This window comes from Ambystoma mexicanum, chromosome 5p, assembly GCF_040938575.1.
Source record: "Ambystoma mexicanum isolate Mex_15411 chromosome 5p, UKY_AmexF1_1, whole genome shotgun sequence".
Classification (NCBI taxonomy): Eukaryota; Metazoa; Chordata; class Amphibia; order Caudata; family Ambystomatidae; genus Ambystoma; species Ambystoma mexicanum.
This window is the reverse complement of record NC_090930.1, coordinates 352,721,917-353,010,274: the sequence shown is the minus strand read 5'-3', so window position 1 is coordinate 353,010,274 and position 288,358 is coordinate 352,721,917. Positions and strand designations below refer to the sequence as shown.

General features: G+C 44.7%; 1 pseudogene; it reads right to left on the bottom strand.

Annotated features, from left to right (window-relative positions):
* Positions 1-184,594: 184,594 nt before the first annotated feature.
* On the bottom strand, positions 184,595-191,926 carry LOC138480531 (G1/S-specific cyclin-D1 pseudogene; annotated as a pseudogene).
* Between the last annotated feature and the right edge of the window lie 96,432 nt (positions 191,927-288,358).

Sequence of the window (288,358 nt, the reverse complement as noted above, 5' to 3'; positions counted from 1 at the left end):
CTCCCATGCGCAGCGGCTGTGCATGTGGTTGGGGATGTGGGGCCACCACCATGTCCACGGCCAGGCCCCGGCGTGTTGGAACGTTGTGCAGGACACATGCTGCCACTATGATCCTGCACACTACTGGGGGAGCGTATAACAGCTGGCCGCCAGAACGGTCAAGGGAGCGAAAGCGTGACTTTAGCACTCCGAATGTGCGCTCCACTATGCCCCGGGTCGTAATGTGGGCTGTATTATATCTTACCTCGGGTGGCGTGGTGGGGTTCCGAATTGGCGTCATCATGTGGGGGCTGAGTGGGTAGGCACTGTCCCCTGTGGAGGTGGTGATTGGTATCATTGGTGGGGTTGTGACCTTGCTCAGTATCCAACATGCATGCATGTGCAGTGGCATACATACTCACCAAGCAGCGATGTATCGCCATGCCGCCCAGCTTCTAGGTCCCGGCTTAGGGTGGACATTCGGTAAATGAAGCTGTCGTGGGTGGACCCGGGATAGTTGGCATATACTGAGGTGATGATTCCCTTGGCATTACATGCTACCTGCACGTTGATGGAATGCCAGTGCTTGCGGTTCCTATAGATGTGCTCAGATGCCCTGGGGGGACGTAGAGCCACATGGGTGCAGTCGATGGCACCTAGCACTTTGGGGAATCGTGCCACACCGTAAAAATCCAGGGCGGCAGCATGCCTTTCTGCAGGTGTTCTGGGCAGGTATATGTACCTGCGGACTGATGGGCGTGCAGTGATGATGTTCAAGACCTGGTGTAGGCAGCGTGACTGGGTGGCCTGTGACACCCCACCCACTATGGCACTTGTCCGCTGAAATGATCCAGTGGCTAAGAAGTGCAGTACATTGAGGACCTTCTCCAGGGAGCTGAGTGCTTGGGAGCACAGGGTGGGTGATGTGAGGTCATCCTCCCACTCACTCACCAGGTCCAGTATTATGTGTGGTGGAAACCCGTACCTCCCATACACCTGGTCATCAGGCATCCCGAAAAGGCTGGTTCTGGGTGTGAATATTCTGGCCCTGACTATCCTCCTCCTCCTCCTTTGGTAGCCCACTGCCACTGCTGCTAGGAACGGTATGTTCATCCTGGCGTCTGAGCTTGTTATTGTTAAAGTGCGCAAATTTATGCATTGCGCGTGTTCTAGGCGAGCGTGTGACCCGCGCACCCCTGGAATCCAGTTCCCAGTCCAATAGCGTGTGGAAATTCCCACGCACCACGGGATACAGGTGCGCTGACCTACTTGCGTGTGTAAGTGCCCGCGCACCCATGAAATACACGTACATAGGCCAATCGCGTGTACGCGCACTTTTGTCCAATTACAAGCTGACGTGCAGTATTTCCACGTGTGCTCCGTCATCACGTGCTGAGTGGGTAACACCCGTGCGGGTCACGTCACGGACGCGCTTACGCGCTGAGGGACTCTGGTCCAATAGAATCGCTTATGCGTGCTGACGCGCTTACGCGCTAAGGGCCTTTCCTCGGATTTCACGCTGACGTGCAGGATTTTCACGTGCCAAATCACTCCGTATCAAGCTGGCCACGCGAAAACACATGGAAGGCCACGCTCCTGCCCAGAAGGCCGAGTTACTGCCCCCCAGTGCCCCGAGCAGCCTCCCACGTGCCATCTGCTGCTGCCTGCCTGCCTGCCTGCCTGCTGCCACCGTGCCCTGCCATTTGGTGCCTGCACATCAGCCATCTGCAGGGGTCCAGTTGCTGTGTCCACCCCTGCTGGAACTGAAGACTCCCGACTGGGATTACATCGCTCCACAGCATAGCCCCAGGACCCAGTTGCCCACCCACACCTGCCTCTGGGGTTGCCATGTCGGGCACTTCCACATCTGGCACCAGTGGCAACCCCAGGCCAGAGGGGCAGAGGGGCACCAGCTTCACTGCCACCGAAGTTGGTGTCCTGGTGGAGCATGTCCTGGGGCAGTATGATGCCCTCTTTGGATCGTCCCGCGCCAGCAAGGAAGGACGGGAGAGGATCTGGGCTGACTGTGTTGTTGCCATCAACGCGGAGGGAGTGGCAACCCGCAACGTCCTGAAGATCAAGAAGCGCTGGGAGGACTTGAGGTCCAGGACCCTTGTGAAGGCCCGGCGCCTCGTGGAGGGGGGCCGGGGCCGCATGAGTTCCATCCAGATGAGGGTCCTGGAACGCGTACGCCCAGCGCTCCACGACCAGATCCTTGAGAGGGAGGCCCGTCTGGAGTTGAGCGGTAAGTGTCCAAGCATTACTGTGTGAGACAGGGCATGTTGCGGTGTGCTGGTTCTATGATACTTGCCTGTATGTGTGCCATAGGCCATGTATGCATGTATGTGTGCAGGGACATCATAGTAATGCATGTGCGACCAGTGATGTGTGACCCACATGGTTGTTGCATGTGTTCAAATGCCGCATGGGGAGCCCTATGCAGATTTTGAACATGAGAGCATGCCAGTCTCTGTACCTGGACATGGGTGGGGGTGAGGGATGGGTGCTGATGCCAGGTACATATATGGTAGCCATGTCTGTGTGCCTGACCTGCGTGTCTGTGACTTGTGCATGCCATGGATGCATGACACATGTGTGTGACAATGCACAGATTCAGTGAAGTAGCCAAATTACCCTTGTATCTGCTGTGTTTGGTGTGTTTGGGGCCAGATGGATGTGACTGAGGTGAAGTGTGTGCATGTGATAGGCATGAGCCATGATGCATGTGAGTTACATATCATTGAATGTTTCAAGAGTCCATTGGACATGCATGGAAATGTCCATGGCATGCACCATGCCTGTTACTGTGTGTGTTTTGCCTGGACTGACCCATGTGTTGTGGAGGGACATGATGGAAGTGTACTTTGACAGTGGTGCTCATCTGCTATTGCTTCCTGTCTAGGGGACCATTGTACAGTACCCTGATGCTAGTGTTCTTTGTCTCCCTCTACGCAGCGGCTAGTGAAGAAGAGGGCGGAGACGGCGCTGTGGAGCAAGGCGGCGGGGATGCCCCCACGGCTGCAGCGGAAGGGGTGGGTGAGCCCCCACAGGGGCCTGCTACGGTGGGAGACGGTGAGGAGCCATCCAGGTTGGTGGTTTTCACAGAGGAGGAGGAGGCCGCCACTGGGGCACACATGGGGCCTGGTGGGGGCATCCCTGCTGGTGCAAGTGGTGCAGTCCAGGGCCAGGGGCAGGAGGCAGCACAGGTCACCGTGGAGGGGCCTGTGCATGTCGCTGTCCCTGACCCTGTGAGTGCACCACCATGCACCAGCAGGGATGCCCCGTCGCAGGCCCGTCCGCAGGCAGAGGGGATGTCCATGTCACCTGACTCCCCTCCACCTGCGGACATGGGAACCCCTGGCCGTGTGGAGAAGGTCCTGATTGGGGTCGCGATGCGCACGGCTGTGATTCGTGATGCCGTGCATTCTTCCCGGGAGGAGCACGCACGTCATCACGAAGTGCACCGTGCCGACGTGGCCCAATTGGGATCGGCCATGTTCGGGGGTTTGCTGCATGTGTTGGCCAATCTGGCGGCCCTCTCCTCCTCTGTGCAGGCTATACACCAGTCGTTCTCCTTGCCGTCTTCCGGCCCAGATGACACCAGGGCCCCCTGTGGACCTGCCCCGACCAATGCAGCCAGCTCGGTGGGGATCCCATCCCTGCCACAGTTGGGAGTCGGAGGTCCAGCAGGGGTGGACAACACAGCAACTGGACCCCAGCAGATGGAAGATGTGACAGCATCATCGGGCAGGGCACGTGCACGACGGCGTCGGTGGTTTCCATCAGCCTGGATGCCGTCGTGCTGGCAGAGGCAGTAGCGTCGGAGGCAGCAGCAGGCTCGACGTGGGAGGCATCATGGCTCGGGGCCATCAAGATCAGAGGGGCAGGCATCGGCCGGAGGGCAGGGCAACCCTGGGATGGTGGTGTCTTCCGTGTGGGAGCAGTTGGTCCAGCGGATAGGTGGGGAGCGGCAGCGGGCGGAAGAGGAGCGGCTCACCATGGTCAGGGCGGAGTTCTCCATGCGTCGGGCGTTGAGGCGGGCTGAGTGCCTCGAGGAAGCTCGCAGGGAGTTTGAGCTGAACATGGGGTTATCCCTGCGAGACCTCGGGGCCAGGACAGAGTCCCGCCTTCAGGACATCGACATGGAGTTCGATGATGCCCTGGCCAGCAACATCACCGAGTGAGCCGCAGGACTTGCCCGCTGCCTTTGTATATAGTTATTTAGTTAGTTAGTGTTAGGTTTCCTTTATTCATTTTTATTTTTTTGGACCGCTCGGACAATGGCCACTTTTTTGTAGATATTTTTTTCATTAGGTAGTAGTAGTTTTCATTTATGGTGTTGGGCTCATGGACCCTGGAATATTCGTGTATATAGTTTGCTTTTTGAAGAATTTTTTTTTTATTGATTATTGTGTTCACCATGAGGAAATGGTTTTTCATTATTTTCCTTCCACATGACATTGCTTTGGACAACATTTGTTTTTGGATTACTTTTTTTTTTTATTTTTACATTTGTTCTCAGACATGGACCATTTATTTTGTTATCCCCATTGTTGTATGTTTGATTTGTTTACTTATTTTTCATCTTTAATACATGTTTTTTTAACTTTCACTTGTGGTATTTTCTCATTGGTTTCATACATGTCATGATATGGGTTTTGACATTCACTTGCACCCGTTGTGTATGTGTGTGTGACGGACATGTGTTCATTTACATACTTGCCATTGGGGTTGTATCACGTAATTGCATTCACTATGTGGGTGGATGCAATCCTTGCCTGGGTGTTTGTGCTGGGTATGCTGCCCATTACTGCCATGATTGAGTATCATCAGGACCTGGGGGCAGGGGGACATGTGTGGGTGCCTGGTGGAGGATGCCCCTGCACTGCTGGGGGGTGGGGGTGGTGGGAGACATGGGTGGGGGCCTGGTGGAGGGTGCCCCTGGATGGTGGGGGGTGGGGGTGGTGGGAGACATGAGTGGGGGCCTGGTGGAGGGTGCCCCTGGTGACTGGGGGGGTGGGGGTGGTGGGAGACATGAGTGGGGGCCTGGTGGAGGGTGCCCCTGGTGACTGGGGGGGTGGGGGTGGTGGGAGACATGGATGGGGGCCTGGTGGAGGGTGCCCCTGGTGGCGGGGGTGTGGGGGTGATAGGGGAAATGGGTGGGGGCCTGGTGGAGGCTGCCCCTGCACTGCTGGGGGGTGGGGGTGGTGGGAGACATGGATGGGGGCCTTGTGAAGGGTGCCCCTGGTGGTGGGGGGTGGGGGTGATAGGGGACATGAGTGGGGGCCTGGTGGAGGCTGCCCCTGCACTGCTGGGGGGTGGGGGTGGTGGGAGACATGAGTGGGGGCCTGGTGGAGGGTGCCCCTGGTGGCGGGCGGGTGGGGGTGATAGGGGACATGAGTGGGGGCCTTGTGAAGGGTGCCCCTGGTGGCGGGGGGGTGGGGGTGATAGGGGACATGAGTGGGGGCCTGGTGGAGGCTGCCCCTGCACTGCTGGGGGGTGGGGGTGGTGGGAGACATGAGTGGGGGCTTGGTGGAGGGTGCCCCTGGTGGCGGGGGGTGGGGGTGATAGGGGACATGAGTGGGGGCCTGGTGGAGGCTGCCCCTGCACTGCTGGGGGGTGGGGGTGGTGGGAGACATGAGTGGGGGCCTGGTGGAGGCTGCCCCTGCACTGCTGGGGGGTGGGGGTGGTGGGAGACATGAGTGGGGGCCTGGTGGAGGGTGCCCATGGTGGCAGGGGGGTGGGGGTGGTGGGAGACATGAGTGGGGGCCTGGTGGAGGCTGCCCCTGCACTGCTGGGGGTTGGGGGTGGTGGGAGTCATGAGTGGGGGCCTGGTGGAGGGTGCCCATGGTGACTGGGGGGGTGGGGGTGGTGGGAGACATGAGTGGGGGCCTGGTGGAGGGTGCCCCTGGTGGCGGGGGGTGGGGGTGATAGGGGACATGAGTGGGGGCCTGGTGGAGGCTGCCCCTGCACTGCTGGGGGGTGGGGGTGGTGGGAGACATGAGTGGGGGCCTGGTGGAGGGTGCCCATGGTGGCAGGGGGTGGGGGTGGTGGGAGACATGAGTGGGGGCCTGGTGGAGGCTGCCCCTGCACTGCTGGGGGGTGGGGGTGGTGGGAGACATGAGTGGGGGCCTGGTGGAGGGTGCCCCTGGTGACTGGGGGTGGTGGGAGACATGAGTGGGGGCCTGGTGGAGGGTGCCCCTGGATGGTGGGGGGTGGGGGTGGTGGGAGACATGGATGGGGGCCTGGTGGAGGGTGCCCCTGGTGACTGGGGGGGTGGGGGTGGTGGGAGACATGAGTGGGGGCCTGGTGGAGGGTGCCACTGGTGGCGGGGAGGTGGGGGTGATAGGGGACATGGGTGGGGGCCTGGTGGAGGCTGCCCCTGCACTGCTGGGGGGTGGGGGTGGTGGGAGACATGGATGGGGGCCTTGTGAAGGGTGCCCCTGGTGGCGGGGGGGTGGGGGTGATAGGGGACATGAGTGGGGGCCTGGTGGAGGCTGCCCCTGCACTGCTGGGGGGTGGGGGTGGTGGGAGACATGAGTGGGGGCCTGGTGGAGGGTGCCCCTGGTGGCGGGGGGGTGGGGGTGATAGGGGACATGAGTGGGGGCCTGGTGGAGGCTGCCCCTGCACTGCTGGGGGGTGGGGGTGGTGGGAGACATGGATGGGGGCCTTGTGAAGGGTGCCCCTGGTGGCAGGGGGTGGGGGTGATAGGGCACATGAGTGGGGGCCTGGTGGAGGCTGCCCCTGCACTGCTGGGGGGTTGGGGTGGTGGGAGACATGAGTGGGGGCCTGGTGGAGGGTGCCCCTGGTGGCGGGGGGGTGGGGGTGATAGGGGACATGAGTGGGGGCCTTGTGAAGGGTGCCCCTGGTGGCGGGGGGGTGGGGGTGATAGGGGACATGAGTGGGGGCCTGGTGGAGGCTGCCCCTGCACTGATGGGGGTTGGGGTTGGTGGGAGACATGAGTGGGGGCCTGGTGGAGGGTGCCCCTGGTGGCGGGGGGGTGGGGGTGATAGGGGACATGAGTGGGGTGGGGGCCTGGTGGAGGCTGCCCCTGCACTGCTGGGGGGTGGGGGTGGTGGGAGACATGAGTGGGGGCCTGGTGGAGGCTGCCCCTGCACTGCTGGGGGGTGGGGGTGGTGGGAGACATGAGTGGGGGCCTGGTGGAGGGTGCCCATGGTGGCAGGGGGGTGGGGGTGGTGGGAGACATGAGTGGGGGCCTGGTGGAGGCTGCCCCTGCACTGCTGGGGGGTGGGGGTGGTGGGAGTCATGAGTGGGGGCCTGGTGGAGGGTGCCCCTGGTGACTGGGGGCGTGGGGGTGGTGGGAGACATGAGTGGGGGCCTGGTGGAGGGTGCCCCTGGTGGCGGGGGGTGGGGGTGATAGGGGACATGAGTGGGGGCCTGGTGGAGGCTGCCCCTGCACTGCTGGGGGGTGGGGGTGGTGGGAGACATGAGTGGGGGCCTGGTGGAGGGTGCCCATGGTGGCAGGGGGTGGGGGTGGTGGGAGACATGAGTGGGGGCCTGGTGGAGGCTGCCCCTGCACTGCTGGGGGGTGGGGGTAGTGGGGGACATGAGTGGGGGCCTGGTGGAGGCTGCCCCTGCACTGCTGGGGGGTGGGGGTGGTGGGAGACATGAGTGGGGGCCTGGTGGAGGGTGCCCCTGGTGACTGGGGGGGTGGGGGTGGTGGGAGACATGAGTGGGGGCCTGGTGGAGGGTGCCCCTGGATGGTGGGGGGTGGGGGTGGTGGGAGACATGAGTGGGGGCCTGGTGGAGGGTGCCCCTGGTGACTGGGGGGGTGGGGGTGGTGGGAGACATGAGTGGGGGCCTGGTGGAGGGTGCCCCTGGTGGCGGGGGGTGGGGGTGATAGGGGACATGAGTGGGGGCCTGGTGGAGGCTGCCCATGCACTGCTGGGGGGTGGGGGTGGTGGGAGACATGAGTGGGGGCCTGGTGGAGGGTGCCCATGGTGGCAGGGGGTGGGGGTGGTGGGAGACATGAGTGGGGGCCTGGTGGAGGCTGCCCCTGCACTGCTGGGGGGTGGGGGTGGTGGGAGACATGAGTGGGGGCCTGGTGGAGGCTGCCCCTGCACTGCTGGGGGGTGGGGGTGGTGGGAGACATGAGTGGGGGCCTGGTGGAGGGTGCCCATGGTGGCAGGGGGGTGGGGGTGGTGGGAGACATGAGTGGGGGCCTGGTGGAGGCTGCCCCTGCACTGCTGGGGGGTGGGGGTCGTGGGAGTCATGAGTGGGGGCCTGGTGGAGGGTGCCCCTGGTGACTGGGGGGGTGGGGGTGGTGGGAGACATGAGTGGGGGCCTGGTGGAGGGTGCCCCCTGGTGGCGGGGGGCTGGGGGTGATAGGGGACATGAGTGGGGGCCTGGTGGAGGCTGCCCCTGCACTGCTGGGGGGTGGGGGTGGTGGGAGACATGGGTGGGGGCCTGGTGGAGGGTGCCCCTGGTGACTGGGGGGGTGGGGGTGGTGGGAGACATGAGTGGGGGCCTGGTGGAGGGTGCCCCTGGTGACTGGGGGGGTGGGGGTGGTGGGAGACATGAGTGGGGGCCTGGTGGAGGCTGCCCCTGGATGGTGGGGGGTGGGGGTGGTGGGCGACATGAGTGGGGGCCTGGTGGAGGGTGCCCATGGTGGCAGTGGGTGGGGGTGGTGGGAGACATGAGTGGGGGCCTGGTGGAGGCTGCCCCTGCACTGCTGGGGGGTGGGGGTGGTGGGAGACATGAGTGGGGGCCTGGTGGAGGCTGCCCCTGCACTGCTGGGGGGTGGGGGTGGTGGGAGACATGAGTGGGGGCCTGGTGGAGGGTGCCCATGGTGGCAGGGGGGTGGGGGTGGTGGGAGACATGAGTGGGGGCCTGGTGGAGGCTGCCCCTGCACTGCTGAGGGGTGGGGATGGTGGGAGACATGAGTGGGGGCCTGGTGGAGGCTGCCCCTGCACTGCTGGGGGGTGGGGGTGGTGTTTGACATGGGTGGGGGCCTGGTGGAGGGTGCCCCTGGATGGTGGGGGTGGCGGGAGACATGAGCAGGTGTGCAGGGTAGTCCCCTGTTTTGTGGGCTCCCTGCAGGGGCCGTCGAGGGTGTACAGGGAACACCTGTGAGGACCCACCCAGCCTAATCGCGTGTGTAACTTCCCACGCACCCCTGTAATACACGTACCAAGCCAAATCGCGTGTGATAATTCCCGCGCACCCCTGAAATACACGCGACCAGGCTATTGTCGTGTGGGACTTCCCGCGCACCCCTGAAATACACGTACCCTGATGGAATCGCGTGTGGAACTTCCCGCGCACCCCTGAAATACATGTACCCTGATGGAATCGCGTGTGGAAATTCCCGTGCACCCCTGAAATACACGTACCCTGCTGTAATCGCGTGTGGGACTTCCTGCGCACCCCTGAAATACACGTACCCTGATGGAACCGCGTGTGGAACTTCCCGCACACCCCTGAAATACACCTACCCTGATGGAATCGCGTGTGGAACTTCCCGCGCACCCCTGAAATCCACGTACCCTGCCAAATCGCGTGTGAGACTTCCCGCGCACCCCGGTATACACGTACATGTATTTTTTGTCAGCGTGTCCGTGTTTGTGGGTACCCCTTTGCACGTCATTTGTCCTGGAGGGCCACAATATAGGACATTCATCATGGCAGTATATGGGTGCTATTTGTTGGCACACCTTTTGGCGCACATTTCTTACAGCCGCAGAGACGCTACCGCCTGCTTTCTTTTGGCGGTCGTGTTTGTGCCTGTGCGCTGGTTTGAGCGTGCGCTTTTTTGCCCTATTCTATTCCATGAATACGTGTTGTAGGCGAGCGTGTGGGCGTTCCGCGCACTTGAGCCCTGTACTTCCCCCGTGACGCCCACGTTTTTGCAAGTTGTTCCCCATTCCGAGTGTTACGCCCGTGTTCCGCCTACTTTTGTTGTGTGCGCCGCGCTATGTGCGAATTTCGCTGTGGCCTGTGCGATTTTCGCTGTGACCTGGCGCACGCTGTTAGATGGCCTGTGCGCCAACGTGCGCGGCGCACTTTTTATCGCACATCCGCTGGTTTTCTCGTCGCACGGACTTCCATGAATCGACGTGCGCTGCTTTTCGTGCGATTTTCGCACTTGCACTGCGATTTTCGCTATTCCACTGCGATTCGCACGTTTTTGCCCACTTGCGCCGCGCTAATTAGCTAATTATTCCATGAATCGGCCTCTAAATCTTTGTGGTACGGACTGATACCAAAGGGGATTTATTGCTCTCACCTGTAGTCCTATTCTTGTGTAGTGCTCCCTAAGGGAACTGCACAGGATTCTACCTAACAGACCCAGCCATTAACATAGTGTAATCCCCATTCAACAATCCAAGTAAAAAACTGTAGTCCGTTAACAGATGACCGGGACTCCAACATTGTGTGTTCTTTTATACCCAATCACATTTCCTCATTCTCATCAAACAGCTGCGGAGGCCAGTCATTATCAATTTTTGAATTAAAATCACCACCCACTATCAATAAACTATCCAAAGTAAACCTCCACAATACTGTGTCTCTCATGAATGGGGTCAAATTGGTCATACAGGGGTCTTATAAAATCCTCTGTACAGTCGAAAGTCTTTGACCAACAGATGAAGATTGTGATTGTGAAGATAAGGGAAATTAATCCTGCATCGTAAGAGTTGAATGAGAAAGGCACGATTGACAAGATTGGCATGAGTGAACCCGAAAGAAGAATGCTGATAAAAAGGGGAGAAAGTCTAAAGTCCTGAAATACAGTGTGTTGACAAGAGTGAAGCCGGCCGAGGGATGTCCACAGTGAACTGTTTAAAAATACATTAAGTTTTGTGAATGACACAAAGAAGATTGTGTTGAAAGCCATAGTGAACCCGATGGAGGGAGGCTAACAATAGAGAAGGGTCCGAGCCCGGAAGAGGGCGATCCTGGGGTGGAAAGGGAATCTCCCAATGTATTTGTGAAAAAGGAACTATTTTTAAAAATTATTTTGAAACAGCAGATCTACGGAGGCAAGAGACTTTTTTGTAGAAAAGAGACTTAACCACCAAAGGCCCCGATTGCTGAAAGCAGAACTGTTTGCTTGTGCTGGGAAAGCTCGAGCATGTGCTGTGTTCCAAAGACCTACCTTGTCCCGTGCTGAAAATGTGGGGAAGGGAGACCCCGACTACCACATCCTCACTTATTATTTGTGAACACTTCCTTCTTTCTTAGGAACATTATTCCACACTTCTTTTTGTATTTAGCGTAAGGATTAGCAATATTTTCATTTTAGTATAGGCCCTTTAATTTGACAAAGACACCACTAGGACTGCCTTGTGATTCTTTGATGGTTGAAGGTTGCTCCCCTCTTAAATGTATGTTTAGATTAGGCATCTTTCCAACCCCCCTTTATCGTTTAATAAACACCCTTGAATTGTGATCACTTGTGTCTGTCCTTACTGTTGCCACTATGAGTTCCTTATAAGTATCACAATGTCTGCTACACGGGATGTCATATCATAAGGGCTCACTAATGTGATGCCGCTGGTGGTGTGGGCAGGAATTGTATTTCTTTTATTTATTCATCTTTATTCATTTTGGTTTACCCATCTCCCACAGAACAATAAATGAAATTGAAGAACTTTCTTCAAAAATCTGGCAAAATCTCCTGTGGCATCCATGACGGATCATCCCCTTTTGTCAGCCATCAACATCATTTAATATATGCATAATCCAATTAATGGGGCTGCTAAATGACCAATGCTCCCATTCTATTCCTATGCTAAAGACACTCAAATAGGTTTAAGAGTCACAAGCCCTTAGGAAAACATTTCCACTATATTGAACGGAAAGGGCCACCGAGAAATTACTGGGGATAGTTATCTGAACACCAAGATAGAAATTCTTTGTACTTTGCTGCAATACTTTCTGAAATCCCTTACTTTATCCATTTACCACTCTATTTTTGTGATCCTTTTGAATACACAAACTCAGTTAAACGTCTAGCCCTGAGCGTGTTATCAACTTAGATATGAACATGCAAGCCGCTCATGTCACTAAAGAAGGATTGATACAATTGAAAGTGCTCACAAGAATGTTTTTGCTACATGAAAATCAGATGGCGGGGGTGAAGCTTGTCTTTGCAGATGCTCTCTAGTCTGGCCTTCACAAAAAGTCACTAGCCAAACTCCAAAAGGTGCAAAACATGTCAGACTGAATACCTGTGACCTCAGAACCAGTAAATTCATCACTCCCATGAAATGGGTCCTCTGAATCCGCATATTGACCCCATTGATGCATACATCAATCAAACACATGAAACTGCACTGTTATTGCATGTTGCTACACATCTCTAACCTACCTCATAAATGGTATATATACCTCTGATTTTGTACGTGATCTATTTTAACACATCCTGGAACCTACGTTCAGCATTTCTGATCAAAGCACTCATGATTCTTTTTTGAAAATCTGAACAAGAAGGACCATTACTGCAGTATGCCCCATGACCTGCCTGAAGAACAAATCGACATGCGCTGACCCTACGTATGTAAAGCTGGTGTGCCAATGTGCCATACTACTGGTGGTGCCTGGCGATCTCAGCTCTGGGTGAGAGTGGCTAAGTTGGGGGTCTGCAACCTTTTGCTCTCCAGATGTTTTGGAGTACGACTCCTATCATCCCTAGCCACCACAATCAATAGCAATGTATCATGGATATTGTAGTCCAAATCATCTAGAGAGCCAAAAATTGCAGACCCCCGTGCTAGCTGAACAGCACCATAGATCCCCCATTATATGCACATCCTCTGTAGTCTCTACATATAATATAAAATACATGCCAAAAGATACAAATGAAGTAAAGTTTAAGAAAACATGTACACAACGTTTATAATACACCGCTACAATATTGTACTAAATTGGAGTCGCACACTCAAACAAATGCTGGAGGGAATGTAGATACCTAGGCACGATGGGCCACTTACTATGGCACTGCTCCAAACTCTCTCAATACTGGAGGGGAGTCCACAGACAGATTGAGGGCATGAACAGGGCCACAGTCGCATTCCCACCTGAAGTGATGCTGCTGGGGACAGAGGCAGACAAAGTGCACGAAGACCTTTTAAGCTGCAGAATCATAGGGATACTGCTATTCACAGCTAGGACATTGCTGACCACCCATTGGAAGGCTAAGACCCCTCCCTGACACTCTGAACGCACAGAGCTACTAGCGAAAACATACAGACTCGAACTAGCGGCTATGGCTATACGACAAACATACAACGCCACTAGGGTGGCAAGATTCCAGGCACTCATAGACCAGTACACCTAATATAGGAGGGGTATGATTGAACGAAAGGGGACAAACAAACAAACAAACAAACAAACCCTCGCAAAAATCAGGGTACACAACCTGCAAAGGGGCTCGGACAACGAGATCGAGATCGAAAGCCAATGTCATTGGAATATTAGCCTCAAGGGCAATGAGAGCTCTATACCACGGAGCAACTCACAGTTTGGGGGGGTCCAGCAGGATGTTATATTGGGGTTTTAAAGCTCATCTAAATTCACCAAATTAGGGGCTGTGGACATTGAAGGAGGGGAGGAGGATGGGGCGACAACGGTCCGATGTTGCATGGAGAATAAGAATACTCAACCCGTGCGGGAGTATGGGAATGAAACAACATGCTACTGTGAACCCAACCCCCCCAATGCGTTGTTTTGTACTGTACCATGATTTGTGAAATGCTAATAAAAAAGAGTTTAAAAAAAAAGAAAACATGAACACTTTCCTTAAATTTGAGAAACATTGTTTTACCATAAATGATTTGGACCCCCGACATGGTACAACTGTCGTGGAATAGCTGTTCGCTGTCTGAACGCTTTACCAATAGGGTGAAGGAGGCGTAGTCTATTTCTCACTCTCCATCTTTGAATTCTTAGTCCCCTGCTCCTTAGAGTTCCACATATACAGCATTTGCCAGAATTAGGTGTTGAACTTAAAATGTTTATAATGTTCTGATCAAGGTTTGCATCATTGATATCTGTAAATCTAGACTCAGAAGATGTAGACAAGCCCAGTTCCACTCTTCTCCTGTAAAGCGTAGATGGATTTATATTTAAACAAGCTGCTATTGATGTCCAGGATAATCCAATCTCCCATAGGTATTCAATATTTACTTTTGAAACAAAAAACCTGCAGAATGAGAATTTAAAAGAGTTGCTCAGTATTCTGTCGCACAACTATAGGAAGGAAAAACATATAAAACGTAACTCACCTTGGTCTTCCTACACCGTGAATTGTGGTGGCCGTACAAAACGTGCTTGCAGGAATGTTTGATAAAATAGTAATCTTGCTTTCAATATTTGTAATAGAAACATATGTGCATTTACAGAGTTCTTCCAAAATAAAGGTTCCTATGGAGCCCATTGTTTCAGAAAGATTGCAGGCTGTTAAAATAGCAATTCATATTTCCAAATGACTTTCAAGTTTTCTCTGCAGATGTTCCAAAAGGTTAATATCAACAGACAACAAAGCTGGTTCTAAAGCATTGAAGCATGATTTTAAAGAAATTAGATAATCCAAAAGATCATCAGATGATGCTTCAACACAAAAACACAGATTGAAAAATAGCATAATATAACCTCTGTTAACACTTCTTAAAGCCATGCTTAACCAGGGCTCTAAATGCAATGAATGAGCAGGCTTTAGAGTTTATTTTTCCTGTTTTCTTTGAACTGCAATTTCATTGGTTTAAAAGTATCACATGCTTTTCAATGCAACAATTTTACTAAGCTATAATATTAAAATTACTTCAATGCGTGTCATATTCATTTCAATGGGTGTCATATTCATTCCAATCCATTACCTACTCATTGCAATGCATGTCTTATACATTTAGTTGCATGTTGTATTCATTTCAATCCATGTGTTATTAATTTGGATGCATGTTACATTCATTTCAATGCATGGTCTATTCACTTCAACGTGTGTCACATTAATGTCAATGGGTGCATATTATTTTCAATGCATGCCTTATTCATTTCAATACATATCTTATTCATGCCAATGCATGTTATATTCACTTCAAGGTTTGTGATATTCATTTCAATGGGTGTCATATTTATTCCACTGCATGCCCTATTCACTTCAACGTGTGTCATATTCATTTCAATGGGTGCCATATTCATTTCAACCCAAGTCTTATTCATTCCAATGCATGTTATATTCATTTAATGCATATTACACTCACTTCAACGTGTGTCATATTTTTTTCAATGGGTGTCATATTTATTTCAATGCATGTCCTATTCATTTCACTGAATGTCGTATTCATTCCAATGCATGTTATATTCACTTCAATATGTGTCATATTCATTCCAATGCATGTCCTATTCACTTGAACGTGTTTCATATTCACTTTGACATGTGTCATATTAATTTCACTGCATGTCCTATTAATTTCACTGCATGTCTTATTCATTCCAATGCATGTTATGTTCACTTCAATGGTTGACATATTCATTTCAGTGGGTGTCATATTCAATCCAATGCATGTTATATTCACTTCAACATTTGTCATATTTATTTCAATACATGCCTTTTTCATTCCAAGGCATAGTATATTATTTTCAATGCATGTTACATGCATTTCAATGTGAGTCATATTAATTTCAATGGGTGTCATATTCATTCCATGTCCTATTAACTTTAACGTGTGCCATATTCACTTCACCGTGTGTCATATTCATTTCAATGGGTTTCATATTAATTCCATTGCATGTCCTATTAACTTTAACGTGTGCCATATTCACTTCAACGTCCGTCATATTCATTTCAATGCATGTTTTATTCATTCCAATGCATGTTATATTCACTTCAACATTTGTCATATTTATTTCAATGCATGCCTTTTTCATTCCAATGCATAGTATATTATTTTCAATGCATGTTACATGCATTTCAAAGTGAGTCATATTCATTTCAATGGTTGTCATATTCATTGCAATGGGTGTCATATTTGTTTGAACGTGTGTCATATTAATTTCAATGGGTGTCATATTCATTCCATTGTATGTTGTAGTCACTTCAACGTTTGTCATATTCACTTCAATGGGTGTCATATTAATTTCAATGTGTGCCCTATTGATTTCAATGCATGTCTTATTAATTGAATTTCAGTGTATGTCATACTCATTTCAATACATGTTATACTCATTTTGATACGTATTATAGTCATCTAAGTGTATGCCTTACTCATTTCACTGCATGTTTGTTTGTTTGTTTTATTATTTATTATTTATTATGTTGGATTTCAATATGTCACATTCACAAAGGTGTAATTTTGACTTGAACGGCTTCCCATATATACGTTCTCTCTACTGAGCCCAAACACAGTCCTAGTATACCAAGTTCGGGTACTCTGAAATAGGATGGTATGCCCAGATGCCCCAGAATGCCCCGAAAGAATGCGTGTGGCATAGAGTTGAAAATGTTCATTACTGTTCCCGTATCGTGATAACCAAATATTTGCATTTTAAAGCTTGTGAACCTCAGGTAAAGTCTTTGGCATTAACGTCAATTTCAGACTGTCATTACCTAATTGTAGCTGCATAATACCAACAAAAAAATAATAGTTATATTCATAGAAAAATATGAAAGTCAAAACTCTGGACGTTGCATAAAAAAAAAATTGAAAGCAGGCTTATGCATATTCCTCAATACCTGCTGCTAGATCCTTGTAAATTGCTCTCTGAAACAGGTCTCCGGCTCCATTGGTCTTCTTAAGGACAGCACAGTCACTGCAGACGGGAAGCTTTTTTTTCTTTTTGATATATTTGCAATAACTGAGAGTTTCTCCCAGGCCAGAAAGATTGGGGTAACTGATGTCCGAGGACATTTCTTTTATAGATTCTCCTTACCAACCTGAAGTAATGCCTCTGGCACAGGGGTTACTTTATGCAGCTGCATAAGCGCCTAAAGGGAAATGACAGGATGTCTGCTTTATGTTCTTGAATTACTAATGCAAGCACCTCAGAGAGTATCTGGTGGCTCACCCATCAAATGAAGGGCTGGTTAATCAATACAGTGTGGCAAGAGATTAGGTGCTGACAGAGCTGCAAGCCGGGTGCAACCTCTTAACCTTATACGTGTTACAGAAAACCCATGACCACAAGAGACACACAATAAGAACGCTCTATGACAGCTAACCAGCATGACTCTCCCTATGTATGGGACCCACAGGAAATACCTATTTTCTTATCTTAATGTTTCACATGTTTCTCTTAAGAGGGAGAGTGCAGCGTTGACATTTTTTTTAGTAGAGCTCTGACCATGCCCATTCTTCTAGAGCACGGGAGTTGTACGGTGTTTGTATGGGGCAGATAGATTGCCGGGGTCTACTAGAGCCAAATACTTGGGGCCACAAACAAAGAACCCGTGGCATCTGAGGAACTGAATGAAAGAACTCTCACCTTCTGAGTTGTTTCCCCCTCTACTACAATTATTTTCCTGGCCGTCGCTGGAAAATAAACAGACACACCCTGGCACAAGGAGGCATTAAATAACAGCTTTGACGAGATATCGAGTTTGAATCTGTTGAGTGGAAGAACGCTATGCTGCATGTTTGGTTAACTCTCTCTTCGATTGCCCTGTATGAAATATTACCGCAGGGTATTTGCTATTCATTTATGGCAATTTCATTATGTCTCAGGGTTTTTAAAATGTGTAATTCTGCAATTGTGTGAGTGTTTCTAATGCTGTGGTACTGATAGAGTTTTGAATAGTACTTGAGTGAAATGAAACAGAAGTGAACGGTCGTATAAGAATTACTGTGCAATTTTCTGAGGAGTTACAAGGACAATTGTACTTTAGTTTTAATGAAGTGCAGCGACACAGAGTGGAAATGAATGAATGAATCAGTGCTAATGAGTGGCAGTAAAGTGTGCTGGTATGCAATTATGACGTTGACATTATTCAGGATGATGTGCACGGATAATAGAAAACGAAATGTTTTCAACATATTGATTGTTATATGACGTGGTGAGTGTAGTGTGCTTTGACAGCAGTGTTTGTTGCACTATGTAGTCATGACGTTTTCTAAGCCATTTACATGTACTATATGGTTTTGCAGTATTTATTGTGTGCCATGTAGATGAAAAAGTTTCTAACATTTTGTGAGTACTTTTTCAAATTGTTTCTGTGTCATATGTAATGTAAATGTATGAACATATACGATCACACTCCACCAACAACTGTATATTTCATGCATATATGGATGTATTTTTATTCATTCCAAGGTCAGCCTGACACGTGTTTCGAGAATAGGCTCTTCTTCTGAGGTCATTAATATCATGTAATATATATGTTCATTGTTAACAGTGGTAAACCAATATAGGATTAGAAAAGGCACAAACACAATGTTCAACAAGGGGTGTCATTAGTCAAAATAAAAAAAAAAATTCCCATATAGCGAGGCAAGTTTGCACAACACATCCATAATCATGGTAGCAAGTCAAATTCATTTACACAATGATACAAAACATACATATAAGAGAGAGAAGGAAAAGAAAAAAAATAATATAAAGGCACAATAAATCCTTGTTAATATCATTCGATTAACAAAATACAAAAGTATTGCAGAGTCATTTGGGCGGTGGGTCACATCACCTATGCCTCTTAAGCAAGAACAGTCATTATTACTTGGGGTGTTCTGTGGTTCTCTTAATCCACTAAATAAAATGAATCCGGAAATAGTAGCAGTAGTGAGGTAAGTGAAAAGTTCTCATTAGGTTAAACACATATGGTCAATTAAAAAAATCTGCAGGGAGATATTTGTTAGGGATAATTTTTAAGAATGGCTAATTTCCCTTACCTACTGAGTCCCTCAGGAGCTTTGCTGGATTTCTAGGATTTATTTTTTTCACCTGGTAAGAGTGTGAGCCTTTTTTCCCAGTCGTACATGTGTTTTGCTGTGTGTGTTTAACATTTTCTTGTGTTCATAGACTGTGGAGCCTCACCTACTCCATATGCATCATGTATTTACTGTGTGTTACACAGCACCTTCAGTGCAGTGACACAGATTTGTCTTTTTTACTTCCCAACTGCGATTCCATTTTCTGGGACTGACTACTGTCTCCCAGAACATGTAAAGTTACTTTATAGTGACTTTATAGTCTCTTTTAAAACTCACAGACCCAGTGTAAACTATCTTAAATAGAGTTCTGGAAAGGGTTAATACTTATCCCTGTTTGTCTGTTTCTCTTGGAGCATGGTATCGCTCCCTTTTCATTAAGACTTGGTTAGTGGCAGCAATAACTACCCTATTTTTCCTACCGTGGTTATCTTAAATAGCCTTGGTATTGTTTTAGGCTATCTTGGTAGCCTCGAACTTAAACCTGCTAGACCATATACATTTGTATACGGTTCCAGATGGGTTTAGTCGCCATTTCTTTTTGTAAAAGTCTTTCTCGTGTTTTACTCTGCGTGCCAAACCAGGGTTGGTTCCTTTGTTCACCGTCCTTTCGCGGGCTTCTGCACAGAAGCGCTCCTTAGGCGCCTGTATGTCTGGGGGGGGGGGCAGGATGTGAGGTAGGGGTTTAGAAGGGTCTCCTTGAAGACCCATGTCACACTCTGATCTGGTAGGCTGTGGTGACTGGCCCGGCGGGACAGCTACCCTGCTGTGTGATTGACAGCCAGGCTGTGTGAATGGGGGAAAACTGCATAAAAAGCAGGTCTCTAGGGTAGGAAAGGCAGAGTTGCCACTGGAACAAGAGAACCGAAGAGGACCTGACTGAAGAGGACCCCTATCACGACTGAACCTCCCAGTGAAGCCCTGATGCAGGTCCGAATCTTCATACGCCACTGACAGGGAAGATCTGCAAGGAATCTTCTCCCCTTGAGCTGGTGGGAACAACCAGTTTACCAAAGTGCTCGCCAGGCCTCCCTTCTCTGCTTGAATTTGCTGTACAGAGCTACAGTGAACCAGATAGCCAGGAGGAATGGACCCTGTTTGCATTTTAAGGAACACACTTTTTATTTGTTGCTTTGATCTGCTGCTGGTTTCTTCCCTGGGCAGTGCAGGACCCTCCAGTCTTCCTACTTCGTGTCAGTCTGACAGTCACTTCAGGAACCATGAGCCTGCAGGACCTGCCAGGAACATCCGCCTCAGCTGCAGCCTTCTTCTCCATTTAAGGTACTGTTCAAATCCGGTTGTTCGTTTCGTCCAGCCGCAGTGCATGTGTGTGAAACCTTTTGCCAATCTGAGGGCTTGTCCTTCTCCATTCTTTAAACTAACTTTTCTGCCGACCAACTTCATCCTGAACTCTTGACAAAGACTTAACTGCGAACTACCCTGAACTGTGTGTTCTTCAGCAAAGACTTTGGTCCATTGAATTTGGGCTGTGGGATGTTTTTACCCATGCATCCAAGCCCTACCACAAAACGGTGCATTACTGGCATTGAAAACATCATGGTGGCCAGAACTCCCCAGAAAGTGCACAGGGAAAACATGAAAAATAGGTTGCCATCCATTTTTGCCTCTGTTAATGTTAATACAAGAGACCATGTCCAGGCCCTTTCCTTGGCTACACACAGAGCAAAAACCAGTGCAAAGAAATATGGTGTTGTTCAAAATCTGAAATGTATTAATTCAAGACAGCTCCCAAAAATGGGTGCAGTACCATTGCAAGCCACTGGCCGGCGCTGGCGCTGCATAAATCCTGACAGGAGAGCTGTCTTGCAGAACTGTGCAGTGCAAAGAAGGTGGTCTTATTTCAATTAAAACCTCAAAGGTGTTGCTTTTCCTGAGAACCCTTAACACCTCAAAGACCCACACAACAGCCCAGGATATCACATGGCCCTTTTGATTGAGAGGGAGGAGTTTTCCCCTGCATCCTGGAGGAGAGAGACAATAGACCCTTTCAATTGAATGGGGTATGCTGATTTTGGGTGTGAACTGTAAACAGTGCTCTGCCAGCAAAGAGAGGCATGTGATCTCTGACTCACCAAGTTTCTGGGGGCGGGCCAGACTGGATTGTGGATTCATATTGCAGCAAATATATGTTTAAGTTAAATGCTTCTGAAGTATTGTATTAAGCTTACAAAAATTTACAATTTGGAGATCCTTAATCTGAGAAATGTACCCACAATTTGAGACTAGACTCAACTCTGTACAATGTTCTGAGGCAAAACCCCATGAATTATGGAGATTGCAGACATGGGGTTTATGCTAGGAAAATGAAAATTTACTGGAATATGTGTAGAGAGGCGGTGTACATCTGTGTAATTTTTGGTAAAAATCCAAAATTCGTAAACCAACCAAAAAAACGAAAAATGTTGGCATTTTTGAACCCTAGCTCTTAGGAAGATCAGGGTTAGGCAAGAATATACCTTAAGCAAACCGTCATGCAATTTAGGTAATATTAACAAGTGTGGTATATTGCAAATATGGGTTTTATGAAAAAGAAGATATGTTGCACGGACACATAGGGGCGTTTCTTCAATAGATTGTAAAATGATGACTCACTCTGACTCACTCTGACACACTATCCCTTCTCAAATCAGGTCACAGAGAATCCTTGACCTATCAAATCATGAGAGGGTTGGGCATGCAGAATGAGCCGACCCACCCACTTTCAAAAGACATAAAAAGAGCAACTGAAAGCCAGACAGGGAGATTCACTTCCCACTTCAAGCTGATTTCTTGCGGAGCACTTTGCCAGAAGACACCAGATCCAGCACTTAGACTTCAAATCCATCCAGAGACCGGAACTTAGAACTCAGACTCCAGAACTTAAAGCAAAGGCCTAACCCAAAAGCTGGGTTCTCTTCAGCAGGCCTCAAACTCCTTTGCAAACTATTCAACCGCCGGGCTGCGCGATTTGCTGCTTGCTAAGAATCCTGTGTATCCAGAACCATCAGATCCAATTCAAGAGACCCAGACCAGACCGCTGTGCAGTGCCGAGACCAGAACCAGAGATCCAGATCCGCAGACCAGACCCAGACCAGATCGCTGTGAGCAGAAGTCCAGTCCAACCTGTTGACCAGATCCGTGACGAGGCCCATTCCTTCCAAAATTATGAGTGAGTATCCTGAGGCCTGTGCAGAACCCATCTCTTAGTTTAAAATGATCTGATTCAACACATTTGAACAAGTCCAGAACTGCATCATAGGGATCGTGTGTTCATTCTGTCATTTCAAAGCTGTAAAAGTGTCATTTTGTCATTCTGATCCTTCACTTTAATTTTGAGAATCTACCTTCACTAAATCGTCCGTATCTTTTGAATCGTAGGTTCTAGAAACGAGATTTAACTTTCATTATTTTAAAGCTAAGACTCTAAGCTTTCTAACAAGCCTGAAACTGACTTTCTATTCCTTATAGTTTTTCCGTAATCGCGCTCGACGCACTCAAATTTCTTCACCTGTCAAAATAGCTGCTTTTGCTTGAACTGCTAAAATTTGTTTTCAACCTACTAATCCCTCATTGAGTATTGCCAGTGTGACTTGAACTAATCTTAAATAGCTATCACCTACCCTGAACCTCCTACAGGGAATTAAAATAATTTTTAGCATATTTTTCCCTTCTTTGCATACCACATTTAAAAGTACTTTTGCCTGTGTTTAAAATCATCCCTGTTTCTCTAAGCTTGCGGGGGGGTGGGGGGGAACGGGAACTGAACTACATTTGATTGTATTCCTGAGAACTGTGTGCTCTCATTTCCATCTTTTTATATTGCACGGGGGGGGGGGAGTGAATTTCCACAAGGGGCAAAGTGATTATACTATCTCTGGTTGAAACCATATCAGTTTATTTCTGTACTGCATTCTTTTCCATCATTGTTTTTCCTTGAAACCATAAAAGCACTCTCAGCTCCTTTATCCCTTCTATACCAACTCCTAAATAATTAAATAAGCGTACAATTGTAATATTATCCATTGTTGATCACTGTCATATTCTTAAGTGTGATATCAAACATTAATTTATTATAAAAGTGATTTTCCAATAAACCTTTTAAATTGCAAAACAAACCTACTTCTTGGCTCAGTGAGGTCAGGGGGATTCAAAGAGAGGGGTGTTATATAAGGGTTTATCATCCAGAGTATAACTTGTCATAAAAATATATAAATAAGGGCTTCCCTTGGGCGTCCCAGACAAGGCACTGACTTAGTGGGATTGCTGAATTGAAGTCATTAACAGGGCCAGGACCCTTTAATTTGATGTCCTCGCTCTAGTTCCTTTTTCTAGATTGCCCTGCTTACTTAATTGTTGGTGCTGCTCAATTCTTGTCTAACTTTTTCTTTCCCTCCCTTTTAAATTGCTGGAGTGCCATTTTGCTCACACTTCATTTTGAGGCTAACTTGTCCAGAATCTATTGAGTGTGGTATAGTGTATTAAGAGTGTGATTTTTCAACTGCTTTACTTTAGTGAAATGTTTTACAACTGTAAATAAATGTATATTCTTTTACTCAGAAACCTTGCGTCAGTGTTTGTTTGAATCATAGTAATTGCTGTCCTTTGTGTAACTATTGATACTGCTCACTTGCTCTTGAGATAAGTCTGGCTGCTCAGCCATCGCTACCACTCTACTGTGTAGTACAGGCTTGTACCAAAGGTGAATTTGTACTGTCACTTGTAATCCTAATTGTGTGTGGTGTTCCCAAAGGGTACTGCATAGAATTCTGCCTAACAATGCTGGATACAATAGCCCATCACCATACAGTGCATACTGTTTATTAATAGTGTATTATAAAATCACCATTAATGAAGCACCTGGTAATTACCTGTCTGTCACTTCGGTGTTGCGTCTGCCCAATTATAATGACTGTATTCAGATTGCACAATCCCATCATTTGACATGGTGATCCAATCACACATTCATTTGCAATATTCATATTTATCACAGTCAGGGTCAGGGAGCCAATAATAACAGCCAAAAAAGAAACCAAGCAAAATGACTTAATAAATACTGCTACGAGAGCACTCCAATCTGCTTCAATTAGCTCGATAGTTGGCCTTAAGGGACCGTAACAAAATTTGCTTCGCTACTGCTTACCAAGCCTTTCGGCATCAATCTGTTTTCCGGAAGGGAGCGTTTCCGCGTGCAACCTACATTAATGCATTCAGGGTAGCCTGGCTGACGGAATGCTGCTCACTAGTCGGGTGGCCGTTTTACAGCGTCCACCATCTTGGATGAGTGTAATGCTGCGCATGCGAAGCATTCCGAATCCACATAGATTGTAATTCTATTAACCTGACTACCAGATGCGAGTACACCTTCATCTACTAATAATACTTGCTGTAAAAGGCTACCCCTCATTCTTATGCCACGATAAAGGTGCGCACATATAATTGCAACCTTTTCAATTTGCGCTCCACTCTAATTCATCAGCACAATTTCTACCGTCATTAGTAATATGAGCATGAACATGCAGCCTTATTAGCTTCCATATACTGACAAGCAATGCTGGCTACAACAGCCATATCTAAGTCCACTAGATCAGCCACATTTTACTAGGTGGCATGCTTATATTAGGCATATTATAAGGCTGGTGCATCGTAACGCTCCTAAACAGTGATTCTCAATTTACTTAGTTATTAACCGCCTGAGTGCATACTGATGTGACATCGTTGGCCCAGATGGCTATTATACAAATCATTGTACAATACAAGAAGTTCACCTATATCCCCTGTCTGGACAAAATGCAACAAAATAAAAAGATCTGAAAGGAAGAAAAACAGGTATTGCATTTATCCCAAATGGATCGTTTTGAACATGTGGTCACCTTATACTATATGTTTATATATTTGTATACAAAGTTAAGTAGAAATGTACAATTTTAAATACTGTATATAAATACATTAGTCAACGTTGCATACATTTAGAGAAATACAGAGAATTCATTGTCAGTATTGAGGCCCTTGGAAACCGTCCAGTATTGGCAAATTAGTCTGGCCTCAAGTTGTCTCAATTTGAGTTCAAGGTTGCCGCCTCTCTGTGGTAGGCTAACCTTTGCCATGCCTGTAAACTTGATATCTTTTTGTTGTCCAATTGGTAGTCTTTTTGCTAATGTGTAGCTAAGGGATATTTTGTTTCTTGATTTGATGTAGTGGATAAGTAGCCATCTGGGCCGATGGTGTCACATCAGTATGCACTCAGGTGGTTAATAAATAAGTAAATTGAGAATGACTGTTTATAGGAGCGTTACGATGGACCAGCCTTATAATATGCCTAATATAAGCATGCCACCCAGTGAAATGTGGCTGATCTAGTGGACTTAGATATGGTTTATTTCTGAAAATCTACCTCCACAAACACGTCTATATCTTTTGAACCATATGTCCTAGAAGCGAAATTTTACTGTCATTTTAAAGCTAAGATCCTACGCTTTCCAACTGCTTATAGTTTTTCCATAATCGCCACGAATTGCAATTGAGCTCCATTTCATTTTCTGTCAAAATAGCTGTCTTTTGCTTGCAACTGCTGACTTTCGTTTTCAATCTGATAATAATTCATGAATCATTGCTAGTGTTGACCTGTACCAATCCAAAGTAACTATCACCTACCCTGAATCTCCTTTAGTGAATTAAAATCATTTTTAGCATATTATTCACTTCATGGCAATCACATCTAAAAGGACTTTGCCTGATTTAAATCATACCTGTTCTCTCTAAGCGTGCTGGGGGGAACTGGAATTGAACTGCATTATTAATTGTATTCTTGAAACCTGTGTGTCCTCATTTCCATCTCTTCCTATTGCATAAGGGGGGAGTGAGTTGTCACAAGGGAAAAAGTGACCATATTATCTCTTGTTGAAACCATATCAAGTTTATTTCTGTGTTGCATTCTTTACCACCTTGCATTTCCTTGAAGCCATACAAAGTATTCTCTGCTACCTTATCCTTTCTATACCAACTCCTCATTGATTAAAGAGAGTGTGCTATTGTAATATTACCCATTGTTGACCACTATTATATTCATAAGTCAGCTATCAGATATTATTTTGTCCATAAAAGTGATATATATATATATATATATATATATATATATATATATATATATATATATATATATATATATATATATATATATATATTGTTTAATTCTTCAAATAAACCTTTTAATTTGCAAAACAAACCTACTTCTTGGCTCAGTGAGGTCAGGGGGATTCAAAGAGAGGGGTGTTATATAAGGGTTCATCATCCAGATTCAAAGAATTTGACATAAAAATATATAAATAAGGGCTTCCATTGGGCATCCCAGACTAGGCATTGACTTAGTTGGAGTGCTGGATTGAAGTCACTTACAGTATTCCTATGTGATGCATGTGACCAGAGGATGTTTGGGTGGCCTTATGACCCTGGTCTTCACTGATTAATGGATTTCCAGATGGCATGAGGTCATACATATTCACATGCAATGGTACATTTTTGTAATCACTGGCATTTAAATGTCACGTGTAAGGTTCCAGAAGGAGAAGACTGGCACTTGGGTGGTTTGGCTGTTGGCATAAACGTTATTAGTAATTAAAACAAAGAGAACACCTAACTTTCCCTAACTCTAAGAGGGGTTTCCCTACCTCAACTAAAAATGGTAAGGAAATTGTAAAGATGTCTGAGTAAATTTAATAGTCCACCATCCAGTGTCAAAAGCCTACTTCTGTCCCTCACACGTATAACTAAACTACAGAGGTAGTAGATTGTCTTGGTCCAGACGAATGACTCCCTTTTTCTGAACAGCAGATCACAGTTTGAGTTGTTAGGTGGGATCTTTATCAAAAGGAATGACTCCCTTCCCCAGGTCTAAATCCCATTCCAAGGCAGAAACAGAGTTCCAGAAATGCCAAAAAAATAGTAAAGTTCTCAATTCAAACTCAAAAGGTAAAGTTCTGGTTCAAACATCGTTCCAGGTTTAAATGCCATAAAAGCAGAGAAGTTCTTAATTCAAACAACGTTCCTTATTGCCCATTGTTGCTTCTTCACTCTCGGGTTCCTGGAGAATGCCTCCCGTCTTCAGGTGTCGGGCTCTCAGTGTATTTCCTCACACAAATCCAGTAGGAATGACACTCTTCCCCTGACCTTTTTTGGTTTTGTTCTCACACTTCTTGGGTTTAGTTTCATGGTTCACCATGCAAGGGGGAATGTATCCCTTGCCCTGGCCTTTCTTAGACTTCTTAAAACAGTTCACACTGCCAGTGGAAATGTATCCCTTCCTCTGACCTTTCTCAGCCTTTTAAATTTAGTTCACAATATCAGGGAGAATGTCTCCCTTCCCCAGGTATTTCTCAATCATTTTAACAGTTCACAGTGCCAGGCGGACTGTCTCCCTTCCCCTAGTTTTTTTCATATACTCTGGGTGATGTGGGTCCCAGACCCATATCACAGTTCCTTTAGAGATTTGTTTTGGCAGACCTGGTACACTACCCTGCCAGGTACTGCCATGAAGAACATGACTATGGTTGCTCTCTTTCTTACGGTGTGGGTCCCAGACCCTGTTCTCGTCTTTCTATTTCACTCCTGATAGACCTGCATCACTCTCCTGACAGCTATTCATATTTAAAGTATTCTTATGTCTTACATATGGGTCCCAGACAATTGGTTTAAGGTTTCTCTTGCCCCTTTCTCTAAACCTGACAGCCCATGTACATTCTGGGTCTCTGATGTGCCTCATTCAGCTGTTGCGGGCATTTCTGATGTCTTTGTTTGCTTCTTTCACTCTCCAATGGCAACCACAGTACTTGTCTAGGCTCAGCAGCATTTCGTTATGGGCAGACTGCGTGTCTCTGCATACATTTCCCGAGCTCTCCATTTGGCCTGAGAGTGTCAGACTGGCTAGGGATGCCTTGGTCCCTCTCCTTGCGTCCCGGACAGAAAACTCTTCTTCTCTCCATGCTGGATGTCCTCCCCGACTCAGGGTTCCTCCTGGGAGGGCCTGACAGCATTATAAATCCGTTCTTGGCCTTTATTCATTCAGGTTCCAATGGGGATATGTTACAGCTCTGCACCTCCTCCTCGTCTAAATACTTCTTACTGAAGTCATGGTCAAGTCATCCTTACTCTTTCTCATCTGAGTGACTACTAACTTATCAACCTAACAAACATATGTATAAGTTGTCCTCCAAAATATATGTAATTACAGGAACAGCAGAGTAATCCAAGAGGGAGCGTACACCAAGCAGGAAGTAACAGGTTAGCACAAACTTGACAGCCAATTTCAAGCCGGCAGGCTCAAGCCAGCTCACACACAAAGGCACACGCTTTAAGGCACCTTCCCTTTCGAGAGCCTGGAGGTACACTTGCTGCTTGCCTCAGGAGGAACTGGAGTCCCCCCCCCGATGCAGGAGCAATGCCATGCCTGGAGGCACACCCTGACTCAAGGTAGGCAATCTGCCCTACCTGACTCAAGGTAGGCAATCTGCCCCATCCTGCTGCATTATGAAGCCTGCAGCGTAATATCGAATTACCACACTTCACCCGCCGGAGCCCCTCCATAATTCATCATTGAAGCCTGGATGTAGAATGCTGAGTTTGTTTTTGCTTAATAGGCCTTTATAACAGCAGAGTGTAATACCCACCATTGCTCGCCACAAGACTTTATGCCGTTCCAAACTGGCCGCTCGCCATCTCTCTGCCTACACATATGTGCTGAACCACAACATGCCCAGCAACTAATCCTGATTGGTTGCCAGCACAGTCTTGACAGCCAAGTGCAAGCCGGCAGGCTCAAGCCGGCCCACACACAAAGGCACACGCTCTAAGGCACCTTCCCTGTTGTGAGCCTGTCAGGAGCCGTACGAGCCGAGTGCCACAATCCCTGCTCCATCACCAACGCTGTGCATACATGCCTGCAGTTGCTGTCCTGCACTCTTGGGTAAGCTGACTCTCTACCATCTTATGTGACTCTGCTCCTGTCACTCCACAGGCTCAAAGTGGCCGTGCAGTGTCACCTCCCAATGCCATCCCAGCTGTAATTTTTGCCGCCTCCACATTGTGCACGTTGTGAAACACTCCAATGTGTAATTCAACTAACCGCTAACATTTGCTATACTAGTCTCCTGTAACTACCATAAGATTCTATTCACTGTCTTAATGAATACATAGCCATATTCAACATCTTGGTGCAACACCGTAGAACGTGTGCCTTAGATGTTGCTTAACCTAAATTTGCTGCCTCTACGTATGTTGTCAACACAACTCTAGCCACCTCCCACACACTAAAAATGTTAAACGGGTCATAGCAGCCCACTATGTGCCTCTACCAAATTGCTACAACTGCCTTTTATGCTTTTTTGTGTGCCATGACTCTATGATCCTAGCTTACTATGTGTTGTATTACGTGTTTTGCTAACCAACTGTAGTTACCTTCCATGTTTTGTGCCAAAATATATTGCTGCCTTATGTGCCATGCATTATGATCCTAGCTGATTTGCAAACCTTGCACTAAAATAAGAAAGCTTTCAATTGCCTACCACATGCTTAGAGATTGTCTAACTACTCTATTGATTGCCCAGCCTGTTTAACCGGGTATCTAGATCTGTACTTTGCTGTACCCTATGTACCCTGATTTGAACAGTGCCCGATTGTACCTACATATGCCCTAGCACCTGGAAACTGCTCCCAAGGCACCTCCTGGAAGGTCCTATTGATTAGATCCACATGCTCCCAGCAGGGTCGCAAACAGCCTCCTGCCATTGCCCACCGCTGCCCACGGGACTATCTCACACTGCATGTAATCTCTCTACTTAGTACACCTGCACACTGTGCCCATTGGACTAGCTTTAATCTTATGTTACAACCCATACAACTCTTACTCTAAACATGGCCTTTCACCACACTAGCAAGCCCCCCTGCTCATTTTGTATTCCTGCTGGCACTCAGGATTAATGAGTGTTATAACTCCCACTCCACAGCCACACCATCTACTTCTCTAATCAACGCCACACTTAAGCCCACATCCATTGCCCAAACCACATCACGCACACCACACATTCACCTAAGAAACATTAGATTAGGAGCCCGCACATCCATAGCGCCCACTTAGAATCACAAACACATGGATATATCACACTTCCCACCAACACATTCAAACACTCTTGGACAAAGACTCAGGAACGTATCACCATACACTCCACCAACACTGCCAAACTTAAACCCAGCACAAATAAGACCACCCAACTCCAACTTGCCCTCATCAATGCTAGATCATTGCAAGCCCATGCCACAGAAATCCACGACTTAATCTCCAACTTGCAGCTAGATGCACTAGCCATCACCGAAACATGGTTACATGAAGCATCTGGACCAGCCATATGACAGTCCCTACCCGCCAGGTACATCATCCTCCGCCAGGATAGACTTACACGCAAAGGTGGAGGGGTTGCCCTTATAGTCAAAGAAACACTTAAGGCTAGACAAATAAAACCCACAACGTCAGAGAACTTTGACACCCTATCGGTAAAGATCTTCTCTCCTAACGACACCATGACAATGCATCTCATCTACTGTCCTCCAGGCCCGCTTCTGGACTTCCAAGCCAACCTTCTACACCTAATAGGTAACAAGCTCAAACCGAATATTAGAGCCTTACTCCTAGGAGATTTTAATCTCGGATTTAAGGATACAAAAGACAAACACAGTAAAGCCTTTGCTAAAGCTCTCCAAGACCTACAATACAACCAGAAAATCGACTCTGCCACCCACACTAAAGGTCACATACTAGACTGGTTATTCGACCACAATTGCGGGGTAGACATCAGCTCTAAACCCCACAACCTTGGACCGACCACATCTCATCCATTTCTACATCTCAACAACTGCAGCATCCTTACAAAACTCTCCCACACCAGCTGCCCTAGCCAGATCAAAAAAATCTACTCACAAAAGAGAGAATCCTCCCGCTCCTAGAAGTCTCAGCACTAGCATCACCCCTCTCGAGTAACCCGACAGAATTGGTTGATCTCTACAATACTACTATTAAAAAGGTGATCGACGCAATCGCTCCACTAGAGAGAAGAAAAGCAAAAAGACTTTCATGTTAACTCATGGTGCAACCAAGATGTATGTGGCCTTAAAATACTCAAAAGACAAGCCCTTAACAAAAGGCAATTCTGCTCTTCTGCTCCCACTCATGACTCCTAGCTAGCTATCGCTAAACAATATAAAAATGCCATAGCCAAAGCTAAAGCCGCTGCCTGTAACACTAGAATCGACAACGCTCAATCCCACTCAAAATAACTATTCTCCATTTTCAATGAGCTGGTCGTACCCCCCACGTCCAAACATCAAACAGTTAAGGATGAGAAATGGTGCAATGACATATAGAAGGCTATGCTGGACAAAATTTAACTACTTTAAAAATAAATCACAGCCAATTTTGACAATCTACCTAAAACCGCTCTCACAACACTGATGGCGCCTAATCCTAAACCCTATATCCATCATGTCAGCAATCCACCACTGCCATTTACCTTTAGAAAGGTAACTATTCCCGTAGTCCTACTCATCATGAAGCAAATAAAACCCTCACTATGCAAAGGGGAAATCAGTCCAATGAAAATAAACAAAGATTGTGCTGAGTCACTGGCACCCTTCATCAAAACCTTCATTAATGCTTCAATTGTCTCTGGTTCAGGACCCTCCTCTCTTAAGGAGGCATGGGTTGAGCCACTGCTAAAAAAACACCCTAGACCAGGACTCTCCAAACAACTATAGCCAATTACAACCAGGCCATTCATGGTGAAAATTCTGGATAAGGCTGCATATCTACAGATACAAGCTTACCTAGAACTGCACAACATTCTAGCAAAGAGGCAATCTGGCTTTCGTCCACGGCGTGGCACTGAATCTGCTTTGCTTGACTTAAAAAACCAACTCCTAAGAAATATGGACAAGGGCCAATGTGCAATCCTCCTACTTCTCGACCTGTCGGCTGCGTTCAACTTAGTTGACCACAAAGTTCTAAAGACACACCTCACAGTCACAGCTCACTTCTCCACTGAGGCCACTACATGGATTACATCCTTCCTGGAGGGCAGAGCTATGAGGGTCTTCTCAGACCAAACATCAGCCACCCCTTCCCCTATTAGTTGTGGAGTACCAAAAGGTTCCTGCACCTGCCCTACGCTATACAACCTATTTACCCTACCACTTTTAACGACTTAGAAGAATTCGGCATTACTTTCACCAATTATGCTGATGATACACACATTCTTCTCCCATTATTTGGTGATTACGAGCAAGACCTAAAAACCTTACAAAACACATATGCTATCATCCAGGCTTGAATGGCAGCCAATGGCCTCTGTCTCAATGGGGACAAGACAGAGATCTTACTAGTGGACCCTAAAGAAACTCTCAGTAAACTAGACAGCAAATAGTGTAACTTCAAAATTGAGAGCACTGTAATTACAGTCTCCTCTTCGGTAAAAAGTCTGGGAGTGTACCTAGATTCAACCTTGTCCATTGATAGACATGTAAGCTATATCTCCTCAGCAGAAGCACTGACAACTAAAATAATCAATGCTGTAAAACCCCACTTGTTCACTGAAAATTGCCTCAACATCGCCAGGTCCACCATAGGTGCAAAACTGGACTACTGCAATGTCCTCCTACTGGGCGCTTCCGCCAAAAACATTAACACATTACAAATCACACAGAACAATGCACTGAGCAGCCCTCAGTATTCCCAGGAGGGAGCACATCTCCCTAGCAAGACAAAAAGCCCTCTGGCTCCCAGTCAAAGAGCACATCTTGTTCAAGACAGGATACCCATAGATGCACATCCCAATCTGCTCCCAGCTATCTAACTGAACAAATACAACCAGTCCAGACACTTAGAACTAAAAGAAGGTAGGGACACCAACTCTCAGTCCCTACCTTCAACAGAACCAAAGCCGGTGGCTTGAGTTTTGTATTTCTAGCACCAAAATCCTGGAACTCACTGCCACCTAAATTGAGATCTGAAACATCCCTCTTGTCCTTCAGAAAGGCACTGAAAACCACTCTATTCAAGTAAATATGCTCCTAACCCACTACCAAGAACATGAATAATGTCTGTAACCAATCATTTACTATGTCCACATATTGTACCTATGTCACTGTTCCCATGTAATCCTGGAACACAAGCAATGTTTGTAACCATTCACCTATTGTTATCCTCATCCTCATACTATACCCATGTCAAGTAAGCTTCATGTAACAGCGCCACGATGCCCGAGGGCAGTTGCACGCTTTAAAAATATAAATATATAAATAACACAGTTTATTACTGGTCCAGATGCAGCTGGGAGATCACGATTCAAACAGCACAGCGGAACAGAATTGAATGAAGGTAGCTTTCGGTGCTGACTAATGCGGCTAAACTTTTTATAGGTTTTCACAATATTAGCATAAGCCACATTTGCAATAAATGTTAAAACATCCACAAAGCTTGTTGGTGGGACTGAATCAGTCCCCCTATGGCTACCTATGCATTAGTCACTCATGATTGGAGGAGGCCCTATTGACCCCCTTTGTCCAAAACCACCCATGTTTGTTTGATGTCACAAACATTCACACACCACCCACAATGATAGTCATTACATGGTGTGTTTCTGCTAACAACCAGAACATTATTCCCTTCCATCCTGTCCATGTAAGATGCACAGTCATGAATATATTCTCACGGTGCAACTGGCTGCGCTATCAATTCTTCCGTTTTCACCACACGACATCTTACAACTTCAATTCCTGGCTTTGTAAGTATGACCTCATATCCTGAGGGTTATTTAGTGGTTAACGAAGAGTTGGACATCTCAAGTATAGCAAACAGCAAGTGCTCCTCATTTAAAACTACAGGGCACCCAGTTGTTATCATTGCTGCATTTTCTATTGTGAATGCAGCTGGCGCAAGTGCTTGTTCCCATGGAAAGTGAACCAGTGTCACTTGGTCTAACAGACTGCTGTAGTATGTCAGCTGTGTGCCCCTTGGGCTTTTTCTATGTGAGTACAGCCATCATCACTGTTCCATCAGAATGTCAGAACAAGTAAAACCTCTCTTTATAGTTGGGGGTTGCCATCAATGGGTGTGTGCCAATGACTCCTTCATTTAGAAAAATGTTAAATAATCTTGGATGTCCATATTATTTAGCCCTTAACATTTTGTGCTTCTCTAAGTGCCTGGATGAGGGGCTTTGTGAAGGTTGAGTAGTCGTAGACCGATGCCCTGCAGTAATGACACAGTCTTGGGAAATGCTGCATCTCCTTTACCGTGCGTAGATGTTGGGCTCATGTGTATTGCTTATACTCGTTCTGGTGTTATCCTGCGCCCCTCTTTTGATATTATCTGTCCCAGGTACACCACCTCTTTCTGGCAATATTGTAGCTTTTCTTTGTCTACCTTAAACCCCTGTTGGAAAGATCTCAGCTCTGTCCCCGCTGCAGGTGCTTTAAAGGGAGGTGAGATGCATTTGAGGCACTATGAGACGCCGGGGGTGGTAGGGAACAGTGAAAGGGATGCCTTTCTGTTTAACAGGATCCCATTTTAATATGATCAAACATAGGGCCTCATTACACGGTAGGCGGTAAGGGTTTACCGGTACAAGTATTTTACCGGTACCGGTAAATCCTTTCCGCCTTACTACGAGGTCCCTTTGCGGTTTGGAGAATTTAACGCCTCCTTTTTGCAGGCGTTAAAAACCAACCCGCAAAGCGACTAGGGAGCTAATTACGGTACTGCAATTTGCGGTGCCGTAATTAGCACCTTCCCCATTCCCATTATGCCCTATGGGGCAAAAATTGGAATGGGGAAGGGCAATGGGGGAAGGGGGAATTACCGCCCACCAACCTTGGAATAGGGCGGTAATTCCCCTTTCCACCAAGGCGGTGCCAGTATTTTACCGGCATGGACCAAGGTGCTAATAGCACCTTGGACCACCGCCGTCCATGTAATGAGGCCCATAGTCTAACTACATGGTATGGTTCTAGGTGTGAGCAGCATCACTTTTTTGCGTAGATATTAGTAATCATAGGTAGAAGGGAAGGCCTGCATGGTAAATGCAGCATTGCATGCACTAGGCCCAAATTCATGAGACCACAGAAATCCCCAGACCTGCCTGAGCTCCCATAAGGACAGGTCGCACCCCCAACTGCCACAACGTCTATTGATTGTTCCAAAAGTGTTGCAAACATTTATTTTTCACACAAAAGGAATGTGCCCTACAAGGCCACGATCAGAGACCAGCGCCTGGTGTGCATGTTATCTCACACTGGTCAAAGCATGACCCGGCTCATTCCCGGGTGACTACGAATTATAGGTCAAATAACTGATTAAACCCTAAGACCCCTGAATTCCATGGCACCAGGTGCCCTTTAACCACCAACCCCAAAGCAACAAGTCCTGAAATGTTCAAAGAGGACAGACCGAGCATATTCGCAAAGTGACAATTGTGTGATGTGTATTATGAGGTGCTGAAAGGGATAAATTATAGTTCGAAATGAGGGTGGAGACCCTGGAGCCGGATGGTGCGGAGGGATTTAGTGAAATGTGTGTGTGAAGGTTAAATTCCCCCATTACCTCCTTTGTATCTGTCGTAAGGCCTGCCAAGTGCACAGTATCAGTGATAAAACAAGCTGTATAGTAGGAGTATAATTAATTTGTTTTCTGAACTTCAACATGTGAAGAAGATGAGACCCACAGCACCCCCTAATGGAAGACAGATGGACTGGGCTGGGACCAATAAACTGCCATCCCTTATGGATAAAAGTGGTACATGTATATGGTCCATTCCATCAGCCGTGTGGGTTTTTTCTATATGTTGTCACGTCATCTCTGCTCTTTGAAGCAGGGTGCGGCTCCGAGGAGTGTACAGGCCGGTGTTGGAACCCCATGACAGAGGAGTTCGGGTGAGCACGCACATGTGAGCAGACTCTTCTAAGAGCTAACAAGTAGGGGACAGATGCATGGGGAAGTGTGAAAGCTGTGAGTACGTGGAGAGCAAGGTCATCGTGTAACATGGATGAGGGTTTCTTGTTAAAATTTGTATTATGAAAGGAGTGTTTCGGTAAAATATTATAAAGTAAGGCAAAGGTAAGGCAGGAAGCCCCACCTTGGAAGGGGAGGGAAAGTGGTACCACAAGGCAGTATATATTTAAAGGAGGTTTATGGAAATAAAAATTAGTAGTCCCGCACAAGTAGTAGGCCTAGAACAAGTAGTGGTTGTTAGTTTAGCGTGCTGGTTTAATTTATGGTGGTTGTTTTTTTTGGGTGAAAAACAGGCCCTAAAAGGGCAGTAGTTGTGTGCGTTGCGGTGTGGTGTGCTGCTGGATGAATTTTTGTGGAGAGGTTTGTGTGCCTATAAAAGGCTGAAAGAGTCTGGTGAGGTTTGATTTTCTTGTTTACCTGGTTACAAGCAAACAGCAGTGTGCACAGCACGTTAGAGTGACTTTGCAGGGCCCTGCCACTGTATCATGACACGGTGGACAAATATCATAAGCAGTGGATTGCAGAGACTGGAGATGGGGGGGTGCCCTGCCCATGGCCAGGGCAGGGCTCACACAACAACAGTATTTTGGAACACATGTCCACATTTCTAGTAGAAAACTATAAGTGGAAGCAGCAACAGAAGAGAAAATAAACTCTCTATCTTTGGCGCATTTTTGAAATGAAGTGGAGGTGCAGAGACAGAAAGATGGGAAGTGTAAAGGGAGAAGTGTACAAAGGGAGAAGAAGGAGGTTCAGTGTCAGTGGAGGGTAGGGGAGTAAATCCTCTGACAACATATCCTGCAGAAGGGTATACTAATACAAGCTATGTACCCGCTGTGACAGCGACCCCTTCCGCTGTGGTAGGGTCTCCCACAACACCAGTAACACCACAGGCTACTGCTCCCCCACCTCTGTATACCGACCCACCTCAAGAACCGGCATCTGCATGTTACAGGTCTAGGAAGTTTGCGGATAGGTTGATAGTATTACTAACAGAACTGAGAAGGATCCATACATCCCCAGGAACAGCAAGGGATATAAGTGCATCAAGAGAAGGGTGGGGCGAATGGAAGTCAGAGGAAGTGCTGTTTAAGATGGATACTGAAGATATAAGACATGTAGGTGTTGAGAAAGAAAGAAGCATGGGTGGGAGGATCATCAAGGCAGAGGAGAATACACTCTTGGGAGAGAATGTGGAGGAAGGGGATGCTGATACGTTCACTGAGGATCAGAGAAAAGGAGAAGGAGAAGGGAGGAGTGAAGATGGGGCTGAAAATACCCCCAAAGGAGATCGATGAGTTGTGGGGCAGTTGTGGGGAAGTGTTGAGGAACAAGGCCGGCAGGAATGCATTAGTAAAGAGAAGAGGAGTTGTGAAGAAGGGTGTGGGAAGTAGGACAAAAATGCAGATGCCCCTCAAATATGTGGGTTATGGCTGGATAACACTTGTGGACGATGCACATGATGGAGCACCATTTAATGGAGTTAGGGCAATGGTATAAGACGCATTACGAAGGGCCATCTGAGATGCCCTGATTTACACTCATTGATGCAGTATACTATTGGGGATGATGAAGACCCAGCTAGATTTATTATTAAGATGCAAATTAAATGGAGAGCTGAGACTGGAGGGCCATGGGATCAATCAATAACATTCTTCTATTTTATTGTGACGAGGGGCTTGCCGAAGGAAATATAGAAGTCGTTGGATAAGACTGTTTGTATTGAAGCAAAGGGGTGGCCGGAAAGACAGAGTATAATAGTTATCACAGTCAAAGGACAAAAGAGCGGGAGAGGGAAACTATCCAAACGCGTCAGAGGGATGAAGTGAAATTGGTGGAGAAAATGTTTGCAAAGGTAGCAGTCCAGGTGCCTGTATCTACGCCAGTACAGGTGAAAGGAACATAGAGTACACAGCAAGTGGTGAGTGCCACTATTGCAGTGCTCTGGGCTGAAGGAGGACAAGGACAGTGGAGTGTGGGCAACAATGCCCCGGCCTACCGTGGCAGCAAGAGGGGCCATATCGAGGGAGAGGGGGATTTCGAGAAGCAAGAGGAGGAGGGATTGGACCCAGAGGATATGGATTCAGACAGTCTCAATGTTGTAATTGTTTAAGGTGGGGGAATTTCGCAAGGGAATGCAGGAGCAGGTCTGCTGTGGGATATAATTATGGGATGCAGAAACAGGGCCTAGGGCCCCAAACATCCCAAGGGCTCGGGCACACTCAACAGGGTCAAAGGTTTCAGAATCAAGAGTATCCACGGGGCAATATCAAACCTACAATCAGCAGGCCCAAGCACCGAACATACAAGCGCATCACCTGCCACAACAACAGCAGGGCTGAGCTGCCCTGGTGAACAGAGTACCAAGTAAGGGCTGCCGCTCCCTTTGAGGGAGCAGCAGTGGTGTGAGATAGATGCTTCTGACTCCCTGGAACAAATACATATCCTGATTTGGACAGCCCACAGAGAGCACTCACGTGTCTGCTCTTGTCAACAAATACCCACCCTGAATAGGAACCTTTGGTGGGGGCGGAGTTAGGAAATAAGCATTTCATATTCATGGTGCAACAAAATCATGTTTCATTCAAGACAACTTTCAGGAAAATATCTTGACGCGCATGAATTCTCTCGGACTATTTCCAGGGTTTCATACACTGAGGAGTTGGACTTAAAGGTGGGTAGGAAGGTAGTATGGTGCCCTTACTATATTCCCAGAGTTCCCCTATCAATATACTGTGTAGGGACCTGCTCAGCAAGTTGAACATGACTATATCCTTTACAGATCATGGTGTAGTCTGGTCCAAGCCTGGGATGTGTGCTGTAAGGGTGAGTTTGATAATACACACATTGACAAGGGAGGTGGTAGTCTGTGGGATACCCGTAAACCAGGACATGCTAATTTATGGTATTACTGTGCTTGTGAAGGTGGTGCCCAGATTTCCAAACTATGTTGGTGAGTGGCCACTAATTTCATCTTTTGACCAGCAGGGTCACCTGAGGTGTTGGCAGGAGCAGTATTATCCCTGGATTTACAGGGGTTGTTGGTGTTGGATAAGAGGTTTGTCCTACTGGGAATGGAGAGAGACGAGTCTGAGTGACGCACAGTGCTCTGTGTAGATCCAGTAGTGCAGTTTAAGGAGATGACAGATAAATTGTTTGAAAATAACAACAAAGAGGGGGAAATAATGCTAGAGATTTGCATCCAAGGTGACATAATGATACAGCACTGAAGAGCGCAGTGTCCCTTAATGTAAGCATTAACACCATCACTATTTGTTGATGAAGATGTGCAGCAAATGCCTTCACAGTTGTGTACTTCAAATCCACATGATGTAGGATTAATGAGATCATATGATAGGTTACTTATAACGCGCTTAACATCCAGAGGTTTCTAAGTCCGGACCCGGGGATCGAACCTGTGTTGCTCTGTGTCAACTTGTTTCCAAGGCGAGCATGTTGCCTCCGAGATATCCTCCTGAGATAATGAAGGATTTAACACCTGTGAGTATAACATTGAAGTCAGGTGCGCTGCTGTCCAGGGTAAGAAAATATGCACTATTGAGAGAGGTGGAGGAAGGAATTAGAAAAACAATGCAGGCCCTACTGTGAATCATAAATGTGTGCTGTGCTATGTAAACAAAACAGAGAGAATCCCAAAGACACAGAAATCGGTTGTTAAAGCGAAATGCATCTTTATTGTATGCAATGCAAAAATGTCACAAATCTCTATACAAGCAAGCAATTAGCTCTCTCTAACTATGCAGCAACCCCAATCCTCCCAGCATTAGCAAATAGCAAAACCCCTACTATCTCTCAGCATTGGTTCTACACCCCCTCACAGTCAGCTCTCTAGCCCTAAGACTGTGATGAGACTGCTCCATTCTCTCAACCCACTGTGAGACATCCTCCTAAACCTGAACCTACTGCATCTCTCCCTCATCTACTGAACAGAGCAGCACGGTTATACAGATCAATGACGCATTCATTGTACAATTGTGTGTGTAGAAAGCATTTTATATTTTGTGGATACTCTGGAAACATGCATGCATATTTCAACATACTATACTGGTACATATTGACATGACGTTCTTTATTCTAAGGACAAAAACAAGCTATCGCTGACATTCTCTCTCGCCTTGAGACAGTCTAACTTGCAAAAACCAAAACAAGCATTCGCTCAGCGAAAACAATCTCTGCAGTCAGCCAAGCAAGGTTGTCTCTAATAGTCTGCCAAGAATCACTTTTGTTATGCTAACATTTACACACTTTGTGTTCGGCATTTCTTTCCGCACTCAGAATGAGCCATATTCATAATGGACAGAAAGCAGACCATATCTAGCGCCTAGAAACACACTACAATGTGCTGTACATGAAAAATGTACATAATTACATGGCTCTCCGCAAATATTGAACCATGATAGCTTAGAACAAAACTATAGCGCTTAAACATAGCCTAATGGTAAATAGATGCATGTATGAATGCATGTATAAATGGATGAATAAATGGATTATCTCACGCTAAACTTAGATATATGCAGTTTCACAAACAAGCCTTTTTATCATGTGATAATCCCTTTCAGAATACTAAGACATTAATGTGGCATGTCAAAACATTGATAAGAAACAAGCAAATAGGGTAGCTAAATACTTCAGTCATACTAAAGCACACTAACATATTGCAATAACAGAGTGTAATATTCTCTTAGTACAAGAATCTGGAAAATCTTTGGCAATTTACCATGATACATATCTGGCAAGTGTGTCAGATCTCTGGAAACATGTACATAGCATATACACTGAGCAAGCTTTAGTATTGTATACATTGTCAGAATCCTAATGATCACTGCAAGCACTGCAATAGTGAACATAATGTGGTGCATTCATTCTGTTAACCTGAAAACATTTCTCTAAATGATGCATAGTGATTAATGAAAATAGCAAATAGCAGACAACAGGATATCCATATTTCATCCTGGTGTTCATAATGTGTACTCAAAAAGAAATCAAAGTGTAGCAATTCAAAGCATAGCATAGCATAGCAAGTGTAGCATGTGTAGCATGTGATACATGGACATGGGCAAACAGTTTTCTCTGATGTTGTTCATTCTCTTGCACACAAGAGACAGTTCTTAGTACATACCCAGTCATTAGCAAGTGACCAAGTGTAACATATGCCTCTAGATGACTAATGGTCTCCCATGGACCTGATCATTCCTTGTGGCAAAACTGTTGCATAGTCTCACATATGCACAACCCAAACATGGGCGAAGCATAGTTCCAGTGTGCAACATGGCATGTGGACATTCATCAGTGTCTATCAAGAAGCCTCACTGACATAAGCTCACTGACAAAAGATCATTCACTGGGATCCAATCATTGCTCACTTGCCCCTCTCTGTATTCAAGCAAGCATCTTTGAGCAAAACGGAGCAAACAAATTGTTGGTTTCATGTGGGTGCTGAAAAAATTCCATCTCTTTCTGTAGCAGCTCTTTCCTGACTCTCTCTCATTTCCAGAAATCCCTCCATATCTATCCTTTGATACAGATTGTATTGTGGCACTCTCGTATAAAGTGATTTCTGAACAATTCAGAAAAATGCAGATTTAAACAGACCCTCATGTTGCTCCAAACAAGGGTCAATATATCTCTCTCTCTAAATCAAAGCAAAGCTCCGAGGTATTTATGTTCAATACATCACTCCATCCCCTAACCCCCTCCTCTACCCATAACAGGGAAAAGGCAAAGATAAATATTCCAAATATGTAGCATGGATCAAATTATCTCTGTCTATGCAAACAGCTTGCAATGTGCTTGTGATCAAGTTAGCAGCGGAAAACATCTCAATGTGCAGGGATTTCTGCGAGGCACTGCCCCACAGTGAGAGGCAAATCTCGGTCAGCCTGGAAATCAACCAGCAAGTACAACTCTGTGTACTTCTCAAAGCAGAACTGATATCTAGTTCAAATGTCAAAGACTCAACGGCATTGCACAGATTTTGCTGCTGTACGGCAACATCAATTGGCACAGATGTTCAGTTGTCGGCCAGTCTGTATCCCGATCAGTCTGAACCAGTCTGGGTCAACAGGCCAGTCACCAGTTGTAACTCAAGACATCAAGAAAAAAGTGCAGTATCATAAGTTGCATATCAATAACGCTGTTTTCAAACAAGGGAAAGCTATTAATTTCTCATTACACTGCTCTTCACAATTCATACAAGATGTAGCCTGTCCTAGTCTCTCAGAACAGCAATGCTAGAATTTCAGTGTCTGGCCATTCCCATTCAATGTATACAAGTTCAGGAACTGACAAAAGTCTGTCATAATTCAAGCTGATGTCAAATCTGTGAAGCATTTTGCCTCCACGTTCTCTACATGAAGCAACTGCTGTAGCTACTGCTCTAAGACATTCAGGTAGTACATAGCCAACAAGACCCAATGCAACATAATCCCATCCATCTTTTACATATATAAACACAACATACCTCTTCACATAATTCGAAATCATGGCAGCATCACACAAAGCTGTATTCAGTGTGACAAAAGCATCATCTAGCAATGCTGATGCAACATGTATTTTCTCTAAATCAATTCTCATACCCTCCTTCAACAACAGGAACCCTCCACAGGTGTCCTCTAGTTGACAAGACCGGTACTCATTCAAAGAAACTTTCTCTCCTGCATGTGCAAGATCCTTCAGTAAGCTAACGGTGCCATTCTGGCATAATTCACAACAACAGTCTGCTGCTGCTAGTAACAATGTGCAATATTCTGGCAACTCTAATTTATCAACCTGTACTCTAAGCACTCTACTATAAAAGCTAGTACTGTCAGTGTATCCTTGTGGCATTCTAGCAAAGCTCAATGCATTATTCACAGCAAAACATATTCCCTGTGCAGAAATCATGGTCAATTAGTCTTCTAAATAAATTTAGGAACTGTCGGGCAAAGCATTGTCACCCTATTGATAAACTGGCAAAATTGTGCTATTAAAATTGATGTCATATATTTTCACTTTTTCACCTCTCCCCACCAGATCAGAATGCAATGCTAAGTGCTGTTTAGAAGCATGTTTCTTCTGGAACATTGTCAAGTATACATCATCAGAACTGCACTGATTCACTGTATACATTTCTCTCAACACATTGTCTCCCAATAAGTTTTCTCCATAGTTGGATAGCAAGTCACATTTCTTTGTAAAGGGACCAACAATAATGGGTACTAATTCTAACATAGAACATATTTCTGACAAAAAATTCTGTTGCCCTAACATGGAAATATCTTGAACCACTTAACTGTCAATGTCAATGCAATATTCTCATGACATAGCATCTATCACACTTGAGTCTTCCTTAGGTAACTTATTTTCCTCATGGGTAACCCCTATCTAATGCACTGACTGGTGCTCTGATTCTGGGACTACATCCCAGTTCTCTTACATACTTCTTATTCTGTCCCTTATTGCTCTAAGTCCACTAAGGTACGGAGTCATTATTTCATTTTCTAACCCTCTGGGTTTTTTTTTCAACAAACAAAGCCTCACAACATGTATGAGTTCCCAAACAAATTTCAGGCATCTGTAATCAAGTTGTTTCTCTAGCCTGGCAAATATATGCACACATTTCAAAACAACCAAACAAAGATGGATTTCAAACAAATCCGGATTCCAAACAAAGTCGGACAGCCAAGTCTGTCGGAGCATGCTCACCTAATTCCAAAGGTCCAAAGAGAGTCAACACAATCTCACATCAAATTCCAATTCTGATTTCTGTGTCTGGCAATCTCTCCTTCCAAACAAAGATGAAAACAGCAAACAGTATCACAGCTGCAACTAAACATAGTTCAAACCCTTGCCGTAGACAATCTCAGTCCAAGTGAATCAGAACCAACACCACTGCTGGCAAGTCCTACTTGGCAGTCAGAGATCCTCTATCCCAACCACGTCCTTCGACTGTCTTTCCGGAAGGTCCCACATTGGGCTCCATTCTGTGAATCATAAATATGCGCTGTGCTATGTAAATGAAACTGAGAGAATCACACAGATGCTGAAATCGGTTGTTTCAAAGCAAAATGCATCTTTATTGTATGCAATGCAAAAATGTCACTAATCTCGATACAAGCAAATAATCAGCACTCTCTAACTATCAGTGCAGCTATCCCAATACTCCCAGCATTAGCACATAGCAAAACGCCTATTAGATCTCAGCATTGGCTCTATGCCCCCTCACAGCCAGCTCTCTAGCCCTAAGACTGTGATGAGACTGCTCCTTTCTCTCTCAACCCACTGTGAGACAGCCTCCTAAACCTGAACCTACTGCATCTCTCCCTCATCTGATGAACAGAGCAGCACGGTTATACAGGGCAATGAAGCATTCTATTTCAAACTGCGTGCATTCTATATTTTGTGCTTACTATGGCTACATGCACGCATATTTCAACAAACTATACTGGAACATATTGACATGATCTGTTCTTTATTCTAAGGACAAGAAAAAGCTATCACTAACATTCTCTCTCACCTCGAGACAGTCTAACTTGCAAAAATCAAAAAAAGTCATTTGCTCAGCGAAAAAATTCTCTGCATTCAGCCAACCAAAGTCGTCCCTAATAGTCTGCCAATAATCACTTTTTTTATGGTAACATTTACACACTGGGCCTCATTACAACCTGCCAGTCCGGGACCGTGCAAAATCCGTGACGGCGGTAAAAACGTTTCCGTGTCCGCAAGGTTGTGGAAAAACCGTCCGATTACACGCTGTCGGTCGCGCGCACCACACGGACTCGGAAACGTTGGTACCGCCGTCACGGAAATGGAAATAACGCAGCCACAAGTGGCGCAAAACCCGTGTCCGCCTCCGCCGCCATGGACACGGAACCGGAAATACCATGATCGCCAAAACAGGAAACAGAGAGGCGGCCATCATATAAAAGCACAATCCATTGCCATCCAAAGCCAGCACAAGCACAATCCTAACTCTGAGAAGCCAAAAGGGACCACCAGCATGTCTGCCAGGATTCCTGCTCAGAGGCAGGGCAAACAGCGCTTCAGCGAGGTGGAGCTAACCGTCTTGGTGGAGCACATTGTGGACAATGCGGAGATGCTGTTCAGCGCCGACTAACGGCGTGCCACACAGCAGCGGAGGAAGGAGGTGTGGGCCGAAGCTGCACGCAAGTGCACCGCTGTGGGCGTGACAGCGAGGAGCGTGAAGGACTGCCACAAGCGGTGGGACGACCTGAGGCTGAGGGTACGCAACCTCATTTCCACGCACCGCCAATGCAGCAGTGGGACAGGCAGAGGAGCCCCTTCCCCACTGAGACTGCAAGCATGGGAGGAGCGTTGCAGCAGAATCCTCCACCTAGAGGGAATCCATGGGATCTGGGAGGCTGAGGCAGGAGTGAGCCCACCTGCAGATGCCGGTAAGTGCCCAAACATGAATGCCACATGAAAATATGCAGTTGTGAGTACTGGGCCAAAGGACCCATTAACAACCCCCCCCCAGGCAGTGCATGTGTGGGCCAAAGGACCCATTAACAACCCCCCCCAGGCAGTGCATGTGTGGGCCAAAGGACCCATTAACAACCCCCCCCAGACAGTGCATGTGTGGGCCAAAGGGCCCATTAACAACCCCCCCCCCCCGAGGCAGTGCATGTGTGGGCCAAAGGACCCATTAACATCCCCCCCCCCAGGCAGTGCATGTGTGGGCCAAAGGACCCATCATGATCCGTATGGCAACCAAAATCACAGAATGCATACACCAGCAATCAGATGCATGTGACTAACACTATTCAATGTACAATCTTAATGACGCATGTGATGCACCCATCTGCCACCACAACAACACTAATTGCATGCCCTTTGTGTCCCCACAGCTATTTCAAGTGACAGTGATACTGCACAACAGGCCAGCTAATCTGCACCGGCAAGTACACAAGCCACCGCCACCACACAGGAGGATGCTGCCGGCAGTTCTGCACCTCTGGCCACATTACCAGCCACTACAGATGTGTGGCCCACCACCACTACCGACATCCCCACCGTCTCCACACTGCCTGAGTCTAGACAGGTGCCACGGGAACCTATCATGGCCACCCAACACAACACCGAAGGCAGCAGCACTGCAGAGGGGGCGGCCTGCAGTGATAACAGTGCCCCGCAAGAGCACTCGGAAACGGGGCCACAGGGGGAGATGCCCACATTGGAAGACCTGGGCTCCTTCCATGAGCTGGAGTTCAGCCCCACATCACTGGGGAGTCCCATGAGGTCGCCCACCCCATCCATGGCCAAACTGAATGCCCGTATGCAGCGGATGGAGGACCAGCAGGCTACCCTCACCCAGCTGGTGGAGAGGCAGCTAGAGGAATCCAGGCTGCAGAGGGAGAGCTACAGCGCCTCAGTGCGTCGCCTGTCGAGGTCCATCGGACGCTTTGCAAGCACTATAGTGACCCTTGCACGCCATGTGCGGGAGGGCAACGACCATACCTCCAGGCTTGTAGAGGCCATGTTGGTTGGCCAACAGGCAAATCTGGCACGGATGCCCTCAATCCCAGATTCTGCCCAATCAAACACAACCACCCTATCCAGCTCCACTACTGCCAGTCCAAGGAGGCGCTCGAGTAGGCTAACGGGTCCCTCGGGCAAGGTTGCACAGGCACAGAAGCGCACACGGAAGTGATGGTATGTGTGTGGGGCAGTGCAGGACACATGTGGACTACAAGGGTGTGAGAGGGGTGGGCACGTTTGGGTGGTGGGGTAGGTAGTTTTGGGGGTTTGAACAATGGGGTCTGGGTGGGGGTGGGCACGTTTGGGTGGTGGGGTAGGTAGTTTTGGGGGTTTGAACAATGGGGTCTGGGTGGGGGTGGGCACGTTTTGGTGGTGGGTGGCCCCGGGTGTACAGCTTCCCTAACCAATGCACCTCCTTCCCTGTTGTTATTACATCAATACATCACCATTTCGAATCAAGACATACATGTGTGGACATTGATCATTTATTTTGCAGTGCAACTGTTAATTCATTGTCGTCACCATGTTCGTGCATTTCTGTGAATGTGCTGTGACTCAAAAGTAAATGCGAATCAGGACATCCCGTGCTCTCTGGCCATCATGTGGACCCCCAGGGGGAGGCGGTGTCATCCCATCCCCATCTCCATCCCCATCCCCATCTCCATCCCAATCCCCATCCCCATCCCCATCCCCATCTTCCTCATCTGTGTCTGGTGGCATTGGGATGTTCCTGCGCAGGCATATATTGTGCAGCATGGCACATACGAGCGTGATTTTACCCGTCTTCACTGGGCTGTACAGCAGTGATCCACCAGATCTGCTCAGACAGCGGAAACGGGCCTTCAGCAGTCCAAATGTCCTCTCAATCATTCCACGTGTGCGGATATGTGCCCTATTGTATGCCTCTTCATGCCTGTTCCTTGGTCTCCGTACAGGTGTCATCATCCATGGCGTGAGTGCATATCCCGCATCACCTACATGGGATGTAGATGGGGGAACATGTCAGTGTTTGTGGCATCATGTCCTCATCTGCTGCTGTGCATTCTTGTATCATCATTCATTCATGCATATGTACCATGCAGTGTATGGAGGTATGTTTTGGGCATCACGATGTATGTCGCTAACTGGATATGGGCCTACACATTAACTTGCATGTTTACTGTGCCATGCGGGTGACATTTGATTGTGTGCATGTCACGGTGCAGTGCTGTCCACACATGGCAGAGTGACTCCACTGTACGGAAGTAGTAAATACACGTCGTCTCATTTACACGCCTCTCGTGCCTTTTGAGGCAGTGTTTCAATTGAGGGTGGGTGTCTGCAGTGGCACAAGGTTCATGGGACAGTGACGGGATTGGCTGTGCCAGCGTGTGCACGGGCACATTGTGGTGCCCTGTCATGTCTTCCTTCATGATGTTTGGCATCCGCTGTGTATTTGGTAGATGGAAGGGGGGTGATGCATGTGCGGTCACAGCGGCACACTCACAATGCTCATTGGCCTGGACACACACACACCACTTCGACAGGGTTGTAGCATCGTCAGCTGTACTCACCCAATAGCCATGTGCTTTGTCCGGCATAGCGTTCCATGTACCGTGGCAACGTGGAATTCCGCAGTACCATTGAGTCATGTGATGAGCCTGGGAAACGTGCGCAGCAGTGTGTAATCAGTTGCATGGCATCACAAACCATCTGGACATTCAAAGAGTGATACTGTTTCCTATTGCGGAACACCGCCTCAATTGCACGTGGTACTGTCAGCTCAACGTGGGTGCAGTCAACTGCGCCTATGCAATTTGGCATGCCTGCTATGGCATGGAAGGCCAACTTGGTGGCAATGACCTCGGGGAGGGTGCGGGGTAGGGCTATGTGTTCCGACACATGGCGCAACAGGGCATCCAGTACCTGTACCAGGATTTTGGAGAAACAGGGTTGTGATATGCCGTGCAGCTCACCAACCGTGTGTTGATAGGTGCCAGTGCCAAGGAAATGCAGTACTGAGACAACCTTCAAGAGGGGGGGATGGCGGTGGGGGTGTCAATTAGGCTGCTGATGTTGTCCTCAATCATGGCGGTGATGTGCAGGATTGTTGCACGGTCCAGCCGGTATAGTGTGTAGATCTGTCCTGGGGTGAGGTTCCAGGGTGAGGCCCTGATGCGTGGTATTGCTGGCTGGCAGCGGGGTCGGGCTGGCTGGGCAATGGGGTTTGCCATAGCTGCAGGGTTGGCTGGTTGCCGCCTGCGCCTCCTCCGCCTACGCCTCCTCCTCTGCGCCATTACTGCCACCATGTGCAGTGCTGCCTGTTGGTTGAGTAGGCCCAGTCCCAGTGCTACTAGACCTGCTGCCTGCATGCTTCTGTGTTGTGTTGGGCTGGTTGTGGCCCTTTTGTAGGTTCCCAGTGGCCTGCTAGGTCCAGCTGGGCTGATTTGGTGCACCTGTGCCCTGATTCAGTTCAGCAGGCAGTGTATAACGCCATGTTCGCGGTGGCGGCGGTTCCGCCACCGTGATCACGGTATTTATGCCATTTTTTTGCCGGTATTTCCGTATCCGCTCTAGTTGTGATGCTCACGGTGTTTCGTGTTGACGGTAACGGAGGGGTTTCCGTGCAGACGGACTTAACGGGACCCCTATTTCCGCGGTGGCGGTTTAGGGTGGTGCTATTACCGGGGCCGCGGGTCATGATTGGGCGGACATGGAAACGGTGCCGGTATGGTTTTACCGGCAGTGTTAATTCCGGACCGGAGTACTTGTAATAGGGCCACTGTGTCTTCGGCATTTCTCTCCACGCTCAGAATGATCCAGATTCATAATGGACAGAAAGCAGACCATATCTAGCGCCTAGAAACACACTACAATATGCTCTACATGACAAGTGTACATAATTACATGGCTCTCAGCAAATCCTGAACCATGATAGCTTAGAACAAAGCTATAGTGCTTACACATAGCTTAATGCTAAATAGATGCAAATATGAATGCATGTATAAATGTATTAATAAATGGATTATCTCATGCTAAACTTATCATAGATATATGCAGTTTCACACTACTGGACTAGGGCATTATCGTGCCATCTATGCCCACATGTAACACAGCAATGTACCCTGTTAAGAAATCAACGCAGGGCATTTGGAGAATAATTCAGGACTTGCGTGATTCTAAATGATGTGGTGCAGAAAGAATTTCCTGTCGTTCCAAATCCTGCAACTAAATTTTATGCGAAGAAGCCACGTATTTCATTGTAGTGGATTCCAAAAATGCATTTTTCTCGATTCCACTTCATGCGCAGTCGAGGTACCTCACAGCATTTACACAGGGCCAAATGTGATTCAAACACAAAAGATTACCTAAGGGGTACTGACAGAGCCCGATCATATTTAACAGAATACTTCATGTCGAAGACAAAAGATTACCTAAGGGGTACTGACAGCCATGTATTTCATTGTAGTGGATTTAAAAAATGCATTTTTCTCAATTCCACTTAATCGCAGCGAGGTACCTCACAGCATTTACACAGGGCCAAATGTGATTTGAACAAAAAAGATTACCTAAGGGTACTGACAGAGCCCAATCATATTTAACAGAATATTTCATGTCGATCTTGGGAATATTCAGTTGCATAGCATGATTATTCAGTATGTGGATGATCTGCTAGTGTGTTGTGACGGTGAACAGCACTGCCGAAGGGACTCCATTGTACTCCTACCAGTACTGCCCTATGAGGAGTACAAGGTCGGCATGGCCAAAATGTCAATATTGCCAACAGAAAGTAATCTATTTGGGGCAGTTCAAACTGGCGATTGGTAAGAGAAGACTAGCTGTCAGGGCAGCGTTCATACGTGCCACCCTCAGACCAACTTCAGTTAAAGATATGCACAAGTTTCTGGGCCAGTGTAATTACTTGGATCCTCGATTAAGGGGTGTACACAAGACCACTTATACAGCCCCCCAGGGAAGCACAAAAGGCAAAGGAACATAAATTACAGTGGACTGCTGAGATGAGCAGACAGTTTGATGACTTAAAATAATTGATTAGTTTGGCATCTGTATAGGCCACCCCAGATTATACAGAGGAATTGTATTTGTTTTCACATTCTGATGGTCAAGTTATGACAGCAGTGTTAACGCAGAAAAGCACAATGGGCAAAAAGCCATTGGCCTATTATAGCAGTACTTTGGATGCACTGATGCAAGGGCAGTTTGCATGCAAATAAGCTCTATCTGCTGCTGCCTTTGTCCTAGTGAAATGTTCTATGATTGCAATGGGGTTTTCAGTAACATTGTATGTGGAACATTCTTTGTTTGCCATTCTAGAAGGTTTGAAATCTACCCTGCCTACAGAAAGGTCGTCGACATATGAGATACTCATTTCTAAACCCCATATTCATGTGGTTAGGTGTAAAACAGTGAATCCTACCACCTTTTTAACAGACATGACCAACACAGATGTCCTGCCAGTGTATGACTGTGCCACCTACGAGGTGGAGGAGGACGACACTCCCAAAGCAAGGGACTGTGCATTGATGGAGGGTGAAGTACTCTTAGTTTGATGGGCCATTCAGATTTGATCAGGATGGTTGGAAGAGATGGACAGAGGCAGCAGTGGTATGACTTGAGGAAGGGGAGTAAAAGAAGGTGGTCAATAAAAGGTTGCCTACGCATTATTCTGCACAAGCAGCAGAATGTGTGGTGCTTATCGGAGCACTGAGACTGTCACAATGGTGTCATGTCACAATATATTCTGACTCGGTGTACCTACAACAATGGTACATGCTGGTCTATCCCGCTGGAAAAGGTGGGGGTTTCGGAGGACAGAGGGATCCCCACTACAGCATGCATCAGTGTTAGAAATGAGGATAGAAGCTTTATCACAGCCATTTTCTGTGGTGGTTGTTAAATGTGCTGCCCACACTAATGGGACAGACAAAATATTGAGGGGGAACCCATCCCCTGATGCAGCTGCCAAAATGGCAGCGTATTTGAGAAATGAAATACTTACTGAGTATGTTTTGACTCGTACCGTATAAGTGAACATCAAGCACTGTACACAGCGTTGCCTATTTCCCAGATTATTGAGATACAAGAAAGTTCACCTGAAAGGGAGAAATAGTTATGGTTACAGAGAGGTTGCAAGCAATCCCAGGCAGATCTGTTAGGTGGGAGGAGACCTCTGGCAAGACAGTAATGCTTCAAGAGCTGCAAGCAGTGGCCTTCCAACAGTTACATTATTCATCCCACAATTCAAAGCAGCACATAGCCGCAGACATACAGGAGGATTGGTTTATACTAAGCATCCAGGAAAGTATTATGGAAATGGTCATACATTGCACTACATGTCAAAGTTTCAGGACAGGGATGACACTACAGATGTTAGGGCCACCTTGCCGCGCACTCCTCAGCCGTTCCAGGAATTACACATAGATTATGCTGATATGGGTGAGAAGTGTAATGGATCTAGGTACCTAATTGTGGTGGTCTGTCCATTCTTTATGTGGGTGGAAGTAGGGCAGTGTGCACACCCGGATGCCAAGTCTGCTGCAAAGGTTTTTACTGCAGGAAGTATTACCATGATGGCCTGTGTGCGGGATTTGAAGGTCAGATATCAGCACACATTTTTTCAATGCATTATTTCAACACGTTACAGCACTGCCTGCCATCAAGTACTGGATGTGTTTGATTTATCACCCACAGGCCAATGACGTTGTGGAGAGATTAAATGGGCTCCTTAAAAGTAAATTATTCAAACTATGTACAACGTTGAAGGAAGAAAAACTGCATGCACTGTTTGCCCCTGGCCCTTTTCAGATTACGCATGCAGCCAGGCAAATACCTTCATGTATCTCCTCACAAAGTGCTCACTGGCAGCGCATACAAACTCCCATATCCCCTGTAAGAAGCGCTTCTGATGCATATAGGGCAGCAGCGGTGCTAGTAGAGGAGTTAGAATACTTGACTACATTAACTCGGGCCATTAAATGTGTCTCCCAACATATTGCACCTCCCAGGATTGTGACGACAGAGACGCCAGATGGTGAGTCTACTACGGTGACAGATCTTGAGCAGATGACCACACAAACTCTGTTGCCTGGGAACCTTATTTATGTTTGCAATTTTGTACACAAGTGGAACAACCCTTGGTTCCAAGGACCTTACCTGGTGGTGTTTTGTACTCCCATCGGAGTTAAAGTAAAAGAATGACGCTACTAGGTACACCTCTCTGACGTTCCTAGGGCACCACCAGAGAACACACTGGTTCATCAGTTATCCTAAACTGAGGGGTAACAGTACGTTTACCCTGACTGTCTCACTGGCTCAGCTGCTAGCTCCATATTTTTCTTTTTTTCTGGGAGCACTTTCATCTCTCTCTTTCTCTCTCTCTCTCTCTCTCTCTCTCTCTCTTTTCTTTCTGTCTTTATTCTTCTTTTGGGTACAGAGTACATTGTGCACGTTTCTCCCATTTCATTGTCTTGTGTGTCTGTTCTTCTATTTCAGGAAAGAAGAAGAAGATGGACGCCACTAATGTAAATCATTTGTTAAATAGGGACCCAAGTCGCAGACGCACGAATCAGGACTGTGGACGTGTATCTATTATTGTGGGTCAGTTATTGCTGGAGGACTATGTGTGATATTGCTGGTACTACTGGGAGTGTATTGGGTAAGGTATTATAGGGGGAAGTCCTATAAAGTTGGGATGGGAGAAATAGTAATGTATATTACCAAATGGAATGATACATATGGATATTAATGATACAAGTGGATTTACATATATCAACACTAATGTGAACACTGACAATAATAATGGAAATTAATTTAAAGTTTCTGATATGCATAATACCTCAGTGGGGGAAGTAGAGAATAGGTTGTTCACAATTATTAGGGGATTGTCTACCACTATCAAACAATATGTTATTAAACATAGTACTGCTAAAGCAGCCATTGCCGAGAATGTGTATAGAAGAATGAAAAGAAAAGTACAACACATATATGAGTCGTACCAAGGGATGGGTTATGATGTGATTGAGGATATTCATCACCCCGAGATCACTAATTCCTGGTACTCTGATATGAGCGGTGTGGGGAGAAACACTGTCAATGGGAGCTGTTATGTATGTTTACTCATTCCACATGTGTCAGGGGCTCCCAAGGTGTTAGTACTACCAGCAGTCCCAATTATAGAGACACATTGCCTAGTTCATCTTGTGCTATGCAGAATAAAAGAAACGTTACAGGCACATAGTGTGCAACTGCAAATGGTGGGGCCAGACTTTGTAAAGTGCAATGAAGATCTAAAAAACTCAAGTGTGTGGAGCTACCCTAGCCACCCTAGCTGATGGTGAAAAGGCAGAAACATGTCAATAACGAATTGGATAGTAGTGTCAACTAATTGATATGTGGTTGGAGCCCCCCCTTTCTTTTCCAATAACAACTGGAGGGACATCACCTTACCTTACTTGTCAGAGGGACTAGTTACATAAAGCAAGGAAAGGATAGCATGAGTGGTCACCTTCTGTGTGCAAATCCGGACAGAGCATATCAGAAAGTTGATGTGGATTGCAACAATGGAAAGCTGGTGTGAGTGCACAAGGAAAAAGAATATAGGGCCTCATTACAAGTTGGGTGGTGGTAACTGAGTTACCACCAATTTTACCGCCATGCCATATTATGAGCTTTGCCTATGAGTGGAGGATTTACCTCGAGCAAAACCACGGAGGTAAATCTTCCCACTCAACGCCAAAAATTTGACAGAATTGGCAGAATTACAGCAGTTGTAATTCCACCACGGTAATTCCACAAAAAAGCCAGATTGGCTCTAATGGACCCAAGATAAATGGGTAATTACACTGCTACCACCACTTGTAATCAGGCAGAAATTCGGCTTGACCAAGTGGCTGTAATGGTAATTCATTTTCTGTGGATTTACCGCAGAATTACAGCCTAACTCATAATGAAGCTCATAGACTCAGTTTCCTCAGCAAGTGTACAGTGTTTGTCGATAATTGCAATAAAACTCTGTTGATCACAGACACGAAGGAATGGCAGCACTGATGGATTACTACTTGGTCTGTGACCGACAAGTTTATTTGCACCTCTCACCATCATGGAGGTGCTGTTGTTCACTGGCCACACTGCATTCAGTGCTATTAGTAATCTCAGGAAAATACCTGAAGGGGGGAGTACCACCAGTAGAAGGACCAACAAGTTTCCCCACAGCCAAAAATGGAGAAAAGAGTGTGGTAAGGAAGATGAAACTCAAAAAATGTCTTTGATCAGGTAGAAGAGCAAAAATACCACACAGATGACTCTACCTATAAGGAATTTAAAGCTAAAAGTACATTTGTACCATCTTGTAATACTCCTGCAGTGGAGATTTCTGAAAAATAAGTACTTAAGGATTTAGGAAAAATCAAGTTTTCCAACACTAAATTTAAAAATCTAAAACCACACAAATTAACACTTCTCAAAAGCCTGTATGGTGATGAGTCAATAACTATCAGACCGGCCAATAAAGGAGGAGCACTGGTCATACAGAATTTTACTGACTATGACAAAGAATGCCAAAGACAACTTGCAGAATCCAACACATATAAAAGATTAGTCAATGATCCTACGATAAGAATCATACATGATATGGAAAAGATACTAGAAGGGAACGCCTGGATTAATCATCACACACACACAGATACTTACAGAATACAAATCCATGTATTCCATACCTTAACTGAGATTCACAAGAACCCTCTAGAACCTCCAGGGAGACCAATAGTGGCAGGGATCAATAGTGTACTTCAACAGATTGGGAAGTACATTGATTTTTTCAATCAACCACTTATACAAAAAACTCCTACTTAAATAAAGGATACCACCCACTTCTTACAACAACTAAGGGCAATACCATATGTATCCACAAATATAGTATTCACCTTGGATGTTAAGAACTTTTACACATCGATTCCCCATGATTTACGCATACAGGCAGTGGAATGACTATAGGTAAATACTTGTGAAATGGAACCAAATAAGGAGTTCCTGATTATTCTACTAGAATTTATTTCTAAGAACTCATATTTCAAATATCAAAAACAGTTTTATCTACAGGTTGCCGGAACATCTATGGTTGCCACAATAGCACCCACATATGCAAACACCTTTATGTATAAATTTGAGATGGACCATATCTTAAACCACCCCTTATCGAAATCACATTTACATATTTGGATCTTTTACATTGATGACATTTTTGGTATATGGACACATAGCGAAGCAAGCCTGTTGATTTTTTCCAGAGATTTTAATACCATAGGTGAAAGGATACAATTTAATCATGAGTACTCAAGAGATAATTTACACTTTTTGGACATGGAAATCAAATCAACAGGAGTTAGGTACAAAACTGTAATTTACAGCAAACCCACTGATCGGAATAATCTGTTTCACAGATTAAGCTTTCACCAACCATGCCTCATAAGAAATCTTCCGTAAAGCCAAATGGTATGGGTAAAATGGATTATCAGTGACCCTTCTGATTGCACAGTCGAATTACAAAAAATGGGAGGGAAATTCACCAGGAGAGGATATAAAGAGGAGGAAATCTTGGAAGCAAACACAAGAATAGAAGCAATGAATCAAGATGACCTACTTACTAAACCAAGGAAAGACAAATCGGATCCACCCCTTGTATTTGTGTCCAGGTACTCTACGCAAAGCAACAGGATTAAGTCAATCATCAAGCAGCACTGGCAAATACTTTCATGCAACCAGATAACTGAGCATTTATTCAATGATTTACCAACATTTGCATACCAGAAGAGCAAAAACTTTAGAGACTGTTTAGCACAAACTCACACAACACAAAAGAAGACAGAGATTAAACGTAAAGGAACTTTTCCATGCCTACAATGTAGCAATTGCAGCTACATACTGAAAGGTCAGAGCATCAATAACCCACACACTGGTGTTCAACTGCAATTAAAGGATTATGCAACATGTGAAACAGCAAATATAATTTACACCATCAAATGCCCATGTGGTTTGTACTACATAGGCCACTCCAAAAAAAGAGCCAAACTATGCTGGAATGAGCACCGCTCATGCATGTGAAACAAAAACACTAACTCATCAGTGGTGAAACATTGGATCGAAAAGGGGCACAATTTAGCACAAATTCACTTTTTGATACGAGAGGTTATCCACAAATATGAACCCCATGAGAATTTACAACAAAGACTTAACATAAGGGAATGCTTCTGGATAGACCGATTAGGAACACTTGCCCTAAGAGGTCTAAATGAAGAGATAAACTGGGCCTGTTACTTTTAGGACTGCCACCACTAATAACATACTCTCTCCAATCACAGTGGATTGTAATCTGTGAACCATTTATGTGTAACGATGCACACTCTTGAAGCACAGTGGATTGTAACCTGTGAATGATATTATGTGTTTTCATAATGACATTTGTATGCAACCTGTGTATGTTCTGTGCTAACTATGATGAAACTGCATGAATGGGACTGTAAATAATTTTTTTCACAGATAACCCTTCAAATGGTTCAGTACTTTGCATATCACTGCACTACTGTTTAAAAAAGTAATTTTCTGAAGTTCATTATCTATCCCACTCTTGATTACAATGAGGCGTTTAAGTGCACATTATCATGTCATTGAGCTGTACCCACCATTTTCAGTGAGTTTAAATATACCCTTTACTTTAATTTTAGTTAATGATTCTGGACTAGTCGAATTAAAGTGTGTGCCGCATCGCATTGAGCTTACCGCTCATCGGTGCTGCTGGTATTCAGTTTACTGTGCAAGGAACACTCTCTGTGTTGATCCCCATTCCTGTTCCCCATTGCTATGGGGACACGGGACGCGAGGCATCGCAGCGACAGCAAGTTTTCCGGCGTTACGCGATGCCACTCGAGGATCACAATGGAAACCAACAAAACAAGGAAGAAGCCGCCATTAGAATCGAGCGAACCGTAGGGATCTGCAAGATTGCACACGCCTGTGCGTTATGGTAAGAGGCTCACTAAATACTTTATAGATCTGGCGTAATAAGATACATACAAAGGACCTACATTGGTCCTCATTTCTTTGTATTTTTTTACTACTTTTATGCAGATTACACAAGGAGATTTTAACTCCAACAAGTACATCTGCGCATAAGGTAACGGCTACCTGCTTTATCATTTCATTTAACCACGAGTTTTAGCGTGGAAGTGTATATAAATTGATCTCTGGTACTTATTTTTTGTATTACAGACATTAGATTGTTGACTGTCAGGTATGGTACATCAGACCTATTTTAATTTGAAAATATAATGTTTTATAACATTTTAAAGATATAATTCTGAGAAAGGCAGTTCACTTTACATGTCTTTTCTGACTGTTCTGTTTCCTCTCATTGCAATATACCTACACACGCCTCATGGTACGTATTGTTCTGATGATTGCTGTCATTCAACATGTTTAAATGTATTGCTGAATTGTTTATTAATTACAATTATGGTTTGTTACCTATATTCACTGAGCAGAATGTGGTTAAGGCCCTAAGGAAGGAGCTAGACTCTGAAATGCATGGCAAAGATAATCACTATACAATTCAGTCGACTATGATGGCTCTTTAAACTAAGATGTGTTCATTTACAACACAGATGAATATATGAAGGGATAATTCTGAATATGAATTACTAAAATAAAAGAAATTGTGAATTAACAATTTACTAAAAGGATTCTGATGCAGCATTATTACCAATACAGGAGTAATTACCAACTCAGAAAAAACTCAGATCTCTGAGCAAAAGTGAGAGCATTGGTCTTTGCTGGATCGTACATCCAGCTTCTTTTTTCGTGACTAGGCAATTTTGGGTCCGGGTGCCACTGGGACCTATTCAGAACGATTGCTCCACAAAGAATAAAAACAATTTGAATTAAAGGAACAAAACATTATTTTTAAATGTAGTAGTGCCCACCTTTTTTTGATTTTTGATGAGTGCGGTACCCACACAAGAGCCCCAGATCTGACTAGGAAAAGGACAGTTCCAACAATTGCAGATGATGAAAATATTGAGTTACATATCCAAAGCCTCTTCCACATTGTGTGCTGAAATACCAAAAGAATATAGGCTTTTCAGTTCAGCAGAATTCTTGTCCACCTCTTTGCTCTTGCTGGGAGTGCAGGCTGCAGCCAATGCCAAATGATTAAAAATAGTGAGGTGGGAACTGATCCAGCTTGTGAGTGACCCAGAGAATGGATTCAATATGATCAAGGTCAAGAAGCATGTGCCTTTTGAAAATGCAAAATCACTACATGCTGGACATGTTAACAGCGATGGAGGGTAGGGTTTGAAAAACATTTGGCGATCCCTGCTGTACATTTGTGTTTCTAGAGGACGTAGATAATGCATCATTATCCCACATCATTGCAGCTGTCCACGGCTTGGGTGTTTGCATGAAAGAGGAGAGAGGAATACAGGACAGTGATTCACTGCTTTAACTGGGCCCATCGTAGCTAGGAGTGATCGTGAAGATGTTAAGGCCCATTATTGTGTTCATCCTGGTTATTTTCTGCACTTGTCAGCTGGTCCTTCGATGCAGTGCCACTGTGGCACCTGATAACACAAGAATGATGGCATCAATTGGAGTTCCAAAAGCACCTCACATAACAAATAAATATTTAGGTACACACTGATGTCCCACAGGGTGGCCCAAAGTATGACATTTTATAATTTCCCCACCCCCTGACACTGAAAATTACACAGAGGTTTGGGTGGACCTGGCAGGGGTGGGGGGATGCATTTATATGACTTGTTCACCTGATGAGTGTGCGTGCATAGGGGGGAGAGTTTGTGATCAGTGTGCAGGGATTGGTTGCGAGTAAAGAGGACTCAGCCATATGTGGATGCAGAAACAGGGGAGTGGGAGCGCAGAAGCATTCCAAACTTCATTACTGTAGAAGTAAAGAAAGGGGGGAATGTTTGTAAAGGGGCAGCTGCCCCCTCCAGGCACTTTAAAGGGAGGCCAGATGCCTTTGAGTGACTATGATGGGCCAGAGGGGAGGGGGAAGAGTAAAAGGGATGTCTTCTGATTTAACAGGGCCCCATTTTAATTTCATCAAACATAGTGTGGCTCAATGTGCAAGCAGCATCACTAGTTTGCGTAGATATTAATAATCATAGATAGAAGGGAAGGCATGCATAGTAAATGCGGCATTGCATGCACTAGGCCCAAATTTGCAAGACCACAGATATCCCCAGTCATGCCAGAGTTCTCTTAAGGACATCTCACACCATCAACTGCCACAACGTCTATTCATTGTTCCAAAAGTGTGACAAAGATGTGTTTTTCACTCAAGAGGAATGTGTCCTACAAGGCTGCGATCAGAGACCAGCACCTGGTGTGCATGTTATCTCACACTGGCTAAAGCATGACCCAGCTCATTCCTGGTTGATCACGAATTATAGTCCATATAACTGACTAAACCCTAAAACCCATAAATTACTCGGCACCAGGTGCCCTTTGACCACCAATCCCAAAGGAACATGTCCTGAAATGTTCAAAGAGGACAGACAGGGCATATCGGCAAAGTGACAATCGTGATATTTGTATTGCGAGGTGCTAGGAGGGATACATTATATTTCAAAATGAGAGTGGAGACCTTAAAGCCGGATTGCGTGGAGGGAGTGAGTGAAATGTGTGTGTGTGAAGGCTAAAGTGCCCCAGAACCTCCTTTGTGTCTGTTTTAAGGCCTGCCAAGTGCACAGTATGAGTGATAAAACAAGCTGTATAGTAAGAGTATTATTCATTTGTTTTCTGACCTTCAACATGAGAAGAAGATGAGCTCTGCAGCACCCACGTGATGGAAGACCGACGGACTGGGCTGGGACCAATAAACTGCCATCCCTTATGGATAAAATTGGTACATGTAGGGTCCAGTCAATCAGCCGCACATGTTTTTTCTTTATGTTGTCATGTCATCATGATGCTGTGTACCTTTAAATGTTTCTGCGTGTACCTCTCTTTGGCAGAATGTTCTTAGCAGTGGAGTTCTCTGCTGTTGCTCTCATCTGTGTGTGAGATTAAAACTTGTTATCCTTACAAGATCGAATAAGGCCTTTCTTCCCTAGCGGGTTGTATTCTCTCTGGTGTGAGCATTTAGGGGTGTACCTTCACCCCTTGTCTGCTGCAGGGTCAAAAGAAGGATGGGATCTGTCCTGCACTGTTCCTCTGTCGCACTGCCCACTAGGAGGTTCTCCACATACAACATCACTGTATTGAGTACCTGTAAATAGCTGATATCCATCTGGATCACCCTGTTGAACACAATGGGGACTTACGGTACCCCTGGGGTAACCTTGTGTGTTCAAATCGGACCCCATTATATGTGAATGTGGTAACCTACCTGAAGTCAGAATGAATTTGGATGGAAAATAATGTGTTCTTTGAGATCAATTACCGTGAAAAATGTTGTGTTTGCTTGAATGTTGCACATTGTTGTAGCAGGGTTTGGCACAAGTGGAAAATCGGCCTCCACCACTTTGTTCAGAGGGGTGGAGATCCTTCATACATCTCCATGGCATGCCCTTTGCCTTCTTAATTGGGTATATGGCTGTGTTACATGGGGATGTGGACATTTGTATTATACCCCGCTGCCATAAAGCGAGGAGTGTGTCATAAAATGCCCTCATCTGCTTTATGGGAAAGGGGGCACTGTTTTACCCAGGGCAGCTTTGTCCCTTTTTTTAAACTTTATGCTGAGTTTCTGTTCCTTTGAGCACTCCCACGTCATGGGCCCCAATTTGGCCATAGTTTTTCTTAAATTCCTCTCAAGTTTATCTTGCTTGCTTTCATAACATGCGTGTCAATTGCACCACTAGCCATTCTATCACTCGTATGGAGCACCGGATGCGTAGTTGAAACACCACTTCTCCCTCCTCTTCCTCTTCGCCATTTGATAAAAGGTCTACATCCTTCATGTCAGTTAATGTGGGGTCAATACAAGCACTGTAGATCATTCTATGTCATCCTCATCAGTCCTGCATAGTATCACCATGGGCCTCATTATGACCCAGGCAGAATGGGTTTAACGGTGCCGGTAATGGCGCTGGTGCCGTTAAACCCATTCCGCCCTATTACGAGGTTCCCTCGAGGGACCTGTTCTGGATGTCTGGTCAGGCCAGATGTCCTTTGCGGGTCCCGCAAGGGGACCAGGGAGCTAACAAGGGGCCCATTATTAACGGGCCCGTTGTTAGCTCCCTCCCCATTCCCATTGAGCCCTATGGGGGCTCAAATGGGAATGAGGATGGGTAAATTGAATGAGGAATTATCGGGTCCTCCAAGGTTGGAATGGCCCGGTAATTCCTCATTCAAGGAACCCGGACCAGACCCGAGTTTGGAGGCAGCCATGCTGCAAATAGTGGCATGGCTACCTCCAAACTCGTAATGAGGCCCCATGTCTTTTTGTGTAATCACTTACTCTAAGTACAAAAGTATTTATATACCTGGGGCAATGTTTTTGTGCCACGAGGGCCTGAACAGGAATTCTGTAGATGAGGGAAAAGTCTTCCCTTTTATCCCTGGCCCCCATCCTAACAGTATTTGGAACCCATATAGGAATATCTCTGGGTGCAGGGGTTGCCCTTGTAAGTGTTTTTAGGATGGCTGCCACCCTTGTCTGATACATAACAGGAGTTAAGCACACCATACCCTTCTCTGTGCACAAAATCGTTGCATTTAGCTTGCTTAACAAGTCCTTGCCCAATATATTTTTGGGAGTGTCTTTGAGTACAATAGGGGAGCTAAAGGTGTTGTTTGCCTATCTTTTTTTTTATTTTATTTTTTAATTTTGATACAGCTGAAATCAATCAACTTTTCAAAATTACATAAATATAAACATAACCTTAAAAGATCCATTTCAATTACAATTTTTGACACAAGTTCGCTTACAATTTCACATAAAAATCTTAACGAGACATAAAGGAGCAAAAGAAAAGAAAGAATGTAAACTAAAAGAAGATGAAGTCATTAAAATACAGGAGCTCAGCTAAACTCATATTGTCATTTAATAACAACAAATTTTGTAAATTGGCTCAGTTCTATTTAACTATAACATAATTTTAGTTGGTAAAATCCTTTCAAGAAATTGAACCAGGGCTTTAATTACTGCAAACCTCAGACTATTAAATAAAATGCTCCAAGTCTCAATTTCATTCCTTTCCATATGAAGGTCTAACAAGTTTGAAAAGTATTTGTTTCTGATATCTTTCAATTTAGGGCACGATACTATCACATGTTGTAATGTTTCCCTTACAGAGAGTATTTCACAAAATCAACAAAAATTTAAGTCAGCAGAAACAATTTGGCGCCTCACTAGTTGCTCTCTCGTAGGCCATAAGTTCAACCTTATACGTAAATATTGATTTCTGATTTTTGCTGAGGGGCATTTCATGAGATAACTTGCTGCTTGACCCATTCGCTTATTACCAACAATTCTGGAATCAAAGTCTCTGTAATTAATGCAGAGCTCATAGTTCTTAATCCAAGCCCATTGATAAAAGAGTTTCTTAGCACTGGTTGGGCTATCAATTAAGAACTGTAAGGAGATATTTGCCTCCACAAGTGTTTTAGAACAAAAGTTCGCCATTTTGCAGGGAAGTATAGAACAGAGGTGGTCAAATAGCGAGCAACTTTGCTCAAAATGTTATTGTTTGTCACACCCAACAAGAATTTTCGTAAAAAGGCACACATTCTCCATTTTACTCTACTCGCTAGAGAGTTGATACCCAATTCAAAACGTAGTATAGGCAAAGGCACACAATTGGGTAAGTGTAGCACCGTTTTCCAGAAAGCAGCTTTGAGTTTATTCCATAATTGATCATTTACGTAAAGTTTTGACTCAGTGCCATATAGGAGACTAGCAATCACTTTATGTTTGTAGAACATAAATAAATGCTTTAGAGTGAATTTGCCGTATCTATAGACAAGTATTTTGGCTTGTGACACCATAGATAGAAGTTTAGATTGCAGCATTATCAAATATTTGGGATCTCCAATAGTATTTTGGATAAACAAGCCCAAATATTTGTATTCAGAAACTATTTGCAAAGGTTCAAGTTGGAGATTCCAAACTACATTTTGATTCTTACATCTACCCTTAGGTCTGCATATCATGATTTGTGATTTTTCCAAATGTATTATTAATTGGTTCCTCAGGGCATAATCAGACAGCGCAGATAACATATTCTGGAGGCCCGTAGGCGTCTGCAAAACCAAAACCAGGTCATCAGCGTAAAGAAGCCAAGGTATTCTCTGGCCACCCAATTCAGGCGCATCCGATGAAATACAATGAAAAGCAAAGCCTAAGTCAAGAATGAACAAATTAAATAAAAATGAAGCCAGAATACACCCCTGTTTGAGTCCTAAAAATGTGGCAAAAGATGCAGATAATAGACCTTCTGTGGAAAGTCTGACACGCATAGAGGTTTCTGAATGTAATTGAATGATTAAGGATAACAGAGAGGATGGACAACCAAGTGAATATAACTTATGAAATAACAAATTCCGATTGATAGAATCAAAAGCAGAACGAAAATCAATAAAAGCAAGATATAAGGATTGATTTTCTGCTGCATATTGAGACTTGAGCATGCTCAGTGAGATCATGTTAGGTAAGGTACCAAGACCAGCGACAAAGCCTGATTGTAAAGGATCCATTTTTGAACATTCCTTCGACCACTTTCGTAATTCTCTAAGAATTATACGTGAGTATATCTTGCCAGGTACATCAAGAAGGGAGATGGGCCGATAGCTGGCAGGGTCGGCTCGATCTCCCTTCTTGTAAATAGGGATGACGATTGATTGTTTCCACGACATTGGAATCGTTTGTGATACATTGATAGATTCAAACAGGAGGCACAAAATATCTGCCCAAATGTCCGGAAATTGTTTGAGATGTATATTGGCCAAACCATCCGGACCAGGGGTTCTAGAATTGCTTGCCTGTTTTATAAAATACAATATATCATCTCTATCAAAGGCCAAATGCAGTGGTGGTAAAGCCACTGGAACTGCTAAACCTACATTTGACGGGGGATCTGCAAATAAGGTCGAATAATGCTGAATCCACATAGATTCCGTCACATCATTAGCTTGGACAGCCACCTGATGTCCCGCTGTAACCTGATTAATAATATTCCAAGATTGAGCAGAATTCTTCGCTGCTAAGGCCTTTAACATAGTATTTCCATCAGTTTGATAAAGTTTAGCCCTCATACTCCTCACCCAGTTTCTGTACTTTGTTCTAATTTGGGTCAAGAGGGGTGAGCGCATATCTGCTGGCAATTTGAGGGCGGCTCTCCTATCTGCCCTCATGCTGGCTTTTTTGGCTCTAATTTCCTGGTCAGGTTGATGTAAATGAGGTGTCTGTTTCTGTTTGTGCAGAGAAGAGCTTGCTTGGAACAATTGCATCAAGTCATGATAAATGACATCACCAGGTGAAAAACCCCCTTTTTGACTAATCAATTTTGCATGATAGCAGTCCCTAAAAACCGTAAGTGATGTTTCCGACCATAACAGTCTGTTCCTCGCAGGATTAACTTTGATGGGACCCATAGTATAAATTAGTATAAATAGGGTCCAAATTAGATGTGTGAAAGTTTAAGGACCACGTCATATTTAGGATATTGTGATCACTAGCTTATGTATCTATTATTTCAAATGCTGAAATGTTGTTTAGCAAACTTGCATTTACATACATAAAATCAATGATACCTCGACTCCGACCACGGTGCCATGTAGCTCTGGGTGGTATATCCTGCGGAAACGCTCCATTTAGCATAAACAGATTGCGGGACTGAACAAGACTCACCCACTTCTGCATGCAAACTTTTTCAGCATTTCCTGGAGAACTCAAACAATGCAAGTTTAAATCGCCAGCTAATAGGATGAAATCAGTAAGGCCCTCGAACATAACTATGTCCAAAGCCTTAGTAACAGATTTAAGAAAACAGTTATCATGAATTCCGGAGGGAATCCAATAAACATTTATCGCCGCACAAGAAAAATTCTTACCCATGATTTTTGACATTTGTAAAAAGGGACTAGGGGAAAACCATGGTTCAATTTTTAACAAAGAAGATTGTTTCACTGCAGTCAACAGACCCGATGTAGGACGCCCCCGGGAACCTTTCTCAGCTGGATTCAAAAGCACATCATAGTTGTCCCAAGATGGAACACTCGTGAACCACGATTCTTGCAACATTATAACATCACGACCCAATAGCTGTGCATTGTTATTATTAAGCAAATGCCCGTGACCTCGTGAATTCCAGCTAATGAAAGACCAAGAACAAATTACAAGTTTGTCAAGCTAGTGTTGGCTACTTTTGAGATCACACAAGCAAGTGCATGTAGTTACCACTTGTGTTTTGTTTGAAGATTGAGTGAGAGGAAAAGCCGGTGGACATTTAGATGACGAATCCGAAAACTCTGACATTGTTTGAAGCGTGAAACCCAAATTAGAAAGTTGATGTTTAACTGCCCAAATAGAGTTTACCACAATTATTGAGTTTATCCAGAGATGTACAGTTGAACAATTTGGTTTGTTAAAAAATTCCACAAGCTCGATATCAATAGATCCGATATCATCTAATTCGGGAATTTCACTAAAAATTGCAAGAATGGAAGCACGATTAAGTTTATATTGTTTGGCTGGAGGAGGCAAGCAAGTAAGAGTTAAAGCATGTATCGCTGGTCGTTTATTGCCTCCAGTCGTACGTTTATGTTTTAATGACAGAGGGAGAGCTTTAGCCATTTGCAGAGGTGCACTAGCTACATTAGGTTTTACATGGGTAGAATTTTCAAGAAACTTGTTCACAGACAAATCAATCAGTCTTTCTATATCTCTGGTAGAGATAGTCTCAGCGACAGATCCACTTGCCGTGGACTGTACAGCCACATGAGAACTAATTTGAGTTGGAAAAGCCTTAAATCCATCTGGAAACGCTGTTTGTGTGGGCTGGGTGGAAACAGTCTGTGGAACAGCTTGAGTGGACACATCGTTTGCCAATTTTTGTGAGGATTTTTGTACATATTGCGACGGCAAAACAGAAGATTCTTTTGTGGTCAGAGAATTAGATAGAGGAAAGATAATTTTTTTTGTGGCAGATTTAGATGACATATAATCATCAATTGTTTTCCTTAATTCTTTAAGTCGTGTATCTTTATCTGCAGGGCCATTCAACAAATCTGCTTTGTAAGGAGAATCATCAGTTATGTGATTACTATTTGTACTTTTGGACATATTAGTCGCCACTCGTATTAGGTCATTTAGAGGGCTGTGGTCCACTGACACTGTCGGAGCCCTCTCTTTCCGATTGAGTGACTGCAAAGAATATTTTTTTGCAACTACTTTGGCCGCAGCAATAGTAGTGGCGGCAGGTACAGAGATGTTTTTAACAAAAGCTTTGATTTGACTGCCGCGTTTAACGACAGATTTAATATTTTTGGATTTTTTACTAGAAACAGACTGTTTCGGATCTATTTTAGCACAATCCACAGAAATTGATTTTCCATCAAATAATGGGTACGTTGGTTTCGATGATTTTATTTGCTGATCTAAAGGAAGGTTTTGTACAACACTCATAGGATCTGTAATGGGATTAGGAAAGCACGGGATAGACTGATATTCTTTTGTGGAGGTTACGAGCAAAGAGGAAGTCTGAGAAGCTATGGATCTCCTAATTTTTAAGGGACTAAGAGGGGGTCTCAGACTTTCTAACTTATTGGAAAGCGTAAGATGCTCTGCCAGAACTAGGTTTAATTGATTGGAATGTAAATCAGCCTTCGTAGCTAGGACCTCAAAAAGTTTGGCTAAGGCCGAAATAGCAGTGTTCATTGAAGTGAGAGCTATTGCAGTTTGAACACTATGCGATTCCACCAGTCCCAGATCTGCATTACCGTGAGCATTTGATTTGCGCGGAGTAGGAGCAGCAAATGACAAATTAACTACGGAATCTGCAGCACTAATGTTAGTAAATAAAATGGGAGATTTAGATACATTTTCAGGCAATGTATGAGTAGAGATGAGCGTGTCATTTATGTCAATATCTATTACCGGCATGTCACCAAAGATTTAAATTTTAGAATTTGAGGAATTACTAATGGAGATTGCATGCTGGTCTGTCGTTACGATGGAGGGAATAACAGCGCCAGTTAATACATTTTTTAGCAAAATACTGTCAGACAAAGAAACATTTTCATTTGCAAAAGAGACAGTTGTTGGGCCACCAGGGCCAGATTTTACCATATCTTCATTTTTATCTTCCACCATGATGTTCTTGGCTGCAAGTCCATTTTGTGAGGCCTTTTGTGGAACAGGGGCACTTTGGTCATCCTGACCACATGATGTTAATTTGTTATATCCAGTTCTGTTTTCCACGGCAAATACCATACTTTGGTCACTGCAAAAGGGACGAATGTCCATGTCTAGACGGTGTATAGCTCTTGTGTCCATTTTTAATTTTTAATTTTCTACTCGAGGTGTGGAACTCGAGCGATGTTTTCTTTTAACAGCCGGTGATTTTTCACCAGTAACAAAATGAGCAGCTGAAATATGAGACATTCCTGTTTTTAGGGTGGAGATACCTCGTTTCATTTTCACCAAATCCCAAAAAGGAAGAAAAATAAAATAAAAGAATGGGGTGCAAGGAAAAAATGAAAGTGATAAATATAGAAAGAAAACAAAATATAAAGAAGCACGAAAGTAAAAGACGCCGCGACGAGCGCGGCAAAGCGGCAAAGCAGGACTTCTACGGGGCTTCCTCAGGTGCGCGCGCGTGGTGCACGCGTGTTCTTGTATTTATAATCCGCCTCCCAGCAGAAGTAAAGGCTCCTGGTAGATGGAGTCGTAATGAGAAGCGAAAAGTTTGCAGATGACAAAAAGTCCAGCAGCAACAAAGGAGAGTCTCTGGGCAAAGCAGGACTTCTACGGGGCTTCCTCGGGTGCGTCTATCAATAAATCATATGTAACTGGAAGCATGACAACAGCCCCAGAGAAGCCCTGTGTGTCCATCATCTTGCTCGACAGTTGAAATCTCAGGTTGCTCATCAGGGAGTTATTGGCGTGTTATATCCTGCAGGAATGGGAAAGAATTCCCTCCCAGCGCCATTACTCCAGAGTAGTGGGGTACTATGTTCTGTCCTAACAGTGTACAGTCCCCTTGCGGATGGTGTTTGTGCCAGTGCCTGTAATGCATTTGTGGGTGTCCCCAGGATCCCTACTACCTCTTTTTTCGGTGAATGTCTGTGTTTTCTGGGGTGGGGGCTGCTGGGACTGTGGATGGGTAGGCAGCCCCTGTTGTGGTAGTGGGGCCTGCTGTATTGGGACCTGCTACTGTGTTGGTTGGCTCCCTATCTACTGTCCCACGGGGTTGGAGTATATTTTCTGGCCAATGGACACATGCGTGCAAAGTGGCCATGATGACCACAGATGAAGCATGGCTCAAAAACCCTTGTTCCTGCTCCTCCGTATACACCCACACTTTCCCTTTGCAGGTATCCTCTTTTTTGTGGGTAATAATCTAACCCAAGATGCTGCATCCCCCACTGTTGGGAATATTGTGACTGTAGGCACCCTCCTTGCTGTGGCCCACACCCTACTAGGAACCTCACCTGTTTAGCTGGAACAATGGCTACGGGCCAGGGTGAGCACCGCTTCCTCAATAGAGAGCTTTGCTAGCTTCTTTTGTACTAACTTATTTTCTGCCTTTGTGGCTATCTGCTGACTCCCTTTCTCTTTCTTGTTTCCTTTTACAATAGGGTACGATAGTTGCTTGTATCTCTGGCCTCCATTTTGCCTCTTTCTCTTCTATTTTATCCAGAGAGGACTGGACATCTGTGGGAAAGTCCACAGACCTGTATGTGATAGAAAATGGGGGTGTATCACCCCATGATGTTCATGTTTCTTGCGTCCAAGGCTCCTGTATTTGTATTGTATTTTCTGCAGATTCCTTTTCTGGCTTCATCTTACCGGCCATCATGGTGTACATGCTCCTTAACTTCTTCCATACATGGGCTCTAGAGTTTTCGGAGCTGTATCATGAATATTTGTACTCAGCTTAGCACCATTGTACGCTGCTTGTTCTCATATTCTGTCCCCTCATTCCCCTATCAACAGCGCAAACAAGCTCATCATGTCCCTTATCACCAGGGAGACCACTACTGTCTCCTTATAGAGTGTGTATATCCATTTGCCGGTACCTGCTATAAAGGAGGGCAGGCCGTATATCAAGTTGTCTCTATCCATAGCCTGCAACAACACGTAGTGTGCGTGTCCCCTTCTCTTTTGTAATAGGGGCATTTGGATTGTCTGGCTTCTCACGTCAGTCCTCCCTCTTGTGACCTTTCCCATCCCTATCTTTGCCATACTATGGAGGAGCCTTGTGGATCAATCTCTACCCCTTTCCCCCCTTCCTTCTTTGCTTGCATCCCCTCTCGTTCTTGTTATCTGCCACTGAGGGGTCCTCATTCCCTCTGCTTATTTCCGCCTCGCCCTCCTCCTTCTTGACTGACACTTCACTCTCTTTGTCAGACATATTCATTCATTATTCCCCCTGGTTGGACTCCTCATTAACCAATTTGAATTGTATCTTTCCTGATGTCCACCCACCCCCACCTTCAGGGGTCTCCTGCTCCTTCTCCTTCCCCTGCACCTCTTTTTCTATTACCCTCTCCGCCTCTTTGAACATAGTGTCCAACTATCACTGCATGTTTTTTTCTATGTCTACCAGGTAATTTCATTCACCCTTTTCCTTTGGTTCCCCAGCTTCACCCTCCTTGCTACTCTTCTTTGCCTTTTCTGAGTTCCCCCTATGACATGCAGCATGAGTTGGAGTACCCTGCAGCAGGCTTCAATGAAGGATACAACCCATAAGGACAGTGCGGCGCACTAGGAGGTTCTGACTTGTCAATATCCTACACGCCCTTTTCTCTGGCTCCTCCTTTTTTTCTTTGTAGAGCTTGCAAAGCCCTAAAATATTCTGCCTACTCTTGAGTTTTGAACATTTGTACATTGCTAGCAGGTACAAGTATATATTTTATATTATCCCACTATCAAACGTTCCCTCTCTGGGCCATTCATGGAAAGACTGTCCTGTAGTGTTCCAACCCCACAGAAAGTGATACTTTAATATGTTATCAGAATACTGGGCCAGCTTATTGCATACATGACCTAATGGTGCATCCATCCTTAAAGCCATATCCACCCGTAGGCACCCTTCCTATACCTTTATTTGGAGGTCCTCCCCATTATCCAATGTTATCCTTCCCCACACTTCAAATTGCCCTTATTTGCAGCACACCTCCCCTCAAACTTCCCCTTCACACTCTCCCCGGGTGCACACTCCCACCTTCTTCTCACCCATCCATACTAACCACTCGTTCAGCTCACACCCTATCCACATTCACTGGCCCACTCAACAGGACCACCCACTCACACCTGATGCACTCATCAGCCTTCTCCGCAGGCCTGCCCACTCACTGTGTTAGTACAGTACTGGCCCTCTCCATAGGCCCACCTTTTCCTTAACATCTTTATGTTAATATGCAAACTCCCCAGACACACCTCCTCCTCTTCTGGTACTGCATATGTCACTACTAGACAAAGTGCAACTATGTACAAGTTATCTCTGGTGTCGACCCTTCCACCTCGGTCAACTCCACATAAACCAACAATTACTCCAACTGCTCCACAAAAAACAGAACACCAAAAGTCAAACCAACGGACAAACCTTACATATAATACTGTATTTCGTGCCCTACTTTAACATCTCAGAAAAAATCATAAACACCCCATCCCCAAAAATGATGCAACTATACAATCGCCTGCACTATGCAGAGCTCCTATCTAATGGGGTGTGGGTATGCCACTTTCAACACACTGTTGTGCTGTAACGCAGATGTGCCCGACACACCCCACTCCCTAAATGATGGGTGAACGTAAACTCTAATTATTTAATGAGGTTGATAGAACCTATCAGCAATTAGGCCACTAACGTTATCTCAAATATAAAGTCACCATTTTATTACACACTTGATAAAAAATACACATAAATGTAAAAAAAGATACAATACATACATAAAAAAGACTAATACAAGTCGGCGTGACAAAAAAAAAAACCTTCTCAAAGGCTAAATATACAGTAAGTTCAATTTATATAGAGAACATCTTCTGTGTGAATAACCGAGGTAAGGCCGATTAGAGAGTATTAGTCCCTTTTTAGTGGCTATGACATGAGGAACTATGCGGGTTGAAATACGGCAGAATTTTTGTTTTAACAACCGATTAATATTATGACTAGGTTTACACTGTTTAAAACTAGGAATACTAGTTCAGTTCCATGTAATAAATGATAAAACAGCATTACTGAATGGTGCCTGTTTAGAGTCTGACTCATGTCGACAGAGAAATGAAAGATGGCTGTTAGGGAGAATTCTCCAAAATGGCTAATTTCCCTTACATACTGAGTCCTTTAGCAGCTTTTCTGGATTTCTAGGATTTATTTTTTTCACCTGGTAAGAGTGTGAGCCTTTTTTTTCCCACTCTTACATGTGTTTTGCTGTGTGTGTTTAACATTCTTGTGTTCATAGACTGTGGAGCCTCAACTACTCCATAGGCATCATCGTTTTAATGTGTGTTACACAGCACCTTCAGTGCAGTGACACAGGGTTGTTTTTTTAGACTTCCCCACTCAGACTCCATTTTCTGGAACTGACTAGTTTCCATTGACTTTATAAGTCTTTTTAAACCACAGAACCAGTACAAACTATCTCACACAGAATATTGGAAAGGGTTAAAAGTTAACCCTTTCTGTCTGTCTCTCATGGAACATTGTTTTGTTCCCTTTTACATTAAGATTTGGCTGGTGGCAGTGGTATCTACCCTATTTTTTCTACCACGCTTATTTTAAATATCCCTCGTATTGTCTTAGTAGCCTCGAACTTAAACCCGCTGGACCATATATGTTTTTATTTGATTCCGGCTGGGTTTATTCACCATTTCTTTTTGTAAAAGTCTTTCTCGTGTTTTACTCTGCGCGCCAAACCAGGTTTGGTCCCGCTGTTCGGCGACCTTTGGTGGCTTCCTTAGGTGCCTGAAAGTCTAGGTAGGCAGGATGTGAGGGAGGGGTTTTAGGACCCCTGCCATGGGTTCCCTTGGTTACCCAAGTCGTACTCCTGTTTGATTGGCTAGGTGACTGTCCCGCCAGGACAGCCACTTTGCCGTGTGATTGACAGCCAAGCTGTGTGAATGGGGGAAAACTGCATAAAAAGCAGGTCTCTGGGACTGAGAAGGCAGAGTCCCCACTGGATCAAGAGAACCGAAGAGTAGCTGACAGAAGAGGACATTTTCCACGACTGAACCTCCCAGAGAAGCCATGCTGTGGGTCCGAATCTCCAAACTTCGACGACAGGGAAGATCTGCAAGGAATCTTCTCCCCTTGAGCTGGTGGGAACAACCAGTACGCCCAACTGCAAGCCAGGCCTACCCTCTTCTGGCCAAATTTGCTGTGTACAGCTACAGTGAACCGGAAAGCCAGGAGGATCGGACACTGCTTGGTTTTTAATGAGCACACCTTTTATTCGTTGCTTTGCTCCACTGCTGGTTTCTTCCCTGCGCGGTGCAGAACCCTCCAGTCTTCCTCCTTCTTGTCAGTCCGACAGTCGCTTCAGGAACCGTGAGCCTGCAGGACCTGCCAGGAATGTCTGCCTCAACTGCAGCATTCTTCTGCTTTAAAGGTACTGTGCTATCATGGTTGTTCGTTTGGTCCAGCCGCGGTGAAAGTGTATGAAATCTTTCACCAATCCAAGGGCTTGTCCTTCTTTATTCTTTAAAGTAACTTTTCATCTGACCAACTTCGTTCTGAACTCTTGGCAAAGACTTAACCGCAAACTACCCTGAACTGGGTGATCCTCTGCAAAGACTTTGATCCATTGACTTTGGCCCAGGGCTCTTCATTTGATTTCATAACTGTAGTTCCTTTTTCTAGATTGCCCTACTTACTTACTTGTTGGTGCTGCTCAACTTTTGTCTAACTTTGTCTTTCCCTCCCTTTAAAATTACTGGAGAGCCATTTTGCTCACACTTCATTTTGAGTCTAACCTGTCCAGAATCTATTGGGTGTGGTGTAGTGTATTAAGATTCTGATTTTTCAACTGCTTGATAATAGTGACATGTTTTATAACTGATGTGTAAATAAATGTATATTCTTTTACTCAGAAACCTTGAGTCAGTGTTTGTTTGAATCATAGTAATTGCTGTCCTTTGTATAACTATTGATACTGATCACTTTACTCTTGAGATAAGTCTGGCTGCTCATCCATCGCTACCACTTTACTGTGTATTACAGGCTTGTTACAAAGGTGAATTTTTACTGTCACTTGTAGGCTTAATTGTGTGTGGTGTTCACAAAGGATACTGCATATAATTCTGCCTAACTTTGGCGACACCGTAAGTCCTTTTTAAGTGTCTCTTAGTGGACACGAGATTACAGCTAGAAATCACAAAAGTACTAAAGTAGCTGAGTGGAAACGCAGAGTGGTTTTCCAGCTCCTACCAGCACAGAGGCTAACCACTGAGTGATTTTCCCACGGTCATACGAACTGGGCAGGATTCATACCACAGGAAGCCTCAATTTTTACACAGCATGAGATAAACAGGTAAGCAATTCTAGTTAGCAGGGTAGGAAGGCCTAGATACCTAAAGCCTGAAATATGTGAAAACCAGAGAGTAAGCATTGCTCTTTTTTTCGCCATATGTGGAGCATATTCCATTTGCTGGGCTATGAGTAAGCGAATATCAGCACCCTTCGAATGAGAAGACAGAAGGAATTTGAATTCACTACCCCGAGTGTGGAGGGCTATTTGAAGCCCCAACGAGTGGTAAGTGGAGAGAACCCGAGGGCTGTTTTATACACTTTTTAAATCCTACATCTCACATGATAAATAACTGTTTGGAAATTACTAGAAGGGGGTTAAAGCAACCTTATCTTTTGTTGCTTCTTGTACAGGCAATTGTTTACGACACCAAACAATCTGACGGCAGAGATAACATACTGCTGAGACTATGAGACAAACCCTTGATAGGAAGTCATCACCTAAGGTAATACATTTGAGGGGCATACACTAAACTGTCCATGTTTACAGTGTGAGTCACAACATTGAGTCCTAGAATATAATTGATATATCTATCGATAGGTTCACGCGAAATCCAAATGAAAATGGGCATTCTCCTTATTGATGATTGGGCATGTTTATAAGGACTCAACCCACAAGCTGGAAAAGCTGGAAAAGGTAATTGGTTACCCTTTCTGAGACTACCTATAATATGAAGGTATAGGAATTTTAGTATTAAGTACTTCTTCCTAATTTTTTATTTTCTTCTATCAGCAGTTACGCCAACTTGAACAAAATAACGACTTCCATTACGGAGACGTATTTAATCTTTTTTTATGAGAGACCTTTTTAAAAAAAACATTGTGACAGTACCCCTGAAGAAAGTCCCTGAATAACAGCAGAGGACTGAAACAGGTGGAGTTTGAGAGTCTAGTAATTACAGACTGTCCTAGAGAAGCTTAAAAATTCATATTTAACACCAGAATATCATTCCACAGAAGATGTTCTCTATGTAAATTGAACTTACTGTATATTTAGCCTTTGATAAGGTGTTTTTTGTCATGCAGACTAGTAGTAGTCTTTTTTATGTATGTATTGTATCTTTTTTTACATTTATGTGTATATTTTATCAAGTGTACAATATACTTGTGACTATATATTTGAGATAACGTTAGTTGCCTTATTGCTGATAGGTTCTATCTACCTCTTTAAATAATTTGTGCATCAACATCCCACCATAAGGTAGAGATATCACTGGCGAGTGATTAGGATGGGATTCCCCAGTTTATTTTGTGAAAGTAAACTCTACAACTGATCATCTTCACCTCTGTAGGATGTGCCCTGAACACCTCTCCCTCCTCTGTGGGCACACAACCATGGTATTGTGCGTTCATGTGCAGGTACACTCACATGTTCTAGAGATCCTTCAGTCTGCCTGCAACCAACCCTTCCTTGTGGCTTGCCTCTCCTCCTGAGCACCGGCAGTACAGGGGACCAGGCAGACCTTCGTGAACTCAGCATCTGCAGGACTCCGTTGGTTGTGTACGTGAGAATTGTCTGCACTCGCTGACCCCTGACCCACTGGGAGGGTGGCCCGAATACCTTCAGCTGGCCGAGGTAACTGAGGATCTCGCTGAGGCTTACAAATGTATCAAGTGTCATCCAACTGCATATAATCACAAGAACACCAGAGTAATTCAAGAAGGAGCGTACACCAATAAGGAAGTAACACAGTTTATTACAGTTCCAGACACTGCTGGGAGAGCACGATTCAAACAGCACAGTGGAACAGAACTGAATGAAGGTAGCTGTCAGTGCCGCCTACTGCAGCTAAACATTTTATAGCTTTTCAAAATATTGGCATGAGCAAAGTTTGAAAAAAATGTTTTAATCCACTGTGAGACAGGCATGGTGAAACAGTTTGAAAAGCATTATTTTGCTGGTCAGGATGGTATAATGCCCAGCTCTAAGGTCGGAATGTTCCCTAAAGGAAAATAAGCTAAGGGAAATCTAAGTTTGTCAGTCCAAAACAAAATGCTGTCTCTGCCAAAACCTATGTTTGGACTCAATTCTATATGATAACAATGTGTAGGGAACTGGATAAACTCAATAGTGTTCAAAGAGAAACTAGAATGGAACTGGACCTCTTCTGTAGCTCCCTTCCCTAAGCTCAAAACACTCAAAGTGCAATAGGCTTTTCAGGATTCAAAAGTTCAGAGTACCTTATTTCTCACAACGGGTCTCTCAAGCTTCCCTTGCCCAAGCTCAGAACACTCTTAGAGTCACAATGTTCACTTTAGACAAAGTTCCTTGGACTTCTTATGGTTCCCTTTTCCTGGATTCCAAATGTTATGGACCATACACGTTGGTGGGCTTCTGAGGCTTCCATCGCCTGAAGCTCCTCTTTGGTTTCACAATGTTCCACTCTCTTTAACACACATGTTCAACTTTTAAAAGACAGAAGTTCCATAACAGTCCAACTGGCTTCTTTTGGGGGTTCCCTTCCTCATGTTTCAACTTCCTCTGAGGTCAGGGTCTCACCACCTGCCCCTTAGATATTTGTTACCAACTTGTTACACAGTACACACATGTATTTTGTTTATCTCTTTATGGTGGGGTCTATGTTGCCTTCCGGGATCACTCCCCCTCCTGGTGGCCACCCCATAGTTTAATATTTGTGGTGTGGTCTCCATGGCCATCCTGGATCAGTCTCCCACCTGGAGGCCACCCCAATGCTTTTCCAACACTCTTTACTTTATGTCAATACTTTTTCATTAATTTTGGAAATGTTGCTCCAACTTAATTTCTCACACAACTCCCCTTTTAGGATTTCTATTTTGCTCACACTTTGTGTCTCTGCACAGCTCCACTCTTTGCAGACACTTCCTTTCTTTACACAGAGTCATACACACAACCACTCTGTCACCTTGTATCCTTGTCAATACACACACCGGACTCTCACTGTGCTTCACTCACCGGTTGTGTTTTCTTTGTCAATGTCTTTTCTGTCTGATGTCAGGCTCTCACCTCCTGCCCCTCAGACACTCCTGGGCTCCTGGAATGAGCATTTCTGGTTACCAATTTCAAAAGGGATTAGCATGCCTACTGGCTCCTTTCTAAGGACTCATTTGGCTCCTTGGAGACACAGCTCTCTGGCCACACTTTCCTCTCTTGCTTAACCTTGCAGACCTTCAGCATCTCAGTGTTGCATTCTCTTCCAAATGGTCATCTGCAGCCACAGCTCCTCAGATCCCCTCCCTACTTGCTCTGATTTACTGGAAAACCCTGGTGTGGGACTGAGACGGGATCCCCTGCTGGACTCAGCCATGCAGCCTCCCTTCTGCTCTCCCAACTGCTTCTCTCTCCACTGCTGAGTGTCCCAACTTGTACACACCTGAGTCCTGTCATGAGGTTTCAGGTGTGAGTACTTCGCCTCCATTGCCTGACTCTCATTAGGGCAATGACTGGGACATACCTGACCCGTAGGTTTCATCTTCTCCTTGACGGTACAAGAGTGGTGTTATAGGTGTGGTTAATTGCTGTTATGTGCATAACTCTGCCTCACCTCATTAAAGGGACGACCTAGTAGTGTAGTGTCGTGTATTAGTCCTCTCCATTCATCTTTCTCCTCACAGTACTTTTCTCATAGGTAATCTTTCTAACTCTCATTCACCTCTTCCTCATCTCAGTATGTGTTGAAAATGGGGAGAGGGGAAAGGGACAGAAATGGTAATGTCCCATAAAGGCTGTGGGAGAGTAGGGTGAAGGATAACCAGGAGGGGGGATATTATGTCTTACCCTTAGGCATCCTCTTTCCACTTCCTAATGACCCTGTACTCAGGTGATCCTCCCTCGGTGGTCCGTCCCCAGGGTCAGGACCCAAGCGCGATGGCCCTTCCCTGGATATCTGAGCAAATGATCCACAGGGAGAAAATGTTAGGATGCCCTCATGTTTCTAAAACTACCCTACAAAGCATATTGGCTGGACTATGCCATTCTCCTGTGTCTACCTATACATTACCCACTCATGATAGGAGGAGGCCCTATTGCCCTCTTTGTCCAACTCCACCCACTGTGACTCCAAAAATCTTCCCACACCGCCCTACAATGATAGTCATTACATCACGTGTTTCTACTGACTACCAGAACTTTATTCATCTGCCAGTGGCCAGTTCTCATGAGCCACAAAAACACCCTGAGTTTGGCAAGGAGACATTCACAAGGCATCTAACTAATTATGTGTACTGCTGACATCGACAAAGACACTAAGCACTGTTGCACCCTCTGGACACCTTAACTCTCTCCATGACTGGCCACCTCCTGGCTCATCACTTAGCCCACAGTCCTCTTCCAAGGCCCTTCTGCTGAGGGGCAATTTGAAACAGTTTACACCACCCAGATTTAGCTCTTATTTACCTGCTTTTGTTTGCTAAATTTCTACCTTTCCCAGCGAGTGCCCAGGTGCCAGACTCGCTGTCTTCAAAGGTATTGGTTGGGCCCATCTCCCAGCAACTACAGTCTCCTGGGAAGTATCAGTTTGCAATATTTCACCAACACACTGCTGTGGCTTAGTGTTCGAGAAAGTCATGTCAGCCCTCGAACACAGGGCCAGTCAGTGTGAAAACCCAAGAGACTTACTTGTGGCGTATGTCTCAACATGGCTGCTGTGTGGTTCATGATATAGTATACTATCACTGCTGTCCACCATCCCCTTTCCCTGGTCCCTATCTGCCCTGGGTGCCCCCACTGCCACCATTCCCACATTCCTCTCTAGCTGCACCTAAAATTCACTCTTTAGCAAACACCAGAGAAATAGGAACACTTTGAATTTTTGGAAAGATAGCACTCAAGTTAGAATTTCCTCCTCCAATATTCCTCAACCCACAAATAATCAATTCTAAAGAAATATAACGAAGCAGCAGGTAATCAGAAAGAAGGAACAATGAACAAAATTGGAATTCAACCTTCCCTCCTCAAACAAGAGAGAAAAACTGATTTGAAACCTTATAATGATAAGGTGACACTCGAAAATGGCTGAATAAAAAACTGAAATTGTGCAAAAATCCCTAAATCAGTACAAATATCTATGGGTGCAACATTGGAAAGATATAAGCAGCCATAAGCAATAGTTTGAGCAAAAATAAGCAATTGGAATTCGAATGGAAGGTTGAAAATAATTTGGAATAAAAATAACACATGTAAAACTTTGCAAAAATGTTGATTGCCACCTAAAATTAAGCAAAAGGGTTTTTAATAAAAACGGGTGAAATACACTGATTTTGATTGCGGTTTTCGGGTTAGGGTGTAGCTAGAGATCTTAGGTATAATCCAGAATTGAAATGAGGTCTAGTGGTCTTAGGTATAATCCAGAATTGAAATTAAGTCTCTAGCTATTAAACTGAGGGAGATATGCAATGTAGAATAAGATGCGTTTTTAGAAAAATCGGGTTTTGAAAACAGAAAAGACAAGGATAGTTTTACTCTAAGTTTTATTCTATACTAGAGCATTCCAGCTAGAATACCAAAGAGGAACACAGTAAGCTCTAGAGTTGATTCATGACTTCAACCCCAGATCCCCAGTGCCTGCCCTGGCGAAACCAGTCGGATCACCCCCGCCCTGGCGAAACCAGTTGGATCACTTGAAATAGGATTGATAGTTTAGGATTATACGCAAGATAAAAATGACTAAAGAAATGGTGCTTAGCAAGACAAACCAAGCACAGGATTGCAATAAGGATTCTGATTCTGACAATGTTACAAGTAATTAAGGTAAGGATGGGATGGTTTAGAGATTGGGATTGGACAAGGCAAGGAAAGGTATGCTATGGTTTTCTATGATTCCTATTAATATTTACAGTCCATTTTAATTTAGGATTTTGGACCGTCAAGTGTTCTGGTCACAACATGGATCTGGTCTAACAGAGGACAGCTTGGAAAGTTTAGTGGGACAGGATCAGCTGGGCCGTTCTGGTCACCGGACTGCACTGGACTGGCACTTTTAGTTACTGGATACTACCGATCAGCGGGGTGACAAGTTTGCAGCAGGCATGCATCTATTAGCAACAGGCCATGCTGGATCAGGATGCTTCCCTTGGGTTTTTGGGATTGTTTAGAATTTGAGGCCTAGCTGAAAATGGGGTCAGCAATGCATAGGCCTTGGCTTTGTAATGAAAATCTGGAATCAGGATCAAACAGGATGAAGAAATCAGGAACCGGATGCCACGCAGGAATTCAGGAAGAGAGTCAGTAATCAGTGTGTGGCCCTCATTAGGACCCTGGCGGAGAGGGGTTTACGCCAGCGTAATGCATGGCGTACCTCTCCACCAGACTACGACATTCCGTAGCGCCATGGAGATTTTTACGCCTGCTTTTTGCAGGCGGGAAAATCCATGGCGCTACGGGACTTGTTGTTAATTACGCCACCGTAATTTACGGTGGCGTAATTAACGCCTTCCCCACTCCCATTATACCCTATGGGGCAAAAATGTGAATGGGGAAGGGTAAATGGGGATTGGGGACTTACCGCCCGCCAACCTCGGAATGGGGCGGTAAGTCCGCCAACCCCCATGGCGGTATTGGCAGCTCTGCGCCATGGTCCATGGTGCAAATTGCACCATGGACCTCCGCCAGGGTCCTAATGAGGGCCTGTGTCCTGTGTGCTGTCAAGGGCCCTTATTTATCATGCCAGATGACATCACTAAAGTATATGACTGTTGCAGGCTTACTACTCCTGCCTCTAATAACAGGATTGGGCAAGGTAGAAGTCTCCTCCTAGTTCTTTGCTGATTGGATCACAGCAAAAGGATGTCATGTTTATGGGGTAATTTTTACAATGTCTAGAAACCTCTCCTAGCTATTGGAACCAAAGTTTATTTTGCCACAAACACGTTTTTATGCAGTTGCAACCTCTGAGAAAATCAGATACACAGGTTCCATATTTTGTGTGTCATATTTCAATCCAAACCCCAAGTCTGTGGGACCTGGTTTCGCCTTTCTGACACATATTGGTAATTCTAAACATGAACGATTTGGCCTAAAATTCCCCAATTTTGTACACAGATGCACATTTACCCCAGGGATGTATGTACAAAATGTTATGTTCGCAACATCAATACTTTCCCTGTAATCTGTCATTTTTTATAACTTCTGTTCCTTATGTAGTAATGAGTTCTACCACGTTTTCAAAGAAAGAGCATAACACTAGATTTAGAACTATGAACCTTTCACATTTTTCATAATTCTTGCTGCAAAGTTAAATGTCTCTAATGTTCAGTTACAAAATAGCCTTTAAAACCAAAAGGAAGTCCAGTGTCACTTGATCAGTTTTTTTTTTTCTTTTTTCCCCAACTGCTGTCAATTGTCACTTCCTTTGAAGCAGGATGAGGGGCCCTCTCTTGATTGAATGTTTTATTGCCCCTCATATTTGACAGGTGAGAGTCTCAGCCTGCTATTGTCCCAGCCTGGAGCAAAGACGAATGTCTGATGAGCTTGTGAAGTTTCTTTGTCCTGGTGCATTCACAGTCTTTCAAGCTGGCAATTAGCACTTTCCTGTGCGAGAAGTTTTTGATGTGTCACCCTTTCTCAAGGCTAGCAAGTGGCAGATCAAGTTTTTTTTTTACCTTTCCAACTTAGGCTATGAGCTTTACATCTTGACTTAAACCTGTGGAATCAAAACAGTTTATAGGTGTACTTTTACGAGCAACAGATCCTTTTACATTGCTAAGTAAACAGGCCTTCACACAACGATTTACTTTTACATAGGCAATTTTCTCTCTTCAGTCAGAAAAATAACATTTGACTATTTCTTTAAATTTGGTTTTCATCTCCAGCAAATACACACTTTATATAGCTATAATTCTTTTCTTGAGTGCTGGAGTTGTTTTGCAGCATGCATACATTTACAAAGGCATCTATTTAGAGTCTTTCTCTGAACAACTAATCTAGATACGTTTGCAAAGAAAATAGACACATTTCCCATGTAAAATGAAAACAAAGTTCCTGGTTGATTTTTCAAAGATACTTTTCTCTTGAACTGTCATTCAAATGAGGCCCGGTTCCTCTGAGACACAATGGATCATCCTGGGCATTGCAGGGCCTTTTTAAGTGGTTCATAAGGACTGGATGAGTTTAGCATCAAGCAGCACTTTTAAAGGTTGAAAGGTTAAAGGTTGAAAGAGGTGTCATTTTAAGAGGCATTTTTGCTTTTCAGCAAGTAATGCTGCCTCTTTCGCTTCACTCCATGTTAAATGTAGCAGAGCAAACTGGCACAATCTTGCATTGAGTACTCTATTCCACCCCACTTGAAATGTGTGTGGCAGGGTGGTGCAGCCTTTTTCTGTTTGTTACAAAATGCTAAAGCAATTTAGGGATCCTGGCGCACACAGATCTCAGCGCAACGATTTTGCTGTTTCTTGCACCACTGCAGCAAAGAGATGTAGTAAAGCACCGCTGAGTGGGTTAATTTATTCCACACAGCTGTCAATGATATCCCCTCATTCAGGAATCACCCTTCCCCTTTTTACATCACTCCCACAACTGATAAGTGTGATCCTTTTTGCAGCACTGATTTTGCACCTTTACCACACATACATTGAAGTGTGTAATATGGAGGTGTGTGGCATGGGAGATGGGGTTATGCAGGGATTGTGTAGAGGTCTGGAAGTATCAAATCAGAAAGTGGGTCTCACATACTGAGGGAAGGTAATGGAAATAGGTGAAGTGTGAGGGGCGGTGCACTGCATCTTCCCGAGACATATTCCCTGATCTCCAGAGGGGGAGGCTCTCCCCATGAGATCCTCCCGCTGAGTACCACCACCAGGAGGTGCTTCACCTCCCTGGCCTCATGGGATGGGTCTCTTCCTCAGGAAGAAGCAACAATATCTCAGGATTCAACACATACCCTTCCCCTATTGGCGGTGGCTTCCCCATGTGAATTTTCCTGCCACTGCCAAACTGGATATTTACCATCGAAACCAAACCCTCTTCTTCCCAGGCATCAATAGGGGAGTAGGCACTGGTGTTATTGATATCCCTTATTAGTTTCCAAAGTCAGTGCCTATTATAGTTTCTTCAGGTGATCCCGGTATTAAAGGCTGAATTCATTGTTTCATTTCTCCCTCAGATATGGGTTGTGACTGGGATCCTGGGGTAAACTTCTTGATCCCCATGGACACACGTAATTCTGATTGGTTCAAATATGTTGTATCTGGTTGGTATATACAAGGTTGGCTCTGACCACTGTCTGTTTACTTCCTGAATCTATAGGGGCCAAGACTAGGGTATTGTTAACCCTAATAGATGTGTGGGTCTGAAAGGGAGTGAGCAGACAGTAGTTGCTAGTCTCTTCTGGATTGTTTTCTATGGATGTACTTAGTTCTTCCCAACCTCCATGGGTTCTGCCTTCTGGTTTTTGGGAAAGGTTCTGGCTATGTGTCCACTTGCTCCATAGGAGAAACATGTGGGATTTAGGGTTGTGGGTACTTTTCTTTCTTCAATTTTAGTGCAGTTTTTTTCTCTAGGAGGTATAGATCTTTTTTTGTCCCTCCTCTCAGGTTCTCAACATACATTTTCTGAGGATCTCACAGTTTTTTCGAAAAGGGGGTTGAGATATTTTCTTATATCTTCCTCCTTTTGCATACATCTTATCTGCTTGCAAGCTTCCACATTGGTCTGCACAGTCTCGTTGGTGCTCATTAAGTCTGAATTTAATGAGTTGTAAACCACACACTGCAAGAAGTGGGGTAGGCCCCTAACTATTTGTTCTAGGGTTAGGGCATCCATCACTTTGGCTAAGGCTTTGTTGGCCCAGGTTATCCAGAGGATATGGAGTCAGTCAAAACCAAATAATGGAGGTAGACAGAGAGCGAGGCAAAACCCAGCTTTAGTGACATCCAAAATAAAGCGGGGAAAGCATACAAGCATCAACATCTTGGAGTTCTTGATTAATTCAATATTAAACATTGATTAAATACTCGAAACTCATCATTGCTGACATCATAACATAATCTCTTGGTGCAAAACACATGGGGACTAGGGATTGGTTAAGATGAATGGCTAAATATAGACTCTATAAGTATAAAACATCTCATTGGGTTCTGACAATCTGATGGCTTGACCTGGAACCACCTCTAAATTGATGCAATCAAAAATGCATCATCTCTACACCAAATTATTGGTTGGTACATCATTTTCTGAGCGGCCTAACACCAAGGACTCTAATTGGTTGGACTTCTGCTAACTAACCTTGAACAATTGAAAGGTCATCAAGACATGAGACAGACAGGAATAGGGGCAGAGAGGTCCACAGTCTGCTTTCCATTCAATTAAAAAATATACCATCCCTTATTCCTAGACCATGAGCCAGGGTGATTTATTTGTACTTGGCCTTCTACGGTATCTTGTGACTGGGTATATATGTGGGGAGTACAGCAGGTGTCCTATCTGTGTTGGCTCTTAATGTATAGACAGTGTTCTCCGATTATGGGTCCCGTATGATGGGAACATGGTTGGAATTATTTTACCCGGCATTTATTGGGATTTTAGCTATTAATGTGAGTGTCATGGTTTATTTTACCACTGGGGACACTATTGAGTTCTCGTACCTTCTCTGCAGTGTTATGACCCTCCCTTGGATCACACTAACGTAGATTCTAGTTGCCCGCTACTTCCTGAGCTCTCCATGGATGCGTATTTCAGTGATTTCATCATCTTGATTTCTTGTGAATTCTTGAGGCCTTTTGTATAATTAGAAGCATGTGCGGCTTCCATTTTGGAAAAGAAGGCTGCCCATTACTGTTGTGGTTCCATGTTAGTGAGCTATATTTGTGTGTCGTTCATGTTGCATTCAGCTTATACATTGCTTATGTTAGTATTCTTCATGTTTTGTGGATTCTATGTTAATATTAGTCATGCATAAATGCATACATTACCTAGTGTATGTGTCCTTCATGTTGAGTGCACATTTGCTTTGTGTCTAATAAATGCACATGTGTTTTCACAATGTTAGATTGGTTACTTTTTCCATCGTCAGCTTAGATCATGTCTTAGATCATGCGGTACCTGCCTGGGATATGGGTGGAAAGGTTGCCTTAGTGAGTAATGTTTCTCACCTGTGTGATATTGGGCTGGGGGAGGGGCAGAAGCAATGGATGACATATGTATCTGTCTCTCACCATAGCCATTGTAACAATGTGTTTTGAATTCATGTTCCTAATTCGAGGAGTGTACCATTTGGGCCCAGTTAAATTCCCTACATTGTTGTCTGTAAAAACTGTCAGTTTGGCCTACTTCATGTAGTAAACCTGGTTTAATATTATCAAAAAAAGTCATCCCAAGTGGGCTGTGGGTCTGTTAGGAGGTTTGTAACTCTCCACGTACAAAGGTGTGAGGTAACAGGTTTTTATGTCCCCACTCCAACAGAACGGCCTGGCTAATCTTTCAAAATCTAAGAAAACAATTCAGAGATCCTCTCCCTCTTGGTAATGCTGTAGGATACTATGTGGAATTATGGGTCTATGCTGGCCTAATATCATTTTTTCTAGACTCTCTTGATGTCATAGGTCCTCTTCTATTTGATGATTTACAAGACATTCTAAAAGGGCCTTTTCAGACTTACCTTTTCTCTCTGGGTTCTTATATCAGATGTGCAGGAGGTACCCTCTTCTCTTTTGGAATCAGTATTCTCTTCCCAATCCTACAAGCTTCCCTCAACTTCACAATCCCTCTCTGACCTGTCAGAGGTTTCACTGGGAGTTTTGGGGCAATGACATGGAGATCTTGTTTCTCCTTCCAAGGTCAGTTCCGTTTCTCCCTCTTGCAAAAGGACTGCCCCAGTAGGGGATGTTTTTCGGGCCTTTATGAATGGGTTTGCCTGGGTTCCCTGGGACTGCTTTTTCTGCTTGTTCCCCAACTTCCAAACCATTGTTTGGGTCTGTAATCTCGAGAGGTTCCTGACTTCCGAACCATCACACTTTCCCTCGTCTCTTGCTTCTAGTTATTCAGAGGTATCTGACTAGGTATTTAGAGGTGTCTGACCCAATGGAAGGAGAGAAATGTACCCTCTAAGACAAGGGATTCTGGAGTGGGGTTTTGAACCTCTTTGACCCCTTGTCACTCCCGGAGTTACATTGTAAGGAGCAGTTAAAATTTGTTTTATCAGCAAAGTGATCAAAAGGTAAGTTCAGGTTATGTTTGGCCAGTTGTAAATTAGGAAAGGCTTCCTTTGAGGATGTGCTCCTAACACTGTGTCCCATAGTTTGTGTCAACCATGTCAAATCCAACATCTGAAACCATATATAAGGGTGCAGAAGGAAAAGACTAACACTTGGGTGGTAAGGTTGTTAGCACTCACTTTTATTAGTGATGAAAATAAAGAGACAACCTCACTTTCCCTAACTTTTATATCGGATTCCCTACCTCAACTAAAAATGCTAATGAAATTGTCAAGATGTCCATGTAAATCAATAGCCTACCACCCTGAGTAAAATACCTACTTCTGGCCATCACACTTATAACTAAACTAAAGAGGTAGTGGATCTTCTTGGTCCAGAAGAAACACTCCCTTCTTCTCGACAGCGGAATATTAGTTCCAGTTGTACGGTGGGATCTTCACTTGAAGGAATGGCTCCCTCCTTCATGTCCCAATTCCTTTCCAAGGCACAAAACAGAGTTCCAGGATGAAATCAATTCAAACATTCCTTATTGCCCATAGTTGCTTCTTCTCTCTTGGGTTCCTGAAGAATGCCTCCCTTCTTCAGGTTTCGGGCTCTCAGCGTCTTTCCTCGCACAAATCCAGGGGGAATGACTCCCTTCCCCTGTACTCCCCTTCACTAGGTTTCTCTATTTAACAATGACAGGGAAAAGACTCCCTTCCCCAGGCCTTTCTTGGCTTTGTTCTCACACTTCTTGGCTTTTGTTTCACAGTTCACCATGCCAGGGTGAATGTCTCTCTTTCACTGGCATTTCTTAGGCTTTGTAACACAGTGTACAATGCCAGGGGGAACATTCCCCTTCTCCTGGACTTTCTCAGGGTTTTTAACACAGTTCACAATGTCAGAGGAAGGTCTCCTTTCCGCTGACCTTTCTCAGGCTTTTTAAAACAGTTCACAATGCCTGGGGAACTGTCTCCCTTGCCCTGGCCTTTCTCATTTACTCTGCTCGATGCGTGTACCAGACCTGTATCACAGTTCCTTTAGTGATTTATTTTGTCATACCTGGTTCACTACCCTGCCTGGTACTGCCACAAATGAGATGAGTACTGATGCTCTCCTTCTTAAGCAGTGGGTCCAGAAACCTGCTTTCTTCTTTTTATTTCACCCCTGATCGAGCTTTGTTTTCTGTAATTAGGCATGAATTACTGCAGGCACATCTGTCTGCATAGGTACTTGGAGGGGTGTGTGGCTATAGTCCTGGGCATGTCCCTTAATAGGTGCGAATGGTGGATGTGGAAAGGGGAGGGTGTCTAAAGCTGCATGCTAGGCAGAGCATTGATTGAAACTGGTGGTGATCATTTAAATGCATTTTCTATCAATGGGCTTTTAGCAGGCGTTAAAGTACGGTGCCGCAAAGGGACCTTGGTGCTAAGTACGGTGCCGCAATTTGCGGCACCGTACTTAGCGCCTTTCCCATTCCCCTATGGGGCAAAAATGGGAATGTGGAAGGGCCCATGGTGAATGGGGAATTACCACCCCGCCAACCTTGGAATGGGGCGGTAATTCCGCCATTCACCATGGCGGACCCCGGCATGGACCATGGTGCTAAGAGCACCATGGTTTAGCGCCGGGGTCGTAAAATGTGTTTTCTATAGTCTTGATCGTACGGTTGTAAAAATACAGCATTGTGAGGTGGAGTGGAGGAAGGGCAGAACCCAGGTACTGTGTGTTAATTGGGGGTGAGGGTGAGTATAGGGCCGTTGGGATGTGGGGTCGGGGGTAGAAAAGGATGGGCAGGGTGACCCTAGTCTCACTAATTTTTGTTGTAATCTTTTACCCCTAATTAGGTCATCTCAAAAATGTGATGTGCACATAGAGTCCCTACATCCGTGTACAGCAAAAGCAGACTGTTGGTGTACAGTACTTATACAATATCTACACAAAAGCCAAATCTATTAGCTATGTCAAATTTGTTTTAGTGTAGAGGAGTCCCATTTTAGGCCGGGTTGTGAGGTTAGCATCCTGGAGAGTTCTCCCCTTTTTCCTGGAGGTGCAGCTCTTGTCTGCATGTTTTCCCACGATAGTAAGCTCTAATCGTGTAATTCCATAGACACCTCATTTTACTGTCGGTGCATTTAAACAGATTGTGACACATCTGCGCTGCTGCGGTGCACTGAAGCATCACTTCCCAGCCCCCTAAGGTTCTCTTTCATAGATAGGAACACGACCCTCTGAAAGACAGCGACACTGACAAAGATGCACTATCCCTTGTTCTGCATTTCTAACACACAGTGCCTGTCTAACATCTTGATCCATTTTGGTAGCAACAGAGCCTGCTTAAGTAAGCCTGCTTGTGTGGGGTGTGGCTGAGATTTACTTGAGGCAGAAAGACAGTGGAGATAACATTTACACATCAAAAACAAATAATAACAATAATGAAAATAATACTAGTATTACTTTGGCGATTTCTTTTTATAGCACTTCATGTGGGATTCCTTCAGCTTTTAAACACTGTAATAATTGGTGTCACCCATATTGCCCAATCTTGGTGGTAAATTCATTGAACTGAGGAGTGAAGCACTGAGTCGGCCATACTCAAGTATCAATCCCTTGGGGCACAGCATCACCTGGTTGCCAAGGTGATGTGTGCGCTTCAGCTAACCTCCTGGCCACACCGTGCAAGCAGGCCTGAACGTTTTGATTACCGGATTGGGGGATTTAGTCTTTCATTCTGTCAAGGTCATTAAAATATTTAGTCTTTCATTCTTTCAAGGTTATTAAATTGTGCCTTGGAGAGGTTACAAATAAACACATATTACACATATTACTCAAGTGCTTAGAGAAAACTGAACATACAGCATACAATCTGTAGTACATAATTTATTCTGGCACTTCCAGGTTAATCCAGCAATGAGGGCAAGGATTCACTGAGTATGCAGTCTGATGCCAACAATTCCCATCACCAGCAGGCTTACTGTCCACTGGTGTACAGTGAGAAATACCACAGCACTTCACACCAGCAGAGAAGGCAAGGATTGCCTGAGTATGCAGTGTGATGCCAACTAGTACCATCACGAGCGGGCATACTGACCACTGGTGTACAGTGCGAGATACCACAGCACTTCTCACCAGCAGAGAAGGCAAGGATTGCCTGAGTATGCAGTGTGATGCCAACTAGTACCATCACGAGCGGGCATACTGACCACTGGTGTGTAGTGAGAGATAACACAACACTTCCCACCAGAAGCGAAGGCAAGGATTGGCTGAGTATGTAGTCTGATGCCATCCATTACCATCACGAAAGGGTATACTGTCCACTGGTGTGTAGTGAGAGATAACACAACACTTCACACCAGAAGCGAAGGCAAGGATTGGCCGAGTATGTAGTTTGATGCCATCCATTACCATCACGAGAGGGCATACTGTCCACTGGTGTGTAGTGAGAGATAACACAACACTTCCCATCAGAAGCGAAGGCAAAGATTGGCTGAGTATGTAGTCTGATGCCATCCATTACCATCACGAAAGGGCATACTGTCCACTGGTGTGTAGTGAGAGATAACACAACACTTCACACCAGAAGCGAATGCAAGGATTTGCCGAGTATGTAGTTTGATGCCATCCATTACCATCACGAGAGGGCATACTGTCCACTGGTGTGTAGAGAGATACCACAACACTTCCCACCAGCAGAGAAAGAAATGATTGGCTGAGTATATAGTCTGATGCCAACCATTACAATCACGAGCAGGCATACTGCCCACTGGTGTGAGGTACACGACCAGGCGTTTGCTGCAAGGTACAGGACATTATCAGCTATAATCATCTGGTAAATTTGACTCCAGACAATCAGGCTTCACAAAAAATGTTGGCACCGATATGAACCTTATACTCTTGTCATTTCTAAAATGGTTAACACTAGAAGCGAAAAAAAAATCTTTTTTGCATTCGTCGACCTTCGACAAGCTTTCGACGCCATCAATCGGACCAAATTATGGGCAAAATTACGCTTGTGGGAGTGCCCAGCTCATCTGTTAGATCCCATCATCGCCCTGCACTCTGATACCTCGATCCAAATCAGAGTCAATTCACAAGGCGACCTCACAGATCCAATAAGAACGTTCAAAGGCGTAAAACAAGGCTGTCCACTCGCAGCAGACCTCTTTAAACTCTTTATAGCCGACCTACCAGAGTGGCTAAAGTCTGTCCATTGCTTTCCTCCCAAGCTCAATGGTCACACTGTAAATCATCTGGTCTACGCTGACGACATAGTGCTGGTCGACCAGACTCAAATCGGCCTCCAACATCTTCTCTCCCGTTTGCAAGAGTTTCTATCCGCCAATGAGCTCTGTTTGAATGCAGAGAAAACAAACATTATCTGCATTGGACGATCCATGTCAAAGAAAGATAAATCTTTCCGTTGGCATATAGAGCAAAAAGCCCTAGATGTCGTTAAGTCGATCCGCTATCTAGGTGCAATGGTCAATGACTCGCTATGTGAAGCTGCCTGGATAGATGACTTGATAGCTAAAACAAAGATCTTGAGTCTTCAAGCGGCCAAAATCAACTTTGACTATGGGAAATTTTCCATCAGGCCTGTTATCATGTTCTACCTCCAAAAAGTAATACCAACAATAACCTTTGGCGGTGAAGCTGCCTTGAACATCGATCATAATGTCTGGAGCCGTTTGGAAGGAAAATTTTGGAGACATGTTTTGAATCTTCCGAATTACACCTCAATATCAGCACTGAGATATGAGTTAGCTCTGAACTCAATCTACATGACAATCGTCTGGAAATCTTTATCAACTTTACGTAAGATACTACTTGGTTCCGCTATACCCGCATATAACATTCTCAAGCCAAGTAAAGAATCCACGGATAACGTACAGATTCATGCATGGAAGCTTAAGCTAAACTTGATTATGGCTGAAGCAGGCATACTTGAAGAAGAGTTAATCCAGCGCCCACAACACGCAAAGAAGAAGCTAGCAACATGGGATTGGATTTCAACGTACAACAGCTGCTCAGCCCTCAAGTCCACCCTTCCTTCCTCCAGAAGCATGGTTAAATTACACTCTCAACCAAAATTTCTCACAGACTGCCCTTCGCGCCATCATAGGGCACAATTTTTGAGGTTACGATTGAATGCTCTAAACACTAACGAGATGCTCTGGATGCGTAAGAACAAAGATACAGTCAACAACAAATGCCCCTTCTGCAAAACATCAGCAGTCGAGTCTCTAAAACATCTGGCAGCAGCATGTCCCATGTTGACTAAACTACGTGAAGTACATTTAAAAGAATTCAAACCATTATCCAATGAGTCAGACGATTGGTGGGACTATGCTGTGGCAGGGCATAACATCAAGCTGTCCTGTCACTTAATTAACTTTTTTGATGAAGCTTTAAAGTCAGTTCCTATCTGAATGGCATAACTGCGCAATCGGAAATAATCCATTTATATCGGATAGTACTCCGTGAGACCGACTCTCATAATAGTCTAGCTTGAACTGTTAAATAAGATCTGAGTAATACGAAGGAAGAGTTGGAAAGAAGGAAAGGAAGAAATACTTAACTTTTTTTTTCTCTCTCTTAGATGAAATGTAACAAAAACATGATATAATTTTATCAAGTTGAAGTTTTACAATAAAAATAAAAAATAAAAAAATAATTATCAGCTATAGAACGATACTCAGAACGGGATAGTAATGAGCAGTACTTACTACTGGCGCTAATTGTTTAATTTGGACAGTACTGGCACACCTGTTATACTTTGTTTCATCTTACAGCAATAATACAAAGTTGCAAAGCAGGGTGTTTTCCCCACTTGAATAAACATCATAGCCCCTAGCCGGAACAGCAGTGATGATCTCACACTCATTGGCAAATGGCTTTCCGTTGGGGCAATGTAACATCCGAAATGTGCAAAACACACAGATACACCCACACACACACAAACACACGTCCTCAAACATTAAAAAAAACATAATTAAAGACACAAAAGCAGCACACACACCATATGGTATCAATGTTGGAGGAGAGAGGCAGAAGAAGGCAGATAACCAATCAACCCGCTCACTGAAATCAGCGCAGTGACACACCTGCTCCTCTGGACACAGCTCATGTAGATGTAAACTGTCTACTTGTTTATAATGCGTGTCTGATGGTGCCACACTGCTCACAAGGCCGTGCTTTGCTTCCCCACCGCCTCTCTGCACAGAAGAATCATATGTCAGCCTCAGGTAGTGAGGGAAAACTGATATATGACATCATCTAGCCGGAGGTGTGTTCCCACTATTTATACCTGAATGCTTGACGCCTTCCACAAGTAGGAATTGGGCTGGAGTATCTGACGAAACTAAACTCTCTAAAAGGCCCGTAACCTGGGGCATTTGTTTGAGGGGGTGGAATGGACCCCCAGTAGCTGTTGGGACATTGGATGCCGCCACTGACAGGTGACGCCCTACATCATGTTAATCAATAGGACCCTGGGCGTGACATGGGCAGGCAGTCCATTAGACTCAAACACTGGTGTGCGTCTCTGGTATTTCCTCTCTGGTGTTCGTAAATGGAGGTTGCTGAGAGCAGAGTCGGTGGTAGAATCTGGGGTGGGGGAGAACAGGGATGAAGGTGGATGCAAAGGAAGCAGCTGACACTCCTTTCATCGGACGGATGCTTGTGAACGAGGATGGAAAGGCTGGAGGAGGTGCAGTCAGAGGGCCGACCGGACCCAGGTGAGAAGAGAGGAGAGAATGATCTGACCAATAGAGTGGAGTGACCAGATGGGGGGAAATAGAGAGGTCAGAATGAATGATGGTGTCCAGAGTGTGTCCAGCCAATTGGATTGGACCAGAAGGAAGAATGGAGAGGGATAGACAAGGGCAGCGGTCAATGAAGAGGGTGGATGCTGTGACAGAGGAGTCCAATTGGATGTTGAAATCGGCCAATAGGAGGAGACTGGGGGTGGTTGAGAGAAGAGAGGAACAGAAATCAGCCCATTCAGAGAGGAACAGGGTGGTAGCACTGGGAAGCATATAGATAGTAGCAATTGTCAGAGAGGAGAGGGAGAGATGACCAACTTCCAGACCAGGGGAGATGATGTGAAAGGCAGGAGAGTGGAGATGAGAAGAGGAGTGGATAGATCTGGAGAAGGGACAAAGAAGTGGATGTCGGTGAAGACCTGACACATGTCTGTGCACTGACATAGGTGTTTGCAATTGGAAGGCCAGGATTGGCTGTCAGTATGCCTTTTTTGTGCTTTTATCTTCCAGCCTTTGTAAGAGAGGGTGGGTAGGCGATAGTGTAGCAGTTGGAGAAGATAGGAGTGATGGTGAGTGCCATCAGGGTGGCAGAGGATATTTGAAGGAAAAAGGGGAGGCTGCACTGCAAGTTCTGGCTCAGCTCACAGGGCTGTCTAGTGGTTACAGGAGGGGCACACAATGCAAAGCACCCTGGAGTGCAGGATTTTAAAAACACAGCACTTAGTTGTGAAACTTAGAAAACAGGGCACAACTGCAATGAAGAAGAGGTTGAGTATGTGAGACAGGGAGAGTGAGAAGACACAGATCATGTTCAGCGATGATAGTGGGCATGGCATTGGAGGAGTTCAGCCATCAATCACTTGGTAGTTTGCAGAGTCATGGAAGTCTATGTGCACTGCTGTGTGTACACCCAAGTTGAATCAGAGGCCTGCATCATGTTCCAATGGGAGGGAAAGAGGGGGGCCCTCCGAGTCCTTCCAGGCACAGGCAGGGCCTTAGGTGTGGGCCTTGGCTGGAGGTCAGCTTTCGCCTGCCAGCCTCCTATTATATATTTGTTTATCATGCTGCCTCGAGGACACAAAGGGCTGAAACTTTACATGGCAGACATGTGTTGGCATCTTGCAAGGTATTGGAAATATATCTCAGGACATCAGAAATTAACCAAAAACACAGTGCTGCCCAATACATTCTTTTTACAATGTGTTAATTCATATGCACTGAACGTGAGGGAAAAACGCAAACATCCCGAGTTTCCCTGCTCGAGTAGGGCAATCAGCAGCAATATTCGTGTGTGCAGTCCCAGCGGCTCTTCTTGGCTTCTGGATGACGAGGGAGGCCAGCCTTGTTCTTCCGTTGTCGTGTGGTGTATGCATGTCTCCTTTGTATGCCTCTCATTACAGCATATATTGTATTGTACATTATAATAGATGACAGAAACATGAACAAAGGAAATCCGCAAACACTGCTTTGCATGCAAATTAAAAAGTAACTTCTTCAAAAGTTCTGTTTGGCAACTCTCTTTGACCATGGATAGTTTAAGAAAAAAAGGCATGAATGAAGCACGTTTTCTGTTGCCTCGCGATTTTTAAGGCATTGAGAATCCAAATAAAGTCTCTAAACTGCTCCGTGACCAGTGACATCTTTATGGGAGGGCAAAAGGGGCACTTGCCCTGGGCCCCCACCTTGGAGGGCCCCCCACAAGGGTGTCTAATCTAAAGAAGTTAGTGACCATTGTTTACAAAACCTAAAGAGAACACATCAAGATATTGTATGCGTGTTGCTGAGGCTCTGAACGTATTGCCTGCCTGTTGCAACAAATACTTTCTGCTCTGATCAATTAATCCTGTAATGCTTTCTGTGTTCACTATCCCACACATAGTTTGTGTGTTCACTACAACTCCTGTAGCAGTCTCACCTTTCTATGGGAATAATATTGATCATGTGCAATAGCCAAAGTTGAAATGCATATGATAGATGTGAGTGCTGTGTCCGTTCAGAAGATAGCTCAGTGTGTAGAGCACTTATTGCACAGATTTGTGTTCATATGCAAGAATATAATACTGAATTCCAGCAAGGCCAACTCAGCCTTTCCTATGTTTGAAGTTGATAAATCTTCAGGTATGTGTACTTTGTTTTGTAGTGCAACAGGTGTTTTTTTAAGGAGTGTACCTGCAACTGTGGTTGCTTGTGAAACCTAGGCGGCAACTTCAAATAAAGACTATGGGCCTCATTACAAGTCCGGCGGCAACCGTGCTGGTTAAACCGGCAGGTTGCCACCGGACTTGCTAACTTTTCTGGCATCTGATTTCACGGAAAAATTGGGGCATTACAGCCCCGGCGGTCCGTGAAGTCAGGCGCCGGAAAATGTAAATCCCCATTCCCATTTGGCTCCCATAGCACTCAATGGGAATGGGTAGCACGGAAGCACTGGCACCGTGTTCAACAGTGCTGGTGCTTCCATGAAAGTCTGCGGGCGGGTGCCGTTCCTCCCGCCAGGTCTGACCCTGGCGGGCGGGACAGCACCCACCTGCAGACTCGTAGTGTGCTGGTCTGGTAACAACAGTGCCGTTAAACCTACTGGCAGCGTTGTTACCAGACCGGCCCACTTATAATGAGGCCCAATAAAGTGTTAGACAGAGAAGTGATTAGGTATGCAAATTCAAGACTGCAGAACCAAAGTGTTCATGCTTCTATCCTGGCTTCCCTGGCAGATGATACATTGATCCTGGACAAATCAACTTATTTCACTGACATTATTGTACTGTCTTCCTTGAAATGTTTGCCTTCTCACATTTTGGGGGTAATGTTTAGACCATTCATTACCTGATCTGACTTTTTATGTAGGTCCTTTCAGCAGAAAGGGTCTGAGACAGAAGAGAGCGGATCAGATATTGCAGGCCTGTGGCAAGCATATTTTAAGGTCTGCTCATTTGGCACAAAAAAAAACGGTTTGCTTTTTTGTACAACCGAAAGGTTATTGTGTTTGTTTATAAATAACAATTTCACGAGCCTGTGTTTTGGGTGAATTTAGAGCATTAAAATACAAAAGAGAAACCCAGCTATAATCTTTTAGGATCACATCAAATAGTATGTTGATACCTATATTCTTCCCTTGATGATCCAGACAATGAAGCTAGGATCATTCCCATTTTGCGTAATGAGCTTCTATAACATTTTGTTTTTAAAATTATCATCTTAAATTATGTGATTGGTCTACTTTCTAAGTCAAATCTCTAAAATGGGATTATTTTAGTTCATGGTACGTACTAGGAAAACAAGTGGTAAAGTGCAGAAAATACAGAGTGGGTGCAAATCCCAGTTGCACCTTTTAACCAACGTGTAATCCTGGGCATCTCATTTAATCTTGCACTGCCTAATATGTCACAATTGTCAGTCCCTAAACCATTCACAACTATCACCCTTCTGAGTGATTTTGTTCTCAGGGTATGAGCTTCACAACAGCTTCACTGGCTATAGTGTTGCTTCCTCTATACTAATAGTGAGTATTGATATATTGCACACCACAGCCATTTGTTTCTTTGCTCTGTAATGGCAACCCTACTTGGAAACCATGTCCCCCTTCTAATCTCAATCTGTCTGGATGTGTATACCTTCCTGGTAGCTTCTAATCTTCATCCACTACCTATTCTATGGTAGGTGTATCTTTCTCGTTGCTTCTAATTGGTCTCCTGTATCCATGCTTGAGCACTGTTGCATTCTGTGAGGGAGCTGTCTATTCTGGATTATGTGTGCCTTTTACATACGATCTGTGTCCTGAATCATGTATACTATGACTGATGTACCTTCCTCATTACTGCTAATTATGAAAAATGGCATGTACCTATGCTAGAACGCAAGTAGCCTTGTCGTGGACTGCTGATGTTGGCCTTGAAATGCTACTTCTTTATCATTATTACAGCAAGAATGAAGAGGGTAAGGGGACTGAAAGGGAATACCATTGGCTATTTTAATAGCTGCGAGGTAACATGTCAAGCTATGTGTTGTGATCGTGATGACGGGGGCACGACCAGATATTCTGGATACCTTAACTAATTTGGCTTGATGGAGGGGGCCCCCAAAGGTGTTCGTGCCCCCAAAGTGCTTAAGATGGCCCTGCCCATAACACCTATACACGAACAGCTTGCTTCTAATGTCCAATGTAAAAACATGTAATTGGAATTCTGAGTTTTACGTTGCTTCAAACGATGCACCAATTGTGCTGCAGATATTTAGCTGCCACTATACGATGTAAAAACAAAGCTATGGTAGGTATGCAGATGTAATTTTATTATCTCTTCTTGTTTATCTGCATAGAAAAAAAATATTTGCTGATGTGTCAACTTGCTTATATCCTATCACCGAGCAGAATGCACATTTGGGAAATGCAACTGCAACTAAACAATAACACACTGTAATGCATACACGGATGCGTGCACGCTACCTCCAGAATTTTATGTTTATATCAATTTCTTTAATCGTGTATTGTGTTCCTTTGCATCATACATGACACCTTTTGACCACTTTGCAATGCTGTGATATTCCTAAATGAACTAGTGTTAAACATAGTTCATAGGTGTACTCTGTAGAATCGTTGCAATGTCAGGTCTTGAAGGAATGAAAGGACAGTTGCCCAAATTGGGTGAGAAACGAGTATGGTCTTTACTTGGGGAATGGGACGTGCATAAATATTAGGTATGGCGACACAGGTTTCCTTGAAGAAAACCCTTTCCATCCTTTTCTTGAAGACCGGATTGCTGGCTATGGCCATGCTCTCTCCTTCAACACAGTTCCATTGTGCGATCCATGGGTGGTGATTGTTTCCCATGCAATACTATTTTGCCATTTGGCTTGGACAATTCAACTGTCTACTGTAGCCTTGAGATTACTCAATCATTGACATCGATGAGCCAATTACCTGCTAATCTGGACCTATTTCCAGAACTAGTTGCAGAGGAAGTTAGCATTCCCTGAAGGTCCATTAGCTGATTCCATGATCTGTGGTAACATGTATAAAAAGGACTTGAAGCAGCATTTTTCTGCTATTAATATTATTATTATTTATTTCTTCTAAAGCGCCACATGCCCATATAGGCCTCAGGCTGCACATCAAAGACAAACAAAACATACAACAACAAAGCAAGCATTAGAAAAGAGGAAGGCAACTCAAGATTTTAAATAAGTTTAGCCTGATTTAAGGTTAAACAAGTAGGTTTTAACTGCCCCCTTGAACACTGACAAGGAGTTGGATGTTCTAATTATCAGTAGGAGGGCGTTCATTCTCTGGGAACATGCACAGAAAAGCTCACACCTCCAAAGGTAGCCAACCTAAATTGGGGCTATTTAAATGTTTGTTTGTTGCTGGAGCGAAGATGCCCAGAGGAATGAGCAACAATCAAACGCTCTGAGAGGTAGAATGGAGCAATAGAAGTCTAGCACTTGTAAGACAAGGCTAACATTTTGTGAATAATCTTTACCGGACAGGCATCCAATGCAGTGTCCTGTGAGAGTCTGTGATATTGTCTTGTTTATGAAGACCAAAAAACGCCCTAACACCAGTGGTCTGGGTGGTTTGGAGTGACTGAAGATTCCCCTGTGATGTCCTGATTAGGTGACTATTGCAGTAGTCAAGTCTCGAGTTCACCAGGTCCGAAGACAAGACGGATCTGTTGGTGACTGAGATGAAAAGCCTGATTTGATTGAGAAGCCTGAGTAGATAGCCACAAGATGAACAATTGTGCGACACATGAGTCTTCATACTCAATTCAGTGCCAGGTGAAGGGCCAAGGTTTTAACACTCTCCATAACAATAGTTTGGTTATTCGCGATGTCAACGTTTTTATACGAGACATCCAGGTTCTTGAGTCATTTTCCTGTGGCCACAATACGCTCTGTTTTATTGTCATTGAGTGCCCAAGAATTGTGGGCCATCCAGGATTGAATTGTGTCATATACACTGTTAACAGTTGCAGAGTCTGGTGATTTGTTGCCTGATAACTCAATGGCCACCCGGCTGTCATCCCGTGCCAAGCTCTGAATCCTGGCTGTCATCTACATAGTTGGTATACCGGACACCAAGGCAATCAAGTAACTCAAGCAGTGGTCTTATATAGACATTGAAAACAGAAAGTGATATACAAGATTCCTGTGGGACACCGGCATTGATGATATCAGGGGAAGATTGAAGTTACTCAACTGCTACTCTGGGGACCCGAGGGCCGAGAAAGGGGGCAATCCAGTCAGATGCCATTTTGGAACAACCCACTAGGCCCTTCAACCGATCAACAAGAATGACATGGTCGTCCAGGTCGAAGGCCGCAGAGATATCAAGTAGCATCAACGACGACTGATGTGCTCTTTCTACTATGTCCATCAAGGTGGTTTTGATGTCCAATAGGGCCGTTTGAATCCCGTGCCAAGCTCTGAATCTGGATTGGTGGCTAACTACTTCTCTAGGAAGTCCTGCAACTGAAGATAGGCCACTTTATCCAGGATCTTGAACAGGAACTGGACGTTAGTTATCGGGTGATAGTTTTTGGCTAGAAATGGATCAAGGGATTTTTTTTCAGGAGTGAGTAACCCAAACCTCCTGGTAATCCATGCAATCAGCAGGTCAAGGGAGTCTTAAAGGATATTAGCAGGGCCGCTGTCTCTCTTACATCAGGTAGGTTTAAGAATTTTGAATATCTTTAGAATCTCTGCTTCAGAACTTTGTTTAATGTTGAATTCAGGTGTGAAAGGGTTGAGACTAGACACAGCAGGGGTATGCTTATTTTCCAAGAAATTTGAGCCAAGTAGCTGTGTGAAAAGCTTCCTGGTGACCACAGATTGTATTAGAAAATTCCTTCTGGATTGTTTGGCACCAGGCAAAGTCTCGTTTGACATTGGTATGGTCAACACTCTTGCCCTCCACTTCTTTCAAGATCTTAAACAATTCCCCCAAACTAGATTTGGCATTGCTGATTCTGATGTTAAAGTGTTTCCATTTTGCATCAATAATAGAATTCTTAAAGTTCTTGACACATTTTTTATAGTCAGTCCTGTGGGACTACAAGAGAGGAAGCCAAATAAATGATGTCACTCAACCAGGTCCCTGTGATGCCCAATATGTCGAGATTGGAAGTAGTAAGTTCATCTTCCACTCCTGCTCCATGCTGTACTAAGATGTGTGTATTTAAGAGTGTCTTAAAAGTGTTTAAAAATGAGGATATCAAGTTAAAGACCTCTTTATCATGTTGTGGTAGATTAGTAACTATGTAAGTTGTGTCATGCAAGATGTCAGAGCAAGGTTGTTTTTCTGTAGTAGGACTCTTATCCAGAGGCGTAACTGCTACCTCTGAGGTCCTAATATCATCTGCCACTGGGTGCGGTGGGTTAAAAGTAACTGCGTCCAGCCTGTCAGTACAATCTTGTTTTCCTATAAAATGACTCTTGTCCGGTGGCGTAACTGCCACCTCTGAGGTCCTAATATCGTCTCCCACCGAGAGTGGTAAATTAAAGGTAGCTGCTGCCAGCCTGTCAGTACAAGGTGTTTTTTTCTGCAATAGGACTCTTATACGGTGGCGTAACTGCTACCTCTGAGGACCTAATATCGTCTGCTACCAGATGCAATGGATTAGGAGTAGCCGATTCCAGGCCCAGAGGACTGAGTTGGATATTTCAAGCAGGCAAAATGGCATGGCTATGAATGAGAGAATAGCGTTCAAGAATACTTTTGTGTTTGGAGCAATGGCATTCATCATAATGTAAAACAGAAGTCTTGGCACTACATAATTTGTTGAACAGGTCGCTAATGTGGGCCATATTGGAAACAAAGGTTCCTGCAGAGCTTACCTTACAAATGCAAAAGGGTAAAAAGGAAAAGCCACCAAATGCACACGAGTGCTCTCAACACTTTTCTTTGTCACAAAATGGAACAAACCGGGACTTCCCCCAATGTGCTGCCGCTGACCAGCCGCCTAGGGCCCTAAGTGTCCTGGGGTTCCTGGGAGAAATAGCTCCCAGAAAATAGCGACATGGGCCTGTTACAGCGTATCAGCTTGTAACGGCTCTTTTACAGCAGGAGCTAATGTGCCTAATAAAGAAAGACAGCTCGCTCACAGAATTGCAATGTTAATATGTGGAAAATGAAAGTTTGCAAAAAACATGATTTGTGCCTCAAAATAAGCATAACTGTCAATGCATGCACGCACAGTACACTCAAAACAGATTCACGCAGGTAGGTCTGGCTGTGTTGATTCAGATTTTAGCAAATAGATTCACACTTAATACGTAACACAATACAAAGGGAGCTGATAGTACTCAATAAGTTTAACAGAAGCACAGTACACTCAGAGCACATGTATACAGATTCAGTAAAAAAAACGTTGTTAAAGGGACGTTATGGTTAAGTTGTGCTACTAAAAACCTATGAAATTCAGCAAAAAACTTGGTTAAAGGGACGTTATGGTTCAAAGTAAAACCGTAAAACCCCTGAAATTCACTAGTTATGGTAAGCTAAGCAACCATAACTCGCGCCACCACCGTGCATTGCTAAGACTAACACCCAGGGCATTAAAGATGACATCACAGAAGAAGATGAGGTAGTGGAAGTCCCTACTACCCGAACTCGCTGTGAGAACTCGCTGTGAGTCTTGGGTGTGGTGGTTGTTTAACATTCATGGTGACGTACCAAAAGCATGTGTGAACAAGGTCTACTGCAGCCAGTGCAAAATGGTGCGGAGTCGTGGGAAGCCTGGTTCGTACAGCTTTGGTACGACATCCATGAAGCGTCATCTAAGGTCATTCCACAGTGAGGCCATTCGCAAGGTTGTACCTTGTGATAAACGTAGTAGGTTGAGTTCCTCTACAACATCCTCCGCTTCCGCTCCTGTCACCACAAGAGACACTCCTGTGGGACAGCGCATCCCGCCAGCTGCCTCACAGACCATCCATGATTCTGTTGACCCTTACCTTTCAAGGGTCACAATATTGTGTATGTACTGCAACACAGTACTCTGCAGGGGGGAGAGTCTTCGGCGTGCTTTCAAGACAGCAGTCAAGGAGCATGAGAAGGTCTGCTACCTACCTAAATAAGGCCCACCCTACATCTTCCTCTCTCCACCTGCCCTTTCCAATCCCTGTGGTTGGTGTCCCTTCCTTACCCTCCTTTCCCCTCCTCTCCTAGTGTGTCATGTGCCTCTTTTTTCCCCTCCTCTCCTAGTGCGTTGTGTGTAAAAAACAAACAAAAACATAAAACAACAAACCCCCCCAAAAAAAGGCTCTTTTCAGAGGCTCCTTTCACAGTTTAAAAATAGAAGCAGCAAATAAATGGAGCAGTGCCCTGTGCATTTTTGTTAGAAGTCCGCTGACAGTTTGCGGACATATTCAATTTTGGGGTGCTGCCCTGTCATGACCGTTGCACTTTTCTCTGGGAGCAAGTGGTGGCTCTGAAAAGAGCCTTTTGGTGGTGTTTGTGTTTTAAAAACTTCAAATGGTCAATACCTACTGCAAAATGGATGGTTGTAATTCCCAAAAAGGTCGCAATGCATTTTGTACATTTCTCTGAAAAATCTGATTGCCAGCATAAGTAAGATGGACTCCATCTCAGCGAAAAATGTATGTACTATGAAACATAATATTTTCATTGTGAAAAGAGGACATGCCAACATCTCTTTAAAAGGCACAAACAGCCTTATTGACATTGTGCATCGCTTTCTCAGTTTTTTGGGAACCAAATGAAGAAGAACACAGCCACATTTGCGCAATACGAGAGAAAATGACTTGAGAATTTGGAAACATGTCCATGACCTTCCCAAGTCCTTCTTTCTTTGCAAATTGCAAAGAAATTCCAGATACATGTCCTAAACTGTTCCCTCCACAATGAATTATAATTATGTCTGGATGATGCTGTGTCTCCAAAGTAGCACAGAGAGGTACCAAGTCCAGCCACTTAATTCCACGCACTCCATGTCAATGCATTTCCACATAAGGGAATCCAAGATCTGCAGCTACTCCACAGCTTTCTGCATGCACCTCCAACCAATGTATCAATGAGTCTCCCAAAAACCAGATAATATGTTTTCTGAAACACACAGCCATTGCTATCTGTTCTTCTCTGAGGAAAAATACTTTCTGACAAACTCTCTCCTTACACAACACACCCAGTAAACTTTATTGACCAATCCCTTGCTCTACTCTTTCTCATTTGCATGCCTCTCCACCCCAAAATCCCCGTATGTAATACAGGGTGACTGCGGGCTACCGCCATGTCCGCGGTCACATCTGAGCATGGTGAATTTAAGTTTAAATAGTGTGCCCCATTTCCCCTTTAGGGTTGGCTCTGAAAAGAGCTGTTTTTTTGTTTTTTTGCACCTGTTATTTTGTATTTCTTTTTCTTTTTTTTCTTACTTTACTCCTAAAATCTTCACATAACCTTCTCCAAAGCAACCCTTACATTCAACATGGTATTTCCCATAAAAGATAAAGAAATGTCATCTCCTTTAAAATAAACAGCATTACTGGAATCAATATTCTCAGTATTACAAAAGAACATATCAGCTCTAAGCATGAAAGCACACATGCCTCAGTTGATTGCACACCTAGAAATGTGTTGCTGAGGACAGAAAACAGAAGTATTGTGCCATATTGCCCTAGGTACTAATCAAGAAAAAACAAGTTTGGCATTTGGAAGGATGTTCATCACTGCTTGAACCAAGTGTTCCAAATCTGCCAACAAAGTAGGGGCACTGACATAGCCGAAATGGAAAGCACCACACTGCAAAACTACCACATAGGGACTGTTCAACCTGCCTTCACAAACTTGTACAATTCACTTTACATTGCAATCAGGCACAGTGCTCCACACCACCTCCAGTCCTTTAACATCAAAATTGTTTGCCACATGCCTGCATTGAGCATACTGCTGTAAACCATGCAGAAACATACCTCCAAGCATCAACACCCTGACTTTCTCTATCTCTGCTATCTTCACTACACACAGGGCCTCATTACTTACCAGGCGTTAAGGGTTTAACGGCGCCATCGGCGCCGTTAACCCTTAACGCCTGATTACCATTTTAACACCTGCTTTTAGCAGGCGTTAAAATGCAAGGCGCTAACCCGCCTTGGTGCTAATTACGGCACCGTAATTTACGGTGCCGTAATTAGCGCCTTCCCCACTCCCATTATGCCCTATGGGGCAAAAATGGGAATGGGGAAGGCTAAATGGGGAATGGGGATTTACCGCCCCACTCACCTTGGAATGGGGCGGTGAATCCGCCATCCACCATGGTGTAAACAGAGTTTACACCATGGTGGTAAAATAGGGAACTTACCGCCTGGGTTGTAATGAGGCCCACAGTCTCTTTCAACACAAATCCACAACCTCAACAACTGATTGGGTAATCCCTACAGTCCCCTTTCCATGCTGGATTTGCTGGAAAACCCCAGATGTGACCTGCCCTGTCCGCAGACAGCCGCAGTGTACACGGACCGCGTAACTCTTAGAAGCTCCTTCTACCCTTTCCACTTCACTCTCTGTGCCATTCCCGCATTGGATACAGCTAAACAGTCACACAACCATCCACCAATCAAATCCAAGACCTCTACATCTAACTCTATCATCAGAGTTCAGCACTTCAAATGTACTGCGATCATTCTGAGTACAAGTCTCAGATCATTGGAAAACACCTACTACAAAAACTACTATACAAGTCTCCAAGATTTCTACTTACAGCTGCATGCATATTCACATGCATGCATAGAAACCACAGATATGCTTATTTTATGCATAGTACATGTACAACTCTTATAAATGCATATAAACAGAGTAACTACCACTTAAGCTGTATAACCTATAAAATGAACATACTATTATTTTTCACATCTGCTATAATAAAATGTCACTTCCAAACCTGTCTGCTATCTAAATTCTTTTTTTACACACACAACTATTTAACAAATTGTAAGTAAAATATAAAGGCTGTGACATAAAAAAATGCAGAAGCCCATATAGCCAGTTAACATGTTTGATTCTATGGGTGTGATATGCTGCAGTGGTTGTGGCCAGGGCATGGAGTCTTGGGTGCATAGTCAAAGGAAACTGCATGCACACACTATGTTCAGTTATCAAACAAGAATACTACTACAAAAACATAAGAATCAACATCTAAATTACCATCAGTGCTATAAAAACACAAAATTACTAACTTTTTTCTTTCATAATTGCAGTGAAGACCACTCTCCTGAAAAGCAACAGCATCGGAAGTACAAATAACAACTCAGAAGGAACCTGTTCATTCCAAACAAAACAATGTAAGTACAATACTACCATAATATTTTACTGTTACCTAAACACACTGTGGGGTTGAATCATTTAATTTGTACACTGAAAAACAGAGATGTGTGCACAGTTCTGCCCACAAATCCCCATTTATTAAACAATGATTTGCAGGCAGAATGGTGCACACATCTCTGTTTTTCGGCGCACAAATTACATAACTCAGCACCTAGAATGTTATTATTGTAGAACAAATAACTGTTTTAATTCTATACCATTAGATTTAGTATTAGTGCTTCTCCTCACCACTAGCTTGCTTTCTAATGTCATATGAATCCCAGCATACTAACACACAAATACAAGAATAGCCTTCTCAACTAGTTGTAGCTGACCAATGCACAATCACACACCACCACATACATCCTTACTATCATACTCAGACACTTATGCACAAAGCACAAATACATTGCAGAACAGCCCAACAACCCATACCTTCTTTATTTTCAACAGACCCCAAAGAATGCCTACCAAAAAGCAAGTCTGTAGAAAGCAACACAGAAGTAGAGCGAATGAAAATAAACGTGTCCAAAATAAGCATCCATCTCTAGCAGATTTTGTACAAAAAGTTCAAACAAATGCTCTAATAGAGTCATTAAGCGAAACAGAACAAGCCTCCAGTACAAAAACTTTGCCTCCTCTTTCAAAATGTACAACGAAACAGAAAGTGATTAACAAGAATTCAGCTACCACTACTGCTAACACTGCTCCTAGAAATCTTGATGTAGTGGCAAGTAACCATACCAAAAAAACTATTTTACAATAAATGTTCCACCACAGAGTCCTTCCGAATCATATAAAAAACAGGAGAGAAATCATGCACAACCCTTAAAACCTACCGTAGATAATTAATCTTAGAAGCTCTCATAGACAGTGCAATCCTTCTCAAAAGAAAGATATTTATTTTAGTGTTAAACAGAATGAAACCACTATCAAAAATAACTACTAAATTACAAAAAAGACTTCTCAATAAACGGAATGAAAACAAAAATAACTTCTTAAATATCTATGGAGGTGAATGGAGTCACACCATGAGCACAGAACCATATTTCAATGAAGAAGCATACAGACAAAATCAAACAAACACAATTGCCATACATAGCAGTGGATGAGGGTATGAAAAACATAATAATACCATTATGGAACAAGAAACGCTGCTCACAAAAATATTGCCAAAAAACTCAGTATCACCTCTCCATCAGACTGAACCAAAACGTCAAGTATACAAATGGCCGTGCACGTCAATGTGTAACATTGACAAAACATTTTTCAAATCTTTACGCAAGTTCCTCAATCAATATGTAAAAGGCAAAGACAAATTCAAAATTAAACTTGTACAAAATATGGATACCTGTCCAGTGCACAAACACACAGGACTACAAGGACATTCTTTAGCCTACATTTCAGGACCTAATTGCAAAAGCACCTTCCATCATATCAAAATGATATCAACACATCATTCAGCTATTAGAAATCCAGTCCATAAACTGTACTATGCTAAAAGTCCAGCTTTAGCATTAGACAATTTAAATAACAATTTTCTACATGGTACAGCCAAAGACCTACTCAAAGAAATAAAGCATATCCAGAGAAAATATTTTGGAAGTGAAAGCCACTTACAAAATGTAATAGCTTTACAACAGACTAGGAACAATTCTACAAATGGCAACCTGCCACTACACAAAATACAAAAAATAAAAAATAAATACTAAAATTTAAAAGTACATCCGCTGAAGTACCAAACCATGTGCGTGTGTGTTGCCGCAGAACTTTTAATAAAACTATCACAATAACTGTAGACATAACATACAAAATAGAAGACAATGAAGATTCCAAATGGTTTGAATTAGCTCTCTACCTTATAGCAGAAAACAAATACGAAATAAATGACCCCTTAATTCTTTGCAGTTACTGCACTGCAAAACTTGACAACAACCAAACTTCTTCACGTGCTATAACAAATAACTTAGAACTATTCCCACTACCAAAACCCTTGCAAAAGCTCAATTTATATGAGAGCATCATAATTCAAACAGTGCATCCAATTCAAGCAATAATATGCCTTCAACCAAAAACAGCAAAATTACCCCCCTCAGAATTAGTGAAAGGCATTCGTGGCAAAGTAGTTTATTTATCATTAGTTCTGAAAGAAAATGTACACACTCTAGGAGTGCAACGTCCAACAGAGCCATCTTTAATTGTCTGAGTAAATGGTGTACCTACAAAAGACAAAAAATTTGGCAACAACTCGTAGACTTAGAAAAAGTTAGACAAGCCTTGCAATATCTAAAAGACAACATTGAATACTACAAAGGAATTAATATTGAAGAAAACCTGAGGGAAACGACTGCAAGAATTCAAGAGTCACCAGAAACTGTTCAATTTGAACTTCTAGATCCTGCTACAGTATCCAATATTTTAGACCATTATACAATTAATCCATTACACTCTAAAGACACCATATGATGCACTAGAAACATACCAAATGCGACAAACCAAAGGATCACCAATCAGCATAGGGGAAAAAAGTCTAGAAGCACATGCTTTTCCTCTACTCTTTCCTACTGGGAAAGGAGGAAGGTATGATGATAGACCCACTCAGATAACACTCAGATAACATCATCAGAATACTGCTTGTTACAAATGTATTCTGAAGAGCCCAGATTTAGACAAAATGTGGAATACATATTCCAACTACTCTTTGAAAGTGAACAACTCTATGATACAGAGTTGCACACACATTGAAATAAGGTACCCACTTTTCAAAATATGTCAGCTATGCAATTACTTCAAAAGTGTAAGAAAAAGATGAAGTTTCACAATCAAGCATTAAAAATCTGCGTGGTACTAAAGAGTACTGGTTCCAACGTCACAGAGATGTACGTTGTATGATAAGAAACCTTTCCCACCCACTTGGTTTGTTACATTAAGTTGTGCAGAATATACATGGGAAGATTTACATGATTTCCTACGGATAACAAACAGAAAAAATACAAACATAGATATACTAACACCTGGACAACTTTGCTCTCTAGATCCTGTTAATGTTTCAAGATATTTCCATCATTGCTTCATTGCTATGCTACACTTTATTTGTAATAAAACTGTTCCTCCCCTCGGAGAAGTGCAACACTTCTTTTGGAGAAAAGAATACCAAGCCAGAGGAGCACCACATATCCACATGCTTTTATGGTTTAAAGATGCTCCTAAATTTGGTCAAGACGGTGATGCCACTGTTTTACAGTTTATCGAGAAATATGTCACTTGTGAAATTCCATCAGAAGCAACAAATAGTGATCTTCATGCACAAAATGTAAATATCAAAGACACAAATGTGGGAAATACTTTGTCACAAATACAAAACCAAAGGAAAATAATACAACAAATTCTGGTTTGGTTTCCTAGACCAGTTATGGCAACAGGTCAAGTAAAGAACTTCATGTCTTCAGTTAGACATAGTGTTAAAGGTAAATCACCTTAGAACACATATTACATACCAATTACAGAAGAAGCAAAATATATCAATGATTACAATGCAATCAATGCCCTCTTATGGAAAGCAAACATAGATGTGCAGTACATTGCAAGCAATTCCACTGCAATTGCATGATGCGTTACATCCTACTTAACCAATGCAGAAAAAACAGAGCTTCAAGACCTCTGGGATGACCTATCAACAGACAAAACACTGTTTCAGAAATTGTACAGTTTAGGCATAAAATGTTCTCTCATAGAGAATGTGGCTGCTATGAAGCTGCATATCGTTTAACAGGTACTGCTTTGTATGGACAATCTGATAATATAGTATGGCTAAGTCTTGGTCCTGCTAAATCTAGAAAAAGAGTTCTCAAATCATACAACGACATAGAAACAATAGCCAAAAATGATCCCAACAGGCAAGACATTTTGAAAAACAATTTACTAGACACATACTACCCAAAAAGGATTACCACTTTAGAAATCAGGTGTCTATACCACATAGCCCAAAACGTCACATACTAAAATAATATAAAACCAGATGAAACTAAAGGGAGATACAGAGTGACAAAGTATGAAGGCAGCTTAGTGAAACTTACCAAACAAAGCTTAATTAATCATATCAAATTGTCATTAAAAACTCCTCAACATAAATAACTATATTACATGTCCCTGCTACAACCTTTTAAACCATGGAGAAAAGAAGAAGAGTTACTAGATATCTATGACTCATATGAAGACACTTTCAAAGCAAATTAAAGCACTATAACCGATGTAAACTTTACACAGTACAAAACAATGTTGCACAATGAACAGCAACACGAAGAAGAACTCTAGGCCCAACTAGATAAAGACACTCCCAACAGTAGTCAACCTTCTATAACAGGAAGCCAAGAACCACTGGGAGGGACAGACACTAATAGCAAATGAGGCAGAATTAGCTATGGCAGAAGTAGAAAACACCATGTGTCACTATGAAGAAGATACAGAGGTCTTATCTGTACTGCAATCAAAAATGAACAATGAGCACCGTAGAATTTTTCAATAAGTAACAAAAGAAATTGCACATGGTGTACAACATGAAAATAAAGAATGTACCTGCCAAAATTACAAAACTATACTACTATACGTCAGTAGCCAAGCTGGTTCAGGCAAAACATTCTTAATCACAATCATTAGTAAGTTCCTTCAACAATTGACAAACAACAAACTGTCAGCTGTTGTAACTTCTCCCACAGGTTTAGCTGCCTAAAACATAGGTGGTGTCACTTTACACTGATTACTACTCCTTCCAGTAGAACACCAAAACAAATTAGAATATTACAACATGTCTACAGAAGCTGCAATGGAACTACGCAGAGTGCTAAACAAATGGTGACGTGAGTATGGTCTCCAACCTAATGTTGGCCTTGATTCACCTCAGATTACAAGAAGTACTCAAAACAAACTACGAAGAACTCTTTGGAGGAAAACACATTATTGTTTTTGGAGATCTTCTTCAATTGACACCAGTGAAAGGCAAACCGATTTTTAAAAACTTAGGACCAAACTCTGCCGTAAAACTGTGGGCAGCATAGGAAATGTCAACCTTTTACAACATTTCCAATACAGAGAATTAACAGAAAACATGCGCCAGTCTGCAGATGTCACAAACGCCAACATTTTAAAAAGTATTACATTTGGTGTACTATTTCAAGAAGCACAATATTAAAAACCTGGCACATCCATGCACTCTATGGTCATAACTCATGTGCTACTGATGTCATGGAAAAATGAGCACACAAAAATGTCAATTGTATGTCCTTGATGCCAACTCTTGCAAGCTGTTCAAAATACAATGAAACAATGTTGAAAAAATAAATGCAACCAATAATTGAAATTTGCTCCACAGACAAACGGGACGTTCAAGGTATGACACTACCCATGTGTCAACAAGCCACAACAAGTCTAAATACTTTAGAAAACTCTATCTCCAACACAGCTGGTTTGGAGAAAATATAAAGATTATCTTTAAACTGTAGAGTAATGCTTAAACGTAACCTTGATGTGGAACAAGGACGAGTTAATGGAGCATTTTGTACAGTTGTTGGCTTTTAAACATACCCATGTGACAACAACATTCAATTTGTCAATATTCTCTTTGACAAACTATCAGAAGTAATAAAGATAGGGCACTCAACAGCTTGATTCCTTCTTTTCAAAGACATGTATGTACTCAGAGAGCAGTTTTATCTATCTTTAGCATTTGCATTCACCATTCACAAATCACAAGGTCTTACCCTAGATAAAGCATTAGTAGAAATTGGGAACACAGTCTTTAAAGAAAGCATGAGCTTCGTAGCACTATCAAGCTTACTTACCCTTGACGGTCTATTTCTAATCAACTTTGATGCAAGTAAAGTAAATGCTGATATTCCTTGCATTTTAGAATACAATAGACTACGTTCACTGTATACCCCCATCTGAAAACCTATCTTATTCCACAAAAAACAAAACGTTGTGAAAGAAAACTACTTCAAACAGAAATGCAACAGGATCTCATTGCAAATCCTCCAAATAGAGTAAAAGAAGCTAACACTTCATCAATTACTACAACCAAAGACAAATCTACTACTCAAAGTAACTCAAGTACTTATTCAAAGAAGCAACACACACTCCAAAGAAATGACTTGAACACAGAAATATCTGGTCCATTCAAATTTTCAAATATATTCTATTCCAATTGCCACCAATTGTTGACAACATTTACCTACACAATACAGACCAATTGTGTTTGCAAATGTTAGTCCTTCATAGAAATGCAAGCAACAATCCAGACAACACATACATTGTTCATGTAATAAGACAAGAATTGGACTACTGTGCTGGAATGGTGAAATTCACTATAAACTCACAAGAAGATCCACAATAATTTCTAATGTACTTACTAAAAGTACTGGAAAACAAAAACATACCTATAAATGAAATCTTCCAGATTTCATACATGCGGAAACATACATGCACTCTCTGCAACAATGTGGCACAGGAACAAATCCTTAATGAACTCTTTGTGTATGTATCCATACCTATGTATCCGTTCCATTTCAGCAACTTGTACAAAATGCAAACCATGGCAGATTATGTACTACCAACAATTCAGATGATCGCTCCACCTTACAAATACAAACACAAACACATAGTAAATACATAATACTAATGCTTCTACGTTACAATGCAAGTGGTACCAAAAACAACTGCAAGCTGACTGGATTCACACATGGTCAAGTATCACTTGGTAAGAAAACCTTCACAACAATAGGTATAATCTACCACACAGGAGCCACAACCAATGCAGGTCACTACACTGCATATATATAAAAAAATTGTGGATGGTTCGAATTTAATGATATTACCATTACTCTAAAGCAGGGATTACCAGTAAATCTTATAAACGCTTATTTAATATTCTTAAAGCCAAAATGCAATAACTAATGTGTGCATAAACCCTAATAAAACTTCAATTAGAAAACTATTAACAGTTAGAATACGCCAACATGTATCTAACTGCCCCAAGATTCTGCAACAACCAAACAGATAAATCAATACCACTAAGTTATAAGAAGAAATAAACAGATAGAATACTCCAACAGGTATCAAACTGCCCCAAGATTTTGCAACAACCAAACAAATAAATCAATAACAATAATAACTAATCTGTGCATAAACATTAATAAAACTTCAATTAGAAAACTATAAACAGTTAGAACACTCCAACAGGTATCTAACTGCCCCAAGATTCTACAACAACCAACAGATAAATCAATAACACTAAATTATAAGAAGAAATAAACAGTTAGAATATGCCAGCAGGTATCTAACTGCCCCAAGATTATGCAACAACCAAACAGATAAATCAATACCACTAAATTATAAGAAGAAATAAACAGTTAGACTACGCCAACAGGTATCTAACTGCCCCAAGATTCTGCAACAACCAAACAGATAAATCAATACCGCTAAATTATAACAAGAAATAAACAGTTAGAATACGCCAACAGGTATCTAACTGCCCCAAAAATCTGCAGTAACCGAACAGATAGATGAGCAACTTGAGAATATAAATAAAAAACTATAACCAGTTACAATTCGACAACAGGTATCTAACAATTGGCAACAAGCCAACAGCCTTCGGCCATGCACCAAAGACTCTACGCCCTGGCCACAACCACTGCAGCAGATCACACCATAGATCACACCCATAGAATCCAACATTTTAACTAGCTATATGGGCTACTACATTTTTTATGTCCACGGACAGACCGTGGAAATAGCAAACACATCAGGGGCGCCTGCCACCTAAACAAATACAGCATTTGGCCCATGTCTTATTCCCCCACCCTCCCCAAGCACTCTTACACACCAACACACTCCCCAAAGTTGTATTTCTCCGGGTTCATCACTGCGCTGTCCGCGGATGCTCATGGATTCAAGATGGTGGGCGCATCAAAACAATACGATGCACCTCATGCTTCATTCCAGCCAATCAGTGAACACGTTGCATGTCCATGCGCATGACGCAAGCTGATTAACCGATCAGTGCCCTGTCTACGGAGCGAACAGGGAAGTGTGTCCGCGGAGCAGACATAGATATCACACATTTTTTGTGACCTACTTTTTGGTTGTTTTAAAGAAAACTACTGGACGGGTTTTCACCAAATTTGCAAAAGCACGCTTTTGGTACAAAGCTGCTGGTCCTGTTGGTGAAAATCCATCCAGCGGTTCAGGCTGTAGGCGTGAGCAACGTTTTTTCCCCATTCAGTCTATGGGGAAAAAAAGACATTTTGGGACCTCCCTATAACTTTGCCCCCATGGACCAAACCTCACCTGGGATTAGCAACTTAACCATAACTACACGGCCACTACTGTGGGCCATGTAATATACGATCTGACTAGGTCTGGCAATAGTCAGTCAATGAAATAGCTGATCACTTCACTCTGAGCATGTTACTCTAAAATAGTCTAACAGTCAGAAGTCAATGATTTCAAAAACTTCTTCACACAAACATGCGTAGCAAGCATCACATGAGCAGATACCTAACCTGTTAGAGACTAGTCTCTGGTATTAAATGCATAATAAAAGATGTATTCATTATAAGGATCTTCAATTTATTCTGTTCTGGAAAAAGTTGTTTTCTGTCATCCTGGGGTAGATGTGTTGCAGGTATTTAGTATTTCGACTTGATTGTTCATGACATTTGTTCAGACTTAGGTGGAACTATGTGTCATCATCGCTGTACCTATGGAAATGTAGCTGACGTGGGGGGTCTCTGTGAGGGGTAGCATATAAATATTACACAACCGTGTTGAGGATGCTGATCCAACTCAGGCTAGACTAGAGGAAGAAGGAAATCAATGTATGGGAGAGATTCGGCCCAATTTTGTCAAGCCGTTTCTAAGGATCATGTGGTCTACTGTGCTATATGTAGCTGAAAGCTCAAATGGAATCAGCAGTCCTGGTTGGTCCAAATCGAATGCTGAATTCAGGCCGAGGCAGTGTGATCTGAAAGAGTCTGAAGCCAGAATGCTTTTCATGGGTGATGTTAGGTTTTTCTAGACGGCTTTGTAACTGGTGAGTGATGTCAGCTTCTGAGATTCTTTCTTAGGAATGGAAAGCTGGAGACTACGTAACAGTAGTTAAAATAATTTTAAAAACGTACAAAATGTATAATTGCATTCCTCTTATCCATCCTCATGTTGACTTCCTCTTAGCTTGATTTAAATTTCTTCTACCTAATTTTCTGTAATGCTTTGAACCTTTCAATTCTTCTGAATTTGCTCTCCTTCATGCAGCCATTTCTCTTCATTCAGTGACCTTGAGCAATCATCCTTGTTGTTGCTATATGACCCCTCTGCTGCTTTCCCGCATTAAAGTATCTACTGTTACCTCATTGGAGCAATCTTGTACTCTTGTACTCTGCTATACTGGTTTTCCTCTTACTGTTCTAACCAAACCTATTTGTTAACTTGGGCTCAGTATTTTTCTTTCTTCAACACTCTTTTGTATGGTGTCCCGCGAATCCCCCTGCATGGTAAAGTACTTTTTCTTTCTATATGTCATCTATCTCCAATATGTTTTTATTTTTTTATTTGTCTTGTCATTTCTACGCAAACAATACACAAATGTATGTCTCTTTTCTCACTTTTACAGACTCACTCCACTCCACGTTTTAAGTTTGTCACTTGGCCATCCAGAAATGGATGTCCGTGTATTCTCCTTGCTCTCCATCTTAAACCATCAAACATGGATACTCTATACGTTCCCGGCTCTTCCCTATTGTTTTCGTTCTCCCCTTCCCTTCCTTATTCATTCTTCCTTTCTTCTCACTGTTCACTTTCCTTTCCTTCTCAAAACTGAGGGGTCATAGTTCACTGCTCTCTTACTTTTCTCTTCACATCATGGTTTGGTTTTCTCTTCATATCACGATCAGTCCAAATGTTTTACATGACATATCCAAAATCAGTCTGTTTCTTATTTTCCATGCGACTAAACCTACCATCATTATTCTTTTTGTTTCACGAATTAACAATTGTTCTGCTCTCCTGGTTGGCCATCCAGCATATGCTCTTGCACTCGTTTGTCCCACCTTCAGTTCAGCTTCTATTTCATTTATTTCCAAATTCATCTTCTTCTCTGGTTTCTCCCTGCTGACTTCCATTTTATTATCATATTCTTTTTCATTTTATTTGTATTATGTTTAAATGTTTTCATGATCTCGCACCTACAGTTCTTCTTGGATCTCTCTATAGTCTCCTCATCTTGTCTTCGCTCTGTATCACAATTACACCTCATCCCCATTGTCCTTAATCTTGTTTCTGCTCTTTTGCTTTATTTGGCACTAAAGCACAGAACGTTTTTTACATATATGGGCAGCTACTTCTCCTGCCACTTTTAATTAAACAACATTTTGTTCCCTCTTCTACCTCTTTTTCCTGAGAAATTTTGTTTTATTGCTACAATTATTGTTTGTTATAATCATTCCGTCTTCGGGAGGATAGCTCAGAGGCAACATGCTCACCTTCGAAGCAAGAGGACACTGCGCACCATAGGTTCGATCCCCGGGTCCGTGCGCGTTATAAATAACCTATCATATCCTTTATGATTGTGCCTTTCATATTTTTACAGTTTTTTTTTTTTTTTTTTTTTGGGCAAATATGCTATATAAATGTAATACGACATAATGTTGAACTTTAATTTCAAGTCCATCGTGGTGCTAAATGGAAAACCAAGGCCTGGCAGCCATACCTTGCAGGCACAGTAAACAAAGAAAATGTCTATTAAAAACTAAATGGCCCACAATGTCAGCAGTTCCAGTCAATGCACCCTCTGCTCCTTTCCTTGCCATCCTACTGTGAGCCCTATGCCCAGCCTGGCAACGTCCACCTCCCCCCTGGTATGCAGTGTATTCTGCTAGCTGCCTGAAGTGCATGACATGCTTTCCTTTAACATCATTTTGATCTGACCTTAATTGGTTTGCGATACATTTTTTCAGCAAACCATGCTATGCAAATATATTTCTTCGTTGCACCCATTTCCTTGGTTCAGTGGGTATAAGTTAGTGCAATTGGTCTTTGGTTACAGCCAGGGCTCAAGTCGAGGGTACACGCGGGGGGACGGAGTCCACCCCATTATTCAGCGAGTGGACTCAGTCCCCAAAATGAGAAACATTGAATGACTGTTAGGCAGAAACCTGTGCAGTTCCCTCTGGGACCACTGCAAAAAGTTTAAGTCTACAGGAGTTAGCAGTAAACCCAATTGGTAGCAGTCTGTACCACCCAGATTTACCTGGTAGCTGTGGCTGAGCAGTCATACTTCTCTCAAGACGAGTTAGGCCGTATTTGGAGTATACAGGATAGGGCAATTTACACAGTAGAACAAGCAGACACTGATCAGAGCACATCTATGGAAAACACACTGGCACTAATATGGCAAACAACTTCAATCACAGTTACTATAAGTATATATTGATCCCATAACAATATTTCGACAAGTCTAGGTTCAACGGCACCACGTATTTTCAGACAGAGGTGAATGCTTTAACCTAGATGGCACTCTAGTATTCGTTAGAAAGGGAGAGAAAAAGGCAGGGTATGAAACCAACTCAGCACCAACACTTTTACGAAACAAATGCAAGGCGAGCAAGGCAGGGTCGACTGTAAATCACAAAGTTCAGAGGCCAGGCCCACTCGGAGAGAGGCAAGGCTGTATGTCCCAAAAGTATCACAGTGGAAATGCACTTCAAGTCTTTGTAGCAAAATGTCACAGAAAGGTTGGACCAGTTTAGAACAAACATTTAAGAAGGTCTGGAGGTGACCCAATGGAAAGGTAAGGATTTAAGACATCTCACGCTAACTGTTTCAAGGGAAGCCAGGCAGACACAGTACCTTGCAAGTGAAGAGCCAGCTCCGGCGGGGGCAGTTGTTCCTGGTGGTGGATGCAAGTCGGGGCTTTGCCGGAAGATGAGAGGATCTCGTCGTCGAGGAAAAGTTGAAGATCGTTGCACCACCAGGGAAGAGACCAGCCGTGGAGTGCTCCGTCACAAGGCACCACCTTTTGGTCGCGGTACAGTGGTTAGTATCCGGTTGCCGGGGTGCTCAGCACAGGCAATTCGACCACTAGACGTCCTGAAAGCGAAGAAAAAGCAAGGGACTGGTTGTTCCCACCAGTCAGGGGAAGAAGACTCTCCAGCAGGGAGATCTCCTCTGTCGTTGGGAAGTGGTGAGTCGGTTCAGCAGGGCTCCACCAGAGGTGTCGTCGTTGCAGGTCAGCTCAGCTTTACCCTCGTCGGATTCTTAGGTCCTGTGGCGACCTCTGAAGTTCCAGCTCCCAAAGCCCTGCTTTTATGCAGAAAACCTCCATTCACTCAGCCTAGCTGTCACTCAAACATGCTAAGTGGTGAGCTGGCCGGCTCACCACTTGGGCCAATCAGGACGGAGTGCGACTTAAGTTGCCTAGGCAACTCAGTCCAGGGTGCCTAAATCCCCATCCACCCCTCCTAAGTACCCCAGACAGAGTGGCACCACTTTGGAGGGCTTCTGTGGAGAAGCCAGCCAAAAAGTGGAACAAAGGGCTCGACTTGGGTTGGAGTCACAGAAGAGAACACAAATGCCATTTTAGAACAGAGTTTTGGCAAAGAATACCAACCGGAGAATTGATAATAATTAAATAAACCAGCGGTATGTTCGAGGCTATCGCAATTAAATAAATAAAGATAGTAGCCTCGAACAATGGGAAAATCCCATAGAGAAATATTTGCGGTTGAATATAAAAAGTAGTATCCACTGCCACCAACCAAAACTTGATCAGGGGGGACGGAGACGTGCCCCCTCGACTAACAGACCCCGGGGCAATCGAATTGCCCCAGCCAGTATGTCCACAATATGATGGTTTGTACTGGTTCTGTTCAGAATTCAAGACTAGTAAAGTCAATGATGACTTGACATGCCCTTTGAGACAGTAGTCAGTCCCAGGGTATGGAGTCTATACTGGGGGGTCACTATGACACCCCTGTGTTACTGCACTGAGGTTGCTGTGTAACACACATCACAAAAACACATGAAGCTCTATGGATTAAAAGACCCCATAGCCCATTAAACACATTTAGAGTCAAAGGAATACACTCAAATCATGTCCAAGAGTGAGGGTAAAAGAGTCTCACTCTTGGCAGGAGAAAAGAAAATAAACCCCAAAAATCCAGCAAAGCTGCTGGGGGACTCACTAGGTTAGGAAATTCAGCCTAAACAGATAATTCTCCCTAACAATGACCTCTTTGAATGTATACATTTAAGATGACCTCAGGGATCAAACCGCAATCCGGACACTTCACCACTGCAGTATATAACTTGATGAAAAATAACAAACAACTAAAGATGAAATGTCTCATTTCGGTACTGCAAGTCCCAGGGAAAACATTTGTATTGGTTCTTGGACTTTAAAACATGCACACCTTTTAACGTTTTCAAAAACACTATTAGAGGAAAATATCCACTCTTTGTTTTATGTGTGTGTTGATTTTATGAAAGGCAAATGCCATTCGTCCTGTCCAATTTGGGTGGTTATGCAAAGCCAATTTAATGAAATGTGCATATTTCACATTGATATGCTAATTTCTCAGGATATCGCATTCCATTCCGTTTGTTGATGAGTCCCCCCACTTTAAATTTTAGGACTTGACCCCTGGTTACAGCTCTTTGTGGAGCACCTCCAGATATCCAGCTATTGAGCTAAGGATAGCATGTGTGAATTTAAATGCCTGCAATCCTGATTTGCAGGTATTAAATGGCAGTTGCAGAAAACCTTGCATCTTCCTATAGTTTGTAAAGTATTTCGGTTAACATTATGAAGTGTGCGTAGGCAATGTCCTGCATTTTCACAACGTTATAGTTTTAACCTGCGTGGGTATGTTGACAGCAATGGTCTTCTATGGAAAATATAGGATAATGCTTTCTGTTTATGCTATTTTATGTTAATTATATCCGAGTTTGAACTCCTTTTTTCATTCTTTTTTTACCTAGAGTAATTAAAGTATTTTATAAATTGAAAGAAAATATGTGTTTGATTGCATGCATTTGTCAATGTGAGTGAATATAGTACATGATTTGTTCTGACTAGCAAAGTGTTTCCATGCATGTTTCTTAATCTCGTTTTTTAATTATGTAGTTTATGTCAATTGTCTTACTGGGTTTTTTTATGTATTGTAGTGAATATGTGTGTGATTGCTGTAAACTAGCAATGTGCGTATGGTCCTATTTTAATTTTTTTAATTTAAGGAGGCAGCGTTGCAGGTAGGTAGGTCCCAGTCCTTAGAAAGCCTTGTGAACAATGCAGAGGGTGTTGAACTTGATCCTTGTAGCCACAGGTAGCCAGTGAATGGATGTCAGTGCCAGAGAGATGTGGTCCCTGGGCTTCAGACCAAGAATAATTCTTCTGGATGAGTTGTAGAGGGCGCAGGGCAGAGAAGGGAGGTTGAGGAAGAGGCTGTTGCAGTAGTCCAGCCTGGAGAGAACGAGGGCTCTGGAGACAGTGACCGCTGAGGCAAAGTGAGGAAAGGTAGAGTACCTCTGCAGAGTTGTAGCTGATAGTTAGACTTTTTAGAGATGTCCGAAATGTGCGAGGAGAAGGAGAAAGTGGAGTAAAAAATGACCCCAAGGTTCTTGCCTGGTGCAGGCTCAGGGCCAAAGGAGGCTGGCCAGAGTGAAAGTGGGAAAGCAGGGGTCCCAACGGGAACGATCTCAGTCTTACTGGCATTGAGGCAGTGGTTGTTTGCAGCACACCATGACTGAATGGCATACAGACAGTCAGATATAAGCGAGGAGGAGGAGGCGACTGAGGGTAACCTGAAAGATAGTTGCATTTCATCCACATAACACTGGAAGTTATAGGTGAAAGTGGCAATCACATGCGCCAAGGTAGACATGTAGTTGTTGAAGAACCATAGGGATAGGTTATATCCCTTGGGAATGCCACAGGTTGAGAAAGTTATAGTAGACAGAAAGGCTCTAAGTTCCACCTGGGATGGGTGGTCGGAGAGAAAGGAGGTTAACCACGCCAGAGGCTGACCTGTAATTCCCAAGGTGTCACAGAGATGTACGATCAGGATGCTCTGATTAACCGTGCCAAAGGCAGAGGAGAGGTCAAGGAGAGTGGAGTGTTTATGTCAGGATTTGAGAGCCTCTTGAGCTCTAAAGCCAGACTGATGGTCATGGAAGCAACCAATAGATTTAGTGTGGAGGGTCAGCTAAGAGATAGCCAACTTCTCCAGGAGTTTGCCCAGGAAAGGAGTGATGGAGATAGGGCAATCATTTGCCGGAATGGAGGGGTCAGCAGAAGATTTTTTGAGCAGAGGGTGCACAAGGGCGTGCTTAAGGGCAGTTGGGAAGATTCCAGTGGAGAAGGAGCGATTGCAGAGATCATCCAAGGGTCGGGCGAGGGAGTCAATATTGTATTTAATGGTTTTTGAGGGCCAGGGGTCCACCTGTTTGGATGAAGTGTTCGTAGACAGGACTTGTCTGGTGGCCTCATCAGGTGTGACGGGTGAGAGAGAAGAGAGGGTAAGTGGAGAGGGGTCAAGGGAGGCTCTGGTGCTGGTGTATGCTGTGGTGTGGAGAAAGGGTGGAAATTATGTCTTGGGTTTTTGTGGTGAAGTGTGCAGCCAGGGCCCAGCAAAGGTCCTGGGTGGGTTTGACAGAAGAAGAGGCTGCTGCAGGATTGGCCAGTTCCTTGAAGTCTTTGATATGTTCGGCTGTGTTGTTTGATGACGCGGTAATGAGTAAAATCAGGTTGTTTTGAATTGATGTAGCCACCTTCAAAGATCTGTTTTTATTTAATTGTTTGTAGCTAAATCATAACATATTGAGCATCTTAAGGAGATCCATGCAGACTCGTGCCCCAATTTTGAGCTGCCAATAATCTAGGGGTTCTGTGTGCCCTTCCAAAAGTTTACTCAGCAGAGCTCATTTACTTACAGGTGTATATCCTGTAAGTAACTAATCCATCTGGAACAGTTTGATTTTATAGCAAATGTTTGTGGGAAATATGTGGTGTGTGAACTCTGTGGTAGGTCAGAAGATGGACACAGACCATTTCTTTCCATGTTAAAGGATGTTTATTGAAAATAATAAAACAATGGCTACCTTTCCCTATTCAAATTGTTTCCGCATCTAACACAACTAATCTAGGGTGCTTGTCGTCCTGTCTAAAGTCCAGAGTAAGCCTCTCCTCCATAGAAAAACGAATCCTTAATGACCCTACCACTTATCCTAAATAGATAAGGGCCAGGAGAATGTCTCCCTTCTCCTGCAACTGCTTAACTGGCAAATGTCTCTCCAGATATGATTTTCAAGTAGCTTATTGCTATCTCCTGTACCAATTTGTTCAGTTCTCCAAAGGATTTCAACACTTCCCTTTCTTTACTTCTGTTTGTACTTTCAAGTTCCTCTCTCTAGACGCTCAGGCCTCCAAACAGGTCTTTACTCATCTACTCTTAATTATTGTAGGAAACTGCTCTTTTCCTGACTGCAGTTCTTCCAACTTTATCGCTGTAGGATCCCTATTTGGTATCCCTTCTGTTATCCCTATCTGTACACTGGCATATGTATAACGCACCCAGTGACCTGTTTCAATCCTTCTTTAAGATTTCCATTCACTAGGATATTTTGGTTGAGCTTTCTTATGATTCACACTCTTCTTAATGTATTCACACTCACTGGGACGAGTAGGCTGAACACCCTTGTGATTCTTATTCATCTTACGGTGGTCCCATTCACAGGATGGAGTAGGGGGAGTTCTTGAGTGATCTTCAGTCTGTTTATCCTTCTGACAACCACTCAGATGAGAATGTTGCGAATCTGGGTGATCTTCTCTCTTCTTATACTTTGCCCACTCACTGGGATGAGTATGATGAGTCCCTGCACTGGGATGAGTGGGATGGCCCCAGTAACAATGTACAGTCTATTGACTACTTGAGTTCTTACTGGGAAAAGTACCATATTTCCCGTAGTGGTTATTTCTCTTTATATTATTTTGTTCCCCACTGTGACAAGGAACATAACTCCAATCATTATATTAGTTTTTCCAAGTACCACAGTTATTTATCTGCAATCATTATCACTGCTGTTTTACCTGAGTCTCCCACTCTCCCCATTACCTCTAATGTTGTAGAGCTGCTTCCCCAGATTGGCGTTCTCATTCTCTTTCACTTTCCGGCTTGTCAAGAATCTCCCTGCATGCTGCTCAGCTTCCCCTTCTTGTGCCTTCCTTTGTGATTCTTTTTTTTTTTTGTAACACAATGTAATGGTTTTTCATTTAGACTTTACATAATACAACTTTGGACTCCATAGGAGTCGAACTACTAACTCACAACCAAGACATGGATCCAAGATAACCAATCACATTCATCACATTACTTTGTTTTTAACTGTATCACAACAGTTTTATGGGCATGTATTAGTCAGTTAGCAACATTTTATTGCGCGTCTTCCCATTTATGCCAGATTTTTCGGGCTTTCCCTGGGCATCCTCCTGTGTTATACACTTGCTGTTCCATTGCTATACACATATTTACCTCTGTGACCCATTGTTCATATTGTGTGGTCTCTTCAGCCCCCCATAACTGCCCCATGTTCCTTTTAATCAGTGCAGTTGCGGTCAAAAAGAAGGCTTTTTCGTATCGTGTCATTGCCTCCTCTTCTTCCACTCCTAATAATAGTAGTTTTGGATCCCTTGGGATCGATCGCCCCAAGACTTTTGAAAATTCATCACAGCATTGCTGTCAGTACTGTTGGATATTGGAGCAGTCCCAGAGTATATGATAGAATGTTCCTTCTTCGGTACGGCATCTCAGGCATTTTTAGTCTGCAGTTTGCCCCATCGATGGAGCGCAACTCTCGGGTAATACACCCTATGTAGTATCTTAAACTGGACAAGCCTGAGTCTAGACGATATTTCCATTTCACGTGGGTACATTATAATTGTGACCCAGTCTTCTGGCAGGATGCCGCCTACATCTTTTTCCCACTTGGCTTTCAGTCTTAGCAGCTCAGGCGTGCCAATGGAGGTTAGTGCACTGTACATAGTAGAGGTGATTTTAGTGTCAATACACTCTAGGACTATGTTTCTCTCTATTGGGGTACAGTCAGGCATATCGGATAGGGCTGGGAGATGGTTCTGTAGTGCGTGGTGTAGCTGTGTGTGTCTCTATTGCTCAGGGGCGGAGAGATTGAAATGGGAGTCTAGATCTTCAAAGGGTATCAGTTTGCCATTCAATATGACGTATTCAACCTTTATTATCCCTGAGTGTTCCCAGCTTAGCCATCTACGGAGTTTGCCTACCTTGGGGAGGTTCTTGTTTCCCCACATGGGCTGTACCAGGGTGATTTCTTTTCATCCCAATCAATATATTTATGTGATTCTGTCCAGATTAGTGCTTTATGTGTTTCCATTTTTCATGGGGAAGAGGAGTTTGTTATTTGATAAAGGCATTGCAGTGGGGCAGTTTTTGGATTCCCAATTATTCACTCCTGATGTGTGGCAGTGTTGTATCTCCATGTAGTCGTTGACTGTTGCCATCTGGCTTGCCCGATAATATGTTTGTAGCTGGGAGAGTTCTATTCCTCTTTCCCATATGGATCGTTACAGCATTTGAAGCGCTATACGCGGGCGTCAGCCGCTCCACAGCAGCTTCTTGATTATGCTATCGATCTTATGAAATTCATGTGTTGAATATACAGTGGAGCATTCTGAAGAATGTATAGAAAATGGGGTAGAATCATCATTTTAAATAGTGCTGCTCTGTGTCGCAGAGTCAGGGGCAAAGAGATCCAGTGCCATACATCTTCCCTGAATCTTTCCGTGACTGGTTGCAGGTTCCTGGCCACGTAGTCATCTAGCTTTTGGGTTATTTGTATACCCAGGTAGCGAAAGTGGCTTGTTTCTATTCTGAAGGGACAGTCAACTGGGGTGCTGTTTCTCACACCTCTGATTGGGAACAGTATTGATTTGGACCAGTTGACCCGAATACTGAATACACCATATCGCTCTAAGAGACTTGTCACAATTGGGCATGAGTTCACGGGGTCACTCAGGTAGATCAACAGGACATCTGCATATAGGGAGACCTTGTCCTCCCACTCGGCGACCACAGGAAACCTTTCCATGTTCGTGTGTTTCTTAACAGAACGGCTAGAGGTTCTATTGCCAGGACGAAGAGCATTGCAGATAGAGAGCACCCTTGCCTTGTCCCCTTCCCAAGTGTAAACGGTCTTGATGGCCAACCATTCACTCTGGTTTCGGGTTTGGAGGAGCTGTAGCGGAGTCATACCCATCTCATATAGTATTCACCGAAGCCCATGCGATGCATTATTTCCCACAGTGCCTCCCAGTGGACAGAGTCAAAGGCTTTCTCGAAGTCTATTGCCAGTAACGCCAGGGGTCCTGTAGGGTAGATGTCCTTTCTATTGCTGCATGGAGCCTGTGCATGTTCATGCGCTTGGATCTTTGTGGCATAAAGCTGCATTGGTCCGCGTGTATCAGTGACGTTATGACCATTTGCATTCTATTAGCCAGTACCTTTGCCAAGAGTTTGGCTTCTCTTTTTATGAGGGAGATTGGTGGAAAATGGGGGAATATAACTTGGCCCAGGGTAAGCTCCACGGCAGGTAATGATTACAGCTGCCTGTGGATTAAAAAGTAATGTATCTAGTCAGTATGGGAGGGGCAGTTAAACCCCGAAAGTACAAATAGACTCTCACTAGTGTGTAATACAAATTTGTAGGTATCAGTTTGGGGAAGAAAAGGCTATTTTTGTAAGGAAGAAAAGTCAAGGTGTTGTTCATGCCATAAATGGTGGTTCTTACCTATGAAAAAAATTGATCTTGATACATGAAGTTTAACTTGGATCTGGCTAATTAGCGGAAGATCCACACGTAGGAAAGGTACTGCTGTGTGTGATGCAGAGTTCTGTGAAGTTCATGCAGAATCTCCACATATAGAGAGGTCCTGTACGCTGGGGAAGACGAAAGAAGACAACACACATATTGGTAAGTATCACCAAGAGATGTAGGTTACAATGGGTGTATATGTGGACCCAAGATATGGATGGGGGCTTACAGTATGGATCTCGCTGTGGTGCCAGGTCAGTCTGTCCAGGGAGTGGAGCTGCCGGAGCGGGAGCTGTGTCCATGGTCAGCGAGCATCCTCTCCTGTGAGCAAAGGGAAGCTGCTTGTAGTGGAGCATGCGCGGTCGGATGCCTGTTGACAACGGCTGAGTCAGTTGCCATTTAAACGTCCGCGCAGCCCGTTGCGATTGCAGCCGAGTCGCTGGAGTGGACGTTTACCCTAATACATAACTTGGGGGAATAAATGTTGTATGCTGGATAGAAAACACATACGCTCCCGAAGCAGTTAGTGTTACTAGGTTTGTGCATGCACACTAGACCTGGTGGTCAAGGATGTAATGGAGCTGTCCTATGATGCAAGGAGCAAACAGAGCAGCAACTGAGGTAGGGCTTGAATTGACATAAAGTGCCCCAGTCAGATGGACTGATGTATACTGCTGGCTAATGGGTGGGCTATTGGTGCCCAATGCTATAGCGTAGAGCTATGTAAATTGGAATGCCTAGTGTAATGTGTCCAGATCCCGCTAATCAGAAGGGATAGTACTGGATTTCTGTGAGGAATGAAATGGGGGTTGATCTAATGATCTAATGAATATGTAAGGATAATAACCAAACTGGAAATGGGTACATGCTGGCATGCTACCAATAAATCAAAGGTGGTGTAGGAGGCGCTAGCCTAGTACCGGGAGTAGCAAAGTAGGGGAAATGATAATCAGCATGAACCGTAGAAAATTGAATGTTTTGCTGACAAAGTTCCAGCTCGTGGATTGTAGCAACAATGGATCCTGCTTGTCACACAATTAGGGTGTCACATTGCAAATAAGAATTCCTTGTTAAGACCATTGTTAAAGGTATCCATCCTATGGATCCAACGTGCTTCCTTAGTCAATAGGCATTTTGTAGTGTTGGCAGAATTATTCTCTGTGTCTACAATCCACCATAGTAGGTCATCAACGGTATGGTGGGCTTCTATGTAGTGGTTTACCAGAGGGGCACCTAGTTTTTTTACATCTTATTATTGATCTGTGTCAACAGATTCACACATGGATGGGTCTAAGGGTTTGGTCTACGTAACACAAACCACAAGGACATTCTATTACATAGATGGCTTGCATGGTCTTGCAATTGATAAGGTTATGTAGTGTCAAAACTCAGTCTCTGTTAGGGAAAACTTTGATTTTTTTTTTTGTAAATCTGCATACGGTGCAGTTACAGGGGAAGTGACCCACTGTGGTTCTCATATTCCAGAGACCAGATCTCGGTGGCGGTGGTACGAATTTGGAATGGACTAGATGGTCTTTCAAATTCTTCGCCCGTTTATAGGTAATCCGAGGTAAAGGTTAATCTGGTAGACTAAGTCTTGTCAGGGCCCAATGTTTGGATAGTATTTTATGGATTTGAGAAGCATATAGTCCATGTGTGATGACACAGGTAGTTCTAGATTCATTTTGAGCCCTGTGCTGTGTTCTTTCACCAGTGAGAATAGATTCTACTAAACCTTGCTTGTTTTTTAGATCTAGAGATGATATGATGCGGGTAACCTCTCTCCGAGAGTCTATTGTCTAGGTCAGAGGCATGCTTATAAAAGTCTTGGATCTCTGTACAGCTCCTCCTAATGCAGAGGTATTGTCCGTAGGGTAGGTTTTCGTGTGTGTGTTTAGGATGGTCGCTGAGAAAGTGTAGGAGAGTGTTCCTATCACTGGGTTTTCTGAATAAGTTGAATTTTAGAGTTGCATTGTTATGTTGGATTTTTAGGTCTAAAAAGATGACAACTTGGTTGCTATATTGCATGGTGAATTGGATGTTGGGGTTTTTAGAATTAAGCTAGTCTCGAAATCTGACTAGTTCATCAATGGAACCAGCTCAAATAAATAAAATATTGTCTATATAGTGATTTTTTTCTGTAATTTGATCTCTGAATGGGTTATGGGTGGATAGGACATTTGTATCCTCAAAGTCCGCCATGTAGATGACTGCAAGACTGGGGGCAAAGATCGCCCCCATTGCAGTACCTTTTGTCTGAAAGTAGAATTGTCCGTTGAATTCAAAATAATTTTTGGATAGAGCTAGGGTCAATAGCTCAATTATAAAGTTTTCAGGGACTCTACTTTGCAACTTTGATTGAATCTTCTGCTTGGGGTATGCTGGTATATAGGGAACATATATCCATAGCTACCAGTAGTTGTGTGTTGTTGTTAAAGGGGAGGCTCTCCAATATTTGAATGGTCTGGGTGGTGTCACATAGATACGTTGGTGTCATGCTACTGATGGGTTTGAGAAATGTTTCAATGAATTAGCATCTTGGTTCTAAAACTGACCCACATCCAGAGACAATAGATCGTCCGGGTGGGGTCTGCATGTTTTTATGAACCTTGGGGAGCACGTAGAAAGAAGGAATTCTCCCTTGATTGGTGGTTAGAAATTCAAGTTCCTTGGCTGAGATCCATTGACGATCTCGAGCATACTTTGCCGTTTCACTGAATTCAGTTGAGATGGTCAAAGTGGGGTTATTTGTCATCTTTTTGTAGCTTTCCTCATGTGTGAGTAACATCATGATCATATCTTTGTATTGAGTGGTAGTCATAAGCACAATACCCCGTCCCTTATCGGCTGGTTTTGTGACTATCGACCTGTTGTTGGATAGTTCTGCTAGAGTTTGTTTCTCCTCTTTTGAGATATTGTGATGGTATTTCTGTTTGGTATTTTTAACTTGTTGAGGTCTGTCATTACGCATTTCTCAAGGACAATGGTTTCCGACGGAACTTGGTTGTCCTGTGGACAACAAGTGGAAGGGGCATGTAGTCCTGAGTCGGTTTTGTTTTCTAGAAGGCTTTGTTCCTCAAAGAAAATTTTGAGGTGTAGTGTTCAGGAGAACTTTCTAATTTCTAGTTCTGTCTCGAACCAGTCTGTCTGAAGACACACCTGTATTTTTCTCTCTTTTCTTTTTTGATGACTCAATTTTGAGCATTGGTACTGGTCTTCCCTAAATCTCCATGACTAACACCTCCAAATAACTTGGTGAATATATGTGGATTTTCCCTCTTTTGCTGTTTGAACACTATTAGGTCTTCCTCTGTGATATCCTTTTCAAGCAGGGTTTTTTGTTCTTCACTTGGGGAGGGCAGAGGGATTTCACCCAATATCGAGACATCGACGGGGGCGTGTGGTGATTCGTATAGATCAGTATAGTAGGCCGAAAAGCCCTCGGCTATGTCTCCATCAGTTACCAGTGGATCTGTGTTATCAGGTTTGATAAATCTGACCTGACTGTGCCCTTCATCCCTGCATTCAAGCCACGCTAGCATTTTGCCCGCTTTATCGCCTGTTTCATATATTTTGGCTTGCATCACTCTATGTGCTTGTTTGGTGCCGTCTAGGGCTATATTTTGTGGGCATTTTTGGGCTAACATTAATGCTCGATGTGCGCCAGGTAGGTCGAAGGCAAGGTGAATCTCCTCCGCTTGTCTTACATTAGCCTCTGCTTCTTCCTGTGCTTTTTGGTGCTTTCTCTTGTGGGCAGTGGTCCAGGAGAGGATTTCTCCCCCGAGTACCGCTTTGTACGATTCCCACAGTACAAAAGGATCCCTCATTGATCGAGTGTTTAATTTAAAATAATTATTTGTGGCAGTTTGTATCTGTTCTATAAGGTCTGGGAAACCGAGGTAGTAGCTGTTGAGGTGCCAAGGTGGTGGGGGAAGCGGTCTCTCCATCATCAAGTCCATTACCAATGGGGAGTGATCCGAGATACCCCTTGGAAGCAGGGTTGCAGTGATTGCTTTGTGTATATTTGTTGTCAGGAGGAAGAAGTAGTCCAATCTTGAGAGGGACGCATGGGCACCAGATGGTATGAATAGTCCCTTGTATTGGAGTGAAGGTCCCGCCACACATCCCTCAATCCCAGTGTGGTTATGAAAGTAGCAAGTTTGGTACTGGTGCTAGGGTTTCTTCCTCTTAGGTGAGTGCGTCTAGCTCTACATCCATGACTTCATTAAAGTCCCCCCCTAGGATTAAGGTGTCAGACATGTCGTTGCTGAGTATAGGCGTAATATTCTTTAATAATGCCAACAATAATACAGGCGGCGCATAGATAGCTATCATAACTACAGTTTGGTTCCAGAGAGTTCCTGTGGTGTATACAAATCTACCTACTGTGTCCTGTGTTACATCTGAGAGAGTCAATGGGAGCCTTTTATGTATTAATATGAGTACCCCTCTTGAGCCCATCATAAAGCCAGCATGTATCGCTGTGCGGTAGTTTGTGCATTTGAACAGGTTAGAGGTTATACCTGCCAGGTGCGTTTCGGTGAGAAATACTACGTCCGGTGAATGTCTATTCAGTAGCTGTGTTACCAGCCTTCTTTTAACACTGCTGCCCAGTCCATTGACATTCCATGTTAGTAGTTTTAGTGTTCTGGTTTTGTGTTCAGGTGAGGTCATTTTGAGTGCGGTAAGTAACCAGGAGCATAGAGAGTTCTTCGGTGACCAGTGACTTGGCCATTCGATATTATGTTGTGATTTCAATGAAGCATTAGTGGGTCGGTTTTTGGATCTGTGTACAACAACGACTAGAACAATAATAAAAGAAAACAACCCCTCCACATCCCTCCCCATAATCCACCCAACTTGAAGCATCTGTCACCCGAACCTTATCTGGCAGCCAAGCAAAAAGCGCAGCCAGAGGTCAAGCACACAAAAATACAGTGTAACAGTTTCTATCACCAAAAAATTCCAGATTACACTTAAACTTTAGGTATGGAGTGGTGTTCGCTGCTGATTGGGGGGAGGGGAATTTGTCACCAGTGATTGCGCCAATGTTATCTATTCTTGCACATCTTAGTTACGTATCTTGACTTTTGGCCTCATTAGGACCCAGGCGGTAAGGGGTTTACGGCGGCGTAAACAGCGCTGACCCTTACCGCCTGATTCCGAGGACCCTTAGCGCCATGGAGGATTTAACACCTGCTTATAGCAGGTGTTAAAATCCATGGTGCTAAGGGACCTTGTTGTTAATTATGCCACCGTAATTTACGGTGGCGTAATTAACGCCTTCCCCACTCCCATTATGCCCTATGGGGCAAAAATGGGAATGGGGAAGGGTAAATGGGGATTGGGGACTTACCGCCCCGCCAACCTCGGAATGGGGCGGTAAGTCTGCCAACCACCATGGCGTAAACATAGTTTACGCCATGGTGGTAAAGGTACGACCCAGGCGGTAACTTACCGCCTGGGTCGTAATGAGGCCCATTGGCTTGTTTAGTTGTTTTCCAATCCGCGGAGCTCCTGATGTGTATTACACTGCTGTTTTGGCTGTCACTCCTCTTCCCTGTGAGGCAGCGGTTCTTGGTCATGTGGTGGCAGTTGTAACGGTAGTGGTTCTCATTCTATTCGGGCCCAGGTGTTTCTATTCCTGTTGTTTCGTGCATTTCTCCAGTCCCCTTCAATATGCTGTTCTGCCCATCTCCATGCTTCCTTAGGGTCCGTAAAGTGGACGGTAGTGCCTTTGTGGTAAATGTTCATATGGGCTGGAAATAACAGGCCATATTTCACCTTTAGTGTCTCTTGAGTTGATCAAACGACTGCTTGGCCTTTTGCACCTCTATGGTATAGTCTGGAAAAAAGACAGTTTTTGATCCATTGTAGGTCAGTGTGCCTTTAGCGCGTGCACGTTGGAACAGTGCGTCCTGTATTTCACGAGTTTTGCGATCACAGAATGTGGTGGGGCACCAGGCACTGGTTTTCCAGTACAGATGGCATGCGGTGGGCTCTCTCTATTGAGAAGAACTTGGAGAACGAGTTTGGTTCAAACATGTCGGTGATCCATTGTTCCAAGAACAATTCCATGTTTGGTCCCTCTGTATTTTCTGGCAAGCCTAGAATTCGAACGTTGTTGCGCCTTGATCTGCCTTTGCCCTCATCCACTCTTTCTTACATTGTTTTCAGTCGTGATTGCACACTGGTTAGTTGTTGTCGTAGTTCTTGCAACCCATCTGCGGCCCCAGATATGCGCTGTTCCTCCTCACCAGTGCGTGACGTTAGTTTTTGCAAGTCGTGACGGAGGAGTGAAACGTCCATACTGATGCTGTCCATTTTTTGTTCCATTGAGGCCATTGAGTCTGCGATGGCGGACATAACGTCTATTGAGCTCTCCGCTTCAGCCATAGTGTCTTCCTGTTCCTTTCCTTCTTGGGCTTGTGTGACTGGCGTTGTGTATTGATCAATTCTACTCTGGGTGGGTAGCTTCTTGGTCTTATCCTTGCTCATGTTAGGTGGTGCAGCTCCCGTTAGGCGAGGTATATTACTTTTGTGTAAGGTAGTGCTGAGCCACCATGCCTCGTTGATGCAGTGTTCCAGGCCAGCCGTCAATGTGTGTGAGGTTTCTTCCCTGGTTCAGGTCCACAATATCATTTCTCTGGGTTTGCCTCAGCTGGGCATTCTGTGTGTGGTTATGAGCTTCAGGGGTCAAGTTATTGACTACTGCATGGTGATGTGGGGGGTGATCTTATCAGCGTTTAAGTTCTATTCTTTCTCTTCTGATTGTCAACCTGGAGTGACCGCTGGTCAGGCCTCACCCGCCGAATCATAAGGCTCCAGTGCCAGTTTAATCACCAGGTGATTAAGGGAGGCTCTTAGTGTTCACTCTTTCCCTTTTGCTTAAGCGTGGTGTACACTGGGGTATAACTCGTACAATATGCTCAGTCGGCTATAAACCTCTCTGTGCCAGGTGGGAGTGCGATTCTATCTGTCAAGGGATTCCCTTTCTGGCGACTACAGTGTTATAGGCTGATTAGCCGGCGTTCTCTGATTGTGTTGTGGGATCTGTGGCCTTTACACTCCCCTGTCTCCTTGTGCCAGGGTATCAGCAGTGCAGTCACGCCTGGCAGTGTCAGTGGTAATTTTGTTCAATCTCCCCCACTGGTACTGCTGGCGTGCGGACAAAAGTGCAGCTTTCCCGCCAGGAACATGAGTCTGTGATAGGGCCTCATTGAAGTCTCTGCTCAGCGGCGGGAAAGCTCAGGGTGGAAGGGTACAATCACCTCTTTTTACCAACATTAATGTCTGTTTTAGCTTCACTGCAGCATTGAGAGGATTCACTTACTGGATCTGCTCATCATATGCACCGCCGTACCTCCTCCGATCGGGCCGCATCACACGTATACTGCTGTGGTGTTCCAGTGGTGTCCCACTCGTACATGTGTTTTGCTGTGTGTTTTACATTTTTGTGTTCATAGACTGTGGAGCCTCGCCTATTCCATCGGCATCATCATTTTACTGTGTGTCACACAGTACCCTTAGTGCATTGACACAGGGTTGTCTTTTTAAGACTTCCCACTTTAAACTCTATTTTCTGGGACTGACTACTGTCTCCCAGAACATGTAAAGTTACCATTGACTTAATTAGTCTTTTTAAATTCACAGACCCAGTACAAACTATCTTACGTAGAGTACTGGAAAGGGTTAATAGTTATCCCTTTTTGTCTGTCTCTCATGGAACATTATTTCGTACCTCTTTCTTTAGGATTTGGCTGGTGGCAGTGGTATCAACCATTTTTTTTCCTACCACAGTCTATGAAAATAGCCTTGGTACTGTTTTAGGCTATGTTAGTAGCCTCGAACTTAAATCCGCTGGACCCCATTTACTTTTATTTGGTTCGGCTGGGTTTATTTGCCATTTCTTGTTTTACTCTGTGCGCCAAACCAGGTTTGGTTCTTTTGTTCGCCGTCCTTTGGCGGGCTTCTGCACATAAGCCCTCATTAGGCGCCTGAGAGTCCAGGTAGACGGGATGTGAGGGAGAGGTTTCAGGCCCCCTACACCGGGTCACCTTGGAGACCCAAGTCACACTTTTGTTTGATTGGCTATGTAGCTGTCCTGCCAGGACAACCACCCTGCTGTGTGAATGACAGCCAGGATGTGTGAATGGGGAAAAACTGCATAAAAAGCAGCTCTCTGGGACTTGGAAAACCGAGTTGCCACTGGATCGAGAGAACCGAAGAGAAGCTGAAGGAGGAGTATCACTACCACGACTGAACCTCTCAGTGAAGCCCTGATGCGGGTCTCAATCTCCAAACTTTGACGACAGAGAAGATCTGCAAGGAATCTTCTTTCCTTGATCTCGTGGGACCAACCAGTTCACCAAACACCAAGCAAGGCCTCCCTCCCCTGGTCGAATTTGCTGTGCACCGCTGCAATGAACTGGAAAGCCAGGAGGACCGGACCCTGTTTGGGTTTTAAGGAGTGCATCTTTTATTTGTTGCTTTGCTCTGCAGGTGGTTTCTTCCCTGTGCAGTGCAGGACCATCCAATCTTCCTCCTTTGTGTCAGTCTGACAGTCGCTTCAGGAACCGGGAGCCTGCAGGATCTGCCAGGAAATTCTGCCTCAGTTATAGCATTCTTCTTCTTCTAAGGTACTATTCAAACCCGGTTGTTTGTTCCGACCGACCGCAGTGAAAGTGTTTTAAATCTTTCGCCAATCCGAGGGCTTGTCCTTCTCTACTCTTTTAAATAACTTTTCTTCCAACCAACTTCTTTTCGAACTCTTGGCAAAGACTTACCCACAAACTACTCTGAACTGTGTGATCCTCTGCAATGACTCTGAACCATTAACATTGGCCCAGGCCTATTGATTTGAAATCTCATTGTAGCAAGCCTTTTCTAGATTCTGATACTGCTCACTTTACTCTTGAGATAAGTCTGGCTGCTCAGCCATCGCTACCACTTTACTATGTAGTACAGGCTTGTACCAAAGGTGAATTTGTACTTGCACTTGTAGTCTTAATTGTGTGTGGTGTTCCCAAAGGGTACTGCATATGATTCTGCCTAACAGCGTGTGTCTCACTCCGTCTCTGGTGCACAACAGGCAGGCTTCTTCCTCGTGTCTGCACTCCCCGGACGGACACTCAGGGTGGTAACACTGGTGGTCCACAGATTGGACTCTGGGGTGCTGCAGGGGCAACATCACCCCCACCGGGTGACCAAGCTTCCGTGTTTCTTCTCCCGCACTGGACTGGCTGGGTGCTTCGTACAGGTCTCCGGGCAGAATCTATCTCCTGGACAGTTGGCCCTTCATGTGGAGTGTTGCGTGATTCACCCAGTGATTCTGCAGCTGCCGGACTGCCACGGTTGGCAGCTATGTTCTCACTGTTCTGTAGGCCTCGAGTGTCTCCCCTCATATGCTCGAGGGCCTGTTGTAGTGCACACTTTAAGTTTCCAGGCAGCGCCTCCTTGTTACGCTTGTTTCTCTAGGGTTGCGCTTCAGTCTGTGGCCATCTTGGTGTTCCTTCCTCCATATTACGCTGATTTCTTCAGCGGCTTGTATCTTGCTTGAGGATCCGATTTTTGATTTAGTTTTTTTGCCCAAATGTTCTTCACTTGTTTGTCGCTCCGCAGGGATGGTTTTCCCCCCAGGATTTACGAGAATAGCAGGATATTTTCCAGGATGTTTGTCGACGATTGAGAGAGCCCCAGGGACTCACATCTTCATTGCTCTGCTGCTATCCACACCCTCTCCTTTGTGATTCCTGATGTTAAGTCTTCATGTTTGGTAGAGTTTTCGCTATTTTCCTGCTCCGGTAACCACTCCCTCTGCACGCGTTGCTTCAGGGACTGAGCTTTACTTCACAGACACTCTCCAGTGCGTCCATAGTCAGGTTTCCTCGTATGCCCCTCCTCGGACTAAATGCAACCTTGCAGGTAGCCTGTTGTTTCTCTATTTCTCTTTGATGTCCCTCTCTTGCTGGTTCAAATTTCCTGCCTCTCAAGCAGGAGAGGTCAAGTCTCTGGTTCCCAGGTTTCTCCTCCGCCTTGGGAAACAGCCTTCTCTCAGGTCTCTCACCCTCCTTCTGACAGCTGTTTTGAAGCTCCTGGGCTTCGCTGTGATGTTCTCTTGTCCCTCCCACTTTTATGATGGATCTCTGAGGCTTCGCCAGTTTACTATGGCAGTCCTTTCTTTGTGGAGGAGCTATACTCACTATAACTCCCTCAGGTTTCATTGTCACAGTAGTCAGTACGTATTGACACTTCATATTTCAGGTGATCGTACTCTTCTCAGTACCAAACAGGTACTAATCTTCTGCAGGAAGGTCGCAACAGCAGATGTAAGAGGAGTCGGTTGTTCTGTCCATGGGTAGGTTATTAGTAGATTTCTGAGTGATGTGAAAAGGGAGTTCCTCATCGGAATGGGAGTCATTGTCCCCATGGGTGGAGTCTCTCTATGTGAGGTCCCGCTTACTGCCGCCCCCCAGGGGAATATCGCGTAGTGGGCTCACTCCCTAGCCTCACAAGGAAAGGCTTCTCCCTGGGGAGAAGTGACTGAATCCCTCGATTCATTGAGATTCCCACAAATGATTTGAGCACCAAGGATCTTAATTAGCAAGCACGTTTCTTAATCTGAATGTATTAAATTAACACTTCACTCCATGTGATTCCTGATGGAATTTTTGAAATGCTACACTAAAGTTCATTGGCATGGTAATATTGTTCCTTTTAAAAAGCACTATTGCTGAGGATGAGCATAGGTCCTTCACTTATTTCCTGTAGATCAGTTAGATCTTGTTTTGGTGTTGATGTATGGTGAGATCTGCACGACAGTTTGGTGCGCTGAGTAGTTTATTTGTGGAAGTCATGATTATGTATGGTCATTTATTTGTTTTCATTTTTAAAAGTGAAAACAATTATGCCTCTAGGTTCAAGCATAAGTAAACGTGGGCATCTAAAATGCATGCACTGCTTTGTAGGGCTCTATAAACACACCTGGGTGAATAATCACTTACAGGTTAAATGTGAGGCCATTGCGGTTTGCCTTCTTTATGTCCGTTTTTACTTGTGTTGGCATCCAGACGAGTGCAATATGAAACTAGAATGGTTCATCTGCATAGTGTTTAGACCAGATGTCTCTTAGGGAATCAATGTTTCAGATGCTGTGGCCTATTCAACACACCGTGTCTTTTCATGCTTTCTGACAATATTATATCATTGAACACGTCTATGAAATTTGGAATAAGCAAGTTTTGCAGATTGGAGTCAATATAAAGACATGATTATTGATACATCTGAGAATCTCAAGGTATGTACTAAGTTGTATGAACTGTGTTTTGTTCAAGGTAAGAAGAGTCAACACAAAGGCAGTGGGGTTCTTTAGTCATTGAGTTTATACAAGGTTATTTCTGGGACAGACCTTACAGCCATTTAACTTCCCTGCGTCTTTGTTTGGTTTGTTGAATGTACTAACACCCCACCAAAATAGGGCCTCATTCTTTTTTAAAGTAAATGCTGTAGGTTGTACATGAGGATGTATCAATAAATGGTGGCATGATCAGGATATTTGTGTACCCAACAATGAATATCACAAAGGACCTGCCCTTCCAATCGTACCCCAAGAAAGGTCCAAAACCGGGCTGCCATTGTGTTGACCATTATTCATTCATCGCTAATGTGTATACATTTGCCTTAAATACCGTACATCACAATACCGTTTACAGTTCATGACCCAACTAATCATACTACTCCAGTCACCTGTAATGTTCCACCATGTACTACTGCACAGCCATTTACACAGGGCTCTTGTTGAAGTCAATGATTACTGTGCAAATGGATCATAACCATGATTCCTTGCCCATATTATGCTTGAAAACATGAGGTTGCTCCTCTTTCTCCAAGGCTTCACTCATCCATCTCCAAGACTTCCATCACTGGCTTCCAATAGTGTACCAACTGAACGCAATGCCCTATGTCTCTGCTTGTTTGGTTCTCAAGGTGCTCCATGGAAGAGCTTGTAGCTACCTCCCCTTGCAGTCCACCATGTGTGTTAGGCCTGATTCCCAAAACAATATTTAATTAAATCCTCTACGTTTCGAGCAATTTGGATGTAGGACTCTGTGACATTCCAATCGTCCCTATCTGCAAACACATTAAAGTAATTTGCATAGATGGGTGAACTCCTATTACCTTTATTCTGCCTTCAGCCAATAAGCGATGTACATGCTCCTTCTACGGCATTCTCTGCAAGCCAGCAGCCCCCGCGGTCTAATGCAGCAAAGAGCACTGGCAGTTAGCGCTGTAGGGACTGTTGGGCCTTTATTTATTCTTTTACATCTTTTCAGCTGGCTGTTTCACCCACCAGTTTCAATATACCTGCCAAACAACATTTTTATGAAATGTGGAATAAAGTGGGGTGATTGATGCATAATGACTAAGAGCAAATCATCTTCTAGCCTTTTCTTTGCTTCAAATAAGTCTACAGAAGCCGCGGAATAAAGTGAAATTTAGTAAAGGATTATTCAAAACACACATTAAAACTATTACACTGCGGTAGTGTTCCAGAAAATGTGAATAACTTACTACTTACTAATAACTTGCAGGTGAAGGCTCTTGGCTGAGATTGGAGATGAGCTACACACAATGGGGTACCGTTGTCCAAAGCTGTGTTTTATCAGATTCTGTACTGCGCTAGACTGTGTTTGATTTGTAAATGTTCTTCCTTTCAGTACAACACATCAGCTATTTTATCTCGGAGTACCAACGCAAATGACATGATAAATTAGTTAGAAACCTTTCTACATGAAATGAATGAAAGGAGCCTCATTAAAAAAGAAACACATGAGTAAAACAACAACATAGGGGATTTCAGTTCTACGTATCCCCCTTGTTCAATCACTGCAAAAAAAGTTTCCCTTTCTACACATACAAGACATGGTCGCGCTAATCCCCACATTATCCTGGATATCATGCGCCCCAACATGAATAAAGTGATACATCTTGAATACAGGAAGCATCCTCAAAGTTGATGTTGCTGCTTAGGCACATAACAATCTGTTGACAGATGTTCCTTCTAGTAAAAGAGTTATAAACCTCTGCTACTATCTGACCCACAGGAACATTCCACAAGAAGCAACACAATATATCATTCCAGTAGAAGCCAATTCTCCTGCTAGTATGGATCAATTTATATATTTCGTTTTTATGTATTTATATGCAGGAAGGAACAATGCCCCTTTGATCACAAAATAACAATAGATAAGAAATCAGCAGCAAACTTCTCATAATGGTGTGAGTTGAGTCAAAGTCTGACCAGGTTGTGGTGGAGAGTAAATGGAACAGTCACTGGGGACAATAAGAATGCATGGGTGGCTTAAATAGAAGACCTGCCCAGTTCATTCACTATCCAAGTTGGGATGGAGGAAGGTTGCTTGCGTTATATTTCTTTGGGAAAAGTTATAACGATTTTAGGATCATAGATTAAACAACTTCAGGGTCAGCTAAGCAATATCTTTATTGTGTTTAATGATTATGCCGATTAGGCCAAGAGATTGAAAATGCTGCTATGTATTTCTTTACCCCCTGAACCACTTATGACTGTATCATTGGACACCCCCGAAAGGTCCCTGTCCAGCTCTGATTACCCTTGTGAATAGACCACTAGTACATTTTATGAGTATCAATGCAGGTCCTAATTTGAAAGATTGCAGTACCTCACAAATAGTTTCTGTATTATTTAATTATGCTGCTAACAATGCTCCTATTGCTGCTAAAAAGTAACATTCCAAGGGTCATACTCTCGCAAATCGTCCTTCTAAAAATGCATTGAAATATTCTTTGTCGAATATCAGGCCATCTCCTCATAAAATAAAAGAAAATTCCCAGCTATTGTTTCACTCTCCAGCCGATTAACAATCTGGAACTATTGACATAATGGGTCTCCCAAAATTGCCCAAAATTGTCTTTGATAATTACTAAACAAGTGTATTCATGTACTTCTCACAAAATAATCTGTTGCTCTGTAATTCATTTAGACTTATTTGCAGTTGACAGGCAAGAACCTAATAGATCATTTTTCTTTGCACGGTATATGATCTATTTGGATCACTACCATGGAACGGCTCATGTATCCACATAGGTGATGATATGTATTCACATCTGTATGTCTGAAAACACTCTTCTGCCTAGGGATGGAACAAGGCATTTGTACTGATACTCCAGATGCCCCCTTGTAGAATGTTCCCATTATTGTATTTGCCAGACAATCTGACAAACTTCCCCTTGTACTTCCCATGTACTGAGGAGCCATCTCTATAAGGGAACAATGAACTACACTATGATCAGCAATAATTGTGAAACTAGTTCAGTGCCAAGTACTGAACTGGGAAGTAATTCAAGGTACATACATTATTTTTCAGCAAATATTTGATGCTGGTTTACTAATAGTTTTTGCTGTGCTACTTTCATTCTTACCCAATTGACAGTAACATCTCTGATTGCATGTAACATACAAGTGATTCTTGCTTGTCATCTGGCAGATGATATCACAGCTATATAGAATATTTCTAACTAGAGGATGTTTGTATTATAGCTATTGTTGATGACTCAAGTTGCTGGAACGTTACATTTCTTTTCTGGGAGTTTAAACCAACTATCGCCCAATTTCCATTACCCCCTTCTTGGGCAAACTCCTTGAAAAGCTGGCCATCTCTCAGCTAATCCTTCATTCTGACTCTGTTTGTTGACTCCTTAACCATCATTCTGGCTTTAGATCTGGCAGAAGCACGTAAATTGCTCTCCTGAACATCTGTGAAGATCTGCTTTCCAACCTTGACTCTAGCATTCCCTCTGTCCTCATCCTACTTAATCTCTCCTCTGCCTTCGACACGGTCAAACATACCATCCTGCTCAACCGTCTCCGTGATAACCTGGGCATCACCGATCAGGCTCTGGCCTGGCTGACCTCTTTCCTCTCTGATCGACACTCCCAGGTCCAACTTGGGTCCTTCCTATCATCTATCTTCCTCTCCACCTGTGGTGTTCCCCAGGGGTCTAACCTCTTGCCGTGGCTTTTCAACCAATACCTAGCAACTCTTGCCCGCTGTATTGCCATTTTCTGTTCAAACTTCCAGTGCTATGCAGATGACACTCAGCTCATTTTCAGGCTGCCCTCGGCCACCTCCTCCACCTCTCTCATCACTGATTCCCTAACTGCCATTCAAGATTGGTGTGCCACCAGCAATCTCTGTCTGAATGCCAGCAAAACTGAGATCCTCCTCATCGGCACACCATCACCTTCCTTTCCCCTCACTCTCTGGCCGGCCTCCCTTGGCCCTTCTCCTATCCCCACCTGCAAGGCCAAGAACCTTGGTGTCACCTTTGATTCCACACTCTCCTTCTCTGCCCACATCGATGATGTATCAAAAAAGTCACATTTCCTACTGCACCTCCTCAGAGGCACTCTTCCTTTCCTCTCATTCCCCCAGAAGCTCACTGTCTCCCAAGCTCTGGTTCTCTCTAAGTTGGACTATTGCAACAGCCTCTTTCTTAATCTACCTGCCTCTACTCTCCGCCCTTTGCAACTTATCGAGAACAGAACTGCGAGACTTGTACTTGGCCTCAAGCCCTGGGATCGTATCTCTCCAGCTCTGAAATCTCTCCATTGGCTCCCAGTGGATGCAAGGATTAAATTCAAAACCCTCTGCATTGTCCACAAGGCTTTCTGGGGCCTAGGTCCAACATAGCTTCAGCTATCCCTCCGCAAATACCTCCCATCTCGAGCACTCCACTCCTCTACCTCTAACTCCCTAAGGGCCAGTTGTTTCTCAAATAAACGAGCTGGGGGTAGATCTCTGTCTTTGGCTGGGGCCTCCCTCTGGAACAGCCTCCCTGCCACTCTAAAACGTGAGGAAAACCATCTCTGGTTCTGGAAGCACCTCAAGACCTTCCTCTTTGCGTCTGCCTTTACCCCCTCTCCCCTGCTGATTCTACTCTCCCTCGGCACCATGCACCTGGCCACCCTCTTTCCTCCATGCTCAGGTACCTGTTCCTCTTACCACCTGCACGCACTGCCTCCGGGACACCCCTTGCACTGGGGTCTGTATCTGTACCCATACACTTATCAGACCTACCCAGCCTGCTGTCTTAAACCCAGCACTGCCACTTGCTGGCTGCACTCCCTCTGTTTGTTGCCTTTTTATTTATTAATTTATTTATTATTATTTTTTTTTTCCTCCTTGCTCCGCACTCTCCTTTTGTTCCCCCTTCCATGCACTTCTCCCTCTCCCCCTCTACCATGCACTTGCGCGTTCTCAATGTCACTGGGCCTAGTAAGATCGTTGTTTTTGTTTCTCCTCTCTTCCCCTTCCCTTGCCTTGTTGCGCTCTGAAATACTTGTGTATGAGCGCGATAGAAATAAAATATCAATATCAATATCAATATCCCTTGAGATTCCTTATTTCCAATGCTGCCTCATGTTTCAAGGTGTGTTTGGAGGTCTGCAGTTCAAAGGCAGTTCAACACCAGTGCTGAAGTGCAAGAGGCCAGCTTTTCCAGCCAATCCGATGTCTGTAGACCTTTGAAAACAGGTTTGAGAGACTTTAGAAATCTTAGATGGCCTTCTGGTTCCATTGCAAGTTTTGTTTGGCTTTCAAGTTAGGAGTGTAGAGGACAAGATGGCTATTGATGGTGTTTGCAGTTTTAGTTGAGTTTTGGAGAGATTTGGATGAGATTTTAAGAGGTTTGTTCTGCTGTTATTATTTATTCTTGATACCATTTTTAACTCTTTTTTTCTGTGTGGATTATTTAAGTTCCATCTCTAATATTGGATTTCTACTATGAAAGTTGCATGTTTGATAGATTTTATATTTACATGAACTATGGACTGTTTTGATCACAAAATGATAACATGAATGGTATGAAATTGTAAAATATCACATTGGTCATTAATGAACTACTGACTTGTTATAATTAAGCAATTGTTAATATCATCGTTGTTGTTGTTCTTCTTCATCTTCTTCTTCGTCTGCTTTTTCTTCTTGTTCTTCTTCTTCTTCTTTTTCTTCTTCTTCTTCTTCTTCTTCTTCTTCTTCTTCTTCTTCTTCTTATTATTATTATTATCTATTTTTATAGCAGAATTCTCACTTGGGAGTAATGGAGCACAGAACAGGTAAAACACCAAAATAATTTATAGAGAGAATTTAACAAGTCATCAAGTTAACATGTGTATTAATTATCAGAGTAAAATATAAAGATGGGAGTGTTCACAAGATAGTCGGAACTGAGGTCACACCAAGATGTTGTTGGAAGATCCAGATCGTCTATTGTTTCCAAAACTGAAGGAGACTTGGAGCAACTGGAATTGCCGAAGGATTGAGTTTCAGGGCGTTGGAGCATCCAATAAGAATGAAAGTTTCCTAGTTTGCTTCTTGCAAGTCATTTGCTTTTCCAATCACGTTATGCGGCCTCATTACAAGTATGCAAGTATGCAGGACTAGAATAAGTGCCAGAATAAATTATAGTAATTATGGCTCTGGAATATATTCCGAACCGGCACACTTCAAGTTTGCCGTGGGGACCATGGATCTGGTAGATAGAAATGCCGGAATCACAGGCACTGATAATAGCTGTGCTGGTGATTCAGCCAATCCCATCCAATGACTTCATGGGAATGGGAACTACCACCTCTTCGCTGCCCATAATATCATAGTTATACCAGGATATTGGGTGCCAGGGATGCTAAGGGCAGTTGGCTGGTACACTGCCGGTAATACCAGCAAGATACAGGCAAACTCTTAATGAGAGCCATGGTCTTACTGTAAGATGACTGTGTGACACCTGATGCATCTGGTAGGCAGTGCCTTGCTGGTGTTTTACTTGTAGGTGAGGAATGCAGTTTTGAACAGGCTCCTAGCCAGGATGGGGGGCAATGTAATGTGTGCAAGTTGAGGGAAAAGTAGTCAGATTTCCTACAGCTTCTGATGAGGTGAGCCAAAAATGAGGTAGGCCATTTTTGAGGGGGGCAGATGAGCATCTGGTAGTGCAGCGAGGAAGGCAAAACCATCATCAATATGTAACAACACTAGGGCCTACAACACGTTCAGGAATCCTCAGGTGGGAAGAAGGGATTGATCATGCAGAGTAGACAAATCTGATAATAAGCAATTCTAACTCATGTTTCAAGATGTGTTTGGAGGCCTGCAGTTCAATGTCGGTCCAATCCCCGGCCTGAGGTACAAGAGGTGAGTTTGTCCAGCCAATCAGATGCCAAGTGCATCAAGTGGTTAGCGTGACTGTGCTTGTAGAGGTGGAATTTGCCGGACACAGTGAGAAGCTGTGCTGTGTTTCTCTGGCGTGCTCTTCCTTTAAGCCTAATAATTCAAAAGGAATTCTGGGGGGAAGCAAAGTGATGGGCAGGGGTGAGGGCCATTGCATCTGTATTCAAGCAGAGCTTTGCGTTTAGGGCCTGCGTGGACCAGCAACCACCCCCCCAAGCCATGAGGATTATTTACAATAACCTTACTTCTGGCACAAACGAGAAGAACTATATCTGAGCATCTTACCAATGGTGAGCTCAAAAATATTTGTTTCTTACACTGTACAGCTAAGTTGGAGTTGGGCAATGGCTCTCCCCTTCCACCATCACCTGGGGAGAGTGCACATCAGGAACTAAAAGCCAAGGGAGGTAGGAGTGGTTTCAAGGGTGGAAATATGCAGGACTATTTCCCAACAACAACAAAGAAAACTGGAGTGGTTGTGCCTGTTGAAGCATCATTGATTTGGGAGCATCACCACAAACTATTGTAGATGAAATGGAGGGTTCGTTGACACCTGATAACAATAAGAATACTGCATCCTGGCTACTATCCATTAATGCTTCCGCGATCTTTTCAGAAAACTATAACTCCCTCCTGGACTTGTCAGAACATTTGCAGCCTGAGCAGGTCTTTAACAGAGTTGAACGAGAAGTTCAATGTCGGCCAACAGAGTGTTATCTTATGAGGGAGGCCTTACATGTTTTAACAGAATCAATGGAGAATCTTAGTAAAATTCTGTGTGAGGAACTAAAACACCATTCAGGGTACTTCAGTAACATTTGTTTGAGACTGAAATCTATGGAACTCCCATTATTGGAAATGGCTGAGGCTCTCAAAGCCAACTTAAAACAATCTGAGAAGCTGGAGGAACGGGTAATTCTACAGCTACCAGTTACCAGTTAGAAGAGAAGAGTCAGCCATGGATATTAGGAAGGGAGGGGAAGGCTTACCTGAGAAAACAAATGGGCAGTATACCTTGTGTAATTCATCGAGGGCATTTTTGAGAAATGTGGAATTACAGATAGAAAAGGTTGGCGGAAAAGAGAGTGACAGGTTTGAGGATGTTCAGGGGAGTAGCGTGGTACAGGACAGCTCTTTGGTCTCATTAATGAATACACCACCACACCAGAAATTGAGTTATCATCCATTTCGGCTCTGGATAAAGCTGCAAGTGCTATTCATTAATGTATAAAGAAGGGTGCTTTGTGTCTTGGATTGACGGAGGCACCAAAACATGAGGGAAGACAACGAGAAAAGAAGAGGGCTGTTGATAATTATGTCAAAAGCAACGATTCACTGCCAATGACATTTTCACATGCCCCTAGGTAACTAAAATATGTTCAAATCTGTCACCTAAATGGAAATCAAAGGGCTCACAGACATGTGTGTTGTGTTCAGAGAAGCTCCCTGGCCCAGTTGTGGATATACGAATAAAGTCAAAAGAGGGTAAGAGTGATCATTTTATCAACCTTAAACATAATGCCCAATGTCAGACACAGGAAATGTCTGAAAGGCCTGAAATAAGGTTACACAGGCACACTTTCCTTGGGATGAAGTACAACATAACATCTGGGAAAGGGTAACCGGAACTACCGCAACAGAGAGGGACAAAGGGGAAACCTTACCACCTAGCTTAAATGGCACTTGAAATAACTTCCTGTTATTAGAAGTTATGTTCGATAGAGGTGGGCGAGGTACCCCAAATAGTGCTGGGATATTGGTCCTCTTTAAAGAAATACCATAGTTGTGCTTAATAACGGCAAAGCATATTGAATTCGTGAAATGTATAAACACCCACAAGTTGGACAGTGTAACCTTTGCAATTCCCTCAAAACCTGTGTATGAGATCTTTAGAAATCTGGGCTATAAACATGAGCCTTTCAAAAAGTTAGATAGGTCAACAGGGAGGAAAAATTAAAGTGGGTCAAGACTGGGGGTTAAGTAGATTTGAAGGGAAAACAACTAGGGGGGGCAATATTTTATAGAGGGAAGTGAGATGAGGTGGTTGGCTTTGACGCTGAAAGATGCTATTACACAACTTGCAAATTTGAAACAGTAATCCTATCATGGTTTATACGGAAAGATTGATATCCTGGAATTTGTGAGGATTCAGCGCTTTGGTGTCATATGAGTCAACATGTATGTGTTTAAGATGGTTTACCTTCATTTTATTGCAGGACGTTTGGTTAACCTTGTTGCTGGTATTAGATGGTTACAAGTTAATCCTTCAATCGGCATTTCAGAGGAACAAAGGCCACCACTCATGGGGGCTTGTTACAGCAATTTGAAATGATTCAGGCTATGAAGTGATTGAGCAACTAGAGATTGGCAGGGGTATCCTGGCTGTCGGGCTAAGAAAGAGGGAAATGGGTACTGAGAGATACTTAATGTTGATAAACATATATTGGGAGCCGTCAAAATAGGGTCCTTTTAGGCACATTAGATGTATTGTATACTATAGTGGACAACGTATAAGTTTATAGGTCACCCGGGGGCACAAATAATTGTGGCCAGTGACCTTAATGCCGATTGTGGGGAGGAGATTACAACAGCAGGACATGATAAGAAGGCTGATGTGAATGGTAAAAGACAGATGATACAGGGATCCCAATGGAAGCAATTTATGGAATGTTGGGGGTCTCTGTATTGTGACGAAATGTTGGGAAGAAAGTGACATGACCAATCTACATGTCAAAGGGCGAGTTCATCCTCAGTGCTGGACTATATTTTTGTGAACTCTTTGCTAACGAGGGACTGCGGAAAATGTGAAATCATACTGACTAACTCCAGTGACCATCATATGCTGACAATGAAGATCACATGGAGTTATAGGACTCAAATGAAGGGAATCATCACTGATTTAATTGTTAATCCAGGGAAATTTTTTTGAAATAGTTAGATATGAACACAGATAAATTTAACTCTGACAAATCAGAAAAATGGGAATCTTACATTTACGTGGAGAAATGACAGGCTTTCCCAGCAGAAGCCTTAGATGGATTAATTCAAAAGGCAATCAAATCCATATATAAGGGGGATGACAGGCTAAATGTGGGGAGAGCTTGATTCCATAAATTTGACAAACACGTTCAGGATCTTAAGAAGTCAAGCGAAAGGCTATGGGAGAGGAAAAACGAAGCACATTAGAACAAATCAAAAAAGCTCTACAGATTAAAAAGATAAAGCAGAAGTTTAAAAATGCAATGATCTCATATCGCCACAAGCTGTACCAAACAGACAGAGAATATATGTTGAGCATATTGTGGAGGAAGAACGAACATAATTTTTGGTCTATAAAAAATGTGATCAAGGGAAGCCAGATACTCATTCAAGCAAACCCCATAATGGAAGAAACATGGACACAACATTTTACTCACATTTATATAAAAAATAAAGTGGGAAGGGTTGTAGAGCCAGTCCTGTTATCAGTAATATAGAGGCTACATTTTACAGTCACTGTTATTGAGAAACTTATTGGAAGCACCAGCACCTCTAAGGTGGGGGGCCTCGACCAGCTCTCAAACCAAGTACGCTGTTGCCGGAAATGTGGACCAATATCCTGCACATTTTATTTGGAAATACTATAGACACAATGAGCTGATTCGTGGAAGTTGGCTCTCATTGTGCCTATATATAAAAAAGGAGAGAGAAAGAGCCCTATAAACTACCAACCCGTGACGCTGTTGGATGTCACTCAAACATATTCTGTGCTCTGCTTCTGGAAAAGATTGCTAGGTGGGCATTGGACAAGGGAATCTTGAGCAAATTTCAATTCAGTTTCAGAAGAAATATGGGCACGGATTGTGGGGGTTATGTAATGACATTAATCCAGAATTAAGGATGACAGGAAACATTGCATCCAATCTATGGGGTCGCATTGGACCTCTCCACGGCCTTTGATATGGTCGACCGCTGACTTTCATGAATTAAGCTAAGATAATGGCCATAACCTTCAGCGTTGTTCAGTCTTTTAATATATCTGCAAGAGTAAATGGTAATTCAGGTCAGATTGTACAGTGAGGGTGGACTATCTAAGCCTATTAAAACGAACAATGGTCTCCGACAGAAGTGTGCATTAGCCAGCTGTCTTTTTAACTTATATATGGCAGATAAAGGGGAACATCTTAAGAGGGCAGCTTTTCTGTCGCCCAAGATAGGAAGCCTTTGGCTACCCTGGGTAGCATAAACAGATGATTTTGTTTTGTTTGATCATTCTCCTATAGGTTCACAGAGAGTAATACAGGCATTTGAAGAATTTATGGGGTGCAATGGATTGAGAATTAACCATGCTGAGATGGTGATAATGACATTCTGTAAGAGGAAAAGAAGAATAAGTGTATATGTGTTGTTAATGGAAATAACTTAGTCATTAAATCTAATATGATGTAATTAGGTTATCCAACAATTGCTCACCCGTGAAATGTTTTTATCAGAAACCTTTTTTTTTCAAATTAGGTAATAACTTTGGATTCACAAATGGTAAAAATAGACAAGAAATATGGCAAATTCTCAATGCACCCGGTTTTAAAATGTTTATTGGGAAAGTGATCCCAAAATGTATCTATGGCCCTCATTACAACACCGGCGGTAACCAATGGCGCTATTAGCCCCATGGTTGCTGCTGTATTGTAACAAGTCCGCCATGGTGCAATGGGGAATTACCACCCCATTCCAAGGTTGGCGGGGCGGTAATTCCCCATGCACCATTGGCCCTTCCCCATTCCCATTCTTGCCCCATAGGGCTCAATGGGAATGGGGAAGGCGGTAATTACGGTACCGCAAATTGCTGTACTGTCATTACCTTCAAGGTCCCTTTGCGGGTCCCTACTTTAACGGCTGGTCTAGACCAGCCGTTAAGGTTGGGAGCCGCAAAGGGCCCTTGTAATTAGGCGCTAAGGGGTTAATGGCGTCGCAGCCTTTTACGGAGCCGTTCACCCCTTAGCACCAGGGTCATAATGAGGCCCTAGAATTTCTGTCAATGTGGTTCCTGGAGGAGCTAGAGAGTTAAGAAGCAATGATTTGGGGAAACGTGTTTCACTTTCTACCCACGAGTGTCCCAATTAGGGCCATTTGTTATGAGTCAGGTATTTAATCCTTGCATAGTCGAGTTCATAGGAGTCAACTGGCTGTACATTATAAATTCCTAAATTCACTGGTACACTCGCTTTATAATGAGTATATTTGTTTGGAATCTAACGGGGAGTTTATAGGTAATTGCAGGAAGTTTCTTTTAGAGAATGGGGTCACCAAAGAACTGTTATTGGCTACTCCCCTTGAAGTCAAGGAACATATTCAAAGATTGGATTGGATATTAACCATGGAATCATTAGCCAAATCATCGCTTTACAAACATCTGGTTCTTACACCGAAAAAAGTAGGCACCCTGACATACCACTTGGATAGATTCCCAGTTAAATCGTGCAGAAACAATTATCTAAGATTCAGATTTAAGGTACTGTTGACAAAGGAGGTTTTGTTCATTAGAAAGTTCATATCCCTTGAGGCATTGGCATGTAGATTCTGTAACATCATGGGAAGGAAAGAAAATGTACGCCACTTGTTATTATTCTGTCCAGTTTTACTTCTTCAGCAGGTATCATGTTTTAAAAAATATATTCACGTATTATCATGGGAAGATGTGAACAATCTGTGGAAAAATATGTTGTGTGGGAAATCCATTTCAATGAAGAAAGTGGTTAGATTCTTAGAAATGTGTGATTTCTTTAAATAAATGTCCAGGGCCTCCTTTTTCTGTTTTAAATACAGTAATAGTAAATTAATATTTTAGAATGATCATAAATGAATATTGCAGGCTTTTATTACTTTTCTCTTTTATGGATTATTGTGATTTTAAGTTGAACAAAAAAATGAATTTTATTGTGTTGTATTTCTAAATGTTTTATTTTTAACTACATACAAATAAAGAATGTAAAATAATAATCCATGTGTGCCTTTGTTTGAAGTGTAGATTGCTATGCCCAATGCAGCTGAGGATCTTTTTTTGAGTGTGTGTGACGAGCTTTGAATCTGCAACTTTGAGTGGGTTCCTGCTCAGAGGGGTGGGGGTGGCAGGACCATGAATTTGGCTTTTTGGTGGTTGAGCTTTAAACAGACAATTGTCATCCAAGTTTTAATGGTTTCAACACATGATCAAAGGCAGGAAATATCTTCTAGTTCCTTGGCCTTTAGGTAGGATTGTGTATTATGTGAATACTGGTGTATCACAATGCTAGGGGCATCTATGAGTCAATGTTTCCATGTGGAGGGTAAAGTTGACCGGGGAAATAATTGAACTCTAAATGAGTCCACAGATGACAAGGAGGTGTTTGGACACATAGAAGTGCATATGAGAAGCATAGTGTTGGTCAGGTAAGCAGGATGTCAAATGTTTCAGGATGGTGCCAGAAGAGCCCATCATTGTACAATGAGGATGAGCAGTGTGTGATGGTTGGCTGCATTGAACACAGCAAAGAGCTCAAAGATGACAAGCATGCACAAGACCCCATTATCAAAAAGGTGAAGGGTGTCTTCGACCATCTGGGTGGTGGCATTTTGAATGATGCGTTTGGGTTCAAACTTGGATTGGAAATTACAGAGAAGACAGAGCTGCTCAATGTCCTCATGCAAGTCTAGGCATGTTGACAGGCACATATTTGTTTGAAAATATTTCTCAGAAGGGTGTGGGAGACTGGAGAGAACAGAAGTGCAGAGCGAGTGAATGTCGGAAGTAATTAACACCTCCTCACCAACATTATTTACTTGCAGATAGTATTTCCAACAAGATCCTAGTGAGTGGGTCATTAATTATGGAACGGGCTCACCATTTTTTTGTCATGAGCTGCTCCATCTGTAGTGGCCAATTCAACTGGTTTGTATTGCATGTGTGTACCAATTCCTATTAGATTTAGGACTAAATAACAATAACACTGCATGTTTTAACTGCATTATCCAATGTTTCTACACAGTGGAACTGTCTTGTATATTTAGGAAACAGAAAATATATCTTCACTTTATTTAAACATACACATTCAGTCCACACCTAGTGCTATAAAGATCCAAATGCTTAGTTACAAATCACTTACAAATGCAATACACATGATGTGTTTGTACTAAAATGAGTAAGTTTTAGTACAAACTCGCTCATTTTAGTACTAAAATCTACTGAAACTATCTCTAAAAGGAGGGTGTTTTGGACCATTGCCAATATGGCGTTGATTGGCTGAAACTACATACATAAGGGAGAAAATGCTCCCTCCACATTTTTACATTATCACATTAGTTCACAATGTTCAGTGTATTGTATATGAGGATACATCTGAAAACAACATGTTGTCCAAAATATTTTGCTGTCAGAACAGAATGATCAAGAGGATCAGCACCAATCCAAATAGTAATAATCAAAAACCTAGATGAAATTTGGGGACAAAGCTTTGATCAATCAGGAGAATAAATCTGTGAAGAAAGAAAGAAATAAGGCCTGAGCGATACATGGGGTAGAGCGGTAAAGACACTAAGAAGACACTAAGGGCCCACTGAAGAATCATTGCAGAGACTTTGCCACATTTTTGTGCTGTGTTCCTCCATACACAATGACCCACAAGTTCCTTTTCAAAGGAGAACGCATCTGAGAATGAGCCAGCACACTAACATAAACCATGTCTGGCCCTTTGGATTTCGGTTTGTATTGTACAGAAGAAGCATAAAACCAATATCAGAATTGTTCTGCTAGAGGAGGCAAACCTCCTACCATCAGAAGCAACTCACTGAATGTGTACCCCAAACAAATACAAGTGCTAAACGAAACAGATAGTGATCGAAATGCTGTTGTTGTGCTGCCCAGGGACCTGAGATTTGGAGAAGACAGCTATCGGGGGCGGGAGGTGGCTTACAAAGCTTGAGTGTAGGCGAGCATGTATATACAAGGAATTCTGTTTTATTGTACGCCTTCTGCTCAACTGAGGGTGGTGTTGGTTCCAGGGCTGCTGCAGTGATAAGCCATGTATGGTGGTTCTGGAATCAACACGGGTTCAATGAAGGACCAGAATATTATGGAGGATTGGTTTCACCATATACATTTGACCGTTCTCTCAAACCTTTCAGTTGGTAAACTGGTGCAAGCGTATCTACTTCACCAATCTGCAAATAGTTCTAATCATTTGGTGACTCTTCTTCGGTGCTCTTTTTCTCAACTCAACCCCTTTCTTTCATTTCTTAAGCTGCCTTCCAGGCTCTTTTATTTTGCAGTTGGTGAACTGGACATGGATGTAGATCACATGACCTTTGCCACAGCCACCTGCTAATCACTCCTAATCATTTGGTGACCCTTTTGTGGTGCTGATTTTCTTAATTATGGACCTTTCTTTACTTGTAAGCACTGCATTCCAGCTTGTTTTGCAGTTATTCTGCTGGTGCGAGTGCATATAGGTCATGTGGCCTCCACTCCAGCCACCTATTAATCACTGGTAAGATTGTGTTGCCTCTTTTTTGGCACTCTGGTTCTTACCCCACCATGTTTTGCCTTACTTAAGATGCTTTCATTCTTTTACTTTTACAGTTGTTATGCTTGTGCAAGTGGATGTAGGTCACATAACTTCTGCTAAACACACGGATCACTTCTAATCATTACTACTGCCTCTTTTAAGTGATCTATTGCTTTGTCCTATCACTTACTTTCCTTCCTTGATCTGGCTTCCAGCCTCTTTTCCTTTGCATTTTGTCAGCTGGTGCAAGTGGATAAAGGCCACGTAACTACTGCCTCTCACCAGAGCATCTGAAGCAAAGGACAGATGAAGAAAAAAACAGTTAATGTGTTCCTGTTAGGGAATGGATTAGCTTGAAACCCCTTAATAGAGAATTTTTGGTGAAAAACATAATCTGTGTTGCAGGGGAAAAGTGTAGTACAGTTAGATTTGTGTAGGCCATGCAAGTATTAACAAGGCTGCTGGTACATGAACATAGCATGCTTGCGCAAAAATATATGAACATTTTAATTGGACACAAAGGGAGGGAAGAAAAACATGAAAGTGCTCCCAGAACAATTATGTGGCATATTGGGGGATATGGTCATGTGAGGTAAACCTTGAGACATTTAAACTGTTTCTAAAGCAACAGAGAGCTCAATAGTTTGTAGGAATGGCACAAAAGGGAAATAATGGGAAATGCATTGAAGAGTTTTGTAGGCAGCAAGAGTTTGTTCCCAAATGGAACTCAATTCAAAAGTCAGCATAGAGCGATGCAGAAATGGAAAGTGTGAGAAATCTGAGTGTACTGTGTACTCTCACATATACTCCCCCGAGAGATTCTGTTCAGGTGGCCAGCAAAGGACCATCACTTTTGGATCCTGACCCTCGAGTGGACAAGTGAGGGAGGATCACCTGGGTGGAGGTTCCTTTGGGACTGGAGAGAGGGTACTTGAATGTGAGACACGGTATCCCCCCTTCACTAACACTGGCCTACTCTACCCACCCTCAGGCTTCATGGAATATTGTAAGCCCTATCCCACTATTCCCTGTAGTTTTCCACTAAATACTGAGAAGTGGAAGAAGCAACTAAGAGTAGTGCGAACTTCTTATGGCAAACGCCACTCTAGTACTGGGACGAAGAAGAGTGGCCTGGAGGCATCTAGTAATGACGATCAGGCATGTCACATTAACAGGCTTATGCAGGGTCAGGCAATTGAATCTAATCCACCTTACCTATAACCTGTTAGTAATGGTAAAGAATATAAAGGTTGGAGCTCAGAATCAAAAGGGGAGAGAGGGGAGAGAATCAGCGGTGTTGGGACTAGAAGCAGAGATGCCGGAAACGACCCAGGGAGATATGCAAGAGGTACTTTAGAGGATCAGGAACCCTTTTTGTAGAAAACAGGCAACAGGCACTGCTGAACAGCATCAGAACGAGAAGAGCCGTCCGCGCCGAAGCCCTGGTGCAACTGGAGCTGCGGATGACACCGGGGACACAAAGCATGTGTGAAGCAGAGCAGAAAAGCCAGCGAGTGTGTGGGGGCGCGTCCAGCGAGCTGGCGGTTTATTGTCAGTTCGCGGACAGCCTTCAGGAGAGGCTGTGAAGAACCGGTAAGTGTCAAGAGGACACTGGGGAGGCCGGAGCACTCCCAAAGGGACCGAAAATAAGTAGTAAATGCTACCAATATTAAATACAAAACTTAAAGAAAGCTACTAATTGAACACACTATGATGCTATTGGAGTGAGCACAAGTAAATACTACCCATATTGAATACCAAACTGAAAGAAAGCTGTTAATTAATCAAACCTATCGGGTCCGGGTCCCACGAATGGGAATTACCGGGCCCTCCAAGGTCGGAATGGTCCGGTAAGTCCTCTTTTGCAGGACCCGGACCCGAGTTTGGGGGTAGCCATGCCCTTAGTAAGGGCATGGCTACCCCCAAACTCGTAATGAGGCCCACTGTCACTTTGGACTTGCAGACACAGGGCCTTATTACACGGTAGGCGGTAAGGGTTTACCGGTACCGATAAGGGCACCGGTACTGGTAAACCCTTACCGCCTTACTATGAGGTCCCTTTGTGGGACCCGACCTCAACGGCTGGTTGTAGACCAGCCGTTAAAGTTGGGACCCGCAAAGGGACCTTGGTGCTAATTACGGTACCGCAATTTTCTGTACCGTTATTAGCTCCTTCCCCATTCCCATTGAACCCTATGGGGCAAAAATGGGAATGGGGAAGGACCATGGAGAAAGGGTGAATTACCGCCCCGCCAACTTTGTAATGGGGTGGTAATTACCCTTTTCTTCATGATGGTACCGGTATGGTATCGGCGGCAACCATGGTGCTAATAGCACCATGGTTTACTGCACAACGTGTAATGAGGCCCACAGACTTTCTTTACTTTATTTAGACAGGAAAAATCCCACTATAGTATAAGACAAGTTAGGCATTACACCATCCTGATAATTAATATAGTGTTATTTAGAACCATACATCTGTTATCTGTGTCATCTCTCTTGATAATATGGCTGTCTCACATAAGCTACCAAAAATTAGCATGTGCTATGGAAAGAGGTGACATCTCATAGAAGAGGCTGGACTAAGGTAGAAAATTATGTACAGATGCGTGGATAGAGGTCTGGAGAGTTGAAATACAACAGAAGGGGGAAAAGAAAACAATAGAAGGGGAAATGGGGACAGGGGAGAGAGAATCTTGATGTAGCGAGAGGGGGTTTGGGCCCACTTAAAGTGTGGCAAGAAATTCAGAGACTGGCTCTTTGGGATGAGATTTCATAATGTTACTCAGGAGGCTTTTGAGACACCATCGATTTCAGAATAAGGTTGTTACGACAACTTGCTGAGGCCTAAAAATAGCTTTCAAATGATACCTTAACTTTGGTGGTGGCCATCTTGATAACATCATCAATCTAACACTCCAGGCACCACAGATTAACACCATAGTAATTTCTGATGACACAAAACAATTCTGACTTTTTCTTCACTATACCTGCCACATTCAAACACATTTTCCCCTACTGAACATTAAAGAATCACTGCAGTTGCTCTACCATTTTACAAATTACTGGGTTGGTCTTGATTTAGAAAAGTAGATAGAAGAAGGTATTGTTGTATTGACATATATTAACCTCTTCATAGCGTGAATCACAGGCGCCATCTCACTGTAAAATGTTCAAGGTTCTCAGGATTTCGCTTCATATATTCACCCAATAACAGGGTCTGTTCATTAATTCCCTTTGGGAGCTTGTATCATTGTGGTTGGAATCACCATGCCATTTAAATATTAATTTGCCTTAAAGTCAGTCTGAAAGCCACTATTGTCAGTCTGAACTTACTGTGGGATCTCCCTATCATCCGTCTGCAACTCTGTACTATATGCAGTATCCGAAGAAGCATAGACAGGGTAGGGCCTGAGTGGGCAAGATCCACCCAAAATCTGTAAATGCTCACTCAGCAGCACTTTGTAGGCATGTACAGATCACAATGTTGCCGCTGAGCAGCAGGTGTCACTATCCGGCTCCATAGCTCAGATCAGGAACCAGGAAACTATTCCTGCCTGTGTGAAATTATGGGAGCTGGATGCCTGGAGAGCATTTGAGGAGACAGCATTAGAAAGTCTGATCTGGCAATGAGAGTGTGGGAGATGAAAGTCCAGTACTGGTAAGGAAGAATCCAGTCACGAATAACCAACGGTGAGAGAAAGCTCACCCAGACGAATCCAAGGATAGAGCACAAAAGGAGGCAAAGAACCATTTTGAATGGTAAGTTATACAATACCAATATAATGTGCCTTGCATAGCTGATTGAAAACGTGTGCGTTTTCAATCAGCTATGCAAGGCACATTATATTGGTATTGTATAACTTACCATTCAAAATGGTTCTTTGCTTCCTTTTGTGCTCTATCCTTGACATCAAACAGCATTTTGTTGACCTTCTTTTACCGAGTGTTGATGAATAGTGTGTTCCAAATTTAATTGCAATGTTTTCTTCTAATGCAGAGGCTTTAAAATATAACTACCCATCCAGTAAGAGGTAGCATGGTCTTCAAAGAGAATAAGGGAACAGGACGTTGACTGAAGAACATATTTTTCATTGTCTAACTTGGAAGATTAACTCATGAGTGCAGTAAACATAATACATTGTTCACAGTGGGATTTCAATTATGTATTCATTACTGGTTTATATGTATAGATCAAAATGATCGATGTGATCACTGAGACCACACACAATTGCAACGGCCGAAAATGCCGATTTTTTTTTACATTTTTTTTTTTCATTAAACCCCTTTTACACCAAATAGATATGCGGGGGATACCCCCATATCCTACTGATATTAATATAATATCCCATACCACCCACATATATATGTGGTGTAAGGGGGGTGTTTAAATTGTGAGGGTGACATTTTGGGCCATTTCCGATCAAAATGGCTGTTTCATATAAGTTGTAGTCTGTGTGTGACTTATTGTATATCAGAGATGTTATACCATAACTGATTAATGTTGCTGAGATTTTAAATCTACACCATAAAGATGTTTAATGGTGATAATGTGTGAGTTTTTATTTGTGCACTCAACAGCAGACTCCGTGAGAGCAATTGATGTAACCTTGCTCTTCTCACCTTCTGCCTGTCATCCACCCTGACCACCTACAGTTTGTGGTTCCAATAAGGGACACCAGTGGTTTAAGTCAATCTTCCCTCCTATAAGAGACTTGGAGAGAACATGTCATATTACCTCACTCATGATGTCTCCTGGCCGCCTTCCTCTGTTGACCACACCCACTCAGAGCTTCATTTTAAGTAGATTCTCCTGTTGTTCTATTTTCCAAACTTCATCAATAAAGAAGATAAAAAGAGCAGGGCACAGACTATATGTGTTGTTCAGGCCTGGAATGGTCAAGGGGTGGGCCATCTGCACTTCACCCCCAGTAAGACATAGCCATGCGTCTCTCACAAATCAAGCACACACCCACACTTATCAGCGAGCACCAGGTCAAACATACCCACACACACCACACATTTTATGTGGTCAACATTCTCGTAATCCCACTCATCACTGATCGTCATTCCCCCCTCACACCACGCATGCTTCTTAATTTTGATTAATGCCCACTCAGCTGTCGTACAAGCAGCAGACAATTCAGAATTGATCACCTCAAATAAATGCATCATTCCTGAAATGTCACTCATGCCAAACTCTTCTCATCTCTTTGATGCCCTTGCTTCACCCAGATACAACATCCCCACCTCTGTGAATGTTCCCTTGCTGTGAGTAAGCTTTAGCCAAACCTCACAGGATTTGGGTGCTATGTTCACTCCATTCATGATCTAACAAACTATGAATTAGAGCTCTTTAGAAATACTCACACAAGGCCCACTAGCATAAATAATGTCTAGCACTCAATGCTTATGGTACACATGGTGGATGTTGAAATACAAAGCAATGTTGAAGTTTTTCATTTGCCATGGGACAACGGCGGTATCGCCAGCGCTCACTTTATATAGGATCCAAGCAGGTGCAGCTTCCCTTTATGGTGCTGTTTAGTGAGGATTGGTGCTATCGAAATAAATGCTGGGAAGAAACAGCTTGTTGCTCGAATGCATCTATTCACTTGGAGTAGGGTCTTCGCCCTATAGCGCTAGAAGCTGTTCTTAGACCAGCTTTGTACTGATTAAGGATCTGGTGCACACCCACATGATCTGAGTTCAGAGAAGCACTCATCCATTTAATGGGTCTGGAGGGAGAGAAAGCGCTGCCCTTGTTTTGCCATGTAAGGTCGATGTTACTGGCATTGGGGTTCGAACCATTGTGGATAAACCCAAATATATCAACAAAACACATCTGGCAAATGTAAAAAGGATTGCCACTGAGTACACTTTGAGGAAACCTTTTGATGCCTGTAACACCCTTTCTACAGGCCCTGAATACTTACCGTGTGAAATCAAAATGGCTTAGAATCATGCTTTGATTTGAACTATCATGTGCACTTTTGTTAAAGTTGAGTCTTATTATTTTTAGCGGTGCTACTTTTACCATCCATTGGGGAACGAGGCACGATTCTTTGTGCCCAGTTTGACGATATATGTCTGAAACGCTTGTCTACTTCTTGGTTTTGTGTAAAGGGAATAAGGCATTAAGAGTCAAATCTCTAAAACCTTTGTTCATTTTCAAGAAAATGTGCAACATCAACGAGGCAATGCATATGAAAAGAAAGGCAGCCATTTCACATGAACTTGGTTTCCCCAGGCATTCAGTAAATGCATCCTGCATGCCTGTATAGACTAAAGGCCCTATGTGCAAAAACTTCACCTACTTCCATATATTGTCTTTTTTATAAACAAATACATTTTGTATGATCGATGCAGAGTAATAATGACTTTTAATGTTATTGCATTGGTTTTTATTCCACAATTCTATTGAGATGTACGTGTATGTATTTCTTTGCTGTTATGGTATTTTTGCCGAATAAAGCTTGTTTGATGATGATGAATTACAAAGCCCAAAAACCTTATTACACCAACACGATTATTGGTGCCTCTAGCAGGAGCACAGCAATATTCAGCCTAATTCACAGCCATGAAAACACTGCTCGAACTCCACATTAGATTGAGAGGTACTTGAATCCTAGGCAATCAATATGATTTTTTCAAGAACATTGTTAATGGCTACAAATCAACTGACCACCTCATTCCTACATCTTCCCATGGGCTGTTCAAACATTGACCAAATTCTCTCCCCTCTTGCCCAAGGACCTCTCATCCTTAAAACCAACCTCAACATCCAATGACATACCTCCGGCCATTATCCTTTGAAAAACATACCAAATCTGCCAAAAACGTTCATGTTTAGGATAATCAGCACCTCCTACTTGAGGGATAGTTCCAAGATGTTCTAAAACAGGACTTTAAAGACCACTCTGGAAAAACCTGACCCTTGACCATAAGACCCACCAAGGTAACTTCCTCTCATAAGATTTTTGTTTATCAACAGAGTAAATGAGAAGGTAGTTGCTAATCAATTGCTTCCAAAAATCAAGCAACTCTGTCTGCTCCAAAATTACCAATCCAAGTTATGACAAAATGTAGCACTGAAATAGACACCTTCCAGCTAGACAACAATGACATTCAGAATATTGATAAAAAGGGACTCGTGCCTACTAGTCATACTGGACCTCTTGGCTGCATTCAGTATGGCCGACAAGCATAAACTACTCTCCGTCATTGCACACAGAATAAGGTTTTCTGGCACCATTATGAAATGGTTCACATACTACCTATCTGGCAGAAACCATTCTGGTACACTAGCTCATTCAGGTCCTACTGCTGCCCCATCACCTGTGGAGTACCTCAAGATACCATTCTCTCCTTAGCCATATGTATGCTCTATATAGAACCACTGCGCTCACTCCTGATGGGATCCAATTGCAACGTCCAAGGCAGGTGAAGAGAGTTAGCCTGCACAAAACATATTAGCAGGCAGACTAGTTTTATAAATTGTATTTATTTGTTTTTTCTTATTTATTTACAGGAGGAACAATTCTCTTTTGAATACAAAATAAGATACAATAGAAAAGAAATCAGATTTGGCATGAAGCAGATAGCTTCTTACAATGGGGTGAGTTTGAGGGACATTCTGACCAGGTTGTGGAGGGGAGTAAATGGAACAGTCACTGGGCAAAATACATAAGTGAACATGCATAGATTAAGCACAACCAACATTTGACATTTTTAAGTGCAGATAGGTGGTACAGCCAACTGTGCTCGGGATGTGACCATGATGGGTGAAGTGGTAGAATAGAGGCAGAGGATGTGAGAGACAGAGGCAGGTTAGAGGTGAGACTTTTTTTTATAGCTAGGCGGCAGGTGAGAGGTAGGTTAGGAGGTTAACTCAGTAGCAATGAGGTCGGCTTTTAGTTTGGTTATGAACAAATCCATGTGGATGTCCGGGGGAAGATAATTCCATGGAAGTGAAGCAAGAAGAGAGAAAGAGCAGAAACAAGAGGAATAATAGGGGGGGGGCACAGGTGTAGTCGAGGAGGCAGAGCGGAGATTGCAAAAAGGCTTATGGAGTTGGAAATTATATGATATGACAAGTGTTTCTAGGTGCAACAAGACAAGGAAGACAAAAAAGGGAGGAATGAAGGAAGACACAACGACAATCTCACTAGGCCTTATGTCATTCATCTCACGCAAGTGCAGGGGTGAGTGAGTGGGAGATAGAGGATAGAGGAGGATAGATACAGTGGCAGCTTACCGTGGATGGATTTGTGAACCAGGAGAATATATTTAAATCTGGCCCTGTTTTGCATCATCAGCCATCCATACTGGTGATGGTACGAGGAAGTAGGTGTGAAGTGAGGAAGTGCAAAGAGAGTCCAGGTAGTTAAGTTAATGATCTTGTTGCGAGGATGAAAGCATAGTTGGGGAGACCAAAGAGGATGCTGGCAGAATAATCCAGTTTAGAGAAGACAACAGTGGTTAAGAGATGCATGACACTGTTCGCAGGAAGGAGGTGTCTGATTTTCCTAATATTTAGGAGGCTGAGCTGAGCTGTTGTTCCAGTTCTGAAAAAGAAAGTAGATAAGGTGTGAGAAGGGTCATAGATGATGCTAAGGTTTCTAGCGGAAGAAGATAGGGGAGAGTGTATAATGGCGACTGGCAACGATGCAAGAGAGCTTTTGCTAGGGAAGAAGTGTACCTCTGTTTTGGTAGAGGTTAACATCACCAAGTGCAAAGCCATGCAATATTTGATGGCAGAGAGACAGTTCGAAATGTTGATAGACCAATCAGAGTAGAGTTCAGAAAAAGAGAAGATTTGAGTGTTGTCCACAAAGAGTTGGGATGAGAACCCAAAGGAGGAGATTAGTCCCCCAAGATCAGAAGTGCAGAGTGTAATGAGGAGCAGACCCAAGACAGAGCATTGTGGAACACCCATAGTTAGAAGAGTGAATTTAGAGGTTTTGTTGCTCCAGGAGTCATAGAAATGGTAAGGTACAAGGTCAGATTCAATATGGGCAAAGGCTTGATTGCCAATCCCAATAAGAAAGAGATATCAGAGTGATCCACAGTGTCAAAGGCAGCAGAGAGGTCAAGGAGCATTAGGATAGAGGATAGGTTTGATTGCTTAGCAGAGGCAATGAAGTTAGACACATTCATGAGAACAGTTTCCGTGGTGTGACAGGAGCGGAAAAACCTACTTGTAGGGGGTCTCAAAAGTTGTGGATATCTAGGAAATTGGTAAGATGTGCAGACAGTTCTGGTTGGGCATGGCAGAATGCGCACATTCAGTTGTAATTAGCTTTTACACATATTAGAAGCACCATATAGCAATACAGAAAGAGCAACAATGTAATTAGGCCGGTAGGATAGCTCTGGGACAACACGTTTGTCTTGGAAGCAAGACAATGTGAAGCAACACAAGTTTGATTCCAAGTGGCGCTCTTAGAAACTGGTATCTGCTATTAAACGCGTTAAAAAATAACAATTATAATTATACTTATTCACTTTGCGGTTGCGGCGGTTAAAGACCTGGCGATGTATTTTGTATTTATCGATAGTAAACAATGTTATGTTTTAAGAGAGAAGCTAGTAGGAAGCGGACATAGGTAGGCATGTGAGATGGAGTCAGAGAAGTGGTGTAGTAGAGGCGAGGTCCAGGGGCTAAGGTAGCAGGAGTTCTGCCATGTTGGATTTCAGGGCACATTAAAGGATGCGTTTGTGAAAGTCCGAGAAATAGGTCCAACGTGGCGCTGCGGCTCTGTCCAGTTGATCTAGAAATGAGTCCCCCTACCAATATCAAAGGCAGCCAGGCTGTGCCAATAATAGATAATTTCTTGCAACTACTGAGCTTAGAAGAGTTAGGAAAGTAATGTTAGGTACTGGGAGGAATGGTGGGAATGTGCCCTTTGAAGGCTGAATTCATGTGAGTAGGGCATGTGATTCTGTGATACCAAGATTCCCAGTGAAGATTTAGAGCACTACTGACCTCACCCGAAGAGCAATCATCCTATTTGAACTGCAGGCGCAGAACTCTAGGGATCCATAAATTCAAACATAAGAGTGGTCCCCCTATCGTGTCATTCATGGGCGACTTGGTTACCAGAAACCTAAGGTAGGATACGTGCTTGTGCTATACCATGATTAAGAACAGGAGAAGCAGAGGTTTAGCCAATAAATGTATCTAGAAAGGCAAGGAGCTGTCTCTGTGTGCCACAGTGTCTGGTATAATGAGGAGGGCCAATGTATTATCCATACAAAGTAGACCTTGCTATTTACACTTTGCCCAGGCTACGACAGAGGGGCGTTTTTGTGAAGTAAAACCTCTGGTAGCAGCAGGTGAGAAAGCATATGCTTCTGTATTCAGTTGCTTCATGTTACTCCAATTCAGGATAGTAATAGGACAGGAGCTGAAATGGACACCACTTACTCCCCCCATCCAGGCTAACACTTCCAAATGCCTGAGCTAGAACACACACTCATCCATCAACATTCTAGTCACCCACTGGACATTCTCTCATGACATTACTCAGTGCATGCAAACACAGGACAGTACATAACACACCTCATTTCCTTCATTCACAATGACACAGGACATAACATCCTTCAATTCTATCTTTGACAAGGAAAACACATTCACAATTCAAGCACACAGACACCACAACCAGGGAAACTGCCATGACAAACATCTGCCTGTAGCACAGAGGGATCTCAAATCTTTTAGGCATAACTAACCAACCAGCAGCAAACCCACACCAACATACTACATTTGCAGAGGTCTGAACTGAACACATATCTCCTTGTACCGAAGGCTACTACCCTTGGGCCTTAAGCCTGCCAAGTACAAATCTATTCCACCTTCTGCCTCCAACTTACTATCCAAGCCAGCTGTACAACAAACAAAATTGATGGTTCTCAATTGCACCATCACCCCACAAGATCCAACTCCACTAGTATGGTCAGACCACCACCTCATCACCTTTGAATTGTATATCAACAACTTGGAAAAGAAAATGCCCATTACTGCTCCCTCTTGCCTCACAAGGAACAAGCGTAACATCACTTCAGATGCTCTAGTTCCTTTGGTAGCCCCCCTACTCAACACCCTACTGGACACCGATGATCCTAACACTCTAATTAACATCTACAATGAGACTATGGGCCTCATTACGACTCAGGCGGTAAGGGGTTTACGGCGGCGTAAACAGCGCCGACCCTTACCACCTGATTCCGAGGTCCCTTAGTGCCATGGAGGTTTTAACATCTGCTTTTAGCAGGTGTTAAAATCCATGGCGCTAAGGGACCTTGATGTTAATTACGCCACCGTAATTTATGGTGGCGTAATTAACGCCTTCCCCACTCCCATTATGCCCTATGGGGCAAAAATGGGAATGGGGAAGGGTAAATGGGGATTGGGGACTTACCGCCCCGCCAACCTCGGAATGGGGCGGTAAGTCCGCCAACCACCATGGCGTAAACGTAGTTTACGCCATGGTGGTAAAGGTACGACCCAGGCGGTAACTTACCGCCTGGGTCGTAATGAGGCCCTATGACTAAAGCCATTGATGCTATTGCCCCGCTAAAACTACGAAAGAGCAAACCCAAAGCCCATCTTAACTCGTGGTTCACTCCAGAACTAAAAACACTCCGTACTGAAAAGAGAAAATGGGAAGCACGGTGGAAATCATCCCCTACACTAGAAAACAAAACCAACCTTACCATTACCACTACCACCTCCAAAAATAAGATAATCCAGGGTAAAAAAGAAACCTATAACGACAGAATAACCCAAGCCAGCTCCAGTACTAAAGAATTATTCAGCATTCTAAGAGAATTAGAGAACCCCAACCCACCGCCAGATACATGCACCAATGATAAAGCCTGGTGCACCAGCATTCAAAACGCCCTTTCCAATAAAATTAAACGACTGCAGACCAAAATAGCTGACAAAAGATCCCAACTAACAATTATTACACCAGCACCTACCCCCACCCCTCACATTAACTCCGGTTTCTCATTAAAAAAAGTCACCATTCCTGAAGTCCACAAAATCATTGCATCTCTCAAACCATCTAATTGTAAGGGTGATAGTTTCCCAGCTCAGATTATAAAAGATGCAGACCTTGCCCCATTCATTACCAATCTTGTTAACTCCTCCTTCCCTAACAACTCCGTCCCTAGCAACCTCAAACAGTCCTGGGTTCTACTACTATAAAAAAAACAGACCCTTGACCCGGCTATACCCACTAACTACAGACCTATTTTGAAGGTCCCCTTCCTATTGAAAATTTTGGACAGAATAGCCTACCTGCAAATACAAGATTATCTTGAAGCACACAAATTACTCGGTACCCGTCAATCTGGCTTCAGACCCAAGCACGGTACAGAAACCGCACTTGTCGACCTCAAAAGTCAGATCGATGAATTAAAAGACAAAGGAAAGATGGCCATCCTACTTCTACTCGACCTCTCTGCGGCTTTTGATCTGGTGGATCACTCCATACTATGTAAACACCTATCCTCAGCTGCCCACTTCTCCAGTTCCGCAGTTGCCTCGATCCAATCCTTCCTTGCTAACAGAACTATGCACGTGTTCTCACACTCAGCAGCTGCTGACCCAATCCCCATCACCTAAGAAGTCCCCCAAGGATCCTGTGTTTGCCCACTTTGTACAACATCTTTACAAAGCTACTATTTGACAAACTGGACCGTCTGGGTGTCACCTACACAAATTATGTGGATGACACCCAGATACTCCTACCCCTCTCAGGAACCTATGATATAGACTTTGCCCGGATTAATGAGGTCTAGATCAACATTCAGGCATGGATGGCCACACATGGCCTCTGCCTGATTGATGATAAAACAAAACTACTCCTAGTCGGATCATCTAATAACATTCTCAAATTAAGTCCTCACTACACAAATATCCTCATCGATGGAAACAGTATACACATCGCCAAACATGTAAAAACTTTAGGTTTCTACCTCGATGCCCAGTCCAACCTAATTAAGCAGATTAACATGACCTCATCGGCCAGAGCCTACACTGGCAAGTTGATCAGAGCCTGTAGACCTTTACTATTCCCCACTAGTTGCCTTAATCTAGCGAGAGCGCTCATTCAATCTAAATTGGATTATTGCAACACTCTTTACCTAGGAGCTAAGAAAACCATCTTAAATAAACTCCAGATCATGCAAAATAACGCGCTTAGAGCAGCGTTAAATATTCCCAAAAGAGAGCACATTTCAGAAACTAGAAAGCACTACAGATGGCTCTCTATACATGACAAAATTGACCTAAAAACTATCTGCCTCATGCACAAAGCGCTTAACTACCAAGCCCCCCCCCATCTCACAGATAAGTTCACATGGAAGGTCTCCAACAGAATCACTAGATCATCCAACATACCATGTCTGGCGGTGCCTAGATATAATCTAGAAAGAGCCGGAGGCTCTAGCTTCCCGGTATTAGCCGCTAAGCTCTGGAACACTCTCCCTCAAAATATTCAGACTATTCAAGCATTCAACAAATTCAGAAGCCAGGTCATCACATGGATACTCAACAAAACATAATTTAACTGCTCTTGATACCATTGACTGCAAGGTGGTCTACACAGATAGTATGTACCATCCATCCTTTACTTCTGTTACTACCTATGTATAATATGTAATTCTATCCTTGAATGTTCAAACTGTATTTATGTAATTTAAATGTCTATAATATGCCTGTAACCATGGCTATCCTTTAGCGCCCAGTTACCTCCGGGTCAGGTGCGCGATATAAATAAATAAACAAACAAACAAACAAACTATCCATTGCAGGTTTGCGCTCAGGCGTGGCAGGCCTTAGAACGGGGGTGTGCTACTGGTTGGTCAGTTATGCCTAAAGGTTTTGAGATCCCTCTATGTCTGAGAACCCTCTGTGCTATGGGCATAGGTGTGTCATGGTAGTTTGCTTGGTTGTAGTGTGTGCATGCTTGAAGTGTGCATGCATTGACTTTGTAAATGAAGGAAGGGGTGGTGTGCTATGTCCTGCCTCCCAGGTGTTATATTTGTGAATGAAGGAAGGGAGGTGTGTTATGTCCTGTTCTGTGTTTGCATGGACAGAGTGATGTCATGTGAGAATATCTGAAGAAGAAGTCATAACAACTGGGGACAAGTTGGTTTTGGTACGGATCCAGGCAGAGTGAAGAAGGAACCAGGACATGTGAAGAAACAGAAGAAAGAGTTAGACTGCTGTAGAGGGTGCGGAAAGAATGACACATATACATGACATGATGGTCAGGAACATTTACTCATTGAAGCATTATGGTAACAATGTACCTGGTTGTCAATGAACTCCTGAGTTTCGTAGTGATGTTGTAGTAGGTCATATGTTTAGGGCAATGTGTTTTAGCTAATGTGTGAGCATTGGGTAATAGACTATAGGGGCCGATTCGATTCGTGGTAGCCAGTGAGGAGCAAAAATCATGTTGTAATCTCTATTATGCATAGTTATGTTAATTTGCGTTTTTCTGCTATAAAATATGTAACTCCTGTGGGTGGGGAGAGCTCTGTGTTAGTTTGGTTCTACAGGACTCTCTGACACTGTCTTGCATGTAATAAACCTTTGTTTTCCTTGAAAATGATGCATTGATAAGTTAGCATATGTGGTATTATTTTTTATCATTCGTGTTTTGGGTAATTCACCTACAAATTGGGTGACCCTGATGTGATGCCAGTCTTTCTGTGTGACTGGGGGCCCCCCGATGCGAATTCTGAATTGTGGTGCCCATCTACAGTGACCAGTACCATGTGAGCAATTTGAGGAGGTCTGCAGGCCCCATGTTGTCAGAAGGCATGCATGTTCCTTGGAGCATGGTGCTGCACCCAGATGCACAGGAGAAAACAACGCACCACAAAAACACACACAGTCTATTAACTTTGACAAGATGTATCGGTTTTTATCCACATCCTCATTATGCCTCATCACGCTCCGGCGATAGGCATCATCCATCTGTGTTGCAATGTTTACACTTCCCAACATGCGCAGCTGTAATAAATTCTCAATATGAGATTTGCACGATTCATGTCTCTTGCTTTTTTCTATAGAGAAGGTGTGTCGGGGAAACCGGCACTGAGAATTAATTACCCCTCACTGCCGCGATCCTAGACAGAGATTGAACCACCTATGGTCACACACACAGTTATCTACATAACACCATTAATACAGGGCGTCAACAGGTAGGAAAATAAATTTAAGAAAATTAACAAAGAGCGGAGAGCGGGGTTAATTTATAATCCCTCACCAATCACTTACGTGATTATCTGCATCCTTATTAGATCAATAGTCGTGCTGCGTGGCTGTACGTTCTACAATGTTGGATATAGGTTGTGGGACTTAACTGCCCAATGGCATCGTTGTGCTGCAGTGCTTAACTCACCTCCTAAATTAGAGAGAGCATCATGTTAAACAATCTTGTAAATTATATGAGGCAGCAAGTATGCGTAATTGAAAAGAGGGAGAGGCAAAAAAGTGCTCAATCCAAGTGTGCATTATGCAAGAGGTTATTTAAGAGAAAATACCTCAAGTAGTTGAGAACGTAAGAACACCCGTCGATCACTAGTTACAGAAATTCTGACGTGTGTTGCGAATGCCGTTGTTAACCCGCTGTTTGATGCAGTGAAGCGGCAAGTGCTGGCTGCTGCAAGCGTATCAATAGCACAGCTCTAAAACAGAAAAGAAGTGGAGAACTATCAAGCGCCGCGTGTCAACGAGCACATAATTCGTCACAGAAAGCAACATGCATTATGGCCGTGTAAGGGGCTGTTGGAAAAGAGCCCCAAATCGACACGTACTAAATACACGTTTCGGTGTTATGTCACGGAGGGCTTACCTGTACTGTAGTAGTTTCCAGCACCAATGTGTGCTCGCATCTCCGGTCCAGCTCTGAAAGCAGGAGAGCATACACAGGATGTAGGCTTAAATACACAGCAGCATCAGGTGCGTATGACGAAACACCTGCGGCAACTGACCTGCCTATTCTTAAAGCGATAGTGCACGGTGTTAAAACAACACCCAAATGAGATAGTGCACGGTTTTTAGGCACCACTCCAACAAATGATGTAAAGACAGCTTACAGATGCAAATATGCCAACAGGATATATTGCACGGCGTGCAAAGTTGATAAATGCACAAAATGGTAAGTGTGGCCTGAACGTGCACAAAGAGGTGAAAAAATTGCAAAAATATTCATATGCGGGACAGGCCACCCGAAACAAATGACACAACACAGGAGGGTCAGATCAAGGACCACTACCTGGTATTTTCTATGATGATATATATAATGTCACAATACATTTATACAAGCCGCATGGTAAAAGACAAATATGTCTATGCACTGAATGAACCCAACAGGAGAAAAGAGTGTCAGGGTCTAGTGGAGCCACGGATGGAGGCTGGTGTTTCTGCATTAGGCAATCAGGTTGTTCCACTCGACAGAAGAGTTCAATCCCTTACTTACTGTGTTCAGATTATAAATCCACCTTTGTTCAGCTAAACTAAGGGATAATTCTCTGTTACCTCCTCTAGGAGGAGATGAGACTTTCTGAATGACAAACCAGTTCAGGTCAGTGTATTTGTGGTTGGCAGATAGGTAGTGGGCCACTAAAGGTTTATTTTCATTTCTATTTTTCAAACACGACCTATGTTCACATATTCTTAATCGTATCGCTCGACTGGTTTTACCTACGTATAGTAAGTTACAGGGGCATTTAATACCATAAATGAGCCAGTCAGAGGCGCAATTAGAAAAAACACGAAGGTTCCATGTTTTACCGTTCAATTCTACTGTTTTACAATTGGTGGTTAGAGAGCACACCGAACAGTGACCACATTTATAATGGCCAACAACCGGGGGCAGGTTCCAAAGGATGGTTTGTGTCGCGAGGCTAGGTGTTTTGTGATATGTATGCACCAACATGTCCCTAATGTTTTTCTGACGTTTAAATGCAAACCTAAGTTGAGCCGGACTGAAGTCGACGGTAGCCAAAATATGCCAATGTTGTTTAATAGTTCTCCGTAAGGCATTACTAATAGGACTGAAGGTACTTACACAGGTAATCCTCTCTTCTATTTATTTAGGCTCAGGGTGAAGACATCTGGTCCTGTTGGCATATTTGGCTCTTTTAAATGCTCTACTAATGCATTTTTTGGGATACCCGCAGGCAGTCAGACGTTGTTTCAAGTCTTTACCTTCTTTAACAAAATCGCCAAGATCTGAACAGTTTCTTCGCAGCCTTAGAAATTGTCCAATTGGTAAATTTTCCCTTTAGGCTAAGAGGGTGGAAACTGTTGTATCTAAGCAAAGTGTTTTTAAAAGTAGGTTTGCGATAAAGCTGGGTTTTCAATGAACCTTCCTCGGTTTTGATGATAGAAAGATCAAGAAAAGGGATGGTTACTGAATCGTAGGTCATGGTGAATTTGATATTCTGATTGTGATTATTTAACCACTCTAGAAAAGAGTGAAGCAGTGTGGGACCACCTTGCCATAGCATAAAGACAACGTCTATATAGCAAAGCCATTTGGAGATGTTATTTTTAAAAGGGTTGGTTGGATCATAGATCGAAGTTCATTCAAAGTGGTCCATAAACAAATTCGCCAAATCGGGGGCAAACATGGCCCCCATGCTTGTGCCATGTATTTGTTTATAATGGATACCATCATAGAGGAAAAAATTCCCAGTAAGGGCAATTCTCATGCACTCCATAATAAATGGAGTAGGTACTTTGCGAAGCGTGTCAGTGCGTTTGTCGAGAAAGGATTTCATAATGAGCAAACATTCTCCCTGTGGAATGCTTGTGTAAAGTGGCGTAACGTCTAAGGTTACCAAGAGATCAGTGGTGTTGAGGTGGAAGGAGTCCACTAGAGTAATCATGCTCATGGTATCTTTGACGTAGGAATTCATCTTTGTCACAAAAGGTCTAAGAAACCAATCCACATAGATGGAAAGGGGCTCGAGGATTGAGTTAATAGCCGAAACAATCAGTCTGCCCGGAGGATGAGTGCATTTTGATGGACCTTGAGAAGGAGATAGAACGCTGGTGTAGTAGGTGATGTTTTAAAGCATGGTCCACTGATTCTATACGAGAGGAGATTAAAAGTTTGATGGACAATAGTTACGTCACTTTACACAAGCATTCCACAGGGAATCAGAATTTAGGAGGTGCGTTAAGCACTGCAGCACAACGATGCCATTGGGCAGTAAAGTCCCGCAACCTTTATCCAACATCGTAGAACGTGCAGCAACGCAGCACGACTATTGATCTAATAAGGAAGCGGATAATCACGTAAGTGATTGGTGAGGGATTATAAATTAACCCCGCTCTCCGCTCTTTGTTAATTTTCTTAAATTTATTTTCTCAAAATAATTAATTTAAGCATTTCCCTGCTTATAGTTTGACATTGACTATCAGGTCGCACTAACTGAATAATGCATTCAGTCAATATACAAGTTTAATCAGCACGATGTTCAGCACTAATGATAGGGTCACTTTACATCTATTTCCGTAGTGACTTTCTTGTTGACCTGGATGAACACTTTGTTACGAATCTGGCAACAGAACCATTGGCAAGCCACCCCATTCACAATTGTCACAAGCCATTGATTGACTTTCTCTCTGTCACACTCGACCCTGTGAAAACAAGTAAGATTTTGTACTTCTCTATGTGTCACACTGTTATGTCAGCTGTATATGTTGTTTTTAAATAATGCTGTGTTTTAAATAATGAATAGCTGTTAGCCTTGGAAATGTGTAGGTCTGTGAATCAGAAGAATAGTCTGCCAACATGAGAACATGCATATGCTTAGGTCTTTATAGAAATCATATATATACCTACATTCGCGGCTATGTGCTTTGACTGCTTGTGCTAACTATATGCATATACATCTTTTTAGATTCATGATGTCAGTATCACATCATCCAGAAGGCCTTCTGTGAAGAAATAACCTGTCCTGAAGATGGCCACAATACTCACCTTTGTATGGACACCTGAGAAAATGTCCAATCCAACCAATGGCCGAAACATGTCGACCTTCCACATCTCAATAAATGTCTAAAGTTAGGTGTTTCCAAAATCAGTGTTTAGGATTATAGGGTGTATTTATTTACCCATTTTGTTTGTTTGTTTGTTTGTGCATTTATATAGCGCTACGAACCCTCAGGTATCTGAGCGCTGCTTATTTCCCACGGTGTGTGGTGCTCATTTATCGACCTTGGAAGGATGAAAGGATGAAAGGCTGAGTTTGGCCCTGCCGGGATTCGAACCTGCGTCAGCAGGCTCTGCACGGATGGCAACGCGAGAGCTCTATAGCACAGCGAATTGAGGAAAAAGAGATATTTTACCTCTTTTTCCTCTATTGCCTTGATTGTTTATATGTGATATATACAAGGACCAGTAACTTTTCTGTGTGTCCTTTCACCTTATAGATGTATAACTTTGTTGCTTTTTAATCCTTTTATATATCATTAAAATTTGGTCTCATGTATGCTAACGCGTTTGGTCATTTGTACCTGTTGAAGCCCTGTATTAATGGTGTTATGTAGATAACTGTGGTTCAATCTCTGTCTAGGATCGCAGTAGTGAGGGGTAATTAATTCTCAGTGCCGGTTTCCCTGACACACCTTCTTTATATACTATTACCTGTCCCTCTTTGAGAATTCCTCCCCCGTAAACAACATTTTTTTGGGACCTTTTCCTTCTAATACATCTTGCTTTTTTCTGACAAATAAGTCAGTGACTCCTGTTTTTGTCCAGGCCGTTTCACCTCCAAACAGCAGGCAAGGGAAGCAGAACAAAGACCGCTTAGCAATGCTACCAGTGAGCCATGTCTTCTTTTCATACCATTCCATGGAAAATGTGCGTGTGTAAGCCTTTCCCCTATCTTTTGCGGACTGTTCAATTTTTACATCTGGCTGATCAGGCCCTAGTCTTTTCACCTCCAGTTATTCACTGTGTGCGAGTCCGGAAAATGGTTTTGAGAGTAATTGGTCCACTGAATTCATTTTCGGCAACAGTGACACCTGTTAATAAGCAAAATGATTATGTACATGGGATCATGTAGTCATTGTTAGGTATGCTCTTCAACAACACATAAGTATAATTAGTCGGTATTAGACACAGATAACTTCTGCAATTACACACAACTCTGCTTTACTTATCATCGACCAGTAAAGTTAAGTATAATTGCCGATGTTATCTATGCATGCGTTTACACACATGCCCATTAGCAAATGTGACACCAGCCACACAGTACGTATTGCAGCTTGTTTGGCAAATTAGTACTTATGGAAGGAATGAGGGAAGTTTGTTCTGTAAAAAAAACATTGTTTACAATGTAGGGAGATTTTTCTGACTGCATCACACAACCCCAACCCCTCCCAAGCACTGTAGGAGCAATGGTGAAGATTAAAAGGCCTTTTTGCATCATATGTATGACTTTCCATTTTAACATGCCACCCTCTCAGCTAGTCATAGATGCCATTCTGTAGTCTGCAGTGTTCATCAGATTTTCCCCCACCTCATTCATCTTTTAAAAAAAAAAAATAAACAAAATAGTTGTGTGCCTTCTTTACTACAGATGAACACAAACAGAGTTGGAGTGCCCCGAGCACCAAACCCTACAAAAAACTCATGCTAGCTCACCTCGTTCTGGAGAATGGTCACTGCAATTAACTCCTTCGCAGGCTATGGGAAATCCAAAATCCAGGAAGGTGCACTGTGGAGGTTGAAGTCCGATGTTTTTAGTTTCACAATTACCCTGGACTGGTTGGATTTGTTCATGTAAGGTGTTGCTGATGGTCTATAAATAGAAAGCGAGAGGCTTATCGGAGAAAGGACAACATAGGCTCAGAGCAGTATTAAAATGGTTTTCACACATGAAGGAGAGAGAGTTAACTACTTGTAACATTGAAGCTGCACCAGAATAATCATTAGTACAATGTGTAAAGAAAGTACCAGCAACTACCACCATGTGCCAGTCATCAGTTGTATAACGCTGCAATACATACATTTTTTTAATGTTTTCGTTCTGGGGCTTTAAACGTGTGCTTTGCAGAGCTAACATTACAAAATTAATTTGCTGCAGCCCTTCAGGCACCCGATTTATAAGCACTCTGCGTGTCCTTCGCGGAAGTCCTGTTAAAAACAGCATTGGCAAATTGGCAAAGCCACTGAGAACCTGTTCAAACACAAGCATTGACAAAGCCTGCTTGGTGCTCCAGGTCGACAACGCCAGGCTGGCTGCCGATGACTTCAAGCTCAAGTGAGTATTATGGTTGGTAGGGTCGGGCTGGGCCATACAATTGGGCACTGTACCAGCAAGTACGGTGAGAAGGGCCCGGGCCATGCAGTGAAAAGTGAGCACCCAAGGGCATTCCGCGCACCCAACAATCCCCCACAGTGAAGATACCGAGCTGCCCCTCAGTGCAATCATTGTTGGCTATCTGGGACCATTCACCAGATGACCACTCTATAAGGGGCATTTACTGGAACCAAAATACCCAAGGTCCATCGTCCATACCAGCCCCAACACCCCAACCATAGGATTACAGAGTGTGCCCGTGTTGGATGGCGTCTGGTTGGGTTTTGAAACCTACTCCTGCTCAATGCACCAACACAACAGGGAAATCCGCATCAAATTGGCATGAATAAGAGAAAACAGGCAGAGAGGTTGTCTTGTCTCTGCGGGGTTTACCGATCCATACGAGGTTTACGCTTCTATGAACGTGCAGCTGTTAGGCACAGAAATCGAGTTTATGAGCAACTGCTTGCACCCGGAATGCTGAAGAGAGAGCTACAATATAATTCTACGTCAGGGCTGGACACGATACATGGGACAGTTTGAAGCCCGAACAAAGTTATTCTTCTGATTACACGCCAGTGGGAGATCCCAACAGTGCTTCATGATTATGTATTATATAATATGCGGACTATTAATTTCACAAAGTTGTCTACAAATGATTGGCTTGTGCAGGAATGGACACTTTTACAAACTTTTAAATTTGACGACTGTTATGAAATATATGTTTTCAGAAAGGAAATTGTAAAACATAGATACGTAATATTACGTCTTTTAAGGTGGATATATACAATGAACCTGTATGGATAGTGCTGGGCATGAAATATAACATAACTGAAGAATTAAAAGTGGCTTTGCCCGGGTGAGTAGATGTATCTGCAGTTGTGAGCCATCCCTTGAATAAGCTGTCACACTTTCATTCGCGTTTCTGATCCAGGAGCTCCTCTTGCGTTCAATGGAGTTTCTTTGCAAGGTCGACCACTGAGCTGGCAAAGCCATGGCTGCGCATACAGTGGACGTCCTGATGAATGGGGGGTAAAAGCTGAGATGGAACATTCAGGTTATAGACCTAGCTTTTCTGTGTATATTCTGTCCAAGCGCCAAAGGGTACTCTGTTACCCTGAGTGACTACTGATCTCCAAAACGGCTCTAAAAGTTAAGGAGAAGCCCTGACTGAAGAACGCTTGTCATTTCGTCCCATGGTGATATTTTACTGCTCATCCAAACAGGAAAAGCTGACAGTTGATAATGTAGGAGGCTGCTAGCTACATAATAATGACAATATATTAGGTTAAGTGCGTTTCTATCACACTGAGGCCTCCCCATTTTGATTCTAATAATTCATTCTCGGCACTGCCAACCTGGTCGCATTGGAGGAGCCTATGCGATTTTCATACACCCCAATCACAGAGAGTAAATCCAGTTTCACCAAACCCATTATGGGGTGTTGCACGCTTGACCGTAGAGAAGCACAACAGGAGAAAAACACTCCTCTAGAGAGAGTGGCTGCCATGCGCCATCAAGGTTTCCACTCACGAGTAGGGTCCTAATAAAGGGTCCTCGGAACGGTGGCAGGAATTAACACATTAGTCTGCCATGTTGCTGGTAGGGGAAGGTCTCGGGTGGTGCCTGTATCACCTTCTGGAAGGTTCTGAACTTCAGTCATGATGTGCCCCCCCCACCCCCTCAGGCTATCCTTGCACCTCTGTCCTTGCATCTGCCTTGGGTTGGAAGGCACGGGGCTGTGCTTCAGCGAATAGGGTGGAAAGGTTTCAATTAGCAGCAACCAGTGTGGGTGTCCATCCAAAGCTTATTAACCTTGGAATGCTAGAGACATCAGGCAGAGGCGTTTATGGACAGCCACCCTCAGCACATGCATCCCAGGAAAGCGCTGCACTCTGTAGTTCTCCGTTCACATCAATAGCGAGATACCCCTGCGCCTCTGCGTGGGAGGCAACCACAACATTCTGGAAATGTGGCCAAATAAATATCTTTCACTCTCTATCAAGCAATGCAGTGGAAGGGCTCTTTCAAACGCGTGCAGAACAACAAGTGTGATGATGCACATAATGACAGATGCAGCATAACAATATTAGACATAAGTGAATGAAAATACACACGCATTTCAGAAAAGATGAAAGCATATCCGCATTTTGGGGGGCAACCTTTTATGAAGCATCATCTTTTACTCAATGCCTTGAGAGGACTCCCAGCAACTCGGAAATTCGGCGCCAACATAAACATTGGAAAGTTCTGATAATAACACGTTTTCACCTAAAATAAAAATTTGGTTGTCATTAAACGGGAAGAACAATGGAGTGGAGGTGGAACTTGAGTGTGCGGGGAGAGCAGCCGCGGCCCGCGACCACTCCCGCATCTGCTAATTGTGCCGTTTTATATTTTCAGCATTTTCTGACAAAAAATGCTGAAAATATAAAATGGGAAACGGCAGGGAGAGGGCCTCTCCAAGGACTCTACTATGGAAATAAATATACTAAATTGGGACGCGCCCCGCTGTGAAAGCCGGGCCGGCAAAACGCTATTGTTTCCTTGCCACAGCGCCCCCGCGCTGTTGGCAAAGGAAATGCAGCATCTTCTAAGCTAAAATAGATTCAATCAGAGAAGTTCTCTGATTGAATCTCTTTTAGCGTCTCTCTTTTTTTCTGGGGGGGCAGTGCCCGGCCGCCTTATGATAGCAGCCGCTACTGGTATACATGTTTGGCTGCAAAGCATACAGGGAGAATGTTGAAAAACATGCAGGGTATCCTTATACTTTGGAGAAAGGTCAAAGATGTATAAGATGCCCCAGAGGAACATAAAGAAGAAAAGGTGGCAATACTTACACCCAGTGATGTGTGCCACACCCCCATATCTCTGATTCCCCTTGCAATCTGCATCAGGTTATGTTGTTGAAATAGGACTAAGTATACCATTAATGAGAACATCTCAAAAACCAGAGTAACTCCAAGTGCATGAGAAACCCATCTTTATTCAGGTATGAATGGCCGGGAGACCATACATAGGAAAATCTCAAAATGGCATTAGGAATAACTAGGTTTTAAGTTACAGAAAGTTCACAACTGATGTGATGGTTATTATTTATCATAAAGAATGACTATTTGGTTTTTCAATTGCTAAGTGAAATATAGAATATATAGTTATCTATATGTAAAACTTCTATTATTGGTTCTTTCACAACTAATAACTCCTCCTAGGTTCATCCTTCTAAGAATGATACATTTCAATCGAACCTGCCATTGGTTGTCATTCTACTACACTAGTTGATAAGGTGATGAAGGTTATGGTTGTTTGATCATTTGATCATTGAGTCTTGGGCTTTGTTATGCGATGCCACAATGCATGGTGGGGAAGGAGAGCTGGGCGTACCGCTTTGAGCTAGCCCTGAAACTAACTCCCATCTAATTTTTGTGCCGAGGTTCTCTCTTCAAGATTTGCTTGTTGCCTGGACGTGTCATCTTCCTCTATAGATACAAAAAGATCCTAGCAGGTGCACTATCTAATTGGGCATGAAATAAATGGTCGCTTTTCAGACCATGTGATAAGGGGCCACTGTGCTAAAACCAATTTTGCAAATTTAATGGATTTTCTACTGTCCTAACATGTAAATGACTTTCTTTGGTGGGCTCTTTGGGTGCTATATGTTTCCTTACGGGATAATTTTACATGACAACTACTTGCACCTGTCATTCAAGGATGTGCCTGTTATCACGCTGCTACCAAAAGAATTTAATAAATGTAATAATTGCATGCCATGCCCTGGGAAATGTTATCTGGTGTGGTTTCGACTGTTAAGCAAAACTCCCTTTTGCACACAGACGTTGGTGCTTCACAGGCTGTCTGAGCATTGTGAGGCCTGGAACTTCATGCTAAGCTGCAATATTTAAGAAATGATGCCTTGAAGGGGTGGGTCTATTTAATGGCTGTACTTAGGCTCTTTCCCTGCCATGTATGTGTTCTTTGTGTCTTGCAGCTGCCATTCATTATTCCCCGCCAGTCTATGCTGCAACCTCCCTGTACCTTCCCATCTCTAAACTACTGGTCTAACCCTGTCTGAGTATTCTGCAACCTATGCCCACTTCTATACATGCAAACAAGTTCTCGTCCTACCTGTGTCACACAACCTATTCTACTCTTCATGACCTCAGCATGACCATTGGTGTTTTACTGAACGTTTCTCAGCTTGTACATTCTCTGAAACACGTGGAGATTTGGCCAGATCTGCTGCAACTCTCATCTGCACCATCACACTTCCCCTCTGGTCAATTTATTGACCACACCTCCATTCTTCTTCATCCGGTCACACCCATGTTTGGGTATGCATAATTTACAGACCCCCTCAAGCTACATGCTTGTACTAGTTCTCATCTGGCCCACATGCCATAAAACAACAATCCCCATCTCTTTCACAATCGTCCCATGGCTGTGTATAATTATCAGGATTGAAAGGGGGCATAAACTAGGTGCTAGGGACCAATAGACCTTTGGATGACTTTTTTCTGAGGTGTTTCTTGTGTTTGAGTGGGGACATATAACACATTATCGTTGCCTAATATTACTATCTTCATGTACTGCTCTACTACTTTTTTTCGTGTTTCCCATACAGTGCTAATATTATTTGCAAGATGCAGATGCCTGTTAATACCAATACCAAAACTGTTATTATTATTTTAAACATGTTACCTAACAAGGCAGACACCCATGAGAACAGTCCCTCTAACCAGTCCTCATCTTCAGCTGCACTAGTTTCCTGCACCATCTTTGTGTGCAATTCTTGTGGTGATGATATTGCTTCCCACAAGCTCCCAGTCTGCTCATCATGTGCTGTTGTGAATGGGCAGCAACTTGAGCCAATCTTTGCACATACGCCTCCTTCGATAGCGGTGAGTAGGTCAAGAACATCCATGTTTTGGAGAGTCATAAAACTGATAGCTCCTAGATCCTCCTTAATCAAATTGAGGTCTTTCTCAGTGACATTTATGGCATGCAGTAACTCCCATCTAGTTATCTGCAACCACTTGGGATTTACTGGTTTTTATAAGCCAGGGGCAAGAAGGTATCAAAATAACATAGATGCCTTAATAAACAGCCTGTGTTCAGGTGGGATAGCATTTAGTGCATCGTTAGATGCCTTTGAAAAATATATATCTCTTTTTGTGCATTGTAATGTTTCATATCTTTTTTCCTTTTAGCTTCGGGTAGTTTCCTATTTGCACCGTGCCGGTGCACATAGCACAGCTAGTGAGCATGCACAATCCCAATTCAGCGGGAGCTGCATATGGGCATGTGCATTCTTCTGGCCATCACTATCTTATGGTGGTGATCTGAGCCAGACTGCACCTGGCTGATTGTGTAGGGTAATGAGAGCCAGTTGGAAGCAGTGCAAATGGTTATAGTGTAACATATCTTGCAATTTTGCAATGTGTTCCTTCTACAGGCTGTGTAGGTGTTCTACAATGCTATTGGCATGGGGATGATAAGCAGAACACAGCTTGGGCTCAATGCTAAGCAGGGATATTATTTCAGAAAATAACTCATTTACAATGGGTGGCCCGTTATCTGACCGCAGCCCTTAGTACTCTACCCATCAGGGAAAAACCTCACGTATGGGTCCATGGTCCTGCTTCTATCCAGAATGAGAAGAGACATATTACCACAATCATGTATTGGTATCAAGTACAACTTTGTAGCATATCATTATTCAGGCATGCAGCACCGTTAAAAATAAAGTTCATAACATGTCTGTGCTGGTTGGGGATTAACCATTCTTCTGAAATATCTGCTGCTACATATTACCTTGTGATGTGTGCTGGGTAAGGGGCATTACAGGTTTACCTGTGCTATTCTGTCGCCATACAGGTTTTGTGGGGGATAATGAACATTCCCACTTTATTCACATATTCTGTTTCAACTGTGGTGCACGTCCCTGCAGTTCTACTATTTATGTCAAGGTAAATGCTATATTGCCCCTTTTATTTTCATGTTGAGCATAATTTTGCGTGGAGCAAATGTTATCTCTGCTATTTGTTAGAAATATGCTGCCCTTTTTGCTTCTGTGTCTGCTGTTTTGTTACGATCGGAAATTAAGTCCCTGGTGTGAGCTGCACACTTCACTACGGCAGCCGCTTTGGCATATGCCAGTGCATCTAGTAATCTTCCTAATAATTAGATATTGTAAGGCACTCATGGTGGCAACACTAAATACAAACACAATTGATTACAGTTCAAGTGTGTTTATTAAACTGTATAATGGGTGAGAAAAACGCCTAATCTAAACCTAAATTTAAGATGGGAGCCAGCCACGACTATCAAATAATAATACGACAGTCCTAGTGGCCTCTTGTCAAATAAAAAGGGCCTATACTAGAAAAAAAATAATATTGCCAGTCCTTACAACTAAGTTATAAAATAGTGTAGGATAATGTGCTCAAGAAAAGAAAGAAGTGTTCACCAAATGATTAGTCAGGATGGTATGGCTGGGGCCTCCCTTCTGGACATTTTTAGCACGGGACAATGCAGGACCTTTGAGCACAGCACACTAGTGGACAGTTACTTTCAATGAGGCCAGGACCTTCTGCAGCCAAGATTCCTTCCTGCAAAGTCTCCTGCCTTACAAGGCCTGTAGAACCATAAACAATAAATAAAACAAAAGTTCCTTTGGTCATTTTTCACTTTGGGCAATTGCTCTTCACCCCTTAGAGCCCCCTCAGGTGTGCTCTGAACCTTCTTGCAACGTTAGCCTCCGTCAATCCGGTTAACTACAGACTTTTATGATTTGTTAGCCTCCCTCAATTAGGTTAACTACGGAATTTCACTCAAATCGTATCATCCAAAAGCCTCAATGTCTTTTTCAATTATTCATTGTGGACATCCCTCAGTCGGGTTCACACTTCAAAGGTGTTTTAACACTATGCAGGATTCACTTCCCTTAGTCTTCCAGCCCACAGTCAGGCTTTCTCTTAAGCCCCCAGTCAGGCTTTCTCTTAGCCCCCATCAGGCTTTCTCTTAGCCCCCAGTCAGGCTTTCTATTCAATCTGATCAGTTTCTCCAATGTGTATACGAGGGGTTTTGCTCAACCCTCTGTAAACAAATTTACAATTGCTGCAGTTTGGGTTCGCCCCGTCTGGAAATAATAAAACATATAACAGATATTTCAGACTCCAACACAGAGATTTTCAAAGTTTGCCTTACAGCAAAGCCAAGTTTATTACACATAAGTAGGAAAGAAACCCAGAATAGCAGAAAGCCATTGCAGTCTCTCACAAATGACAATACAAAATGGTCATGTAGATATACCTAAATTCCAGACAGTGCGCAAAGCAGACATTGCATGGTCATCATGTTAACTCTGCACAATTACATTTATATATTGTAATGTGCTTTTGCACGTCAGCAGACAAATCACAAGATCATGACAGCAGCTTCATTAAAAATAGCATGTGCTTACTTATATGTGCTTCTGTGTGAGAGTTCAACTTTTAAACCACATGCAGCTTTCCTCTGCAAAAAGGGAAGTTCATGTCAGGTGCTTTATTTATACATAGCCTTTGCAATTTGAAGTTACTTTAAGGAAACATCTTGATCAAAGTCAGCAGAATCAAATCACATCTGTGATAACCAAATGTACGGACTAAAACTCTTACAAAAGCTGTACAAAGTTCATGCTTTGAACTTACTCATTTAGCTTAAGCAAGCAGGTTTTGTGCATCGTGTGTGGTAAATCTATTTCAAAGTGCAGTCTAGTCATTTCAGTTAGAAAGGCATTCATGAATGGCTTTTAGTAGTTCACATTACAATAGATTTGGCAGAAAGATTAAAGAATACTGAGGTTTAGTACCACATAATAGAAATAAGCCAGTCACAAGGTCAAAGTATAATGTACATTTAATAACATGCAGCTGTCTGGCTCTCAACACCCCACAATGTGTGCAAGCAGACACTGTGAAATGAGAGAGTGCTGGACATTTCAAAAACTCAAGTATTTATACAGGTTTTCCACAATCCCGGACACATCCTTCAGCCCCTCTTTGTGTAATATATTTACCTAGGGTTCATGGCCTATCCACATAAATAAGTCATGCTTATCTTTGAACAGTATATTGTTTTCCTTCAAACATTTCACATGTTTTCCAAATATAAGACACAAAGGTAACATTCCTTATTTTGCTCGCTTATATTTGTCTATTATTTGTTCTTGAGTTTATAGTTAGCTTAGTTTCAAGGAGAGAAAACAAACATTTCTGAAAAAGAGCATGTTCAACTATTCATCTTTCTACTTTGCTATTTTAACGGAGAAGGCACTATTGGAACAGATGGTATCTAAATTACTGATTAGTATGGCTTTTGTTTAACTCCAAGGTTTCTCAGTGTAGGACAAACAATCCACTTTAGCAGCTTCAACATGTTTATCTACGTTGACATCATGTAAATAGTACAAAGTTCATTTTGCTCTGCTGGAGCCAAAAACACAATTCTAAACATGGGACAGAAAGCAAGATGCGATCAAAATGGTGGATAACTCAAAATGGTGATGTAGTCAGCCTGTTTCAGGTTCATTCAATGCAATTTATAGTGCAATGCGAATGTGCTTAGGCCAATCGTTTACTATCAGGCAGTGCAAAATATACTTTTACCTGGCAGGTTACATTGTAAGAACTAATGGGCAATTTTCCACAAATGGCCATTATGAACATTACTTCTTTTATGGAACAGTTTCATATATTTCTTCTTCCTGGACAATCGCTTGTGAAATATAGAAGGTCATTCATGAAATAAATGTGCTCTGAAAACAGAGGGGCAAGTGTGAAAATCGCAGCGCACACATGCAAAATGCGCGCAAGCGCCCATTTCACTATTCATGGTACACATTGAGCGTGGCTTACCCACAAGCTGCACCGAATGCACGCGGGTCCTACACATCATTGCAACATCACGGACGCTCTACGCGTGATGCCTAGAGAAGGCGCACAACGTCCAGCGCACAAACCTAAAAAGGGGGCGGAACAGGTGGAATGGAGAACAACACGCAAAAATGTGGGCGATACGGGGGAAGTACAGCTGCAAAATTCCTCGCAGAGCCCACATGCACGCTAACAAGATGTGTTTCTGGAATCGAACAGGGCAAACCCACGTGCGACAAAATACGTGCAAAGCCGGAAACACGTACAACATGCAAAAGCTGGCATGAACACCCCAGTGCAGCATAAAAGAGCAAGTAAACAACAAACAATTGTATACACTACGATGAGTGTACCATTTCTCGCAGCAGTGATCGTGGGGTAGGCAAGGGCCTTTTCACATGGTTTTGCTGGCCTTGTCATGAAAAATGGCTGGCGCGAGCTCATAAGGGCCCTTTCATGCGATTTCACTGTGAGGTTGACACCCCAACACCTGTGACCATGCCCCGCAGTCAGCCCAGACCACAGGGGACCCCCAACACCTGTGTCCATGCCCCGCAGGCAGGCCATCACCCGTGGCCATACCCTGCAGGCTGCCCACACTGCAGGGGATCCCCAACACGCGTGACCATGCCCCTCAGGCAGCCAACACCACAGGGGACCCCCAACACCCGTGACCATGTGTCACAGGCAGCCCACACCACAGGGGACCCCTCAACACCCGTGTCTATGCCCTGCAGGCAGCCCATCACCCTTTGCCATACCCTGCAGGCAGCCGACACCACAGAGGACCCCCAACACCCGTGACCATGCCCCACAGGCAGCCAACACTGCAGGGGACCCCCCAACACCCGTGACAATGCCCCACAGGCAGCCCACACCACAGGGGACCCCCCCAACACCTGTGACCATGCCCCGTAGGCAGCCCATCACCCATGACCATTCCTCATGGCAGCCCACACCACAGTGGACCCCCAACACCCGTGACCATGCCCCGCAGGCAGCCCACACCACAGGGGACCCCCAACACCCGTGTCCATGCCCCACAGGCAGCCTATCACCCATGGCAATAACCTGCAGGAAACCCACACCACAGGGGACCCCCAACACATGTGGCCATGCCCCACAGGCAGCCCACACCACAGGGGACCCCCCAACACCTGTGACCATGCCCCGCAGGCAGCCCACACCACAGGGGACCCCCAAAACCCATGACCATGTCCCACAGGAAGCCCACACCACATGGGACCTCCAAACACCGTGTCCAGGCATGCAGGTAGCCCATCACCCGTGGCCATACCCCACAGGCAGCCCACACCACAGGTAACCCCCAACACCTGTGACCATGCCCCACAGGCAGCCCATCACCCGTGGTCATACCCCGCAGGCAGCCCACAACACAGGGGACCCCCCAACAGCCATGACCATGCTCTGCAGGCAGGCCACACTACATTGGACCCCCCAACACCCGTGACCATGCCCTGCAGGCAGCCCACACCACAGGGGACCACCCAACACCCATGACCATGCCCCACCGGCAGCCCATCAACCCTGACCTTGCCCCGCAGGCAGCCGACACCACAGGGGACACCCCAATACCTGTGACCATGCCCCACAGGCTGCCCACACCACTGGGGACCCCAACAACTGTGACCATGCCCTGCAGGCAGCCCACACCACAGAGGACCTCCAACACCCATGACCATGCCCCTCAGGCATCCCAAACCACAGCGCACCCCCAACACACATGACCATGCCCTGCAGGCAGCCCATCACCCAAAACCATACCTTGCATGCAGTCCACACCACATGAGACCCCCAAACACCCGTCATCACACACGCAGCCCTTTCCACGTGATTTGGCTGGTGCGAGGAGAGTACGTGATTTCACGGGGGTACACAAGAACCTTTTCACGCAATTTGATTTGCGCGAGCGGGGTACTCAATTTTGCAGGGGGACGCAAAGCCCTTTTCACGTGATTTCACTGGCACGAGCGGGGTACGGGATTTCGCTGGGTTATGCAAGGGCATTTTCATGTGATTTGACTGCCATGAGTGGGGCACGCTCAGCTTTTTCATGCTGTTACGATGGAGGGGGCCTGTTGGGTTGGGCCAAGGAGAGCGCCGGGCCTTTGCACCATATAGGACATTTCACTGGCTTTTTCCTGCGTAAGGGGCGTGTTGGGGGCATAACTGGCGCTGCTGGATGTTCACTGTGCCACGGCTGGTAATGGCTCAGGAAATCCATGAATACGCATGCGCAAAAATGCTGTTTTGCGCTGCAACTGGTGCATGCGTGGCGCACACTCCCTCTCTGTGCAAGGCGCTTGTGCTGCTGCAGCGCCAGATCCTATGAATTGGGCCTATAGTCAGTGCCACACTAGTGGTGCACAAGTCCCTTTAAATGTTCCAATGTTCACCTCACATACATCAGTTGGAGTGCAAGGTAGGCTATCCTCATTGCTAGTACTTTTGCACCCAGACACATGTGGTTTTGCATGGCATAAACTGGATTCTAGCAGCAATTCAATTTGCTCCTGACAAGTCTATAAACAATCTGGATCACACTTGATGATTTGTGAAAAGAAGGATGTGAGACACTGCTGGGAGAGGAAACTGTAAGTGTTGCCTATGTGAAGGCCTTGCACAGCTGCAGCAACGCATGGATGGAGTGTTTGAAATAAAGCTGATGTCTGTAGCACAGAGGGCCAGGAAAGTCTGTGCATACTTGTGGATGATCGGTTTGGTGTACTCTGTCAGAGTAGTTTTGTAAAGAAGATGTTCAATGAAGTCATGAGGGGTGACGGAGGCCAAGTCCCATTTTAGCTTGTTCAATGTCAACAGCTTCATTTGCACCAATTCAGAAGGTCGAATAGAATTAGCTGTGTAGATGCATAGCTTTTTCATGGTTAATGGGATGCTTTCTTTCATTTATGATGTCCGAAACATGCAAGTGGCCCGACTTGAGTTGCAATTGGTTTTCTTTAAGCTGTTCCATGGACAAGAATCTTTCCAGATAAGTCATTGCCAGAAACATGCAAGTTGCCCCCTTGAGTTGCAATTGGTTTTCTTTAAGCTGTTCCACGGACAAGAATCTGTCCAGATAAGTCATTGCCAGAGGGAACAACTCATTTTCACACCTCTGCTCTTCACTTATGTCCTGCATTCCGGTGGCCACAATCTTACACATGTAGGACTGCACTTCTTTCTGCACGCACTCGAAGTAGGAAACTGAGGGGAAGCAGCTCTCCTCGGCCTCCAGCATGACCTGTATCACCCTGTCATTCAGGCGATAGGAGTCCAGGTAGACCTTCTCGATGCTCTCCACCTCGCAGTACAGTAGCAGGTGTTTCAAGTCTGCCCTTCCACCTGGTGTCCTGGGATTGGCTCTGTAGCACAATCAGTGTTTATTTAAGTTCTTGGTGGCAGTTAGATAGATTTTCACAGGAAATGTCCTAAAAGAATGAGATAAAACAAGGGTTATAGGAGTTTCAGGGGTGTTCATATGCCTCACCCCAAAGACAGTTTGTTACAGATGCCGGTATTCATCGCCCTGGACAATCCGCTGTAGAGAAGGAAGCAATGGCAATCAGGAAAAGAAGCATTGTCAATCAGCACAGTCACTTCAGCTTTCATGCCCTGATGTTACACCGCAGTCCCTCTGTCACTCCTGCAATGTCTTTGGGAGTCACAATACCTGTGCAAACATTGCACAGAGATAGTCCTTGTGAATTATCAGCCCCTTTCGGCACAGATTCTTCCCATGGTAAATCGGTAGACATATTCCCAGCCAGAAATGGAGGAGCCCGCTTTGCGAAAAGGGAAGTCCATGTCAGGCACTTTTTTGTGCTATAATGTACAGACTAAAACTCGTACAAAAGCTGTACAAAGTTTATGCCTTGAACGTACTCATTTAGCTAAAGCAAGCAGGTTTTGTGCATTGTGTGCGGTAAATCTATTTCAAAGTGCGGCCTAGTCATTTCAGTTAGAAAGGCTTTCATGAATGGCTTTTAGTAGCTCACTTTATAATAGCAATTGGTTTTCTATAATAGCTTTGGCAGGTTATATTGTAAGAACTAATGGGCAAATAAAATCTTCCACACCTCATAGGACCACTTCGATACTTCACACCGGCCTCTCCTTTAACCTCTTGCAACATAGTTTCCCCAAAACAAGACAATCCAAATAAGGATTCAGTCAGAGTCCTTCGAATGAGCGTGCCTGCAGCGCCGGACCTCTGAACCTTTCACTAGGGTTTCTTTTACAGTTCAATTACACACGTTCTTTGTTCAACAACGTTGCCGCCTGCAACTTTGAGCCCAGCACAGTTTGGTTTTCCTATCTGTCTTCCCCGAATTACAGGCTGTGATAAACTGCTGCAGTTTCTTGTCTCCGGAGTCAAGGATGGCACCATGGTGGCAAGCGCTTCTTCCTGCTTTGGCTGTCAAAGCGGGTGGAACATGTGTGCAGTTTATACCTGTCACAGCACATGCCAGCTGGACCATGCCAGCTGGACTTCTCTGTCCTATGATTTCCCTTTTGGAGGCTTCACAGATCTGAGTTGAAACGGGTAAGGACAACTCCCTCCTCGTCGTCCCTCCCGGCTGCCTTTCTCCTCGTTTGAACTGCCACTGTGGTGTAGCTGTAGCCCTGAGCATTCAGCCTTGCTCAAAGTGTGCTCTTTTGCTCTGCCTTTTATCTGTGTGTGGAAGGGAGAGGGCCATCAGGTGTGCCTAGTTATTGTCAATTGCCTGACGCTGTCTGACCCTTGTGTTGGGACTTGTCAGGTAAACGGCTCTGGTGTTAGTCCATTGTCTTTCTTGGTGTAGGAAAGTGTTTGTGTCGGAAAAGTGTTGGGGGTAGAGTTTGTAAATATTCTGCTGGGAGAGGATGGGGAAAAAGTGTCATAAGAAATTATATCCCTTGTACTAGCGGTTGTGATGAGCTCGGAAAGGTGTGTTTTGTAGGGTTTGTGAAATGAGTAGGAGGAATTCTGGGAACTATAGTGTGTTGTCACAGTCAACTGGAAGTTTGGAAAATTATAATCAGAGGGACAGGGAGAAGAATGACTGGGAGTACCCGGGTAGGTAACCGGAAAATAGGGACTCAGGGAGATGTAATTACCCATGTTAACATTGTTCAGGTTCCTAATTGGTTTCACAGACATGGAGGGGTTGTTGGATTTTGATATGGGACAATGACTGTGCAGAAGGGGGTTTAATTTGGAATAGCCTATAAAGGCCTCAAGGACTTTGTGTTCCTCCCTAGTGTAATACAACGTCTCAACTGGGGTATTTCTCCAAGCATAGCACTGGATTCCCCTACCCAGGTGATCCTCCCTCGCTAGTCCGCACCCAGGTTTGGGAACTGAGAGCACCAGCCCTTCCCTGGCCACCTGAATAAGGGATTCTCAAGGTTTTCTTGGGAGAATTCCCTCAGGTGTCTCACAGTATGTTGTACTTGTGTACCAGTGAATGCCCCTTCTTCTCCTTCTTCTCCACTGACAGTCCTGAGTGTAATGTAGACATCATGTAGACATCATGTAGGAAGAGTCAGAATACATCATCAATACCTGATCCTTGTGCTGTTTGAATGATAATATCATTGCTTCTAACTTAGCTGCCTTTGCAGAAACATTTGCTGGTAGTATGGAACTTGTCACAACCTCAGAACCATCGCCCCTACTCCTGAATGACTCAATCCAGTAGTCTGATCTATCGTCTATGCACTGTCAATGAAGTCCACCTCTCGCCCTTCTTACATTGTTTCTTTTATTTGTGTACATCATCGTGTATGTCTGTATGTTTAGAACAGTCACAAACTCCCTCTCCTCCCTTCACTGGTTCAGCAATCAATCTCGCTGGATTCCCTCTGCAACATCTGAACAATCTTTCTTGATGGGTTGGGCAGTGTGACCTCATTCCCAGATGCCCCCTGTGTAGTGGGTGTGGACTGTGGTTTTTTTGGGAACGGAAAACAAGGCATGCTCTATGTTAATGCTCAGTCCATCATTATTGTGGATGATTTTTATGTTGTAAACTTTGCAGTAGCCAGTGCTTGTTCATATGGGAAATGCCCTCTCATCACTCGATCAAGATCCCACTGTAGAATGCCAATGTTTTGTGCCCCATTGAAGTTTTTTGCATGAGGACAACTGTCACAACGTATCCATTTGTATTTGAGATTACATACAGTTTTTTCTTGTTATCTGATATTTCCAAAAAGGGGGCTGTACGTATTGCTTCTTTCAGTTCCTCAAATACATTAATCATCTTGTCTGTCCACGATATGTGGCTCTTATCTTTATTCAAATATGTTTGGTCCTAGATTTGAGACTGTGTGAGAGAAGGAAGCATGAGACAGTACTAAGGGCACCCAGAGTTTTGGAGGAACTACTACCCTACTGGGAAGTTGTTTCCCATGGTCGTAGACTTCCATCCAGAATTCTCTTGGGGTAAATAAATGGCTCGTAACAATGTATTGCTTACATGCATAAGTTGATGTGCCTAAATACAGAATGAATGAGGGTGGTTTGAACACTAGTGGTAAAAGGGTTGTTTTATTTTATTTATTTTTTTAGATTTAGAGTTCAACTCCATAGCATAGAAGGGGTGCACAGTAAGGTATCCACTTGCGTCCTGAAGAAGGTTGGAGAAATTAATGGCCACAGTATCCGGGTGCGCCTTTTCCGACTGAAACATGTGTCGACAAAATCAGAACATTGTTGCATAATAGAGAGACACACCAGTATACATATGGGGTGTAGGAAAACTTGTGAATAAGTGTATGTTACAAGGCCGATATTATGAAATGTAAAGTGAATGATTATTGCAAATGTACGGATGAATGAGAATACCTGATGGAGTAGATTGAATGGAGTGTGAGCCATTACGGACAATTTTTGAACATTGGTTTTTAAATTATTGGTCCGATTATCACTACTGAAAATGTGCAGTGTTCGAAAATAAATATATATTGCTCTGAAATGTGCTGGATTGTTGCCTGCCATCCTCCTCTCGGCCCATTGTTTTAGTTTATATCCTGTATTTGCAAGAGCGATCCTAACAATACTTGTACTCCATTAAGGAATAATTCTGCATTTAAAGGCATCCCTTTTAATTGTTTCTGACCATAGAATGCTTGTATAAATCCCTTGAATTTGTGTAATGAATGCCTGGTGCTGAGCATATTATCCCTTCCTCAGTAAATGAAATCATCATATCTAATTTACCCATCATATCTCTTGAGAATTCAGCAATGTCTCAGCAACCGTATATTCTCCCACTGTTATAGGTAGCTCTTCTGTGAATGGAATCTTTGTCATTGCCCCAGGGAACCCTTGTGTCTCCACCATCATTTGTGACAGTGGAAACCCCCTTTCCCTGACACAAGATCTCATTTCCCCTGTGTCAACCAAAAAAGAGAACATCCTATCCCCTATTGTCACCCTCACTCAGGCTTACTCTTCCTTGTCGGGAGTTACTGATATCACTGGACACATCAAGCTTTTCTTTGGGCTGTTCTAGAGGTGGTAGATGCTCATCCCTGTTCCTGTAAAGGTATTCCCCCCACCACTGTTGCATCCCTTGTCTTGGGCACTGGAATTGTAGCAATATATTCCTGTCCCACTGCACAGACTGTTGTGTTTGCATTTGTAATGGATACAGTGATTGTTGTTGCACTTGTGGTTGCTGCAGCTGCTGTATCTGGGGCATCTGATGATGTGGTATCTGGTGTATATGCGGCTGCTGTGGATTATGTTGTGGGAGTGGTTGCTATTGCATATCTAGGAATGTGCCCTGCTCTTGCTCTGCATCTTATGGTGGCAGAAATGGAGATCCCCCTCACGGGCCAAGGTGTTGCCATCCTTCATTCATTGCCCCTCTGCTCCTACATGCTCATGCATAATGCCCTGTCCTCCTGCACATCCAACATTGTCCCCCAGAACATTTGAACCCTCCAAATTGTGGTCTCATCCCATCAAAACCTCATCCATATCCACCTCTGAACCCATACCCTCTCCCCCTCAGTACATAACCTCTCCACCTGAGGAAATAATAACTTCTTCCTCATCCTACCAAATATCTGCTTGCCTCTGCTGTTGATACTACTGCTCATAATTTTCTCCCCCAATGTTCGTTGTCGCCTCTACCGTTAACTTTGCCAATTTCGTTGCACCAATTTAGCTTCTTTTCTCTGCTTGTCCTCTATCTTGTTCCTTTCCATTTCTTGTTTCATTCAGCAATAATGAACACTACTCAACAGAATTTCTGGACATGGTTTCATCTCAATCCCAACAATTTTCTTTATTTGTTTCTGCACTTCTTCGGGAAAACTCTATCATAAAATGTGATAAAACACTCGAATATCTTTGTCCCAACATCCCCTTGTTTTGAATGGATTGTGTCCTCCTACGTATTCCTCACCTTATGATATGCGTATCCTTCCAGCTGCGCTGCATTGGAAAAGAAATTCACGGCAGAGAGCGCTGTGCACCCTTTGGCTTCAGTTCCGTGTTTCTGATTGCTTCACTCTCGAGAATAGCGCACTTTGAAATTTTCATCAGAAGATATCATCTTCTTCCACCCCTCCTACTCCCAAGACGGGGTTAAAAAAATGTATCGACTGTGGATCGAAGATGTCGATTACAGATCCTCACTGTGTTTGTCTTTGGTGCCTAGGTTCAGACTATCGAACCAGTGACTGTGGCTCCTGTCAGTCGATGCCTCGGAGAAGGCCCTTTGTGAGAGGAAAGGTAAACTGGCGGTGTGGCAGGAATCTCCGAAGGCCTCCTCGAAGGCCTCGTCAAAAAGACTAAGGAAATCGAGCGATTCTAAAGTATTGTATCATCATAAACATTCCAAGAGATCTTGATCAGCAGCAGATCGAGAGGCTCTTTATCTTCCTCTTAAAAAAAGGTTAAGAGGAGACATAGATCTCCCTCCTCTTCCTCGGATACATCTACCAAATTGGTACGATGCCCGACTAAGTCAGATTCGCCATGAAAATGGGATGAATTTAGAAAGAAGATGATGAAGGTCTTTGAGAATGCGGCCTCGACGCCCTCCAAACACTCACTCAGCAATTGTTGAAAGGTGAACCATCTTGTGTGGTATTTTATGCCATCATATCAGGATGCCCTGCTCTTTTCCATACATGATCTGATTGTTCTCCCAAAGCAAATAAACTGTTCACATCCCCTACTGCCAATGTCAATCCTGCCGTCCTTTTCTCGAACTCATAAATCTACTTTGCTGTCCCTGCTGTCAATGATGGTAAATTAGCTATTAAATTGTCCTTATCTGTTTGCAGCCACACTATATACTGAGTCAGTCCCCTCCCCTTTTGGATCAAGGGTTATTGTGTCATCAATGTCTTGCATATGGGCGCAGCCACAACCTTCTTCACTTTTTATGCTATTGTCATATGGCCAGTTTCACAGCCTGGAAGTTCTTTAATCTGGTTACATTTGGTGGTTTTCTTCCTGAGTTTATTGGGAGAAGCCCTGAGAGTGATGGACCCCGCTCAGGTCTATCTCGTTATCCCTTGAATCTATTGGTGGATATTCTGGTGTTTCTGGCTCACTTGCTTGCAGAGCTCGTGTCACCTCTTCTTTCTTACTCTCCCTCATCTTCCCATTCTTCTTCCTCTTGCTCCAGCATATCATTGTTGAAATCTCCAAGACCTTCCCTTACATACATTCCTCGTTTTATCTTCTCTATTATGTTTTTTGCTGATGCTGTCAGCAACCTGCTTCATGCTCTTTTCTTCTCTGTCCCCCTTCGACTAATGATAGCGTTTACCTCCCTTATTTACTCTTCTCTCCTTCTCTCCTATTCATCCCCCTTTTCCAGGGCCTTCACAGTGTCATTGTCAGTGTTCTGTCCGTCTATTTTAAACAATATCTTACCTCCCATGCATTTATCTGGTGTAAATGCTGCTCCTTGCCCCTTCCTACATATTTTTCACCGTCTTTCATTCTTCTTTGCTTCCCTTAGCTGTGCTTCTAAATTGTGCAATTTTGAAAAAAACAAACGCTTTTCTTGCCTGCTGCTGCCTGCTACTGTTCCCAGCTGTCTTGCACTGGGAGTTTCCAAGAACTCACGCTAAGACACACGCTTGCTTCCAGGAGGAGGCGGAGCACCGTGGCTGTCACGTGAACAGTCACGTGACCTTTCCTCGCCACAAAGCACAGCCCAATCCAGGCGAGCGGCGTGTGTTTTGCAATTTTGAAAAAAACAAACGCTTTTCTTGCCTGCTGCTGCTGCTACTGTTCCCGGCTATCTTGCGCTGGGAGTTTCCAAGAACTCGCGCTAAGACACACGCTTGCTTCCAGGAGGAGGCGGAGCACCATGGCTGTCTAGTGAACAGTCATGTGACCTTTCCTCGCCACAAAGCACAGCCCAATCCACCCTTGCGGCGATAAGCCTGAGGGCGCTGGCTGTTGTGCGGCTGTTTGGCGCTGGAGGAGCGCAATATAAAGGTAACAGACTGACGGATAAACAACATCTAAGTGTTCTTACCCAGAGCTGAGACTGGAGTCCGGTTGAACTCACTGCTTCGGATAAACAAGGTGAGCTAACCCCGCACTCTAAGTAAATATCCGATACTATCTATTTCTGAAAGCCGAGCAAAAAGCACATAACGCCAGATTCAAATAGTCTATCATTTGAGTGGGGTGTTTTCGGGAGTCTGCGGGGGGCCTGACCCCTTTGATCCCTAATCCCCCACAGTACAGAGATCATTCTAAAACTGAGCTGAGTGAAACACACACCTGTAGAGACTCGAGCACTCACACCAAAAAGAGAATGTCCGAAACACAAGGCCCTATTGGAAAACTTAACGTGGACCTATTAGTACAGACTAAAATGGCGTCTGCTGGCCGCCTACACGCGGAAAGTTTGCTACACCCACAAACAAGATTACAGTTGCGAAGATGGAACTCGCTGGCTACCTCACGCAAACCCACACGGCGGCAGTCGAGCAAGCCGGTGACGGTGACTGCACGGGGGAGATAAACTGTTCATCATCAGCATCTGATCCCGAAAACAAACAAGATCTAGACCAGATGCAAATAAGAGAAGGACAACTGAAAACTCCTGATGATATGACCAATAATCAGCTGTGCACTATAAGTCCGCAGAACAAACAACTGATGGGTAGGCCCATGGCAGGCCTTATTACCCTGGTCAAAAAAAGCTCCGGATACCAAATCCTCAATACCGAAAACGTGACTCCTTACATTCAGGCAACGACAATCGCACAAAGTAACATAGGAAAGAAGAATCCTGAATCTATACTGGAACCACAAGATAATAAGCGGCAGTGGATATATAGACCAAGTTACAACTGTCATAGATGATTGGTTCAAAGCAGACGTTTGCGCTGATACTGTGATCTGTGGAGACTTGAATATGAACTGTCTAACATCAAACATCGAATCGAATTCAAATAACTCTAGCAAAACACAACTCGCCAGTCAATGGGCGAAAGAGATGGAGCTAAGAAACCTCAGGCTGATGAACGGAAACTTAGCAGGTGATATTCCAGCTAAACCAACTTGGTCTAGAGGCACCCAACGATCGACGCTTGACTACTTTTATGTCAGTGAGAAAATACATCAACACTCGATATCACTCGTGCTGCACTCTATCACCACTAGTGATCATGACTTAGTCATTCTGTCATGTATCACAGCTTATGGAGCTAAAACCTCAACATGGAAATTCCCGGTAATGATTGAATCCAACAGGCTCAGACTGAAATTAAAGGAGACAGAGGTTAAAAACATACTAACCACATATGTGGATGAGCAAAAGGAGACTGAATATATCCATCTCTTAGACAATTTCAAAGAAAAACATCAAGGATTCAAAGCTCGTGGCTTTGTTGCAAAACATAAATTTGACCTAGAGGTGAGAAGAAGAAAGAGAGAATTAAGAGCGCAAATAAGACATCTACCGAAAACTGACTCCAATAGTTATCTAACTGCAAAAAGAGATTGCAAACAAAAGTACAAAAACTGGTTACGAACACACAAAGCAGATATGATGCAGAACGATTCCGAACTAATAATGGAAAAATTGCAAAACAAAAATTCCTCGGATTTTTGGAAGATAATCAACAACGAAGGAGCCCCGCAAACGGCATTACTGACAAATGTAATTACTGAAGCTGAGTGGATACAACACTTCTCGAAGCTGTATAGTAAAAGAACAACCACAGTAGAGACTCCATCATCTAACCTAGAAAAATGGAAGATAGATTTTGATAAAAATGACATCGAGGAGATAATAAAAAGAGCTGGCTCCTCCAGAGCACCAGGCCCGGATGGTCTAACAAACCACACAATCAAAGAAAATCCAGAGCTGTGGGCGGAGCTATGCCACACGATGTTCAAAAGAATAGTAGCCAACTGTAAAAGCCCGGATTCATGGAAATGCGCAATAATCATTCCAATTTTCAAGAAAGGGAATCGATCTGACCCGACAAACTACCGACCCATCGTGCTGCTAGATGTGCTAGGCAAAGTGTATGCGACTCTACTACAACAACAACTTGTGAAATGGGCAGCTGACTCAAAACATCTGGACCCACGACAGACTGGTTTTGTCAAGGGTGTAGGCTGTGCCTTGAATCTCCTCTTAATCAATCTCCTCAAAATGGAAGCCATAAGAACAAGAACCAAGGTGTACCTCGCACTGATAGACTTCTCACATGCCTTCGACAGCATAGATAGAGAGCTACTATGGGAGAAAATGAAGACGTGGGAATGTCCAGAAGATCTGATAGCGGCCATCAAAGAGCTCCACACTGGTAAAAGCATTAAAATTAGCCTGGATCAAAATGGCTCCCTGTCCAAAGGGATAAACACCTTCTGCGGGGTTAAACAGGGTTGCCACCTGGCTGCTATAATATTCAACTTATTTTTATCGGACATTGGAGGAGCAATTGACAGCGTACGTTCCTTTTCTCCAAAAATACACAGAGCCCCACTAAGTTGGATGCTATATGCCGATGACCTAATATTGTTAGATGTAACATCTATAGGCCTACAGCGAAAGATCGATGCAGTGGAACTATATGTGAGAGCTAATGGCGTACAAATCAGCAAAAAGAAGTGTGAGGTACTAACGCTGCAAAACTTGAATTCATCAAAACACAAAAAACCTAAATGGCACTTGGGAAAAGAGTGGCTAAGTAACACAACAAACACAAGATACCTCGGCATGCAAATCAATTCAAGCCTGAACGACAGTCAATGGGAACAGGTAGCAAAACCAAATGCCTGCAATTTGCATGCCAAGCTAGCGTATTACACAAGAAATACGGAAAATTCTCAATAAAACCGGTAGGGAACTTCTACTGCCAAAAGGTAGTACCGGCCCTGATCTTTGGCGCAGAAAACGCTCTCGAATGTTCTGCGGATGTCTGGTCCACCCTAGAAAACATCTTCTAGGTAAGAGTTTTGCAACTACCAAAGGGTACATCAACTGCATGTATCAGATACGAGCTAAACTTAATATCAATCAACGCACGAGTTAGCTGGAACCTGTTGAGCCTCTTCAGAAAGGTGACCATGAAGAAAGTGGCCTTGCAATTTGAAATACTACAAAATCCTAGCAAAGGAAATCCCAATTGTCTGCTGTCGTTGTGGTATAAATGCTGCAAGGAAATATTGGCTTTCTACGACATCGACCTAAAAATACTACACAACAACCCAGATGCCGCAAAAACTAAGGTCTGGCGAATGGACTGGATCGTGACTGGGAACTTAAGATCAGCTAATCATTTAATGAAGGATGTCCCGTGTGAAGCTAGAAATCTAAACACTCTACAGTCTTATATCGAATTGTTCCCAGATAATGGAGGTAGAGCCCTGTTTCTACATTTCAGACTAAACGCATTTAAAACAAGAGAGTGGTCTAGAGAGCTACACAAAACAGAAGAACTTAATGTAGCCTGTAGATTTTGCAATCAGAAGGAAGAAACTTTAAAACATCTGACACTCCATTGCAAGAGACTACATCGGGAGAGAACACTGACATTAGGGCCTCATCTAACAAAATTTCAAACGCCAAGTGCGGACGACTGGTGGCAAGCCCTGTTCGACAGCCGAGAGAAACAACTGAACTACGCGTTAATTCGCTTCCTTAGTCTGTTGAAAAAACTACTCACGTAATACCTAAAACAAGGGAAAAACTGTGAGAATGCATCAAAGAGGCTCCCAGCTGGCGAAAGCTCGAATGCGGCCTGTGATCTTATGATGTTAAGGTTTTAACAGATGAAAGTTACCCGGACATTTAAGGAGAGAAGAGAGAATAAATTGTAGTGTAATATCTGTTCTTCTTTTCTAAAGGCATTTCTGCCGATAAAAATAAAAAATAAAAAAAAATTAAAAAAAATTGTGCCATTTATCATTTTCCACTCGTACTGCTAATGCGATTTAGGACCACCTTTTGTTTCTTTATCCCTAAGGTCATCTTCCTCCTTCAGGAGCACAAATTAGGGAATGCTGTATCCTGCAGTAGCTGTTTTCAATGGATATAATCCTTGCTAAGATCATGGTGAAGGGGAGGAGGTGCTGTGGGCTGAACACACCATTCATCTTCTCTTTTAGCTATATGTTGTTTTGTAACCTGCTCCTCCTCCTCAAAGATCTTCTATTATTTGAGTATGCTCAGTCTTTATTGTAATGTCCTTTCCTTTTGTGTGGCATGTATGTACGTGTAAATATGTTGCAGCAGATCTTTGAAAGTGTCCTTTCATGAGACCATGGCTGAAACATCTTGCTGGCCATATCTTTGACCCATTGTACATGGTTTTTGAGTATCATTCCTTTATATTCGGGAAACGCCTTACACAAATGAACAATGGGGTTGTCAGCCATTTTAATAATATAAAATACAATGTACCATAAAATTCAACAATCGCTGTTTCAACACAGTCTCTATCTCCTGTTTCTCACGCCCTCCCTCCCAATTCTTTACAATGTCAGCACAATGTCCTCTTTAAATCACACCAACAAGATACAACCTCAATATATTCCATACTTACCTCCAAACAATCATAACCGCTACTCTACCAACACAGTAAACACCTCTACCATCCTATTATATACTAAAACAATATCTATACATGACCAACATCAAATAACATCAATTCTACACAGTTTTCTTGCCTTTTTACAGAATATTTACAGGATATCCCTCATTTATCTTGTTTACTGCCTCCTGAATTGTGCAATACCTTAGCCTCAGTGCACAATCTTCTCCAACCACTGTTGGAAGTATCTCTTTTCTGTCTTCAATACACTTTATTAAGCTAAAACAACAATCAGCGATTACCTCCCCCAATATTCACTCCACAGATTGTGTTGCGTACAAATATACTCACTCTATAGGACACCAAGTTCTGTCAGTGTCGAGCCTCCTCTCTCTGCCTGTTCCTCTCTCGGCACCCAGCATGCTGCCTACGAAACTGGGCAGGACTTGCGGAAACTGGGCTCCTGCGAATCTCTTTTTACGTGTGCACGTAGACATCTCCTAGCATGCCAACACCACTGTCCAATGGGGAGGCGTGAGGAGTCCTTGACTGTCTGCCAGACTCTGGGAATATCAGCAGTATGTCAAAATGTTAAAATAGGTTCAAGTATACAATATAGAGAAAACCTCAATAACCTTAGTAACACGAAGTGCATGAGAAAACCCAGCTTTATTCAGGTACGAACAGCCGGGAGAGCGTACAAAGACAATCTCAAAATGGTGTAAGGAACAACAAGGTTTTAAGTTAGAGAAATGTCACAACTGATGTCATGGTTAGTAAGTAAAACTTCTATTGGTTTTATCACAACTAAGTGTTTTTTTGTTATTTTACTAACCACTCCTCCTAGGTTCATCCTTCTAAAAATGATACATTTCAATCTAACTTGCCATTTATTGGCATTCTACTAGACTAGTAGATAAGGTGAAGAAGGTTATGACTGGTTGATTGTTTGGTCATCCAGCCTTGGGCTTTGTTATGCGATGCCATGGTACATGGTGGGGAAAGAGAGATGGGTGTACTACTTTGATCTGGCTTTGAAAGTTACTCCCATCTCATTCCCATGCTGACGTTCTCTCTTCCAGACATACTTGTGGCCTTGGGTGTCATCTCCTTCTCTAGATACACAATATGCCTAGCAGCTGCACTATCTAATTGGGCATGGTATAAATAGTCACTGTTCCGATCACGTGATGAGGAACTGCTGTGCTAAGAGCAATTTTGCTAATTTATTGGATTTCCTATTGTCCTAACGTGTGTGTACCTCTCTTCAGTAGCCACTTGGGGCGCTATGTATTCATTCATGTTGGGATCATTTGGCACAGCAACTACTTGCACCTGGCATTCAAAATGTCTCGGTTTTCTCGCTGCTACAAATAAAAACTACCTTGGGAACCGTTATGTGGTGCAGTTTCAACTGTTAAGCAAAATTCCCTTTTGCAAAATTGACCTTGGGTCTTGGGATACTGTTTGAGCATTGTGAGGCCTGAAAGTGTGTGATAAGCTTTCACATTTTCAGAAGTGAGATCTTGCAGGGGTCAGTGGAATTAATGGGGCTTCTTCGTGTTTTACATGCCATCGTTGTATGCTGCAACCTCTCCCTACCTGCAATCTCTAACCTACTTGTATAACCCTGTCTGGGTTCTACAACCTTTCCATACTTCTATAATTGCAAACTACTTCTTTCCCCACTTGTGTCGCGCAACCTATTCTATTCTTCATGACGCCTGCGTGACCATTTCTGTTTTACTAAACGCTTCTTAGCTCCTACTTTCGTTCATACTTGGGAACGGTCGTGGGTGTTTCCAGACCCAGTGCTACTCTCATCTGCACCATCAAAATACCGACCACCGGTATGTGCCCCAACCCGCACCAAGGCTCCTGTTGCTAGCGCGAATGCTTTAAGCAACTCAGTGGCTAGTGCTTCCGGAGATCTATTGATTATGCAGTAGAAAATAGGGTGTTGAGAGGATTAGAAAAGGTGCTACACAGGACAGAAGCAGAGTTGGTGCAAGCATTGCAGCAGCAGGGGAAGGGACGGAAATTGACCAAAGACGCAGTCGAATGGAGAGCAGGTTATATTTTGTTTTGAATCGATAGTAGATTGATTAAGGGTGTGCAATTAGCTGCAAGTGACGATAGCCCCAATGCTGGTGGACATGTAGAGGATCCATCACGTTATGTCATCATAGATAATGACTAAACTCGAATGGCAGATACTGCAGAGGAGGTGGATGAGTGACCATTGGAGGGTGAGCAGGGGCAGAGTCAGGAGGATGAGATACCACCATACCAACACTGAGGGTAGAGAGCCTATGGGGGCCAGGACTTAGAGCACAAGCAGTTTGATTGGCTGTAGCAAAAGGCAGGAGAAGAGGGAGACATGCAAAGGCTAAACAGGCACAAACACAGCTTCTGTTACTACACAAGGGACATGGAAGTGCCCAATACATGCCCTGGCCACACATGAATAGAAACAGTTTAATGAAGTTGTTACCCTCACTCACAGCAGGTAAATGTATATATGTGCTAGAAAGACTGACTGCAAGGATTACATTGGCAGTGGGGACATGAAAAGTGTATTTGCTGTGCTGCTAGGAGAACAAGCAGATGACATTTGGAGGAAGGCGGGGTACCCATTGGTGCAGATGAATAATGACAACTATGATGGAGCAGAGTTTAATGACAGTTGAATGAGAGCATGAAGTGCATTAAAGTCAGCATACCCAGACACACCAGATATTAATTTGATTATGGCCTGCACTACAAAGTTAGATGAAGACCCCACATTGTATATAAATCAGATTACTGAAATGTGGAGGGCAGAGAAAGGTGAGCCCTGGGGCAAGAACATAGACATATTCTATCATATGCTACAGAAGGGACTCCCCAAGGACATACAAAAGGATTTAGATGGGTTGTAGGAATGGAGACAAATGGATGGGTTGACATTTGGGCAATAATAGTGCATCATTGTAGGCGAAGAAAGGAGCCGGAAAGGGAATCAGCGTAGCAGGCACAGAAGTCTGAAAAGAAGTTAGTTCAGAAGAATCTGGCAAAGTTAATTGTAGAAGGATCACTGGTTACCAGCTCCCCTGAGAAGCAGCAGTATGCAAGGCAGGCACCAGAGTGGATGGAAGGGTACCCAGGGTACTCACATTATAGAAGGGAGGCAGGAGTTTATCAGAGAGGAAGAGGAGGTTTCCACAGAAGTTGAGGAGTTGGATTCGGGGGAATGAGGACCAGGTTTGCCGGACCGGGACCATGTTGGGCCTGTGGCAAGACAGGGCACATTGTGCAAGGGTGTAGGAGCAGACCAGTATATTCTTACAATCCCTGCCATTATCCCAATGGGTCCGCGTGTGTGCTGACATGCCGCCTGCCATCAAATATGATGCCGCCAATGGCCCCAGGCCCATACAAATGCCTAACCCTGTACAAGAAGTGCAGAATCAGTATCTGTCAACTCCACACAAGCAAGCACAGAGCCCACACTCACATCCTACACTGACGTATATACAGCAGGAAGCCCCACAGCCTCAAACTCAGTCCTGGGACAAGAACCCACTGCCACAGGGTACGGTAACTCATTACACCAGAGTGAGTGTACTAGGAGGAAATGTTTTGCCACTCCAGATTTGAATACCTATCCACAATAGGACAGCCCACAGAGAGCCCTGACATGCCCAGTCCTGTCATTCACTCCCAACCTTGAAGATGAACCGCAAGTATGTGTGAGGATAGATAGTAACACATTCATCTTCATGGTAGACATGGGAGCTACAGCGTCCTGTATTAAGGAAGGTAATTTTCCCTTATCAAGACAAGTCATGGACATAAAGGGGTTCCCTGGAGCAATAATGTTAGTTCTGTTTATAGAAGATTTACCCATCAAGGTAGGTACCCAAGAGGTGGTAGCCCTGTTATTATTTTCAAGTCATACCCCAGTGAACGTGCTAGGTAGGGACCTCCTGAGCAAATTAAACATGACTACTGCACTTACTGAGGACTGTGTAGTGTGTTTGATGCCAGGAATATGTTATGCTAGGGCTGCTGTGATAATAGGAACACTTTATATTGATGGCACTACCAGAGGGATGCCAATACATCCAAATGTGTTCCTATGTGGAGTAACAGTGTTTATGAGATGCCATGAATAAAAGACAAAACATGGAGAATGCCAGTGTATTTTTTTGTTTGGCCAGTAGTCCCTCAAGATCATACTCCAGGTACCATCCTTACAATAGATTTTGAGGCGGCTTTGCTGGAGGCTTTTCCTGCTCCCACACAATGCCTAAGGCACTTGGACACAAATAATACACAGGAGACCAAAAGTAGAGAGAAATGGGCTGTGTTGATGAGGAGAGGAAATTACTGACGGGTCGATTGGTCAGTACTCACCCTCGAAAACTAGTAATGCATGATAGCTGCACCATGTGAAGATAGAGTGCAGGATTCACATACTCCAGCAAGCTTCAATAATCAGGACTTTTGGCAAAGGGAAGTCCATTTAATGATACATACATCAGCAGATGAAAATCAGCAGAATCACGAACACCTGCCTCAACCCGACTTCCCCGAACTTTAGTCAACCAGCCTCTTTTATGGGCAAAATCCATCATCGTTGACCTCTAATTCTACAAAAAATCATTATACAATATAATTGGTTGAGAAAGGTAACTTAAGTATAGGTGCTATATCTGTATATGGAAATAACACAAGTGGATTGGATAACCCTTATCGGGTGGGCGTCTAGGCCCATCCCTCTACAACACACGTGATTGATGTCACTACAAGTACGATGTCTCATTGGTTACAGTGCCTATAGGACCCTAGATTACATGGTCCCTTGTGATTGGGCAAGTTACACTCCTAAACATAAATCTCCATTTTAATTAGCAGCATGCAGAGTAGACACCCAGCTGCCTAGTGTCCCAAGATTCACCCTGCCTCCCTTCCATCAATCAGTGTTTTAGGGCTATGTGTCAATTAGTTGGCTGGGTGTGGCCTCGGATCTGTAGTCTCTTATCAGGAAAAGTTATGGCACCCTCGGTTTCTGGATGACATCAGGCGGTGGTACATCTTCGCGCCTGTCTGGTCACCTGCTGGTCCACTGTGAATCTGCTTCAGTTTCCAACTTTTTGTGCATTTCATTCTGTGTGCACTTGGCCACCTGCATGGGCCTCTCTTATCTTGACCTTCACGGGCGGGCTGGTATTCTCTGTAGTTGGAGTCTCGCAAGCTCATGCTCACCTCCCCTTCTCTGGTTGACCTTGATCTCCCCGGCATAAGCCTCTCTTTGTTGGGTTTCGATTCCGCTCCTTCTCTGGTCTTTGCTGGGTTTCGAAACTCGGCCTGTCAGGCCTTTGGCCGGCTGGGTACTTTTCTGCTTTCACAAAATGGAGTCGCACGTGTACATTGTGCAGTATTGAGGTAGATATATGGTTGGCGCTTGCAGCTCTATTCTTCTACTGAGCATTGTAGGCAGTATCGATTTCTTAGCATCTTGCGTTTCAAGCTTATTTCCACACATTCAACAGGGCGGTTGCTTCCATCTTGTCTCATGGCACCATTCTCTTATGTTTTAACAGTGTCTCTCCCCTGCATCCATTATAATTATCCTTGCAGTTTCTAGTACTGGCATACGTGCTTTCAGTAGCTAATTCTGTTTGTTCTCGGGGCTGTTCGGGCCCTTGGGTTATTTCCATTGGCTTTCCATTAAGGCTTTAGGGGTCTCCTCGTGGACCGTGTGCAGGTATTCCTCACTTCGCATCAGCGACTGGTACGGCGGTCTGATATTGTACCGTGCTGCCCAGGGTTGTCGTGTTATGGCTGCTTCAACCGGTACTGATCTCTTTATGTACACGGGGCAGAGTCCCAGTGCGGCTCTCTGTTGGTTCATTTGCTCCTCATACGTCACGTACCTTGGCGAGTACCTTACTGGCAACTCGCAATGGAGGGCAGGGGTGCAGGTCATATCTGGGACCTCCTCTACAGCTGTAATCCAAACAGACCAGTTTATGGGAGGGCTGCTTACCGCTCTCATCCCCCCAGGCCTAGCTCACCTTTATATACAAATGGATTGGCTAAACCCATTCTCCTCCCATGAAACAGGACGTATAAGCATGTATAACAACAAAAATGTCTATTTCACTGTAAAGCAACAGGAGTAAAGCCTGCAGTTGCAAAATGCTTTCACTGTCATAGCTGAGAGGCAGCCTCTGTCCTCAGAGTAGGTAACATGCCCACTTCTTTATCTTCTCATTTTCTATGATTGATTATAATCGCAGTTCAAAACCTTGCCCAGTTGCAATTGGTGACCCACTAAATGAAGCACACTACAATACAACTCTCTTGTTGTACACATACTCAAAAAAGAAGCAAAATAAAAATATATATATATCAAAAGAAGCAATTCATGTATGTCCTAACACATCCAATGTGATTAAGTCCTGCATTGCACTGCATAAGCACTGCCCATTATCATCATAAGTCATTATCTAGGGTGTTTCTAAAACAACAAAAACATTCATAACTATATTGCTTCCTTTCTATGTTTGTGTGCACTGCCCATGTCAATTTCTGTCTTGGTGTCCAGTATATAGTAACCTTCTAATACCTCCCAGTCCTTAGATGCATCTAGAGTCAGTGTCAGCAACAACTAGTCAGTGCTTGGCATATTTCTCCCAAATAGCATTACGTATGGTGAAAACCTGGTTGCTGACTGCTCTCTCTCACTCGAAGGCCATGGAGAACAAATGACAGCCAGTTGTACCACTGTGTGCTTTTAACATTGATCTGCTTGGACAGCTCCTTCTTTGTTCCTCTTTCTGTTTTTTCTTCCATGACGTCACACAGCCAGTGCTCTTTTGCCATGGGCCACCAGGCCAACTCTGTCAGGCACTGATATCTATTTCCTTGCTCTTTCTGTGCATTCATATATTGCATCATGTGTTCATCCTCCCCTTTCCACCAGGAGCCACTCACATTTCATTTGACCCTCCTTAAAAGGAGTACAGCCTGCAGTTGAAAGAATCCTTTCACTATCATATCTAAAAGGCATCCTCTGGCCTTGTGGATTTGATCCAGCAGTGTTGTCAGCTGTGTACTTCTCATGAGGCGCTCATGAACTGGCCTGGCAGTCTGAGGCCTCACGCATTCCACAGCTCTGCAACCACACTAGTCCCAGGTGTTCAGCTGTATGCCAGTCTGTAAGTCAGTCTCATTGCATCAGATGGGCCTCGAAGAAACCAAAATAAAATACAGTATAAGAGTTGGTAACAGGTACTAATCAAAAAGGATAAGGTGATATTAATAGGGGCTGACAAGGAAGGATGAAGATGGTGGACATTAAGAGGATTGTCCGATGAGGAGTTGTTTGAAAATGTTGATGATGATGGGGAATTTATTTTTGAAATATGTATCTCTTGCCAGGTCGTGGTGCAACACAGAGAAGTACCACACAATACACTTATTGTAACTCACTTACATTAAAATATGACAACATTATAGAGCATCCTGTGGAGCAGTAACCCCCACAATGTAGGTTTATTGAAGAGCATATGAGCTGTTCCAATAAAGCTGAATCAGGGTGCCATACTACCTATAGTACAACAATAACCATTATCCAGAGAGGCACATTAAGGGATTTATGACACTATCATAGCATTATGGCAGCAGGGCATAATACTATCATCACAAGCTTCTTGCAAAACAGCAATATATCTTGTCAAAAAAACAAAGGGTTCAACTAGGAGAATGATACAGGATCTCCGCCTTTTGAACAATGTTGTGGAAGCTGAGTTCCAAGTAGTGCCAAATCCCACCATGATCCAATGTCACATACCCACTGAAGCCACACATTTTACTGTAATTGATTTGAAAAATGCCTTATTCTCCATCCCATTGCACACTTATTCTCAGTACATCACTGTGCTTATGTAGAGTATGTAGCTTATGTGGCGCAGGCAGCGATTTCAACACACAAGTCTACCTCAGAGGTACTATGAGTCTTCCATATCTATAACAGAGTACCAAATATGGAGTTAAGTAACATACACATTCATTCAGGACGTAGATGACATCCTAGTGTGTAGTAACAATGAAGGGCAGTGCAGAAAGAACTCAGAAGCACTACTGACATTGCTTGCCGAAAAGGGATAAAAGTGGACAAAACCAAGTTGTAGTATTGCCAGATGAAATTGGTATATATATATATTCAGTGAAAAAACTTTGTTAAAGGGACGTTATGGTTCCAAGTAAAACCGAAAAACCCTTGAAATTTGCCACTTATAGTAAGCTAAGCAACCATAACTCGCGCCACCACCGTGCACTGCTAAGACTAACACCCAGGACATCAAAGATGACATCACAAATGTCATTGATGACATCACTGATGACATCACATGTCTGGCTCCCCCTTTTTTCCTTTACTGACATATCTAGGCCACATGGTTTTCTTCAGTAACAGTCCGTAATTAAAATTGGAAAATGTAGTATATTTGTAGACTTATCCTTCAAGTATGTTCTTACAATAATTCCCTTAGGGTCCAGTCATATCATATGAAACATATACATAGGGGAAGACATAAGCTTGAAAGACAGCAATCCTTTCTGTGCATTAAAATAATCAGTAGAGTTGTCAGCACTTTCTGATAGTTCTGTTGTTTTTTATTACTGTACTTTCCCTGTATATGTTCCTATTTTTATATCTTTTATTCTCACTACTTTCCTTAGAGTCCAGGCACATCATGTGATATATATATATATATATATATATATATATATATATATATATATATATATATATATATATACACATAGGGTAAGTAGCACGTTTGAAACAGAGCAAACATTTCTATGCATAAAGGTAATCTGTTAGGTTATGAACACTTTTTGCTACTACTGCTGTTTTTTTTTTCTTTCTTCAATTTCCTTGTATATACTCATATTTGTATGTGGTGTTGTCTCTTTGTGTTTTGTCTATAATAATGCAATTATGTAGTAAGTGGGTATTATTATCTACTTATCAAATGTTTCATAGTATGCAAAATTCTAATAAGAAAACAGTTATCATTTCACTATTCAACATGGCAAGTTTATGAATATTGCACCTTCTTCATGTATGCTGCACACAATGCCTATGTTTCTACATGAGCACCTTACTACACTGGATGGACGGATTAGCACTTTATATTTATTCCAATAATCCTTGACACTTTTTTTATTAACATTACAATAAGAAACCCTTGTACAGACTTTTCATGAAAGATAAATGCACATGTGATGTCATCAGTGATGTTATCAATGGCATTTGTGATGTCATCTTTGATGTCCTGGGTGTTAGTCTTAGCAGTGCACGGTGGTGGTGCGAGTTATAGTTGCTTAGCTTACCATAACTGGCGAATTTCAAGGGTTTTTCCGTTTTACTTGGAACCATAACGTCCCTTAAACAAAGTTTTTTCACTGAATTTCACAGGTTTTTAGTAGCACAACTTAACCATAATGTCCCTTTAACAAAGTTTTTTAACTGAATTTCATAGGTTTTTAGTAGCAAAGCTTAACAATAGTAACTTTGACTTTATGTACATGTAATATAGAACATACTGAACCACTTCTACTGAATATAATGTCCGCAAACATTTTTGATGTCCGCGGACATATTCGGACAACAGTACTACTACCTAAAAAGTCTTGGGGGGGGGGGCATGTTTCATTGTTATATTACAACATGATAACATTTAAAAAATTCACATAGTAGGTCACATACATATTATATGTACTAATACATAAGAAATGTAACCCATGTATGTACCACTTTAACCATTCATTTAAATACAATATATTCTAAAATGGAATGTACCAAGAGAAGATAAATAGGCTTCCAACATAATTACCTGACAGACACTCCACAACTAAGACCAAGACCAGACCGACAGACTACTCAGAACATATCTTACCTGAAATAGTAAGTGTACATCATTTTACTCATATCTTTATAAACTTTCTGTATTAGATTAAAAAAAAAGAATTATATATATTTTTTTTTTCTCACAGAAATGTCTAGTACTCTAGAATGGCTAGAGGAGCACTTCCCACATGACGAAATGTCAGAAAATAGTGAAGCTAATGGTACACACTTTACAATATAAACCATTTAAGTGTTATTATTTTATATATATTTAACATATATATTTCTTTTTGTACAGAGCATACCAAAATAGAAAATATGTCTGAAGAAACTGTTATGGAAAACACGCTTGACAGCTTAAAAGAAAAAATGGATTTATTATTGAGCAATTTTAATAATTTGAAAACTTTTGTTGAGGATCATTTTAATACAAAAACCTCATACCATTGTCCCAAATGTACTTGTCCCCCCTCACCATATCCCAGTCAATTATCCCCATACCCTCTCCATAATCCAAAACGTTTTGATGAGACTTCCATCCCTTCTTCACCTGATATCAATCATGTTGAAACCCCTAATTCTCCTGTGTTTGTTTCTGTTTCTGCCTCACCTTCTCTCTCATAAATTCTTAATAAATGTGAAATAAAGTTACATTTTTATATTGTGTTGTAATTACTTCCCATTTTTTATTTTTTTTAAAACAATGTAGATGTCCGCGGACAGCGCTGGTGTTCTGAAATGTTCGTAAATAAACGAAAATGGAGGTGTCCTGAAGAACACTATCCCTGTCCGTATTGTTCGCTAGCAAGTTGAAACTGTTCTAAGAACCCAATTGGTGTCTTGAAATGTTCATAATTAAATGAAAATGGAGGTGTCCGAATAAAGAACACTACACCTGTCCGTACTGTTCGCTACCAAGTTGAAACTTTCTAAGAACACAAGCGGTGTCCTGAAATATTCGTAAAATAAACAAAAATTGAGGTGTCCTAAAGAACACTATACCTGTCCGTACTGTTCACTAGCAAGTTCAAACTGTTCTAAGAACACAAGCGGTGTCCTGAAATGTTTGTAATTAAATGAAAATGGAGGTGTCCTAAAGAACACTATACCTGTCCGTAATGTTCGCTAGCAAGCTAAATGTTCTAAAAACACAACTGATGTCCTGAAAAGTTTGGAATCAAACGAAAATGGAAGTGTCCTAAAGAACACTATATCTGTCCGTAGTGTTCGCTAGCAAGTTTAAACTGTTCTAGAACATACGCGATGTCCAGAAATATTTGTTTGATGTGTGACGCACTTTTAATTAATTCAGGACCCGAACACTGTCCATAGAACATCAACGCGCATGCGCAAACCAATGTCCATGCATTTGGTGTCCTGCGGACAGGAGCATCCTTCGCGAACCTGTTCGCAAAGGGATCATGTGACCGCGCCCATGCTGATCGCGTGTTCTGAATGCGGACACTGTTCGTGTCCCCGAACAATTTAAAAGTACATTTTCGAGTAATATTTTTCCATAAAAACTCACATAGTAATCCTGAGTTTCTACATATCTTTTGAAACTTTTTGAACCCTTTTTTGTGTTCGATCTGTCCGCAGACAGCGTGCATGTCCGCAAACTGCATACAAACCCCCCTATAAAAGACCATGCCCTAGAGCTTATTCTCATTGTGTTTCTGGATATTCTTCAGAGCACAGCTATTTCTCCAGCAACTTGCTGATTCAACCATCGAGATGGCATCCCTGGCTGCAGAACTGCCACCTGGTGCTGCACCTGCTTCAGCACCACCCCCACCCCCCCACCACCACCACCTTCCCAAGGGCCTGAAGAGGGAAACAGGAGTGAGGATTCAGAGGAGGAAGAAGAGGATGACGAGAATGAGGTAGAGGAAATCCCTACTACCCGCACTAGACGTGAGTCTTGGGTGTGACGGTTATTTTCCATTTATGGGAATGGTCCTAAGGCTCATGCGAACCATGTTATCTGCAATGAGTGCAAAATGATACTCAGTCGTGGAAAGCACGGTTTGTACAGCTTTGGGACTACGACCATGAAGCGACACCTGAGGTCATTTCACTCTGGGGCTATTCGCAAGGTTGTACTTTGCGAAGAACGTAGTAGGTTGATTTCCTCTACTTCATCCTCTGTTTTGAATCCTGTCACCATAAGGACCACCTCTGTGAGACAGCGTCTTCCTCAACCTGTCTCACAGGCCATACAGAATTCTGATGACCCTTACCTTTCGAGGGTCACATTTGTATGTATGTACTGTGACACAGTACTCTGCAGGGGGGAGCGACTTCAGAGTGTTTTTGAGACTATCGTCTCAGAGCACGAGAAGACCTGCTCACTACCCAAATAAAACCCACTCTACATCTTCATCTCTCAGCTCACCCTTTTTTATCCGTGTGGTTGGTGTCCCCCCCCTTTACCCTCCTTTCCCCTCCTCTCCTAGTGTGTCGTGTCTAAAAAACCAAAAAAATATATAAAATTACAAAAATCAAAAAAGTAAGGTTCCTTTCAGAGCCGCCTTTCACAGTTAAAAAATAGAAGTGAAGATAAATAAAGCAGGGCCCTTTGTATTTCTTAAAAGTCTGCGGACAGTTCGCGAACATTAAAAAAATTGGGGTGATACCCTATTGTTACCACTGCATTTTTCTCTGGGAGGAAGTGGTGGCTCTGAAAAGAGCCTTTGGGAGGTGTTTGTATGTCAAAAATTATAAATACTTAACACCTACTTCAAAATGGATGCTGTATTTCTAAAAATGGTCGCAGTGCATTTTGTACATTTCTCAGAAAAATCTGATTTCCAGCATAAGTAAGATGGACTCCATCTCTGCGAAAAATGTATGTACTACAAACATAATATTTTCATTGTGAAAAGAGGACATGCCAAAATCTCTTAGAAATGCACAAACAGCCTTATTAACATTGCGCCTTGCTCTTTCCATTTGTGGACCAAATGAAGAAGAACGCAGCCACATTTGTCACTGCGCAATCCGTGAAAATATTACTTGAGAATTAGGAAACATGTCCATGACTTTCCCAAGTCCTTCTTTCATAGCAAATTGCAAAGAAATTCCAGACACATGTCCTAAACTGTTCCCTCCACAATGAATTACAATTATGTTTGGATGTTGCTTTGTTTCCAAAGTTGCACAGAGAGGTAGCAAGTCCAGCCACAACATTTCACGTACTCCATGCCAGTGTACTTCCACATGTGGACATCCAAGATCTACAGCTACTCCACAGCTTTGTGCATGCACCTTCAACCAATGTATCCACGAATCTCCAAAATCCAAACAATCTGTTTTCTGAAACACATAGCCATAGCTATCTGTTGTTCTCTCAGCAAAAAGAGTATCTGAGAAACTCTCTCCTGGCACAACACACCCACTAAACTTTCCTGACCAATCCCTTTCACTGCTCATTCTCATTTGCATGACTTCTGAACCCAAAAATCCCCAGATGTAACTCCTGATGTCCGCGAACTACCGCCATGTCCGCAAACATATCGTAACATGAACAGCCCTTCTACCATTTCCACTTCACTCTCTGTGCCATTCCCTCATTGGATGTAGCTAAGAAATCACATGACCATGCACCAATCACATTCAAGTCCTCTACATCTAATTGCATCATCATAGATCAGCACTGCAAATGTAATGTGAATCTTTCTGAGTACAAGTGCCATATCATTGGCAAGCACCATCTACAAGAAATACTGTACAAGTCTCCAAGATTTCTACTTGCAGCTCCATGCATATCCATATGCATGAACACAAACTACAGGTATGCATATTTTCTGTATAGTACATGAACACATTTTCAAACTGACTTTTAGCTTGTGTAATCTGTCAAATAAATCTACTGTCTTTTTTCCAATTTCCTAAAATCAACTATCACTTATAAACCTTTATACTATTTACTTTCTTAATACACACACTATCAAATCATGTTAAACTAACATTTTTTAAATGAAATTTATAGACTACATATATTGAAACAAAATTGCATGCATGCACACTCTATGTTCCAATCTCAAAAAATAATACTTATACAATTACATGTATTTATTTATTTGATTACTTTAATTTAAGCATGACATTAAGGCACTATTACCTAGAACAGCTTAGTTACAGAAATGGTGGTATTCAGTGGTACATTATGAATTTCACAAGACATACTAAAGATATGTTGTTTGTTACAGTTACTCATTGCAATACAATTTGTTCATTAAGAACATATCATATGTATTGAACTGGTGCGACATATTTTATGAGATTAAGATAGTTTTAATGGTTTTAAGGAAGGCGCTGAGGATTTCAATTAAATAATTCAATATCTAAATTAAAAACAATGCTATATACAAACAAAATTACTAATTTGTTTCTTTTACAATTGCAGTGAAGACCATTCTCCTGAAAAGAAGCAGCCGAATTTCAAGAAGAAAGAAGAACTAAGAATTAAACTGCTCATTTTAGAAAAAAAGTAAGTAGAATATCACCATAATATTTGTATTATTACTCAAACATACTGTAAAGTTAATTCATGCTATTTCTGTGCCTAAAAATAGAGATTGTGCACCATTCTGTCCAAAAATCCCCATGTCTTAAACACCGATTTACAGCCAGAATGGCGCACAAATTCCTACTTTTGGACACACAAATTGCCCAACTCAACTGCTAGAATTTTCATATTATAGAACAAACAACTGTTTTTATTGTATACATTAGATGTACTATTTGTACTTCTCCACACCACTAGCTTATTTTTTTCTGTCATCTGAACCTGAGTTTAGTAACATATTAATTGAAGAATACACATCCCTACTAGTTGTAGTCCCCAATGCATAATCAGACACCATTAAATACATCATCTTACTCAAACACGCATGCACACAGCACACATACATTGCAGAACACCCCAAACCATACCTTCTTTATTTTTTTCAACAGACCCTAATGAATGCCTACCAAAAGTAAAGTCTGTAGAAAGCAACGCAGAAGTAGAGCAAATGAAAATAAAAGTGTCCAACATAAGCATCTATCTCTAGCAGAATTTGTAAAAAAAAGTTCAAACAAAACCGCTAATACAGTAATTTATTGAAACACAAGAAGTTTCAAGTACAAAAACGTTGACTCCTCTATCAAAATGTAAAACAAACCAAAAAACAATTATCAGAAAATCAGCTATCACTACAGATAAAACTACTTCTTTAAATTTTAATATAGTGCAAAGTAAGCATACCAAGAAAAGTATTTTTGCCAAAATGTTCCGTCACAAAGTCCTTCAAAATCATATAAAAACAGGAGAGAAATCAGGTTCAATGCTTAAAACCTATCGTAGGAAATTAATTTTAGAAGTGTTGATAGTGCAATTCTTCTCAAAAGAAAGTTATTTATTTTAGTGTTAAACAAAATGAAACCACTAACAAAACTAATAACTAAATTACAAAAAAGACTTCTCAATAAACGAAATGTCAACAGAAAGAACTTCTTAAGTATCTGCAGAGGTGAATGAAGTCACACTACGAGCACAGAACCATACTTCAATGAAGAAGCGTACAAACAAAAACAAACAAATACAATTGCCATACATAGCAGTGGTCGAGGTTATGAAAAAGCTAATAATACCATAATGGAACAAGAAGTACCCCTCCATTCAACTGAATCAGAACGTCTAGTGTACAAATGGCCATGCACGTCAATATGTAACATTCCTAAACTATTTTTCAAGTCTTTACGCCAATTCCTCAATCAATATGTAAAAAGCAAAGACAAAATCAAAATTAAACTACTGCAAAATATGGATACCTGTCCAGTGCGCAAATACACAGGACTACAAGGACATTCATTGGCCTGCATTACAGGACCTACTTGTAAAACCACCTTCCATGATATCAAAAGAATATCAACACATCATTCAACTATAAGAAATCTAGTCTATGAACTGTACTATGCTAAAAGTCCTGCTTTAGAGCTAGCAAATTTAAATAACATTCTTCTACATGGTACAGCAAAAGACCTACATCAAGAAATTGACTATATCCAGAAAAAAGTATTTTGGAAGTGAAAGCCATTTACAGAATGAAATAGCTTTAAACCAAATTAGCAACAATTCTACGCATGGCAACCTTTTGCTAAACACATACAAAAAAGAAATACTACAATTTAAAAGTACATCAGCTGAAGTACCAAACCATGTATGCGTATGTTGCCGCAGAACTTTTTATAAACGTAACACGAAAACTGTAGACCTATCATATAAAATGGAAGACAATGAAGATTCTAAATGGGTTGAATTAGCTCTCTACCTTGTAGCAGAAAACAAATATGAAATAAGTGACCCCTTAATACTTTGCAGTTACTGCACTACAAAACTTGACAACAACCTTACTCCTTCACGTGCTATCACAAATAATTTGGAATTATACCCACTACCAAAACCCCTACAACAACTTAATTTATATGAGAGCATCATAATTCAAATAGTACACCCATTTCAAACAATAACACGCCTTCAACCAAAAACAGTAAAATTACCTCCCTCTGAATTGGTAAAAGGCATTAGTGGAAAAGTAGATTTATTTACCATTAGATCTAAAAGAAAATGTGCATACTCTAGGAGTGCAACGTCCAATGCAGCAATCTTTAATTATCTTAGTAAATGGAGTACCTATAAAAGACAAAAAAAATATGGAAACAGCTGGTAGATTTACATAAAGTTAGACAAGCCTTACAATATCTTAAAGAGAATAATGAATATTACAAAGAAATTAATATTGAAGAAAACTTGAAAGATACGACTGAAATAATTCAAGAAACACAAGAAGCTGGTCAATTTGAGCTACTAGATCCTGCTACAATATCAAATACTTTAGACCATTATACAATTCGTCCTTTGCACTCTAATGACACCATAAAAGATGCACTGGAAACATACCAAATGTGTCAAACAAAAGGATCACCAATCAGCATATGGGAAAAAAGTATAGAAGCACGTGCTTTTCCTCTACTCTTTCCTACTGGCAAAGGAGGAAGGTACGATGATAGACCGATTCAAATATCAGCTTCAGAATACCGCTCATTACGGATGTATTCTGATGATCCCAGATCTAGACAAAATGTGGAATACATAGTCCACCTACTCTTTGAAAGTGAACTAGCAACTTTATGTTACGGAGTTGCACACATATTAAAATCGGGATCCCACTTTCAAAATATGACAGCTACACAATTATTAGAGAAAGTGCAACAAAAGGATGAGGTTTTACAATCAAATATTACAAATCTATTAGCAAATATGCGTGGTACTAAAGAGTACTGGTTTTGACGTCATGGAGATGTACGTTGTATGATCAGAAACCTTGGCCCACCCACTTGGTTTGTTACATTAAGTTGTGCAGAATATGCATGGGAAGATTTACATGATTTCCTACGCATATCAAATAAAAACAAAACAAACATAGATATTCTAACACCTGGAGAACTTTGTTCATTGGATCCTGTTAATGTTTCAAGATATTTTCACCATCGCTTCATTGCTATGCTACATTTTATTTGTAATAAAACTGTTCCTCCCCTTGGAGAAGTGCAACACTTCTTTTGGAGAAAAGAATACCAAGCCAGAAGAGCACCACATATCCACATGCTTTTATGGATTAAAGATGTTCTTAAATTTGGTCAAGACAGTGATTCCACTGTTTTACAGTTTATTGAAAAATATGTCACTTGTGAAATTCCATCAGAATCCACAAATAGTGATCTTCATGCACAATTTTTACAATTTCAAAGACATAAATGTGGCAAATATTGTCGTCGCAAATAAAAAAACAAAGGGAAATACTACACCAAATGCCGATTTGGTTTCCCTAGACCAGTTACAAATACAGGTCAAGTGAACAACCTCATGTCTTCAGTTAGACATAGGGCCTCATTACACATTAGGTGGTGGACCAAGGTGCTAATAGCACCTTGGTCCATGCCGGTAAAATACCGGCACCGCCTTGGTGGAAAGGGGAATTACCGCCCTATTCCAAGGTTGGCGGGGCGGTAATTCCCCCTTCCACCATTGCCCTTCCCCATTCCCATTTTTGCCCAATAGGGCATAATGGGAATGGGGAAGGTGCTAATTACGGTACCGCAAACTTGCGGTGCCGTAATTAGCAAAAAAAAGGTCCCTTAGCGGGTTGGTTTTTAACGCCTGCTAAAAGCAGGCGTTAAAGTACCAACCCGCTAAGTGACCTCGCAGTAAGGCGGTAAGGATTAATGGTCACCGGTACCATTACCGGTGACCATTAACCCTTACTGCCTTCTGTGTAATGAGGCCCATAGTGTTAAAGGTAAGTCACCTAAAAATACATATTACATAAAAAGAAAAGAAGACCAAAAAAAATATATCAATGATTATAATGCAATCATTGCCCACTTATGGAATGCAAACATAGATGTGCAGTACATTGCAGACAATTCTACTGCAGTTGCACAATATGTCACAGCATACTTAACCAAAGCAGAAAAGACAGAGCTCCAAGACCTCTGGAATGATCTGTCATCAGATAAAACAGTGTCTCAGAAATTATACAGCTTGGGCATAAAAATGCTCTCTCATAGAGAATGTGGATCATATGAACCAGCTGATCGTTTAACTGGTACTGCATTGTATGGTAAATCTGAAAATATAGTATGGCTAAGTCTTGGTCCAGCTAAATCTAGAAAAAGAGTTCTAAAAACATACGAAGATATAGAAGCAATAGCCAATCATGATCCCAACAGCCAAGACATTTTAAAAAACAATGTATCGGACACATACTACTCAAACAGAAGTAATAGTTTGGAAACCATGTGTCTATACCACATAGCCCAAAACTACAAATACAAAAAAAATATAAAACCTGATTAAAAAAAGGTCAATACAGAGTGACAAACTGTGAAGGCAGCTTAGTTAAACTTACTAAACCAAATTTAATTAATCATATCAAATAGTCATTGAAGACTCCTCAACATAAAGAAATATATTACATGTCCCTGCTACAACTCTTTAAACCATGGAGAAAAGATGAAGAAATACTAGAAAATTATGACTCATATGAAGATGCTTTCAAAGCAAATGAAAGCACTATAACTGATGTAAACTTTACACAATACAAAACAATGTTGCACAATGAACAGCAACACAAAGATGAACTCAAGGCCCAACTAGATAAAGACACTCCTGAGAGTAGTCCACCTTCTGTAACAGGAAGCCAAGAACCACTGGGAGAACCACTAATAATAAATGAGGCAGAATTAGCTATGATAGAAGTAGAAAACAATATGCGTCAGTATGAAGATAAAGAAGACTTAACTATACTACAATCAAAACTAAACAACGAACAACGTAGCATTTTTGAAGAAGTAACTAAACAAATTGCACATGGTGTACAACATGAAAATAAAGAATGTTCCTTTCATAATTATAAACCTATACTACTGTACGTCAGTGGTGAAGCTGGTTCTGGTAAAACATTCCTAATCAAAATCATCAGTAAATTCCTTCAACAATTGACAAACAACAAACTGTCAGCTGTTGTCACTGCCCCCACAGGTTTAGCTGCCTACAACATAGGTGGTGTCACTTTACACCGATTACTACTATTGCCAGTAGAACACCAGAACAAATTAGACTATTACAAACTTTCTGCAGAAGCTGCAATGGAACTACGCAGAGTATTAAAACAAATGAAAATGCTACTAATAGATGAAGTGAGCATGGTCTCCAACCTAATGTTGGCTTTGATTCACCTCAGATTACAAGAAGTACTGAAAACAAACTATGAAGAGCTCTTTGCAGGAAAACACATTATTGTTTTCGGAGATCTTCTTCAATTGACACCATAAAAGGTGAGCCTATTTTTAAAACATTAGGACACAAACTCTGCCGTAAAACTGTTGGCAGCATTGGACATGTCAACCTTTGGCAACATTTCCAATACAGAGAATTAACAGAAAACATGCAGCAAACTGCAGATCTCACTTATGCCAACATCTTAAAAAGTATCAGAGTTGGTATACTCTCTAAAGAAGCTGAAACAATATTGAAAACCCAGCAAATTAATGCACTTTATGGCGATAATGCATGTGCTACAGATGTTATGGAACAATTAGCCCACAAAACAATTGTATGGCCTTAATGCCAACTCTTGCAAGCTGTTTCAAATTAAATGAAATAATGTTAAGTAAAGATATGCAACCAATAATGGAAATTAGCGCCACAGACAAACTAGATGTACATGGTATGACACTACCTATTTGTGACCAAGCCACAACAAGACTAAAATAGTTTAGAAAAATCAATCTCAAACACAGCAGGCTTAGAAAAGATATTAAAATTATCCTTAAATTGCAGAGTAATGCTTAAACGTAACTTTGACGTGGACCCAGGACTAGTTAATGGAGCGCTGGGTACAGATGTTGGCTTTCAAACATACCCACATGACAACAAAATTCAGTTTGTCAATATACACTTTGACAAACTTTCAGAAGTTAAAAGGATAGGACACTCAATAGCTCGATTCCTTCTCTTCAAAGACATGTATGTACGCAGAGAACAATTTTCTCTAACTCTTGCATACGCAGTCACGATTCATAAATCACAAGGTCTTACCCTAGACAAAGCAATGATAGATATTGGTAACACAGTCTTTAAAGAAGGCATGAGCTATGTTGCACTATCACGCTTACGTACACTTGACGGTCTATTTCTAATCAACTTTGATGCAAGTAAAATAAACGCTGATATTCCTTGCATTTTAGAATACAATAGACTTCGCTCACTATACACTCCCCATCTAAACACATATTCTGTTCCACAAAAAGTAAAACATTATAAAAGAAAAATAAATCAAACAGAAAAGCAACAGGATGTCACTGCAAATCCTCCAAAGAGTATAGTGTTTATGGAATAAGACAACAATTGGACTAATGTGCTGGAATGGTGAAATTCACTATAAACTCACAGGAAGATCCACAAGAATTTCTAATGTACTTACTACAAGTACTGGAAAACAAAAACATACCTATAAATGACATCTTCCAGATTTCATACATGTGGAAACATACATGCACTCTCTGCAACAATGTGACACAAGAAGAAATCCCCAATGGACGCTTCGTATATATATCAATACCTAATGTGAATCCATTCCATTTCAGCAACTTGTACACAATGCAAACCATGGTAGATTATGTTCTACCTGCAATTCAGATATAGTAATACAAACACATAGTAAATACGTAATACTAATGCTTCTACTTTACAATGCAGATGGTACCAAAAACAACTGCAAGCTGACTAGATTCACACATGGTCAAATATCACTTGGTAAGAAAACCTTCACAACAATAGGTATAATCTACCACGCAGGAGCCACAACCAATTCAGGGCACTACACTGCATATATAAAAAAGAAATGTGGATGGTTTCAATGTAATGATAGTACCATTACTCTAAAGCAGAGATTACCAGCAAATCTTACAAACGCTTATTTAATGTTCTTAAAACCAAAATTTGATAACTAAACTGTACTTAAACCTCAAGTAAACTTGTAGTAAAAATATAAGCTGTTAGAATATTCTAACTGCCCAAAGATTCTACAACAATTAATCACATAAATGAATACCACTAAATTGGAGCAAAAAATAGACAATTAGAATACGCCAATTGGTATCTAACTGTCCCAAAATTTAACAATATCAAACAGATAAATCAATACCAGTAAAATAAATAAAAAAATAGACATTTAGAATACGCCTACTGGTATCTAAATGCTCCAAAATTTCATAATATCCAAACAAATAAATAATATGTTACTGCTCCAAAAAAAATGCAACAACCAACCATATAAAGCATTACCCAAAAACAACAAATGAACACTGAAAACAAACAAACAAATAAACTGTATCATAACAGAAAAAGTTTTCTTTTTTAATCCAACATGGATTTATTTTCCCCCACAGACCCAATGATTTTAGCAACGAACACAGAAACCGAGCAAATTGCACAGTACTCTGGTTTGTAATCTACTAAATATGAGGGTGCAAAAAAAAAAAAAAGACCTTGTTTATACAATGTAAAAAGTAATTACAAAATACTAATACTAACATACTATTTTCTTTTATCACAGAAATTAACAAGAAATACGTGTACTCCAGTTACAAAACCAAACAGTAAGTATATTATACACTCTTTGCCCTAGCCACAACCATCATAGCATATCACACCCATAGTATCTTATAACTTTGTTCCTTATAAATTTGTTTTTGACCCAAAGTTATAAGCAACTATAAATGTGATATGCTGCAGTGGTTGTGGCCAGGGCATAGAGTGTTGGGTGCATGGCCAAATGGCCATGCACCCAACACTCTATGCCCTGGCCACAACCACCGCAGCATATCACACCCATAGAGTAAAACATTTCAACTATGGCCTATGGAAACTTTTAATGTCCGCGGACATTACCAGTCTTCTTAGAACACTTTCAATTTGCCAGCGAACAATACGGAGAGCGTCTTCAGAACACCTCCTATGAACATTTCAGGACAACGCGAAAGTTCTTAGAACACTTTCAACTCGACAACGAACAATACAGAGAGCGTCCTCAGGAACATTTCAGGACAACGCGTGTGTTCTTAGAACACACCCCCATTTTGTTTATGTGCGGACATTTCAGGGCAACGCAAGAGTTCTTAGAACACTTTCAACTCAACAACGAACAATACGGACAGCGCCCTCAGGACACCCCCTATGAACATTTCAGGACAATGCGTGTGTTCTTAGAACACACCCCCATTTGTTTATTTGCAAATATTTCAGGACACCGAAACAGTTCTTAGAACACTTTCAACTTGCCATCGAACAATACCGACAGCGTCTTCAGGACAACCCCTGCGAACATTTCAGGACAACGTGTGAGTTCTTAGAACACACCCCCATTTTGTTTATTTACGAACATTTCAGGACACCGAGACAGTTCTTAGAACACTTTCCACTTGCCATTGAACAATACGGACAGCGTCCTCAGGACACACCCTACGAACATTTCAGGACACCGCGGGAGTTCGTAGAACACTTCAGGACAACGCGTGTGTTCTTAGAACACACACCCATTTTGTTTATGTGTGAACATTTCAGGACAACGCGAGAGTTCTTAGAACACTTTCAACTTGACAACAAACAATACAGACAGCGTCCTCAGAACACCCCATTTTGTTTATTTGCGAACATTTCAGGACACTGCGAGTGTTCTTAGAGCGTCTTCAGGACACCCCCTACGAACATTTCAGGACACAGTGAGAGTTCTTAGAACACTTCAGGACAACGCATGTGTTCTTAGAACACACCCCCATTTTGTTTATGTACGAACATTTCAGGACACCCCAAGTGTTCTTAGAACATTTTCAACTTGCCATCGAACAATACGGACAGCGTCTTCAGGACACCCTCTGCAAACATTTCAGGACACCGCGTGTGTTCTTAGAACACACCCCCATTTTGTTTATGAACGAACATTTCAGGACAACGCGAGAGTTCCTAGAACACTTTCAACTTAACAACGAACAATTCGGACAGACTCCTCAGAACACCCCCATTTTGTTTATTTGCGAACATTTCAGGACACCCCAAGTGTTCTTAGAACACTTTCAACTTGCCATCGAACAATACGGACAGCGTCTTCAGGACACTCCCTGCCAACATTTCAGGACAACGCGAGAGTTCTTAGAACACTTTCAACTTGACAACGAACAATACGGACAGCGTCATCAGAACACCCCCATTTTGTTTATTTGCGAACATTTCAGGACTCCCCGAGTGTTCTTAGAATACATTCAACTTGCCACAGAACAATACGGACTGCGTCCACAGAACACCCCCATTTTGTTTATTTGCGAACATTTCAGGACACCGCGAGTGTTCTTAGTACAGTTTCAGCTTACTTGCGATGAAAACGGACACATATTGAGTCCTTAGAACACCCCGCATTCATTTTATTTAGAACATTTCAGAACACCTGTGATGTCCGCAGACAAATTGAACACAAAAAGAACATCTACCACATAAAAAAGCACAACATTTAACCTATCTCATACCCTTCCATCCTCCCCAAATACTCCTACACACTAACACACTCTACTAAATACACATTTAGAACAAACTTTCACTGCGCTGTCTGCGGACGTCCGTGAATCCAAGATGGCGGGCACTACCGAAAATCTGACACGCTTCACGCTAAACACCGTCCAATCAGCGAACACGTTGCATGTCCGCAGACATCACGCAAGCCGATTGGCCAATCAGGACACTGTCTGTGGAGCGAACCGGGAAGTATGTCCGTGGACCGAACACAGATATCTCTAATTTTTTTTACCTACTTTTTGGTCCTTTTAAAAAAAACGACTGGACGGATTTTCATTTATCCGTCCAGCGGTTTGGGCTGTAGGCGCGAGCAAAAATGTTTTCCCATTCAGTCTATGGGAAAAAAGAAGTTTTGGGACCCCCCTATAGCTTTGCCCCCCCTGGACGAATCCTCACCAAACTTTGCAAAGAAATTCAGAGTGGCCCATATACTTTTTTTGCATAGTCTGGTGAGGATTCGTCCAGTGGGAGTGAAGTATTAAGCCACCCAAAAAGTGCTCTTCCTATGGAAACAGCAACTTAACCATAACTACATGGCCACTACCGTGGCCATGTAATATATATATATGGCCACGGTAGTGACCATGTAGTTATGGTTAAGTTGCTGTTTCCGTAGGAAGAGCACTTTTTGGGTGGCTTATAACTTCGATATTACATGGCCACGGTAGTGGCCACGTAGTTATGGTTAAGTTGCTGTTTCCATAGGAAGAGCACTTTTTGGGTGGCTTATAACTTCGCTCTCCCTGGACGGATCCTCACTAAACTTTGCAAAAAAAGTACTTGGGTCACTCTGAATTTTTTTGCAAAGTTTGGTGAGGATTCGTCCAGGGAGGCAAAGTTATAGGGGGGAGTCCCAAAACTTTTTTTTTTCCCATAGACTGAATGGGAAAAAATTTTTGCTCGCGCCTACAGCCCAAACCGCTGGACGGATTTCCACCAAATTTGGACCAGGAGCAGCGGCTTGGTCCCGAAAGCGTGCTTTTGCAAATTTGGTGAAAATCCGTCCAGTAGTTTTTTTTAAAATGACCAAAAAGTAGGTAAAAAAAAATTAGTGATATCTGTGTTCGGTTCGCGGACACACTTCCCTGTTCGCTCCGCAGACAGTGTCCTGATTGGCCAATCGTCTTGCGTGATGTTCGCGGACATGCAACGTGTTCGCTGATTGGACGGCGTGGAGCGTGAAGCGCGTCAGATTTTTCGGTAGCGCCCGCCATGTTGGATTCGCGGATGTCCGCGGACAGCGCGGTGAAACTTTGTTCAAAATGTGTATTTTGTAGAGTGTGTTGGTGTGTAGGAGTGTTTGGGGAGGGTGGGAGTGTATGAGATAGGATGAAAGTTGTGTTTTTTATGTGTTAGATGTTCTTTTTGTGTTCGATTTGTTTGCGGACATCACGGGTGTTCTGAAATGTTCTAAATAAACTGACTGGGGGTGTTCTAAGGACTCAATATGTGTTCGTTTTGTTCGCAAGCAAAGTGAAACTGTTCTAAGAACACTCGCGGAGTCCAGGGAGTGTTCGTAGGGGGTGTCCTGAGGACGCTGTTCGTATTGTTCTCTGTCAAGTTGAATGTGTTCTAAGAACACCCGCAGTGTCCTGAAATGTTCGCAAATAAACAAAATGGGGGTGTTCTGAAGATGTTTTTGAGAACACTCCCGGTGTCCTGAAATGTTCGTAGGGGGTGTCCTGAGGACGCTGTCTGTATTGTTCTCTGTCAAGTTGAATGTGTTCTAAGAACACCCGCGGTGTCCTGAAATGTTCGCAAATAAACAAAATGGGGGTGTTCTGAAGACGCTTCTAAGAACACTCGCGGTGTCCGGGGAGTGTTCGTAGGGGGTGTCCTGAGGACGCTGTCCGTATTGTTCTCTGTCAAGTTGAATGTGTTCTAAGAACACCCGCGGTGTCCTGAAATGTTCGCAAATAAACAAAATGGGGGTGTTCTGAAGAAGCTTCTAAGAACACTTGCGGTGTCTGGGGGTGTTCGTAGGGGGTGTCCTGAGGACGCTGTCCATATTGTTCTCTGTCAAGTTGAATGTGTCCTAAGAACACTCGCGGTGTCCTGAAATGTTCGCAAATAAACAAAATGGGGGTGTTCTGAAGACGCTTCTAAGAACACTCGCGGTGTCCGGGGAGTGTTCGTAGGGGGTGTCCTGAGGACGCTGTCCGTATTGTTCTCTGTCAAGTTGAATGTGTGCTAAGAACACTCGCGGTGTCCTGAAATGTTCGCAAATAAACAAGATGGTGGTGTTCTGAAGACGCTTCTAAGAACACTTGCGGTGTCCGGGGAGTGTTCGTAGGGGGTGTCCTGAGGACGCTGTCCGTATTGTTCTCTGTCAAGTTGAATGTGTCCTAAGAACACTTGCGGTGTCCTGAAATGTTCGCAAATAAACAAGATGGTGGTGTTCTGAAGAAGCTTCTAAGAACACTCCCGGTGTCCTGGAATGTTTGTAGGGGTGTCCTGAGGACGCTGTCCGTATTGTTCTCTGTCAAGTTGAATGTGTCCTAAGAACACTCGCGGTGTCCTGAAATGTTCGCAAATAAACAAGATGGTGGTGTTCTGAAGACGCTTCTAAGAACACTCGCGGTGTCCGGGGAGTGTTCGTAGGGGGTGTCCTGAGGAAGCTGTCCGTATTGTTCTCTGTCAAGTTGAATGTGTCCTAAGAACACTCGCGGTGTCCTGAAATGTTCGCAAATAAACAAAATGGGGGTGTTCTGAAGACGCTTCTAAGAACACTCGCGGTGTCTGGGGAGTGTTCGTAGGGGGTGTCCTGAGGACGCTGTCCGTATTATTCTCTGTCAAGTTGAATGTGTCCTAAGAACACTCGCGGTGTCCTGAAATGTTCGCAAATAAACAAGATGGTGGTGTTCAGAAGAAGCTTCTAAGAAAACTCCCGGTGTCCTGGAATGTTCGTAGGGGGTGTCCTGAGGACGCTGTCTGTATTGTTCTCTGTCAAGTTGAATGTGTCCTAAGAACACTTGCGGTGTCCTGAAATGTTCGCAAATAAACAAGATGGTGGTGTTCTGAAGACGCTTCTAAGAACACTTGCGGTGTCCGGGGAGTGTTCGTAGGGGGTGTCCTGAGGAAGCTGTCCGTATTGTTCTCTGTCAAGTTGAATGTGTTCTAAGAACACCCGCGGTGTCCTGAAATGTTCGCAAATAAACAAAATGGGGGTGTTCTGAAGACGTTTTTGAGAACACTCCCGGTGTCCTGGAATGTTCGTAGGGGGTGTCCTTAGGACGCTGTCCGTATTGTTCATTGTTAAGTTGAAAGTGTTCTAAGAACTATCGCGTTGTTCTGAAATGTTGGTAGGGGGTGTCCTGAAAACGGTGTCCGTATTGTTCGCTGGCAAGTTCAAAGTGTTCTAAGAACACTCACATTGTTCGCGGACATTAAAAGTTTCCCATAGATCATAGTTGAAATGTTTGACTCTATGGATGTGATATGCTGCGGTGGTTGTTGCCAGGGCATAGAGTCTTGGGTGCATGGCCATTTGGCCATGCACCCAAGACTCTATGCCCTGGCAACAACCGCCGCAGCATATCACAATTATATTTGCTTATAACTTTGGGTGAAAAACAAATGTATAAGGAACAAAGGTATTAGATACTGTGGATGTGATATGCTGCTATGGTTGTCCTTATTATTGTATACTTACTGTTTGGTCTAGTAATGGGAGTCCATGTTTTTCTTCTTCATTTCTGTGATAAAAGAAAATAGCATGTTAGTATTAGTATTTTGTAATGACTTATTACATTGTATAAGCAATATACTTTAATTTTTTTTCGACCCTCATATTTAGTAGAGTACAAATCAGAGTACTGTGCAATTTGCTCAGTTTCTGTATTTGTTGCTAAAATCATTGGGTCTGTGGGAGAAAAAAAAATCCGTGTTGGATTAAAAAAAAAACTTTTTCTGTTATGCTACAGTTTATTTGTTTGTTTGTTTTCAGTGTTCACTTTTTGTTTCTGGCTAATGCTTTATACTTTCCTTTGTTGTATTTTTTTTGGAGCAGTAACATATTCTTCATTTGTTTTGATATTATAAAATTTTGGAGCAGTTAGATACCAATTGGCGTATTCTAACTGTCTATTTTTTTAATATATTTTAGTGGTTTTGATTTATCTATTTGGATATTGTTAAATTTTGGGACAGTTAGATACCAATTGGCGTATTCTAACTGTGTATTTTTTGGTCTAATTTAGTGGTATTCATTTATCTGATTAGTTGTTGTAGAATCTTTGAGCTGTTAGATAGCTTTTGGAGTATTCTAACAGTTTATATTATTTTAACACAAATTTATAATTTTGGGACAGTTAGATACCAATTGGTGTATTCTAACTGTGTATTTTTTGGTCTTATTTAGTGGTATTCATTTATCTGATTAGTTGTTGTAGAATCTTTGAGCAGTTAGATAGCTTTTGGAATATTCTAACAGTTTATATTTTTTTAACACAAATTTACTTAAAGGTTTAAATACAGTTTATTTATCAAATTTTGGTTTTAAGAACATCAAATATGCGTTTGTAAGATTTGCTGGTAATCTCTGCTTTAGAGTAATGGTACTATCATTACATTCAAACCATCCACATTTCTTTTTTATATATGCCGTGTAGCGCCCTGAATTGGTTGTGGCTCCTGCGTGGTAGATTATACCTATTGTTGTGAAGGTTTTCTTACCAAGTGATATTTGACTATGTGTGAATCCAGTCAGCTTGCAGTTGTTTTTGGTACCATCTGCATTGTAACGTAGAAGCATTAGTATTACGTATTTACTATGCGTTTGTATTACTATATCTGAATTGCAGGTAGAACATAATCTACCATGGTTTGCATTTTGTACAAGTTGCTGAAATGGAATGGATTCACAATTAGGTATTGATATATATACGAAGCGTACATTGGGGATTTCTTCTTGTGTCACATTGTTGCAGAGAGTGCATGTATGTTTCCACATGTATGAAATCTGGAAGATTTCATTTATAGGTATGTTTTTGTTTTCCAGTACTTGTAGTAAGTACATTAGAAATTCTTGTGGATCTTCCAGTGAGTTTATAGTGAATTTCAGAATTCCAGCACAGTAGTCCAATTGTCGTCTTATTCCAAAAACACTACATGTGTTGTCAGGATTGTTTGCTGCATTTCTGTGAAGTACTAACATTTGCAAACACAAAGGGTCTGTACTGTGCAAGTAAATGTTGTCAACAATTGGTGGTAATTGAAATAGAATATTCATTGCTACATTTGCATATCAACTTACACCAACTATATTTGAGAATTTAAATCGTCCAGGTAGTTCTGTATCTAACTGCTTTTTTTGGAGTTTGTCTTCCTTCTTTAAAGAAGTACCTGGTTTACTTTCTCTAATTGATTCTTTTTTGTTTGTGGTACTTGATGAAGTATTAGTTTCTTTTACTCTCTTTGGAGGATTTGCAGTGACGTCCTGTTGCATTTCTGTTTGATTTAGTTTTCTTTTACAACGTTTTAGTTTTTGTGGAACAGAATATGTGTTTAGATGGGGAGTGTATAGTGAGCGAAGTCTATTATATTCTAAAATGCAAGGAATATCAGTGTTTACTTTACTTGCATCAAAGTTGAATAGAAATAGACCGTCAAGTGTACGTAAGCGTGATAGTGCTAGGTAGCTCATGTCTTCTTTAAAGACTGTGTTACCAATATCTATCATTGCTTTGTCTAGGGTAAGACCTTGTGATTTATGATTCGTGACTGCGTATGCAAGAGTTAGAGAAAATTGTTCTCTGCGTACATACATATCTTTGAAGAGAAGGAATCTAGCTGTTGAGCGTCCTATCCGTTTTACTTCTGAAAGTTTGTCAAAGAGTATATTGACAAACTGAATTTTGTTGTCACGTGGGTATGTTTGAAAGCCAACAACTGTACCCAGTGCTCCATTAACTAGTCCTTGGTCCACGTCAAGGTTACGTTTAAGCATTACTCTGCAATTTAAGGATAATTTTAACATCTTTTCTAAGCCTGCTGTGTTTGAGATTGATTTTTCTAAATTATTTAGTCTTGTTGTGGTTTGGTCACACATGGGTAGTGTCATAACATGTACATCTAGTTTGTCTGTGGCGCTAATTTCCATCATTGGTTGCATTTCTTTACTTAACATTATTTCATTGAATTTGAGACAGCTTGCAAGAGTTGGCATTAATGCCATACAATTGACATTTTTGTGGGCTAATTGTTCCATAACATCTGTAGCACATGCATTATCGCCATAAAGTGCATTAATGTGCCGGGTTTTCAATGTTGCTTCTGCTTCTTTAGAAAGTATACCAACTCTCAAACTTTTTAAAATGTCGGCATAAGTTAGATCTGCAGATTGGCGCATGTTTTCTGTTAATTCTCTGTATTGGAAATGTTGCCAAAGGTTGACATTTCCAATGCTGCCAACAGTTTTACGGCAGAGTTTGTGCCCTAATGTTTTAAAAATAGGTTGACCTTTTACTGGTGTTAATTGAAGAAGATCTCCAAAAACAATAATGTGTTTTCTTGCAAAGAGCTCTTCATAGTCTGTTTTGAGTACTTCTTGTAATCTGAGGTGAATCAAAGCTAACATCAGGTTGGAGACCATGCTCACTTCATCTATTAGTAGCATTTTCATTTGTTTCAATACTCTGCGTAATTCCATTGCAATTTCTGCAGAAAGTTTGTAATAGTCTAATTTGTTCTGGTGTTCTACTGGTAATAGTAGTAATCGGTGTAATGTAACACCACCTATGTTGTAGACAGCTAAACCTGTGGGGGCAGTGACAACAGCTGACAGTTTGTTGTTTGTCAATTGTTGAAGGAACTTACTAATGATTTTGATTAGGAATGTTTTGCCAGAACCAGCTTCACCACTGACGTACAGTAGTATAGGTTTATAATTATGGCAGGAACATTCTTTATTTTCATGTTTTACACCATGTGCAAATTGTTTTGTTACTTCTTGAAAAATGCTACTTTGCTCATTGTTTAGTTTTGATTGTAGTATAGTTAAGTCGTCCTTATCTTCATACTGACACATGGTGTTTTCTACTTCTATCATAGCTAATTCTGCCTCATTTGTTATTAGTGGTTCTCCCAGTGGTTCTTGGCTTCCTGTTACAGAAGGTTGACTACTGTCAGGAGTATCCTTATCTAGTTGGGCTTGGAGTTCTTCTTCATGTTGCTGTTCATTGTGCAACATTGTTTTGTACTGTGTAAAGTTTACATCAGTTATAGTGCTTTCATTTGCTTTGAAGGCATCCTCATATGAGTCATAGTTATCTAGTAATTGTTCTTCTTTTCTCCATGGTTTGAAGAGTTGTAGCAGGGACATGTAATATACTTCTTTATGTTGATGAGTCTTCAATGACAATTTGATATGATTAATTAAATTTGGTTTAGTGAGTTTAACTAAGCTGCCTTCACAGTCTGTCACTCTATATATACCTTTTTTTTTCATCAGGTTTCATATTATTTTTGTATGTGTAGTTTTGGGCTATTTGGTATAGACACATGTTTTCCAAAGTATTACTTCTGTTTGGGTAGTATGTGTCCAATAAATTGTTTTTTTAATGTCTTGGCTGTTGGGATCATGTTTGGCTATTGTTTCTATATCTTCATATGATTTTAGAACTCTTTTTCTAGATTTAGCTGGACCAAGACTTAGCCATACTATATTTTCAGATTTACCATACAATGAAGTACCAGTTAAACGATCAGCTGCTTCATAAGATCCACATTCTCTATTCGTGAGCATTTTTATGCCCAAGCTGTATAATTTCTGAGATACTGTTTTATCTGATGACAGGTCATTCCAGAGGTCTGGGAGCTCTGTCTTTTCTGCTTTAGTTAAGTATGCTGTGACATATCGTGCAACTGCAGTAGAATTGTCTGCAATGTACTGCACATCTATGTTTGCATTCCATAAGTGGGCAATGATTGCATTATAATCATTAATATATGTTTCTTCTTCTTTTCTTTTTATGTAATATGTATTTTTAGGTGACTTACCTTTAACACTTTCCGGCCGATTCATGGAATAATTAGCGCGGCGCAAGTGCCCAAAAACGTGCGATTCGCAGTGCAAGTGCGAAAATCGCAGTGCAAGTGCGAACATCGCACGAAAAGCAGCGCACATCGATTCATGGAAGGCCGTGCGCGAGAAAACCATTGATGTGCGCTAAAAAAGTGCGCGCCGCACGTTGGCGCACAGGCCATCTAACGGCGTGCGCCAGGTCACAGCGAAAATCGCACAGGCCACAGCGAAAATTGCACATAGCGCGGCGCACACAACAAAAGTAGGCGGAACACGGGGCGTAACATTCGGAATGGGGAACAACTTGCCAAAATGTTGGCGTCACGGGGGAAGTACAGGGTGCAAGTGCGCGGAACGCCCACACGCTCGCCTACAACACGTATTCATGGAATCGAATAGGGCAAAAAAGCGCACGGTCAAACCAGCGCACAGGCACAAACAAGACCGCCACAAGAAAGCAGGCGGTAGCGTCTCTGCGCCTGTAATAAATGTGCGCCAAAAGGTGCGCCAACAAATAGCACCTATATACAGCCATGTTGAATGTCCTATACTGTGGCCCTCCAGGACAAATGACGTGCAAAGGGGTACCCACAAACAGGGACACCCGCTGACTGAAAAATAACATGTGCGTGTATTCCGGGGTGCGCGGGAACTTTCACATGCGATTTGGCTGGGTACGTGGATCTCAGGGGTGCGCGGGAAGTCTCACACGCGATTTGGCAGGGTACGTGGATTTCAGGGGTGCGCGGGAAGTTCCACACGCGATTTGGCCGGGTACGTGAGCGGGAATTTCCACACGCGACTTGGCTGGGTACGTGGATCTCAGGGGTGCGCGGGAAGTCTCACACGCGATTTGGCAGGGTACGTGGATTTCAGGGGTGCGCGGGAAGTTCCACACGCGATTTGGCCGGATAGGTGCGCAGGAATTTACACACGCGATTTGGCTGGGTACGTGGATCTCAGGGGTGCGCGGGAAGTCTCACACGCGATTTGGCAGGGTACGTGGATTTCAGGGGTGCGCAGGAAGTACCACACGCGATTTGGCCGGTACGTACGCAGGAATTTCCAAACGCGACTTGGCTTGGTACGTGGATCTCAGGGGTGCGCGGGAAGTCCCACACGCGATTTGGCAGGGTACGTGAATTTCAGGGGTGCGCGGGAAGTTCCACACCCGATTTGGCTGGGTACGTGCGCGGGAATTTCCACACGCGACTTGGCTGGGTACATGGATCTCAGGGGTGATCGGGAAGTCCCACACGCGATTTGGCAGGGTACGTGGACTTCAGGGGTGCGTGGGAAGTTCCACACGCGATTTGGCCGGGTACGTGTATTTCAGGGGTACGCGGGAAATTCTACACGCGATTTGGCTGTGTGCTCCCAGGTATTCCCTGTACACCCTCCACGGCCCCTGCAGGCAGCCGACACCACAGGGGACTACCCTGCACACCTGCTCATGTCACCCAGCACCCCCACCCCCCAGCATCCAGGGGCACCCTCCACCAGGCCCCCACTCATGGCCCCTATCAACCCCACCCCCCAGCAGTGCAGGGGCAGCACCACCAGGCCCCCACTCATGTCCCCCTGCACCTCCACCCCCCAGCATCCAGGGGTACCCTCCACAATGCCCCCACTCATGTCCCCCTGCACTCCCATCCCCAGCATCCAGGGGCACCCTCCACCAGGCCCCCACTTATGGCCCCTATCACCCCCACCCCCCAGCAGTGCAGGGGCAGCACCACCAGGCCCCCACTCATGTCTCCCACCACCCCCACCCCCCAGCAGTGCAGGGGCAGCCTCCACCAGGCCCCCACCCATGTCTCCCACCACCCCCACCCCCAGCCACCATGGGCAGCCCCCACCAGGCCCCCACTCATGTCTCCCACCCACCCCCACCCCCCAGCCACCATGGGCAGCCCCCACCAGGCCCCCACTCATGTCTCCCACCCACCCCCACCCCCCAGCCACCATGGGCACCCTCCACCAAGCCCCCACTCATGTCCCCCTGCACCCCCACCCCCCAGCATCCAGGGGCACCCTCCACCAGGCCCCCACTCATGTCCCCCTGCACTTCCACCCCCCAGCATCCAGGGGCACCCTACACCAGGCCCCCACTCATGGCCCCTATCACCCCCACCGCCCAGCAGTGCAGGGGCAGCACCACCAGGCCCCCACTCATGTCCAACTCATGTCTCCCACCACCCCCACCCCCCAGCATCCAGGGGCACCCTCCACCAGGCCCCCACTCATGTCCAACTCATGTCTCCCACCACCCCCACCCCCCAGCAGTGCAGGGGCAGCACCACCAGGTCCCCACTCATGTCTCCCACCACCCCCACCCCCCAGCAGTGCAGGGGCACCCTCCACCAGGCCCCCACCCATGTCTCCCACCACCCCCACCCCCCAGCCACCATGGGCAGCCCCCACCAGGCTCCCACCCATGTCTACCACCCCCCCCCACCTCCAAGCCACCATGGGCAGCCTCCACCAGGCCCCCACTCATGTCTCCCACCACCCCCACCCCCCAGCAGTGCAGTGGCACCCTCCACCAGGCCCCCACTCATGTCTCCCACCCACCCCCGCCCCCCAGCCACCATGGACACCCTCCACCAGGCCCCCACTCATGTCCCCCTGCACCCCCACCCCCCAGCATCCAGGGGCATCCTCCACCAGGCCCCCACTCATGTCCCCCTGCACCCCCACCCCCCAGCATGCAGGGGCACCCTCCACCAGGCCCCCACTCATGGCCCCTATCACCCCCACCCCCCAGCAGTGCAGGGGCAGCACCACCAGGCCCCCACTCATGTCCCCCTGCACCCCCACCCCCCAGCATCCAGGGGCATCCTCCACCAGGCCCCCACTCATGTCCCCCTGCACCCCCACCCCCCAGCATCCAGGGGCACCCTCCACCAGGCCCCCACTCATGTCCAGCTCATGTCTCCCACCACCCCCACCCCCCAGCATTGCAGGGGCAGCCTCCACCAGGCCCCCACTCATGTCCCCCTGCACCCAGGTCCTCACAATCCCCAATCATGTGCGTTATGGTCAGCCTCCACAGCCAAAAGGCCCTACCAAGTAACCCATTCACCCACATGGAAATGGAAATTACATGTTACACCCCCAATGTTCATAAAGCAAATGAACCCATGTCCGTCACACACAATGGTTGCAATTGAATGGGAAAACACCCAACATGACATGCATGAAACCAATGAGATGATACCACACAGTGAAGTATGAAAACAAAATAGTATTAAAAAAAATTGAATGCAAATGAAATGAAACAAACTACAATGGCAATGAAAAAAAGATAAGCTGCATGTCCGTCCAAAAAAATCAAAACTATAAATCCAAATCCCAAAAAATGTTGTCCAATGTCACATTAAAAATAAAATCAATCCGAGAGAGAAAAATAAATGCAAAGACCATTGCTCCATGGAGAATAAATAAAAAAATTAAAAAAAAACAATCCAATGAAGAACTATGTACAAAACATCCAAGGGTCCATGAGCCCAACTGAACAAAGGAAACCTACAAAAAACCCTAACTAAAATGCAACTATATACAAAAAGTGGAGCAGTGTCCGTCGACTCCAAATCATAAGAAGAAACAAAGGAAACCTAAAACTAAAGAACTATATACAAAGGCGGCGGGAAGGTCCAGCGGCTCACTCCGTGGTGTTCCGGGCCAGGGCATCATCAAACTCCTCGTCTATGTCCCAGAGGCGGTCCTGTTCCATGGCCCCGCGGGTCCGCAGGGACAACGCCATCTGCTCCTCCAACCCCCTGCGGATTGCCTCGAGGCACTCAGCCCGCCTCAGGGCCCTCCGCATGGAGTTTCTTGCCCTGACCATCGTGAGCCGCGCCTCTTCCGCCCGCCGCCGCTCCGCACCTATCTGCTGGCCCAACCGCAGCCGCACGGAAGACACTTCCTGTCCTGGGTCCTCCTGCCCTCCAGCCGATGCCTGCCCCTCCGATGTTGATGGCCCTGAGCCATGATGCCTCCCACGTTGACTCTGCTGCTGCCTCTGACCCAACTGCCTCTGCCAGCACGACGGCATCCAGGCTGATGGAATCCACCGATGCCGTTGTGCACGTGCCCTGCCTGATGATGCCGGCACATCCTCCATCTGCTGGGGTACAGTTGCTGTGGTGTCCACCCCTGCTGGACCTCCGACTCCCGACTGTGGCAGGGATGGGATCCCCACCGAGCTGGCTGCATTGGTCAGGGCAGGTCCACAGGGGGCCCTGGTGGCATCTGGGCCGGAGGACGGCAAGGAGAACGACCGGCGTATAGCCTCCACAGAGGAGGAGAGGGCCGCCAGATTGGCCGACACATGCAGGAAATCCCCGAACATGGAAGATCCCAATTGGGCCACGTCGGTACGGTGCTCTTCGTGATGACGTGCGTGCTCCTCCCGGGAAGCTCGCACGTCATCACGAATTGCACCCGCGCGCATTGCGACCCCAATCAGGACCTTCTCCATACAGCCACGAGTCCCCTCGTCCACAGGTGGAGGGGAGTCAGGAGACATGGACATCCCCTCTACCTGCGGACGGGCCTGGGACGGGGCATCCCTGCTGGTGCATGGTGGTGCACTCACAGGGTCAGGGACAGCGACATGCACAGGCCCCTCCACGGTGACCTGTGCTGCCTCCTGCCCCTGGACTGCACCACTTGCACCAGCAGGGATGCCCCCACCAGGCCCCATGTGTGCCTCAGTGGCGGCCTCCTCCTCCTCTGTGGAAACCACCAACCTGGATGGCTCCCCACCGTCTTCCGCCGTAGCAGGCCCCTGTGGGGGCTCACCCACCCCTTCCGCTGCAGCCGTGGGGGCATCCCCGCTGCCTTGCTCCACAGCTCCGTCTCCGCCCTCTTCTTCACTAGCCGCTGCGTAGTTGGAGACATAGGGTACTGTTCAAAGGTCACCTAGACAGGAAGCAATAGCAGATGAGTACCACTGTCAAAGTACACTTCCATCATGTCCCTCCACAACACATGGGTCAGTCCAGGCAAAACACACACAGTAACAGGCATGGTGCATGCCATGGACATTTCCATACATGTCCAATGGACTCTTGAAACATACAATGATATGGAACTCACATGCATCATGGCTCATGCCTATCACATGCACACACTTCACCTCAGTCACATCCATCTGGCCTCATACACCCCAAACACAGCGGATACAAGGATAACTAGGCTGCATCAGTGAATCTGTGCATTGTCACACACATGTGTCATGCATCCATGGCATTCACAAGTCACAGACACGCAGGTCAGGCACACAGACATGGCTACCATATATGTACCTGGCATCAGCACCCATCCCTCACCCCCACCCATGTCCAGAAACAGAGACTGGCATGCTCTCATGTGTAAAATCTGCATAGGGCTCCCCATGTCGCATTTAAACACATGCAGCAACCATGTGGTTCACACATCACTGGTCGCACATGCATTACCATGATGTCCCTGCACACATACATGCATACATGGCCTATGTCACACATACAGGCAAGTATCAGACAACCAGCACACCGCAACATGCCCTGTCTCACACAGCAATGCTTGGCCACTTACCGCTCAACTCCAGACGGGTCTCCCTCTCAAGGATCTGGGCGTGGAGCGCTGGGCGTGCGCGTTCCAGGACCCTCATCTGGATGGAACTCATGCGGCCCCGGCCCCCCTCCACAAGGCGCTGGGCCTTCACGAGGGTCCTGGACCTCAAGTCCTCCCAGCGCTTCTTGATCTTCTGGACGTCGCAGGTTGCCACCCCCTCCGCGTTTATGGCAACCACACAGTCGGCCCAGATCCTCTCCCGTCCTTCCTTGCTGGCGCGGGACGATCCAAAGAGGGCATCATACTGCCCAAGGACATGCTCCACCAGGACACCAACTTCGGTGGCAGTGAAGCTGGTGCCCCTCTGCCCCTCTGGCCTGGGGTTGCCACTGGTGCCAGATGTGGAAGTGCCCGACATGGCAACCCCAGAGGCAGGAGTGGGAGGGCAACTGGGTCCTGGGGCTGGGCTGTGGAGCGATGTTATCCCAGTCGGGAGTCTTCTGTTCCAGCAGGGGTGGACACAGCAACTGGACCCATGCAGATGGCTGATGTGCAGGCACCAAATGGCAGGGCACGGTGGCAGCAGGCAGGCAGGCAGGCAGCAGCAGCAGATGGCACGTTGGAGGCTGCTCAGAGCACTGGGGGGCAGTAATTCGGCCTTCTGGGCAGGAGCGTGGTCTTCCGTGTGTTTTCGCGTGGCCAGCTTGATACGGAGTGATTTGGCACGTGAAAATCCTGCACGTCAGCGTGAAATTCGAGGAAAGGCCCTTAGCGCGTAAGCGCGTCAGCACGCATACGCGATTCTATTGGACCAAAGGCCCTCAGCGCGTAAGCGCGTCTGTGACATGACCCGCACAGGTGTTTCCCTCATAGCACGTGATGACGGAGCACACGTGGAAAGACTGCACGTCAGTGTCATCGTGTGTAATTGGACAAAAGTGTGCATACACGCGACTGGCCTATGTACATGTATTTCAGGGTTGCGCGGGCACTTACACACGCGAGTACATCAGCGCACGTGCATTCCGGGGTGCGCGGGAATTTCCACACGCTATTGGCCTGGGTACTGGATTTCAGGGGTGCGCGGGAAGTTTCACACGCTCGCCTACAACACGCGCAAAGAAACACGTACGCCAGTAGGAAGCAGGCATGCGTCGACCCGCGACGCATAAATTTGCGCGCAAAAAAATAACAAGCTCAGACGCCAGGATGAATATACCGTTCCTAGCAGCAGTGGCCGTGGGCTACCAAAGGAGGAGGAGGAGGATAGTCAGGGCCAGAATATTCACACCCAGAACCAGCCTTTTCGGGATGCCTGATGACCAGGTGTATGGGAGGTACAGGTTTCCACCACACATAATACTGGACCTGGTGAGTGAGTGGGAGGATGACCTCACATCACCCACCCTGTGCTCCCAAGCACTCAGCCCCCTGGAGAAGGTCCTCAATGTACTGCACTTCTTAGCCGCTGGATCATTTCAGCGGACAAGTGCCATAGTGGGTGGGGTGTCACAGGCCACGCAGTCACGCTGCCTACACCAGGTCTTGAACATCATCACTGCACGCCCATCAGTCCGCAGGCACATATACCTGCCCAGAACACTTGCAGAAAGGCATGCTACCGCCCTGGATTTTTACGGTGTGGCACGATTCCCCAAAGTGCTAGGTGCCATCGACTGCACCCATGTGGCTCTACGTCCCCCCAGGGCATCTGAGCACATCTCTAGGAACCGCAAGCACTGGCATTCCATCAACGTGCAGGTAGTATGTAATGCCAAGGGAATCATCACCTCAGTATATGCCAACTATCCCGGGTCCACCTACGACAGCTTAATTTACCGAATGTCCACCCTAAGACGGGACCTAGAAGCTGGGCGGCATGGCGATACATGGCTGGTTGGTGAGTATGAATGCCACTGCACATGCATGCATGTCAGATACTGAGCAAGGTCACAACCCCACCAATGATACCAATCACCACCTCCACAGGGGACAGTGCCTACCCTCTCAGCCCCCACATGATGACGCCAATTCAGAACCCCACCACGCCACCCGAGGTAAAATATAACACAGCCCACATTGCAACCCGGGGCATAGTGGAGCGCACATTCGGAGTGCTTAAGTCACGCTTTTGCTCCCTTGACCGTTCTGGCGGGCAGCTGTTATACGCTCCCCCAGTAGTGTGCAGGATCATAGTGGCAGCATGTGTCCTGCACAACGTTGCAACACGCCGGGGCCTGGCCGTGGACATGGTGGTGCCCCCACATCCCCAACCACATGCACGCCCGCTGCGCATGGGAGGGGAAAGGGCACGGGGGAGGCAGCCCGTACACAGCTAGTGGCTAATTACTTCACATAGAAATCACACCCCTCTGGAGTGCACACTGCCCTGGCACATACCATCTGACAATCAATGATGACTCAACCTGACACTGATCCTGAATGTCTGGAGAATCAACCGTCAAAACCATATCAGCCTGAGATTGTTCACCTGGAAGTGTTACAATGTGTGCATCCCTACCTACACAGACACCACCAATGCAGTTTCGTGAAAAAACACATTCATGCAGCTAAAATGAATACCCACTTGCAAAATGCAACATGAGGACAGTGCCATGTCACCCAACCCATCCCCAGCACCGCCACACGACACACCATGCCATGTCATGCTATGTGCAGGTAAACAACGTAATCCCCACAACATGACACAAGTGTCACAATGTACAGTATCCCTAATTGAAACTCGCGACACCTGAAATGCTCACAGTAATGCAGGACCAACAACACAATTGAGCAGGTATTTAGCAATAACACTTATCAGCTACTGACCCTCAAAACTACCATTAACATGACATTACGAATGTAAGGAATTAGTAGTCTCACCACCTGGCAATGCCTGCACTCCCAACACTTCCAACTGTACAGTGTTGCCGCCATGTAGAGTTGTAGGTGCACTGCTGCCAACATGGACCCCATCTCCAAAGTAGAGGGCCTTGTGTAGACATGAGGAAAGGACCTGCAAATTAGGAGGTAGACACGGATGATGAGTTACACATCAATGCAACATGCAGTGTACAACACAACAGCAATATGCACTAGGAATGTATACACAGTATTGACTAGACTACCCACACATGTAGTGGGAGTCCAATGTCACCATGTACGTCAATGTCACTTGGGCACACCCTTTGCAAGCCCATGGAAACGGGAAGCAGGAGGGGTGTGTGTGACAAAAACCCAAGCATCTGAACCAAATACATGACAAGCCTGCATGTGCCCAGCCACAATGCAGCGTATGCCCACGGGAGCCACACAAGGCAACACATTGTCCAAAAAAAAATAAAAAATAAAAAATAAAAAAAAAATAAAATTAAAAAAAAAAAAATGGCCATTAATGGGCCGGGGGGGTTGGGGAGGCCACCCAGGAGGTCTGAGGACAGGGTGCACACCAAAACCCACCTGTGTGGATCTTGCGGAAAAAAAACACCTCCATGGGCTCATGTCCCACACGGCTACCCTATTGTGGGAGCATCACTGCTGTCGCTATTATCACCCTGTGCAGCTGCATCCGGAGGTGGTTGCACTATGGGAGGCAGCCCACGCAAGGCCCTAGTCTGTTCCTCCATGGCTGCAAGCATGAGGGTGTGGTAGGTCTCGTTCTGGAGGATGAGTGTGCGGAGGTCCCCATGCAACAACTCACGGGATGCCCGGACCTCGCCCTAGTTGCCTGCATCTCAGCTGAGAGCGTACGGGTGAGATGCTCCAGCTGCTGTTCTGTCCTTCGGTTTGTTGAAGCCTCAAGCTCAACAAGAGTCGTCCTGAGGTGAAGGAGTTCCTGCCTCAGGGCTTCCCTGTGGCCCTGGGACTCTATGGAGATGGCTTCCTGCAGAGTCGCCAGTGCCGCCCGCCTGTCCCTGTTGGACGCCAACATGTCCTCCCTGTGTGACTGGCAGATGGAGTCGGTTGCCTGCTGTAGTCGCTCCATCAGCCTTTCAGGGGGGGGGGACAATGGAAGTGGCCACGCTATCCATGGCCTGAGCCATCATCTCTGATGATGCTGCCTGTTGGGTTGCCATACCGTAAATGTATTGCTCCCATGCGGTATTGCCAGGTGGCGTACGGCCACCACGTCGGTGGGCACCACACCTGTCTGGGGCAAAGCGAACTGCTCCTTGCTGTGCCGGCACTGCCTGAGGCTGCAGGACTGCATTCCCCCTCTGATCTGCTGGCCCAGGAACGGGATCAGATGTCGCGGAGTGTGACCCTGCATCCGTAACCACCAAAGGCGTAGCTGCCAACACTGACATCCCCATTGAGGGTTCTGACCCTGGTGCAGGTGGGTGGGACAGAACAGAATCCCTCCCAGGAACACTCACCTGCGACGGCACGTAGGTCTCATCATCCGAATCAACACCTGAGTACAGCTTGGGGGAGGTGCAGCCAGAGACACCCCTTGAGAGCACGACCTGCAGCAGTTGTGGGTTCTCACCCACCACCACACCACGTCCCTCACTGGTGGTCGGTCGGCCCTCGGACCCCTCCTGGGTCTGCACCATCTCCACAACCCCAGCGGTATCAGGTGCGTCTTCCCCTGCAAAGACATAAAAGCAAACAAATGGAAACAGGCATTAGCACCATGGCACACAATGAGGGCTGAGAAGCAACAGAACCAGTACTTGATTGACACATGTCCCACATGACTAAAACCCTCCCATGCATGCACCCTCACTGCGTATGAAGGGCAGGCAAATGGCACACACTGATGACACCAAGATGGAAGATGAACACATTTTCTGCAGGCTTCCTGGCAGTGGCATCACACATTGGCCTGTGATTGCCAGGTGAAATACACATGCCATCACACAGATGGCATGTACCATTGCTATTGAGTGAAGATGGAGAGGAGGGCAGCACTTATTAATTCAGTCCAGTTCCCTCATGTAATAGCTTTTCTAATTCAAACAGGTCTGATTTTTCACCTGGAGCTGCCAGTCCAAAATGGTCCGATTGCACAGGGACATGTCTAAACAAATGCTATCCAGGTAACAAAGTCACTCCACTTTACCATAGCCATGTCAGACATGTGACTAGAGGACTGTGAAATGCCTAGTAAAAGTGGTGGAATGCAAACTATCTGCCTGAATGAACAGAGAAAAATAAACAACAATGTTGTGGCAAGGTGACACTTCAAGGGCAACTGGCGTGCTGTTGGGCTAGATGTCTACTGTTGGCAGAAGGGATACTGCTATGGCCAAATGCTGCTGCGCAGAATGTATTGCATGAAGCACATGGGTGACCCAAACGACTCAGGCGCACACACCCTCACCTGGCACACAAACAGAAGCCCTCACACACACACCATGCACATGGATGACACACACATGCATGTGCACTCACCGGACAATGCCTCATAATCAGGCAGATCTCCCACGCCTTGGATCTGTTCCTCCGTGACGTAGGTCCCAGCGACTGACTCATGTGGAGTGAGTTCCATGTCTTCTACTGGAGACCCACCTCCAGTCACTAGAGTTGCGGCATGACTTGAGGCCAGCTTATTCTTTGCCCTGCGCTTTAGGTCATTCCAGCGCTTATAGCAATCATTGGCTGTGCGCCTCACGATTCCAAGGGCACTTACGATGTCCGCAACGGTCTGCCAGTGTGTCTGGCGTTGTGCAGGTGTGGTCTTGGATCCTGCAACAATGACCATCTCGTTATCATGTGCGGACACATACTCGACAAGTGCATTCAGTTCGGCATCCGTGAAGTTGGGCTTCCTCGACGGGCCGGACTGTGTAGCCGTGTCTGGGGCATCAGCCTGTGCCGGACGAGCACTCTTCCTCTTCCGCTTGGAAGGTGATGGTGATCCTGAGTGTCCTACGCCGCTCTGGACACTAGGGGCAGGAGCCCTGGTGGACTCTGTATCAGGAGTGTGGGATTGCACACCCAGCATGGGAGTTGGTGCAGGCATTGGCTCAAGTGTAATGGTGTCAGGGGGAATGTCAGCAGGATGGACTAGGACCGACACTGTCCTGGTTGGGTGGATGGAGCCGCAGCTGCCCCTGCAGCCTCTCCACCCTGCCTACTTACTTGGGGCAGCAGATGACCTTGCTGCCCCTGATCCACGTGGCCTGATGACATCAACGTGCACCAGCGCACGTGTCATAGGCCTGCTGACCTGGAAGTCAGCCATGGAGTCAGCCAGGTCTGGTGCCACAATGGGCTGGTCCAACAAGGGCTGAGCATGGATGGTGTCAGCCGCATCAGCCTCAACAAGGGGGGGTGGGGGGGATTATGGGTGCCCTTGACTGGTCCTCCACACATGGGGGGACAGGGTCACCCTGCAAGTAACAACCACGTCCCCTACCGGATCCACCACGGCCACCACTTGTGGCTCGTCCACCTTTGCCACCCTTACGGATTCCTCGCCTCCCAACCATGGCACTGATGTTAATGTGCGTATGGGAGTGGCTGTAAACTATTGTCCTGGGCAATTGGGGGTCAAAGGGGTTGGGTACCAGATGGTAATTGTACCCTAGTGCTCTAGCAAGGCTGAATGTGACCCCTGGGGAAAGATGACGGGTCACGCAATTCACAGGAAGCCCAAAAAAGGGAGATGACGTGCACGCAACCCCTCCTAGACCACGTGTGCGGAAAATAAAACCTGCACTACGCTGTGGCACCCAGTAACACAAGAATGAACGTATGCGTGTCACACGCAGCCTAGAATGACCTCTGAAGGGGTAGGCTACACACGGGGCAAGCACAGATGTTAGATACGTGCGTGACTCACCGTCTGCCAGGAAAAAGAGCGTGAAAAAGAAGCGCGTTTGCGCGTTGGCAACACCCCCGCCAAAAGAAGAATTGTACGCTGTCTGAGGAGACAGGACAACAGTAGAAGGGAACGCTGTTTGAGGGAACAGGCCCAGGAAAACCAGAAAAAGAGAAAAAGAGAGAAAAAGCTGTCAGAGGTAACAGGGAGTACAAACTTGAAACGCCGTGAAGTAAATCGCGTGTGAAACGACAAGAAGTACAGATTTCACCCACTCGCTCTCCACGAAAAGCACGTACAAGGAAATGGAGTTCTACACGTACCTTTTATGCAGGCCCACACGTCCAGCGTCACTTCCGCGTGTACGCGCTAGGGCCATTTCCACCAATTACAAGCTTTGTCACTTCCGCGTGTAGGGCCATTTCCACCAATTACACGCTTTGTCACTTCCGCGTGTAGGGCTATTTCCACCAATTACACGCTTCGTCACTTCCGCGTGTACGCGCTAAGGCCATTTCCACCAATTACACGCTTTGACACTCGGACGTGTCTTTCATTTTTTTAACACGCAACATTTGAAACCTGTGCCATATTCAACGTGCACGTGACTTCATAGACCCGCATTCGCTGGTGGCCTTTGGGCCAATGAATGTACAGACGTGTGCTGACGCACTTACGCGCTAAGGGCCTTTCCTCGAATTACACGCAGACGTGCTGGATTTTCACGTGCAAAATCACTCCATATCAAGCTGGCCACGCGTTCACACACGGAAGACCATGCTCCTGCCAGAAGGCCGAATTACTGCCCCCAGAGCCCTGAGCACGCTCCCACCTGCCATCTGCTGCTGCCTGACTGCCTGCTGCCCACGTGCCCTGCCATTTGCTGCCTGCACATCAGCCAGGGGTGCTGTTGCTGTGACCACCCCTGCTGGAACCGAAGACTCCCGACTGCTTTTCCATCGCCCCACAGCCCAGCCCCAGGACCCAGTTGCCCACCCACTCCTGCCTCTGGGGTTGCCATGTCGGGCACTGCAACATCTGGCACCAGTGGCAACCCCTGGCCAAGGAGGCAGAGGGGCACCAGCTTCACTGCCACTGAAGTTGGTGTCCTGGTGGAGCATGTCCTGGGGCAGTATGATGCCCTCTTCGGAAGGTTGCGCGCCGACAAGGAAGGACGGACTCGGATCTGGATGGACATCGTGACTGCCATCAACGCGGAGGAGGTGGCAGTCCGCGACTACGAATGTGTCAGGAAGCGCTGGGAGGACTTCAGGTCCAGGACCCTCAACAAGGCCCGGCGCCTCCTGAAGGCAGCGGATGCTAAGGGGCGTCGGGGCCACTTGTCGGAAGATCAGATGAGGGTCCTGGAACGCATATCTCCAGCGCTCCACGTCCAGGTCCTTGAGAGGCAGACCCGTCTGGAGTCGAGCGATAAGTGTACATGCATACTGATTGTAAGCTGTGCGTGTGGTGTGCCAGGAGTGTGCAGGTTGAACATGTATTTTTATGTGGGCAAGTAGGGGGGGGTGTACAGGGCCGTGAGGGTGACACATGCGAGGGGTCTCATGTGTGACACATGGATGGTGCTTGTGTGTGTGGGCTTGCATGGCACAGGATGTGGAGGAATGATTGTCAGGTGTGACATGGATGTCGATCGGAACACTGCGACAGTTGGCGGAGGTGTACACATGCATGCAAGTTTGGTGGTGTGTGTACATGTGTAGTGTACTCCCTATGTTGCATGTGATGTGTGGATGACCTTTGGCTGCTCATGCTGTTGTATGTGAATGGATGGTGCTGGCTGTTGCAATATGCCTGTGGTATGGCTCATGTTGAAATGACATGTGTGTTGGGGATTGTGATGCCATGTCTGAGGTTTACCAATGCCACTCATGTATGACTGACATGTGTGTATGAGTCCATTGGACAGTGCCCTGATGCCTGTGTTTTCTTTCTCCCTGTCTGCAGCGTCAACTGATGAAGAGGGCGGAGAAGGTGCTGTGGAGCACAGCGGCAGGGGTCGCACCACCAGCCGTAGACGCAAGACCCGGATACCCTCCCAGGTTCTGATCTCGTCGGGGAGAGAGGAGTCCGGTGCCGTGTCCCAGGCCGCAGCTGCCGAGGGGAGGTCCAAGAGGTGGAGGTTGGAGTTGGACTCCTCGGCAGCAGAAGGGGCAGCTGGGACCCCACAGGGCCCAACGGAGGAAGATGGCACGGAGTCATCCAGGTTGGTGGGGGGTTTGGAGGAGGAGGAGGCCGTGCAAGCGACAGAGGCGGGGTCTGGAGGTGGGGATTCCACTGGTGCTAGTGGTGCAGTGCAGGATCTGGGACAGGAGGCAGCACAGGCCACCGCGGATGTGCCTGTGTGCAATCCTGTCCCTGCTCCTGTCACTGCATCATCTTGCACCAGCGGGGATGCCTACCACCAGACCCGTTCTCAGTAAGGGGATTGGCTTACAACACCTGGCCTTCCTCTCCCTGCGGATGTGGCTATCCTGCACCAGGTTTAGCCTGTCCAGGGTGGGGTGGCGTTGCGTCAACGGGCCATGCGAGCTGACCTGCAGTCTTTTCATGATGAGTCTCCACGTCTTCTTGCATGGCTCGTTGACTGCGTTGACCCACTGGGACAGCTCACCAGGGATTCCTCCGTTTCCTGGACCTTGTTCCGACCCCCTCCTCCACGGAACCCCCTATGCCCCAGTCGTCCTCCATGCCATCTTCCCACCCATGTGTCACCTGGGTGCCCTGTGGAGCTGCCTCCGACCGTGCGGCCAGGCTGGTGGACAACAGATCCCTGCCACAGTCGGGAGTCGGTCGTCCAGCAGGGGTGGCCACATCAATGACTGCACCCAAGCTGGAGGAGGATGTGCAGGCACCATCGGACAGGGCACATGGACAGCAGCAGCTGCAGCAGCAGGAGGCTGTAGGTGGGAGCCACGATAGTACGGGGCCTTCAACATCGGAGGGGCAGGCATCGGCCGGAGGGCAGGAGGACCCTGGACGGGAAGTGTCTTCCGTGTGGCAGCGGTTGGGCCACGCCATAGATGCGGAGCGGCGGCGGGTGGAAGAGGCGCGGCTCACGATGGTCAGGGCGGAGAACTCCATGCAGAGGGCCCTGAGGCGGGCCGAGTGCCTCGAGGCAATCCGCAGGGAGTTGGAGGTGAAGATGTCGGCGTCCCTGCGGACCCTCTGGGCCATGGAACAGGACCGCCTCCGGGACATAGACGAGGAGTTCGATGATGCCCTGGCCCGGAACACCACTAAGTGAGCAGCTGCACTGGCCCGCCGCCATTGTATATAGTTATTTAGTGATAGGTTTCCTTTATAGTTTATTTTTGTTTGGAGTCGACGGACACTGCTCCACCTTTTGTATATAGTTCCATTTTAGATAGGTTTTTTGGTAGGTTTCATTTCTTCTGTTGGGATGATGGACCCTGAATACTTTGTACATAGTTGGACTTTGGATTTGGACATTTTTTTTACTATGAATATTTTTTCCCATGGAGCAATGTTTTTCTATTTCTTTTTTCCCTTCATTTCCTTTTTATGGACTTGAACTTTGGAAGAAATGTTTTTGGATTATCATTTATTGATTTTAATTTGAAAAGGGACAGCCAGCTTAATTTTTTTTTTTTTTTACTTGTGTATTTTGTTTAATTTTGATTGCCATTACTGTTGTTATTAATACATTATTTGGATTTTTTAATTCTTCAATGTGTGGTTTCATCTCATTGTTTTCATGCATGTCATGATATGGGTTTTCAGGTTCACTTGCAACCATTGTGTGTGTGTGAGACACATGTGTTGATTTACATTGTTTCCATTGGAGTAGCATCATGGGTGCATGTAATACTTGGTTGTGTCTTTGGGCTGTGGTGGCTGGCCATGAGGCCCATGATTGAGGATTGTCAGGGCCTGTGGGCAAGGGGACATGAGTTGGGGCCTGGTGGGGCTGCCCATGGTGGCTGGGGGGTGGGGGTGGGTGGGAGACATGAGTGGGGGCCTGGTGGGGGCTGCCCATGGTGGCTGGGGGGTGGGGGTGGTGGGAGACATGGTGGGGGCCTGGTGGAGGGTGCCCCACACTGCTGGGGGGGGTGGGGGGGTGGGAGACGTGAGTGGGGGCCTGGTGGGGGCTGCCCATGGTGGCTGGGAGGTGGGGGTGGTGGGAGACATGGGTGGGGGCCTGGTGGAGGGTGCCCCACACTGCCGGGGGGGTAGGGGTGGTGGGAGACATGAGTGGGGACCTGGTGGGGGATGCCCATGGTGGCTGGGGGGTGTGGGTGGTGGGAGACATGGGTGGGGGCCTGGTGGAGGGTGCCCCACACTGCTGGGGGGGTGGGGGTGGTGGTAGACATGGGTGGGAGCCTGGTGGAGGCTGCCCATGGTGGCTGGGGGGTGGGGGGGTGGTAAACATGGGTGGGAGCCTGGTGGGGGCTGCCCATGGTGGCTGGGGGGTGCGGGTGGTGGGAGACATGGGTGGTGGCCTGGTGGAGGGTGCCCCACACTGCTGGGGGGGTGGGGGTGGTGGGAGACATGAGTGGGGGCCTAGTGGGGGCTGCCCATGGTGGCTGGGGGGGCTTGGGTGGTGGGAGACATGGGTGGGAGCCTGGTGGGGGCTGCCCATGGTGGCTGGGGGGTGGGGGTGGTGTGAGACATGGGTGGGGGCCTGGTGGGGGCTGCCCATGGTGGCCGGGGGGTGGGGATGGTGGGAGACATGGGTGGGGGCCTGGTGGAGGGTGCCCCACACTGCTGGGGGGGTGGGGGTGGTGGGAGACATGAGTGGGGGCCTGGTGGGGGCTGCCCATGGTGGCTGGGGGGTGGGGGTGGTGGGAGACATGGGTGGGGGCCTGGTGGAGGCTGCCCATTGTGGCTTGGGGGTGGGGGGGTGGTAGACATGGGTGGGAGACTGGTGGGGGCTGCCCACGGTGGCTGGGGGGTGGGGGTGGTGGGAGACATGTGTGGGAGCCTGGTGGAGGGTGCCCCACACCGCTGGGGGGGTGCGGGTGGTGTGAGACATGAGTGGGGGCCTGGTGGGGGCTGCCCATGGTGGCTGGGGGGTGGGGGTGGTGGGAGACATGAGTGGGGGCCTGGTGGAGGCTGCCCCTGCACTGCTGGGGGGATGGGGGTGGGTGGGAGACATGAGTGGGGGCCTGGTGGGGGCTGCCCATGGTGGCTGGGGGGTGGGGGTGGGTGGGAGACATGAGTGGGGGCCTGGTGCGGGCTGCCCATGGTGGCTGGGGGGTGGGGGGGGTGGGAGACATGAGTGGGGGCCTGGTGGGGGCTGCCCATGGTGGCTGGGCGGTGGGGGTGGTGGGAGACATGTGTGGGAGCCTGGTGGAGGGTGCCCCACACTGCTGGGGGGGTGGGGGTGGTGGGAGACATGAGTGGGGGCCTGGTGGGGGTTGCCCATGGTGGCTGGGGGGTGGGGGTGGTGGGAGACATGTGTGGGAGCCTGGTGGAGGGTGCCCCACACTGCTGGGGGGGTGCGGGTGGTGTGAGACATGAGTGGGGGCCTGGTGGGGGCTGCCCATGGAGGCTGGGGGGTGGGGGTGGTGGGAGATATGGGTGGTGGCCTGGTGGAGGGTGCCCCACACTGCTGGGGGGGTGGGGGTGGTGGGAGACATGAGTGGGGGCCTGGTGGGGGTTGCCCATGGTGGCTGGGGGGTGGGGGTGGTGGGAGACATGTGTGGGAGCCTGGTGGAGGGTGCCCCACACCGCTGGGGGGGTGCGGGTGGTGTGAGACATGAGTGGGGGCCTGGTGGGGGCTGCCCATGGTGGCTGGGGGGTGGGGGTGGTGGGAGACATGAGTGGGGGCCTGGTGGAGGCTGCCCCTGCACTGCTGGGGGGATGGGGGTGGGTGGGAGACATGAGTGGGGGCCTGGTGGGGGCTGCCCATGGTGGCTGGGGGGTGGGGGTGGGTGGGAGACATGAGTGGGGGCCTGGTGCGGGCTGCCCATGGTGGCTGGGGGGTGGGGGTGGGTGGGAGACATGAGTGGGGGCCTGGTGGGGGCTGCCCATGGTGGCTGGGCGGTGGGGGTGGGTGGGAGACATGAGTGGGGGCCTGGTGGGTGCTTCCCATGGTGGCTGGGGGGTGGGGGTGGTGATTGACATGGGTGGGGGCCTGGTGGAGGCTGCCCCTGCACTGCTGGGGGGGTGGGGGTGGGTGGGAGACATGAGTGGGGGCCTGGTGGGGGCTGCCCATGGTGGCTGGGGGGTGGGGGTGGTGGGAGACATGGGTGGGGGCCTGGTGGAGGGTGCCCCACACTGCTGGGGGGTGGGGGTGGTGGGAGACATGAGTGGGGGCTGGTGGGGGATGCCCATGGTGGCTGGGGGGTGGGGGTGGTGTGAGACATGAGTGGGGGCCTGGTGGGGGATGCCCATGGTGGCTGGGGGGTGGGGGTGGTGGGAGACATGGGTGGGGGCCTGGTGGAGGGTGCCCCACACTGCTAGGGGGGTGGGGGTGGTGGGAGACATGAGTGGGGGCCTGGTGGGGGATGCCCATGGTGGTTGGGGGGTGGGGGTGGTGGGAGACATGAGTGGGGGCCTGGTGGAGGCTGCCCCACACTGCTGGGGGGGTGGGGGTGGGTGGGAGACATGAGTGGGGGCCTGGTGGGGGCTGGCCATGGTGGCTGGGGGGTGGGGGTGGTGGGAGACATGGGTGGGGGCCTGGTGGGGGCTGCCCATGGTGGCTGGGGGTGGGGGTGGTGGGAGACATGATTTGTGTCTTTGGGCTGTGGTGGCTGGCCATGAGGCCCATGATTGAGGATTGTCAGGGCCTGTGGGCAGGGGGACATGAGTGGGGGCCTGGTGGGGGCTGCCCATGGTGGCTGGGGGGTGTGGGTGGGTGGGAGACATGAGTGGGGGCCTGGTGGGGGCTGCCCATGGTGGCTGGGGGGTGGAGGTGGTGGGAGACATGGTTGGGGCCTGGTGGAGGGTGCCCCACACTGCTGGGGGGGTGGGGGTGGTGGGAGACGTGAGTGGGGGCCTGGAGGGGATGCCCATGGTGGCTGGGGGGTGGAGGTGGTGGGAGACATGGGTGGGGGCCTGGTGGAGGGTGCCCCACACTGCTTGGGTGGTGGGGGTGGTGGGAGACATGAGTGGGGGCCTGGTGGAGGCTGCCCATGGTGGCTCGGGGGTGGGGGTGGTGGGAGACATGGGTGGGGGCCTGGTGGAGGGTGCCCCACACTGCTGGGGGGGTGGGGGTGGGTGGGAGACATGAGTGGGGGCCTGGTGGGGGCTGCACATGGTGGCTGGGGGGTGGGGGTGGTGGGAGACATGGGTGGGGGCCTGGTGGAGGGTGCCCCACACTGCTGGGGGGGGTGGGGGTGGTGGGAGACATGAGTGGGGACCTGGTGGGGGATGCCCATGGTGGCTGGGGGGTGTGGGTGGTGGGAGACATGGGTGGGGGCCTGGTGGAGGGTGCCCCACACTGCTGGGGGGGTGGGGGTGGTGGGAGACATGAGTGGGGGCCTGGTGGAGGCTGCCCATGGTGGCTGGGGGGTGGGGGGTGGTAGACATGGGTGGGAGCCTGGTGGAGGCTGCCCATGGTGGCTGGGGGGTGGGGGGGTGGTAGACATGGGTGGGAGCCTGGTGGGGTCTGCCCATGGTGGCTGGGGGATGGGGGTGGTGGGAGACATGGGTGGTGGCCTGGTGGAGGCTGCCCCTGCACTGCTGGGGGGTGGGGGTGGGTGGGAGACATGAGTGGGGGCCTGGTGGGGGCTGCCCATGGTGGCTGGGGGGTGGGGGTGGTGGGAGACATGGGTGGGGGACTGGTGGAGGGTGCCCCACACTGCAGGGGGGGTCTGGTGGTGGGAGACATGAGTGGGGGCTGGTGGGGGATGCCCATGGTGGCTGGGGGGTGGGGGTGGTGGGAGACATGTGTTAGGGAGAATTCTCTGTTTAGGCTGAATTTCCTAACCTAGTGAGTCCCCCAGCAGCTTTGCTGGATTTCTGGAGTTTGTTTTTCCCATCCTGCCAAGAGTGTGACCCTTTTCCTCTCACTCTTGGACATGTATGTGTGTAATTCCTTTGAGATGTCAATGTGTTCGATGGGCTATGGGGTCTTTTACGCCATAGGGTCTCATAAGTTTTTCTATGTGTGTCACTCTGCACCCTACGTGTCGTGACACGGGGGCGCCCTAGCAGGTCCCCCCACCATAGACTCCATACCCCGGGACTGACTACTGTCTCCCCGGGCATGTAAAGTCACCATTGGCTTTACTAGACCTAAATTTGCTAACAGAACTAGTACCAACCATCTTATTGTGGACGTGCTAGTAGGGGTAATACGATTACTCCTGGATCTGTTACTCGAGGGGGCACTGTCCCGTCCCTCCTCGTTGAGTTTTGGCTGGTGGCAGTGGAAACTACTTGTTATGTTCGACCCCGAGCATAACCCTATGGGATCCGTCCCATTGTTGAAGATTGATACTGTTTTTCGTTAATCTCCAACGTACCACCGATCTACTTATCTTAAATAGGTTTATCGAGTGGTATTTTCTGCCAGAACTCGGGTTGTAAAATGGCATCTGTGTTTTTCTCTGTGACTCCTAAACCAAAGGTTGAGCCCTTTGTTCCACTTTTGGCGGGCCTCTGGACAGAGACCCGCGAAGGTGGCGCCATTCTGTCTGGGTTACCTCAGGGGTGTGGGAGGGGGTTTAGACACCCTGGACCGAGTTGCCTTGCCAACTCAGGTCGCACTCTGAAGTGATTGGCCCAGGTGGTGAGCCTTCCCGCTCACCACTTAGCATGTGTTGATTGACAAGCTAGGCTGAATGAATGGGGGACGTCTGCATAAAAGCAGGGCCTTTGGGACTGGATCTTCAGGAAGTCGCCACTGGACCTAAAGAATCCGACGAGGGTAACGCTGAATCGACCTGCACGACGACACCTCCGGTGGAGCCCTGCGGAATCGTCTCACAATCTCCCGACGACAGAAGAGATCTCCCTGCCGGAGAGGCTCTTTCCCTGGCTGGTGGGAACAACCAGTCTTCTTCTTCTTTGTGCTTTTTGGCCGCCCAGGACGCAGTGGTCGAATTGCCCGTGCAGAGCACCCGGCAACCGGATAGCCACTACTCCTGCACCGTGATCGAAAGGTGGTGCCTTGTGACGGAGCACTCCGCGGCTGGTTTCTTCCCTGGTGGTGCACCGGACATCTTCTCTTCGACGACGAGAGCATCTCTTCTCTTGGCCAAGACCCGTCATGCATCCACCACCAGGAACAACTGCCCCCGTCGGAGCTGTCTTCCACAACAAGGTACCATACCCGCCTGGCTTCCCTTTTCGATCGGTTCGTGTGAGGTATCTGATTCCTCCCCGTTCCGTTGGGTTGCCTCCAAGCTTTATTCACTCTTTGTTCTGAACTGGTTCAACCTGACGCTAACCAATTTGCTAAACAAGACTTGAATGCATCATCCGTAGAGACTTTCCAGGACATCGTGCCTTGCCTCTCACCGAGTGGGCCTGGCCGCCGAACTGTATGATCTAGTGTGATTAATGCTTTCTTGCCTTGCATTTTTACCCGCTTCAGTACGAACCGTGTTGACTTCATTACCTGCCTTTCTCTTCTCTCCCTTCCTCACTAAATATTCGAGTGTCATCTGGGTTGAGGTATACACCTCTGTCTGAAAATAAGTGGTGCCGTAGAACCTAGAGTTGTCGATAGTGTGTTTCGGGGGATTGAGCTTATTCCATTTTGCAGAGTAATTGTATTTTGAGTTATTTGCCGTGATTCGCTTTAGTATTTTTCATAGACGTTTTGTTATCAATAAATAACTTACTATCTTTATACTAAAGCCTGGTTGCGTGTTCACTCGTTTTGCTGCGAAGAATTACCCTATATTGTATGCTCCCTATACTGACCAACTTTTCTTGAGAGAAGTCTGACTGCTCAGCCACAGCTACCAATTGAATCTGTGTGGTACAGACTGCTACCAAGTGGGTTCATCGCAACACCTGTAGTCCTAAATCTTTTGCAGTGGTCCCAGAGGGAACTGCACAGGTTTCCGCCTAACACTGGTGTACAGCGGTGGGATTAGTATCGAGGATACAGTTTAGAGTGTTTTTCGACGCTGTAGGACGACTAACCACAAAACGTTACAAAAGCAACTTTCAAAAAACATGTCTACAATGGAAATTTACAGCCAAGAGTCTTTGTCGGATAAAAATACTGAGAGTCTGCGAGCTCTCTGTAGACAAGAGAATCTTCCTGTAAAAGGCAAGAAGTTAGAACTGATAGAGAGATTGCTGGCAAACCAAAGTCTGGGTACTGGTTCAGTGGAACCAAACTCTCCAGCAAATGTAGATAACAGTAATGGTGTTGATCTGAATCGTAATTCTGATGATAGCGATGAAGAGGCTGACGAGGACGGCGAGGCTAGCGAAACTGTCTCCCCCGCTCCTCTACCTGCCTTACCAACTGTGCCTACGGGGCCCATACCGGGTCCCACAAGTAACCCTGCTTATTTTGAACTTGAAAAAATGAAGCTCGAATTAAAATATAAACGGTTCTTGGCTCAAACTGAACGAAACCAAGAGCTCGAGTTCAGACGAATGAATGCCCAGGCTGAGCAGAAACAAGCTGAGTTAAGAGTCAGGGAAATAGAGCTTAATCATGAGTTACAAATGAAAAAGTTGTCTATGGAAAATGCTTCTCTCTCCTCTGGTTCCTCTAGGAGCTCCAGTCCCAAAAGACCCCGGATGCCGAAGGAATTAGTGGGTATGTACGAACCGAGATTGGATGTGTTGGATTGGTTGAAACTGTTTGAATACAATCATGGGCTCCAGGACATCACCGGGAATGCGTGGCTTCCCTGGTTGTTCTCTAGGCTTCCTCCTGTTGCGACTGATGTGGTAATGGAATTGGGGGAGGTGGATAAGACGGATTACGAAAGTGTGAAACTAGCTTTGATAGCTAGATTCGGGAAGACCCCTTCCCAGTATCTTAAGAGGTTTAGAACCCTCAAAAAGCATGATGGTACCCCTTGGGCTACCTGGGTGAGTGAAGGGTTGAAAAACTTAGAGGGATGGATTAAGGGTTACAAAGTTGACACTTACGAGGGTATGCGAAATCTTTTTATGTTGGAGTCAATTTATGATGCCTGTTCTCCTGAGCTCAGACAGCACTTGGCTGATTCAAAGGAATTAGATTCCAGGGCTCTAGCTAAGGCTGCTGACTTGTGGGTTGCCAACAGGGCTACTCACAAGGATTCTGGGGCAACTCAGAAAAAGGACGAGGGAAAACAGCCTAAAAAAGACTCAAAAGAGAATTCGAATAACTCACATTCCAAAGAGGGCCCCAAACAAAACCAGAAGGGTAAGCCACCGGGAAAACCACAGCAGAATAGTGTGTCTTCTGGTGCCAAACCGGAAGGAGGTCAGAACAAGCCACCATTCCAGAAAGCATTCGGGAAATGCTTTGTTTGTGGCTCGACTGATCACGTGAAAGGAGATCCCAGATGTAAGGGTAAACCTTCAGGGGTCCAGCTTGTCTCCTTAGCCTTCGCTCCAGAGGAGGAAGTCCAAATGGCAAGTGGAAACTTTCTACTGCTAGCTGACGAACCCATTGGAGTCTCAGCCAGCGTTTCTTTAGTATCTCTGGGGTTGTGGGAACAACAGAATTTAGATGTCTATAATTCTATCCCCGATAATACTAAAGAGTATTATAAGGACAGTGTCCAGGTGAATGGTCAGGAGACGCCTGCCATTAGGGACACTTGGGCCAGCATAACTGTGGTGGATAAATCGTTTTTTCAGGCTGAGGATGTTGCTAAGGCACCCAAACGCCTCACCAAGTTAGCTGGAGGGCCTGTGCTGATGCTTCCCCAATTACCCGTTCTCATCCAGTGTAACGACATGACTGTAAAGATACCTGTCAGCATACAGAGTGAGGTACCAGGACGCGTACTGTTGGGTAACGATTTGAAAACTCTCGGAGTTGTATCGCATACTCCCAGACCTCCTAGTAAACGGTTACAGGAGCTAACCAGACCTGCAAGAGAGAGGACCCTGCGCGGTACTCTCGGGGAGATGATGAAGAAAGAAATCACTCCTGCTCCATTGGAAATGGCGGCCGCTGTCTCTAGGAACACAGAAGTAAAAGGGAAACCTAAAACTTCTAAACCAAAAGCAACAGCCCACATTCCGATGCAGCCGACACGGACTTCCCCGCGGTTGTCCAACGTCACACCCGTAACTCCACCTCCAGCTGAGGCTGAGGGGGAAGTACAACCCTGTATGGTACAATTAGACTCTGAAGAAGAGCTAATGGAAGGCCAGGAACTCATTGGAGATCTGGATCCTGTTGACCATCCTGAGCTACAGTCGTTACTGGCAGAAGGTGGACCCAGCAGGGCAGACTTCAGTAAGGGACAGAGAGAATGTCCAACTCTGGAAGGTCTTCGCCGTCAGGCAGAAACTCAGGCTGAAGGGCAAGAGCCTGGGAAACATAGGTTGCACTGGGAAGATGGTCTCTTCTATAGTGAACCAACCGAGTCTGCACCTGGAGACTACAAACGCCTTGTAGTACCCCAAGAGAACAGACCACAGTTCTTGCAGTTAGCCCACGAGATTCCTTTGGCTGGTCACTTGAGTTTCAAGAAGACTAAGGAAAGGCTCTCACTCTACTTCTAATGGCCAAAAATGGGGGCCGAAGTAGAAAAACACTGCAGAAGCTGCCATACCTGCCAAATCTCTGGTAAGGTTGGGTCCAAGAATGTGGCACCATTAGTGCCTCTTCCCGTTGTGGGAGTCCCATTTGAGAGAGTAGGGATTGATATCATTGGACCCCTTGATCCTCCAACCTCCTCAGGCAACATGTTTATACTTGTTGTAGTAGACCATGCTACTAGGTATCCTGAGGCAATTCCTATGAGGACTGTTACAGCTCCGGCTGTGGCTAAGGCCCTCCTTGGTATTTTTACTAGGGTCGGATTTCCTAAGGAAGTTATCTCTGACAGGGGGTCAAATTTTATGTCCCACTACATGAAAGCCATGTGGAGAACCTGCGGGGTAACTTACAAGTTCTCGACGGCTTACCACCCACAAACCAATGGGTTGGTAGAACGGTTCAACCGAACCATGAAGAGCATGATAGGTGCTCTAGAAGAACCCCTTAAGCGTAAGTGGGACCTTCTATTGCCATGCCTTCTTTTTGCTTATAGAGAAGTCCCTCAGGAGGGAGTAGGCTACTCTCCCTTCGAACTACTCTATGGTCATCCCGTCAGAGGTCCGTTGGCCCTGATTAAGGAGGGGTTGGAGAGTGCTCCTTCCCCCAAGCCAGTCAGAGTGACTGACTACGTGATAGGTCTCCGGAGGAGAATGTCGCACCTGATGACAGAAGCAAGCGATAACTTGAAAGCTGGACAAGCATTGGTCAAGCACTGGCACGATCAAAAGGCTAACATGGTTGAGTTCGCTCAAAACCAGCTTGTTCTTGTTATGATCCCCACAAGGCAGAGGGCCTTGCAAGACAAATGGATGGGACCCTACCGAGTAGTGGGTAAGCTCGGTGAGGTTAACTATCTGGTGGACTTGGGCAACCCCAAGGAGGCTCCGACAGTCTTTCACACCAACCGACTTAAAGCGTATGTCTCACGACCTGATGTAGGAGCGTTGCTTCTAGCATCGGCCGAGGAAGAAGAAGAGAGTGAAGCTCTTCCGGATCTCATCAGAGGCTTACCTTTAGATGAAAACATTGAAGGAGTAAATCTCTCCTCCAATCTGACACCCGAGCAACAAGAAGAGTGCAAGTCTATGTTGAATCAGTTTGCCTCTCTGTTCTCGCTCTCACCAGGCTTGACCCCTTGGGGCCAGCACGAGATACTCACTGGTGACTGTCTGCCTGTCAAAAGCAGAGGATATCGCATGTCAGAAAACGTAAGAACCCACATCAAAGGTGAGGTCAGCAAGATGCTTGATCTCGGGGTAATAGAGCCCTCTACTAGTCCATGGTCTAGCCCAGTTGTGTTAGTACCAAAGGCCGGATCTAAAGAACTTAGATTCTGCGTGGATTATAGAGCTCTTAACGCAGTCACCACGACTGATGCCCACCCTTTGCCAAGAACAGATGAGTTGGTGGATAAACTTGGCGCCGCCAAGTTCCTCAGCACATTTGACTTGACGTCAGGCTATTGGCAAATAGCCCTGACCAACCATGCCAAGGAGAAAACTGCATTTTCTACCCCCGTTGGTTTATACCAGTTTACGGTAATGCCTTTCGGACTAAAAAATGCACCTGCTACGTTTCAACGGATGGTAAACCAGGTTCTAACCGGGATGGAGGACTTCTGCATGGCATACTTGGATGACATAGCAGTGTTCAGCAATTCCTGGGACGAACATGTAACCCACCTGAGAGATGTTTTGCAGGCTCTTAGACGAGCCAATCTGACCATAAAGGCGAGTAAATGCCAAATTGGACAGAGTAAGGTAGTCTACCTTGGGCATGAGGTAGGCGGTGGCGAAATAAGGCCTTTGCTCAGTAAGATTGAAGCTGTGCAAAATTGGACAACACCGACTACTCAGACTCAGGTGAGAGCCTTCCTAGGCCTCACCGGGTATTACAGGAATTTCATAGAGAACTATGGGACCATAGCTTCTCCACTGAATGTCATCTCCTCGCCCAAATTCCCTAAAAAGGTTAAATGGAACGAGGAGTGCAATCAGGCTTTTGAAAACCTGAAAAAGGCTCTTTGCCAAACCCCAGTACTCAGAGCTCCTGATTACCGCCAACACTTCATTGTGCAGACAGACGCTTCCAATGTAGGGATAGGTGCCGTACTCAGTCAACTGGATGGGAAAGGTAGGGAGCACCCCGTTTGCTACATCAGCCGCAAGCTGAAGGATCCTGAAACAAGGTGGGCAACAATCGAAAGAGAATGCTTTGCTATCGTGTGGGCTCTGAAGAAGTTTAGACCGTACTTGTATGGTTCTACTTTTATTATTCAGACTGACCACCAACCCTTGAGATGGTTAATGCAAATGAAAGGGGAAAACCCAAAACTACTGAGATGGTCGATCTGCCTGCAAGGGTTCGATTTCACCATTGAGCACAGGTCAGGGTGTCACCACCAAAATGCTGATGGTCTCTCTAGGATGTATATCATCGACTAGAGGTATGAGATTCATCCAGGAGTGGATTAAATCCTCCTGTCCATTAGTCTGGGGGGGGCGAGTGTTAGGGAGAATTCTCTGTTTAGGCTGAATTTCCTAACCTAGTGAGTCCCCCAGCAGCTTTGCTGGATTTCTGGAGTTTGTTTTTCCCATCCTGCCAAGAGTGTGACCCTTTTCCTCTCACTCTTGGACATGTATGTGTGTAATTCCTTTGAGATGTCAATGTGTTCGATGGGCTATGGGGTCTTTTACTCCATAGGGTCTCATAAGTTTTTCTATGTGTGTCACTCTGCACCCTACGTGTCGTGACACGGGGGCGCCCTAGCAGGTCCCCCCACCATAGACTCCATACCCGGGGACTGACTACTGTCTCCCCGGGCATGTAAAGTCACCATTGGCTTTACTAGACCTAAATTTGCTAACAGAACTGGTACTAACCATCTTATTGTGGACGTGCTAGTAGGGGTAATACGATTACTCCTGGATCTGTTACTCGAGGGGGCACTGTCGTCGAGTTTTGGCTGGTGGCAGTGGAAACTACTTGTTATGTTCGACCCCGAGCATAACCCTATGGGATCCGTCCCATTGTTGAAGATTGATACTGTTTTTCGTTAATCTCCAACGTACCACCGATCTACTTATCTTAAATAGGTTTATCGAGTGGTATTTTCTGCCAGAACTCGGGTTGTAAAATGGCGTCTGTGTTTTTCTCTGTGACTCCTAAACCAAAGGTTGAGCCCTTTGTTCCACTTTTGGCGGGCCTCTGGACAGAGACCCGCGAAGGTGGCGCCATTCTGTCTGGGTTACCTCAGGGGTGTGGGAGGGGGTTTAGACACCCTGGACCGAGTTGCCTTGCCAACTCAGGTCGCACTCTGAAGTTATTGGCCCAGGTGGTGAGCCTTCCCGCTCACCACTTAGCATGTGTTGATTGACAAGCTAGGCTGAATGAATGGGGGACGTCTGCATAAAAGCAGGGCCTTTGGGACTGGATCTTCAGGAAGTCGCCACTGGACCTAAAGAATCCGACGAGGGTAACGCTGAATCGACCTGCACGACGACACCTCCGGTGGAGCCCTGCGGAATCGTCTCACAATCTCCCGACGACAGAAGAGATCTCCCTGCCGGAGAGGCTCTTTCCCTGGCTGGTGGGAACAACCAGTCTTCTTCTTCTTTGTGCTTTTTGGTCGCCCAGGACGCAGTGGTCGAATTGCCCGTGCAGAGCACCCGCAAACCGGATAGCCACTACTCCTGCACCATGATCGAAAGGTGGTGCCTTGTGACGGAGCACTCCGCGGCTTGTTTCTTCCCTGGTGGTGCACCGGACATCTTCTCTTCGACGACGAGAGCATCTCTTCTCTTGGCCAAGACCCGTCGTGCATCCACCACCAGGAACAACTGCCCCCGTCGGAGCTGTCTTCCACAACAAGGTACCGTACCCGCCTGGCTTCCCTTTTCGATCGGTTCGTGTGAGGTATCTGATTCCTCCCCGTTCCGTTGGGTTGCCTCCAAGCTTTATTCACTCTTTGTTCTGAACTGGTTCAACCTGACGCTAACCAATTTGCTAAACAAGACTTGAATGCATCATCCGTAGAGACTTTCCAGGACATCGTGCCTTGCCTCTCACCGAGTGGGCCTGGCCGCCGAACTGTATGATCTAGTGTGATTAATGCTTTCTTGCCTTGCATTTTTACCCGCTTCAGTACGAACCGTGTTGACTTCATTACCTGCCTTTCTCTTCTCTCCCTTCCTCACTAAATATTCGAGTGTCATCTGGGTTGAGGTATACACCTCTGTCTGAAAATAAATGGTGCCGTAGAACCTAGAGTTGTCGATAGTGTGTTTCGGGGGATTGAGCTTATTCCATTTTGCAGAGTAATTGTATTTTGAGTTATTTGCCGTGATTCGCTTTAGTATTTTTCATAGACGTTTTGTTATCAATAAATAACTTACTATCTTTATACTAAAGCCTGGTTGCGTGTTCACTCATTTTGCTGCGAAGAATTACCCTATATTGTATGCTCCCTATACTGACCAACTTTTCTTGAGAGAAGTCTGATTGCTCAGCCACAGCTACCAATTGAATCTGTGTGGTACAGACTGCTACCAAGTGGGTTCATCGCAACACCTGTAGTCCTAAATCTTTTGCAGTGGTCCCAGAGGGAACTGCACAGGTTTCCGCCTAACAACATGAGTGGGGGCCTGGTGGGGGATGCCCATGGTGGCTGGGGGGTGGGGGTGGTGGGAGACATGGGTGGAGGCCTGGTGGAGGGTGCCCCACACTGCTAGGGGGGTTTGGGTGGTGGGAGACATGAGTGGGAGCCTGGTGGGGGCTGCCCATGGTGGCTGGGGGGTGGGGGTGGTGGGAGACATGAGTGGGGGCCTGGTGGAGGCTGCCCCTGCACTGCTGGGGGGGTGGGGGTGGGTGGGAGACATGAGTGGGGGCCTGGTGGGGGCTGCCCATGGTGGCTGGGGGGTGGGGGTGGTGGGAGACATGGGTGGGGGCCTGGTGGAGGGTACCCCACACTCTTGGGGGGTGGGGGTGGTGGGAGACATGAGTGGGGGCCTGGTGGGGGCTGCCCATGGTGGCTGGGGGGTGGGGGTGGTGTGAGACATGGGTGGGGGCCTGGTGGAGGGTGCCCCACACTGCTGGGGGGGTGGGGGTGATGGGAGACATGAGTGGGGGCCTGGTGGAGGCTGCCCATGGTGGCTGGGGGGTGGGGGGGTTGTAGACATGGGTGGGAGCCTGGTGGGGGCTGCCCATGGTGGCTGGGGTGTGGGGGTGGTGAGAGACATGGGTGGGGGCCTGGTGGGGGCTGCCCATGGTGGCTGGTGGGTGGGGGGTGGTAGACATGGGTGGGAGCCTGGTGGGGGCTGCCCATGGTGGCTGGGGGGTGGGGGTGGTGGGAGACATGGGTGGTGGCCTGGTGGAGGGTGCCCCACACAGCTGGGGGGGTGGGGGTGGTGGGAGACATGAGTGGGGGCCTGGTGGGGGCTGCCCATGTTGGCTGGGGGGTGGGGGTGTTGGGAGACATGGGTGGGAGCCTGGTGGGGGTAGCCCATGGTGGCTGGGGGGTGGGGGTGGTGTGGACATGGGTGGGGGCCTGGTGGAGGGTGCCCCACACTGCAGGGGGGTGGGGGTGGTGGGAGACATGGGTGGGGGCCTGGTGGAGGCTGCCCATTTTGGCTGGGGGGTGGGGGTGGTGGGAGACATGGGTGGGAGCCTGGTGGAGGGTGCCCCACACTGCTGGGGGGGTGTGGGTGGTGTGAGACATGAGTGGGGGCCTGGTGGGGGCTGCCCATGGTGGCTGGGGGGTGGGGGTGGTGGGAGACATGAGTGGGGGCCTGGTGGAGGCTGCCCCTGCACTGCTGGGGGGATGGGGGTGGGTGGGAGACATGAGTGGGGGCCTGGTGGGGGCTGCCCATGGTGGCTGGGGGGTGGGGGTGGGTGGGAGTCATGAGTGGGGGCCTGGTGGGGGCTGCCCATGGTGGCTGGGGGGTGGGGGTGGAGCTAGGGAGACATGAGTGTGGGCCTGGTTGGGGCTGCCCATTGTGGCTGGGGTTTGGGGGTGGGTGGGAGACATGAGTGGGGGCCTGGTGGGGGCTGCCCATGGTGGCTGGGGGGTGGGGGTGGGTGGGAGACATGAGTGGGGGCCTGGTGGGGGCTGCCCATGGTGGCTGGGGGGTGGGGGTGGGTGGGAGACATGAGTGGGGGCCTGGTGGGGGCTGCCCATGGTGGCTGGGGGGTGGGGGTGGTGGGAGACATGGGTGGGGGCCTGGTGGAGGGTGCCCCACACTGCTGGGGGGGTGGTGGGAGACATGAGTGGGGGCTGGTGGGGGATGCCCATGGTGGCTGGGGGGTGGGGGTGGTGGGAGACATGAGTGGGGGCCTGGTGGGGGATGCCCATGGTGGCTGGGGGGTGGGGGTGGTGGGAGACATGAGTGGGGGCCTGGTGGGGGATGCCCATGGTGGCTGGGGGGTGGGGGTGGTGGGAGACATGAGTGGGGGCCTGGTGGAGGCTGCCCCAGACTGCTGGGGGGTGGGGGTGGGTGGGTGACATGAGTGGGGGCCTGGTGGGGGCTGGCCATGGTGACTGGGGGGTGGGGGTGGTGGGAGACATGGGTGGGGGCCTGGTGGGGGGCTGCCCATGGTGGCTGGGAGGTGCGGGTGGGTGGGAGACATGAGTGGGGGCCTGGTGGGGGATGCCCATGGTGGCTGGGGGGTGGGGGTGGTGGGAGACATAGGTGGGGGCCTGGTGGAGGGTGCCCCACACTGCTGGGGGGGTGGGGGTGGGTGGGAGACATGAGTGGGGGCCTGGTGGGGGCTGCCCATGGTGGCTGGGGGATGGGGTGGGTGGGAGACATGAGTGGGGGCCTGGTGGGGGGCTGCCCATGGTGGCTGGGGGGTGGGGGTGGGTGGGAGACATGAGTGGGGGACTGGTGGGGGCTGCCCATGGTGGCTGGGGGGTGGGGGTGGTGGGAGACATAGGTGGGGGCCAGGTGGAGGCTGCCCATGGTGGCTGGGGGTGGGGGTGGGGGTTGGTGGGAGACATGAGTGGGGGCCTGGTGGGGGCTGCCCATGGTGGCTGGGGGGTGGGGGTGGTGGGAGACATGGATGGGGGCCTGGTGGGGGCTGCCCATGGTGGCTGGGGGGTGGGGGTGGTGGGAGACATGAGTGGGGGCCTGGTGGAGGCTGCCCCTGCACTGCTGGGGGGGTGGGGGTGGGTGGGAGACATGAGTGGGGGCCTGGTGGGGGCTGCCCATTGTGGCTGGGGGGTGGGGGTGGTGGGAGACATGGGTGGGGGCCTGGTGGAGGGTGCCCCACACTGCTGGGGGGTGGGGGTGGCGGGAGACATGAGTGGGGGCCTGGTGGAGGCTGCCCATGGTGGCTGGGGGGTGGGGGGGTGGGAGACATGAGTGGGGGCCTGGTGGGGGCTGCCCATGGTGGCTGGGGGGTGGGGGTGGTGGGAGACATGGGTGGGGGCCTGGTGGGGGCTGCCCATGGTGGCTGGGGGATGGAGGTGGTGGGAGACATGAGTGGGGGCCTGATGGAGGCTGTCCCTGCACTGCTGGGGGGTGGGGGTGGGTGGGAGACATGAGTGGGGGCCTGGTGGGGGCTGCCCATGGTGGCTGGGGGGTGGGGGTGGTGAGAGACATGAGTGGGGGCCTGGTGGGGGATGCCCATGGTGGCTGGGGAGTGGGGGTGGTGGGAGACATGGGTGGGGGCCTGGTGGAGGGTGCCCCACACTGCTGGGGGGGTGGGGGTGGTAGGAGACATGAGTGGGGGCCTGGTGGGGGATGCCCATGGTGGCTGGGGGGTGGGGGTGGTGGGAGACCTTGGTGGGGGCCTGGTAGAGGGTGCCCCACACTGCTGGGGGGGTGGGGGTGGTGGGAGACATGAGTGGGGGCCTGGTGGGGGATGCCCATGGTGGCTGGGGGGTGGGGGTGGTTGGAGACATGGGTGGGGGCCTGGTGGAGGGTGCCCCACACTGCTGGGGGGGTGGGGGTGGTGGGAGACATGAGTGGGGGCCTGGTGGAGGCTGCCCATGGTGGCTGGGGTGGGGGGTGGTAGACATGGGTGGGAGCCTGGTGGGGGCTGCCCATGGTGGCTGGAGTGTGGGGGTGGTGGGAGACATGGGTGTGGGCCTGGTGGGGGCTGCCCATGGTGGCTGGTGGGTGGGGGGTGGTAGACATGGGTGGGAGCCTGGTGGGGGCTGCCCATGGTGGCTGGGGGGGTGGGGGTGGTAGGAGACATGAGTGGGGCCTGGTGGGGGCTGCCCATGGTGGCTGGAGGGTGGGGGTGGTGGGATACATGGGTGGGAGCCTGGTGGGGGCTGCTCATGGTGGCTTGGGGGTGGGGGTGGTGTGAGACATGGGTGGGGGCCTGGTGGAGGGTGCCCCACACTGCTGGGGGGGTGGTGGTGGTGGGAGACATGAGTGGGTGCCTGGTGGAGGCTGCCCATGGTGGCATGGGAGACATGAGTGGGGGCCTGGTGGGGGCTGCCCATGGTTGCTATGGGGTGTGGGGGTGGGTGGGAGACATGAGTGGGGGCCTGGTGGAGGGTGCCCCACACTGCTGGGGGGGTGGGGGGTGGGAGACATGAGCAGGTGTGCAGGGTAGTCCCCTGTTTTGTGGGCTGCCTGCAGGGGCAGTGGAGGGTGTACAGGGTACACCTGTGAGGACCCACCCAGCCTAATCCCGTGTGATTATTCCCGCGCACCCCTGTAATACACGTACCCAGCCAAATCGCGTGTGATAATTCCTGTGCACCCCTGTAATACACGTACCCAGCCAAATCGCGTGTGATTATTCCCGCGCACCTCTGTAATACACGTACCCTGGCTAATCGCGTGTAAAACTTCACGCGTACCCCTGTCATACACGTACTCAGCCAAATTGCGTGTGAAAATTCCTGCGTACCCCTGTAATACACGTACCCTGGCTAATCGCGTGTTTAACTTCACGCGTACCCCTGTCATACACGTACCCTGGCTAATCGCATGTAAAACTTCCCGCGTACCCCTGATATGAACGTTACCCGCTTTGCGTTCCTTGTTTGGCAGCCCTATCAACTGGTCCAGGGTTAGCGATTTTGATGGCTTTTCCTTGCGCGAGGGCGTTCTTGGGGGCATTACTGGCGCTGCTGCAGGGTCGCTGCGATACTCTGCGCCACGGCTGGTTTGGGAGCCTAAAATCCATGAATACGCTGTGCGCGGAAATCGCTTTTGGCGCACGCGCCTGGCACAGACAATCGCACGCGGACACTCTGCGCCAGCCGCTTGCGACACTTTTCTGCGAAATTCTATGAATTACCCTTTATGTCTAACTGAAGATATGAGGTTGTTTACTTGACCTGTGTTTGTAACTGGTCTAGGGAAACCAAATTGGCATTTGGTGTAGTATTTGCCTTTGTTTTTGTATTTGCGACGACAATATTTTCCACATTTGAGTCTTTGAAATTGTAAAATTTGTGTATGAAGATCACTATTTGTGGCTTCTGATGGAATTTCACAAGTGACATATTTTTCAATAAACTGTAAAACAGTGGCATCACTGTCTTGACCAAATTTAGGAGCATCTTTAATCCATGAAAGCATGTGGATATGTGGTGCTCCTCTGGCTTGGTATTCTTTTCTCCAAAAGAAGTGTTGCACTTCTCCAAGGGGAGGAACAGTTTTATTACAAATAAAATGTAGCATAGCAATGAAGCGATGGTGAAAATATCTTGAAACATTAACAGGATCCAAAGAACAAAGTTCTCCAGGTGTTAGAATATCTATGTTTGTTTTGTTTTTATTTGATATGCGTAGGAAATCATGTAAATCATGTAAATCTTCCCATGCATATTCTGCACAACTTAATGTAACAAACCAAGTGGGTGGGCCAAGGTTTCTGATCATACAACGTACATCTCCATGACGTCGAATCCAGTACTCTTTAGTACCACGCATATTTGCTAATAGATTTGTAATATTTGATTGTGAAACCTCATCCTTTTGTTGCACTTTCTCTAATAATTGTGTAGCTGTCATATTTTGAAAGTGTGATCCTGATTTTAATATGTGTGCAACTCCGTAACATAAAGTTGCTAGTTCACTTTCAAAGAGTAGGTGGAATATGTATTCCACAGTTTGTCTAAATCTGGGATCTTCAGAATACATCCGTAATGAGCGGTATTCTGAAGCTGATATTTGAATAGGTCTATCATCATACCTTCCTCCTTTGCCAGTAGGAAAGAGTAGAGGAAAAGCACCTGCTTCTATACTTTTTTCCCATATAGTGATTGGCGATCCTTTTTTTTGACGCATTTGGTAAGTTTCCAGTACATCTTGTACGGTGTCATTACAGTGCAAAGGATGAATTGTATAATGGTCTAAAGTATTTGATATTGTAGCAGGATCTAGTAGCTCAAATTGACCAGCTTCTTGTGTTTCTTGAATTATTTCAGTTGTATCTTTCAAGTTTTCTTCAATATGAATTTCTTTGTAATATTCATTATTCTCTTTAAGATATTGGAAGGCTTGTCTAACTTTATATAAATCTACCAGCTGTTGCCATATTTTTTTGTCTTTTGTAGGTACTCCATTTACTAATATAATTAAAGATTGCTGCATTGGACGTTGCACTCCTAGAGTATGCACATTTTCTTTTAGATTTAATGGTAAATAAACTACTTTTCCACGAATGCCTTTTACCAATTCAGAGGGAGGTAATTTTGCTGTTTTTGGTTGAAGGCGTATTATTGCTTGAAATGGGTGTACTGTTTGAATTATGATGCTCTCATATAAATTAAGTTGTTGTAGAGGTTTTGGTACTGGGTATAATTCCAAATTATTTGTGATAGAACGTGAAGGAGTTTGGTTGTTGTCAAGTTTTGTAGTGCAATAACTGCAAAGTATTAAGGGCTCAGTTATTTCATATTTGTTTTCTGCTACAAGGTAGAGAGCTAATTCAAACCATTTAGAATCTTCATTGTCTTCTATTTTGTATGATAGGTCCACAGTTTTTGTGTTACTTTTATAAAAAATTCTACGGCAACATACACATACATGGTTTGGTACTTCAGCTGATGTACTTTTAAATTTTAGTATTTCTTTTTTGTATGTGTTTAGCAAAAGGTTGCCATGTGTAGAATTGTTGCTAATTTGGTTTAAAGCTATTTCATTCTGTAAATGGCTTTCACTTCCAAAATATTTTTTCTGGATATAGTGAATTTCTTCAAGTAGGTCTTTTGCTGTACCATGTAGAAGGATGTTATTTAACTTTGCTAGTGGTAAAGCAGGACTTTTAGCATAGTACAGTTTATAGACTAGATTTCTTATAGTTGAATGATGTGTTGATATCCTTTTGATATCATGGAAAGTGGTTTTACAAGTAGGTCCTGTAATGCAGGCCAATGAATGTCCTTGTAGTCCTTTGTACTTGCGCACTGGACAGGTATCTATATTTTGCAGTAATTTAATTTTGATTTTGTCTTTGCTTTTTACATATTTATTGAGGAATTGGCGTAAAGATTTGAAACATTGTTTGGGAATGTTACACATTGACGTGCATGGCCATTTGTACACTAGACGTTCTGATTCAGTTGAATGGAGGGGTAATTCTAAGTTTTCAGGGCATATTTTTGTAAGGAGTACTTCTTGTTCCATTATGGTATTATTCACTTTTTCATAACCTCGACCACTGCTATTTATGGCAATTGTATTTGTTTGCTTTTGTTTGTACGCTTCTTCATTAAAATATGGTTCTGTGCTCGTAGTGTGATTCCATTCACTTCCGCAGATACTTAAGAAGTTCTTTCTGTTGACATTTCGCTTATTGAGAAGTCTTTTTTGTAATTTAGTTATTAGTTTTGTTAGTGGTTTCATTTTGTTTAACAGTAAAATAAATACATTTCTTTCGAGAAGAATTGCACTGTCCATCAATGCTTCTAAGATTAATTTCCTACGATAGGTTTTAAGCTTTGAACCTGATTTCTCTCATGTTTTTATAAGATTTTGAAGGACTTTGTGACGGTATATTTTGGCTAAAATACTTTTCTTGGTATGCTTACTTTGCACTATATTAAAATTTGAAGAAGTAGTTTTATCTGTACTGATAGCTGATTTTCTGTTAATTGTTTTTTGGTTTGTTTTTCATTTTGATAGAGGAAGCAAAGTTGTTGTACTTGAAACTTCGTGTGTTTCACTAAATGATTGTATTAGCTGTTTTGTTACAACTTTTTTTTACAAATTCTGCTAGAGATGGATGCTTATGTTGGACACCTTTATTTTAATTTGCTCTACTTTTGCGTTGCTTTCTACGGACTTGACTTTTGGTAGGCATTCTTTAGGGTCTGTTGAAAAAAATAAAGAAGATATGGGTTGGGGTGTTCTGGAATGTATGTGTGCTGTGTGCATGAGTGTTTGAGTAAGATGATAAAGATGTATGTAATGGTGTGTGATTGTGCATTGGGAACTAAAACTAGTAGGGATATGTATTCTTGAATTCATGTGTTACTAAACTGGGGTTCAGATGACAAAATAAAAGTAAGCTTGTGGTGTGGAAAAGTACAAATACTAAATCTAATGTATACAATTAAAACAGTTGTTTGTTCTATAATATGAAAATTGTAGTGGTTCAGTTGGGTAATTTGTGTGTCCAAAAATAGAAATTTGTGGGCCATTCTGGCTGTAAATCGCTGTTTAAGACATGGACATTTTTGGACAAAATGGTACAAAATCTCTATTTTTAGAAACCAAAATAGCTGGTATTAATGTTATAGTATATTTGATTAATAATACAAATATTATGGTGATATTTTACTTACTTTTATTTAAAATTAACAGGTAACTTCTTAGTTTTTCTTTCTTCTTCGAATTCGGCTGCTTCTTTTAAGGAAACTGGTCTTCACAGCCATTGTAAAAGCTTCAAATAAGTAACTTTGTTTGTATATAGCACTGTTTTTGATTTAGATATTGATTTTTTTAATTGAAATCCTCAGTGCCTTCTGTAAAACCATTAAACTAATTTATTTACATAAGATACATTGCATCAGTTCAGTACATATGATATGTTCTTAATGAACAAATTGTATTGAATGACTAATTGTAGCAAAAAAAAAATATCTTTACTATGTCTTGTGAAATTTATAATATATTAGTGAATACCACTATTTCTGTAAGTAAACTGTTCTAGGTAATAGCGCCTCAATGTCTTGTCTAATTTAAAGTAATTAAGTAAATAAATAAATATAAGTAAATAAATAAATAAAAACAAAAAATATGAAATTGTATAAGTATTTTTATAAAGGTTTACACATAGATTGTGTTGCATGCAATTTTGTTTGAATATATGTAGTCTATATATTTCATTTAAAAAATGTTAGTTTAACATGATTTGAGTGTGTGTGTATAAAGAAAGTAAATAGTATAAAGGTTTATAAGTGATAGTTGATTTTAGGAAATTGAAAAAAGTACAGTAAATTCATTTTACAGATTTTACAAGGTAAAAGTCTGTTTGAAAATGTGTTCATCTACTATACAGAAAATATGCATACCTGAAGTTTGTGTTCATGCATATGGATATGCATGGAGCTGCAAGTAGAAATCTTGAAGACTTGTACAGTATTTCTGGTAGATGGTGCTTGCCAATGATTTGACACTTGTACTCAGAGAGATTCAGAGTACATTTGCAGTGCTGATCTATGATGAGGCAGTTAGATGTAGAGGTCTTGAATGTGATTGGTGCATGTTCATGTGATTTCTTAGCTACATCCAATGAGGGAATGGCAGAGAGAGTGTAGTGGAAATGGTAGAAGGGCTGTTCATGTTACGATATGTCCGCGGACATGGCGGTAGTTCGCGGACATCGGGAGTTACATCCGGGGATTTTTGGGTTCAGAAGTCATGCAAATGAGAATAAGCACTGAAAGGGATTGGTCAGGAAAGTTTGGTGGGTGTGTTGTGCCAGGAGAGATTTTCTCAGATACTCTTTTTGCTGAGAGAACAAAAGATAGCTATGGCTGTGTTTGTCAGAAAACAGATTGTTTGGATTTTAGGAGATTCGTGGATACATTGGTTGAAGGTGCATGCAGAAAGCTGTGGAGTAGCTGTAGATCTTGGATTCCCACATGTGGAAGTACACTGGCATGGAGAACGTGGAATGAAGTGGTTGGACTTGCTACCTCTCTGTGCTACTTTGGAGACAGCAACATCCAGACATAATTGTAATTCATTGTGGAGGGAACAGTTTAGGACATGTGACTGGAATTTTTTTGCAATTTGCTATGAAAGAAGGACTTAGGAAGGTTATGGACATGTTTCCTAATTCTCAAGTGATATTTTCACGGATTGCGCAGAGACAAATGTGGCTTCGTTCTTCTTCATTTAGTCCACAAATGGAAAAAGCAAGGCGCAATGTTAATAAGGCTGTTTGTGCCTTTCTAAGAGATTTTGGCATGTCTTCTTTTCACAATGAAAATATTATGTTTTGTAGTACATACATTTTTCGCAGAGATGGAGTCCATCTTACTTATGCTGGAAATCAGATTTTTCTGAGAAATGTACAAAATGCACTGCGACCATTTTTAGAAATACAGCATCCATTTTGAAGTAGGTGTTAAGTATTTATATTTTTTGACATACAAACACCTCCCAAAGGCTCTTTTCAGAGCCACCACTTCCTCCCAGAGAAAAATGCAGTGGTAACAATAGGGTATGTTTTGTAGTACATACATTTTTCGCAGAGATGGAGTCCATCTTACTTATGCTGGCAATCAGATTTTTCTGAGAAATGTACAAAATGCATTGCAACCTTTTTTGGAATTACAACAACAATTTTGAAGTAGATGTTAAGCATTTACAATGTTTGACTTACAAACACCACCCAAAGGTTCTTTTCAGAGCCACCACTTCTTTCCAGAGAAAATTACAATGTTTGTGATGGAGTAGCAACCCAATTTTTTTAATGTTCGCGAACTGTCCGCGGACTTCTAAAAAATACAAAGAGCCCTGCTTCATTTATTTTCACTTCTATTTTTTAACTGGGAAAGGCGGCTCTGAAAAGAGCCTTATTTTTTTTGATTTTTGTATTTTTTTTGGTTTTTCAGACACGACTCACTAGGAGAGGATGAAGTTAAAGGGGGGGGACACCAACCACAGGGATAAGAAAGGGCGAGCTGAGAGAGGAAGATGTAGAGTGGGTTTTATTTGGGTAGTGAGCAGGTCTTCTCGTGCTCTGAGACGATAGTCTCAAAAGCACTCCGAAGTCGCTCCCCCCTGCAGAGTTCTGTGTCACAGTACATACATACATACACCTGTGACCCTCGAAAGTTAAGGGTCATCAGCATTCTGTATGGCCTGTGAGGCAGCTTGAGGAAGACGCTGTCCCACAGAGGTGGTCCTTGTGGTGACAGGATCAGAAACAGAGGATGAAGTAGAGGAAATCAACCTGCTACGTTCTTCGCACGGTACAACCCTGCGAATAGCCCCAGAGTGAAATGACCTCAGGTGTCGCTTAATAGTAGTGGTCCCAAAGCTGTATTTACCGTGCTTCCCACGACTGAGTATCATTTTGCACTCATTGCAGGTAACACGGTTCGCACGAGCCTTAGGACAATTACCATGAATGGTAAATAACCGCCACACCCAAGACTCACGCCTAGTGTGGGTAGTAGGGTTTTCCTCTACCTCATTCTCATCATCCTCTTCTTCCTCCTCCGCATCCTCACTCCTGTTCCCCTCTTCAGGCCCTTGGGGAGGTGGTGGTGGTGGAGGGGGTGGGGGTGGTGCTGAAGCAGGTGCAGCACCAAGTGGCAGTTCAGCAGCCAAGGATGCCATCTCGATGATGGTGTAGTCTGCAGGTGGCAGCAAAAATCACTGTGTTCTGAAGAATAGCCAGAAACACAGTGGGAATAAGCTCTTGGGCGTGGTCTTTTATAGGGGTGCTTGTGCGCGGTTCGCGGACATGCGCACTGTCCGCGGACAGATCGAACACAACAAAAAGGATCGGAAAGTTTCAAAAGGTATATAGAAACTCAAGATTGCTATGTGGGACTTGTGCCATGGTGAGATTTTATTGAAAAATATTATGGATTAACTGAAAATGTACTTTTAAATTGTTCGGGGACACGAACAGTGTCCGCATTTCAGGACACACGATGAGCGTGGGCGCGGTCATATGATCCGTTCGCGAACTAGTCCGCGAAGGAAGCGCCTGTCCGCAGGACACCAAGTGCACTGAGATTGGTTAGCGCATGCGCATTGATGTCCTACGGACACTGTTCGGGTTCTGAAGTAATTAAAAGTGCGTCACACGTGAAACGAACATTTCAGGACACCGCGTGTGTTCTTAGAACAGTTTAAACTTGGTAGCGAACAGTAAGGACAGATATAGTGTTCTTCAGGACACGTGTAATTTAGTTTATGTACGAACATTTCAGGCCACCAATTGTGTTCTTAGAACAGTTTCAATTGGGTAGCAAACACTACGAACAGGTATAGTGTTCTTCAGGACACCTCCATTTTCGTTTACGTACGAACATTTCAGGACACCAATAGCGTTCTTAGAACAGTTTGAACTTGCTATTGAACAGTACCGGACAGGTATAGTGTTCTTTAGAACACTTTAATTTTTGTTTGTTTACGAACAATTCAGGACACCTCGTGTGTTCTTAGTACAGTTTCATGTTGCTAGCGAACACTACGAACAGTTGTACTGTTGTTCAGGACACATCATTTTCGTTTATTTACGAACATTTCAGGACACCAATTGTGTTCTTAGGACAGTTTTAAGTTGATAGCTAACATTACGGACAGATATAGTGTTCTTGAGAACACTTTAATTTTTGTTTCTTTACGAACATTTCAGGACACCACGTGTGTTCTTAGAACAGTGTCAACTTGCTAGCGAACAGTACGAAAAGGTGTGGTGTTCTTCAGAACACCTCCATTTTCGTTTATGTACGAACATTTCAGAACACTCGCACTGTCCGCGGACACTTTTATTGTTTTTAAAAAATAAAAAACGGAAACTATTCACAATACAATATAAAAATTAAACTTTATTTAACATATATTAATAATTTATGACAGAGAAGGTGAGGCAGAAACAGAAACAAAAACAGGAGAATTTGGGGTTTCAACATGATTGGTATTAGGTGAAGAAGGGATGGAAATCTCATCAAAACGTTTTGGATTATGGAGAGGGTTTGGGGATAATTGACTGGGATATGGTGAAGAGGGACAAGTACATGTGGGGCAATGGTACAAGGTTTTTGGTTTGAAATGATTTTCTACAAAAGTTTTTAAATTATTAAAATTAGCCAACAATACATCCATTGTTTCTTCTATATTGTGAAGACTGTTATCCATAACAGGGTTTTCTGAAGTTTTTTCTATTTTGGTATGCTCTGTACAAAAAAAATAATATATATGTTAAATGTATATAAAAAAATAATAAATAAATGGTTTATATTATAAAGTGTTTATCATTAGTTTCACTATCTTGTGACATTTCTTCATGTGGGAAATTGTCCTCTAGCCATTCCAGAGTACTAGACATTTCTGTGAGAAAAAAAAAAAAAAGATAATATATTTTTTAATCTAATACAGAAAGTTTATAAATATATGAGTAAAATGAAGTACACTTACTATTTCTGGTAAAATAAGTCCTATGTATTCAGTGGGTCTGGTCTTGTTCTCAGTTCTGTTGTGTCAGTGAGGTAATTATGTTGGAAGCCAATTTATCTTCTTGTGGTATATTCCATTTCAGAACATATTGTATTTAAATGAATGGTTAGTGTGTTACATATATGGGTTACATTTCTTATGTATTACTAAATATAATGTGTTTGTGTGTGCTTTTTGAATTTGTTAAATGTTCCTATATTATGATATAACAATCAAACATACCCCACCACCCCCCCCCCCACAGTTTTTAGGTAGTGGTACTGTTCTCCGAACATGTCCGCGAACATTAAATAAGTTTGCGGACATCAAGTTCATAAGAAGAGATCTAGTCAGTTCCATATGACATGTATATAAAGTCAAAGTCATTATTGTTAAGTTGTGCTACTAAAAAACTATGAAATTCAGTGAAAAAACTTTGTTAAAGGGACGTTATGGTTAAGTTGCGCTACTAAAAACCTATGAAATTCAGTGTAAAAAACTTTGTTAAAGGGACGTTATGGTTAAGTGGCGCTACTAAAAACCTATGAAATTCAGTGAAAAAACTTTGTTAAAGGGACGTTATGGTTCCAAGTAAAACCGAAAAACCCTTGAAATTCGCCAGTTATGGTAAGCTAAGCAACCATAACTCGCGCCACCACCGTGCACTGCTAAGACTAACACCCAGGACATCAAAGATGACATCACAAATGGTTGCTTAGCTTACCATAACTGGCGAATTTCAAGGGTTTTTCGGTTTTACTTGGAACCATAACGTCCCTTTAACAAAGTTTTTTCACTGAATTTCATAGGTTTTTAGTAGCGCAACTTAACCATAACGTCCCTTTAACAACGTATTTTTCACTGAATTTCATAGGTTTTTAGTAGCGCAACTTAACCATAACGTCCCTTTAACAAAGTTTTTTCACTGAATATATATATATATATATATATTCAGTAAAATAACTTTGTTAACGGGACGTTATGGTTAAGTTGCGCTACTAAAAACCTATGAAATTCAGTGAAAAAACTTTGTTAAAGGGACGTTATGGTTCCAAATAAAACCGAAAAACACCTGAAATTCGCCAGTTATGGTAAGCTAAGCAACCATAACTCGCGCCACCGCCGTTCACTGCTAAGCCTAACATCCAGGACATCAAAGATGACATCACAAATGTCATTGATGACATCACTGATGACATCACATGTTTGACTTCCCCTTTTTCCTTTCCTGACATATCTAGGCCACATGATTTTCTTCAGTAACAGTCAGGAACTAAACATTGTAAATTACTATATTTGTAGACTTATCCTTCAAGTACGTTCTTAGAATAATTCCCTTATGGTCCAGTCATATCATATGAAACATATACACACAAAAGGGCCCTGTGCGAGCGGGGTACGTGTATTACGGGGTTCGCGGGAAGTCTCATACGCATTTTCAGCAGGGTACGTGTATTTCGGGGGTGCAGGGGAGTCCTACACGTGAATTGGCAATGTGGGTCCTCCCAGGTGTTCCCTCTACTCCCTCCACGGACCCTGCAGGCAGCCCACACCACAGGGGACTACCCTGCATCCCTGGTCATGTCCCGCCATGGGCATGCCCCCCAGCCAAGCCACATGTCACCTTGCACTACTGATCAACAACGCTTGACCCCCAGCACCCCCACACCCAGCAGTCAGGGGCACCTGCCAGCAGGCCCCCACTCATGTCCCACTCATGTCCCCCAGCACCCCCACCCCCCAGCAGTGCAGGGCACCTGCCAGCAGGCCTCCACTCATGTCCCCTTGCACCCCCACCCCCCAGCAGTTAGGGGCACCTGCCAGCAGGCCCCCACTCATGTCCCCCAGCACCCCCACCCCCCAGCAGTCAGGGGCACCTGCCAGCAGGCCCACACTCATGTCCCCCAGCACCCCAACCCCCAGCAGTCAATGGCACCTGCCAGCATGCCCCCACTCATGTCCCCCAGCACCCCCACCCCCAGCAGTGCAGGGCACCAGCCAGCAGGCCCCCACTCATGTACCCTTGCACCCCCACCCCCCAGCAGTGCAGGGCACCTGCCAGCAGGCCCCCACTCATGTCCCACACATGTCCCCTTGCACCGCCACCCCCCAGCAGTGCAGGGCACCTGCCAGCAGGCCCCTGCTCATGTCCCCCAGCAGCCCCACCCCCCAGCAGTCAGGGGCACCTGCCAGCAGGCCCCCACTTATGTCCCACTCATGTCCCCCAGCTCCATCACCCCCCAGCAGTGCAGGGCACCTGCCAGCAGGCCCCCACTCATGTCCCCTTGCACCCCCACCCCCAGCAGTGCAGGGCACTTGCCAGCAGGCCCCCACTCATGTCCCCCAGCACCCCCTCCCCCCAGCAGTCAGGGGCACCTGCCAGCAGGCCCCCACTTATGTCCCACTCATGTCCCCCAGCACCATCACCCCCCAGCAGTGCAGGGCACCTGCCAGCAGGCCCCCACTCATGTCCCCTTGCACCCCGAACCCCCAGCAGTGCAGGGCACCTGCCAGCAGGCCCCCACTCATGTCCCACTCATGTCCCCTTGCACCCCCACTCCCCAGCAGTGTAGGGCACCTGCCAGCAGGCCCCCACTCATGTCCCCCAGCACTCCCACCCCCCAGCAGTCAGGGGCACGTGCCAGCAGGCCCCCACTCATGTACCCTTGCACCCCCACCCCCCAGCAGTGCAGGGCACCCGCCAGCCGGCCCCCACTCATGTCCCCCAGCACCCCCACCCCTCAGCAGTCCGGTGGTATTACCATCAGTGCTATTATCACCAACATCATTACCAATGGATTACAATTAGTGGTAGGCAGTGTTAGTCCACATTAATTGGAGTCCATATGAATCCATGGGGATTTTGGTGGTGTTACCACCATTGGAATGACCACTGGTGGTAATACCACCGATTTTACTGCTTTTGGGCAGTAAGGTGAAGGAATTACCTCCAGCATTCTGCTAAAGGCGTTTCCTCTGCCTAACCACCCAATCTCTAGTTCAGCGGTGTGAAAATGCAGGTTAATGCAGTGGTAAAACCATTAAAACTGCATTACCACCATCCTTTACCACACCTCTGAACTCATAATGAAGCCCAAAGCAGCAGATAAGTGTAACCCACGATAACTACAATACCCTCAAAGAGGATGTGGATACATATTTCCTCAAACATGATGATAAAGAAAATCAAGCCAAGTACAATAATTTTCACTCAATTGTTCTAAAAGTACATGAAGAGGAACACAACTCCATCACACTCTTAACAATCCTTTACATTACAGGACTATAACTTAGCAGACATCGATGGCATAAACATTAATTGGGCCATCAGAATTCCTAGGCCCAGATCCATAAAAAAGGAGGTGGTCCAGGCAAATCGTAATGAAAATCATGGACTATCAGCAGTACATTTTGATAATGAGGGCCTACAAAATCTCACCTGTGGCTAAATGGGTAGGTTCAATTTTAAGAATGTTCATTGAGATTCCACAGGTGTTCTGATACATAGGAGGCACTTCAATGTGGTATTTGAAGATTTCAGAGGCCAGTATCTGCAATAATATATGAAATTCCCAGACATTTTCTATTTTAAGTTGTATCAGGAGTGGCACAGTTATGAAATCCCTGATGAGGCGATTTTTTCTTACAGAACCATGACCCTATCCTGACAAAGACAGTACAGAATACAGATGCCCCAATATCCCTTGAACTCACAGGAATGATCATAATTCAAGACAAAAATATATATATATATTGTTTTATTAAGGACACAAAACAAACACACAGCTTTCCCATCCTTATAAGACCCCTTTGTCTTGTTATTAGCGTCCATCGTTTTATATTGATAGTTGGAGCAGTGGTATGTTCTTGGGGAGCAGGTGTAACAGTCTCACACAATCACTGATCTCAAGGGTATTTTCTCTGCATGTAAACGTTCTTTTAGCATTCGAAGAAATACCACCAACGCAATTGTCACAGGTCTATTTGATCCATCAAACAAGACTTTCCACCACTCTTCTACAGACAAAGGTTGGTGTTTGCTGATGATTGGGTCAAAAATAGTTTTTCTCTGTTGGAGAAACACTGGACAGAGCATCGTCAGATGTTTCAAAGTCTCCTTATTGTCACCACAAAATCAACATGTTAAGTCCAGTACAGAAAATTGTGACCAGGTACTTAGACGTTCCTTGGTTGTCATTTCGTTGAGCCGAAAGCACATGTAGAGGGCTCTTGAATGAGGATCCGGGAAGCGAGTTAGATACATTTGCAGCTGTTCATAAGCTCTTGCTTCCCCAGGGATTTCTTTCATCAATTTTGATTTCAGTCTGAGCTCGCAGGTGTTGATCCAGTCTGTTCTCCACAGTTTGGTCTTGGCTAACTCTGGGTTGTCAATCAGAGTGTGTACATTGATGTCATACTGTTCTAAGATGTCCAGACAAAGAGCATTCAATTTTGCAAGAATCGTATAGGTTTTCCCCATATCCGGTTTGTGCAATATTTGCATCTGAGTCAATGGAACCTTTAGCATCGTTTTTCTAAATAGGCTCAACAGATTCCACGAAACTCTGGCTTGGATTGAGATATATCCCAGTTCATATCGTATCTAAATTGTTGATGTTCCCTTGGGAAAATGTAAGACTCTTGTCCAGAAGATATTTTCAAGGGTGTTCCACAGTGAATCTGGACACCCGAAAGCATTTTCTCCGCCATAAATTAGGGCCGGGATCGCTTTTTGTTGGAAAAAGGTGATGGCTGGCTTTAATGAAAATTTCCCAAATCGTTTATTCATCAAGACGGCTTGGCATGCCAGCTGGTGACATTTGCTCTTCACCACCTCAACCCATGGCGCATCATTCCTACTCGCACTAATCTTCATATCCAGGTAGGTACTGTTTTTTACAATCCTGACTGCTTCTTTGTCAATATACCATTTGAATTTTTTTCTGTTTCTACCATTTCCTGTTAGCTTTTCAAAGATTATGATTTCACATTTTTGTTTATTTATCTTGAGCCCATTAGCTGTTACACATTTTTCAAAGATCGTGAGCTTCCGCTGGAGACCATTCGTTGTAAGGTCTATTAGAATAAGGTCATCCGCATATACAAATAATCAATGTGAGAGCCATATAGGTTAGCGGGAAACAAGTTACATCCGTTGAAGTTGTTATTAATGTCCGATATGAACAGATTGAAAATTATCGCTGCCAAGGGGCAGCCTTGTTTGACACCTTTATGAGTTTTGATTGGTGCAGTTAGCCTGCCTTTCCTGTCGAATCTTATCTTGATAGTGGTGTTGAAATGTAGCTCCCAAATGGCAGCTAGCAAACTAGGAGGACAGTGCCATGCATTCAGTTTTTTCCACATCAGCTCTCTGTTCATGCTATCAAAAGCATTTCAGAAATCTATTAAAGCTAAATAGGCTTTTATGTTAGATCTGTGGGCTTCCATCTTCATCAGGTTTAGGAGTAGCAGGTTCGCTCCGCATCCCACCCCCTTTACAAAGTCTGCTTGTCTTGGGTCTACATGGTTCGTTTCCTTGGACCATTTTAGGATATTTTGTTGGAGCACATCAAGCAAAGCTATCGGTCTGTAATTTTTTGGATAGTTCTGTCTCCTTTTTTGAAAATGGGAACAATCACTGTGCTCTTCCACGATTTTGGGGTAGCACAGCACTTGGTTATTCGGTCAAACAGGGTAACACAAAAGTCTGCCCATTGTTCTGGGTGACGTTTGATGGTATAATTCATCAGACCATCCGGACCTGGAGCTTGAGAGGCATTCACACTTTTAATTATCTGTAGAATATCATCTCTTTCAAAGACTAGGCCCCTCATTACGACCCAGGCGTTGGACCATGATGCTAAGAGCACCATGGTCCATGCCGGTAACTTACCGACTCCGCCATGGCGGAATGGGGAATTACCGCCCCATTCCGAGGTTGGCGGGGCAGTAATTCCTCATGCCGCCATGGCCCTTCCCCATTCCTATTTTTGCCCCATAGGGCTCAATGGGAATGGGGAAGGCACTAAGTACGGTAGCACCAAGGTCCCTTTGCGGGTTGGTTTTTTAATGCCTGCTAAAAGCAGGCGTTAAAGTGCCACCCGCAAAGGGACCTCGTAATCAGGCGTTAAGGGTTTAATGGCACTGCCACCTTTTACGGCACCGTTAACCCCTTAACGCCTGGGTTGTAATGAGGGCCTAGGTCCTAATGAGTCAGAGGTGAGGCTTTCCATGGCTCGGTTTCTTCATCTTTGCAATAGAGATCAGTGTAAAACCGCGCCCATTCAGCTTTGGAAACTGAAATTAGGCATTTTGTGGTGCGAAATTGTTATTTAGTCATCTCCAAAAGGCAGCAGAGTTTTTGTTAGCCATTTTCGACAACATCAGTTCAGAGACGTTTGGTAGCATAATAGCCTTATGCGACTTGAGCCAGTTCTTATAGGTTTGTCTGATTGATCTTTTATATTCAATGATGTTAGCGTTGCAAGTGCTTTGAACTTTTCGTAAATCACGCCGCAGTGCTCTATTTCGTTGCAATAATTCTAGATCAAATTTATGTTTGGGAATGAAATTCAGTGTTCAGTGTCATATTGACTGTTTTGATGTTGCGTAGTCAATTCCTCGTTTTGTTCTCTTTAGAGGTTGTTTTTTAGATTTTTTTAGACTTACACCGCTCGATTAAGGCAGTATTGGTTGAGGATCTTGGATGTTGTTTCCAGGTTTTTTAAATATCTCAAACAGGCCCAAGGACTTGTCATTGGCATCAATTTTTATGGGTGAGTTAGTTGTGGTCATGGGCTGGGGATTTTGACGTGTGTTGGATGTTGATGCCATTTGAGGGTCATGCAAAGCCAAATTCTCAGCCGCTTGACTCTCTTTTAGAATTGCAGTGAATTGAGAGGGCGGCAGGTTGTCATCCAGGTGCAGAATGAGAGCTTTTGGTGACTCCGGAGCTTGCACTTCTTTCTCCACAAATGCCTTCACCGAGGCGTCTTCTGGTTGTTTTGATGCAACTGGCAGTGCCTTACTTTGGATAAGTATTACCTCATCAACAATCAAAGTCTCCGGTCTGATAGAATTTCTGTAAGGCACATCTTTCACAATGGATGTCCCTGGCTTCTCTAGATCAATAAGCGGCAAGGCAGGGGACATAGATCTCGTGTCAGAATTGGCTAGTTCAATGGGTGAAGGGAATTGACATCCAACACAACCGAGTTTCGCACATGGAGGCTTTGCCTCTTTTTGTTGAAAGAGGTTCAAGGCTTCTTTTCGCTACCTCAGCCAACAATTTTTTGTCAAGGTTGGCATTTTTGGTATACTCAGCCAATATGTCCAAGGCCCAAGCCGTCTTCTTATGCATTTTATGCCTCTTTGTGGGCACTATGGGCATTTTAAAAAAACAAATGTTTGCTGTTCATGGAAGAGACTAAACCTGAGAGCTCTTTGATATTCTCATTAAGATGTTCATACATTTTAATAAATGGCACCATTGATAGCATCATTGAAGACATTATGATAGCCTGAGACTCCTTCATGTAATCGCCATTTCGTTATGTCATCAACTTGAGTCTCATGTGGGGTACGTCGCCTATGATGATAGACCGGCCGTCTGATTTTTGGAAATGTCCGTTCCATTATAGAGGAATCAAACGATGATAGATCTGATGACGATGCTGTGGTTACATTTAAACCTCGCAACGTTTTCTCACTTGCAGGGTTTGCCTGGGTTTTTTGAGTTGGATTCACCATTTTCAGTTTCTTTCTCTGTGAGCACCTGATGTTAGGAGAAACACTCAAATCCACAAACACTCAAATCCACTCTCCTGTGTTTGAGAAAAAGTGTTGGGTCAGTGACTTTAGGGTGGAACAACTTTTCAGCATCAGAGTTTAAGCTGGCAGGATGTTCAATGAAAGACTCTAACACGGCAGCAGCGGTTTTATTCGGATTAGTGTGAGTTCTTTCTTTGTGGAGCCGTGTTAGATCAAGCAACACCTTGTTCACAACATCCAGTGATTTCCTTCTATTTTCATGACAATGGGACACTTTGAGGTCAAGTGTTCTTAGTAAGGGTTGAGAGTAAGCAGAACTTGTTGATTCAGTAGCCCATGGCTCCATGTGGTCGAGCGAGGGCCAAACACATTGTCCACATCCTCAGTGGGAAGGACACATTCCGCAATGGGCAGTGGAGAGAAAACTGGGTTTTCAAAAATGCTGAAAAACAAGTATCGGGAGACCCCATATTCGTGCAACTGCTCGCACTTAAGCAGTCATTTGGACCACTTGGCAAGGGCGTGAGGTTTCTTTTCACTACCTTGCCCACCAGGTCAGGTGACACACCCAAGCCGTGGCCGCTAGCTGTGGTGGGAGTACGCTCGTTCATCGGGCGCCACACTAGATCTCGCAAGGGAGCAACAGCTCCGGTAGAGAGCACACACGGGTCAGGGCAGTCCACCGCATTAGCCACTCCGAATCCCAGCAGCAGAGCCACACATCTACTCACAGAGACGCTCTCAGCCACTAGGTAAGAGAGTGTTTTGTTTGTAGTGTCAATGGTATCAGCTCGGGGCGCTTCCTGCAAGATGTTATTATGAGACACTGAATTCACTGTTTTCATTGAAGCAATTACACCACCATGAGCTGAGCTCGTCACTTACTTGAGTCGGAGACAGGCGCAACCGCAGGCGTGTGGGTCATGTAGGACGGCGCTCTGGCTGGCTTTCCTGCAACCCGGAAGACGCCGCTTCCAGCTTTTGTTGGGCGCGCTTTATAGAAAACGACACTTTTTTTGCGCATAATTCAGCTGGTCCGTGCTAGTCTGCGCTGAAAGAAATCTGAAGGGACAGGGGTGAAGGGACGAGGTGGAAGCAGCAGAGCATAGAAGGTATACAAGAAGGCAAGGGGAGGGGAAGGTGGGGATCCAAAACAGGTGGGTCTGAGGAGGATAGCACACCAGTCCAGAACTTCCACGGACTTCCTCGGACTCCTCACACTCTGCCAGACTCCGTGCCCGCTCCGCGGGGTGAAACGGTTTATATAGTAGAACACGCCCAGTTGAGTTGACACAGAAGAGTTTAGTTGATAGCAGAGCAGCAGGAGAACAGACTCACACTCCTTACACTCCTCAGACTCTGCGCCCGTATCGCAGGGGAAACAGTTTATATAGTAGACCACGCCCAGTTGAGTTGACACAGAAGAGTTGAGTTTATAGCAGAGCAGCAAGGAGAACAGACTCACACTCCTTGCACTCCTCAGACTCTGCCAGACTCCACGCCCGCTCCACGGGGGGAAACAGTTTATATAGTAGAACACGCCCAGTTGAGTTTACGCAGAAGAGTTGAGTTGATAGCAGACAAATATATGAATTACCTATATTTCCAGGTTGCTCACAAAGGTCTTGAGATTCAACTCACATAACAATGACTGACAATGATGAAGAAAGAGAATGACTGTTATAGGGTAGGGTGACCCCTTTCAAAGATATGAACATGGAGGCATGAAAATTGGGATGTCTTGCAGGTGTTACGTATTATTTAGTTCTAACCATATACAGGGTATGAATTGTCTGAGCATAATTCTCAGCCATGTAGTCTTTAACAAGGACACAAAGTGTAATGCAATTGATATATACAGGCATTAAGTAGGATCCACAATTGAATGCAAAAAATAACAGTGGGTTGGATTTCCAGGATTCAAGCCAGGCCTTATCTTTACTATGCTGCTTGAGAGCACATTGTGTAAACCAAGTCTCTGACTGTATTCTAATAGTATGGGAAGTGATCCAAGTGGCCCTGTTTGTTATGATAAACAAACACTAAATGTGCTTGTAAATAAAATACAATAAGTAAGGGACTACTGCAATGCTTCTAAAAACAGCATTAGCTGTAAAATTTTAGAATGTAGCTCACAACTGGGGGAAAGGTCCAGGAAACTTATTGACAACCATTTGCTTTTGAGAAGAACTACTATATTCAACATAAACAAGCTTTTTGCATCTCTGAAAGATCCTGAACACTGATAATGGGCTGATGATCTAACCAGATTTTGCTTTGTTGAAAGATGCTGACCACTGACAAGGGCCGATTATCTAAAGTGCTTTTTGCTTCTGTTAGATATTATACTAATAGGGGGAGTTGACAGCTTATTCTCAGATACTATAAAAGGGCTGACCTCGGAAGACAGAGCGGGAGATTAGCTGTTCTGACAGGGCTGGAAGATGAAGACAGAAGGAAAGATTAAGTTTGGGAGGGAAGTCCACAAAGTAGCATTGGGGCCATTATGCTCTATGGAGAAGGAGGGTCAGAGTCCCTCTTTTTTTCCTGGCTTGATGTTAAAGCCACTTAGTTTGGTGTTTTGTTTTTCTCAGGCATTTGGGTCACCAAAGGACTATGGCCATTTGCTTTTGAGAAGAACTACTATTTTCAATGAAGCTGTATGGGGATTAAATCTTACTCATAGCAATAAGCTCACCGCCTATTCACAATTGACGATTATTGGCTGATACCATGGGCTCTTTCAATTGACATTGCATCCTTTTTCCTTTTTTTGCAGTTTTTTTTTCTCCAAAAGAGACCATTGTGATTCTGATAGGTGGTATTTAATGGTGTTTCCAATTGGCCAGGATATTTTGGAAATTATTCTTGGATTCTGCAGACCAATCCAGTAATTCAGTCTTCTTCAGCCCTCATCTCCCAATATTCTACAGATAGTGAGTATGAGGGGTTTTACCTATCATTGATATCACATTGAGAAAGGTATTGAGGTATTAAAAAGGGCAGGTGCTTCAATGAAGATTGCATGGTGAGATCTGATGAAGTTGCCTAGTGAGATCTAGTGAAGTAGGTAGTTACTTTTAAGGTGTCTCTGAGAAGGTTGATTAATCTTGAGTAGACTTGGAGGCAATGACAATGATTGCTGCATATTCATTAACAACATTTTGCATATTAAGTGTGTTGTGTATAGTTACAATAACAGCAGCAATGTTTCTTTATTACTTATTTCTCATAATTAAATGATTTACATTATACATGAGAGTGCAAGAAGCATTAATTGAGTGTTCGTTACTGAGAAATTTGTTAGAAGTACTTAAACAGGAACATCATGTGTGGGACATCTATTTGATATGCTGTGTATTGATATATTGTAACTGGTGCATGTCTTTAATACACATACAAAGGGTTACTGGAAGATTTGAGCAATGGACTTTCAATATAATTAATGCGACATTAGTAAGCCACTCCTGTGCAGACGACTGAGAGCAGCCGCTCATGGCACAGGGTTCATTGTCTGTTCTCTTTACTGATGCACAGTGATAGATATATGTTTTTCCCTACCTAGGTTGCTACCCTAGCCCCTGATGGGGCTGGGGGGTCTTGGAAAATAAATACCCTAGTGGTGGAGGGAAGGCTCTGCGAGTTAGGGGTGAGAATATTCACATCACTTTGACACCGCAGATGGGACAAAGCTCACCCTCTCCTATACCCTAAAACATTTTCCCGGCCTAGCTACTGAAGATGGGCTAACAGGGTTTCTACAGGCCTGGTGATACAAAGAATAATACACACTGTAGTGAAGAGCAGGATATAGAATACATATAATTAGCTTAAGACACTCTAGTGAAGAGCATGGTGTCTTTTAATCAAATACTCTCAACAGCTATGTAGCTAAGAGTTATTAGAATGGCTACGCGATTACAGCCCTGCTCCTAGAAAGGATGCTAACAGTAGGTAGCGGTTTGATTTTAAATAGGGCCAATATCATGAGGCTCCTTCGTCACATCCCCTGTTGGAGACCCTTCACCACAACAGACCTTTTAACCCTGGAATTCCCAGACGAGGAAAGAACAGACAGGGTTGTTATGTATCTGGCTACACCATGGATCACAAAACTTTTGTTGGAATAGGCGGCACAAATTAGACCGATGGGGTTCGACTTTACCGAACATATGGTTGAACCATCTGATCCAGACACCATGTCTAGATCACATTGAGCGCGAGTCGGGGACACTATGCCAAAAGAAAATCACAATAGAAGATTAAACAATCAAGAACACGACAGGTGGCAATTTGCACAGTCGGAAACATCAGAACGTACACAAAAAGAATTTTGTAAACAAGGAAAAGGGTCAGAAGGTGCCAGAGAAAACTGGAGATGGCTTGTGAGCCTTTTGGCAACCCGAACAGGAGCCAATAATGGCAAGTTAGTATCGAAGATAGAATAAGAAGGGTTGCAAGTTGGAATACTCAGGGTTTTGCCCACCTGTTTTCAAACAAAGATCTCTTTGCAACAAATTACAATCTAATCTATCTTCAAGAAACTTGGTTGAGGGAACCCCTGATGTTAGACGGCTACATGAACCACCCGAACCCCACCATAAAGGGTACAAAAAGAAGACCGATGTCAGGATTACTGATTGCACTTAACAATCAACTCAACTTGACCTTGATCGAAGAACGCAATCCCAGTCCATTCATCCAAAGGCAAAATGGCCCAACTGCTAATTTGTGGAGATCTGAACTCTCAATGTTTAGCCGCGGATGGGCTTGAAATCGTGGGGGATAAGAACCTCCCTACAGATTCTGAAATAAGAGGACAACATTGGATAACAGCTATGAGTTCAAGAACATCATAATTCTAAACTGGATTACAGAAGGTGACATTCCTGGGAAGACTACTTGGTCAGGAAAGGTAGGATCCCATATTATAGACTACATGTGTGTGTCAAGGAACTTGTCTACGTTGGTGACTACATTGCCGGTCATAACCAGACAAAGTAGCAACCATAAATCATTAACAATGACTTGGAAAAATGTCATACAGGCTGTAGAACAGGTATACTCCAGCCATTTGGATCTAACGCCAGGAATAAATCACATGAAGATTAAGGGGAAGCGAGTAGTCCACCTATCAGACTCACTGAAGTTGGAATGTCAGCACCTGCAGAGAAAAACTGTATTGAACAGGGTAGACTATCCAAGATTACTTGAGGCATATCAAACCAACAAACAGCGGGGTAATAAATCATCATTCGCAATCAACACGTATTTTATCAAATAATCAGAGACAAGAAAAGTATTCTGAACAACTTGACCCAAAAGCTTAAAAAACAATCTACACCGATGGCAACGATAAAAATCCAAAAAGGAATACAACATCATAAAAACTAGTGTAAAATCCACAAGAAAAACTTGATTTGTAAAGATGCAGAGAAAATGCTGCAAAACATAAGCCAAAAAAACACTGCTGAAATATGGTTTATGATCAATGAATTAGATGTGCCTTGTGATGCTTTGATGATTAACCCAGTTCCGGCTTCAACATGTATGTCTCTACATTTTATGATGGCAACATCTCAGAACCATGTAAAATGGTGGAGAACAGCCAACCCTGGGAGAACCTATAGATAAACCAGGAGGTGGTGAAAGACTTTATATTTGAACTGAAAAATTTGAGAGCCCCGGGACTGGACGGGATGACTAATGCCTTACTTAAAGAAGATCTGTAGCAGTGGTCTAAAATTCCTAACGTGTTTGTTTGGACATATAATAAAATCTAAAGCAGTTCCAAGCTTGTGGAAAAAGACTGTAATAGTACTTATATATAAGAAAGGCTCCCGTTCAGACCCGGGAATTATCGCCCAACTGCATTACTATACGTTGGAGGGAACGTTTTTGCATTAGTTTTGCTCAAAGGCCTTGCATGTTGGAGTATTAGAACAAACCGTCAGGACAATTGGCAGGCAAGCATTGCGAAGGGTGTGGGGACTTCATTGAACATCTTCCTCATAAACATTTTAAAGGCACACGTAGAAAGGAGTTCTGAAAGACACATTTACCTGGCTTTTATAGGCTTTTCACAGGCTTTTGAAACCATCAGCCGACCTAAACTTTGGCATAAACTAAAAAGTTGGGATTGTCCATGTTACATCTTGGAGGCAATGAAAGATTTACACGCAGAAACATCGCTTCAAATCAGGCTGGATTGAACAGGCCAACTAACAAAAGAAATTTCAACTAACAAAGGCCTTAAACAGGGGTACCCACTGGCACCCAAGTTGTTTAAACTGTTTATTTCATACTTAGAAACTGCCTTCTCTGACGTGAGATGTTTTCCTCCTAAGATTGGCTCTGTTATAATACTTTGAATTGTCTATACAGACGACGTGGTCCTTCTCGACCAGACCCCTGTGGGTCTTCAAAGACAACTGAGCGCACTGCAGAATTACATCGAGCTCAATGACTTGCAAATCATCCCAGCTAAATCTAGGATTTACGTTTGGCCCGGCGAACAAGAGGCAGCTCTGAAAATCCAACACCTGGCATCTACAAGGACAGAACATCCCAGAAGTAAAATCATTAACATACCTTGGGCTATGTCTAAACACAAATAAAATAGATGGACCTAGGATCGTGCAACTTCGAGCAAAGACCTTCAAACTGGCGAGCCAGAGGTGAATACTACTGAAAAGGTTCTGTGGATTATCAATGCTGCCTCTAATAGCTTCCAATCCATTTGAAAGGAGCTAGGTCTGACTGCAATGAGCACAATAGTCACATGGCAATCTCTTAGTCTATTCAAGAAATGTGCATATAACACACAACAAGGGGGATTCCTGGTCTTTGGAAAAGTGTTAAGAGCTACTGAAGAACAGACACTGTCAGAATGGAAACACTTCTGTAAAGGAATTCTGGAACAACTCGGTGAATCTGAACAAAGCCTAAGGGAGAACCCTGACAAAGTTAAAAGAAAACTATAGATTCAAGATTGGATAAATACACAAGATGAATGTCAGAAATTCAAACTGTACAGCAAACCAATCCAAGAACCCAGAAAGTTGAATAGTCAGTGGAATTATATGAACACATTTCCGAACTGGTTCTTTAGGGACCAGTTCTTAAAGTTCCGGGTAAACCTATTTCCGACAAGAGAAAACGTAAGCAGGGGAAAACTGAACAATGAACCGACCTCCTGCAGATAATGTAAAGCAGAAGATTCTTACAGAACCTTGAGACATTTGGTGCTATACGGCCCAGCCGTGAGGGATGCAAGAGTAATGAACTTGACTGAATTTACAACAAACAATGGGCACGGGACAATGAGAAAATGGTCGGTCGAGTTACTTAGAGGATCTTATACACCACTGACATTAGCTTCGAATAAACTCTTGTTAAAAATCTTTGGTGACATCAACGATACAAAACATTCTGTTACGTGACATTGATGAAATCAAAGAATTTTCTATGTGATTAACTTGAGAAGGAATGTGGTCTCTGTTAAACGTTGAATGTCGACCAAAATATTGCTATTGCAAACTTTAGTTATTCGAAGATAAAAATATATGTGTGTTTTGTTATGTTAAACAAATGTTCTTAATTAATGCATTTTTATGACAGCTAAAAGGTTATCTATGTTGTGTAACCAATAAAGCAAAAAAAAAAAAATAAGAAAAATAGAATGGCTAACCCTCATGTTGATGTCCTTATACCTGTAAACTGCCACACAGCAAATACAGGAAGGAGGTGTTAGCGATGTCACCAACAACTTAACCATGGCAGTGGCTGTGTCTGGAGGATTGCCATGGGAAACCCTGCTTACATATATGAAGACACCTGGTATCAAGCCATGAGACGGGTTTGAAACCCTGCACTTTAGAATGTATCTAGGTGAAATACAGTGCACACGCTATGGGTATCCTGAGTGAGCTTTGCAGGAGGTAGAGCATCAGAACTGGTTTCAAGGGGGTTGAAATATCCCACCACTAGGGCCAGACATGGCCTATTTGCAATGTAAAGGTTAACCTTAGAACACATCCATAGTATCCACCCAAATAGGGGGGCAACATGTTTAGGACTGGCAATAGCTAGGGGAAAATATTCCATGATAGTTGGCGTATTCATGCCCCTCACAAAAAGGTGAATCAGTGAGACTAGAAGTCTTCTGAGGGCTAGGTGTATTGCCAAGTGACCAGGAAAAAAACTTCTGTTTGGTCCCATTTTGACAGCTACTTACAGGTTCCTAGGTAGAGATCACCTCAATAAACCCTCCAGGGAAGGGCAAAGGAAGGAGTTAGGTGAGAAGAAGCACTCTAAATGGGCAGCATCTACTAGCAACACTGGTATCAGAAAGGAACCAGGCAGAAATTACTTCTAAGCTAGAGGCAGACAGGGAAGGACACAGGCTTCTAGTATGCTCCCTGCCAAAGAAAAAAGCTGTAGAAAGAGACAGTACACGCCCCAGGCAGGAAGCTGATTGTGGTACAAGACCCTAAAAGGGCTACAGTGGTCAGAAGAGTACCTATCGGTTAAGGGATAGGGCAACACTCAGGAAGCCACAAAGATACAGAGCTGTAGATTATGCTCCTTCTCCTTCACAAGAAGAGAAGAAACCGGGCTTGGC